This window comes from Leptinotarsa decemlineata, unplaced genomic scaffold (assembly GCF_025532065.1).
Source record: "Leptinotarsa decemlineata unplaced genomic scaffold, Ldec_3_MD MMD2_tig00000157_RagTag_RagTag, whole genome shotgun sequence".
Classification (NCBI taxonomy): Eukaryota; Metazoa; Arthropoda; class Insecta; order Coleoptera; family Chrysomelidae; genus Leptinotarsa; species Leptinotarsa decemlineata.
Window position 1 is genome coordinate 23,186 of NW_027412543.1, and position 203,556 is coordinate 226,741.

Here is a 203,556-nt window from a genome sequence, read left to right on the forward strand (position 1 = left end):
GAATTCACCCAAATAATTTTGGCAACAATAACATTGGCGACATCTTTTCTGTAAAGACAATCCCGCAGATCTAGTATCACGCGGAAAATTACCTTCTGGATTTATTACTTGTTCTATATGTCCTAACGGCACCTCTTGGTTATCACAGGACAAAGACGAATGGCCAAAAGGCGCATTATCTGAAATTACTACCCCTGAATTTAAAGCCGTAGCAAATAATCCCGTTACTTGTTACGTTTCATTGAAAGGGTTTCCATTAGTAGAATGTTTCAGTTCTTTTCGTGAACTTAAATGTGTGGTTGCTTATCTATTGCGTTTTGTACACAATACAAAACATAAAACCCTCAAATACTCAATAGCTTTGAGTCCAACAGAGATTTCTGCAGCTCACAACGTCATTATGCGACTCACACAATCGTCACTCTTTCTGAAAGAAATCAATTGCCTGAAGAAAAATGAATCTCTACCGGACTTTAGCAAATTAATCCCTTCAAGTCCATATTTGGATGATCAAGGAATATTGAGTGTAAGCGGTAGACTTCATCGGTCCTTCTCACCTTTAGATCAGTTTCACTTCATAGTTTTGCCTGCTAATCACCATATCACTCGGCTTATCATCCGCGAGGGACATATGCGACTCATGCATTCTGGGGTTCAGACAACCTTCAGTTCGCCAAAATTATTGGCCGCTTGACGGGCGAAATGGCGTAAGAAAGGTTATTCACGGTTGCCTTCCCTGTTTTCGTGCTAAACCTCGTCTAGCTGATCATGAGCCAGGTCCTCTACCTGATTACCGCGTTGTGCCTTCGCGACTTCTTTTGAAAACGGGTATCGACTACTGTGGCCCACTATACATCAAAGAAAAGCGATTCCGTAATCTGAATAAATTCAAGGTCTACGTTGCAGTTTATACTTGCATGGTCACTAAAGTTATCCATTTAGATCTTGTTTCCGATCTAACTACGGAAGCTTTCTCAACTAGTATTGAGCGCTTTTTTTCTATGAGAGGAAAGTCACTTGAATTATTTTCTGACAACGGGACTAACTTTGTCGGCGCTGACCATGAGCTGCAAGCCTTATTCAATTCAGCTGATTATCAAACCGCTATAAAACAACATTTTGATAATGAAAGAATCACTTGCTATTTCATATCACCCCGAGCTCCACATTTTGAAGGACTTTGGTAAGCTGCAGTCATATTATTTGAAAAACATTCACATACATACGTTGCTTACATATAAACAATCAGAAACATATATAATTGAGATCGCAACACTATTGAACTCTCGTCCTTTATCTCCTTCATCCTCGGATCCAAATGACCTTTTGCCTTTGACTGCCTACCATTTTCCCACTGGTGCTCCATTGACAAGCTGTCCAGAGGTTGACTTCACTATCACTCCATGTAACCGATTGTCTGCCTGGCAACATGCGCAGAAATTAAAGCAGCACTTTTGGGATCGCTAGCATAAGAAATATCTAAATAACCTTATTAGCTCGCATCAACGTTGTTGATCAACTAGCAGGATTCAAGTTGAAGATATAGTTCTGATCCATGAAGACAATATACACCCACTTGTTTGGTCCATGAAAAGAATCACCGCAATCCATCCAGGAGAAGACGGCATTGTGCGTGTAGTGACTCTAAAAACCAAAAGTGGTGAGTACAAACGCTGTACTAAGAAACTCTGCCCTCTACCCTTCAATCAACTGCTCTATTTCATTTTATTCAACTTGGACAGTTCAAGGGTGGCGGCTTGTTCGGTCTCAAAATTTTACTATCGAAATTATTATGTTTTTCAAGTGAATCCTAATTTTTTAGTATTTAGCCTAGATTTGCCAGCTCTAAAATTTGTACAACAAAACAGAATGTATTATGGCATTAATTTTATTTGATGTATTGTTAACTAATCTTGTATAAGTTATTTAAGTTTTCATTATTCATAATCTGGGTTTCCCAGTTGATCTTAAATTAACGGGTCTTTCTAATCCACTTATGCTCATAAAATTCAATATTCCCAAATATCTTTTCTCAAGCAACCCGTACATTTATAATTACTTAATTATTCCTTGTATCCCTTATCTTGGGAATAACCCGCCATTATGATCTCTCCTACCTATGGTAATCCAAACCTTTGTTTATCCCTCCAAAGACCAATCTGACCCCTTCTCTTAAATACCTACCGATATGAAACATTGCATTTGTGTAAAATTCATTTCATTACGTTTCAAACTTCGTGACAGTACGGTTAAAATTATATCTTGTCTTGTCTTTCTTTGACGGATCAGTAGGTACAATACTCTCAAATAATAAATACTGAAACAGTAAATGTGTACACATATTTGAATTTTGTTCAATAAGTCTATGTCATTGAGATAACCAATCAGATTTCTTGAGGTGCATTCTGTTCCGAGGAGAACTCTAATGTCATTCGGAAACTGATGAAGAGATAGTTGAATATTTTATTCAGGGCATTCAATTAAAATGTTATTTACACTCTGAACTGCATCACAATCGTCGCATCTAGGTGGATCACTATTCGTCAGAAGGTAGCTATGTGTAAATCTTGTGTGACCAAGACGGAGGCGCGTGAGAGTCACTTGTGCTATTCTGCTCTTACAAGTTGGTTGCCAACCCAAGATATTGTTTTTAATGTTACGCAATTTTTATCGCGAATTTAACCACTCTTGATACCACAAACATGACAATTTATTTTTGAAAAAGACTTTCAAATCACTCTGTACACTGCGAGATACTACTTCTGATTCAGCATTTACTATTGCGTTTCGCGCACATTGGTCTGCTTTTTCATTTCCGTCTATCCCGTTGTAAAAAGGGATCTACATAATGCTGATCTTCCGAGAGTTCTTTTTTGCTTCCAACAGTTCTGATTTCATCATTTTGGCAATAGGATTGATAGGATATATTTGTTGTGATATTTCTACTGAACTGAAGGAGTCTGTGAGGATTAGGCCTAACGAAGAATTGGAGTGATTAATGTACTGGATTGCCTTGTATAATGTATACAATTCTGCAGAAAAGACGGTAGTGTCAAAGGGCAGTTTATATTTGAAATCGTCGTTAGGAGTTACCGCCGCTGCACCAACACCATTGTCGGTTTTTGAGGCATCGGTATATACTTTCGTGAAACTATGGTAACGCTGATTCAAAATAGAGGCCAAGGCAGTTCTGATAATAGAAGGGTTTGTATCGTGTTTATTATAGAAATGTAAATTGGTGTTAATTTCAGGAATTGCTATAGTCCAAGAAGGTGGATGGTCGAGATCTAATGGATAGACATCCGGGAATTCAATGTTTAGGTGCTGAAGATACGTTCGAATTCTTTCATAGTATGGCTTAGGTGTGCGTGTCTTCCCATTGAAATAGTGCCGGTATTTATTGGTAAACGTATTATTGTACAAAGGCTTATTTTCATTTGCTGCTATGGATGTGGCATGTGACAAGGTTAAATACATTCGTCGCCGTTGCAAGGCGGGTTCACCAGTTTCAAAATAAATACTATCTATCGGAGTAGTGCGAAAAGCACCCAAAGCGATTCTGAGAGCAGTATTATGAATAGTGTCAAGCGGTCTCAAGACTGATTTTGAGGCAGATGCATACGCAATGGAGCCATAATTAATTTCTCATCCTATCTTTTCACAAGAGTTATTGTAATTCTTATGTGCATTGAGCATTCATACTCACGATTAATCAATCATGGGTCAAAACACGCTAAGTATAATAGGGACAGCGCATGTTTCGATCTCTTTTACTGTTCCCGCTATTCATTTATGCATGTTGTGTGAAAGAGGCAGAACTAGTATTACGTCAGACGTGCTTTCGAGTGGACGTGTAAAATATCGGCGGATATCGAAGTGTGTCTGTTTATTGCAAATACTGTGAAGGTAAGTAACAACTATTTTTTTGTAATAAAGTGACCATTTGTGAAATAGGTCTGTATAGAACAAAATATGTAATAGTGTTCAGTGACCATTTACAGATTAGGTCTATGAGGTAAAAAATTATAATTAAAAATGAACGGCACTTATGCGAATAGGTCTATTTTTGACTAAAATTATACCGACTGATTATTTTTGTTATTCTGAATATTGAGCCATCAGTAGTAAAAATAAGGAGGATCAGTTGGCTATTTCTTGGAATACGTCCCCTGAATATAAAAGGTTTGTACGTTATGTACCGAATATTACTGGAATTTTTTTCCCAACATCAAATCGTTTTCAATAACTGTTTTTTTAATCTTCCTCTTTGAAGATGATCACTTGGTGATCGAAACACGTGTCGAGGTGTTGAAAATAATGATTCGATGTTGAGAAAAAACTCAGTAATATTCATTACTACACCAAAGGTTTACTTCACAAGCCTAGTTCAAGAAATGTTCAGTTTGATGGGAATAACACCTTCAAAATTGCAGAATGATGAAGAAAAAACAAGCATTTGGTTGAATATCTCAATAGCCATGTTGTTCAATGGGTAGAAAAACGTTACTGAGACTGGTGTAAAGACTTCAAATAAATAGATACATTTGATTTTTAAAACTTTGCATTTCAATTTATTACCTTGTATACACGAAACTTCCAGTACAACAATGACTATCGAATGACTTTGTTTTAGTTTATACATCATTATAAACCCACTGGATGCTTAGTTGTGTTTCGAAAAAATATTTCATATAGAAATGAGTTGTTAGGGTTGGATGGGAGTTCAGTTTCAGCAGCTGAACCATACAAGGTGATTCACGGCATTTACTTTATTTGGGAGTATCTAGGTTTCTGATAATTTTGTGATTTGAGCGTATGCGTTCGCGTTCAAATTCAATTGTATAGGTTCGCTATCCGCTTTATATAATTAATTCGTAACAGTGTTCGTATCCATAAGTATTCGTTAGTGTAAGTGGCTTTGATGTTGGGATGTTGACTAATTGACGTATGATTAAGTTTTGGGGTGGGTTCGAATACTCTATTTGTAACAAATATTTTTTTATAATTTTCTGTTTAGTAAAAGAAAGGATAATGGTTGGTTTGGATTAGTTTGGTTTTGTTTCAGTTATTTCAGAAAATCCGTCTATTAAAAAATATACGGTCGGAAACCTTAACAGTGGGTCTAGAACGGTTGAGTGTTGGGAGAAATCTCCAGTAATATGAGGTAACACTCTTGCAAAATACTTCCATATTTTTAATACATTGTAGCTTACGGCCAAAAAATATTGAAAACTCATTTTTATAAATTATAATTAATTGATATCTTGTCAATAACTAATAATCAGTTTCTATTGTTACTGTATTCAGTTCTAATTCATTCTTAATTTCAAACACTATGATATGCATATATTAGTGTATTAATTTATACTTTCAATTTGATAATAATTCCATTGTGTGCATACGCCATGTTTGTTACAACATTGAGAGATCGCACTTTGGAACGATACAGCCTCATCAATCTGTAATGTTTTTTCTCAAATCGGATTCATCATTACTAATATATAACTTTCACGCTTCCAATTTTCATCGAGTCATTCACGAATAATACCCAACATTCGCAGTTAACTTCAATATCTTACGTTGGTGTAGAGGCTAAGGACAATGTTTACGGCACGGAGGATCCAGGTTCGAATCTCATAACTATAAACTTTTTTTAATTAAAATCACGTGACAAGGGGGCCTGAGCGCTGATGCGGAATCCCAAGGGGGCCGAGGGCGGAGTACTAGGGGAGCTGATAGGTTTTAGGTGGAGTACCAAGGGGGCCGAGGGGCAGAGTTCCACGCTTGAATCGCTCGTTCCATCCTGCGTCGATGTCGTCTCACGTTTTCCTGTTCGAACCAAAAATTGCAAAAAGTTCAGCTCCATAAAAAAATACATGCGATTTTGCGCTCGTTCCCGCCATGTTCGTCTACTCCTAGTTCAAGAGATGTTTAGTTTGATGGAAATAACACCTCCAAAATTGCAGACTGACGAAAAAAAAAACAAGACAGGGAGCCTTTGGTTGAATACCTCAATAGCGATGTTACTCAATGGATAGAAAATCAGTATCGTGTGACAATCACCAATTCACCTATTCCAAATGGCTGGAGTTGCGATAAAGAAAACCAATCTAATTCTGATGCTATATATTATAATGAATGCTCATTACTACATCCAACACTTCGGTTTCAAATTTCACAGAAAGCCATCATTAATTCTGTTGAAAATAACATGTCACCAGGGCCGTAGCGAAAAGAAATACCAGGGGGAAGGGAATCCATATTTTCCCAACCTCATCAGCAAAATTTCCCAACTTTCGAAAAAATGAATGCCAGGGGTTAAGTTACTACTATAATATAATAATTTTCTTACTTAGCTATCCAAAGATTGGCTGAATGCTTATGCATTATGCACAAACAAAAATAAATTTTGGTAAATATCAAAGTCGAAAAAATAGCGTAATATTGAGAATTTTGTAAAATGGTCGAGGCTGAGGAATTAGTTACTACTATAATATATTGATTTTTCTACTCAGATATCCAAAGATTGTTTGCTGAATTGAATAAACATCAGACTTTTCAGTTTGTAAGCGTAATGTGAATTACGGGTAACCTAAGACTACGTTTCTGAAATAATTTATTATTTGCTAGTCAAAAGTGGCAATTAGTTACTACATCCTCATCAATGATAACACTTGGATGAAACTCTATTGAGACTGTTGCAAAGACTCAAAATAAATAGATACATTTTTAAAACTTTGCATTTTAATTTACTACCTCGCATTCACAGAACTTCCAGTACAAAAATGACTTATTATTTATTATGTCAACAGAATGCTCTCCAATATGCGTCATGAATAGACTTATAACATAATTTTGCAATGATGACTTAATTTGAAACTAGTATTGAGCGCTTTTTTGCTAGGAAAGGAAAGTCTCTTGAATTATTTTCTGACAACGGCACTAACTTTGTCGGCGCTGACCGTGAGCTGCAAACCTTATTCAATTCAGCTGTTACTTGGTCACGGTGTACTCAAAAGGCTAACCTATAAATCTGCTAAGAATCGATATAATGCGTCGGAACACAGAAGAGTTATATTGAGATGTATTCAATACTATAATTTTTTGAAGACTTTCTTGCTCATTTACCACAAACTGTATTTTTTGAAATCAATCACTTTCATTCTTAGGGTGCGATTTCTTGAAATTATTTTCCATGCGTCAAAGTATGTCTTCTCACATGGTCCCTTCTACTGTAACCTTTACCGCAAATGGGGCAATAGTGCGGTTTGGTATCTGTATGATGATACATGTGCCGGGTGACATCGCATTTGTAATTGAACGTTTCATAACAATGCACACATTTGAAGGGTTTGTCTCCCGAGTGCCTTTCGAAATGTTTCTGCAAGACCCCCTCACTGCTGAATCTTTTGCGTCATAAACAGACGTAACTCATGGAAAATTTGGAAAAGTTCAAAAATAATTTTGCAATAGTGACTTAATTTGAAACTACTCAACATTTAATATCAACATATATTGAAAATATTATAAATACAAAGTTACTTGGTCACGGTGCACTCAAAAGGCTAATCTATAAATCTGCTAAGAATTGATCTAATGCGTCGGAACACAGAAGAGTTATATTGAGATGTATTCAATACTACAGTTTTTTGAAGACTTCCTTGCCCGGTTACCACAAACTGAATCTTTCGAAATCAATCACGTTCATTCTCAGGGTGCGATATCTTGAAATAATTTTCCATGCGTCAAAGTATGTCTTCTCATATGGTCCCCTCTACTGTAACCTTTACCGCAAATGGGGCAATAGTGCGGTTTGGTATCTGTATGATGATACATGTGCCGGGTAAGATCCCATTTGTAGTTGAACGTTTTAAAACAATGCACACATTTGAAGGGTTTGTCTCTCTAGTGCCTTTCGACATGTTTCTGCAAGACCTCCTCACTGCTGAATCTTTTGCCGCACTTAACACACCTGAAGGGTTTGTCACCATCATGTATCGATTTTCTATGCTGTAATGAGGTAACATTGCTTAGAGAAATACATGTTACATTGATCGCATTCATATTTACACGTTCCAGAAGCGCTGTCCCCTTCGAGTCTATTTCCAGTTGTTTCAAGGCCGAAGCCTCGCTGGTGAGTCAGCTGCATATCCCTTTGCGATCCACTCGAATCTCCAATGGAAGATGACATTCCCCGCATATCTCCATTAAGATGTGAGTGCTTTGCTGCTCCGTTGCTATTTGTCGGCTGATGTGAGTTGACACTATTCTTCAAAACTATATTTTTATGAATTGCAGAATTATAATGCCGTTTCAAAAAACCTAGAGAGGCAAAATGTCTTTCACAATCAAGACAATTATAGGATATCTGTCCCTCCGTAGTAATGGATATGCTGGTAAATTCTCGCAATGTCATAGGAGATGAAGCATTGAAATCATTTGAAGGCTCCAGATGTAGCAATTGTGATGGTGTTTGGCTTATACGGAAATCGATCCCCGGTTGATGACTCCCTTGGGTTTTTTCAAACACAATCTCCGACGTTGACATCGCTTCATCAGTATATTTCGCTCCCTGTTCCATGTACTGTTCGAGTTCCTTCGCTGAAATATCGTTTTTTACTGCTGCTGATTGCCTGTCTTGGTTTGACAGGTGCGAGACGTTAGAAAGGAAAGGATAAGGAGAAGTATGGCAATTATAGGAATTCTGCCCCTCCATAGTACTGGATTCGCCGGTATTTTCTCGCGGTATCATAGGAGAGAAAGCACTGAAATCACTCGAAGGTGCTAGACGTAGCATTTGTGATGGTGGTTGCATGATACGGGAATTGATCCTCGGTTGATAACTCACTTGAATTTCTTCAAATACCGTCTCCAACGTTGATATCGCTCCTTCAGTATATTTCGCTCCCTGTTCCACATACTGTTCTGGTTCCTTCGCCGAAATACTGTTTTCTACTGCTGCTGATTGCCTGTCTTGGTTTGACAGGTTCAAGTCTTCAGGAAGTGAAGAACCAGTAGAAGGATCACTGTTCAGAAATGCAACTGCATCCGAACTTGTTGCGAATCCATTCTCAAAGAAAACGTAATTTTCCAAATTAACTAGAATGTTTTCATTGTTATTCTCCATTGAAAGATTGTGCGATTTTCAGAATGAAAACTATATCAAATACTAGAAACTAGTCCACAAGCAGTTCAAAAATGAATGGTGTTTCTCGTAGTCATTCGTTATTAGATATACTGAACAGAAACGTTTTTATGCTATTCAAAGCAAAACTGTCGCTAAGCACCAACTATGTGATATGCTCAGATGGATATCATAGAATTTAAATACCCATTTTCTGAAATAGTCGTCCGTCCGCATATCGAATTCATTGTATGTCGTTAATAAGATAGGTAACATTTTAATTGAACCATGTAAATATAATGATATCTTGGTAATTGAGATCAGAAAGCAGGTACATGAAATTCAAAATTTACTTACAGAATGTAAAGATTTCTCATTTGGCCAGTTCTAGAAATGACAATGTTTATTTGATATTATCAGAATAATTATAAAACCCATATACAACGACATTATATAATGTTTTATTTTATCTAGTTTCAATAGGTAAGTTATGTATCTATATGGCTTATCAGATATAGGCTACAAATACGACGATATCTATACAATATAAATTATTTTGAGGTTGTCAAAAATACATTATAATCTAAAATATATCTGAAGTTAGTTATATTTCAAAGCTATTATTGGAGTTCTGGCTTCAATATTTCTAATTCTGAATGTGTCACAATAATAGTTTATTGAGAGAGCTTTCTGCAATAGGTATTCAATTTCCTGAGACATACAGAGTGAAAATGTTCACATTGCTCAATATAATGGTGAACGAAGATAACTTTCATTCAACTAATCCCTGAGAGAACTTTCAAATAATCCCTTCAATTTGCTACCTCTCAGAGAGGTACTGAATTGTGTCATCGTTTCACACATGTAAATATCAATGATGGTTAGAATTCCGAGATGAAATGGAAATTAAAATTTATGAGAAAGCAACTGCCAGTAAATTAAACATTCAGAATTTGACTATTGCTAAAGCCATCATTCTGTCGCAAAGTAATGTTGCCGAAAGGACATATAAGAAAGTAATAACATAATTGATTAGAATATCTATTGAATAGAATTGATATTGATGAAAAATTTCGTATATTTCTCTAATAATTGTTGAAATAGTTGAATGATGTCTATTTAAGAAAAAATTGAAATTTCGAAATTTGTTATGAAATCCGTTCGAATCGTCTTCAAATTCTCCACACGAAACATTTTTTTGAATTTTGGGATAGTCAACAAAAATTCTTTAATTGATTCAAATATTGTTACCCTATTTTTCATGTAATACAAAAATTATAATAGATTCAGTAGGAAGATAGGAGCAATGCGTACGGCAGCTCTTCGTAGGTATGCACTATGGATTTCGTTCAAAAACACTTTTTTGTATTCTCAAATCTCAGCAATTGAATAATTTGTTTTATAGATATCTAAGTTGAGCGTCACACAGTCAATAAAATGAATGATCATTGATATGGTCGACTGTGAAACCAAATCTAATCAAATTCAGTTCTTTAAGGCACGGGAATGAAATGAAACTATAAAAAATCAGATATTCTGAAGATACTTGACATTCACAAAATACTGGCCGATGAATTGAATAAAGATAGAAATCAAAATCTGAATGTGCCTCAAATCTGCCATTTGATCATGTGTAAAACAAATTGTAATAACTCAATAATGATCGTAGGTAAAAGTACGCTTTCATTTACCTAAGGATAGTCCAGGTGAAAATATCAGGAAAAGTATTACTTATAAGATTCATGTCAACGTGCAACCTTTTGTGGAACTCTCAAAATCTATATATGAAACTATATCCAAAACGATATCGTTCAATCTTGAAAATTGACCACACGGCTCACCACTGAACGAATCCCTTCTTGAGATTCTCGTTCATCACTCCCTTTTCCAAAAAATGCCACAACTCTTTGCCGTTCTCATGATCAAGGATCACCTACAGCGCAAATCTATTATGAAGAATTCACCCAAATAATTTTGGCAACACCTCATTCCTGACTTTCGGTTTAACGGAAATAGAAAAACTACTTCGAAGGGATCCGAGTGAGTCGGTTCTATTGGAAAGAAAAACTTATCAATCTGTACCAGAAACTAATTTATCATATGTGTATTGAGAAGTGAGAATCTTTGCGAGGCAAAAAGAGGTGAATTGGATTGCTTACACCTCAGGATTTTTTTTTAAATCAATTATAATTACCTCTCCCAAAAAAATAAAGTATTCCACCAAAGGGATATTTAATACAACACGAAGTGCTATTCATTGAAGTTTCGGCTACGGTAGCTCTGCGTACCACACATACTGTAAGAATAAGTAATATCGGGAAGTCTAAATCAGGATTTGTCATAAGTCGGGAAAAAAAGAGTATGAACTAGAACTGATTTTTCGGTTCCAATCAATTTTCGTCTGAAAATACAGACTATCAGCCAATAAAATTCATCTCAAAATCACTGTGCAAATTTAGTATTCAAAATATCGAAATAATTTCCTTCAAAGCATTATTTAGGATGTTTCGCTAATCAAAATTTTATGCACATCAACTGCTTCCAAAAAACGCATTTTTCATTGTTACATATTTTCAAAAAATAGGAATATCGTCTAACAGGAAGGCAGTAAACTGTTTGTAATAGGGAACAAAACCTGAATTTCTGTGGACGTGTTATTGAGAGAAAAGGTCCTTATGATATAGGGCAAAAAATTTATGTCAAGTTCATTATGTGAGGAAGGAATATGACAACTGTTGAAGTTGACTGAGTGTAAGAAATTCTGTACATTCCTCCAAGATGACAATTTGCAAAGTCCGTTTCCACATCACCCAGGAGGTAGGACTGCGCATGTGTTATCCTTTTTTTATTGTGGAAGTTTCCCCAGTAGGCATATCATAACCACAAAAAAAGTGTCTTTGAAGTTACTGCTTGTGCACTGATACTTACGTTTTGTCATCGTAGGGGAAGTGTTTAGAAATACCTAATATCGAATTTACAACATATATCTATGGTCAATGAGATTGAAAAAAGTTTTACATGCAGGCGTTTCCAGCATTCGAGAAGTAATAGTTTTTCAAAAGATTTATCATTGTGGAAGTGAACAGGAATAGTCAATTCCAAATCATACATTTTATTTTAATGAATTAACAAAGTTATGATATATCAATTTCTTCGGCTATGCAATAATACCACCATGGTAAAGTTTCATCAGAATCGGGTATTAGATATCTTTTATCATCTTCAGGGGAAAGGGCGATCTTTTCCTGGACGATCTTTTCCTGGACGATCTTTTCCTGGACGATGGAGTGCACTTGATATTTGTCAGAGCGAATTAGTGTTTGAGTGACACTCATACATTTCCAATTGTTGAGACATTCTTCATAACCGTCAAACGTGATTGACGTTATCATAACCGATATTTTAACTCCCTTTGCTTTCTTGGTGCTCCCCAAATTCTTCAATTCCATCGCAATTTCATCTTCATCATATCCCTCATTCAGAAATTTATTTTTTCTCCTCATAATCACCCTCAGTTATCAGTACCTTCGTTGCATATAATTCAGAACGAAGTCCAACATAGTCCGACATCGGTACGCCATTGTTCTCGTCCTTCATCATCCCGAGAACCTTTTTATTCACCAAAGGAACGTTGAACTGATTATTGGATGGATAATCCGAAGTATCGAAGCGTTGATGACAGTCTCGCTTCATTATCTCGTAAGGGTCTTGTCGCAGCTCGTATATGAGAGAATCGGTATCGGTATACATAACGGTACATCCGTCTCCGAAGCTCTCCACCATATATTCATAGTGGAAATCGTAGATGATTGTCTTTGCCAAATCCAAAATAGCCTGTCCTTCATATATAGGCTTGTTTAGGAAAATTTGCAGCTTATTAAGCTTATTAAGCTCAACAGTTTTCATTGAATATGGTGCAAGACTTGAACTTAGGCTCAGCAATGTAGGCTTCTGCTCCATATCTACCACTCCATTCGGTGAGAAGTGTGATGATAATTTTTTTCCGAACGTTCTCTATAGTTTTACCGAAGACTGCATTGTTCATTAACTTATATAATTTTTTTTCAAACTCATTTGATGCCTTTGCGCGTAACATTTCATTCAAATCGATATAGGACTTCAGCCATGGACTTTGTTCAAATTTCAACACTCGATGGATTTCCTTCAATATCAATCCATGTGCTGGAGCCTGCTTCAATACCCTGTAATGTTTAATATATTTCTTCTTCGGTTGCAAAGTACCCATCAACTTTGAAAGCTGTTTAGCTTTTTCTGGAGGTTTTTTCTTCTTAGGACATATATGTTCCGAGCAAAATGGTAGATCTTTATGTTTGTCATGCAAATGCTGGAGATATTCCAAGTCCATTTCCAGAATGTATCGTTCATCGGCATCATCAGGAATTTGAGTGATATCTATGTTAAAATCTGTCCACTCAAAGCCTCCATATGAAAGATATTGGCTCATTGCCCACTCATACTGATTGTTGACGTCATAGTACATCATGAATGTTGTAGGTTTGACGATGACGAGAGTAGACTGATCGGGCGATAATTCTGCGGGAACAGCTGGTTCTGACCCTGTTTTGGGAGCATGCCGACGATCGCATGCTTCCACCTTCTAGGGAAGTGTCTGAGGGCCAACGAACTGTTGATTGAGTTTAAGAGAAATTCAACGCAGTTCTCCGGGAGTCTCTTCAACAATTTGTTGGTTATTGAGTCGACCCCCGGAGCCTTCTTGGCCTTTGCAGCCTTGATATGACCCTTCAACGCAGTTCTCCGGGAGTCTCTTCAAACAATTTGTTGGTTATTGAGTCGACCCCCGGAGCCTTCTTGGTCTTTGCAGCCTTGATATGACCAAAGCCGGACGGATGTCGTCGTCGTCATCTTCCCTAAGGAGTCGGTGAACCCGGTCTTCCAGCAGCATATCGCGATCGATGTCGTCATCGTCGTCAACGTTAAGTTGAAACTGACGTTCCATCGTGTCTGCAAAGGCTAACGCCTTGTCGGCGGGGGAGTAGCACACTCCGCGCTCTCCGTGAATGGGTGAGAGAGCGGTCTTCTTCCCCCTGAGCCTACAAGTGACTCGCCAAAGCTCGTCACTCCCAGGTTCGAAGGATTCCAAGAGCTCTTCCCACCTTTCGTTTCGATGCTCAATGATGGCCTGTTTGACTTGATTGGCCATCCTGTTCGCCGCTGTTTTGTCCCCTGGGAAAAGGGTTCGCTGATAGAGCCTTCTCAGGCGATTTCTCTCTCGTATCAAGGCTTTGATACGAGGGGGAAACTCGTTGTAGCTCTTCAGCGGACACTCCTCCCTGGAGGTGGCCGCTCGAAACGCATCATTCACAGAAAGCTCGAAACGCTCAACTGTCGCGTCGAAATCGTCGGGAGAATCGAGTACCTCAGGAGGGGCGCGCATCTCTTCGAGCTGGGCTGTGAAGGCATCCCAGTCCGTCTTGGATCTCATGCGATAATCAGGGGGAGGAAGGTCATCGCCCAATAACAGGATTACTGGATTATGATCAGAATCCAGTTCCGACAGAACGTAAATTTCGCTAGTCAGAGAGACGTTTCTGAGAAGCGCGATGTCTAGTACGTCAGGCCTAGTCTGCCCGCGATAGTACGTAGGCTCATCTGGTCCCAGTACAAGATATTCATGCCTGTCAACATGCGCATGGAGCGCTTGGCCGTTTCGATTTGTGGCTCTGCTCCAAGGTCTGTGCTTGGCATTGAAGTCGCCAGTAGCAATTGTCGGAATGTTGCTTCCCATCAGCAGTTCATCCAGAGATTCTGGGAGTAGACGAATGTTCGGAGGGTTGTAAACCGAGATTATTCTGTGACAACCCCTGCTCAGTTGAATTTCGACCCCCACGGCCTCAGTACCGTGTAATCGAGCACTGTCAATGTCGTATTGGACACACTGTAGGGATCGTTTGGCAAAATGCCAACTCCCCCTCCAGCACGTCCAACACGTTCTCTGTGAAAGAATCTGTAGTTTGGAATGACATGATTCAATATGAAAATAATCAATTCTTATAAAGTCGATAGCGAACCACTTCCCACCACAATCTGTCCAATTGTGCGCACATCGCTAGTAGGGTACGAATAATCCCCATCATTCCAAATTGATGAGCATCAGAGTTAACCTTCCCACCAACAATCCCAACTCGATGCGCCTACAGAAGGCTAAATGAGTATGTCAGTGGTCGTTGGAACTTCTCGAAGTGTAGACGTGCGTACTCTGTTTCAAGAGTCCCACTAGAGCCGCGGTCACAGGCGACCAATTTCAATGCGTTGACAGAAGGCGAAATCATTCATTCGTGACTGAAACTTTGTGGAGTGCAGATGTGAGGTGCTCGTGTTGTTGAATAGTGGATGGCTGGTACTCTGTGCAAACTGTTTGTAAAGAGTACACATGAAGGGTTATGCCCACTCCCCCCCTGCTTTTTCGACTTGGGAAATACTTGGGAAAATTTGGACCGTGAAGATAGAAAAAAATAATAGTAAAAAAATAATAAAAATTAAAAAAAAATGAAAATGAGAGAAAAGAAAGGGAGAGGTAATAAGAAAAGGGAAAGAACCAGGAGAATGTTGTGATTTCTCAACATGCATAACTTGGAGATCCCATACTTTCAAATTCTGAGTTGTTTGAAAACTTCAAAAATTCTCCCAAGTAAGAGAACAGTTGTGGAATTGGCCGCGGTGGTAGTGCACCCGACTCACAATCGGAAGACCGAGGAATCGATTCCCACTTCGACCAGATATTTTTCTCGAGATAATTTATCTGGCTGAAACTGGAATGATTCTGCAACCGTGTTAGGTATCACACGTTAAAAGGCAAAATCTCGTTAGCCCTTAGCTCTCACAAGTTTCTCAACTTCTGAGAGTTGTCGTTCGTATGAGGGCGACAGCTTATTAACGAAAAAAACAGAAACAGTCCTGAACAGTTCACAAATTTTGAAGTGACAATTTTACAAAATCCCCAACTTTTCGCTGTTTTTTCGACTTGGAAAAGTTAAGAAATTTCGGGCCGTGAAGATAGAAAAAACAATAGTGGAGAATAATAAGCATAATATTATTTGAGTGTTGTTTCCAATCATTTGTATTGAATATTCCTATACATGGTGGATACAGTGGAAGATCGAGGACCTTGGTCCAAAGTAGAATAATTCCCATTATTATTTTTATAATCACCAAAATTTATTTCTGTTTGTGCATACCCTAGCCGGAATAGTCATTATGCCAATCTTTGGATAGCTAAGTAGGAAAATCAATATATTACTGTAGTAACTAATCCCTCGGCTTTAATTTTTTCAAAAGTTGAGAAATTTTGCTGGTAGGGTTCGGAAAATTGAGATTATTTCCCCCCTGGTTTTTTTGCAAGGCCCTGCTATTGGAAAGTATACCTCCTAATATTCGTCAACTGATGTGGATGCAGGTAGATGGTGATCCAGCACAATTTGATAGACGTGTTAGAAACGAGTTGGATAGACAATATCCAAATAGATGGATAGGACGAAGAGGTCAACAGAACTGGCCAGCCAGTTCTCCGGTCTTTACAAGTTTCGACTATTTTTTATGGGGATATATCAAAATAATTGTTCACGATACACCGCCAACGACACCTCAGGATATGAAAGTATGAATAAGAAAAGTGTTTCGTTCCATATCGCAAAATATATTATCCAGGGTTCAGCACTCATTTCAAGAAAGACTTCGCCTGTGCATCGAGAATAATGGACACCATTTTGAGCATTTATTAATATAATACACTATTTATGATTCTTAATTTTTCGATAAAATGCTTTTTTGCTTTTCATTGCAATACAGGGTGTTCCATTGTTGAGATGAAAAAATTACTCATCAGTGAAATATATAAACGCCTTTTGTGTGAAAAGCAGAAGAGATAGGTATATGGAAACCTAATATAGTTTTGAAGGAAATCTACTTCTGCGTCAGATTACAACACTGTATATGGGGTGTTTCATTCAGCTTTTTCCCCAAAAATAAGGCTCCGGAACTGCCCGAAATGTCTAAATTATTCAAAGTTTAGAGACTGTAGACTTTATATAGGCTCATTTCATTGAAAAAATTGAACGAAATATCTGGAAAATTTTCATATTGTTGTAAATCATGCCCTAAAGAAAATAACGCCGGCCGCCACTGGAAGCCATAAACCAACTATGACGTAGCTAAGAGTGCGCGAATGTTCGACGTTCGCCACCGTTCCAGGCGTGGCGTTACTTTGAGAATAATGCTACCGACTTCGATGGAATTTCGAGGAATATTCTGGCGCCTTCGATTGCCGAATATAAGCGCCATCCACTCGCCCATCGCCACAGTCAAGCGGAAGTGACAGTGCGGTACGTGGAGCGATCTAGTAAGGCGATAGATATTCGAATAATAGTCGAAGTTTTAGTTGAAGTGTTTGTTGTATTTATAAAGTGGAATGGAGTTAAGTTTGATTATTGTTCAGTGTAGTTGACTACTGGGGAACCCACGGGGAATAACGTAACAATATGTTCTCATGTGCATATGAAGAGAGCCATCAACATTTGAAATACGATATATAGCAGTGACAAGTGCAAGTGCCACCCTCACATCGACAGAAGAGTTAAATTTTGTGAGATCCTCACGAAATTCGTCAATTGTATGACTTTGTTGTACATCATACGTTATTTTGGATGAATTTACCTTTTATCTTGGGAGGAAAATGAATTGTCAAAATTTTCGATCCTGAAGTGATTCAAATATATTTCACGTCAAATTCACATCCAATATTTCCAAAATTAAATTTTGTGGCAGGAATTTGGGGTGATCCTTTTGTTGGACCATTCTTTCTTAATCAAACCTAAATGCTGAGGAATATACATCATATTCAACTGAGGCTAATATATTAGAAGTTCTGGACAAAATAAAATTTAAATTTTTTATTTTCAACACTTGTATTTCGAAAACGCTATATTTTTAAAAAAAGGTTCATCAAGAAAATATTGATGAATTGATTCTCAAAATCTCAACTTTGCATTTCGAAATCGCTTGAAACAACAACTGTTTTGAATTTTTGGAAAAATATTTATTGAAATCATCAATATTTTCACAGATAATGAAATTCATTCCAAATTGAATACACAAATGAAAACATAATATTTGACAGTTGTTGTTTTCAAAAAAATTTTTGAGCTACGGATCATTAATAACAATTTTCAATTGACTGGTTGTGTTAAGTTAGTCATTGTTCTTGTTGATCCACTAACGTTTGCAAAATTGGAATATGTCAGAAACCTAGTTCTGCAGATATTGTATGGAAGCTTCAGCAGATATGCCTTGTATAAACACTTGATGTGCAGATACACAACAGTTGAATCATTGGATAAGAACAAAATTTCAATTTGTTTGAATAACGGAATAAGTGCTCCTTCTCGAATGAATCTTTTCCTTCTTCCCAATCAGGAATATATACGTATCTACGCGAAAGTAAATATAGTACGCGCCAACTGAGAGAGCGCAGAAACGTAAAATCTTTCTCTGTTGAACGACTCCGCCCACTTGCGTCATATTTTGCCAATGTACTATCGAAATCAGTTTGTATGACCAATAGCTATCTTCTGGGGCGAGTACAATTTGGTTTCATATGCGCGTCAAAATTTCATCTCAGTTGGCGCGTAAACTCTTTGGAAAGTTGAATATCTGAATCTGAAACATAGGATTCAATCATGCTAACATGCTAACATGCTAATTCCTGATGATGTTATTGAAAAAATATGTATAAAATATGTTTTTTCCGTTAACCAGGTATCGCACCCCTACGAACGACAACCCTCGAAGTCGAAACCTATGCCAGCTACGGACTATCGAAGTCTTACTTTCCAACGTGTGATTCCTAAGACGGGTTAGATGATAGCAAGTGAAAATCGAGCGTGCAGCCTGCGGCTTGAACCATCGAATCACACATCGGCCAATTGACTGAGTGAACAAAGCACCCACGTCGAACCTTCCGGCCACCGACCGATGTGAACTTGATGAGATTCAATCTCCCATTGAATCACGTCGATAGAAGAATACGATGTAACTATTGTTAACTATCATATTGCAATGATTTTGGCTGTGAGACAACTGGGAGACAGGGTGGTCCAAAAAGTATCCGGCCCAATAAAGAAAACACAAACATTTTGGAAAGAAATATATTTTCACATCCTGAACCTTGGATTATAATATAGTTGAGTATTCGAATATTTTCACCCCTTGTCCCATACCTGTGATGTCAATTAATTTATCTATTTTTCAGGTATTTTCAAATAGGTGGCAATGAAGTTTTCATAAAATATACCTCATCATAGTGTTTCGTAGTTATATAAGAGATAGCTTCATGATCAGAATTCAGTTTGTGCAAACATTCGAAACAAGAAAAACTCGATTTTGAAGTAGTGGAAACAGCTGATGGCAACTTCATTATTTTCATCATCGTACCCCTGTCTCATCATGTCGTTGCAGTCAATGGCAAGTTTTTTCAGAGACACTATGATCGTGTCAACCAATGGTTGTGGAGTTGTATTATTGACTTTCACAAATCCGAGATTATTTTCTTTCACTGCATAACAAGTTTCGACCTTTTTTGTGTATCTAACACATAGTGGAAGTTGTTCATGTCCCGAAATATCGCAGTTTCCTCTACAAAACCGAAGGTTTTCGCTTCATTCAAATATTTTACAATTTTCTTCTAAATCATTTTCCCACAAATCGATATCGGATCATTTTGGACCTTGGCGGTCATATATGTCGCGTTCAGAGCAATGTTTTCGCTGTGTTTGAGCAATTTTGTATTCCATCCTCATTCTTAAGATGGCTCTGAAATTGCTGTCATTTATGACTGACTCCTCATAAGTCATAGAAACAGGGCTAGAATCGTTTGTTCCTCTCGAAGCCAGTTCTTGACGCCCACAAATCTTTATAGTTTCCACAATTGCTGTTTGCAGATTAGGTGGTGACAACTTTCAGCTGGGACACAGTGTATAATGTAACACACCGATTCTGTACCTCCTCATAATTTTTGCAAAACATTTCTACGCAGTTTCACGACACGCTCGTAATTGCTATTGATTCCTAAATGATTCTCAGTTCTTCGAATGTCAAATTTTGCCTGCATTAAAATTGTTGCTTCACATTTGAAACGAATAAATGAATATTTTGTTATATTACTACGCACTAGAAAACATATAATTACGTTTCAGAAACAAATAATAATTTGTGAAAATACACAAATAACCTCAATAAATCTAGTTATCCTTCAGACAGACCCGGCCTAGCCTAATTTGTTTCCAATGTTTCATAAACACATAATTTTATGAAAGCTCGGAACAGTGGTGTTTCCATTTTCATAGCTAGAATTGCGTTTTCAACTTTTTTTCCTGAATTTTCAAAGGATTGTCAGGGTAGCCCTGTAAAGTAAACTCTAAAGTTTGCCAAACTTTAATGATATGTTTCAACTCTCTTGGTGACGAACAGGAAAATAAATTTTGAACAAAATCGTAACGATAGTTGAAAAGTATTGAAAATAGTTTATAGTTAATTCAGACTGAATTTTATCTCTCCAAAATTGAAGTGAATTATATCTTACCGTTAGTACCATCCTGTTACCAATGTCAACATTCACTATATTTCGAACTTGGAGAGCAGTGTAAAGTCAAAAATGCTAAATAATCACCTTCCCAGAAGCTCTTTGAATGAAATGAAGCAAATCTATTGAACAATGACTTGTAGATAACTCATTATTACATTACATATAACAAAACGGAAGAAACTCTGGTTCACTTGCTAGTCAATGAACTAAATTGTGAATCCTGTTCCTCCCAAATGTCCCCTCCGCTACTTCAATGTTTCTTTGGTAACCATGAATGCAGGAGATGTATTGCGATATCTGAAAAGTGTTTCATATGCACTTTACCCAGAAAATCAAGAAGAAATTGTTTTTTGGAGAGACTGTGTTTCAAACAACACTAAGATGTTCTTTTTCCAACGAAGTTTGCCATTTCTCAAATAGGTTGAAGCTCATGAAAAAATTTGCATCTTTGGCGCAAATACAAAGGATGATTATGAAAAAACTGTTTGAAAAAGTTAGACCAAACAAAGAGCTGATGTCGGAAAAGGTGAGTTATTTATATTTGTCATTTGCCATATGGGTATTTTCAATATTACTTCTTCTCTTTACGATGATTTTCTGTATAAAAATGTGTTTTTGTTCAACTGTCACAGAATTTGACATTTCTACATCTCTGTTGATGCGTGTATGTCCACTTTTTCACCGTGGAAAATAAACATTTTTTCACTGTCAAAGTAAACATGAAATATTACATTTTGAAGGTTTTATTTTTGAGAAAGTCAATTATTAATCGATCATTCATCATAAAACAATTTTATTATTTGGAATAATAATCAATTGTGATGTGAGTTGATTCCACATATTCGTCAGATATTTCAGTTTGTTTGGAAGAAGATAGACAATTCGATATTTTGTTAAAAATCTCAAATTTGTTATTCAAACAATCTTCGGTGTATGCTTCTGCTACGGAGGCAGCTTTTCAGCCACCGTGATGTTTCATGAATGTATAGTTGCCCCCTGCATTGTATAAAAGAGTTACAGAGATTCTCCTGAAACAGTGACCTGTGTAGCTCTTATATATGTCTTTTCCCAGCTATTTCATAATCAAGCTGGTTGATACATTTTCCTGTCGAATATTCCGAATATGATCTATTACTTTTTGTATGAGGCGGCCGTAGTGCTCTATACTTGCGGTATATCTCAATGGTATCAGAATTTGAAACAGTGAAGGTTCTTCAAGGTTCAAGGTTCAATAGAAATAGATCTATAGTTATAAGTAATAATTCTTCAACTGTTTCTTGACGTACCATTCACGAAATTGGTCATATTATGTTGTCACATAAACTAACTTGGATTTGGCCGGTAACATATTAGATACTATTGCATTTGCTTTCTCAGATATATCTATTCGAGTAATACTACCACCATTAAAATCAACATCCATCTTCTTGAATATAACTTGAAATTGAAGCAACTACGATCAAACAGGTCAAAAAGTCTAACACGCGGCTTGTCAACAAACCGTCAATAGTAACAACACAGAAAGACCACTGGATGTTGTGAAATTGTATTGTGGGTATTGACATTATCAAGGATAGAATAGTAGGGTGCTAATGCCGACTGAACGCCTCCCCCCACCCCTTTTGACCTTGAGACGTCACACGACCTTGAATGACGTCACCTAACCTTGAACGTCGTACATGTAGTATGAGCTTGAATGCGGTGTTTGACCTTGAGTGTGGGGTTTGACCTTGACGTTCGACACTTCAACTACCTTGAGCTTGCTCCATGGCATTGAATGTTGACCTTGAATGAAATCGTGACGTGTACAGAATATAACCTTGAACAGTGGGCGTTCGGCGTTGTCCCCTCCCTTGTTGGTAATTCCTTTATAAGTTCAGAATATCGTATGACGTCACCTAACCTTGAACGTCGTACACATAGTATGAGATTGAATGCGGTGTTTGACCTTGAGTGTGGGGTTTGACCTTGACGTTCGACACTTCGACTACCTTGAGCTTGCTCTGTGGCATTGCATGTTGACCTTGAATGAAATCGTGACGTGCACAGAATATAACCTTGAACAGTGGGGTTCGGCGTTGCCCCCTCCCTTGTTGGTAATTCCTATATAAGTTCAGAATATCATGCTTCCACATTCAGTTTAGACACTCTAAAATACCCAAATAGGTAAACAGAAGTATTTGTCGAATTCCAAAGTGAAGACAACGAGTATCAACCCATCCGAGAAAGCGTTTTCGTCAGTGAGGTGAATATATATTTTATTTTAATTAACCGTAATTTCACTATATTTATGAATATGGATAATTTGAAATTTGACATTGAAAAAATTAATTTTTCTATAATTCAACAAAGTGAAGCTTTAGAGCAGAAATCTATAAACGCTCTGGTTATTGATAAAGAATATAAAATTGAAAAAATGTCAATGTATTCCACACGATATGGTAAATCAATTCAAGTAGTTTCATTGGATGAGGAAAGTGATACTCCTTTTAAAGCATGGCTTCCAAAACGTGTCACAGAGCAATTACCAGAAGACTTCATTCGTGAAGTGAATTCATCCAAAGCCAAATTCACACTTACTTATATGGGTCAAAGTTCGCAGGATTATCCTGGTGCTAAAACCCGATCATTGATGAAATTCAATGTTTTAGATTGAACATTTTGAAATTATGAATTTTTTTTGTAAATAGTGAAAATATGGTAGATTAATATAAAATATGTATCAACTTGGTCACTTCATAGACATAGTCAGATTTCAAGTGAGTATTTTTTTTTATATTATTTGCAAACTAATGAATGCCATTTATGAATTTTCAGAACTCACCATTCTATAAATATGTGGATGCAATATTCAGCCCAAGAGTGGCCGGAAGCAGTGGATTTGGATTCCGCCATAAGAAAAATGGCTTGGGAGATGGCTGATCTGAGTTTTGATGCTCTACATTCATCAAATTATGATTTGAGTGTATGTTACGATGCTGAAGAGGTGCGAAAACTTTTGGAGCTTAGTGAGAAGTATGAACTCGGTGTGGCATTGTGTCATAAATATTCATATGGGAGTAGAAATTTGGATGAGTTCTGTGAGTTAATAATTGAAGCAGACTTGAAACATTTTCTTCAAGACATATGCACCTACCTAACGCAAAATATCATAGAGAAATATCAATTGGAACCACAGAGTCCCAACCCGCAACTGGAAGAAGCGATAAATGATGGTGTTGTAAATATTTGAAATATGTTGTATATGTTTGTGAATAAAATAATGTTTCAATCCATATTTGTTTGTATCTAATTGTTTGGTGAATAAAAGATATAACATAATTATTGAGTGTTTTATTATTCATCAATATCGAATATTTCATAGCATATTACATGTCAATATTATTACAATCCAGTTTGAACAGAGCCATTAAGAGCATTATATGATAGAACAGCATCGTGGAGGATGAGTGCATATACTTTGGTGTTTGCTGGAAACTTCACCTTGCGTGTTTCGAATTCTATTTTGATGTCGACAGTGGATGACTTCATAGCTTCGGGTTGATGGGAGCAGTCGATAATGAATAGTGGGTTGTTGCGAAAGCTACCAATATCCATCATCGGTTCACTCATAGTTTTATAATAGTAGCTACGTTGGAAGTTTTCATATGTATAGTAAGCTGATGAGTCTAACTTCTTGTCGAAATCCAGATTCCAACGCTCATATGGGTATACTTCAGAGTTCAGAGATAGTCGAATATTATTAATATTCACATGTGTGAATTTCGTCACATCTTTTGACATATTTTCGGATTGGTCGGTGTTTTGAAAGCCGATGATGATATATCGTGGTCTTTCGAGGCTGCTGGTTGTCTTCACCGCCCATATATCCGAGGATGTATCACGAAGTGTGGGTAATTCATAAAGGTCCCACATACGATAAGCCACCTTCACTTTAGCATTATTACCATTTTTATTTATGCGATTCAATAGTTTCAGTTTCTGTCGATCTTCCGGCACAATGTGCCTGATTCTCCATTCTATTTTATTGATTTCCAAATCTGCATCGACTTCTCCAATGAATGAATTTTTGAATGAGCGAGCTATAATCAAAATGAGCTCCTGCTTCACATTCATTATCCCCTTATTGTAATCTTCAGCAAAACCCATGAGATACTTCAAGGGTAATTTAAGACTAAATACATTGCTAACGGAATCGAATATATCTTGTTTATTCACATCGAGTCCCCATCCTATCGGTAGTAGCGAATTTGCATGCGTTTTTCCGAATGATATCATCGTTTTCATTGTGGTAGTTATGCCGGGTTTTCGAACAACAACCACTTGCTCACCACCCATTTCATAGCGAATTTCGTCGAAGAGAAAGGCGAGAGCATTATTGGATAGGTAGCACCGCTTTGTGGCATCAGATGGTGTGAACTTCCCCTCGATATAAATGTAACTATCTGCAATATCGAGTATGAGATCTTGATAATTGATTGGAATTCGTATTTCATCTGAATTTTTGTAATATGGTGAACCATACGGCTTATATGTATGCTCATGAAGGCTGATGAGGGAATGGTCGAACATGGGCTCCTCGAACACTTCCAATTTATCACTTGTGGTGATTGTCGCCATGTTATTACTATTTTTTATATCGCACCTTCAAGCCAATAGATTTGAGAAAGTTCAGGCTACTAGCACTTATTCTATATCTTGACCGTTTGGCAGATATACGTGGAATGAATCGACTGCTGGATTTTCGCTTCTTTAAATGCACATGATCATAGCCTCCACCAAATACATTATGCTGACTCAACTGCTGCCGCTGCGGCAATCGCTGACTATTGAAGCACAACCCCATTATTAGAAACGATAATCGCAGAATTTATAGTTTCATCAATGAATATCACCTGCTCAGCGTTAGGAAGTAACAAATACTGAGTAACAATTTGATCAACTTCAGCTTTATATTGGCTTTTTTCACAGATGATCATCGCTCACCATCGTTTTTGCTCGATCGTTTGAATGTTTATCGAGGGTTGTTTTTTCAAATCAGATTGCAGCGATTTGATATCCTTATCCATATGCTCATACTTTTTTACAAATTCTACTAATTTCAGTCCAAGCGTAATGAGATCTTCCCTCACTGATACGGAATATTTTTCTACTCCATCTAATTTCAAATTAATTTTGTCATTATCAGTATCTAATTCTCCTCTCATCTTTGAGATGTAAAAACCGACATATCCTCGATTAACACAATCCGTACTCTCTTCAGGCTCTGCTATATTTTTCAAACGTTTATTTTCCATATCAAAGTTTCCATCGGTTGTTAATTTGAAACCAACTCCAAGCTGCCCACGCAAAACAGTATTTGAAACTGCCTTACTTCTGCGACCAAACTTATCGATGCTTCCTTTACTCATTTTCTTTATGATACACTAATGACAGTCATCGATGTTCTGAATCAACGTATGAGAAACGATGATTGTTACTAATGACTGTCGTCGATGTTGTGAATAAATATATGAGAAATGATGATTATTATAGCTTTATCAATTCCAATTTGACTATTATTTTTTCACCATTGAAATTGATCAGATTACCATTATCATCCAATATGCGAAGAGTGATATTGTCGAGGTACTGACGACCACCAGGTCGGATTGGCATATAAATAATATTTTGTGGCTCCTTGGTGAGTTTGTAACCGGGCTCTACATCAATATCAAATTCAAAGATGCTATGGATTTCATCGCCATTCGAATATGCTCCAGCTGTGACATTACAATCCACACGAATAATCCTCACCTTATTGATATTCACGGGCAATGTTGATTCATGTATTTCACCACAATTGAAAACATTGTCATCGAACCCTAGAAGTTCAGCAATGCTGTTTTCATGTTTGAGATGAATGTAATATTTCGATCGCATTTCACATTTCAGAGTGTTGTTGTTTGCACGTAGGAGAAATACTTCGTCGATATTTTCTTCAATTCCATTTTCTTGTTGCACTTCTTTGGATTTCATGAATCTTTGAATCACCTTATTAATTTCATCAATTTCATATGCCCCAGGTGGAATTTTTATAATAGTGGGGGGTGAGATAATTGTCTTCGAATAGCCGATAACATTATTCTTAGCATCTACATTGAATATGGAATTGTAGGAGTAGAAACCATGTAATCCCAGACCATAATTACTATTGGTATCCAATTCGATGGGTGGGTAGAAGTTGGCACTCAACTCGCTAGAGTATCCCGACAATGAAAACGTGCGTGACATGACTGACGAATTTTCGATGATTCATGTCTTTTTATTGCTGACAGCAGAAATTGTGGACCAATCGTCGCTTTTTCGGTGGTCTATCCATATCATTATGTGTGACTACATTCACATCATTCACTTTACAATAACAACAAAAAATTTTTCTTGTAGGTGGACCATCATTCATATCGGAATTACTACTGCTACCGCTGGAATCATTGTAATGCTCTTGACAGTACTGATACTTCAAGACATCAATATCATTTTGTAGGTTTTGTGGTAACTTATCCCATACAGATGCAATTTCATGTGATGCACACCCAATCAACACCTCTTTCGGCATATCAGCGAGTTGTTCTTTACTCATTTTTTGTAAAGTGCGTACTCTGGAATATGCGATCAATGAATGACCCATCCTCTTGATACTCTCCCTATCCTGTACTGGTGTTAACTCCATGTCTTGTTCTGAAGAAACTTCAAACACAAATGGCCACACCATACTGTGTTGAATCGTTGTTCACGCTTATAGTTATATGTGATAGTATTGATAGGATTCGAACCCATATAAAAATAGTGAATCAGTTCTTTGGGAGGGGGTAAATCGCCAAAACTATCAAAATATTTTATCGAAGTTCCCCTTTTTCTATATGCTACCCAATGTGTCCCTTGACCATGTCGACTATCCAAATTTACTATGGCAGATTCATATCGGAGTGGTCCTGATTTTGGTAAATCGTCACGCATATATACCCCCCGAAAATATGGAATCGTCATTTTCTTAGCGTAATAGTTGAGGTCGATATTGGAGAGAGCTCTTTCAGGTAGCAAATTTATGAGTTTTTTGAATTTTGAGGTTTCAAATAGACTCCTAATCCTTTGCGGTAAGGCTTCAAGTAGATACCACTTCCTTGTTTACCTATAGCAATTGCCTCCATGTGTTTATTATGGCGATTTGTCTCACTCAACTGCTCCCTACTCGCTTTTGCTGCTTGAACTGCTTTCGTTATACCAGCAGTAGCACCGGCTAAACTACCTAGTGCTGATACACCAGCAAAAATTGGAATGAGTGGTAGTATTCCACCAATTTTAGGAATTGGTATGATTCGCGGTGTGCGAATTTTCTTTTTCCCACCTGCAGCCCTCATATATTTGCGTGCTGCTTTGAGTGCAATTTCAGCTGCTCTTTTAGAATTTTTGACAACAAATTCACTTCCACCCGCTTTGTGTAGAACATCACGCACTTTCTGAACGATCCCAGAACCAAAAGCTATCACCTTAGAAGCTTTCAATATTTTTTTAACTTTTTTTTTTCTTAATAGAACGCTTTTTCTTCGGAATGTGTGACTGCTTGGGAGATGAGTCACAACCCATACCAAATCGGCGTTTCCCTTTCATTATATTCGTAACTAGCCAAGCAGCTCCTTTTTCTCCAATAGTAGCGTCTTTTGCTTTGACACGATTCCAAGCACTTTCTGCAAGCTCCTTATCCGCTATGTGTCTAGCTGCAAGATTATCGGGGTTCTGTGAATATGCAATATCGTGTTTTTTGCATGCAAAATCCAGCTGATTGACACCCGAATCACCTCTCAACAATCTTTTCTGCAATTTGGTGCCCGGACCGCAATACTGATAGCCAGGTAAGTGTAATTCAAATGGTAGATTATTGATGAGGGAATTGATCAATCCTCTACCAGTTTTATTTGAATGCAATTCAGTAGATCTGCATCGACTCATAACCCCTATTTAAATAAAGGAATCGATGTGGAACCCTGCTTATATAGTCTCCAACTGTCATACAATGCGCATATTGAAGCAGAAGCAGCAATTTTCCATCGATAATTTCGATGAAAAAGTGGGTGGTGGATCGGGAAGCGATGTCAAACAACGTCACGGATCTTTACTTCCACTTTCTATTCGCGGCCTGATTATTGGACCTTCTAACTGTGGCAAGACAAATGTTATGATTTCTTTGCTAACGCATCCTCTAGGATTACGATTCGCAAATGTTTATCTTTATTCAAAGTTTCTTTATCAACCTAAATACGAGTATTTACGTGAAGTATTGTCTCCAATCGAAGGGTTGGGTTTTTACACTTTTGCCAATAATGCAGGTGAAATAGTAGAGCCTTCAGACGCCAAACCTGATTCGATATTCATTTTTGATGATGTTATGTGCGAGAAACAGGATGTTATACGATCATATTTCAGTATGGGTCGTCATAAAAATGTGGATTGTTTCTATTTAGCCCAAACATATTCACGAGTTCCGAAACAATTGATACGAGATAATGCAAATTTTATCGTAATGTTCAAACAAGATGATATGAATCTCAATCATATTTTTTCCGACCATGTATCACCAGATGTAACATATAAGCAATTTCAAGATATGTGTGCGAGATGTTGGGAAGATAAATATGGATTTTTAGTAATTGATAAGGATCGAGAAGTGGTAAATGGACGTTATCGAAAAGGATTCGACGCTTTCATATATCCTTGACGTTCTTGAAGAATTGAATCACTTGAGTGCTAGATAGTGGAGATAACACTTCATTATACAAATTCTTGGAGTGAATTATGGAGGGAAAAAATGATGATGAAATATGTTTAAAAAGAAAGTTAATTGAAGCAACGGATGCCGTTCGGAAGAAATTCAATTATATCAAAAGTAGTCGTCTAGGTGATCAATCAGCACTCGAGAGGATCTATGAGCCAATAATAACACCTTTGAAAGTAATATCTACCAATACTGAAGGAGCATCTCAAATGAATCAAGTGATGCAGAAAACAAAGCCTGCTACACCATTAACAGCCAAAACTATAATTGAAAGTGAGTGGAAACCGAAATTTGAAGGGGCTTCCTCGAAGGATCTTCAAACCTCTCAATTGACAACTTCAGATTCACAATCACCTAATGTATTCGATGATGGTGATGAAGTACAAAAGCATATAAAAAAGTTACTATCAGGAAATCCCTCTTACGATACAGTCTTTGGAGTACACATGAACACTGAAACGGGAAATTTACAAATGGGAGTAGCTGATGTGGAATTTATCGATGAGAAAATTGTGTTTATGAAAAATGGTAAAACTATTGGCTCTTATCAGGGCACTCCAAAACTATATAACTTGATATTCATGAAAGTACCATCGAGAAATATCCCCTCTTCCGATATGACCACATATGGTGATATACTCAAATTAACAAAGGCTGCATATAAATACAATGAGAGAAAACAAGGTCTTCTATCGAATAATTGGAAGAAATATAGAGAAATAATCCTACCATTATTATCCAATGGAAACCCTAGTAGAGAAGGTGCTGGCATGATCAAAATACCCACCCAGAAAAAATATATCAGAAATAAGCATACAGATTATGTTTATTGGAATGAACTCGAAGAATTGGTTGATCGCCTTCGACTACTTTGGAGTTCACGACTGGCTGGACATACCGGACATGATAATGAAATATTAGCCATAATTGAGGAATTACGTGAAGAAGGATTAGTCTATTGACCGCAATATCAAGAACATGATGTGTGAAACTGGCTCAGTCGATCACAAACGATCTAACTATGCATACCACAATTGATAAATTTGGTCGTAGAAGAGGTGGTGTTAGTAAACCAATAGTTGGAAGATCTGGTGTTGGATTCATTCTCACACCAAATGGTGATTATGATATTCAGAATAAGCGGTTTCAAAATGTTGGTGAACCTGTAGACAGTAAAGATTCTGTTACTAAAGGATATGTTGACGATCACATTAGAAAAGTTAATGAGACAACTCTGAAGTATTTCCAAGAATTCATTGCATCAACGCTACGTAACATCGGAAAACATATTGATTCAAAACATAATGAGGTGCAAATAATCATTGACAAAAATGCACTCATCACTTCTGCATTAGCTGATCAATTGAGTAATGTGGAAAAGCGAACTGACGTAATAGCTAAGTTGGTTGATACTTTTACTGAGCGAGTCATTGAAGTTTAATAGTCAATCGTTACACTTGCACCTGAACAGTAGAAAAGTGATTCCTCAATTTTATCATCTTGAAGAAGTCTTAGAGCAGTAATATGAGTAATGCAAAATGGCAGGTTGTGAAAGAAATACACAAGCCGGCGCGTCGAAATTTCCCCCGTCGGAAGACAATAATAAAGGGTTTTTCTGACTTGTGGCAGATGGATTTGATGGAAATGCAACCATATTCTAAAGAAAATGAGGGATGTAGGTACATCCTTATAGTTATCAACTGTTATTCAAAGTTTGTATGGTCAAGGCCGTTGAAGAATAAAACTGGTGATTCATTACTGCAGCTATGGCAAGCGTGTTGAGAGATGCTAAATATACTCCAAAAAATTTACAATCTGATCATGGTACTGAGTTCTATAATTCGAAATTCCCATCGTTAATGAAGAAACACAACATCAATCATTACTCAACATTCAGCACAAAAAAAGCTGCAATTGCAGAACGAGTAATCAGAACATTGAAGAGTTGGCTTTATAAGGAGTTTTCACTTCAAGGTCATTACAAGTGGTTGAACATTCTTCCTAGAATTACTCGTCAGTATAACAACAAAGTTCATCGTACGATTGGTATGAAACCTGCAGATGTGAAACAGTCTACTAAATTGTCAATGTATGCCGAATCTAAGAGTCCACATGTGAAACGTAAAAAAAGTACGTTTAAAATTGGGGATAGTGTTCGAATCAGCAAATATAAAAATGCATTCGATAAAGGTTATACAGCAAATTTTACAGCTGAAATATTCAAAGTTGTGAAAGTTAATAATACAGAACCTATAACTTATGCATTAGAAGATGTGAATGGGCAACCAATCAAAGGCTGTTTTTATGGGCTGGAGTTGAATAAAACGAAAGATCCCAATACGTATTTGGTGGAGCGAGTTTTAAAAAGAAAAGGACATCGCCTCTATGTAAAGTGGCTGGGGTTCTCTGAAGATCACAACTCATGGATCGATGAAAATTCTTTAGTGTAATGACATTATCATGATTGTACTCAATATTAGATAAAAAATAAAAAAATAGTGTATTAAAATTGTTTTATTTATTAAAAACTAAATAGAATAATAACCTTAGAAATAATGCAAGTAATATGTAAACTATTAGTTTTATTTTTCATAAATTCAACATATTGAAATCACTTCAAGATGTGTATGTTAGCATAAGATTTCCATGAATCCTCCGTCTCTCTATCCGCTCTTCATGGGTTAGACACCAGCACTCTCGAAAGTGGACATCTCTGTTGGGGTGAAATTGGTCGACATTCTCACACAATTGCCAATCATTTCGACAAGCACTACATAAATTGTTCCAACAATCCACACTATATTCACCACATTGTAGACATCGCTGGACTAATGTATCGCAAGTCGCTACACAATTTATGCATATATTCCTTGAAATGCCCATATTATTACACATAATCTCTTTCGAACATTCTCTGCACTGCTGGCGGTAGTCACTTACTTCTAGAGTAGAACCATTTATCCTCTTCCGAAGTGGGTCTGGATTCCTTGCCACAACACATCTACGACACAGGCCGGTACATGGGTTGATATATGTTTCAGGCCAATACCCATGGCAGTTGTAACACACTATATGTTTGCCAATTTTGATTGGAAAGCCGCGTATTGTCGGTTTTGTATCCTACTCTTTAGGGAAAGACATATTCACTGATAGATGTACAAATATTCAATCGATGAATTTAACTACACTCTCACGCTCCCATGTTTCCCTCTTATAAACAGGTACCGTGAAGAGTGGGGTAGAGTGGAGGGAGCTACCACCACCACTGTCAAAAATCATATAAAAATCGGTGAGTGATTGTAAACTTCAGTCAGTATTCAAGTATCACCACAAGAATACATTAATATGTCTGCCCAGAGAGCTGATGTGTTAGCATTATTATCTCAGAGAGATATTAATAACCATGAGCTGGTGGAAGAGTTTGAAGACGTTGGACAGATAGTGGGTGTTGACGAAGAAAATGATGGTGGAGATATGCAGTATGAGGTGAATGAGCAAGGTGCAGAAGGTGGCTTAAATATCGAAGACGATGAGGCAATTGAGCAAGGTGTTGGGGATTTAGATATTGATGATGATGAAGAAGGTCTTGTTGAAGAAGAAGATGAAGGTATCGCAACAGATTCGACTCACGAGACTGACGACAGCGGAGTAGTTATTGGCAATGTTGAGTGGTTGAATATCACTGAGACATTGGATGATCCGTTAGATTTGTATTGTGTAACGGATAGCCATGTCAGGATCAAAACGATTGACGGTGAAATAGAGAAGTTGTGTTGGTGTTGCTTCCGCTTTTATTCTGTGCGGAATAACAATGGAGGGTATTATGAGCACGTCGACATTCATTACACCGCCCGCTTCATGGAGATGGGGCAAACATGGTGTAAAGCATGTGATAGGCCTTTGACCAACTTTAGGAGAATAGCCGTCTGTATCATATGTAACAACACCCCACCTCTGGAGATGTAACCGTGGACCTTCGGGTCAACAAAAAAAAAACAGCCCTTTTCAGGGCTACATTATTCAAACAAAGAGTAGATATCTCATAATGAGATTGCAACAACACCCCATCTGCGGAGCAGTTACCGTGGACTTTCGGGTCAACAAAAATACAGCTCTTTTCAGAGCTACAAACAAAGTGTAGATATCTAATAATAAGATTGATCACTCAGTCAAAGAAATAGAATATTTTGAGTGTCACATAATCATACGAAGAGTAGTTTGTAATATATGGATATACCTCTAAAATGTACATCCATATACATATGAGGTATGCACAAATGTGTTATAGAATATGTAAGTTCTCTGAATATCTTATCTTTGTAAAATAAATCACATTGAAAAATGATTGTTTAAGCGTCCGAGTGGATTTGAATCTGTTTGATAACATACTAGCTCTCTCTAATCTGAACAATTGCAGAATTCATGTCAAGATTTGGAAATATAATTTTCATAAGACAATATTTCAAATTCGAGGGGTGTTTTTTCAGAGTAGTCAATAAGAGTAATTGGTATTGTAATTCAGAATATTTATTTCAAAGGTGGAAAGGAGAGAGGGAGGTAGACACTGCCCCAACCACGCAGTGTCTCGTGTACACCAACCAAACAAAATGTGTACTCCGAGGAAGGATAAAGGATGGGTGAAATAGGGAAAAAAATAGGGAAAAAAAAGGAAAGGATTACAAGTCGTCGTCGTCGCTGTCATCGGGTCGGGGGAAGTACTGCCACATCACCGAACCCTCAGAAAACGCCATTTCCTCCGCAAATGCGTCGTCGTCCCAGAGATCGTCATCATCATCCGAGCTGCTCGAGTCTTCGGAGTGGTCTTCGGTACTGGTCACATGCAGTACCTGGACCGAAGATGTGGAAGGGTGATGAGGCGTGGTGGTTGAATCGGCCTCCATATCTGGATTCTCCATATCGGAATCCTCCAACTGAAGATCCGGGAGTGGCGCTGTAGGTTCTTCCGCCTGGGGTCCGGTCGTGGAATCGGCTTCCTGGTATGTTGACATGCTGACGATAGCTACTCAACTGAAGATTACATTGAGGAACTCCTACATTTATACTCTTGCACGGGAGGGGGTATAGTGGGAGGCGGAGTGGGGGGGAGGTCGCAAAAAACGCGCCCCGGATGCAAGTGGTGGATGTTGAGGGCCCCAGGCCGCGAAGCGGCCTGCTGAGCGATCGCTTCACGATCGCGAAGCGATCGTTAAGCGATCGCGAAGCGATCGCTTCGCGATCGCCTATACAACCTTTCCCTTCGTTACTTATCCGAATATACATTGCTTGAAATTTCTTTATGATACGAATTTTTATCAACATTATTAAAATAATGTTCCAAAGATATTCAAAGATAATGATTAACTGTTTCCATTTTCTAATTAGTTCGTTTTATAGCGAAACAACTAACGTTTCACCGCAAGGGTGTACCGATATAGGCCTATTTTTTCACTACTACCAAATAGAGTGGTTAGGTTGAATGCTGCCCCATCCACGCAGCATTCCGTGTGCACCAACCAGGTACTATGTGCACTCCGAGGAAAACCTAACCTAACCTACCTGATCATCATCATCATCATCTATAATGATGATGTCAGGTTCGGGAGAATCAACCACCACGATGATATTTGGTGGAGCGATTTGATGATCTTCAAGCCACAGTTGATCCACAAGTTCTGGGCTGGCGAATTCATCATGTTCAAACTCATCTTCGTCTGAGGTTACATCTTGTTCTTCATTCAGCTCTATTGTTGTATCTGAATACCCATCGAATTCATCATCGGGAGATGTTGAATCAACTACAGCAACTTGAATGTCACCATAGGACCAATTCTCTGGTGGGGCAAAATGAGGTTCACTGGTGGAATCAGCTTCCCGAATAATTGGTGTTGCTTGATTCATGATGAACGAACAAGTTGAAGAATATTGAGAATACAATCTTATTTATATGATTTGAAGAAAGTGGGGTAGAGTAAGGGAAGGGGAATATGTGAAAAATAAAGACCCACTAGGTTATTTATTCAAGTATTGATGTGAGAATTGGGGAATAAATCCAATATAATATTAATTAGATTCATGATTTTATTTTTACACATTCACATAAATGAAATTTGTTTGAATAATGTTGAGAGAAGTAATGATGAGAGAAGTGTCAAAAGGTTTTGGAATTATACTCAGAGCATTACTAGAATCACCTTTATTTATTCTCTAGAAAAAATAACTATTTTACAATTCACACACTTTCAAATGATGGAAATTCTATACAATTATTCTATTTAACTAATTTTATTCTATATACTACATGTGACTAGAAAATGACTAGAATGAAGGAATAGATACTGCCCCAACCACGCAGTATTTTGTGTGCAACAACCAAAATAGATATGCACTCCAATATTCCTCATTTTATTTTTTCATTCATAACATTCATAACCTTAAAATTAACATGCAAGTTTTTATTATATTCCTAAAATTACAATTTTTTTATTCTAAACATACATCTAACTTGAACTAAACAAAAATATATTTACAAAAGGGGTTAGGTATTAAGGAACCCCTGGCACATGGCATCCCATTCCTGAACAAGAGGTCCATATTTTTGGATGTAAGCCAAACTCTTTCCTTGTTGCGAATCTCCTTCTTGAAGTTTCGCCCTGAGCAAAGAGAGTCGCTTTTCTAATTCCAGTTTCTGGGCCTCGATGGTGGAAATATCCGCCATCAAGGCCCTTTTTCTGGAATCAGAACCATCCACAACCTTCTTTTCCCTCAAATATCTCTTTTTCACAGACTGTGCATAGGTAATAGACTCTTTGAGTTTATTACCCTCTACCACAGTCTGTGAAAGGACATTTTCCGGGCCAACCTCTTGTTCGGAATGCTCAACACGTACCTGGGGGGTGATTGGAGGGGGCGACGCATCCCGATGGACCTGGGGGGTGACTGGAGGGGGTGACGCATCCCGATGGACCTGGGCGACGACTTCCACCAAGTTCTGCACCTCCATCACTGGAAGGGGTGCTGTAGGCCAACCAACGTAAGGTGAGTTCTTTTCACACTTTTTGCGAAAAGCACTCAACTTACCACCCCTCCCACCTTTGGCTTTGGATGCCTTCACAGGTGCGGACTTCTTCACAGGTGCGGACTTCTTCACAGGTGCGGACTTCTTCATCTTCTTGGCCCTCTTCACCGGTTTCTCGAACTCATCCCCTGAATCGATGGGCGATAATAGTTCGATGGGCGATAAGAGACTTTGAAGATGCGATAAATCCGCCAGAGACTCGTCCAGGTCCGGGTTGTACACATTCAGTAAATCTTCGATTTGGGGTGCTGACGAAGAAGTTGGTCTGAATGTCGACAAAGTTGGTGGGGGGTCAATCTCCTCCTCGGGGGTTGGTTTGAAGTCCTCGAAAAAGAACTTCAAGTCAGGAGCCGCCACTTCCTGGGTGGAAGTCATCCCCGGTGGTGGAATGGGAGCTGCAGCTGGTGGTGCAGCTGGTGGTTGTACCATGATGTCCTGTAGGACAACCACCCTCCTCCGCTCTACATCCTCCAACTGTCTCTCACTGAGAGTGGTAATCGGGGTCATCAGAGCATTCCTTAGAAAAGACATGATTCTAGAAAGAGAAAATGAAAATATTAGACAATATAATATAAATAGTATGGAAGTGTGTACTTACATCAAGCTGCTTGGAATTTTCAACTTCAACTAAGTTGGCTGGCAGGTATCTCAGGTTGGCTGCTTCTTTCGAAGAAAGACTGCAATCGAATGATGAACTGTGGCCTCCTCCTCATGTTTTATAGCCGTATGCTCCCTACCACTTCGGGTGGGAATGGGAGTGGGGGTGGAAGTGGGGTAGGATAATTCGTTTGAAATATTCCACAAGTATGAATTTTACAATTTGTTGAACAAACCAGATAATGAGTGAAAAAATTCAATTACTCGATTGCTCTTCCAATAAGGCAATGAGTAAATTTAATTTCTTGTCACTTATACTGTTTTCATCTTTCAGTACATTCAAAAGAATTCTTAAATTTTGTTCGGAACTTGTCTGATAGAATTCAATATCGTTGTGGCCCCAAGGTAATGTCTTGGTGGTATTAGGAATGATGAATCGCTTATCATCATTATGTGATAGCGCGACTTCATTGCACATCAACGTGTAAATATCATGTAAATCACTCCTGAATACATTCATCTTTCTAAATATTATACCGCCTGTTTCAACAATCCTAATGTAATCTTCAATTGAAATTTGATTTTTTATAACTGATTTTTTAATACCTTTTGCTTTCTTTATTTCATCAGACACACTTTGTACATGATATGCTTTCGCACCGGTGCCATGGAAACTGATGATGGGATCACTCGGAAGTTCATCCTTCATATTTCCAATCACCGATTTGCTAACTGGCACATTGAATTTATTACCCAACCTATAGTTAGAAGTGTCAAATTTGTCAACATTTGCAATCATAAAATTATAAAAATTATCCGTCATTATTTTCAGTATCAAAGAATCCGTATCGGTATAGAGAAGAGAAGCTTGTGGTCCGTAATGTTTTTTGATGACATCATAGAAAAAATCATAAATGACTGTTTTCGACATATCCAATATACTGAACCCCAAATACAATGGTTTATTATAACAAACCTTAACTTTATCCATATGTATGACGACAAAGTCTTCCGAAAATATGGATAATGTTTTGAAATTGGGACGAGCTATCAAAGCATTGGCACCCATACCTCTTCTTATGGATTCCCAATGTGTGACAATTCGAATGTCTCTTCTATTGTTTACATTTTCCATCGTTTTGCCAAATATGGAATTTATATTCAATTTGAAGTAACCCTTCTCAAACTTATTGGTAGCCTTATTTCTCAAATTTGTATTTAAATCGATATATTTTTTCAGCCACGGTGACTGATTGAATCTGAGAATTCTATGAGTTTTCATCACCATCAAACCATTACGGACCGCTTGTTTCAAATTCCTATAATGAACGATATATTTCTTTTTATCATTCAAATTAGGAATAAGTTTGGGTATTTTGGACTTTGAACCAGGTGGTATAATACTTTCAACCAAAAATGGTAAATCCGAATGTAGATCGTGTAACTCGACAGGGTAATGCACATCTACTTCAAGTATGTATCCTTGGGGGCTATCATCTGGAATACTATTGATATCCAACTGACATATTTCACTGGCGGTCAACCAAGTGAACCCACCAAAAGGTAATGATTGAGACATGCTATGACCATACAGATTTGTTGCATCCAAATACATTATGAAAGATGAAGGTTCTTCGGGATTATAATTTGGAAGAAACTGATTGTTTGCAATATGCTTCCTCTCCGAACACTGGCTTACACCACCACGTATACCGTTTTGGAGAAAATGCACCATATCGATATCAGTTAATAATTCCAAGTTGACACCCGTATACTTCAACATAGCATCCCAAGAAAGACCTGGAGAAGTGAAATAGTGAGCAGGATCCAATTTATATGTATCTAAACTCATATTTCTAAAATTTTCAAAAATATCGCACAACAGTAGAACATCAGATTTTAGGTATATGTCAGAATATTCACCCAAATCTTGACAATTGAATGTGTTCCATACCTGCTTTACTCTATCATAATCCTCATCAGAAACATGTTTTTCATTTAATTTATCATAAAAGTCCACCTTTGATGGTATACTAGAATAATTTAATTTATCTAAAGAATCGATAAAACTGTACGGAAAAACACCTTTCTGCCTCATAAGTTTGAATTTATCCTGTTCCGGAAAATATTTTCTTGTTTCCACAAAATGTTTTTCATCTAAATTGTCACCTAACTCTTGAAGGGAAGCAGCCTTAAATTTAAAACTATCGATGAACCTTAATTTCAAAAACTTATTTTTCATCACTCCATTGTGATCTACTATTCTCTCCATAATTATATGTTTCGTGAAGGAAACATACTTTTCTTTAGTTTGAGCAATGACATCAACTTTTGTTTTGTTTGTGCATAACTCTTTTATGAACAAATGACAGTCATACCCACTGAGATTATGAAAAATTATGGGTATAAAGTTGGGCAATTTGAAATTGAGGTTACAAATACTATGTGCAGCTCCATTTCTTTTTTTCCCCGTTAGATGGCAGTGGTCACGCACCTTAATATCACCATCACCAAATGGTTCTCCACATATACCACATGTGGCGGCAATATTGAAATCATGCTCTTCCTCATCAGTCAATGGACTCATTGGAATGACTTTCTTCAAATATTTGTGATAAATATTGGTGACATCAGCCTCCAAGTTTGACACAAACACTTTAGCTGCATCAGCACCTCTATATAGTACAAATTTAGATATAGAATCATCAAAAGAGCACTTTATGAGGTAAGAAAAAGCATATGGTTCATGAAGATATGTTCGATTTGTATAAGAGTTAGCAGGATCTGGCTCATTAGTATGCACTGGTTTCAGAATAGATTCGAAATCAGCATATACAACGAATGGAACCCTCAACTGTTTCTCGATATTTTCAAATTTCAAAATATTCTCAGGTACCCTTTTACCAAATTTATCAACCCTGAAATTTGTGGATGGTGTCGTTGTCGATATGTGATTACAATCATTCAACTGATGTCGCAATAAAGTTCGTTCATTATCAAAGTACAATAAACAACCATCACAAAAATACTTTTTATGACCACGGGCAGATATTTGTGATGATACTAGTCTCGATAAATCCTTAATCCAACAATAATGACTATTACCAGAATCATCTGTAATAATCAACAGATTAACATGACTATTTAATCTACGTTTAGAATAGTGTAACGGACCCACAACTTCATATTCAATTCTACCATTTTTAAAAACATTTTCCAACCCATAAACATTGATAGAGCAATCTTTCATAACCTCAAACTTAGGAATATCTTTCAACTTAACTGGAAATTCCATACCTGCTACATTCAAGACGGTTGAGAAGTGGGGATATGATGAAATTTCATTAAGTTTCTGACTGGCAGGGTATAAAGCTGAAGTCACAGCCCACGCAAAGCAGCACTGATCTTGATTAAGAACATTCACCACACTTTTTTTCAATTCGATGAACCTTGGCAATTTGATGTAAGAAGACCCTCCGAAGGGGCTATACTTGTTGATATTCACCTCCAAGTACAAAATTTTCTCAATGGTCCAACCTGAAAATATGGGTTTTCTCTATAAGTCCATCATCATCAACATTTTGACTAGATCACATACCTGAATCCCGATCTTGAAATTCCGCTGCTTTAACAGTTAAACTATCTGCAAAACTGCTATAAACCACATCCAAATCATTCGATTGATCAATTACTTCATTGGGACTATTAAATGATTTGATGTCTGAAAGATCCTTAGTTTGCAGACTGTACCGCCCAAACACTTCCATGTTCACTTTCATGCATTTATGGATATCCAACACTTCTTCGAGTAGTTTCACTACTTTCTGCTTAATTTCATTGAAGAATGTTGGTAAATCCATGTGGTGGTTTTCACTGTCCACTCGGTAGCTCACAATTCGACACTTGAAAGCTGTATTGACAATTTTCACACCTTTCCCATATTGAACACATGCATTTGTTCTATGCTGCAACGTCCTCCGATGTACATTCATCTGATCGCTTGCAATAGTCAAATTGCAGCAAACGCATGTTTGCAGTGTTGGAAGTGCTGGGGGTGTCAACCGTTGCCTCTTCGATGTTGGAGGTCCATCACCATTTGCGGGTGTGCAGGAATCCCGCTGATGACGACGTAGGTTGTCACTACGAGTGAAACTTTTTTTACAATCAACGCACGAATACATCTTGTATATAGAAATATCTACCGTACGATAAAGAGAATTTGAAATGAGTGAAACGTTCACACCACACTCCTTATAAAAGCCCAACTTCTCCCCCCCCCCACCATAACCCAAATGGGAGCTACAAGGTCAACATTCAATGCCACAGAGCAAGCTCAAGGTAGTCGAAGTGACGAACGTCAATGTCAAACCCCACACTCAAGGTCAAACACCGCAACGTCTAATCCCACTGTATATTCTGTACACGTCACGATTTCATTCAAGGTCAACATTCAATGCCATGGAGCAAGCTCAAGGTAGTCGAAGTGTCGAACGTCAAGGTCAAACCCCACACTCAAGGTCAAACACCGCATTCAAGCTCATACTACGTATACGACGTTCAAGGTTAGGTGACGTCATTGAAGGTCGTGTGACGTCTCAAGGTCAAAAGGGGTGGGGGGAGGCGTTCAGTCGGCATTAGCACCCTACTTAGAATGTATGAAAAATATAAATAATACTAAGTTATTTTGAGCTGAGTTTTTTCAGACAGGACAAATTTCTATATTCGATTTCACTGAGAACATTGAATGCTATTTTCAAGACAACAGAACGTTGCTAGCAACGGCTATCAAATTCGCAAAAAAGATCGATCCATTGTATCTCACGAAAAATTGTGAGCAGATGAACAACATCGATACGAGCTCAAAACCTCATGTATTTTCTTATGGAGCTAAACTTTTTGCAATTTTTGGTTCAAACAGGAGTGAGGGAAACGTGTGACGTCATCGACGCAGGATGGAATGAGTATCGTAGCGATTCAAGCGTGGAACTCCGCCCCTCGGCCCCCTTGGTACTCCGCCGCACCTATCAGCCCCCTCAGTACTCCGCCTTCGTCCCCCTTGGGACTCCGCATCACTGCTCAGGCCCCCTTGTCACGTGATTTTGATTAAAACAAATTTATAGTTATGAGATTCGAACCTGAATCGTCCGGGTGCTAGATATTGTCCTTAGCCTCTATACCAACGTAAGATATTGAAAGTAACTGCGAATGTTGGGTATTTATAGCGTTAGTTTTGTCGGTACCGAAATTGACTCATTCCGTAGAATGTTAGGAAAGTTGTAATCGTCATTATCATGTTGAAGATAGGAAAATATACTTAGATTAGGGAACTAATTAATATTTCATATAAATATGTGTATATGTGTCTAAGAGCTAGAGACGCGTGTGACGTAATCGAGGCAAAGAGAGATGGAGATGGAATCGAGGTTATACGCTGCCAATGCCAGCATTGCAGGGTAATAATACTGTGTACGGGATGTCTCAAAATACATCATTGAAAGAAAAAAACATGACGTCGAAGTGTACAGGGTGCGCCAAAATATATCATTTAAGAAGAAACATGTCAATTTAAGAGAAGTCTAGCATTCCAACATGCCAAATGGGCATTGAGTCTCGTATCTTTGTTAACCAAGTTAGCATCATCAGGAGAAAGAGGAAACCCGAAAGTGTCGAGGGGTTACGCGTTGTGGACTCAACGTGAGGGCAATGGAGGAGCGAAGTATTCAGCAATGAGATTTTGCATGAGTTTTGACCGTTTTTGCGTGCGTTTCCGACCGTTTTTCGTGCATTTTCGACCATTCTTCGTGCGTTTTCGACCGTTTTTCGTGCGTTTTCGATCGTTTTGCATACGTTTTATATTTTTGTTGAGGGTATCATGAGGCGGTGAGGTTAGATGAAAGAGAAGAAATGATTCAGAAATGTATTATACATTTTTATTTTGGTGATATATCACAAAGCCATTTGTATAAAATATCTACGTTTCGGAGACTGCAATTGTAGCTGGTTCGGTTGCGAATGTGATGCATACAGGGTGAGGCACCTTCGTTATTGTCGAATGTGGGAATCATTCAAATTCACAACGCGTGTAGGTATATTCTTCTCGTGAAATTTTTCAGTCAGAAAGTCATGTTTTTGATATCCACGCACATAAATGGCATCGACACTTTGTAGATTTTTCATGAGGATGGCATCCAATTGATTATATTTTACAAAGCCAGAGAAATACCTCAATCCGTGAATGTTTCGCTCCAAATAACAGGCAGTACGGCGATCTTCTTTACTCAAACAGGAAAATGATGTATTTGCCAGCAGTAAAAAGTTAGTACACTGAATTCCAACCCTAATGGCTATTTCTTAAGGATGGAATTTCTGCTCGTCGGTGAAGCCTTGAATATGTACAGCAAGGAAAGAAGCGAAAGCACATGTTCAGTTCCATTTTTTAATAATTTCGCTGAGTGGGGGGTGTTCTATGACAGTGTCGAGCACAATGATGCAATAGGCTCTAGTATTTTGAGGAAATTTTTCGGATGCTCCGATTTCAAGTTTTACATCAACACTGGAACTTTTGATGCTCTCATCCCTTCTGGAACAAACGATGACAAAGAGAGCTTTGTCCGTGAAAACGGTGGAAGTGAGAAGAGGATTATGTTGATTAGTCATTTTGTAGCTGATACCAAATTGTGAGTAGTTGAAATAAGCTTGCGAAAAATTCCCCTTTGCAAAATCCACATGCATATTTTTCTTGGAGTAATTCTCACCGTTTAGAGTGAGCATTATATTGGTGATATTCAAATGATTGAATATTGTTGGATCATTGTTGACTTTAGTGTAGTCACTATTTTTTTGGAAACATACAATCACACCTTGTGTGAGAGCAGGCAGCATATGAAGTTCCATTTTCTGAACGGTATGAGAATAGGAGTAACTGCTTGGATAGCTTTCAAAAGTTGCTATTTGATTTGATCATGCATAAATATTCGTTCAACTTTCAGTTCAATATTTTCAATTTCCAATTTAACTTCCGTTTTCGGCAGGAGTCTCATCTATTTTGAAACAGTTGCTATCATCTCCAGCTCTTACTAATCGAATGGTATGTTTACCGTAAACAACGCACTGATAATCATTGAAGATATTCAAAAAATGTTTGATGGGGATGAGCATGTTGAATGTTAGATGAGTTGTGTTGATGACGCCTGTATTGTTGGGAAAAGTCCAGCCGGAGGTGGCCAAGTGTTTGATTTATTCGTCGGTGTAGATGAGAAAGCCTCTTACAGTACTAACAATTCCAAGTTCACGAACTGCTTCCAATTCATTACCACTCTGCTCATAACTAGCAGATTGAAATATGAAAGCGCCAGCATTGTTTACGAAAGGTCTTCTCGACTTTTCCACTAATGAACAGCATCGTAGGCATCAGATTGATTGATGTTGATTTCAATAACATCGTTGTTGCGACAAGACTTGACATAAAGATAGTAGGTACGCCACTTTACCTTTTGTATGGACTCATCGATTTGCGGTTTTCGGACACACTTGATTGGACAACATGGTAACCAAGAGATTCCAGAAACAATTTATTTTTCGTTCTCAATAGTTGTCGACTAGTGAAGGTCTTGGTGAAGAGTGACTTGGGGTATGGAGGTGTATTATTTTTATAGATAGTCAGCACCATACTTTCGCTTCAATTCCAAACGAATTATTATTTCTTCGTTTCGGAAATCAATAAGCCAGGAATGTTGGTCGAGCACTCGCAGCGTAATATTGTTCATTTCGTCTCTATGTGCAATAGGTAGGTGAATGGGGTGATTTGGTTTTTCGTCAATTACGTACCGAGGATCAACACCAACAGCAAATTCGTATATCGTATGAGCCGGTCTGTCGTTGTAGGAGGCTCCAAACGTAATATTCCTATCTATGTGTATGGTGCGTACTTGAATGATATCCACAGGTAGATCGGATTCGTAATACATTTTTGGTTTGAGAAGAGTAGATGAAAATCCCAGTATATGAGCCAAGCTATTTGCAGGTCAGAAATCAATCGAGTGTTTCAGAAAGAATATTTCACTTTTCAGCGTATTATTATTCGGTTTTAGATAGAAAAAATCCTCAGGGATTTCCTTGAACGTTTTAGGTGAGATGTATTTGTTTATTAATTCTTCAATGTCACCAATTTCGTAAGATCCAATAGTTATATCGATGCTTTTTTGTTTAGTTTTGTCAGCGTTTTAATAGTAGTAGAATTTCGTACCTTCCTCAATGTTGGGTATACTGTTGTATGAATGGAAACTGAGCAAAGCCAAGTATATTCAGAATCAGAATCTAATCGAATGGGTGGATTGAAATCGATGGAGAGCGTCGAAAAACGACTCGTTAGCGTTAATATCATAGACATGACTGATATAATGCCAGTATGACATAACCTTAAATGATGATTGAAACAACAACAAGATTTTGAATAAAAATCATTCATTTTTACAATGATAACATCCCATTCGTGAACTCACAATAATAATAATAATAATAATAATAATGATAATGATTATCTCTTTATTTACTCAGATTGATTTGTATAACCACAGGAGCAGAAGTACAAATGAAAAAGAGAAATGACAAGTAAATCGACAAAGTATGCGGTCCCATATATGATGGAGTATCTTCAAAATGGTTCCTAGGCCGAAAGGAAATCGATTTTGACAAGCGTAGCGGATACATAAAATTGGCTGGGTATATACCCGGTATATATGAACTGTTATTTCTCGACATGCCTGGAAATTATAACTCTGATGATTTGAATATATACAAAAAAATTTGGATTTATCGATCGCTCACAAGAATTCCGCTGGAGATGTAAAAGGCACTCAGAGGTACAAGTACACCAACATAATCAAACCGTTGTTTTCTACAACAGGAAATCGTCGTGAAACTGGTACTGGGTTTTTTCAACCTAAAACACCTCTCACTACTACTACTTCTCATGACATGACATCATGTTCACACACAAAACGTTACCTCTTGCAATGACATTCAATACGAAACCCATTGAATACATTTATTGGGACGATCCCAACGAGCTATGCGAACATCTCAAATTATCACTAGCGTCTCGAGATGCAGGAAATACTTCACACAACAATGAAATAATTGCCATTTTGAATGAACTCAAAGAAGCAGAAATAATTATATGAGAAACACTACGTCCTCCAATACATTATCATTTTCAAAATGGTTATCGATAAGTTTGGACGTAGCGACAGTAACAGAAAGTGAAAATTGCCAACGCCCTCTGGAGGAAGTTTATTGCATTATAACGCAGATGGTAATATTCATTGTGGTGATGTGAAATTGTGTCATGTGAAAAGCCACATCACTGATTACGATGTTGCTAATAAAAAGTATGTGGATGGAACCAACAAAGAACTTTCTCCATATATTTATCAGCTAGCTAAGCAACACGGAAAAGAAATGACCCAAGTAAATGAATAACTTATCAAATTTCAAGGTGACATCTCCAAACAAATCACCGAAATAAATTCGAATATAGCCAAGGTACAATTTACTATCAAGGAAATTAACAAGATTCAAAATGAAGTTCAAGCATAACCATAATAAAAGAGCGGGGTTCACACATCTTCAGCATCAGTCGTCATGACTTCCAAAGACAAGATTCAACTTGTCAACGAATTACATAAACCAATTAGAAGGAATTAGAAGGAATTATCGAAGGAATAGATGACTTATGGCAGATGGACTTCGCTCACCAAAATCGAAATTTCAAACTGATTCTAGTCGTCATAGATTGTTTTTCGTTTTTGATTTCGTGGACTAGACCACTGAAATCAAAAACGGGAGAGGAAACTACCAAAACGTTTGCAGATATCTTGACACATACGAAACGTTGTCCAAAAAATTCACAAACCGATCAAGGCAAAGAATTTCACAACAATACGTTTAAAACTTTGATGAAAAAACATGAAATAAATCACAACAATACGTACAGCATCACTAAGGCTTCTATGACTGAACGTACCATTAGAACGTTGAAAGAAAGACTTTTCAAATATTTTTGTCTGAATGGCAACTACAAATGGTTGAATGTTCCACCCCGACAGTTGTTCTTCAAATTCGCCTAATTTATTCAATATAACATCCACAACGTTTTCATTGTACCAAGCAGCCAAGTCCATACTTGAATCGATAACTTTATTTGCCGTACTGAAATATTTGCGATCAACAATATCACCATCATTCGATTTCTTATTAAAATCCCCTGAAAATGTAGAATTAACTTTGAGGCATGACATTTGTTTTGAAATTTTGTGAATCTCACGTTTGAATAATGGAAAAGCATCGTCTAGAAACTTTTTAGGTTCTTTATGAGTCAAATTGATGATTACCCCCGTTGTTACTCTACTATTGAAAACATTGTTAACATTTTGTCACTTTACCCTGGTGCTTTGTCGTTTCAAACCCGAGCCTATATGTTCATCATTCATCATTTTGATAATAACTTTAAAGCGTTTCAATTTCCCAATTCGTGTAATCATTGTTTTTCCCCAACCGGAAATTGAATTTTTTTCATAGTTAAAACGCATTTCCTTATATGTTTATTAATTTATTGTATAGCTTGTTTGGCAATATGATTCGAATAATTATCTTTGATGTGTAAGATGTATTTATCAATTACCGACTTGATTTTTGGAAAATAAACCATTTGGATTTCATTTATTGACATGACTCATCGATATTTTGTTCACAAATGAAGTTCTTAGTGTGATGGGTCGATTTTGGAAGCTGCAGAAAATTGAATCTCGTTCTGTGGACACTGTTGAGATGGTTCTTGAAGCTGTTGAGATTAAAGTTCGTTCTGGAAAGGTTGCTAAGAGTGGGGGTAATGTCTTTCGTGGAGCGATTGTGATAAATGGGCGAGCTACAATTATGATTGAAAAAATCAATTGTCATTCAATACAAGTACTAAACACAAGTCATTCTGTAAGTACTAAACACATAAAAAGTATTGAAAACACTACTTTATGCAGATCATATCTATGAATGAGAAACTTTTTGAGTCGAACAAAAAGTATTGTATTCAATCACAAACTCTAGACATATTTCGAACAGAGAAAAAATGGGAAAGCAGTACTAACCTTAATTTCGTACAAATTCAAATAAAACAACAGACAGCGTATTTTTCTTATGATAAATTTTTCCTAATGGGGTGTGATACTTCTCCGTCACTCGATGTGGTAGAAAGTTGTTGTTGTTAATTAGTTTCCTCTGCACGACCGAACTTGAATTTTTGAAAATCCACCTGCGAGAAACCAAAATTTAAATAACAATTAATGTTTCAAATTATACGAACACTCTCTCAACTATTTTATTGTTGTATTTATTTTATTTTTAATGTCAAAAATACCTTATTAGTTTATTACGACAACATAAATAAAAGTTATTCCTTTGTTACTATACGTTTTATTCAACTCGAAAGCTGGTCACAAAATGAGCTTCTGCTTATAATATTATAAATGTGTATATAGACAATCTATGGCATTGTCAAAGGTAAATAGATAAAATACGGGAAAAACTCTTATTCAGCTTGGATGATTCTCGAGTGAAATTTATAATCTCATTTCACGGTTATGAGGCTATCATCTAATGGAACATCAAAACAAATTGTACGATACAATAAATATTGTAAGTGATAGTATTCGATAAAAATGGATGTCAACAATTACCGGTTCTTATCTTTTATTCATTAGGTATTAATGATTGAGAAATATCAGCAATTGTCACTTCCTATCTTCTGATATATGTAGGATGAAAATAGTAGTCTGGGGTTGGCTTGAGGAATACGTAATTACCTCTAAACTGTTTTGTATTACAAAATAATTGGAAAATAAAACAATAACCCTCAAAAAGTATATATAAAAAAACACTACAGTAAATTTGAATTAAATTAAATTTGAATAAATTCATTTGAGAAAAAGTAAAGAACGTATAAAAAATTTTGCAATGAAAATTCTTAAGTGAGCATGGAAAACACGTTCAGATGGAAATCGTTGCACTTGTCACTAGTATCACCTTCAACTGATACAAATAACTCATCATTTCGCCTCGCAGGAGGTATTTATAGGAAAATAAGTGATGACAAATTATGAAATCAAACAGAGAGCCTTTGTTCCGTCGCTTTGAGAACTGCATATCTCTGGTTGCTGATTCAGCATTGACAGTAATCAATGTCACCTTGGGTAAGAAAAGGAATATAGGTGATGACATATTATGCAATCAAACAAAGAGCTTTTGTTTCGTCGTACTGAATTGTTATGAAGCCACGTGTCTGGCTTTATCAATAAGTGATAGCTATAATTCTGCATACCTATATTATATATTCTTACCAACTTGAAATGAGTTGGTTGTACAACTCTAATCAAAATACATGCTGACATCGTAGATTCTATGATAACTTTATGAACGTCAAATTTCATGCATGACTTCTTTTTCTCTTGCCTCGTTGCGTGTTCTGGAACAAATTCAACAGTATTTTGTTTTCAAATGACGATGTTGAAATATAAATTTCAATTCACAATTGAATGGTGTACTCTTTGGAATTGCGCCTGCGCAAATACTGCTAACTGGCCCTCATCGACTGATGTTGGACAAATTAATTTTCATTGTTTACATAAGCCTTCACGATCATTTCCTTGGAATTTCACCCACATTCGGTACGTTTACATATTGAACAAAAATTATTGTAGTCGAAAGTACAAAATTTGTTTTTCAGCATCGTTGAAGACATATTCTACATTTTGAGGCTGGAACACTTTGTCTTGAATGTGTAAATTAGTATTTTCAAGACAACAGTCGTTTGAAAGCGATAACGCGATAACTCATCGGGACAAAAACTACGTCAAGATGTATGTTTTCAATATATATCAGACGATGTAAATTTACTTTACCAGTTGTACAAAAAATGTTGTTTGTATTTCGTCTATATAATTCGTGTTTTCATGCCACATTCGAGAGAATTTTTGGCTCTGACCTGCGGTCTGGGCCTAATATAGACACTCTTTCTTGGCACCCAATACAGAAATAACCATAAAGACTTTTCACATATTCGCCTGGAGAACGTTTGGGAGACGTCATAGCCTCTACATTAGAATGTCCAGTTTGCTTGACAAAACGCTCATCAGATTTGTTTTGGATGATTCTCTCGAACGAGAGATCGTGCTGTATGTAAAGGTCCAAATTTGAAACAAATATTCGAGATAATAGAAGTACCTTGCAGAAATGCTTGCAACGGCTATTAAATCCGCCAAAATGGTCGATCCATAGTATCTCACGAAATATTGTGCAAATTTGCATATTTCTCAGATATATCTATTCGGGTTATACTACCACCATTGAAATCAACATCCATCTTCTTAGATATAACTTGAAATTGAAGCATCTACGATCAAACAAGTCAAAAAGGCTAACACGCGGCTTGCCAACAAACCGTCTATTGTAACAACACAGAAAGACCACTGGATGTTGTGAAATTGTATTGTAAGTATTGATATCATCAAATATAAAATGAATGGAGAAGGGAAGTATTACTTATTTTTTTTGGGCTAAGTTTTTTCATGCAGAAAAAAATTCTGTATTCGATTTCACTGAAAACATTCAATACTATTTTCAAGAGAAAAGTCGTTTGAAAGCGATAACGCGATAACTTATCTTTACAAAAATAACGTCAAAATGTCTGTATTCCATATATTTCAGACGATGTTAATTCACTTTAACAGTTGTACAAAAAATGTTTTTCGTGTATAAAATTCGTGTTTTCATGCCACATTCGAGAGTATTTTTGGCTTCGACCTGTGATATGGGCCAAATATTGACACACTCCTTTTCCGCACTCAATACAAAAATAACTATTGAGAATTTTCACATATGCGCCTGGAGAACGTATGGAAGACGTCAGGGCCTCTGCATGAGAATATCCAGTTTGCTTGACACGACGATCATCAGATTTGTTTTGGATGTTTCTCCCGAACGAGAGATTGTTCTGTATGTAGAGGCCCAACTTTTGGGACAAATATTCTAGACACTAAAAGTACCTTGCAAAAATGCAAGTAACTGCTATCAAATCCGTCAAAAAGGTCGATCCATAGTATCTCACGGAATATTGTGCAAATTTACATAGTTCTCAGATATATCTACTCGGGTTATACTACCACCATTGAAATCAACATCCATCTTCTTGAATACAACTTGAAATTGGAGCAACTACGATCAAACAAGTCGAAAAGTCTAACACGCGACTTGCCAACAGACCGTCTATAGTAAAAACATAGAAAGACCACTAGATGTGAAATTGTATTTCAAGTATTGATATCGGAAATGAAAGAGAGAAGTATCACTCAGTTATTTTGGGCTAAGTTTTTTCAGACAGGAAAAATTTCTGTATTCGATTTTACTGAAAACATTAAATACTATTTTCGAAACAACAGTCATTCGAAAGCGATAACGCGATAACTCATCGGGACAAAAACTACGTCAAGATGTATGTATTCAATATATTTCAGACGATGTAAATTCACTTCAACAGTTGTACAAAAAATGTTGTTTGTATTTCGTCTATATAATTCGTGTTTTCATGCCACATTCGAGAGAATTTTTGGCTCTGACCTGCGGTCTGGGCCAAATATAGACACTCTTTCTTGGCACTCAATACAGAAATAACCATAAAGACTTTTCACATATTCGGCTGGAGAACGTTTGGAAGACGTCATAGCCTCCACATTAGAATATCTAGTTTGCTTGACAAAACGGTTATCAGATTTGTTTTGGATGTTTCTCCCGAACGAGAGATTGTCCTGTATGTAGAGGCCCAACTTTTGGGACAAATATTCGAGATACTAGAAGTACCTTGCGAAGATGCTAGCAACGGCTATCAAATCCGCCAAAAAGGTCGATACATAGTATCTCACGGAATATTGTGCAGAAATGCATATTTCTCAGATATATCTATTCGGGTTATACTACCACCATTGAAATCAACATCCATCTTCTCAAATATAAATTGAAAGTGAAGCAACTACGATCAAACAAGTCAAAAAGTCTAACACGCGGCTTGCCAACAAACCGCCTACAGTAACAACACAAAAAGACCACTGGATGTTGTGGAATTGTATTGTTAGCATTGATATCATCAAATATAGGATGAATGAAAAAGAGAAGTATAACTTAGTCATTTTGGGCTAAGTTCTTTCAGACAGGAAAAATTTCTGTAATCGATTTTACTGAAAACATTGAATAATATTTTCAAAACAACAGTCGTTCAGAATCGATAACGTGATAACTCATTGGGACAAAAACTACGTCAAGATGTATGTATTCAATATATTTCAGACGATGTGAATTCACTATAACAGTCGTACAAAATATGTTGTTTGTATTTCGTGTATAAAATTCGTGTTTTCATGGCACATTCGGGAGTATTTTTGACTTCGACCTGCGGTATGGGCCAAATATTGACACTCTTTTTCCGCACTCAATACAGAAATAACTATAAAGACTTTTTACATATTCGCCTGGAGAACGTTTGGAAGACGTCATAGCCTCTACATTAGAATGTCTAGTTTGCTTGACAAAACGGTTATCAGATTTGTTTTGGATGTTTCTCCCGAACGAGAGATTGTCCTGTATGTAGAGGCCCAACTTTTGGGACAAATATTCGAGATACTGGAAGTACCTTGCGAAAATGCTAGCAACGGCTAGGTCGATACATAGTATCTCACGGAATATTGTGCAGAAATGCATATTTCTCAGATATATCTATTCGGGTTATACTACCACCATTGAAATCAACATCCATCTTCTCAAATATAAATTGAAATTGAAGCAACTACGATCAAACAAGTCAAAAAGTCTAACACGCGGCTTGCCAACAAATCGCCTACAGTAACAACACAGAAAGACCACTGGATGTTGTGGAATTGTATTGTAAGCATTGATATCATCAAATATAGGATGAATGAAAAAGAGAAATATTACTTAGTCATTTTGGGCTGAGTTCTTTCAGACAGGAAAAATTTCTGTAATCGATTTTACTGAAAACATTGAATACTATTTTCAAGATAACAGTCGTTCAGAAGCGATAACGTGATAAATTATTGGGACAAAAACTACGTCAAGATGTATGTATTCTATAAATTTCAGACGATGTAAATTCACCATAACAGTCGTACAAAAAATGTTGTTTGTATTTCGTGTATAGAATTCGTGTTTTCATGCCACATTCGGGAGTATTTTTGACTTCGACCTGCGGTATGGGCCAAATATTGACATTTTTTTTCCGCATTCAATACAGAAATAACTATGAGGACTTTTTACATATTCGCCTAAAGAACGTTTGGAAGACGTCATAGCCTCTACATTAGACTGTCTAGTTTGCTTGACAAAACGGTTATCAGATTTCTTTTGGATGTTTCTCCCGAACAAGAGATTGTCCTGTATGTAGAGGCTCAACTTTTGGGACAAATATTCTAGACACTAAAAGTACCTTGCAAAAATGCAAGCAACGGCTATCAAATCCGTCAAAAAGGTCGATCCATAGTATCTCACGGAATATTGTGCAAATTTACATAGTTCTCAGATATATCTATTCGGGTTATACTACCACCATTGAAATCAACATCCATCTTCTTGAATACAACTTGAAATTGGAGCAACTACGATCAAACAAGTCGAAAAGTCTAACACGCGACTTGCCAACAGACCGTCTATAGTAAAAACATAGAAAGACCACTAGATGTGAAATTGTACTTCAAGTATTGATATCGGAAATGAAAGAGAGAAGTATCACTCAGTTATTTTGGGCTGAGTTTTTTCAGACAGGAAAAATTTCTGTATTCGATTTTACTGAAAACATTAAATACTATTTTCGAAACAACAGTCGTTCGAAAGCGATAACGCGATAACTCATTGGGACAAAAACTACGTCAAGATGTATGTATTCAATATATTTCAGACGATGTGAATTCACTATAACAGTCGTACAAAATATGTTGTTTGTATTTCGTGTATAAAATTCGTGTTTTCATGGCACATTCGGGAGTATTTTTGACTTCGACCTGCGGTATGGGCCAAATATTGACACTCTTTTTCCGCACTCAATACAGAAATAACTATAAAGACTTTTTACATATTCGCCTGGAGAACGTTTGGAAGACGTCATAGCCTCTACATTAGAATGTCTAGTTTGCTTGACAAAACGGTTATCAGATTTGTTTTGGATGTTTCTCCCGAACGAGAGATTGTCCTGTATGTAGAGGCCCAACTTTTGGGACTAATATTCGAGACACTAGATGTACCTTGCAAAAATGCTAGCAACGGCTATCAAATCCGTCAAAAAGGTCGATCCATAGTATCTCATGAAATATTGTGCAAATTTACATAGTTCTCAGATATATCTTTTCGGGTAATACTACCACCAATGAAATCAACATCCATCTTGAAATTGGAGCAACTACGATCAAACAAGTCGAAAAGTCTGACACGCGACTTGCCAACAAACCGTCTATAGTAAAAACACAGAAAGACCACTGGATGTTGTGAAATTGTATTTCAAGTATTGATATCATCGAAAATGAAAAAGAGAAGTATTACTTAGTTATTTTGTGCTAACTTTTTTCAGACAGGAAAAATTTCTGTATTCGATTTTACTGAAAACATCAAATAATATTTTCGAAACAACAGTCGTTTGAAAGCGATAACGCGGTAACTCATCGAGACAAAAACTACGTCAAGATATATGTTTTCAATATATTTCAGACGATGTAAATTTACTTCAACAGTTGTACAAAAAATGTTGCTTGTATTTCGTGTATTAAATTCGTGGTTTCATGCCACATTCGAGAAAATTTTTGGCTTCGACCTGCGGTCTGGGCCAAATATTGACACTCTTTCTTGGCACTCAATACAGAAATATAAAGACTTTTTACATATTCATATTCGCCAGGAGAACGTTTGGAAGACGATAAAGCCTCTACATTAGAATGTCCAGTTTGCTCGACAAAACGGTTATCAGATTTGTTTTGGATGTTTCTTCCGAACGGAAGATTGTGCTGTATGTAGAGGTCCAACTTTGGAACAAATATTCGAGATACTAGAAGTACCTTGCAAAAATGCTAGCAACGGCTATCAAATCCGTCAAAAAGGTCGATCCATAGTATCTCACGGACTATTGTGCAGAAATGCATATAACTCATATATATTTATTCGGGTTATACTACCACCATTGAAATCAACATCCATCTTCTCAAATATAAATTGAAATTGAAGCAACTACGATCAATCAAGTCAAAAAGTCTAACACGCGGCTTGCCAAAAAACCGCCTATAGTAACAACACAGAAATACCACTGGATTTTGTGGAATTGTATTGTGAGTATTGATATCATCAAAAATAGGATGAATGAAAAAGAGAAGTATTACCTAGTCATTTTGGGCTAAGTTCTTTCAGACAGGAAAAATTTCTGTAATCGATTTTACTGAAAACATTGAATACTATTTTCAAGACAACAGTCGTTCAGAAGAGATAAGGTGATAACTTATTGGGACAAAAACTACGTCAAGATGTATATATTCAATATATTTCAGACGATGGAAATTCACTATAACAGTCGTACAGAAAATGTTGTTTGTATTTCGTGTATAAAATTCGTGTTTTCATGCCACATTCGGGAGTATTTTTGACTTCGACCTGCGGTATGGGCCAAATATTGTCATTTTTTTTTCGCATCCAATACAGAAATAACTATGAAAACTTTTTACATATTCGCCTAAAGAACGTTTGGAAGACGTCATAGCCTCTACATTAGAAGGTCTAGTTTGCTTGACAAAACGGTTATCAGATTTGTTTTGGATGTTTCTCCCGAACAAGAGATTGTCCTGTATGTAGAGGCCCAACTTTTGGGACAAATATTCGAGACACTAGAAGTACCTTGCAAAAATGCTAGCAACGGCTATCAAATCCCTCAAAAAGGTCGATCCATAGTATCTCACGAATTATTGCGCATATTTCCATATTTCTCAGATATATCTATTCGGGTTATACTACCACCATTGAAATCAACACCCATCTTCTTAGATGTAACTTGAAATTGAAGCATCTACGATCAAACAAGTCAAAAAGGCTAACACGCGGCTTGCCAACAAACCGTCTATTGTAACAACACAGAAAGACCACTGGATGTTGTGAAATTGTATTGCAAGTATTGATATCATCAAATGTGAAATGAATGGAGAAGGGAAGTATTACTTATTTATTTTGGGCTAAGTTTTTTCATACAGAAAAAAATTCTGTATTCGATTTCACTGAAAACATTCAATAATATTTTCAAGAGAAAAGTCGTTTGAAAGCGATATCGCGATAACTTATCTTTACAAAAATAACGTCAAAATGTCTGTATTCCATATATTTCAGACGATGTTAATTCACTTCAACAGTTGTACAAAAAATGTTGTTTTTATTTCGTGTATAAAATTCGTGTTTTCATGCCACATTCGAGAGTATTTTTGGCTTCGACCTGTGATATGGGCCAAATATTGACAAACTCCTTTTCCGCACTCAATACAAAAATAACTATTGAGAATTTTCACATATGCGCCTGGAGAACGTATGGAAGGCGTCAGGGCCTCTGCATGAGAATATCCAGTTTGCTTGACACGACGATCATCAGATTTGTTTTGGATGTTTCTCCCGAACGAGAGATTGTCCTGTATGTAGAGGCCCAACTTTTGGGACAAATATTCGAGACACTAGAAGTACTTTGCAAAAATGCTAGCAACGGCTATCAAATCCGTCAAAAAGGTCGATCCATAGTATCTCACGAAATATTGTGCAAATTTACATAGTTCTCAGATATATCTTTTCGGGTAATACTACCACCAATGAAATCAACATCCATCTTCTTGAATACAACTTGAAATTGGAACAACTACGATCAAACAAGTCGAAAAGTCTAACACGCGACTTGCCAACAAACCGTCTATTGTAAAAACACAGAAAGACCACTGGATGTTGTGAAATTGTATTTCAAGTATTGATATCATCGAAAATGAAAAAGAAAAGTATTACTTAGTTATTTTGGGCTAACTTTTTTCAGACAGGAAAAATTTCTGTGTTCGATTTCACTGAAAACATTAAATACTATTTTCAGCTATAATATCCCAAGGACATTGATAACTAACGAAATAATTTTATCACAGTTTTCGAAAGCACGTTATTTGGTAACATCCCGACGCCGAAGGCGGAAGGATGTTACCTAAAATAACGTGCTTGAGGAAGTTGTGATTAAATTATGAGTTATTTATCAATGTTCGAGGGATAATCGGTGAGAAAATTTTTTGCAATTCGAACAAAATTATTTATTGAACACACAGTTATTAAAAAAACAATTCGTATAATGATATTCCGTTGATCTTGCTGTATTTGCCTCGGTTACTGCATAGGTGTTTCCACGCATACTATTGATTATTTGGTTATGATGTTCCTGATCAATATTCAAATAAGGTTTTATGGAATTTCCATTATTGTGCCCAGTAATTTTCAACAATTGCTGTTCTTGAACTCCACTCTTAGCTAGTTGACTGACTGCAGTTGCTCTATTAGAGTGATTGGTTATTTTCCTCTGTTTCGTATCCAAGCCAATTGCTTCAGCAGATTTCGTCCATCCGTTGATTATATTTCTACCCAGAGGCATATTGTCATACCAGTTATCGCTTCCTGTCTTCCAGTGACGATTTGGCCTTAAAAATAGTCTATTTGTCTTGATATTTGTGCCTCGTTTTGATAATAATTTAATGAATAATCTGACAGGACAAGCATTGTTATCACTATTTTGAACTAACCATTTGCTAGAGGCGCAGTTCTTTGAATCCCCTTGGCAGGTTTTACTGAAAATTGGATTATATTCTATCCTATTAGTTGGAGATCCATTGTTTTCCTTTTCGATATGAAAATAATCAACTAAGCAAGCAGCACCTTCACCACCTCTCCAAGCCAATTCCACCGCTGCTATGTGATAAAATTTGCGTAGGAGTCCTATAGGGGTATTTTCATCCCAAAAGTTTATAATTTTACTCATTTCATTTGAAGTTAATGGTACTGAGCTTGTTTTGCGTTTAGTGGGATCTGTTTGTAAATTTCTTCGTGCTGCGTCGCGTGCATTCCGCGCTTGTTTGAATGCAACACTTTTAAAGGGGTCTAGCATGATATTATACTCCTTGAAATACTTTTCTTGTAATAATTTGCTTGTTATATTCCATACGGTTTTAACAGTAGCCTCCTTAAACTCTGTGCTATCCTTTTTTCTCATATTAATCGCCCAATCCTTGAGTAATAATGCAAGCTCTTCGAGAGTACGATTTTCATCCAATTCATATTTTCTAGCGTCACAAAACTCCATAAATATTTTCCAAGTGTATTTTTTACTATTGACAGTATTTTTTGGTGTATTTTCTTCAATGATTTTGTCAATTGCCGCATCATTTTGAACAGCAAAGCGAGGAAGTGACATTTTCGAAATAAATTGAATTACTGAAATGTCAGCAACAACTTTATTGTGTTGGTTGCTTAGCAATATCATGACATAAGTGATAACTACCCGTGAAAACTATCCATGGGTAGTTATCAGTGTAATGATGGTTTCATTGGTTATTTCGACACACATGACTAGAAATAGACAAATTTGATAGGATAATTTTTATGGCAAAAAATTTTCGAAACAACAGTCGTTTGAAAGCGATAACGCGGTAACTCATCGGGACAAAAACTACGTCAAGATGTATATTTTCAATATATTTCAGACGATGTAAATTTACTTCAACAGTTGTACAAAAAATGTTGCTTGTATTTCGTGTATTAAATTCGTGGTTTCATGCCACATTCGAGAGAATTTTTGGCTTCGACCTGCGGTCTGGGCCAAATATTGACACTCTTCTTTGGCACTCAATACAGAAATGACTATAAAGACTATTTACATATTCATATTCGCCAGGAGAACGTTTGGAAGACGATATAGCCTCTACATTAGAATGTCCAGTTTGCTCGACAAAACGGTTATCAGATTTGTTTTGGATGTTTCTCCCGAACGGGAGATTGTTCTGTATGTAGAGGTCCAACTTTGGAACAAATATTCGAGATACTAGAAGTACCTTGCAAAAATGCTAGCAACGGCTATCAAATCCGCCAAAAAGGTCGATACATAGTATCTCACGGAATATTGTGCAGATTTACATAGTTCTCAGATATATCTTTTCGGGTAGTACTACCACCAATGAATACTATTTTTAAGACAACAGTCGTTCAAAAGCGATGAAGCGATAACTCATCGGGACAAAAACTACGTCAAGATGTATGTATTCAATGTATTTCAGGCGATGTAAATTCACTATAACAGTCGTACAAAAAATGTTGTTTGTATTTCGTGTATAAAAATCGTGTTTTCATGCCACATTCGTGAGTATTTTTGACTTCGACCTGCGGTATGGGCCACATATTGACACACTCCTTTTCTGCACTCAATACAAAAATAAATATTGAGACTTTTTACATATTCGCCAGGAGAACGTTCTGAAGACGGCATAGCCTCTACATTAGAATGTCCAGTTTGCTTGACAAAACGGTTATCAGATTTGTTTTGGATGTTTCTCCCGAACGAGAGATTGTCCTGTATGTAGAGGTCCAACTTTGGAACAAATATTCGAGATACTAGAAGTACCTTGCAAAAATGATAGCAACGGCTATCAAATCCGTCAAAAAGTCGATCCATAGTATCTCACGGAATATTGTGCAGAAATGCATATAACTCATGAATATTTATTCGGGTTATACTACCACCATTGAAATCAACATCCATCTTCTCAAATATAAATTGAAATTGAAGCAACTACGATCAATCAAGTCAAAAAGTCTAACACGCGGCTTGCCAAAAAACCGCCTATAGTAACAACACAGAAATACCACTGGATGTTGTGGAATTGTATTGTAAGTATTGATATCATCAAATATAGGATAAATGAAAAAGAGAAGTATTACTCAGTCCTTTTTGGGATAAGTTCTTTCAGACAGGAAAAATTTCTGTAATCGATTTTACTGAAAACATTGAATACTATTTTCAAGACAACAGTCGTTCAGAAGCGATAACGTGATAACTTACTGGGACAAAAACTACGTCAAGATGTATGTATTCAATATATTTCAGACGATGTAATTTCACTTTAACAGTTGTTCAAAAAATGTTGTTTGTATTTCGTCTATAAAATTCGTGTTATCATGCCACATTCGAGTGTATTTTTGGAGTCGACCTGCGGTCTGGGCCAAATATTGACTCTCTTTTTCCGCACTCAATACAGAAATAACTATAAAGACTTTTTACATATTCGCCTGGAGAACGTTTGGAAGACGTCATAGCCTCTGCATTGGAATGTCCAGTTTGCTTGACAAAACGGTCATCAGATTTGATTTGGATGTTTCTCCCGAACGAGAGATTGTGCTGTATGTAGAGGTCCAACTTTGGAACAAATATTCAAGATACTAGAAGTACCTTGCAAAAATGCTAGCAACGGCTATCAAATCCGCCAAAAAGGTCGATCCATAGTATCTCACGAAATATTGTGCAAATTATCATATTTCACAGATATATCTATTCGGGTAATACTAACACCGATGGAATCAACATCCATCTTCTTGAATATAACTTAAAATTGGAAAAACTACGATCAAACAAGTCAAAATTCCAACACGCGGCTTGCCAACAAACCGTCTATTGTAACAACACAGAAAGAACACGGGATGTTGTGAAATTGTATTTCAAGTATTGATATCATCAAATATAAAATGAATGAAAAAGGAAAGTATTACTTATTTATTTTGGGCTAAGTTTTTTCATGCAGAAAAAAATTGTGTATTCGATTTCACTGAAAACCACCAATACTATTTTCAAGACGAAAGTCGTTTAAAAGCGATAACGCGATAACTTATCTGGACAAAACTAACGTCAAGATGTATGTATTCCATATATTTCAGACGATGTTAATTCACTTCAACAGTTGTACAAAAAATGTTGTTTGTATTTCGTGTATGAAATTCTTGTTTTCATGCCACATTCGAGAGTATTTTTGGCTTCGACCTGCGGATTGGCCAAATATTGACACACTTATTTTCCGCACTCAGTACAGATATAAATATTGAGACTTTTCACATATGCGCCTGGAGAACGTATGGAAGACGTCATAGCCTCTGCATCAGAATGTCCAGTTTGCTTGACACGACGGTCATCAGATTTGTTTTGGATGTTTCTCCCGAACGAGAGATTGTCCTGTTTGTAGAGACCCAACTTTTGGGACAAATATTCGAGATATTAGAAGTACCTTGCAAAAATGCTAGCAACGGATATCAAATTCGCAAAAATGGTCGATCCATAGTATCTCACGAAATATTGTGCAAATTTAGATAGTTCTCAGATATAACTTTTCGTGTATTACTACCACCAATGGAATCAACATCCATCTTCCTGAATATAACTTGAAATTGGAGCAACTACGATCAAACAAGTCGAAAAGTCCAACACCCGTCTTGCCAACAAACCGTCTATTGTAACAACACAGAAAGACCACTGGATGTTGTGAAATTGTATTTTGAGTATTGATATCATCAAGGATAGAATGAATGAAAAAGAGAAGTATCACTTAGTTATTTTGGGCTAAGTTTTTTCAGACAGAAAAAATTTCTGTATTCGATTTTACTAAAAACATTGAATACTATTTCTAAACAGTCGTTTGAAAGCGGTTACGCGATAACCCATCGGGACAAAAACTACGTCAAGATGTATGTATTCAATTCATTTCAGACGATGTAAATTCACTTAAACAGTCGAACAAAAAAAGTTGTTTGTATTTCGTGTATAAAAACACTCGTTTTCTGCACTCAATACAGAAATAAATATTAAGATTTTCTACATATTCGCCAGGGAAACGTTTGGAAGACGTCATAGCCTCTACATTAGAATATCCAGTTTGCTTGACAAAACGGTTATCAGATCAGTTTTGGATATTTCTCCCGAACGAGAGATTGTGCTGTATGTAGGGGTCCAACTCTGAAACAAATATTCGAGATACTAGAAGTACCTTGCAAAAATGCTAGCAACGGCTATCAAATCCGCCAAAAAGGTCGATCCATAGTATCTCACGGAATATTGTGCATAAATGTATATTTCTCAGATATATCTATACGGGTTATACTACCACCATTGAAATCAACATCCATCTTCTCAAATATAAATTGAAATTGAAGCAACTACAATCAAACAAGTCAAAAAGTCTAACACGCGGCTTGCCAACAAACCGCCTACAGTAACAACACAGAAAGACCACTGGATGTTGTGGAATTGTATTGTAAGCATTGATATCATCAAATATAGGATGAATGAAAAAGAGAAATATTACTTAGTCATTTTGGGCTGAGTTCTCTCAGACAGGGAAAACTTCTGTAGTCGATTTTACTGAAAACATTGAATACTATTTTCAAGACAACAGTCGTTCTGAAGCGATAACGTGATAACTTAACTGGACAAAAACTACGTCAAGATGTATGTATTCAATATATTTCAGACGATGTAAATTCACTAGAACAGTCGTACAAAAAATGTTGTTTGTATTTCGTGTATAAAATTCGTGTTTTCATGCCACATTCGAGAGTATTTTTTACTTCGACCTGCGGTATGGGCCGAATATTGACACTATTTTTCCGCACTCAATACAGAAGTGACTATAAAGACTTTTTACATATTCGCCTGGAGAAAGTTTGGAAGACGTCATAGCCTCTGCACTAGAATGTCCATATCCATTGGATGTTGTGAAATTGTATTGTAATTATTGATGTTATCAAGGATAGAATGAATGAAAAAGAGAAGTTTTACTAAGTTATTTTGGGCTAAGTTTTTTCAGACAGGAAACATTTCTATATTCGATATTACTGAAAGCATTGAAAACTATTTTCAAGACAACAGTCGTTCAAAAGCGATAACGCGATAACTTATCGGGACAAGATGTATGTCTACGTCAAGATGTATGTATTCAATATATTTCAGACGATGTTAATTCACTTCGACAGTTGTACAAAAAATGTTGTTTGTATTTCGTGTATAAAATTCGTGTTTTCATGCCACATTCGAGAGAATTTTTGGCTTCGACCTGCGTTGTGGACCGAATATTGACACAATTCTTTTATGAACGCAATACAGTAATAACTATTGAGACTTTTCACATATTCGCCTGGAGAACGTTTTAAAGACGTCATAGACTCTGCACTAGAATGCCCAGTTTGCTTGACTCAACGGTCATCAGATTTGTTTTGAATGTTTCTCCCGAACGAGAGATTATCTTGTATGTAGAAGCCCAACTTTTGGGACAAATATTCGAGATACTAGAAGTACCTTGCAAAAATGCCAGCAACGGCTATCAAATACGCAAAAAAGGTCGATCCGTAGTATCTCACGAAATATAGGGCAAATTTGCCTTCATATCGTGTTCACTGGGAAGGACTGTCGAATGCAGATGGGAAGGTTTTAAATCTGACTCTGTAGATCATTGAGTAGGAGATTTGAGCCGGTTCTAAGCCTCCCCCACCACTATGACGTATTAATTGCTTTTTTTGTTGTTGTTCAGTGAAGTCAAGGCGATGTGACCTTGAAGCGTCTGGTGTATGGATCGTTCAGAATTTTTTTCCGGTTCTGGGCCTCCCCCCACCACTATGACGTATTAATTGCTTTTTTTTCATTGTTAAATAACATCAAGGGGATGTGACCTTGAAGTGTCTGGTGCAGGGATCGTTCAGATTTTTTTTTCATATGAAATTTTGTGTGTGTGTGTGTGTGTGACATAGTGACGTAATTACAATTACTTGGTGTGTGGGAATGCACGGTACAGGGTTTACATCCTTCAGTTATGTTCATGAAACATGACCTTGAATATGGAATTCAACTTTGAGATTAGGGAACTAGATTGCATACATGGTAAAGTCAGGGTTTGATATTGTCCTTCATGTGTATTCTGTACCTGTTTGTACAGAATAACCACACGTCTGCATACGACGAAGATCCATCGACTGATGAGCGGTCCTTCTTCACCAGTTTGGACGGTACCCATCGTGACAGAGAGCGTATACGTCTGCACTCCGTGAAGTTTCAACGACCACTGTTTGCTTGTATCGCCTTCTGTCAACACATCGAGTTGGAATTGGTGGTGGTGGTGGTGGGGGAGCGCCTGTGTTCGACGCATCGAGTTGGCTTCGACCTTGATCTACGTCATACCCTTAATGTACGTCATAAGGTAATAAGGATAAGGCGACTTTGAGGTAGTGTTTTGGGTTTGACTTTGAATGACTTTCATTCACACTTTATATTTTCACAGCTATTTTGAACAATGTTCAAAGTCGCATAACCTTGGGGGTTGACCTTGAGATTTTTAGTCTGTCTCGGTCACATCAACATTGAAATGACCTCTACATACGTCACATGATGTCGACAAGGTGACTTTGAAGAAGTCTTTTGAGTTCGACGTTGAACGAGCTTTATCTACTTCACACCCTTGAACTATGTCAGAAGGTGATACAGTCAATGTGACTTTGAGATAATGTTTTGGATTTAACCTTGAATGACCTTCATTCACTTCCCATATTTTCACGACATTCATTGATTCATGTGATTATTTTGACTTTGAAATGACCTCTACATACGTCACATAATGTCGACAAGGTGACTTTGAAGAAGTCTTTTGAGTTCGACGTTGAACGAGCTTTATCTACGTCACACCCTTGAACTATGTCAGAAGGTGATACGGTCAATGTGACTTTGAGATAATGTTTTGGATTTAACCTTGAATGACCTTCATTCACTTCCCATATTTTCACGACATTCATTGATTCATGTGATTATTTCGACTTTGAAATGACCTCTACATACGTCACATGATGTCGACAAGGTGACTTTGAAGAAGTCTTTTGAGTTCGACTTTGAACGATCTTCATCTACGTCACACCCTTGAACTATGTCAGGAGGAGATACGGTCAATGTGACTTTGAGATAATGTTTTGGATTTAACCTTGAATGACCTTCATTCACTTCTCATATTTTCACAACCTTCATTGATTCATGTGGTTATTTTGACTTTGAAATGACCTCTACATACGTCACATGATGTCGACAAGGTGACTTTGAAGAAATGTTTTGAATTCGAACTTGAATGACCTTCACCTACGTCACACCCTTGAACTACGTCACACTGAGAGTAGTGTGACGTACCACGACCACAATCGTATCATATAAAAGACGAGTTGTGATCGTGAACGTTGTCATTCAGTACATGAGAGCGCATCGAGATGAATTCCGAAAAAATCGCAGCTGTAGTTTGAATTTCGCTTTTCTTCTGACAGTGTCGTCTTTCATTAGCATATGAAATTGGATTACGGCTAAAAATATACATTTTCCATCATATAACTTATCTATATTGAATTTTATGAGAAAAATAGTTATGACAAAAGTTGTATGAAATTAAATTCTCAACAATTTTGATTCCTATAATTTTTTTTTCATAAAATCGATATTTTCAGAGAAAGGGTGGAGGTGAAATTTCGTCATTGTATTATCACGTTTATTTTTGACTTTACGAGAAACTTCGTGATGAACAAAGTTGTATAAAATTGAATTTCCTACAATTTCGATCCCATCAATTTTTTTTTTCATAGGTTCGATATTTGTATCGATTTAAATCTGAAATAAGTAGGGGGTGAAATCTTATAATGGAATTATCTCATTTATTTTCAATTTCACAAGAAAAATCACAATGATCAAAGTAGTATGAAATGAAATGAAAGACGAGGAATTTTTTTCCACATTGTTTATTCCAAGATTACAAACTGCTTCTTCTAACCTTCCAATATCTACCAAACTAATTTGAATGTTTATCTGTCGTCATCGTCTTCGAATTGAAATTTAGGGAAATAAATGTTGATTATGTCACCATGTCGTCAACTCCTTTCTTGATCCGCTTCTGAAGATCCTTCACACAATTGCTAATGTGGGCGACTTCCAGCCGGTACTGTTTCGTTGAATCACCCTCAACACGGTACTCCTCATTGACTCCGACGATGTCCTACTTCCCCTTTCAATGTTGGTTTCCACCTCTGACAGTTCAGCCAGCAAACAACTTTTCCGTTCGACTAGTTGTTCCTGTCGAACCACAAATCGTCGCTTGCGTGTGGCAATCTCTGCCAATCTCTCATCGCTGTCCCGGATCACTAGTAGCTTCGTCTTCCTCTCTCGGCATATTCTGCCGAGTTCGAGCACGTCGTTGACTAAGTTGCAGCTCCTCTGCGGTGTCGGTAAGTCCATCTTGCTACCAGAGGGTGGGACGGAAGTTGTCCCCTGAACAGTTGGCACAGGCATCGGTGGCGGAGATAGTATGGATCCGGCTCTTGGTAGATTATGCGGTCCGGTTGTGGTCTCTAAAGATATCATGGTGGTGGGCATCGGTGGCTGAGGTACTATGGATCCGGCTTTTGGTAAGTTATGCGGCCCGGTTGTGGTCTCTAAAGATGTCATGCTGGTGGGCATCTGTGGCTGAGGTACCATGGATCCAGCTTTTGGTAGGTTATGCGTCCCAGTTGTGGTCTCTGAAGATGTCATGGTGGTGGGCATTGGTGGCTGAGGTACTATGGATCCAGCTTTTGGTAGGTTATGCGGCCCGGTTGTGGTCTCTGAAGATGTCGTGGTGGTGGTTGGCTCAATGTTTAATGCAGTGGATGGCATCTGCGATGCCGTCGGTGGCTGATTTTTCGTATTGACCGTCTCGGACTTTGAAACGGTGGTATCCAACGTAGAAGGGGCTCGCCACAGGGTCGAGGTCATCGGCGGCTGCCGATAAGGATTCGTCTCATCCCATATTTTCATATATTTCCGCAGCTCCGACTGCTTTGGTTTCACCTTCGGCTTCACCTGCTTCGACTTAGCGGCGGACACTCTTTTCTTATTCGATTGGGGGGCAGCAAACTCATTATCGCTACCGTTCGCTGCCTCTCTCTTGTTGGCCCTCTTCGAACCCTTCTCCGCGTCTTTGCTGGTGCTGCTCGTTTCAGAAGAGGGGGTGGTTGAACGAACATCCTCCATTCTGCTACATCCAGGTCTTGGAGTTGTCACCATCACAGGTTCTCCAGGAAGGGGGCTGAGTGGGAGTTCTACATGGAATTCCGTTAGGAAGTCCACGATATTCTCTGGTAGCTCTGATCCCTGCACCAACACCACGTCTTGCAGGATATTCACCTTACCCTTCTCAGATTTGCCGGTATCAGTGAAAAGAGGCATACTCCAAGCTAGAAATTCACAAAATAATTAGAATGGAATATAATAATAGACAATAATAATATATCTGAAGAATGGTTGGTTGGATAACAGGATCAATTTTTTCTCAAAGAAACAATTGTTTTCTTGCCAACGTTTCGAATTCAATTAAATTCTTCTTCAGGGCTTTGTAATAATGTAGTTTCATAAACATACCTCCCACAAAAACTTATACGACAAGTATCGTTTCTATTACTTACCGAAAAGTAGTTTCTCCGTGTTGATATAACTATTTTGAAAAAACATTAGACATATTAGATACATTTAAAAAATAAAATAAAAAAAATTGCAATACCTTCGATAGAACACCAACGCAAAAGGACATGAATGTATAGACTCCAATTACTTTTGTTACAATGGAACTATTTACAAACAAATTTTTCGAGTTGGTAATGGGTAATTGTATATCAACCATTTGTGCAGATTTGGTCATGGCAGAACTACAAAATATATGCATAAAAAGTTAACAAGCAAAAAAAACACCCCAAGACATGCAATCTAATGTAGTGTACAAATTGAACTGTGGAAGGTGTCACAAATGCTATGTTGGTCAAACTGGACGGTATCATAAAACACAAGTTTCAGAACGCATGACAGACTCTGAGAAACTGAATATAAGCAAAAACTCCACAGCCCTGATTGAACATGAAAAAGAATATGCACACAATTTTGATTTTGAACATCCAGCTGTTCTAGATGTTCAACCATATTTATAAAAAAGACTCTTGAGCAAAACACACACACACACACACAACCCATCCATATATGAACCATCATGCATCAGATACTTCAAAGGAGGGGGGGGGGTTAGAACCGGCTCAAATCTCCTACGAGAGATTTTTGAAATAATTTTCCAAACATAACTTCCACAGTAAAATCAATATTATAGGGAATTTGAAATCTAGAACAATTACCATTTCCAATTCTGATTTCCATAACAAAAATCTCAAATTGATTGAGAATTACCTACTACAAATAATTTTTCTGAAGCCCTCATTAGAAAAATAATGACAGAAAGAAGTTCCTCTTCCCAAAATACTGAGGTGAAACCCAAATATCACAAAATGTCATTTATAGAAAATTCATCTGATAAACTTGGAATGATAGTCATAAGCAATCAAATTAAAGTAGCCTTCTTAAATGAAAGTACAGTTGGAAAGCATTTTTTCTTAAATAAAACAAATAAAAAAACACCCCAAGACCTGCAATCTAACGTAGTGTACAAATTGAACTGTGAAAGATGTCACAAATGCTACGTTGGTCAAACTGGAAGATATAATAAAACACGAATTTCAGAACACATGAGAGACTATAAAAAACTGAATATAAACACAAGCGTTTATTGAGTAGGTCACCTTTACACCTTATTCTCCCTTAATTGACACTTTTCAATTCAACAATCAATATTTTTCTTATAAAAACTTAATTGGAAATTGAATACTTGCATCAGTCGTACCAACTATGTCATTAACCTTAAAAACGTAAAATATAGAGATATGTAACCAAAAAAGCAGCTCCGTACATTTTTTAACATTTTTATTGGAAAAATGTTGATTGTTGAAGTGAAAAGTGTCAAGGAAGGAGGAATAAGGTGTAAAGGTGGCCTAGTGAATAAATGCTTGTGTTTTTAAATAGTTTATATGGTTAATGAATATTACTGGAGTTTTTTCCCAACACCAAATCGTTATTTCTACACCTCAACACGTGTTTCGATCACCGAGTGATCATCTTCAAGAGGAAGATAAAACTATAAACTACTCAAAACTAAAGCTATTTATGCTATTACATCATACAGGTAGGTAATCAGTATTACCACCCAAACAAGTGTACCACCCTAAATTAATTTTACAAGAAACCGTTAGTAGCAGCCACTAACGGTTTCTCGAGGGGTATTGTAGATGACATAATTAGGAAAAAGAAGTTTAGGTTGAGAATGAACGAAATCTCGACTTTCAGAAAGGACAAAAACCAAGATAAATACATCTCAGTTCCATACCACCAATATACGAAGAACTTTGGAAATATTTTCAAGGAACTAGGTATGAAGGTGGTTTTTAAATCATACACTGCAGAGCCTTTTGGGAAGTCCAAAAGACAAAGTCGAGAATTCGGAAAAGTCTGGAATTTACGAAATTGAATATAAGGAATGCGATGCAAAATATTATGGACAGACAAAAAGATCTATTCAAGTCAGATATTAGAAACATATAGCACACTTAAAATATGGAAGACCTGAAAAATCAGCAGTCACCCATCATATTTTGCAACAAAACCATTTCATAAACTTCAGTTCTTTAAGATTAGTTAGACAAGTTAACAACAACAGGCAACTAGATGCCTATGAGAGTGTAGAAATGAGTGAACATAATAATATTATGAATAACGATAACGGACCAATACCAAATATCATACTGTATAGCTTGTTGAAATAATATTGTTGGGTTTACTGATTACTACAAAAAGACACATTGTAAATATATTTAGATATGCAATATTGTGAAACTAATTTCATATAGCTGATATTTGTTCTATATATAGCTGTAACATTTAAACATACATAAGGACATATTGTAAAATAATAGAAAGGCCAATTGTAAAATTAATTTAGGGTGGTACACTTGTATGGGTGGTATTACTGATTACCTACCTGTATGATGTACCTGAATAGCATAAATAGCTTTAGTTTTGAGTAGTTTCTAGTTTTATCTTCCTCTTGAAGATGATAACTTGGTGATCGAAACACGTGTCGAGGTGTAAAAATAACGATTTGGTGTTGGGAAAAACTCCAGTAATATTCATTACTACACCAAAGGTTCCAAACAGTACATCATAAGTTTATATGGTGAAAAAGAAGGCTGAAAAGTTGCCCTTATCTGAACTTTGAAGGGCCGTTACTTTGTAAATAAGGGAGAGCGCCGCTTTTTTCTTTCGGATTCGTAATCTACGCATCAAAATACAGAAGTACACTTAAATCGCCGGGTACCCTCAAAACGAATATTTACCCAATTACTTTAAGAATAGTATTTATTGGAAAACTTGAGTTCTGGGTTAAAATAATCACCAATAACGCCTTATCTTAAGGTTTGTACTAGATAAATATATTTTTGGTCGTAGAAAATAGCGCAACTCAAAATATTAATCGATAAATTTTCCAATAAAGTGACTTGTTTTTTTTAAATTGATTCTAGTTATTAGAGAGTCGCACTGTAGATATTTTAATTTATAGAAACACTGTACTATTTCTCCATGGCATAAAACGTATTATCTAGCGAATTTCTGAAAATTTTGAGATCTTTGAATTTTTCATTGATTGTACATTCATTTGCTTTCGTAAATTATAGATATTGTAATGCAATGCAGAATTTCGACATCGACATTGGCCAATGTTTGGTATGGTCTATTACATTCTACACCAGAAGTAGGTATGCTTTTTTTTGTACAGGATACAAGTGTCTTCCTTGGAAATAATATCAATGTATTCTTCACCTTGGATATTATTTCCTGGAAAGTAGGCATATTTCAATTCGATAAGTAGAACACCTAGATAATTTACCCCTTCTGTTGCAATGTTTTTTATTTCATTTTTAAATGTATCTAATATGTCTAATGTTTTTTAAATAGTTATATCAACACGGAGAAACTACTTTTTAGTAAGTAATTCAATTAACCTTATTATTTCTTATAAAATTGAAACGATACTTATCATATAAACTTATGAAACTACGTTGTTATAGAGCCCTGAAAAGAATTCGAAACGTTGGCAAGAAAACAATTGTTTTTAGAGAAAAAATTGATCTTGTTACCCAACCAACCAATCTTCAGAAAAATTATTGGTTCACTGAATTAGTTAACTGATTAATAATATACTTACAGTTTCGATTCGTAGATTATGACCACAACAGAACACTCAAAAATTAATTTGGAAGATATAAGGTTAGAAGAAACAGTTTGAATGATGCTAGCTTTCGACTAGACACACTTTTATATCTAAACCACACCTAACCTCCCTCCACATATCACCCCTACTTCATCTAATACTGGAGCTGAATACTTCACGAAAAAAATTGTGATCGATAATGTTGTATAAAATTGAATTTCCTACAATTTCAACTCTATAATTTTTGTTTTTCGTATGATCGATTTTTATTATTTGAACCTGATAAAAACTTTGTAACATTACAATCATAATAAATCTCATCTTTATCACATATCTCACTTCCCCCACAAAAGTTATTATAATTCTTGTGTGAATTGAATGGGTTATATTTGTAGGAGTGATTAATTTTTGGAAAGAAAGTTTTTGGCTTTCTACTACTCCATCTCGATACATGAAATTAGGGAATCTTCCAAAGAAAGGATTACTTCTTTCCTTTCTTTGGAAGATTCCCTAATTTTATGTATCGAGATGGAGTAGTAGAAAGCCAAAAACTTTCTTTCCCAAAAATCCTTGTGTGTATTAAACATTCATACTCACTCACTATAAAATAATCGTGAGTCAAACCATAATGATCAAAGTTGAATGAAATTGAATTTTCAAAATTTTGAACGAATTTTCATATCCTTTTATGCGAATAAATTCGATAGAACTATTATTATTATTATTATTAATTTTAAACCACAATAATATTATAGAAAATACAAATGGGTACAAAAAATTACTTAGTGATCTAAATGAGGTTGTCAAACAATTATAGCCTACATTTTGGTATGTCGTCCTCCACGTTCAATACAAATTATGGTTCCTCTACTGACATCTGTAACTGCATTTTTAATAAATCGAGGATTTATATTGGCACAGCACTCGCGAATGGTATTTTCCAGATGTTGTATGTCAGTAAATGGTCTACTTCGGTACACTTTTTGTTTCAGGTAACACCACAAGAAAAAGTCTAAAGGCGTCAAGTCGGGTGATCTAGGTGGTCAATAGTGTTCCCAGTTACGTCCAATAACTTTGTCTCTGAACATTTGTTGGAGGGATTATTTTACAGTATTGTATTGGTGCGCCATCAAGCTGATACCATAGGTCGTATTTAATACTCAAAGGTATATTATCTAAAACTTCACTAACCTCATTATTTGAAAGGTTGAGATAATCGACGGATGATAAATTTTCCCTAAAGAAAAATGACCCAATTATTTGGTCGTTAAGTATCCCACACCATACATTAGTATTCGACACTACCATGGCATGCATTTTATTTGTCAAGATCTACTTAAAACTTTTATTCGACGTGATTAGGCATTCTTACCGCCCTAGTTAGTATTTATAAATAATCTGTAAATACTGAATATTGAAATTTTAATGTAATTTCAACTCTAGTAATTTTATTAATACTTATTGCAGTTTTTGAGTTGTGTCTGCTATTTCAAAAAATTTTCAACAATTTTGAAGGAATTTTCATATTCTATCTTATTTTTACTATCACAAATTTCATGAATCAAATTCATGAAAAATTTTATTTAAATGAATAGGTAGATACCCACCGAGTTCACGAAAATTCATTAACAGAAACAGCTGATACCATAGGTCGTATTTAATACTTAAAGGCATATTATCTAAAACCTCACTAAACTCATTATTTGAAAGGTTGAGATAATCGACGGATGATAAATTTTCCCTAAAGAAAAATGGACCAATTATTTGGTCGTTAAGTATCCCACACCATACATTAGTTTTAAAGGAATACTGATCACCATGCACATTCAACTGTGAAATTGGGATTTTCTTGGGCCCACCATGAGAGTAAATGTGTGTACAGGATACAAGTGTCTTCTTTGAAAATAATATTGATGTATTCTTCAGCTTGGATATTATTTCCTGGAAAGGACATATCGCTGTAATGCAGTTATATCAATTACATCACGGACGCTGATTTTCGAAAATCAATACATTTCTTTAAACTTGACATCAATAATATCCATTGAAGGTGTCTACCATTGTGAGTCGTAAGAATATCCTGTTTTTTCTTCGTTAATGAAACATAAAAAAGATTCATTGCATTTCAGCAGGTGGAACCCCTTTTCATAATTACCCTTATTTATCAGTAGCCATAATCGTAAATTATATTTTTTGGATAGCATGTGCGGGGAAATTTTCTGGAGACACAACCTCATTGACGTGGCGTCTAATAAAATCTGTACATCGTGAATTAACTTTACTTTTTTATATAATATATATATATATATATATATATATATATATATATATATATATATATATATATATATATATATATATATATATATATATATATATATATATATATATATATATATATATATATATATATATATATATATATATAGTTGAAGGACAGTCTTTGCTGACTAGTTAAGAACAAAACTTGGGAATTTCTTTGGGTGAACAGCAGAACGGAAGTGTACTCTTATAACACAAGTTATTCCAATATTTCGATAAAATTTATTATCATCTTCAGGGAAAAGCTACAAATGTTTTATGGTGATAATACAGTATGAAAAAGTTTTTTTTTTTATTTTAATAATGATATAAAAAAAATTTTTTTAACAACTTACTGTTAGTGAGGTTGGCCGTGTCGAAAAGAATGTTATATCTAAACAATTGAAACATGTCAATACAATAAAATAGTCATCAAGTTAAAAGAGGTAGACACCTCACTGGATACAAAGAAGAATAATGAATTAAAACTTTTAATAAAAATCGTTATTTGTTTTAAAATTATGGGAATACCGGTAAACGCCATGTGCATTCAGAAACAAGAGAGAGAGGCACAAGACAGTTGACATTTTGACAATGACAGTTGTCATGTCATTATATTATAAAGGTGTGTTAGTTTGTAAATGATAACAATCTGGAACACAAAGGGAACTGATTATGGAACAAGTGTGATCAGAGACATCTGCTGTTCTGTAAGTAAATAAATGAGAGAAAATCCATAAAATCAAATATATTAATTAATTAACAAAATCCTCAGTGGTCTTGAGGAATGGAATGAAGAAAATATTTAATCAAAATAAAACCCTGCCTTAGGGAGGTTGGAAGTTTTGTTGAAACAATATCAAATATTATGAATTTATATTGGAGAAGAGAACCCAGAATTATTGTTCATTTGGAAATTATGTAAATTTTTATCAATGTCTAATAAGAAGGCATAGATTCCACTGAGATGATCAATGTCAGACCTTTTATTAAGGCAGTTATCTGATTGTTATATGAAAGACATTTCCAAAAACAATCTTTTAGATGTATTTCTTTCAGTTGATAAAATTTTTGCTGAATTAAAGTTCATGTTATGACCTTCTTTGTAAACATGATTGCTGAGAGCACATCTCTCAGGATGTAATCTACTGTCACTCTTATGTGACGAGATTCTGTCTTTTAGTAATCTTGACGTTTGACCAATATATTCACTACTACAATTTAGACAAGGAATGGAATAAATTAGATTAGACTGAAGGTTGATAGGAGTTTTATCTTTAAGTTTAGAAAATAGTTTATTAATGGTGAAAATGGTTCTAAAGGCTATTTTTACATTTAAATCTTTGAAAATTCTGCATAGCTTTGGTGTCATATCGCTTATGTATGGTAAAGAGGAGAATAATATAGGAACTGGAGGTGGATCAGTCCCAATTGTGACATTGTCAGACACTAAAGGATTTTCATCCAACTGGGACAATGTAACAATTGGGACTGATCCACCTCCAGTTCCTATATTATTCTCCTCTTTACCATACATAAGCGATATGACACCAAAGCTATGCAGAATTTTCAAAGATTTAAATGTAAAAATAGCCTTTAGAACCATTTTCACCATTAATAAACTATTTTCTAAACTTAAAGATAAAACTCCTATCAACCTTCAGTCTAATCTAATTTATTCCATTCCTTGTCTAAATTGTAGTAGTGAATATATTGGTCAAACTTCAAGATTACTAAAAGACAGAATCTCGTCACATAAGAGTGACAGTAGATTACATCCTGAGAGATGTGCTCTCAGCAATCATGTTTACAAAGAAGGTCATAACATGAACTTTAATTCAGCAAAAATTTTATCAACTGAAAGAAATACATCTAAAAGATTGTTTTTGGAAATGTCTTTCATATTACAATCAGATAACTGCCTTAATAAAAGGTCTGACATTGATCATCTCAGTGGAATCTATGCCTTCTTATTAGACATTGATAAAAATTTACATAATTTCCAAATGAACAATAATTCTGGGTTCTCTTCTCCAATATAAATTCATAATATTTGATATTGTTTCAACAAAACTTCCAACCTCCCTAAGGCAGGGTTTTATTTTGATTAAATATTTTCTTCATTCCATTCCTCAAGACCACTGAGGATTTTGTTAATTAATTAATATATTTGATTTTATGGATTTTCTCTCATTTATTTACTTACAGAACAGCAGATGTCTCTGATCACACTTGTTCCATAATCAGTTCCCTTTGTGTTCCAGATTGTTATCATTTACAAACTAACACACCTTTATAATATAATGACATGACAACTGTCATTGTCAAAATGTCAACTGTCTTGTGCCTCTCTCTCTTGTTTCTGAATGCACATGGCGTTTACCGGTATTCCCATAATTTTAAAACAAATAACGATTTTTATTAAAAGTTTTAATTCATTATTCTTCTTTGTATCCAGTGAGGTGTCTACCTCTTTTAACTTGATGACTATTTTATTGTATTGACATGTTTCAATTGTTTAGATATAACATTCTTTTCGACACGGTCAACCTCACTAACAGTAAGTTGTTAAAAAAAAAAATTTTTATATCATTATTAAAATAAAAAAAAAAAACTTTTCCATACTGTATTATCACCATAAAACATTTGTAGCTTTTCCCTGAAGATGATAATAAATTTTATCGAAATATTGGAATAACTTGTGTTATAAGAGTACACTTCCGTTCTGCTGTTCACCCAAAGAAATTCCCAAGTTTTGTATATATATATATATATATATATATATATATATATATATATATATATATATATATATATATATATATATATATATATATATATACTGGATGTTGGATGCATTGAAAAAAATATTCGTTTACATGCTATAGAATGTGTGGGAATATTTGTGGAGACGCAATCTCACTGGTGTGGCGTCTAATGAATCTTTTTTATGTTTCATTAACGAAGAAAAAACAGGATATTCTCACGACTCATAATGGTAGACACCTTCAATGGATATTATTGATGTCAAGTTTAAAGAAATGTATTGATTTTCGAAAATCAGCGTCCGCGATGTAACTGATATAACTGCATTACAGCGATATGTCCTTTCCAGGAAATAATATCCAAGCTGAAGAATACATCAATATTATTTTCAAAGAAGACACTTGTATCCTGTACACACATTTACTCTCATGGTGGGCCCAAGAAAATCCCAATTTCACAGTTGAATGTGCATGGTGATCAGTATTCCTTTAAAACTAATGTATGGTGTGGGATACTTAACGACCAAATAATTGGTCCATTTTTCTTTAGGGAAAATTTATCATCCGTCGATTATCTCAACCTCTCAAATGATGAGGTTAGTGAGGTTTTAGATAATATGCCTTTAAGTATTAAATACGACCTATGGTATCAGCTGTTTCTGTTAATGAATTTTCGTGAACTCAGTGGGTATCTACCTATTCATTTAAAGAAAATTTTTCATGAATTTGATTCATGAAATTTGTGATAGTAAAAATAAGATAGAATATGAAAATTCCTTCAAAATTGTTGAAAATTTTTTGAAAAAGCAGACACAACTCAAAAACTGCAATAAGTATTAATAAAATTACTAGAGTTGAAATTACATTAAAATTTCAATATTCAGTATTTACAGATTATTTATAAATACTAACTAGGGCAGTAAGAATGCCTAATCACGTCGAATAAAAGTTTTAAATAGATCTTGACAAATAAAATGCATGCCATGGTAGTGTCGAATACTAATGTATGGTGTGGGATACTTAACGACCAAATAATTGGGTCATTTTTCTTTAGGAAAATTTATCATCCGTCGATTATCTCAACCTTTCAAATAATGAGGTTAGTGAAGTTTTAGATAATATACCTTTAAGTATTAAATACGACCTATGGTATCAGCTTGATGGCGCACCAATACAATACTGTAAAATAATCCCTCCAACAAATGTTCAGAGACAAATTTATTGGACGTAACTGGGAACACTATTGACCACCTAGATCACCCGACTTGACGCCTTTAGACTTTTTCTTGTGGTGTTACCTGAAACAAAAAGTGTACCGAAGTAGACCATTTACTGACATACAACATCTGGAAAATACCATTCGCGAGTGCTGTGCAAATATAAATCCTCGATTTATTAAAAATGCAGTTACAGATGTCAGTAGAGGAACCATAATTTGTATTGAACGTGGAGGACGACATACCAAAATGTAGGCTATAATTGTTTGACAACCTCATTTAGATCACTAAGTAATTTTTTGTACCCATTTGTATTTTCTATAATATTATTGTGGTTTAAAATTTATAATAATAATAATAATAGTTCTATCGAATTTATTCGCATAAAAGGATATGAAAATTCCTTCAAAATTGTTGAAAATTCAATTTCATTCAACTTTGATCATTATGGTTTGACTCACGATTATTTTATAGTGAGTGAGTATGAATGTTTAATACACACAAGGATTTTTGGGAAAGAAAGTTTTTGGCTTTCTACTACTCCATCTCGATACATAAAATTAGGGAATCTTCCAAAGAAAGGAAAGAAGTAATCCTTTCTTTGGAAGATTCCCTAATTTCATGTATCGAGATGGAGTAGTAGAAAGCCAAAAACTTTCTTTCCAAAAATTAATCACTCCTACAAATATAACCCATTCAATTCACACAAGAATTATAATAACTTTTGTGGGGGAAGTGAGATATGTGGTAAAGATGAGATTTATTATGATTGTAATGTTACAAAGTTTTTATCAGGTTCAAATAATAAAAATCGATCATACGAAAAACAAAAATTATAGAGTTGAAATTGTAGGAAATTCAATTTTATACAACATTATCGATCACAATTTTTTTCGTGAAGTATTCAGCTCCAGTATTAGATGAAGTAGGGGTGATATGTGGAGGGAGGTTAGGTGTGGTTTAGATATAAAAGTGTGTCTAGTCGAAAGCTAGCATCATTCAAACTGTTTCTTCTAACCTTATATCTTCCAAATTAATTTTTGAGTGTTCTGTTGTGGTCATAATCTACGAATCGAAACTGTAAGTATATTATTAATCAGTTAACTAATTCAGTGAACCAATAATTTTTCTGAAGATTGGTTGGTTGGGTAACAAGATCAATTTTTTCTCTAAAAACAATTGTTTTCTTGCCAACGTTTCGAATTCTTTTCAGGGCTCTATAACAACGTAGTTTCATAAGTTTATATGATAAGTATCGTTTCAATTTTATAAGAAATAATAAGGTTAATTGAATTACTCACTAAAAAGTAGTTTCTCCGTGTTGATATAACTATTTTAAAAAACATTAGACATATTAGATACATTTAAAAATGAAATAAAAAACATTGCAACAGAAGGGGTAAATTATCTAGGTGTTCTACTTATCGAATTGAAATATGCCTACTTTCCAGGAAATAATATCCAAGGTGAAGAATACATTGATATTATTTCCAAGGAAGACACTTGTATCCTGTACAAAAAAAAGCATACCTACTTCTGGTGTAGAATGTAATAGACCATACCAAACATTGGCCAATGTCGATGTCGAAATTCTGCATTGCATTACAATATCTATAATTTACGAAAGCAAATGAATGTACAATCAATGAAAAATTCAAAGATCTCAAAATTTTCAGAAATTCGCTAGATAATACGTTTTATGCCATGGAGAAATAGTACAGTGTTTCTATAAATTAAAATATCTACAGTGCGACTCTCTAATAACTAGAATCAATTTAAAAAAAACAAGTCACTTTTTTGGAAAATTTATCGATTAATATTTTGAGTTGCGCTATTTTCTACGACCAAAAATACATTTATCTAGTACAAACCTTAAGATAAGGCGTTATTGGTGATTATTTCAACCCAGAACTCAAGTTTTCCAATAAATACTATTCTTAAAGTAATTGGGTAAATATTCGTTTTGAGGGTACCCGGCGATTTAAGTGTACTTCTGTATTTTGATGCATAGATTACGAATCCGAAAGAAAAAAGCGGCGCTCTCCCTTATTTACAAAGTAACGGCCCTTCAAAGTTCAGATAAGGGCAACTTTTCAGCCTTCTTTTTCACCATATAAACTTATGATGTACTGTTTGGAACCTTTGGTGTAGTAATGAATATTACTGGAGTTTTTCCCAACACCAAATCGTTATTTTTACACCTCGACACGTGTTTCGATCACCAAGTTATCATCTTCAAGAGGAAGATAAAACTAGAAACTACTCAAAACTAAAGCTATTTATGCTATTCAGGTACATCATACAGGTAGGTAATCAGTAATACCACCTATACAAGTGTACCACCCTAAATTAATTTCACAATTGGCCTTTCTATTATTTTACAATATGTCCTTATGTATGTTTAAATGTTACAGCTATATATAGAACAAATATCAGCTATATGAAATTAGTTTCACAATATTGCATATCTAAATATATTTACAATGTGTCTTTTTGTAGTAATCAGTAAACCCAACAATATTATTTCAACAAGCTATACAGTATGATATTTGGTATTGGTCCGTTATCGTTATTCATAATATTATTATGTTCACTTATTTCTACACTCTCATAGGCATCTAGTTGCCTGTTGTTGTTAACTTGTCTAACTAATCTTAAAGAACTGAAGTTTATGAAATGGTTTTGTTGCAAAATATGATGGGTGACTGCTGATTTTTCAGGTCTTCCATATTTTAAGTGTACTATATGTTTCTAATATCTGACTTGAATAGATCTTTTTGTCTGTCCATAATATTTTGCATCGCATTCCTTATATTCAATTTCGTAAATTCCAGACTTTTCCGAATTCTCGACTTTGTCTTTTGGACTTCCCAAAAGGCTCTGCAGTGTATGATTTAAAAACCACCTTCATACCTAGTTCCTTGAAAATATTTCCAAAGTTCTTCGTATATTAGTGGTATGGAACTGAGATGTATTTATCTTGGTTTTTGTCCTTTCTGAAAGTCGAGATTTCGTTCATTCTCAACCTAAACTTCTTTTTCCTAATTATGTCATCTACAATACCCCTCGAGAAACCGTTAGTGGCTGCTACTAACGGTTTCTTGTAAAATTAATTTAGGGTGGTACACTTGTTTGGGTGGTAATACTGATTACCTACCTGTATGATGTACCTGAATAGCATAAATAGCTTTAGTTTTGAGTAGTTTATAGTTTTATCTTCCTCTTGAAGATGATCACTCGGTGATCGAAACACGTGTTGAGGTGTAGAAATAACGATTTGGTTTGGGAAAAAACTCCAGTAATATTCATTAACCATATAAACTATTTAAAAACACAAGCATTTATTCACTAGGCCACCTTTACACCTTATTCCTCCTTCCTTGACACTTTTCACTTCAACAATCAACATTTTTCCAATAAAAATGTTAAAAAATGTACGGAGCTGCTTTTTTGGTTACATATCTCTATATTTTACGTTTTTAAGGTTAATGACATAGTTGGTACGACTGATGCAAGTATTCAATTTCCAATTAAGTTTTTATAAGAAAAATATTGATTGTTGAATTGAAAAGTGTCAATTAAGGGAGAATAAGGTGTAAAGGTGACCTACTCAATAAACGCTTGTGCTTTTAAGTAGTTTATCTTATGAAAAAGGAAGATGAAAAGTTGCCCTTTTCTGAACTTTGAAAGGAAGTAACTTTGTAAATGAATGAGAGCGCAGCTTTTTTCTTTCGGATTCGTAATCTACGCATCGAAATACGTAAGTAAACTCAAAACATTTTTCAAAATCGGAGGGTGCACTCAAAACGAATATTCAGTTTTTTATAGTCTCTCATGTGTTCTGAAATTCGTGTTTTATTATATCTTCCAGTTTGACCAACGTAGCATTTGTGACATCTTTCACAGTTCAATTTGTACACTACGTTAGATTGCAGGTCTTGGGGTGTTTTTTTATTTGTTTTATTTAAGAAAAAATGCTTTCCAACTGTACTTTCATTTAAGAAGGCTACTTCAATTTGATTGCTTATGACTATCATTCCAAGTTTATCAGATGAATTTTCTATAAATGACATTTTGTGATATTTGGGTTTCACCTCAGTATTTTGGGAAGAGGAACTTCTTTCTGTCATTATTTTTCTAATGAGGGCTTTAGAAAAATTATTTGTAGTAGGTAATTCTCAATCAATTTGAGATTTTTGTTATGGAAATCAGAATTGGAAATGGTAATTGTTCTAGATTTCAAATTCCCTATAATATTGATTTTACTGTGGAAGTTATGTTTGGAAAATTATTTCAAAAATCTCTCGTAGGAGATTTGAGCCGGTTCTAACCCCCCCCCCCCCTCCTTTGAAGTATCTGATGCATGATGGTTCATATATGGATGGGTTGTGTGTGTGTGTGTGTGTGTGTTTTGCTCAAGAGTCTTTTTTATAAATATGGTTGAACATCTAGAACAGCTGGATGTTCAAAATCAAAATTGTGTGCATATTCTTTTTCATGTTCAATCAGGGCTGTGGAGTTTTTGCTTATATTCAGTTTCTCAGAGTCTGTCATGCGTTCTGAAACTTGTGTTTTATGATACCGTCCAGTTTGACCAACATAGCATTTGTGACACCTTCCACAGTTCAATTTGTACACTACATTAGATTGCATGTCTTGGGGTGTTTTTTTTTTTGCTTGTTAACTTTTTATGCATATATTTTGTAGTTCTGCCATGACCAAATCTGCACAAATGGTTGATATACAATTACCCATTACCAACTCGAAAAATTTGTTTGTAAATAGTTCCATTGTAACAAAAGTAATTGGAGTCTATACATTCATGTCCTTTTGCGTTGGTGTTCTATCGAAGGTATTGCAATTTTTTTTATTTTATTTTTTAAATGTATCTAATATGTCTAATGTTTTTTCAAAATAGTTATATCAACACGGAGAAACTACTTTCCGGTAAGTAATAGAAACGATACTTGTCGTATAAGTTTTTGTGGGAGGTATGTTTATGAAACTACATTATTACAAAGCCCTGAAGAAGAATTTAATTGAATTCGAAACGTTGGCAAGAAAACAATTGTTTCTTTGAGAAAAAATTGATCCTGTTATCCAACCAACCATTCTTCAGATATATTATTATTGTCTATTATTATATTCCATTCTAATTATTTTGTGAATTTCTAGCTTGGAGTATGCCTCTTTTCACTGATACCGGCAAATCTGAGAAGGGTAAGGTGAATATCCTGCAAGACGTGGTGTTGGTGCAGGGATCAGAGCTACCAGAGAATATCGTGGACTTCCTAACGGAATTCCATGTAGAACTCCCACTCAGCCCCCTTCCTGGAGAACCTGTGATGGTGACAACTCCAAGACCTGGATGTAGCAGAATGGAGGATGTTCGTTCAACCACCCCCTCTTCTGAAACGAGCAGCACCAGCAAAGACGCGGAGAAGGGTTCGAAGAGGGCCAACAAGAGAGAGGCAGCGAACGGTAGCGATAATGAGTTTGCTGCCCCCCAATCGAATAAGAAAAGAGTGTCCGCCGCTAAGTCGAAGCAGGTGAAGCCGAAGGTGAAACCAAAGCAGTCGGAGCTGCGGAAATATATGAAAATATGGGATGAGACGAATCCTTATCGGCAGCCGCCGATGACCTCGACCCTGTGGCGAGCCCCTTCTACGTTGGATACCACCGTTTCAAAGTCCGAGACGGTCAATACGAAAAATCAGCCACCGACGGCATCGCAGATGCCATCCACTGCATTAAACATTGAGCCAACCACCACCACGACATCTTCAGAGACCACAACCGGGCCGCATAACCTACCAAAAGCTGGATCCATAGTACCTCAGCCACCAATGCCCACCACCATGACATCTTCAGAGACCACAACTGGGACGCATAACCTACCAAAAGCTGGATCCATGGTACCTCAGCCACAGATGCCCACCAGCATGATATCTTTAGAGACCACAACCGGACCGCATAATATACCAAGAGCCGGATCCATACTATCTCCGCCACCGATGCCTGTGCCAACTGTTCAGGGGACAACTTCCGTCCCACCCTCTGGTAGCAAGATGGACTTACCGACACCGCAGAGGAGCTGCAACTTAGTCAACGACGTGCTCGAACTCGGCAGAATATGCCGAGAGAGGAAGACGAAGCTACTAGTGATCCGGGACAGCGATGAGAGATTGGCAAAGATTGCCACACGCAAGCGACGATTTGTGGTTCGACAGGAACAACTAGTCGAACGGAAAAGTTGTTTGCTGGCTGAACTGTCAGAGGTGGAAACCAACATTGAAAGGGGAAGTCAGGACATCGTCGGAGTCAATGAGGAGTACCGTGTTGAGGGTGATTCAACGAAACAGTACCGGCTGGAAGTCGCCCACATTAGCAATTGTGTGAAGGATCTTCAGAAGCGGATCAAGAAAGGAGTTGACGACATGGTGACATAATCAACATTTATTTCCCTAAATTTCAATTCGAAGACGATAACGACAGATAAACATTCAAATTAGTTTGGTAGATATTGGAAGGTTAGAAGAAGCAGTTTGTAATCTTGGAATAAACAATGTGGAAAAAAATTCCTCGTCTTTCATTTCATTTCATACTACTTTGATCATTGTGATTTTTCTTGTGAAATTGAAAATAAATGAGATAATTCCATTATAAGATTTCACCCCCTACTTATTTCAGATTTAAATCGATACAAATATCGAACCTATGAAAAAAAAAATTGATGGGATCGAAATTGTAGGAAATTCAATTTTATACAACTTTGTTCATCACGAAGTTTCTCGTAAAGTCAAAAATTAACGTGATAATACAATGACGAAATTTCACCTCCACCCTTTCTCTGAAAATATCGATTTTATGAAAAAAAATTATAGGAATCAAAATTGTTGAGAATTTAATTTCATACAACTTTTGTCATAACTATTTTTCTCATAAAATTCAATATAGATAAGTTATATGATGGAAAATGTATATTTTTAGCCGTAATCCAATTTCATATGCTAATGAAAGACGACACTGTCAGAAGAAAAGCGAAATTCAAACTACAGCTGCGATTTTTTCGGAATTCATCTCGATGCGCTCTCATGTACTGAATGACGACGTTCACGATCACAACTCGTCTTTTATATGATACGATTGTGGTCGTGGTACGTCACACTACTCTCAGTGTGACGTAGTTCAAGGGTGTGACGTAGGTGAAGGTCATTCAAGTTCGAATTCAAAACATTTCTTCAAAGTCACCTTGTCGACATCATGTGACGTATGTAGAGGTCATTTCAAAGTCAAAATAACCACATGAATCAATGAAGGTTGTGAAAATATGAGAAGTGAATGAAGGTCATTCAAGGTTAAATCCAAAACATTATCTCAAAGTCTCATTGACCGTATCTCCTTCTGACATAGTTCAAGGGTGTGACGTAGATGAAGATCGTTCAAATTCGAACTCAAAAGACTTCTTCAAAGTCACCTTGTCGACATCATGTGACGTATGTAGAGGTCATTTCAAAGTCGAAATAATCACATGAATCAATGAATGTCGTGAAAATATGGGAAGTGAATGAAGGTCATTCAAGGTTAAATCCAAAACATTATCTCAAAGTCACATTGACCGTATCACCTTCTGGCATAGTTCAAGGGTGTGACGTAGATAAAGCTCGTTCAACGTCGAACTCAAAAGACTTCTTCAAAGTCACCTTGTCGACATTATGTGACGTATGTAGAGGTCATTTCAAAGTCAAAATAATCACATGAATCAATGAATGTCGTGAAAATATGGGAAGTGAATGAAGGTCATTCAAGGTTAAATCCAAAACATTATCTCAAAGTCACATTGACCGTATCACCTTCTGACATAGTTCAAGGGTGTGAAATAGATAAAGCTCGTTCAACGTCGAACTCAAAAGACTTCTTCAAAGTCACCTTGTCGACATCATGTGACGTATGTAAAGGTCATTTCAATGTTGATGTGACCGAGACAGACTGAAAATCTCAAGGTCAACCCCCAAGGTTATGCGACTTTAAACATTGTTCAAAATAGCTGTGAAAATATAAAGTGTGAATGAAAGTCATTCAAAGTCAAACCCAAAACACTACCTGAAAGTCGCCTTATCCTTATTACCTTGTGACGTACATTAAGGGTGTGACGTAGATCATGGTCGATCAAGGTCGAAGCCAACTCGATGCGTCGAACACAGGCGCTCCCCCACCACCACCACCACCAATTCCAACTCGATGTGTTGACAGAAGGCGATACAAGCAAACAGTGGTCGTTGAAACTTCACGGAGTGCAGACGTATACGCTCTCTGTCACGATGGGTACCGTCCAAACTGGTGAAGAAGGACCGCTCATCAGTCGATGGATCTTCGTCGTATGCAGACGTGTGGTTATTCTGTACAAACAGGTACAGAATACACATGAAGGACAATATCAAACCCTGACTTTACCATGTATGCAATCTAGTTCCCTAATCTCAAAGTTGAATTCCATATTCAAGGTCATGTTTCATGAACATAACTGAAGGATGTAAACCCTGTACCGTGCATTCCCACACACCAAGTAATTGTAATTACGTCACTATGTCACACACACACACACACACAAAATTTCATATGAAAAAAAATCTGAACGATCCCTGCACCAGACACTTCAAGGTCACATCGCCTTGATGTTATTTAACAATAAAAAAAGCAATTAATACGTCATAGTGGTGGGGGGAGGCCCAGAACCGGAAAAAAATTCTGAACGATCCACACACCAGACGCTTCAAGGTCACATCGCCTTGACTTCACTAAACAACAACAAAAAAAAGCGATTAATACGTCATAGTGGTGGGGGGAGGCTTAGAACCGGCTCAAATCTACTACTATCAAATAATCGAATTTGTCCACATTCGATAAGGTATCATTATTGTGAATAACTGAGTTGAAATGATCGATAAAGGATGGAAATTTCTCATATTCACCGTAAAATGTTTTAAGTTCTATTTTTGGAAGCTTAACTTTAGAATAATTCGTACTCGTTTGAAGAAATGAAACAGGTGCCTGTGTGGTATTAACCACGTCATCAATGAATTCCATATAAACAGCCTTTACAGCGTACAACTCTGCAAGAAACGCTTCTTTTACCGCGTCCTCTGGAGCGGCATCTTCATCTGGAAGTGTAAGCAATGTACTGATAATACAATTATGCTGTTTTGTGAACTCATCTTTTATCGAGTCCAACTCTTCGCATCTAACTTTAAATAAAGTTCGAATAGACTTATCAGTTTTAACCCTATCTGAAAGGGCTCTCAATACTGTAATTTCATTTATAGCAGAATTACGATAAATTTTGTATTTTTTAACCTTATCCATTTTGATATGGGAGCAAATAAACGAAGTTCGAAAGGAATTCGAAAGGAATACCCAGAAAGTAACAGGTGATAAAAAACGCGAGCAAAAAACGACAGCGGGAATTGAGGAATTCCAAAAAATATAAAAGAAGTTCAGCGATCGACGGAGCAATGGTATGTTGAGCGCAAGATAATTAGTTGGTCATGCGCTGTAGATACACTTCCACTTTTCAACGAAAGTACTGTTTGGCAAGAATATGAAAATAGAGACGAAAATTCAAATTTATGTTTATTGGAAATTATAATTTCGCTACGGAATTCACAAAATTATGCAGATTTGAGAGAGTCACTTTGAAATTAGCAATTTTCAGAATGAAATTCAAAAATGAGCGGTTCAAAAAAATTTTTTTTTCTTTTGAATGATATAAAGAAAAATTCTTATAGAAAACTCTGACTTAACAGGAATGATTCTAATCGCGGCTCGAAGGACCATGTAACGGAACGGTAATAGGAACAGTAGGGACTGTATACCGTTATGATATTTAACAAAATGTTAAAGTAAATCCCTCGAAGACGACTTACCTTGAGTGGATTGCGGCTGTCTCATCAGAGTCCTGAGATTGGTACCAGTTCTTGGAATCGAAGCTAATCCGTGTATCAAAGCACGATATTATGCAGTGTGATAAACATAAATGTTATCAACTAAAGACGAATAATTCACGGTTGAACTGGGCAGTCGAGAATGGCGAACAATCAACCACATAGAAAAACCAATACAACAACACTGTTCGTCTCTTTTCATCGCTCCAACACACCACAGAGGGCGCAATCATAATGAAGTCGTTTTGAGGGTACAGGGTGAGGCAAAATTAAGAAAATAAAAATGAGTATGTTAGCCGTTCCGCAACACTTAGGTATATATATGGTATCAGAAAATATGACAAAATTTCATATAAACTTAAAGAAACCAATTGGTTGACTATGGAAAATACACGTGTTTTACACTCGGCTACTGTTGAGAACGGTCACTATGAATTTGCCCGTTTGGATTAAAGAACGCACCATCCACATTCCAAAGAGTTATGGATAACATCCTCCTTGGCATCCAAAACAGGCGCTGTCTTGTATATATGGAGGATATCATTATATACTCACCAACGATCCACGAACATATTTCAAGACTGACAGAAGTGTTCAAAAGACCAAGGAAAGCCAACTTGAAAATTCAGCCTGACAAATGCGAATTTTTAAGGAAAGAAGTCGCCTATCTTGGACACGTCATCACGAAAAACGGCGTTAAACCAAACCCCTCTAAAGTTGAATGCATCCAAGAATTCCCCCAACCAAAAAACCCGAAAAAAATCATATCCTTTTTAGGTTTAGCTGGTTATTATCGACGCTTCATACCAAATTTTGCCAAAATTTCCATACCACTCACAAAATTACTACAAAAAGATACCCCATTTAAATTCGACTCAGAATGTTTGAAATCATTCAACGAATTAAAATTAGCCCTTACTTCTAGTCCAATTTTGATTTATCCCAACTTCGAAGAACCTTTCCTCTTAGCGACAGATGCTAGCGCATTTGCAATAGGAGCTGTTCTTTCACAAGGACCGATAGGAAAAGACCTTCCAATAGCATATGCCTCCAGAACACTATGCAACGCTGAATCAAAGTACTCTACGATTGACAGAGAACTTTATGCGATTGTATGGGCTGTGAAACACTTTCGACCATACCTGTTCGGTAGAAAGTTCAAACTCATCACTGACCATAGACCCCTCACTTGGCTTTTTTCAATAAAAGACACAGGTAGTAGGCTAGCACGTTGGAGACTTAAATTAAAAGAGTACGACTACGAAATAGAGTATAAACCTGGTAAAATAAACAAAAATGCCGATGCCCTATCACGGATCAAAATTAATCACTTCAGAGAATGTGTAAATTTTCATGGAAAACTTACGATACTCGCTTCAAACGAAATTGATGAAACGAACAAACCAACAGACACAAAAACACAAGACACAGAAACACGAGACACAGAAACACAAAACAAAGAAACACCAGAACACGAAGAAACCCCCTTCGAACAAATTTTACAAGAATACGAAAATTTCAGTCACTTATATGAAACTCGATCCCTGATCGACTACTCAAAAATCAAATTTGACAATTCGCAACTTTTAGACAAATCACATAAATACATCCTCACTTTTTTCTGCCAAAACAAATTAGAAGATCTTCATCATAAAATCGTAGATGACATATTCGAGGAAAATGCCGAATTTTACAACGATAGAATCAATATTCTTTCAAGTAAAACCGTCAAAGACAGAAAATATTTCATAATTGCTCTACCTTTCGATCATACCTCAGCAGTAGAAATTCAATTCTTTATCCTTTATAAATGGACAGATGAAATAGACGTTTCCAAAACGTACTTTGTCGAAAATAATTTGGATTTACCAATTTTGGAAATTCTTTCTTTCATTTTCGCTGAAAAAGAAATTAAGATGATAGTATGCCAAAATCTAACAAGAACTCCCGACGAAGACCAAATTCCCATCGTAATGGACCAATGCCATTCAGGAAAAAATAATTTACATCGAGGAATTAACGAAACGGTTAGACGCGTAAAAGAAAAATATAATTGGCCAAATTTAATCAAGGACGTAGAAAATTTTGTAAAGAACTGCGAAACATGCAAAAAAGCAAAAATTTGCAGACAAAACCTTAAAAGCCCTTTAGTCATTACAGAAACTCCGAAAACACCATTCGAGAGAATAAACATTGACATTCTTGAAATTTCCACAAAAAACTATATACTTACAATTCGAGACGAACTCACCAAATTCACCCAAGCTTACCCAATTGAAAATAAATCAGCAAAATCAGTAGTAAACACTTTACTGGTATACTTTCAGCACTACGGAACTCCACTCAGAATTCATTGTGACTTCGGTCGAGAATTCAACAACGCCCTACTGAAAGACCTTTGTACACTTTATGACATTAAACAATCATTTTCTAGTGTGGACCATCCGCAATCAAACGGTTCCTTAGAACGTTTTCACGCGACCCTTCTAGAAATGATAAGAACAAATAAAATCGACAACCCTGATGAACACCCCTTATGTATTTACCATACGCAATAATTTGTTACAATAACACCAAAAACAAAACACACGGATTCACCCCTTACGAACTACTATTCGGACACACCTCTAGTAGACCACCCGAAACTCTTTACAACCAAAAAGAACTCATAACCAAGTACATACGGATTTAAATAATAAAATCTCTTATTATTATAAAATTGCTCGTCAAAGGACACAAGACCAAAAAAAAAAATCTAAAATTCGATTCGATAAAAACGTTGCACAAAATATACCTGAGTATAAGGTAGGAGACAATGTTTACGTTAAAGAATCTCAAATTAAAAATAAACTTGAAAACAAATTTAATGGCCCATTTGAAATTATAGAAATCTACCAAAACTCAGCAATGCTAGTTAATTGGAAGACAAGACAAAAAACAAAAGTAAATTTTGACAGACTACGACCTTGTACTGAAAATTGATTTCATTTTCAGGATTCTCCTGCTGATTTCAGCAACACACACGACACATTCCCAATACTCCGTTCAACCCATTAATAACACAATAGGAATTTTTCTTCACGAAGAAAGCACTTTGAAAATTTCCAATGATAAATGAACTCTTCTTGTCTACAAAGACTTGGACTCCATAGAATTTGCCTTAAATAACAACAACAAAATTTTGGAAAACTTGCTATATACTTTTGACCAATCAAACCCTAGAATGTTATCCTTCAAAACCGAAGTGAAAACACACATTAGTTTATTGACCCAAATATCTGACTCACTCGACTTGAAATATCGAGAAATATTTGCAGATACCCAAAATTATTATAAAAGATCCAAACGAGGATTAATTAATGGAATAGACCTTCTGGAAAGCCATTACTGGTAATCTAGACTCGTCAGATAGCGAATATTACACCAACTGTATTAATAAACTCACTCAAGACGAACACCAATTAGAAAACCTTTTGAAAAATCAAATATCGGTGACCACATCAGTAATTAGAAATTTCAACACAACTATTCAAAAACTTCAAATCGATGAAGAAACCTTCAATCGAGATATCAAGCAAATAGAACAATCAATCTATAATATTTCAGACGATCTTGCGTATTATGAAGCACAATTGAAAACATTGGAAATATGTGAAACATTAATGGAAAGTTATCTTTTCTTGGAATCAACTCTTGATGACATATTGAATTCAATAACATTCGCTAGATTGAAAATACTTCACAGTTCAATTATCACTCCTAATGACCTAATGAACTCACTTCAGTAAATTTCCCAATCACTCCATAAAAACAATCTACCTTTACCTACAATGCTCTCACATGTTGCTCAATATATCGAAAACATCGAACTTGAAGCATATCAAGTGGACAAAAGAATTGTTTTCATATTAAAAATTCCACTGGTCGAACCAGAAACATACACTCTCTTTTACCAATACCAATCCCAGATAACCGAACGGGACTTCATCACATATTATTAACTGTTCAAAAATATATTGCGAGAGATGACGAATTCTTGTTGTACATTTCACTTCAAAATTTAGAAAACTGTAAAACTCTGAATCATGGCGTAAGAATCTGTTCCGATCTACTACCCTACCCGATTGATAGCGAAGCTATATGCGAAGCCCAACTATTGAGAAGATTGACCGTCCTCCCGAAAACTTGCCAGTCTTCACTGGTCTACGCTACGGAATACAATGTCCAGGAACTGAGTCTAAATTTGTGGCTCATAACAATATCTGAAGTCCTACCAATCACCATTAACTGCGAAAATATGGAACCAGTTACACGAGTGATCAAAACCAATTCCCTACTAAAACTCCAACCCGGATGCAGCTCATTCGTTGGAAGCACTAGAATTCACTCCAAATACTTCGTCGATAGATATAAGAACGTCACATACAAAAACCATGCCGTTCGAATACCATACAGCTGTTGCGATCATCTTCCTGAAAAACGACATCTCCCAGAACTGAAACCGCTGAAACTCAACAAAATCAACGTTGACGAGTTGAACATCGCTCAACATAAATTAAACCAATATTCCGAAGAATTGGATAAACTCATCAATGAGCCGTTTGTGAACAAGCACATATCATGGTTCACATATTACACTATAACATTGATCATTGTATTAATCATACTTCACATCTTTTGCAAATGTAGACGAAAAGGACCAATACGAATCGGTATTACATCCACTTCGAATCAACCACCCCCGGATCATCCAAGATCAGACAGACAACCATCCCGTATCTTAACGAGATTCATCCCCAGGAGAAGACCAAGTATCAACCTCCAGGAACCTATAGAAGAGGAAATCCAACTCAACACCAGTTTCCACAAGGAAAATGTTTTGTGAAAAGTTGCAGCAAAAAGCAACAACTTTTTGTATAAAAGGGGAGTTGTTATATGCGAATTATCGTCTCACACGTATTAAATTACAAAACGATAACAGCTTCCTGCTAAAAGTGCTTATTGTGCAGTATCAGCAAGATGAACACTTGTGCTCCAGACAAAGCAATTGCTGACACTGTTCAAATATTGTTTTTCATACCAAACGTATAAATAGACCCTGCGAGGTCAGAAAGTTGTTCATTAACGAGTTGTTCATTAACCACGAAACCATTCTCTAGTACAGTTCATATACGATTCATATCAATTACTTATTCAGTTAATGTTCCAAGTTTTTCACGTTATATTCAAATTGTAATAAAGTGTTTATAAATAAATAAACCAATTTTTAAAAAGTGAATTGTGAAAAACAAGATATAACATGAATACAACAAAAGTTATAGAACACACAGAGTCATCTATGAGTCACTAGCTGAACTATCTATTGGTTGAAGAAGGACACTGTAAACACTAGACTTATAAGACTGCATCTGTCAAATGTCAATACATGTCAGCATGGCAGGTTCGGCGTCACCGGTTGTACAATAAATCGTTGTTTATGGGGCATTGTAGCGTTAGCGGTTTTGAAATTATTCGTGAATGACTCGATGAAAATTGGAAGCGTGAAAGTTATATATTAGTAATGATGAATCCGATTTGAGAAAAAACATTACGTCAAATGAAAGGATAAGAAGTGCAGAAGTCAACGACGAAGAGAAATCGAAGATGACGCAACATGTCATAAGGGTACTAAACCAAATATTTGTTAATGATAGTTGAATCTCAACGTGCAGTACATCAAATGGAAGGGAAACGAATACAGAGTGTACCGACAGAGAAAAAACAAAGATGGTGTAACGAATATAATATCCAACGCCCAATGTGAAATAGCATAGGAAAAATTGCAAATTCAACAAAAATCACTGAAAAAACTTGGAATTGAAAAATGTTGGGTTATGAACAACTATAAGTCTATTCCAATTGCAGAAGCTTGATGCAAAACGCAGAATTTATTGACAAAGGAAATGAAAAAACCATTGTATACTGAAACATATGATATATTTGGATTCCTTAGGGTGAGAAGGATTCGAATCCATCAAAAAACGACCACTTTCGGTTTCCACTTCCGGTCGTCCGATTCCGATGATTTTGAAAGCATCCAAGGTGCATTTCAATTATTGCATATCATTAAAGAAAAAAAACTCTTTGTAATTCTGCGTGGATATTTTTATAATTTTTTTGACAAAACATTTATCATACAATGTTGATAACGTGTTCACCAGGAAGTTTGTAGATTCTTCAGGATTGTTTATTTCGTGAAATATTTTCCAATTTACAGTATTCACGCATTCTATAAACTGTTGTTTACCATGTTCAATCATATGTCTGCATGATATATACTTATCTTTAAATGTGGAACGTGTTGCAATGGAGAATACAATTCCTTTATATATATATATATATATATATATATATATATATATATATATATATATATATATATATATATATATATATATATATATATGTATATATTCTTATTGATATTCCACAAAAAAGATTTAAAGCTTTATATCTTCTATTGATCATCTGCGAGCGCTTTCAAAAGTTGGTAGTACTGTCATCTTCTAGGCACTCCTCAAACTGAACTTATCATCCTGTCGTCTGCCTCTTCATACGGTCAGAGCGTCTCAACTCAGGTATTTCAGGTACTTTAGGTAAATTCGTCTGTATTTGTACTGCATCAGGTACTCTTCTTTGTGTTAGATCTTCTCTAGGAATGTGTATGGTTTTGTTTAATATATTGAATGCTAGGTCTTGTTGTGTTTTGATTTGTACTTGTTCCTTGATGAGTGATTTATGACTGTTAAATTTATGGATGTTCAAGTTTTCCCAAATGTCCATGCGGTTTCCCTAGTTGACTTGTTTTATGAGTTTTATGTTCTCTGGTGGGGGGAAATTATGTTTGTTTTGTATGGCGTGTGTTGCGAGGTTTGATTTGTATACTATTGGATTTATGTATGCCTTTTTGTGCTCATTGTATCTTTGGATTAGTTTTTTCTTGGTTTGGCCGATATAGAATTTGTTGCAGTCCGAGCATTGCATGCTGTATATCCCGTTTTGGTCTTTGTCATCTTCTTTTTCATAGTTGTTTATTTTTTGTGTTATCTTCGTGTTCGGTTTGTATGTGATGTTGATGTTCAGTAATTTGAAGATGTTTGTTAGTTTTTTGGTTTGGTGTCCTACGTACGTAAATGCTGTCCATCGTTGTGTTGTTCTGTCTGTTGGGGTGGCTTGATCCTTTTCCTGTATTTTTTGTTTGATTCTGTTTTCTAGTTTATAATAATAATAATAATGATATTTATTCGTAGTTCCATATAAATACAATAAATATACAATCTATAAAAATGATTGAAAAAAATACAAATGAGGCTAGAAACAACATGTACCGGAAGGGTACTGTTGATCTTAGTTCTAGCCTTTAAGGAAAGAAAACTAAACGAGAGAAAAAACAATGAAACAGAGAAAGAAAAAAAAAGAGGAAGGAGAGAGAGGGAAGAGAGAGAGAGAGAAAACATGTCAAATTTATTACTGAAAATTTTTCAGAATTATAAATTCTATGAAATCAATGGTTTTATAATTGAGCAGCGATGAGATATTTTTTGTAACAGCACTTAAATGGAAAAAACTCTACTAACTATATATTTTTGTGAAATATTTTTGTACAAACTATATATATTATAACTGAAGGATCGTCGATATAGAGTGGTTCGATGGGGCGGCGGAGAAAGTAACCCTTTAAACCTCAAATTTAGAGTGTGTACATCGCTAAGAAATCTTATTTTGTTATACAAATATGATGGACATTTGTTAATCAATGTTTTTGGAACGTCTTTTGGGTCGATTTCGATCTGGTGAAATCCTGACGCAAGATCGAGGGTGGTAAAATACTGACATTTTCCAAGCTGATCTAGCAGGTCGGAAGTGTTGGGTAACGGATATTTATCGGCTACTGACAGTTCGTTCAGTTTTCGATAGTCAATCACAACACGCCATTTGGGTTTTCCTGAAGCATCTAGCTTTTTCAGTACTACCCAAACAGGGGATGACCATGGGGGTGTCGAATGTTGAATGATACCTTGATTAAGCATTTTGGAGATTTGGGTTTTGACTTCTTTTTTGTGAATATGAGGGTATCTGTAAGATTTTGTAAACACGGGTCTCGCATTGTTAGTTTCGATTGTGTGTTTAATTTCATTGGTGAAGGTGAGATTGTCGCCTTCAAGATAAAATATGTCAGAAAATTCTAGGCATAATTCGGTTATCATTTGTTCTTCTTCATGGTTTAAATGGTCAAGTCTGAGGTGGTTTTTCATCTCTTGAGTTCTGTCAATTTGTTCTGAATCATCGTGAGAGGTGTTAAAGTTCAAAATTGATTCAAAGTCTGTTATTGGTTCGAGAATAAGGTCTGAAAAATCTATTGTTTTGGGGATTGCGTTGGCGTTTATGATGGATGTCATAAATTCACCATTTTTGTCAATTTTTACTGGGGCGTTTGGTATTCTGACTTTCTCTTTTTCTTGCGCTAACAGTATAGCGTCGGTATTTTCAAAGTTACTTTTGAGTTTGAATATTGTTTCTATTCTGGGTTCAATTGAAATTTAATTTGGTTTCGAATTCTCAGTTACTTCATTATCTATAACTTTGAACAAAGGAACTGTTTTGAAATTTGTAATTAATTGTTTGTTTTTAAGATCAATAATACAATTATAATGTTCCAGAAAATCGGATCCTAATGAACCATCGAATTCAATATCAAGGTTGTGAACATAGACTTTGTGGGGATCATTATCTTTGAAATTGATCAGGGTCGATTCAGTGATTAAAACTTTTTGGTCCGTGATTCCCTGGACTATTACATTTTCTGGGAATCGGTGAAGGTATTTTTCACAAGTTTTTGGTTTGAATATCGAAATTCCTGCACCAGTATCTATTAAGATTTTGAAGGTATTTGAAAGGTCTTTGATATAGTATAAGTTTTTTGAATTCATGGAGTGAAGTGAACTTACATGAAGCGTTGTTCCGGGAAGTTCAGATCGGGGTGATAATCTTCTAGGTTCATCGATTGGATTTGGGTTTGAATGTCCGATGTTATGTCTTGGGATTGACTGAAATCTGGAGGTTGATGTTGTGTTGGAAGTGAAAGAAAATCCTGGTATTCTGAGATATTTGGATTGTTTATATATTGGTCGTGTTGGTCATATTGATCGTATTGGTTGTATTGATCATATTGGTTGTATTGATCGTATCGTTCAAGTTGTTCTTGCGGGCATTGACCATTATCAGTATAATAGTCATTTTCTTGGCTACTAGCTGTATAGTAGTTCTCATACTCTGTGTTATAATCTTGGAGAGGTTGTGATTCTTCATATTTAACGCAATGTGTTCTTTGTTGATTTGAGTTGGGGTTGCGTTGAATTACTGAGGGACGATTCTGGTTTTGGTTTAGGAAATTTGGCCTAGGTAGGGTATTTTGGAATTGCGGTCTTTGTTGATTGTTTTGAAATTTTGGTCTTTGTTGATTGGTTTGAAAATTCGTTTGAGGACGGTTTTGTTGGGGAATATTTGGTTTCGGAAAGTTCGTATTTTAAAAGGAATTTGTGTTATTTGGTGGTGGTCGTTGTCTTTGGCGGCATTCGTTCGACAAATGACCAAAGCGTCCACAGAAGTTACACGTTCTTGAAGACTGAGGTTGTTGGGGTCTTTTGGAAATGTTGTTTTTCGGTTGGTTGTGTTTGTCATGCTTTTGATTTTCGAAATACGAAAGTTGGAGTTCTCCCCTGATTCGCATATGTGCTTCGAGCATGTCTCTGGGGTTTCCAGCGCGTATGATTTGTCCTAGTCTGGGTTCAAGTCCGGTAAGTAGTGTATTCAGTGTCATGGTTTCGATGAGTCTCGATTGAGCTGTTTTTTGATCGGCAGTGAGTGTAGATTTTTGAATACAAGCGTGCATTTTGGCGTTATGTACTAGTGGTTGTTTACAGCTGATTCTCGGCCTCCCCCCACCACTATGACGTATTAATTGTTTTTTTATTGGTTGTTGTTTGGTGAAGTTTTTTTGTTGTGCAGTGAAGTCAAGGCGTTGTGACCTTGAAGTGTCTGGTGCATGGATCGTTCAGATTTTTTTTTCATATGAGATTTTGTGTGTTTATGTGTGTGTGTGTGTGTGTGTAGGAGAATGCACGGTACAGGGTTTCATCATGTGCTTGTTTGTCTATGTACAAACATACGTCTGCATACTTCGAAGATCCTCCAAGTAATAAATGCTCCATCGGTGTTAGGGCACCAAGTTAGTAGTGGAGTGACGTCACAGCAATAACCGTTCAACGGCTAGAGAGCGACATGTTCACTCCACGACGTGTGGCAGAGTAATGCGTATTCATCGGTCTGCCCTCACCTCTCCCGAAGCGATGAAGGTTCGCTCTAGCCCCGCTATCGATGGTGACACAACGGCAGCCGAGGACCGTTTGCCTAGCGTCTAGCCTCTCCGAGACCGCAACGACCACTGCTTGCTCGTATATCGACATCTGTTATCGCATTCAGTTGGGAGGTAATCTTGGCGCATGTAGTTGAGAAGTGGGGTTGGCTATGACGTCTTGACGGGTCCTATCAGAGTGTATTTAAGAAGCGTACGAGTGTTGGCTATGTCAGTTTACATCAAGTGAGTTAGTGAGAACTATTATATAAAATGTATTCCTGTGACTGTGGTAAATCTTTCACTCGTAGTGATAATCTTCGTCGGCATCAGCTCCAGAGTTGCCAAGGAGGGCCTGCAGTGAAACGGGTGAGAGTGGATAATGCAACACCTATGTATACGTGCAATTGTTGTAATGTGACAATTCCTATGACCCAAGTGAATTCTCACCGAAGAACCATGAGTCATAAAAATAATGCATGTGTTCAATTGTCTGACGGTGTTCAAATTATAACGAATGCATTCAATTGCCGCATTGCTACATACAGGGTGGAGAGTTCGATTGTAACCAGTGACTACATGTCATTTTTCAATAAGATTAGGCAGAAGGTCATTGAATTACTGGAATCAGCCATCAGGATCCATAAAAGCATCAAGGTGAATATGGAAGTTTTTGGGAATTATATTCTTCAGACTGATGATTCGAGGGACACGAAGTCATTTAATTCCCAAAATAAAATAGTGGACCAATCTTCAGATTTGAATGCTGTTTTTGATGGATTCCGTGATGTAATTGTGGCTCAAACGACTGAGTTCCAGGATCGTGACTCAGGTATTTATTTTTTAAAAATTTCAATAAGATTGAATAGTAATATTTTTTTTTTATATAATTCAGGTTGGACTTGTGAAAAAATATTGTTTCTCGAGGTCAACATTAATAAATACAGTCCACTGGAAGGACGTTCATATGTGAAGCTGCCTCAATGTATTCAATGGAAGAAAGCTGTTGTGAATGTTCGTAATGAAGATCAATATTGTTTTGCATGGGCTATAACATCAGCATTATATCCTGCAGATAGTCGAGTGTCCGAACTTACGTCATATCCACATTTTTCCACTGTTTTAGATGTCACAGGTATGGATTTTCCGGTTAAAGTTAATAATAAGAGTATCGAAATATTCGAAGATAGGAATGATATTTCTATTAATGTTTACGGTTTAGAGAGTACATTTGAGAAGGGTAAAATGAAGTATGAAGTGATTGGTCCATTGCGATACTCACAGAGAAGACTCCGGAGACATGTCAATTTGTTGTTTATAACTGATGACTCCGGTAATGGTCACTATTGTTGGATCAAAGATCTTTCAAGATTAGTTTCTAATCAACTATCAGCTCATAGACAGAAAAAATATTTTTGTGACGGATGTTTGATATATTTTTCTGATGAGAGATTGCTTTTACGTCATAATATGTATGATTGTAATCACATTAGTACCACAACACCAACTACTAATTTAAAGATCAATAAATATGGTAGAATGGTTGCGGAAAATAAACTGATATTTGAAAACTTTGAGAGGCAAATGAGGGTGCCATTTGTAGTGTATGCTGATTTTGAATCAGTGCTTAAACCGATTCATGTGAATGAGCCAAATCCTGGAAGTTCATACACGATTAAAACATTCAAACATGCCCCATATTCATTTGCTTATTTGATAAAGTGTTCATATAATGATGATTTGACAAAATTTGTTACATATAGGGGTGTAGATGCAGCTCAGAAATTTGTGAGTAGCATTGAAGATGATTTGAAAGAGATACATGAAAATCATCTCAGAAACCCTAAACCAATGGATACACAAACTGTCGAAGAAGAAGAACAGTTTGTTGCAGCCAGAACTTGTGGTATATGTAATAAAGCATTTACTGATGGTGACGTCAAAGTAAGAGATCATTGTCATGTCACAGGAAAGAAAAGATCACATGCCGCTCACTCGAAATGTAATTTAAATTTCAAAATACCAAACTTCATACCTATCATTTTTCATAATTTAAGTGGTTGTGATTGTCATTTATTCATAAAAGAATTGTATAGGAATAAAGAGAAAGTTGATGTTATCCCGCAAACTAAAGAGAAATATATATCTTTCACGAAGCATCTCTTTACACACAGCTATACCGATAAAGATGGTGTGGTTAGGAAGAATTATCTCAAAATGAGATTTATCGATAGTTATAAATTTATGACTAATTCGTTGGAGAAGTTGGGTGCAAACTTGACCTCCGATCAATGTTTGGAGATGCACAAACATTTCCCACAAATTGAGAAATTCAATTTGATGAGACAGAAAGGTGTATTTCCATATAGTTTTGTTGATGACATTGACAAATTGAATTATCCATTACTTCCGACAAAAAATCAGTTTTATGACACACTCAATTGTGAACATATATCGGAAACTGATTATGATAGGGCTAGAAATGTTTGGAATTTATTCGAGTGTCAGAATTTGGGGGAATACTCTGATTTGTATTTGAAGTCGGATGTATTGCTACTATGTGATATTTTTGAAAACTTCCGCACCACAAGTTTAGAGATATATAACTTAGATCCGGCACAATATTACACTGCACCTGGATTATCATGGGATGCCATGTTGAAGTTCACTAATGTTGAATTGGAATTACTAACTGACATTGATATGATTCACTTTTTTCAAAAAGGTATACGAGGTGGAATTAGTCAATGTAGCGAGAGGAAACATATAGCAAATAATAGATTTTTACCCAATTATAATCCCAACGAACCTTCCACATTCATTACATATTTAGATGCAACAAATCTATACGGTCACAGTATGTCACAACCTCTACCAACAAGTGAATTTACATGGTTGACACCAAATGAAATTCTTAATCTCGATGTGATGGATGTGAGTACTGATAGTCCGTATGGGTATGTATTTGAAGTGGACATTCATTATCCACAAGAGTTGCATGATAAACATTCTGACCTTCCATTTTTAGTCGAAAAAATAATACCACCTCGTACACAATCGAAAATTCCCAAATTAATTCCAAATTTGAATGATAAAAGAAAATATATTGTTCATTATAGGAATCTACAGCAAGCTGTCAAAAATGGATTGATTGTAATGAATACACATAGAGTATTGAAATTCAAACAATCATGCTGGATGAAACCCTATATAGAACTCAATACTGAAATGCGTAATAGGTCTAACAACAAATCTGTTGAAGATTTCTATAAACTAATGAATAATGCGGTGTATGGAAAGACAATGGAGAATGTAGATAATCGAATTGATGTTAGACTCGTTACACATTGGGAAAATATAAAGAAAAATATAGGTGCCAGCACTCTCATAGCCAAACCAAATTTCAAAAATTGTTCAATTTTCACTGATAATTTCGTTGCCATTCAATTGGGTAGAGTGAAGGTTCATTACGATAAACCATTATATTTGGGATTTTCCATATTAGAATTATCTAAAACAGTCATGTATGACTTTTTCTATGGATGCATCAAACAACACTTTGATGAAAATGTCTCTTTACTTTACACAGATACCGACTCGCTCATTCTTAAAGTAAACACAGAAAATTTTTATGAATTCATAAAAACTAACATAAGTAGATTTGATACATCCAATTACAGTATAGTTAACCAATTCAATATTCCAGTAACAAGTTCAGTCTTGGGTAACTTCAAAGATGAATTTCCAAATGATCCAATCATGAGTTTTTATGGTACAGGTGCTAAAGCATATTATGTGAAATCTGTTGATGGTGAATTTAAGAAAGCCAAAGGGGTTAAACGATCTGTAATAAAGAATGAATTGACATGCGAAGAGTATCAAAAAATCGTCGAACAAGGTGGTATGATATTCAGAAAGATGAATTCATTTAGAAGCGTGTTACATGATATGTATACTGAATTAAAAAATAAAGTTGCATTATCATATCACGACGATAAACGATTTATCATTCCGAATACTACCCACACTCTTCCTTGGGGTCATAATGATATTGAATTTTATGAAAACGATCCAAATGAGAACATTCGTTGGATAAGTAATATTATTCAACAATCACAATCTCAGGAGACTCCATTGGATCAATTGATTAATTTATTATCTGCCGAGATCAATGATTGAAATATCATTCAATATCTTCAAAACCGGAAAATTCAATATTGATATTTATGTAGCCATTTATAATTAATAATATATGATAGAAGTAATGTGATATTAATGTATTATGTATGTATGTATATGTACTACTGTAATGAATATAAAATGATTAAAATTTTATTTGTATTATTTCTATTTCCCTAATCAATTACTGCAATATATAGTATAATGTAAATGACAGAAATATCAGTTTGAAGAGAATCATCGTAGAGTGCACAATGTCTAAAACAATCGATAAGTTTGGTAGAAAAAGAAAATGGGGTGGTAATGTCATTCGAGGTCCTCCTGGGAATGGTTTTAAATTAACAAAAGATGGTCATTATGACATGCAAAGGAAAATATTGAAAAATACAAGTGAACCAATTGACAAGAGTGATTGTGTAACTGTATCATATCTTGAGGGGGAAATTAATGGAGCAAAGGAAGTTATACTTCTAGCCCTACAAGCTGCAATACAATCCACAATAGGCAATATTGCTCGGGACGCCCGGCAAGCATTTGACGATAAAATTGCAGAGGCTCGGATAACTTTCACTCGTAAATTTGACAAACTTACAAGTGATGTAGACATAAAAATGTCTGACATAACAGCGTCTACAAATAAAAAATTTGATGCTATGTCAAACATAACAGGGACTACAATGAAAAAGTATGATGTACTGGAACAGAGAGTTGAAGTATTGGAGAAAAACCATAAAGAAGTTTTGGAGAGAAACTATAAAGTTAGGCCATCATCATCAGGTGGACTGGGATATCCAGGACTGAACATTAATCCAAATCATAGAATAATACAACCGAAACCAAAACCAACTGATGATGTATTAATGGAACCAACATGGTGAATGTATTCCCTCGTTAGGTTAGGTTAATAGTTACGTTAGGTTAGCTGCATACTTACGTTAGGTTAGGTGTTAGGTTAGTATTCCCTCGTTAGGTTAGGTTAGGTTAATAGTTACTGTAGGTTAGGTTAGGTTAGGTTAGGTTAGGTTAGGTTAGGTTAGGTTAGGTTAGGTTAGGTTAGGTTAGGCTATGCAAGAAAGCAGAACGAGCTGCCCGATCTAGCGAGGCCGCGTTGGTTACCATGAAGCGACAAATGGCTGAAATGGATAACCGACGGAGGGAACTCCAAAAGGAAATGGCTGAAATAGATCGGAAGTATGCATCTCTGCAGGAAAGGTATAAAGCAGAGACCTCTTCGATAAAGCTGTACAAAAAATAGTGACAGTTATGGACACTCTTTTTGTAGATGAAGTGTAAATATAAGATTAGTTTTAGGTTAGTTAGGAGTATTTAATTATGGTAGTTTTAAGTTTATATTTGTTGAGTTTATATTGAATAAAGGAAAAGGAAGTGAAATAAAGGGTGTACACTGTTTTTTGGTTTGGTACACATTGAACAATGCGATGGTTGGAGCATTTTTCTTCACTTCCTCTTATTATTATTATTATTTTTTTTATTTCAATTCCAAGTTCTTCTAGACAAATACCTCACATCAATTTTTGTGTTCTCTAATCACTTGTAAATAATTTCATGTGAAGAAAATTTAAAAAATAAAAAATAGACATGTTTCATAGTGAAATCGACAAGTATATTTCATTTGTATTTTATCCATTCAAGTATCTCTTTCATTGAATATGTCTTATGTCACTTTGCAATTTACCCCTACTCATTGAATATGTCTTATGTCACACTACAATTTACCCCTACTCAATGTTCCACTTCTCTCCCACTCCCTCTCGAAAGTATAAAAGTAGAAATCATCTGATGAAACATTCAGTTGATCAGCTAGCATCGAGATGGAACCCGATTCAACCTCCGAACCCTATAGCTGCCCGGATCAGGGGTACAACTTCAATTACTGGGATAACAGCCAGGTACAGGTAGTCTCTTCCAACACGGAACCCCACAGTCCGCCATACGAATACCGGGATCACGACATCAGGATGCAAGTTCAACATGTCACTGGCAGTGACGAAGGACACTTGGATGACTCGGAATATCCAGATCCTGACGGATGGTGGGACCCTGCTTATGATGACATTGTCCCAATGAGTAGCGACGACGACGATGATGACGACGACGACTCTGGTGATGATGCTGATGACGAGCTTGACGTTAGACGTCCTCCACCATCCCCTATCCTCATCGAGGATAGTCCTCCGCCATCCCCAATCCTAATCGATGAGGATGTCCTCAATTCCGATGATGACATATAATCATCTACTCGTCCATCATTTCCTTTCCTTTCCTTCCACGGAGTACACACTTTTTGGTTGGTGTACACGAGGCACTGCGAGGCTAGGGCAGTGTCTTCCTCCCTTCCTCTCCCTCTTATTAGTTTTTTTTTCCATAATAATCACTAGAATTTCTCCTAATAATCGCTCAGAGTTTCATTCTTGATGTTTTCGAATCTCAAACACTGTTCTACATTTCACCCCCTCCATTTCATTTCTTCCAATATAAATATAGCAACAATCCCAGTTCTATATCATTCTTCCACAATGTCGAGTACAGGACCCATCCAAGTACATGAAATAGATTCAACGTCTGATCATTTGAGTACAACCTTCGCTCAATTTCTGCAGCGAATCTATGATCTTCCTGATGATTTCGCAGAACGAGTGGAACAAGGTATTCAGGACGACATAGATGCTGTTGACGATAATAATGCGGATGATGTGATTAGTATATCATCTGATTCAGCTGATTATGACGACGACGACATCATGAGTATATCATCTGATTCAGATGACTACTATGAGGATGATATCATTAGTATATCATCTGATTCAGATGACGATACCATAATTATTGTTTCTGATGATGAGGAGCGTTAGTCCATATCATTGCATGGATTAATAAAAAAATAACAGCCCTTTTCAGGGCTACAATTAAAGACTGAAACAATAAAAAAAATAGCTCTTTTCAGAGCTACCATTATACTTTCAAACAGAAACAGATTCATACCATTGTTAACATTATGTTAACATTATAATCTCAAACGAAATATATGTATGTGAAAGTATTCATCATTATATGCATATGAATGATTGACAAATGCCAACTTCAACTTTCATTTAAAGTAGTACTCATCATATGCATAGATATTCAATGACTATCAAATTCCAAATTTCGACTTTTCAGTCAAAGTAGTAATTTATTTGTCATATAATGTATAGATATTCAAAGACTAACAAATAGTAATTTATTTGTCATATAATGTATAGATATTCAAAGACTAACAAATTTCCAACTTAGACTTTTATTAGTCAAAGTATTCATTTGTCACATAATCTATGAATACTAATACAACTAACTACTGTTTGTGTGAATAATGTAGCCCTGAAAAGGGCTGTTGTTTTTTTTTTTGACCAGTAGGTCCACGGTTATTGTGCCACAGGTTGGACATTATTACATATAATACATGTAGATACTCGGGTGAAGTTTGTTAGTGGCCTCTCGCAAGCTTCACACCAATTCTGTCCCATTTCCATAATTGAGACAGTGTTGTGGGTGTTGACATGGGCATACCACCCTCCATTATTGTTTCTATGCGAATAAAACCGAAAGCAGCACCAACATAGTTTTTTGTTCTCTCCATCTATTGTGCTGATCAATACGTATGCATCCAATGCACAATACAAATCCAAGGGATCTTCCAGTGTCTCACTGACATTGAGTGTTCGCATACCGATCCTCATAGCACCATCACCTTCAGTTGTGTCAGCTTCTATCCCTTCATCATCTCCTTCTTCATCCATGACCCTCTCAAACTCCATCACGTCATCATCTTCGTCGCTTTGGTTGGCCTCGTTTTCAACTTCGTCTATCTCATCTTCATCGACTCCAACATCTTCTGCTTCAACTATTACTTCCTCTAGCGGAACATTGACATCCTCATCATCTGATTCGTCTATCCAATTGTTTTCATCAACAGTAGCTATTCTATTTAATGCAGCATTTATTTTTGCAGAATTCATCTTGTTGTTGTTTGCTCACAGTTGTAGAGAGTGAATGAATGAACTCTAGGTTTGCAAGTCAACTTATATAGGAGGTGATGCGACTCCCACTTGACTCGTTTAGAGTGGAATAGTAGGAGAAGTTATCCCACTATACTTCCACATGATGTTGATTTGTATAAATAGAGATCGTAGGTATAGGAGAGAGCATTCAGAGTTTCTGTAAGTCATCTCTTAATATTTCTAATCGAATTAGTAAAATGCCGTTTCCAAAAGAGTGGAATGAAAAACCAAAAGTGTGTGTCTACCCAATGATGATTGCAGGGGCTATTGTGTGCTACTTTTGTCAAATAAGTAGACCTAAGGATTCAATCAATCCATGTACTGGTATGTGTAGTGATTGCGTGTTGCGGATTCAACTATCGCCTCCTTCTCATCCACCGAAGCGAACAAAATCGGATTATCGTCAACAACAGTTACAGTGTCTGAAGTGTTCCGAACCTATAATATTTAACAATATAGGTATCTGTAGAAATATTTGTGGTACCTGTGCTGCCGTTCCAACTCCACTGCAACGTTATTTGCGTTGTGATACATATTCCATGAATTGTTGGAATCATGTATGCAATGCATGTAGAAGTACTTGGGATCTGTGTGAGAAGGTTGGTCAACACTACCCCAATAGGAGAATCCATTTTTTTCAATGTTGGTGTTTGACGCACGAGCAACAACTATTGAGGAATAGAGTCAAAGAACGTTCCACATCCACAGAGACATATTAACATTTTTCATTTTTTATTATCGTTATTGTCCTCTATTATTAATAAATATATATATATTTTGAATTTATTTGTATTATTTTCTAAAATTTAAAAATACATGCATGCAACACAAAGTTTTCCTCTTAAATGACAAAGATTGTTACATGCGTGAATAGTTTAGTGAGAGAGCGCATGTGCCAGTTGATGAAAGAGCGCATGCGCTAGTTTATTTTCTTCTATAAATGGTGAGGTCTCAGTAACATCATCACCTTTCCTATCCACATTCTATTGCTATCACATATCATTCCTCAGACCTTAATAATCATGAGCTCTATGCCGCTATTGATTGCTGAAGATGGTTCACCACTTGTTGATATCGATCAGACTGATTTTGAAAATATTCCAGTATTACATTTATCGAGTCAAGATTCGATAAATGATTTTGATATTAACGACTTCGTTAACTTTGCAGATGTGCCAGAACCAAATGAGCAAATTATTATTGAAAATCCGATCGTTTCGCAATTATCATCACTCAAACACTCTTCATCTACCCTTCCTCTTGGTGTTGATAAGAAATCTAGAACAATCAAGAGGAAGGTTACTAAGGCATCTTCATCGATTGTCACTGACTTTAAAGAAAAGAAAGAATCCAAAAGTGTTGTGCGACAGAAAAAACCCGCAACGAAAAGTGACAGATCGAAGAGGAAGCCAAAAGGTACTCCTAAAGAAATGAAGAGTGATTTGAAAGCTGAACCGCTATCTTCTTTCAGTCCCCTCCATCGGTTTGGGGAAATGAAAAGGAAAGCAAAATGCCGTCTTGTAAAGGCACAGATGACTATTGCTGAACTTGAAAAGAGTGAGCGAGCTATTAATGCTAATAATGAAACTCTTGAAGCATTAGATGCCAAGATTGCATTAGCGAAGGTTGAATTGGCTAGAATGTCTAAAGATGCTGATGAACTCCGTTCAAAAATTGGTAAAGATAAGCAATTCCATCAACGTTCGAGAATGCAAGCTCAGGCTGAGCTTGAGGAGTCGACTAAGCTTTATGAGACAGCATTATCAGTGAGAGATAATTGGCAAAAAGAGTTGGATACTGCATTTCAAAGTGACGGCGATTAGTTTTGGGAATGATAATGTGTTTTCAATATCGTGAGTTGAAAAATATAAGCGGGAATGGAGTATACAATTAATTTGGTTTGGTATACACAGAACATTGCGAATGGCTGGGGCAATGTTTACCGCTGAAATATTTTTCAGTTCACATACTTATAATTGAAATGAAAACAATAATGAACTTTAATATTACTTTATTCATAAAAGTCACTATTATATACATTTAAACCATATTTGATTCATCAATCCGAAAATTTTGTTCGCTAGGAAGGCCTAACCACTTTACATATACTTTATTTTTTCTTCTCTTCAACACCTTCTCAATCAGATATACGTCAGGATTCTCGGTTCGTAATAACTCTTCTTCGTAAAAACATCCTCTAATCGGCTGTTCATTCATATCTTCAAGATTATAAGTCGTTGGGATGGTTTTATTAATTTTAACAATCTTGAATAGCTCCGTGGTAAAATTCGCAGTGTAAGACTTTTCAAAAATATGTTTGTATTTACTTATACGTACAATATCATTTAATTGGAATTTGGGTTTACTTTGTCTTCCTCCAATTCCATTGATACCCTTGAATTTTAATTTTGTTGTTGAATCAACATTGATGGGTGCCATACCTATTGTACGATGAACTTTATTATTATATCTACTAGTTATAATTGGAAGAATATCAAGCCATTTGTGGTGACCCCTCATCGAAAATTCCTTGTAGAGCCATGCCTTTATTGTACGAATCACTCTTTCTGCTATAGCTGCCTTCTTTGTGCTAAATGTTGAATAATGATTGATATTATATTCTCGCATGAGAGATGAGAAGCTTTTATTGAAAAATTCTTTCCCTTGATCGCTTTGTATGTGTTTGGGGGAGTATTTGGCTTCTTTCAGTACATGTTTCATTGCATTAGTTACTGTACTACCTGTTTTATCTTCAACTGCTACAGTCCACAGATATTTGGAGTAACAATCTATCACTACAAGTATATATCGGTATCCTTCATTACTTTTTGCATAAGGTTGCAGTTCAGCTAAATCTATTTGCCATAGATCTGCAAAACCTTTGATGGTGGTTATTCTTCTACGAAAATTACGTCTTGCAGGTTTATGTAATTCATTAACAACTTGTCGTTTGACATCACTTATTTCATTAATCATTCTATTTCAATATGATTAAAGAGAAAAGGTGATAATGTTACTGCATTGAATGATGATGTGACAGTGATCATTACATGTGAATATGTTAATATAGTATACCTTCTTCACGTAATTCTTCAATTATTGAAATTATTTCATTATCATGTCCGGTATGTCCGGCTGACTTTGAAGCTACCAATAGTCGTAGGCGAGCAACTAACTCTTTCGATGAATTCCAGTACACATAATTCACAGGTTTAGAATTATATATTTTCTCCATTTTCACTCGTTTGAGTGCTCCACCAATTTTACTTCTACTTCTTATTGGATATTGTCGTGAGTCTAATAGAGGTTTGATAACTTCACGAAATTTTTTAGAATTTGTATTTTTAAAACCATTCTTCAGATGATATTGTTTATATGGAGCATTCGTTATTTTCAATATTTTGGAATATACTTGACGAGTTTCTTCATTATCAACATCTTGTGGATTCTTCAAAAAAATCATATCATACAATTCTGGACTACCTGCGCATTCATATTTTTTCACTTTATTAGCATCCCAAAATGAAATGTTTCCATCTTTGAAATTTACCACTAGACTTCCCATTTTCAGCTTTTGTGTAATTGGATCCATACGTACGCCAAATGTTCCATCATATGCTGGATTTCTAGATTTTATATTATTCAAATGTTTCATCAAAACATCTTCACCACTTTCATTCATAACAGGTGAGATGTCAGGATCCGAGGAATCGATGTGGGACGATGATGGTGTTTCGAATAGAGTTGTTCTCATATCGTCTTGAAGTGTGCTCGTGTCACTATTCACAGATGATACACTACCAAAAGATTGTTTTCTTCCTATTGGAGTACTCATGGGATAATTTGAAGTAGATTGAACAGTTCCATGATTTGGTGATAACACTGGTGATTTAGAAGTAGCGTTTGATGATAAAACATTCAATGGTTTCATTATGGGCTCATACAATCTTTCAAGTGTCGTACGATTTTCAATATTATCATTCTTGATAGAGTTGAATTTCTGCCTGACAGCTTCTGTTGTCTCTACTAGTTGACGTTTCAAATTTATTTCATTGTTTTTATTTTCAGGATCTTTTTTTGTATTCATAATGCCCTTTTTTTGAATTAAAGCTTAATTCGTTGGTGAAGTGACCACTACAATATTCAGTGATCGAATAAGTTCCAAAAACAAGATCATGGGTATATAAAACTATCGAATCCTTTGCGATATCTACCTTCATCTATTTTTCTATCCTTATCAATGACTAGAAATCCATATTGGTCCTCCCAGCATTTAACACACATCAATTGGAATTGTTTGAATGTTACATCGGGTGAAACATGATCTGAATAAATGTGATGTAAATTCGTCTCATCTTGTTTGAACATTATAATGAAATTGGTATTGTCACGCACTAACTGTTTGGGTACCCGTGAATATGTCTGTGCTAGATAAAAACAATCAACATCCTTATGACGTCCCATACAGAAATATGATCTAATAATATCTTGCTTTTCACATATCACATCATCGAAAATGAAAACAGAATTAGGCTTAGCGTCGGAGGGTTCCACTATTTCTGCATTATTGCTGAATGTATAAAAACCTAATCCTTTTATAGGTTCCAAAACACTTCGCAAGTACTGATATTTAGGTTGATTGAGTGATTTCGAATAGAGATACATATTTCTAAATCTCAGTCCTTGTGGATGTGTTAATAGTGATATCATTGCATTCGTCTTTCCACAATTTGAAGGTCCTATAATGAGTCCTCGAACTGATGATGGAAGTAGTGGACCATGTCTGAATACCCTTTGTCCATTCAATCCACAACCAAATTTCTCATCTAGATTATCTACAGCAAACTTTTCTTTCTGTTTTACAATGCGCATCGTGCCGTGGTTGGAGACTATATAAATGTTATTAGCTTATTCATTTCAATGTGTACCATCAAACGATACGGACGTATTGAAAGTGATCGTAAAATTAAAAGAGGTTGTGGTTTTGTTAATGATTTAATAAACAAACTTCCTTTCGAATTACATCTACCCGGAGGTTATCAATACTGTGGACCGGGTACAAAATTGAAACAACCTTTAGCTCGTAACGACCCTGGAATCAATAAATTAGATATTGAATGCAAAAAACACGATATTCAATATTCTAAGCATCCATCCGATCTTGCAGCAAGACATTTAGCCGACAAAGAACTTGAATACAGCGCTTGGGATAGGGTTAAATCGAAGGACGCGAGTATTGGGGAAAGAGCAGCTGCATTACTTGTCACCAACATTATGAAAGCGAAAAGACATATGGGCATGGGTTGTAGTACCAATAAGAAAAAATGTAAGAGGAAACAAACGAAGAAAAATAAAATTAAAAAAGTTGCATTTGGTGCTGGGATAGTCCATAAAGTGCGAAATGTATTGAAGAAAGCTGGTGGGAATCAATTTGTGACGAATAATAGCAAAAAAGCTATCACTGTGGCATTGCAGGCGGCACGTAAATACCTTAAAGCTGCCGGTGGAAAGAAGAAAATCCGCACATCACGCATAATTCCTGTTCCCAAGATCGGTGGACTTTTACCATTGATACCAATTTTTGCTGGACTATCCGCACTAGGAAGTTTGGCGGGAGCCGCTGCTGGTATTACCAAGGCCGTGAATTCGGCAAAAGCCAGCAGAGCGGCTTTAATGGAAGCCAATCGTCACAATAAAACCATGGAGGCTGTAGCATTAGGCAAACGCGGAAGTGGAATATATCTCAAACCATACCGTAAAGGTTTAGGACTATATTTAAAACCATACAAAGCCACAAACAAAACAAAAAACTAATTGAACCCCTACCTCAGAGGCCTCTTACTGATCTCGATCTCAGTTATTATGCACAAAAAATGAAAATTCCACATTTTCGTGGTGTTTTTATGCGTGATAGATTACCATCTTCAGGTCCAAAACAAAACGAGACAGCTATTGTTAATTTAGATGGAATAAGTGGACCAGGAACACATTGGGTGGCATATAAAAAATGTGGGAAAGAAGTCACATATTTCGATAGTTTTGGAGATCTACCCCCACCATTGGAATTGACTCGATTCTTTCGAAAATGTTCGAATGTAAAAATCAAATATAACTATGATCGACAACAGAAATTTAATACAGTTCTCTGTGGTCACTTGTGCTTGCAGTTTCTCTCTAAATAATTTTCCAAATAAAAATGGATTCAACACCAAAACTGGATCGGGAGGCTATCAAGGGAATGGGGTTTTCACTTAGAATGTTTTCAAAATATGGTACCTTGAAAAAAATGGATAAAGTGATGCTTGCAAATATGCCTAAGGAAGTGATACTTGCATGTGTTGCACATGAGATTGCATATGTTTGGGAAAAGTTGCCTAAGCATCTGCAAGATGACATCGATATAATGAAACATAGATATTGTTATGAGCACCACCACCACGATCAAAATTCAGAATCGGATGTTAATGACGGTCCTATACCTCGTAAATCTATGTGTTGTATTTGTAATATAGAGGATGTGAATATTGGTATCAATAAAAATGATACTTATTACAATACAACACCTTCCAAAAAGTGTAAATTGTCTCAAATGTGCTGTTGCTGTGTACAATAATAAATTGAAATGTGTTTCAAAATATTCATCAGTCATGTCACGAAAGTTCGAGCTACAAGCTGTCGGGACAAGTGTCTTGAGTGCGGATTTTTTTCCACCAATTGAATTGGATAGGAACAGTCGTTATGGATTAGGACTTTTGGGATTCTATGGGTGCAATACAATCAATAATATAACTGAAGCTAATAACTTAGTTAGTTTTAGAATCAGTAATGACAACTCATCGATACCCCAAAAGTTGACAATTGAAATTCCATGTGGTGCTTATGAAATAGAAGAGATCAATGCCGTCATACAGAAACATATCATGTTCAGATTGTTTCATGATAAAAAACCAAATGATGTCGTTGCAGATGATATTTTCTATCTACACGCCAATAATAATACATTCAAATGTGAAATGCGATCCAAATATGAAATTGATCTGACACATCCAAATTCAATAGCAGAAATGATGGGGTTCGCTCATGAAATATTTCCACCAAATCAGATACATGAATCATCATTACCAATAAACATTACAACTGTGAGACTTATCCGCTTAGATTGCAATATAATATCTGGTTCATATATAAATGGTGAAGAATCGCACATTCTTTTCTCATTCGATATTGATGTTGAACCTGGCTACAATCTCACTAAAGAACCACACAGTATTATATATATGCCTGTCAGTCCAGAAGGTCGTCAATTGATTCACAACATTACAGTGCGTATTTTGGATGAAAAAAATAACCTTATCGATTTTGGAAGTGAAGAAGAGATTTTCATTATTTTGGAATTGAAGAAAATCGAATAACTGTTGTTATGGGTTTCATTTATAATAGACAAAATCGCATTGAACAATCCCAAACGAGTTGCACTATCAAAAAGAAAGGTGTGCATAAAAAGAAGCTCATTCCACAAGTGTATGCTAAACAGTTAGCACATAACGCTCTGTCTGTGAGTGATCTTAAATTTTTGAAATCGATTGGATTGAAAGTGAGAAAATAACAATGGTGCTCGAAACAAACAATGAAAAGTTGAATATATTCAATGAACCAGTGCTCGATCATTCTCTCATAAGTTTACATGAGCACACATATAAGCCCTATGGATCACCGCTATTCAGGAATTCGGATGAAATCAGAATTGCAATCAATAATCAAGATGTTATACTAGATATTGCCGAGAGCTTCATTTACATAGAAGGTAAATTCACCCCCAAAGATGTAGCGAAAACATGCTATCTCTCGAATAATGCAATTGCATTTCTCTTTGACGAAATTCGTTATGAAATGGGTGGTGAACAAGTGGCTGTTGTTAGAAAACCTGGGATAACATCTACAATGAAAACCATGATATCATTTGGACAATCTCATGCTAACACATTATTGACATCTGGTTGGGGACTTTCACAATTGAAGCAAGATATCTTGGATACAAACAGTCATGTTTTTAGTGGAAAACTACCACTGAAATATTTGATGGGTTTTGCTGAAGATTACAACAGAAGTATCTTGAATGCCAAACAGGAATTGATTTTGATTATCGCTCGATCATTCAAAAACTCATATATAGGTGAGGTTGATGCTGATTTGGAAATAAATAAAATCGAATGGAAAATAAGGCATATTGTACCAGATGATAAACACAAGCTCAAACTTTCGAGTAGAATAAACAAAAGCGGTCTGAATGCCAAAATCAAGTTGGCGTATCGTATGTGGGACCTCTATGAACTACCATCATTACGTGGGACTTCTTCAGACATATGGGCCATCAAAACAACTAACGCATTGGAAACTCCTCGTTTTGTCATCATCGCATTCCAAAGTACTACCACATCTGAAGATAGAACACAAGATATTACAAAATTCACAACTGCTGATATCAATAGTATTCGAGTATACTTGAATTCTGAAGTTTATCCATATGAGCGTTGGAATTTGAATTTCGATAAAAAACTTGATGCTCCTGCTTATTATGCTTTTGAGAGTTTCCAGCGAAGTTATTATGATAAAGATATGAGTGAACCTCTGATGGACATTGGACAATTTAGAGAGAATCCACTATTCGTCATCGATTGTTCCCATCAACCGAATGCAACAAAATCATCAACTATTGATATAAAGATTGAGTTTGAGACGAGGAAGACCAAGTTTCCAGACAACACTAAAGTATATGCATTAATACAGTTTTAACATACAATGCATTGGATGGTTCAGTTCATAGCAGATATTGACACTTTTTTTTTCACTCTATCATGTACTGTTTTATGATCTTTTTTTTTTTATTTGTAACTGACTTATATCATGTATTGTATTTTATATCATATTTATTGTTTTGTAATCATTTTCTATTGTATTTCATCAGATTTAAATAAATAAAACATGAAAATAATACAAAGATTTTTATTTGACATTATTTATGATTTACAGGAACATACAGACTATCTAAAATAACTTCTTCCTCATAATCACCATTTTCGCGACCATCTTCAATTTCCTCTCGATTTTCATCATTCAATTCAAAGTGATGAATAATCCATTCTGGCAAGTATGGTTGGAGGCTATACAGGAATCTTCTTAGGTTCAGTTCAATCATAACCTCACAAAGTTGCCACAATTCCAATTCATTATCCAAAAATTTGTTGCAAACTTCTGCACCACTCCAATAGTTCTCAGCATCACGAAGGCATAATTCGATTTGTTTTTCATCATAGCATACACTCATATCATAAACGCTTGCATGTTCGGCTCCATCACCCAACACCTTCAATTTAGACGACAAATGTTGAACCGATGATTTGAGATCTACAACATCGACCCAATCTTGACTTGCGTACTGCATCCACATCTTTAAATGGTGGAACTGAAATCGAATAAAAAAAACAATAAGCAACCTCCAATTTTTCAGTGATATAATACTCACATTCCCATTTTACTTGTAGTTACAAAGTGAGTGTATTCAACTAAGTTAGTAATGTTTATATTTCCATATAATTATCATCTAATATATGAATATTAATAAAACAATAAGAAATTCATTATAATTACTATTATTATTCAATCATATTGAATTTGACTAGAGTTATCGTTTTCACACCAAAAAAACTTTGTAAGCTATGACCTAAAGAAATTAACTATAAATTATTACTATTATTCAATCATATTGAATTTGACTAGAGATCGCGTTTTCATGCCAGCAAAACTTTGTTGGCTCTGTCCTAAATACATCATCGTATATTTACCACCTGATGAGTTGATACAAGATATATCGTCATCACTGAATTGCAACGAAATACGTTTTGGTAGCCATGTTTTAAATAATTTATCATTGCTCACATCTTGCAAAGTTAATAAAATTGATTTACCAAATCGTGTAGAATAAGTTGACATATTTCTAATTATGTACACTTCATCAATTGGCAATGATGATAAGGCCTTTTGCTCTAGTATTTCAACCTCCTGTACAATCAAATTATTAATTTTATTCAAGTCTACTTTTGAAACGGACATGATGAAAATATATATGGAAATATAAACAATTTCCAACAGACAAATACACTCACCGTCTTCCTTCTATTACGAACTGAATAACACTCTACCAATTGCTAACTGCTGCAGATATATTCGTCTACTGATTTCATAGTGTGCCAGGCATTTCTTTTATATTAAACAGTGTGAGTCACCCCCACCATGAAACCGTGAAAGATTCACATTGCTAGTTGCTATCCACTAGAGATGCCTGACGTCACAGCCAAGCCCATCTCCCAACTTGATGCGATAACAGTTGCCGGTACGAGCAAGCAGTGGTCGTTGCGGTCTCGGAGAGGGTAGACGCTAGGCAGACAGTCCTCGGCTGCCGTTGTGTCACCATCGATAGCGGGGCTAGAACGAACCTTCATCGCTTCGGGAGAGGTGAGGGCAGACCGATGAATACGCATTACTCTGCCACACGTCGTGGAGTGAACATGTCGCTCTCTAGCCGTTGAACGGTTATTGCTGTGACGTCACTCCACTACTAACTTGGTGCCCTAACACCGATGGAGCATTTATTACTTGGAGGATCTTCGAAGTATGCAGACGTATGTTTGTACATAGACAAACAAGCACATGATGAAACCCTGTACCGTGCATTCTCCTACACACACACATAAACACACAAAATCTCATATGAAAAAAAAATCTGAACGATCCATGCACCAGACACTTCAAGGTCACAACGCCTTGACTTCACTGCACAACAAAAAAACTTCACCAAACAACAACCAATAAAAAAAGCAATTAATACGTCATAGTGGTGGGGGGAGGCCGAGAATCAGCTGTAAACAACTACTTGTACTTGTAATCTGTTGAAAAATATCAACGCGGTTTCATTTGGTAGCTGTTTCAGTCTTTGCAGGTCTTGGATTTAGGAGGTGAGATCTCGGGTATCACCAAAGTTTAAATTCAGTAGGTGTCTGATCTCTTGATATGTTTCGGGGTTTCGAGAGCTTATCAGTTGGGCAGCTCTAACGCGAAGTTTGTTTTTAATGTGTATCGTCAAAAGATTTCTTTGGTCGCGAGTTGACATTTGGTATGCACAATCGCAAGCATTTGTAAAGGTTGTTAGAAATATTTGGTCTCCTTCAAACTCAGGGACGATCGAAAATATTTCCGACAATTTATATGGTTCAATTTCGGGAATAGGTTCAGGGATTGGTTCAGGGGCATTTTCGTTGTCAGGCATATCGCTCAAATAATCGATTCACTGGACTATAATAAATCAATGATAGCAATACTCAATACCTCTGAGATAATCGAACAGTACGATTATTCTGATGATAATTGATCTGTGCAATTATCAACAATTGGTTTTACAATAAGCCAATAATCAGTCTGTATGATTATTGCAATGAAATAAAATTCAATACAATAAACGAGATTAATCTTTGTTGACTTACAGTATTTGTTTCATGGGTGATTCGTCTTGTTCTCGAAGTTTTCCACCAGGAGCTTCACTAGGTGTTCCTTCCGTGGTTTTCTTCAAATGATGACTCCTCGGGTTCTCTTGGTTCTCGCTTTCCCGAAGGGCTCGGTCCTTTGTTTCCTTGAAGGGCTTGGTTCTTTGATTCCTTGAAGGATTGGAATCCACCGCTGCCAGTTAGAATTTTCTTGTTCTAACAACGTTCAGGAATCCGCACGACTGCGCCAATTTATTATATCTTGTTTTTCACAATTCACTTTTTAAAAATTGGTTTATTTCTTTATAAACACTCTATTACAATTTGAATATAACGTGAAAAACTTTGAACATTAACTGAATAAGTAATTGATATGAATCGTATATGAACTGTACTGGAGAATGGTTTCTTGGTTAATGAACAACTCGTTAATGAACAACTTTCTGACCTCGCAGGGTCTATTTATACGTTTGGTATGAAAAACAATATTTGAACAGTGTCAGCAATTGCTTTATCTAGAGCACAAGTGTTCATCTTGCTGATACTGCACAATAAGCGCTTTTAGCAGGAAGCTGTTATCGCTTTGTAATTTAATACGTGTGAGACGATAATTCGCATATAACATTCATATACTTTTGTATCGATGAATCGAGCGCTTATCTTTGTGTGGTTACTGATAACAGGACATGAAACAATTCTGTACGATAAATTATTCAAATGAATCTCTCAATATCCTATACGCAAAGCCACGTAAATTTTTGAATCGATTACGTCACACGCGTCTCTCTCTTACACACACATACAGATCTTTATATGAAATTTTAATTATTTCCCAAATCTAAGTAAATTTTCCTATCTTCAATATGATAATGACGATTACATTCTATGGAAATAAAAAAAAAATGCTGTCAAGTATAACGAATGAGTCAATTTCGGTCCCGACAAAATTAACGCTATAAATACCCAACATTGGCAGTTAACTTCAATATCTTACGTTGGTGTAGAGGCTAAGGACAATGTTTACGGCACGGAGGATCCAGGTTTGAATCTCATAACTATAAACTTTTATTAATTAAAATCACGTGACAAGGGGGCCTGAGCGCTGATGCGGAATCCCAAGGGGGCCGAGGGCGGAGTACTGAGGGAGCTGATAGGTTTTAGGTGGAGTACCAAGGGGGCCAAGGGGCAGAGTTCCACGCGTGAATCGCTCTTCCATCCTGCGTCGATGACGTCACACGTTTCCCCCACTCCTGTTCGAACCAAAAATTGCAAAAAGTTCAGCTCCATAAAAAAATACATGGGATTTTGCGCTCGTTCCCGCCTTGTTCATCTACTCCTAGTTCAAGAGATGTTTAGTTTGATGGAAATAACACCTCCAAAATTGCAGACTGACGAAAAAAAAAACAAAACAGGGAGCCTTTGGTTGAATATCTCAATAGCGATGTTACTCAATGGGTAGAAAATCAGTATCGTGTGATATTCACCAATCCACCTATTCCAAATGACTGGAGTTGCGATAAAGAAAACCAATCTAATTCTGATGCTATATATTATAATGAATGATCATTACTACATCCAACACTTCGGTTTCAAATTTCACAGAAAGTCATCATTATTCCTGGTAAAAATAACATGTCACCAGGGCCGTAGCGAAAAGAAATACCAGGGGGGGAGGGAATCCACATTTTCCGAACCTCATCAGCAAAATTTCCCAACTTTCCAAAAAATGAATGCCAAGGGTTAGGTTATTACTATAATATAATAATTTTCTTACTTAGCTATCCAAAGATTGGCTGAATGCTTATGCATTATGCACAAACAAAAATAAATTTTGGTAAATATGAAAATAATAATGGGAATTATTCTATTTTGGACCAAGGTCGTTGGTATTCCACCATATCCACCATGTATAGGAATATTCAATACAAATGAAAGGAAACAACACCCAAATTATATTATGTTTATTGTTTTCTACTATTATTTTTTCTATCTTTACGACCCGAAATTTCCCAACTTTTCAAAGTCGAAAAAATAGCGTAATAATGAGAATTTTGTAAAATGGTCGAGGCCGAGGAATTAGTTACTACCATAATATATTGTTTTTTTTACTCAGATATCCAAAGATTGTTTGCTGAATTGAATAAACATCAGACTTTTCAGTTTGTAAGCGTAATGTGAATTACGGTAACCTAAGACTACGTTTCTGAAATAATTTATTATTTGCTAGTCAAAAGTGGCAATTAGTTACTACAACCTCATTAATGATAACACTTAAATGAAACGTTATTGAGACTGTTGCGAAGACTCCAAATAAATAGATACATTTTTAAAACTTTGCATTTTAATTTACTACCTCGCATTCACAGAAATTCCAGTACAAAAATGACTTATTATTTATTATGTCAATAGAATGCTCTCCAATATGCGTCATAAATAGACTTATAATATAATTTTGCAATAGTGACTTAATTTGAAACTGGTATTGAGCGCTTTTTTGCTAGGAGAGGAAAGTCTCTTGAATTATTTTATTCAATTCAGCTGTTACTTGGTCACGGTGTACTCAAAAGGCTAACCTATAAATCTGCTAAGAATCGATATAATGCGTCGGAATACAGAAGAGTTATATTGAGATGTATTCAATACTATCATATTTTGAAGACTTTCTCGCTCATTTACCACAAACTGTATTTTTTGAAATCAATCACTTTCATTCTTAGGGTGCGATTTCTTGAAATTGTTTTTCATGCGTCAAAGTATGTCTTCTCACATGGTCGCTTCTACTGTAACCTTTACCGCAAATGGGGCAATAGTGCGGTTTGGTATCTGTATGATGATACATGTGCCGGGTGACATCGCATTTGTAATTGAACGTTTCATAACAATGCACACATTTGAAGGGTTTGTCTCCCCAGTGCCTTTCGAAATGTTTCTGCAAGACCTCCTCACTGCTGAATCTTTTGCGTCATAAACAGACGTAACTCATGAAAAATTTGGAAAAGTTCAAAAATAATTTATGCAATAGTGACTTAATTTGAAACTACATCACATTTAATATCAATATATATTGAAAATATTACAAATACAAAGTTACTTGGTCACTGTGCACTCAAAAGGCTAATCTATAAATCTGCTCAGAATTGATCTAATGCGTCGGAACACAGAAGAGTTATATTGAGATGTATTCAATACTATCATATTTTGAAGACTTTCTCGCTCATTTACCACAAACTGAACCTTTCGAAATCAATCACTTTCATTCTCAGGGTGCGATATCTTGAAATTATTTTCCATGCGTCAAAGTATGTCTTCTCATATGGTCCCCTCTACTGTAACCTTTACCGCAAATGGGGCAATAGTGCGGTTTGGTATCTGTATGATGATACATGTGTCGTGTAAGATCCCATTTGTAATTGAACGTTTTAAAACAATGCACACATTTGAAGGGTTTGTCTCTCCAGTGCCTTTCGACATGTTTCTTCAAGACCTCCTCACTGCTGAATCTTTTGCCGCACTTAACACACCTGAAGGGTTTGTCACCATCATGTATCGATTTTCTATGCTGTCTGAGGTAACTTTGCTTAGAGAAATACATGTTACATTGATCGCATTCATATTTACACGTTCCAGAAGCGCTGTCCCCTTCGAGTCTATTTCCAGTTGTTTCAAGGCCGAAGCCTCGCTGGTGAGTTAGCTGCATATCCGTCTGCGATCCACCTGAATCTCCAATGGAAGATGACATTCCCCGCATATCTCCATTAAGATGTAAGTGCTTTGCTGCTCCGTTGCTATTTGTCGTCTGATGTGATTTGGCACTATTCTTCAAAACCATATTTTTATGAATTGCAGAATTATAATGCCGTTTCAAAAAACCTAGAGAGGCAAAATGTCTTTCACAATCAAGACAATTATAGAATATCTGTCCCTCCTTAGTAATGGATATGCTGGTAAATTCTCGCAATATCATAGGAGATGAAGCATTGAAATCATTTGAAGGCTCCAGATGTAGCAATTGTGATGGTGTTTGGTTTATACGGAAATCGATCCCCGGTTGATGACTCCCTTGGGTTTTTTCAAACACAATCTCCGACGTTGACATCGCTTCATCAGTATATTTCGCTCCCTGTTCCATATACTGTTCGAGTTCCTTCGCTGAAATATCGTTTTTTACTGCTGCCGATTGCCTGTCTTGGTTTGACAGGTTCGAGACGTTAGAAAGGAAAGGATAAGGAGAAGTATGGCAATTATAGGAATTCTTACTTTCCATAGTACTGGATTCGCCGGTATTTTCTCGCGGTATCATAGGAGAGAAAGCACTGAAATCACTCGAAGGTGCTAGACGTAGCATTTGTGATGGTGGTTGCATGATACGGGAATTGATCCTCGGTTGATAACTCACTTGAGTTTCTTCAAATACCGTCTCCAACGTTGATATCGCTCTTTCAGTATATTTCGCTCCCTGTTCCACATACTGTTCTGGTTCCTTCGCCGAAATACTGTTTTCTACTGCTACTGATTGCCTGTCTTGGTTTGACAGGTTCAAGTCTTCAGAAAGTAAAGAACCAGTAGAAGGATCACTGTTCAGAAATGCAACTGCATCCGAACTTGTTGCGAACCCATTCTCAAAGAAAACGTAATTTTCCAAATTAACTAGAATGTTTTCATTGTTATTCTCCATTGAAAGATTGTGCGATTTTCAGAATGAAAACTATATCAAATACTAGAAACTAGTCCACAAGCAGTTCAAAAATGAATGGTGTTTCTCGTAGTCATTCGTTATTAGATATACTGAACAGAAACGTTTTTATGCTATTCAAAGCCTAACTGTCGCTTATCACCAACTATGTGATATGCTCAGATGGATGTCATAGAATTTAAATACCCATTTTCTGAAATAGTCGTCCGTCCGCATATCGAATTCATTGTATGTCGTTAATAAGATAGGTAACATTTTAATTGAACCATGTAAATATAATGATATCTTGGTAATTGAGATCAGAAAGCAGGTACATGAAATTTAAAATTTACTTACAGAATGTAAAGATTTCTCATTTGGCCAGTTCTAGAAATGACAATGTCTATTTGATATTATCAGAATAATTATAAAACTCATATACAACGACATTATATAATGTTTTATTTTATCTAGTTTCAATAGGTAAGTTATGTATCTATATGGCTTATCGGATATAGGCTACAAATACGACGATATCTATACAATATAAATTATTTTGAGGTTGTCAAAAATACATTATTATCTAAAATATATCTGAAGTTAGTTATATTTTCTTTTGTGATGGAGAGTTAAAAATAATTTTATAATCGAAAAGTCACCTATCGTTGAAAATGTCAAAGCTAATATTGGGGTTCTGGCTTCAATATTTCTGATTCTGAATGTGTCACAATAATAGTTTATTGAGAGAGCTTTCTGCAATAGTAATTCAATTTCCTGAGACATACAGAGTGAAAATGTTCACATCGCTCAATATAATGGTGAACAAAGATAACTTTCATTTAACTAAGCTCTGAGAGAACTTTCAAATAATCCCTTTTATTTTCTACCTGTCAGAGAGGTACTGAATTGTGTCATCGTTTCACACATGTAAATATCAATGATGGTTAGAATTCCGAGATGAAATGGAAATTGAAATTTATGAGAAAGCAACTGTCAGTAAATTAAACATTCAGAATTTGACTATTGCTAAAGCCATCATTCTGTCGCAAAGTAATGTTGCCGAAAGGACATATAAGAAAGTAATAACATAATTGATTAGAATATCTATTGAATGGAATTGATATTGATGAGAAATTCCGTATATTTCTCTAATAATTGTTGAAATAGTTGAATGATGTCTATTTAAGAAAAAATTAAAATTTCGAAATTTGTTATGAAATCCGTTCGAATCGTCTTCAAATTCTCCACACGAAACATTTTTTTGAATTTTGGGATAGTCAACAAAAATTCTTTGATTGATTCAAATATTGTTACCCTATTTTTCATGTAATACAAAAATTATAATAGATTCAGTAGGAAGATAGGGGCAATGCGTACGGCAGCTCTTCGTAGGTATGCACTATGGATTTCGTTCAAAAACACTTTTTTGTATTCTCAAGTCTCAGCAATTGAATATTTTGTTTTATAGATATCTAAGTTGAGCGCCACACAGTCAATAAAATGAATGATCATTGATATGGTCGACTGTGAAACCAAATCTAATCAAATTCAGTTCTTCAAGGCACGGGAATGAAATGAAACTATAAAAAATCAGATATTCTGAAGATACTTGACATTCACAAAATACTGGCCGGTGAATTGAATAAAGATAGAAATCAAAATCTGAATGTGCCTCAAATCTGCTATTTGATCATGTGTAAAACAAATTGTAATAACTCAATAATGATCGTAGGTAAAAGTACGCTTTCATTTACCTAAGGATAGTCCAGGTAGAAATATCAGGAAAAGTATTACTTATAAGATTCATGTCATAAAAAAATAATCAATCAAAATTCAATAATTGTATCATGTTAATAAAACAGTATTTCTAATGCAAAAAGTAGTTATTATCGTCGAGCTGTAGCTGAATTTTTCTTCGACCAGAAACGGGACAGACTTGGAGCACGTACTTTTCTAATTTCAAAATGGACTTTGACTATCGTGGGGACATAGATAATCACATTTATCGAACTTGATGAATGAAAATTCCATCATTCGGTGATGGAAATATATTTCGTGAGGCAATCAGAGATAGAAGTCCTTGTTCTTCCCTCTTTAATGATTCCAAACAAGTTCTGTAGAAGCTCTTCTGCAGAAACACTATTCTAAAAAGTCTCCAATACTAAAACCCTGAAAAAACAATTTCCATAATGAAAATTCATTGAAAAGTTCGAATCACTAAAAGGTGAATCTCATATGCAAATGAAAGGATCGAAATGAATTTTCATACCTACTTAATCGAAGGGCCCGTTAACCAAAAAAATCACGAATAACGTTTTCAAGGAAATGGCGTCGCTCGTTCTGGAAAAGTGGTTGTGACCCAGTAGATTCCTCAGGAAGTGCAACCTTTTGTGGAACTCTCAAAATCTATATATGAAACTATATCCGAAACGATATCGTTCAATTCTTGAAAATTGACCACACGGCTCACCACTGAACAAATCCCTTCTTGAGATTCTCGTTCATCACTCCCTTTTCCAAAAAATGCCACAACTCTTTGCCGTCCTCATGATCAAGGATCACCTACAGCGCAAATCTATTATGAGGAATTCACCCAAATAATTTTAGCAACACCTCATTCCTGACTTTCGGTTTAACGGAAATAGAAAATCTACTTCGAAGGGATCCGAGTGAATCGGTCCTATTGGAAAGAAAAACTTATCAATCTGTACCAGAAACTAATTATCATATGTGTATTGAGAAGTGAGAATCTTTGCGAGGCAAAAGGTGTGAATTGGATTGCTTACACCTCAGGAAATTTTTTTTTTGAATCAATCATAATTACCTTCGGCGGAATAAAAATTGAATGAAGAGTACAGTAGGTTTTTATAAACGCTACACAACCCCTCTCCCAAAAAAATAAAATATACCACCAAAGGGATATTTTATACAACACGAAGTGCTATTCATTGAAGTTTCGGCTACGGTAGCTCTGCGCACCACACATACTGTAAGAATAAGTAATATCGGGAAGTCTAAATCAGGATTTGTCATAAGTCGGTAAAAAGTTACAATCAAATATGTCTGCCTCAACTTGAAATGACTACACAAAAACTAGATACAATTTTCTTCAAGAAAACCATTATATCAAAAACACATACAAACCAATCAGAAACAAAAACTGATAGTACTCTCAGAATAAGGAACATCGTGCACTAAGTTCCTTCATCAAGAATGAAAAATACTAGTAATATATCTATAGGAAACCTAACAAATCCAACATAGGTTGAAATAGGAGATCAGTAACAAAATATTACCCTACTGATACTTCAGAGTTAGAACCAAAATAGGGTTTTATATCCCTAATATGCCAATCTCCAGCATTTGAACCATCTACATTAACTAAATTATAAACCAAGGCCTATGGAGCTTGCCTATACTTACGCTCAACAGATTCAAACGGAGTTGTGCACACACAACTAATATGCTCCAAATCAAGAGTGGCTCCTGTGAGCCCAGTTAGCTTGCCCCGCTTAGAGCTATGCAGTGCAGTATTACTTTCCAATTCACTTATCATGGTCAAGAAATATCTTCTATTAGACGTCACTGACATTTATTTGTGGTCCGACTCCACGATCGCAATACATTAGGTGCGAACTGCTCCGTATCGCCTGAAACCTTTATAGCCATTATCTGAAATTACTATCCCTGAACTTAAAGCCGTAGCAAATAATCCCGTTACTTGTTACGTTTCATTGAAAGGGTTTCCAGTAGTTGAATGTTTCAGTTCTTATCGTGAACTTAAATGTGTGGTTGCTTATCTATTGCGTTTTGTACACAATACAAAACATAAAATCCTCAAATACTCAGGAGCTTTGAGTCCAACAGAGACTCCTGCAGCTCACAACGTCATTATGCGACTCACACAATCGTCATTCTTTCTAAAAGAAATCAATTGCCTGAAGAAAAATTAATCTCTACCGGACTTTAGCAAATTAATCCCTTCAAGTCCATATTTGGATGATCAAGGAATATTGAGTGTAAGCGGTAGACTTCATCGGTCCTCCTCACCTTTAGATCAGTTTCACCTTATAGTTTTGCCTGCTAATCACCATATCACTCGGCTTATCATCCGCGAGAAACATATGCGACTCATGCATGCTGGGGTTCAGACAACCTTGTATTCAGTTCGCCAAAATTATTGGCCGCTTGACGGGCGACATGGCGTAAGAAAGGTTATTCACGGTTGCCTTCCCTGTTTTCGTGCAAAACCTCGTCTAGCTGATCATGAGCCAGGTCCCCTACCTGATTACCGCGTTGTGCCTTCGCGACTTCTTTTGAAAACGGGTATCGACTACTGTGGCCCACTATACATCAAAGAAAAGCGATTCCGTAATCTGAATAAACTCAAGGTCTACGTTGCAGTTTATACTTGCATGGTCACTAAAGCTATCCATTTAGATCTTGTTTCCGATCTTACTACGGAAGCTTTCTCAACTAGTATTGAGCGCTTTTTTTCCATGAGAGGAAAGTCTCTTGAATTATTTTCTGACAACGGCACTAACTTTGTCGGCTCTGACCATGAGCTGCAAGCCTTATTCAATTCAGCTGATTATCAAACCGCTATAAAACAACATTTTGATAATGGAAGAATCACTTGCTATTTCATATCACCCCGAACTCCACATTTTGAAGGACTTTGGTAAGCTGCAGTCAAATTATTTAAAAAACATTCACATACATACGTTGCTCACATATAAACATTTAGAAACATATATAATTGAGATCGCAACGATATTGAACTCTCGTCCTTTATCTCCTTCATCCTCGGATCCAAACGACCTTTTGCCTTGGACTGCCTACCATTTTCCCACTGGTGCTCCATTGACAAGCTGTCCAGAGGTTGACTTCACTAACATTCCATCTAACCGATTGTCTGCCTGGCAACATGCGCAGATATTAAAGAAGCACTTTTGGGATCGCTAGCATAAGAAATATCTAAATAACCTTATTAGCTCGTATCAACGTTGTTGATCAACTAGCAGGATTCAAGTTGAAGATATAGTTCTGATCCATGAAGACAATATACCCCCACTTGTTTGGTCCATGAAAAGAATCACCGCAATCCATCCAGGAGAAGACGGCATTGTGCGTGTAGTGACTCTAAAAACCAAAAAGGTGAGTACAAACGCTGTACTAAGAAACTCTGCCCTCTACCCTTCAATTAACTGCTCTTTTTCGTTTTATTCAACTTGGATAGTTCAAGGGTGGCGGCTTGTTCGGTCTCAAAATTTCACTATCGAAATTATTATGTTTTTCAAGTGAATCCTAATTTTTTAGTATTTAGCCTAGATTTGCCAGCTCTAAAATTTGTACAACAAAAAAGAATGTATTATGGCATTATTTTCATTTGATGTATTGTTAACTAATCTTGTTTAAGTTATTTAAGTTTTCATTATTCATAATCTGGGTTTCCCAGTTGATCTTAAATTTACGGATCTTTCTAATCCACTTATGCTCATAAAATTCAATATTCCCAAAAATCTTTTCTCAAGCAAACCGTACGTTTATAAATACTTAATTATTCCTTGTATCCCTTATCTTGGGAATAACCCGCCATTATGATCTCTCCTACCTATGGTAATCCAAACCTTTGTTTATCCCTCCAAAGACCAATCTGACCCCTTCTCTTAAATACCTACCGATATGAAACATTGCATTTGTGTAAAATTCATTTCATTACATTTCAAACTTCGTGACAGTACGGTTAAAATTAAATCTTGTCTTGTCTACAGTACATCTAGCTAGTTATTATTTCTTTTTGACGGATCAGTAGGTACAATACTCTTAAATAATAAATACTGAAACAATAAATGTGTACACATATTTGAATTTTGTTCAATAAGTCTATGTCATTGAGATAACCAATCAGATTTCTTGAGGTGAATTCTGTTCCGAGGAGAACTCTAATGTCATTCGGAAACTGATGAAGAGATAGTTGAACATTTTATTCAGGGCATTCAATTGAAATGTTATTGACACTCTGAACTGCATCACAATCGTCGCATCTAGGTGGATCACTATTCGTCAGAAGGTAGCCATGTTTAAATCTTGTGTGACCAAGACGGAGGCGCGTGAGAGTCACTTGTGCTATTCTGCTCTTACAAGTTGGTTGCCAACCCAAGATATTGTTTTTAATGTTACGCAATTTTTATCGCGAATTTAACCACTCTTGAGACTTTCAAATCACTTTGTACACTGCGAGGTACTACTTCTGATTCAGCACTTACTATTGCGTTTCGCGCACATTGGTCTGCTTTTTCATTTCCGTCTATCCCGTTGTAAAAAAGGATCTACATAATGCTGATCTTCCGAGAGTTCTTTTTTGCTTCCAACAGTTTTGATTTCATCATTTTGGCAATAGGATTGATAGGATAAATTTGTTGTGATATTTCTACTGAACTGAAGGAGTCTGTGAGGATTAGGCCTAATTGGAATTGGAGTGACTAAATTACTGGATTGCCTTGTATAATGTATACAATACTGCGGAAAAGACGGTAGTGTCAAAGGGCAGTTTATATTTGAAATCGTCGTTAGGAGTTACCGCCGCTGCACCAACACCATTGTCGGTTTTTGAGGCATCGGTATATACTTTCGTGAAATTATGGTAACGCTGATTCAAAATAGATTTACAGATTAGGTCTATGTGGTGAAAAATATAATTAAAAATGAACGGCACTCATGCGAATAGGTCTATTTTCGACTAAAATTATACCGACTGATTATTTTTGTTATTCTGAATATTGAGCCTTCAGTAGTAAAAATAAGGAGGATCAGTTGGCTATTTCTTGGAATACGTCCCCTTAATATAAAAGTTTTGTACGTTATGTACCGAATATTACTGGAATTTTTTTCCCAACATCAAATCGTTTTCAATAACTGTTTTTTTTAATCTTCCTCTTTGAAGATGATCACTTGGTGATCGAAACACGTGTAGAGGTGTTGAAAATAATGATTTGATGTTGAGAAAAAACTCAGTGATATTCATTACTACACCAAAGGTTTACTTCACAAGCCTAGTTCAAGAAATGTTCAGTTTGATGGGAATAACACCTTCAAAATTGCAGAATGATGAAGAAAAAACAAGCATTTGGTTGAAAATCTCAATAGCGATGTTGTTCAATGGGTAGAAAAACGTTACTGAGACTGGTGTAAAGACTTAAAATAAATAGATACATTTGATTTTTAAAACTTTGCATTTCAATTTACTACCTTGTATACACGAAACTTCCAGTACAACAATGACTATCGAATGACTTTGTTTTAGTTTATACATCATTATAAACCCACTGGATGCTTAGTTGTGTTTCGAAAAAATATTTCATATAGAAATGAGTTGTTAGGGTTGGATGGGAGTTCAGTTTTAGCAGCTGAACCGTACAAGGTGATTCACGGCATTTAATTAATTTGGGAGTATCTAGGTTTCCGATAATTTTGTGATTTGAGCGTATGCGTTCGCGTTCAAATTCAATTGTATAGGTTTGCTATCCGCTTTCTATAATTAATTCGTAACAGTGTTCGTATCCATAAGTATTCGTTAGTGTAAATGGCTTTGATGTTGGGATGTTGACTAATTGACGTATGATTAAGTTTTAGGGTGGGTTCGAATACTCTATTTGTAACAAATATTTTTTTATAATTTTCTGTTTAGTGAAAGAAGGGATAAAGGTTGGTTTGGATTAGTTTGGTTCTGTTTCAGTTATTTCAGAAAATCCGTCTATTAAAAAATATACGGTCGGAAATCTTAATAGTGGGTCTAGAACGGTTTAGTGTTGGAAGAAAACTCCAGTAATGAGGTAACACTCTTGCAAAATACTTCCATATTTTTAATACATTGTAGCTTACGGCCAAAAAATATTGAAAACTGAGGATAGTCCAGGGAAAAATATCAGGAAAAGTATTACTCATAAGATTCATGTCATAGAAAAATAATTATTAGGAATGGTGTTAAAAATTACCTCACCAATGTATACTTAGTTCAGGTTTACATTATGAATGGAGATACTCAAAATTTAATAATTGTATCATGTTAATAAAACAGTATTTCTAATGCAGAAAGAAGTTATTTTCGGAAAAATGAGTAAAGTGTAAGTATAATATTTGCCTGTTAGTTTCTCGTCGAGCTGTAGCTGCAGTTTTCTTCGACCAGGAGCGGGACAGACTTGAAGCACGTACTTTTCTAATTTTAAAATGGACTTAGACTATCTTGTGGACGTGGACAATAACATTCATTGAACTGGATGAATGAAAAACCCACCTTTCGGTAAATTAACTGAAAATCTATTCCGTGAGGCAATCAGAGATAAAAGTCTTTGTTCTTCCCTTTTTAATGATTTCAAACAAGTTCTGTAGAAGCTCTTCTTCAAAAACACTATTTTAAAAAGTCTCCAATACTGAAACCCTGAAAAAACAATTTCCATAATGATAATTCATTCAAAAGTTCGATTCACTAGAAAGTGAATCTCATATGCAATTGAAAGGATCGAAATGAATTCTACTTTTTATTCGAAGGGTTCCATTAACCAAAAAAATCACGAATAACGTTTTCAAGGAAATGGCGTCGCTCGTTTTAGAAAAGTAGTTGTGACCCAGTAGAATCCTCAGGAAATGCAACCTTTTGTGAGAAAATGATAAGGAAAAAGAATTCGATACATTTCAGTTCTTCGTTCGAAATAGATTTTGAATTATAGAACATAGCCAGTATTGAGTATCAGATTCATTGTAGCACACCCTCATATAGATGGAAATGTGAAAGTTCACTAGTATCCATCATTGAATGACATTCAGACGTCAATCAAAACTACATGATTGAGTGGAATTTCTTCTTTTCCCCATATTCATTTCTACCAATTAAATACTTGATGAGTCAATGAAGCGTGACTTTATGAGTATATGAAATGGAAGTGCCCCTTTAAATTAAATCAGTACGAGTAATTTCGTTGTGAGACCACATTTTAAATCTGTGGATTTGTTATAAGTCATTCTGTTCAGTGTCAAGTATTCGAAAGCAATATGGAAGAATCCGTTGCTGCTAGTAACAGGCGGTTAATCGACCGAACGAATTCGATATCGGAAGCGATTACGAAATTGAAAATTACAACGGAGGGAATAGACATCAACAATACATTTCTCGACTGTTCAGTGGAACATGAACTACTGAATGGAGAACCCAATATTGCCTAGGGACTTCTGCAGTCTCACAACAAAACCTATCAAAATTAGGAGTCGAAAAAGGAAACTACCCACATCCGACGATGATTCTGAAAGAGAATCGAACGACCATGAAGATGAGAAAAAACAGGACAAATCTCATAGCCTGAAAGACGTGAGACATCTAAGGAATAAGTATTTTTGTTTGTTTCAGTGAATGAAATTTTATGTAAACTCAATGAAAATAAACGTGATTTTATAATAACTGTCAAATTTTACTCGAATTTGAAAATGCTTTCCTATGTTTCAGTTTTCTTCTGGAATCACTGAGTTTCGAGGAAAATAATGAGGAAAAGAAATTCGATACATTTCAGTTCTTTGTTCGAAATAGATTTTGAGTTATTGAAACTAGCCAGTATTGAGTATCAGATTCATTGTACGTTTGAATGACATTCAGACGTCAATCAAAACTAGTAAAGGTGCTGTACCGGTTCTGACTCATTCCTTATGAAGAATAACATGGGAAAACCGCTAAGGTTCATTATGCAATTTTTGGTTCCTTTCAAGGTCACGCGTACGGCAGAGAATCGAGCAGCGTTATCGCGGTTTGGAAGATAACGATTCGAGCGCGTTTGGAATGAGAACAAATACAGGGTATCAAAGGAAAAAACATGGCTGCCAGCGGAGAAAAAAACATGGCGGCAATGTAACGGGCATTGAATGGAGTATACAGGAGTGCGTCAAAATATATAATTTGAGGAACATGACAGTTTAACGGGACTGTCATATTTCAATTCGCGATCCCTCGATGTGTGTACAGGGTGTCTCAAAATCATTTTCACGTGCGATTTTGCAATATGGATAGGATGTCTCATTCGAGAAAAAGCATGACAGTTTAACGGGGCTCTATCGTTTCAGCATACGATTCTTCAATGTGTACAGGATGTCTCATTCAAGGAACAGGACAGTTCATTGGGGTTCTATCATTCTAGCATGCGATTCTTCAATGTGTACAGGATGCCCCAAAATGTGTCATTTGAGGAACAGGACAATTTAAAGAGGCTCTGTCGTTTTGACGTGTGATTCTTTGATGGGTACAGGATTTCTCATCCAAGAAAAAACATGGCAGTTCAGCGGGGCTTTATTGTTTTACCGTGTGATTCTTCAGTGTGTACAGGATGTCTCAAATACGTCATTTAAGAAAACATGGCAGTTCAACGGGGTGTACAGGGTGTCTCAAATACATCATTTGAGACAACATTACATTCTGGATCAAAATCCAATACCACCCCTCATAGAGCATCAGTTTAGTTACTTCAAGACCTCGTAGCGGAACCTTGTGGAATACCCAAATCGAGGTAGATGTGAGTTATATGATGCAATATATATTCAGATCATCACGCACAGTACGCCAAATGAAAGAAGAAGAAATGTAGAATTCATTGACAGAGAGAAAACAAAGATTGCGGTCAGAAGGGCACTAAGCCACATTTTCGTTAACCAAGTTAGCATCATCAGGAAGAGTTATCCAGATGAAGGTAAACATATTAGAAAAATTCATATAGGGTGTCGTTTGGGAATGAAATGTGTTAACGAGGATATAGGAGGATATAATGCGATAAAATGTTCAGTTTTGTCTCGAAAAACGCATTGATAATTTTGCAAAATCTGGATGCATTAAAATAGCCAGTTTTGTCGTTTGAATCGCATCGAAAAATGCATTTCTTAAACCCTCATTCCTCCTAAAAGCCCATATTATTTGCATTGTATCGCGCCACGGAAAATGAGGCAAAAATAACATGAGAATCGCTTTTGAAAAAAGTCAAAAATTCAGTGCGATAAAACGTTCATTTATGCCGCGATTATCGCCTAAAATATTTCGCAAAATTTCAATGCGTTGGAACGGTCAATTCAAGAACTCCAATAGTTTCGAAAAAACGTTATTTTTGCCACACATTTTCCAAAAAAATAACGCATGACAGAAAGATTGAAAATCGTTTATGGTATGAACTAGAACTGATTTTTTGGTTCCAATCAATTTTCGTCTGAAAATACAGACTATCAGCCAATAAAATTCATCTCAAAATTACTATGCAAATTTAGTATTCAAAATATCGAAATAATTTCCTTCGAAGCATTATTTAGGATGTTTCGCTAATCAAAATTTTATGCACATCAACTGCTTTTTCATTGTTACATATTTTCAAAAAATAGGAATATCGTCTAACAGGAAGGCAGTAAACTGTTTGTAATAGGGAACAAAACCTGAATTTCTGTGGACGTGTTATTAAGAGAAAAGGTCCTTATGATATAGGGCAAAAAATTTATGTCAAGTTCATTGTATGAGGAAGGAATATGACAACTGTTGAAGTTGACTGAGTGTAGGAAATTCTGTACATTCCTCCAAGATGACAATTTGCAAAGTCCGTTCCCACATCACCCAGGAGGTAGGACTGCGCATGCGTTATCCTTTTTTCATTGTGGAAGTTTCCCCAGTAGGCATATAATAACCACAAAAAAAGTGTCTTTGAAGTTACTGCTTGTGCACTGATACTTACGTTTTGTCATCGTAGGGGAGGTGTTTAGAAATACCTAATATCGAATTTACAACATATATCTATGGTCAATGAGATTGAAAAAAGTTTTACATGCAGGCGTTTCCAGCATTCGAGAAGTAATAGTTTTTCAAAAGATTTATCATTGTGGAAGTGAACAGGAATAGTCAATTTCAAATCAAACATTTTATTTTGATGAATTTACAAAGTTATGATATATCAATTTCTTCGGCTATGCAATAATACCACCATGATAAAGTTTCATCAGAATCGGGTATTAGATATCTTTCATCATCTTCAGGGGAAAATGCGATCTTTTCCTGGACGATGGAGTGCACTTGATATTTATCAGAGCGAATTAGTGTTTGAGTGGCACTCATACATTTCCAATTGTTGAGATATTCTTCATAACCGTCAAACGTGATTGACGTTTTCATAACCGATATTTCAACTCCCTTTGCTTTCTTGGTGCTCCCCAAATTCTTCAATTCCATCGCAATTTCATCTTCATCATATCCCTCATTCAGAAATTTATTTTTTCTCCTCATAATCACCCTCAGCACCTTCGTTGCATATAATTCAGAACGAAGTCCAACATAGTCCGTCATCGGTACGCCATTGTTCTCGTCCTTCATCATCCCGAGAACCTTTTTATTCACCAAAGGAACGTTGAACTGATTATTGGATGGATAATCCCAAGTATCGAAGCGTTGATGACAGTCTCGCTTCATTATCTCGTAAGGGTCTTGTCGCAGCTCGTATATGAGAGAATCGGTATCGGTATACCTAACGGTACATCCGTCTCCGAAGCTCTCCACTATATATTCATAGTGGAAATCGTAGATGACTGTCTTTGCCAAATCCAAAATAGCCTGTCCTTCATATATAGGCTTGTTTAGGAAAATTTGCAGCTTATTAAGCTCATTAAGCTCAACAGTTTTCATTGAATATGGTGCAAGACTTGAACTTAGGCTCAGAAATGTAGGCTTCTGCTCCATATCTACCATTCCATTCGGTGAGAAGTGTGATGTTAATTTTTTTCCGAATGTTCTCTATAGTTTTACCGAAGACTGCATTGTTCATTAACTTATATAATTTTTTTTCAAACTCATTTGATGCCTTTGCGCGTAACTTTTCATTCAAATCGATATAGGACTTCAGCCATGGACTTTGTTCAAATTTCAACACTCGATGGATTTCCTTCAATATCAATCCATGTGCTGGAGCCTGCTTCAATGCCCTGTAATGTTTAATATATTTCTCCTTCGGTTGCAAAGTACCCATCAACTTTGAAAGCTGTTTAGCTTTTTCTGGAGGTTTTTTCTTCTTAGGACATATATGTTCCGGGCAAAATGGTAGATCTTTATGTTTGTCATGCAAATGCTGGAGATATTCCAAGTCCATTTCCAGAATGTATCGTTTATCGGCATCATCAGGAATTTGAGTGATATCTATGTTAAAATCTGTCAACTCAAAGCCTCCATATGAAAGATGTTGGCTCATTGCCCACTCATTCTGATTGTTGACGTCATAGTACATCATGAATGTTGTAGCTCGTCACTCCCAGGTTCGAAGGATTCCAAGAGCTCTTCCCACCTTTCGTTTCGATGCTCAATGATGGCCTGTTTGACTTGATTGGCCATCCTGTTCGCCGCTGTTTTGTCCCCTGGGAAAAGGGTTCGCTGATAGAGCCTTCTCAGGCGATTTCTCTCTCGTATCAAGGCTTTGATACGAGGGGGAAACTCGTTGTAGCTCTTCAGCGAACACTCCTCCCTGGAGGTGGCCGCTCGAAACGCATCATTCACAGAAAGCTCGAAACGCTCAACTGTCGCGTCGAAATCGTCGGGAGAATCGAGTACCTCAGGAGGAGCGCGCATCTCTTCGAGCTGGGCTGTGAAGGCATCCCAGTCCGTCTTGGATCTCATGCGATAATCAGGGGGAGGAAGGTCATCGCCCAATACCAGGATTACTGGATTATGATCAGAATCCAGTTCCGACAGAACGTAAATTTCGCTAGTCAGAGATACGTTTCTGAGAAGCGCGATGTCTAGTACGTCAGGCCTAGTCTGCCCGCGATAGTACGTAGGCTCATCTGGTCCCAGTACAAGATATTCATGCCTGTCAACATGCGCATGGAGCGCTTGGCCGTTTCGATTTGTGGCTCTGCTCCAAGGTCTGTGCTTGGCATTGAAGTCGCCAACAGCAATTGTCGGAATGTTGCTTCCCATCAGCAGTTCATCCAAAGATTCTGGGAGTAGACGAATGTTCGGAGGGTTGTAAACCGAGATTATTCTGTGACAACCCCTGCTCAGTTGAATTTCGACCCCCACGGCCTCAGTACCGTGTAATCGAGCACTGTCAATGTCGTATTGGACACACTGTAGAGATCGTTTGGCAAAATGCCAACTCCCCCTCCAGCACGTCCAACACGTTCTCTGTGAAAAAATCTGTAGTTTGGAATGACATGATTCAATATGAAAATAATCAATTCTTATAAAGTCGATAGCGAACCACTTCCCACCACAATCTGTCCAATTGTGCGCACATCGCTAATAGGGTACGAACAATCCCCATCATTCCAAATTGATAAGCATCAGAGTTAACCTTCCCACCAACAATCCCAACTCGATGCGCCTACAGAAGGCTAAATGAGTATGTCAGTGGTCGTTGGAACTTCTCGAAGTGTAGACGTGCGTACTCTGTTTCAAGAGTCCCACTAGAGCCGACGTCACAAGCGACCAATTTCAATGCGTTGACAGAAGGCGAAATCATTTATTCGTGACTGAAACTTTGTGGAGTGCAGATGTGAGGTGCTCGTGTTATAGTGGTGGGGAAGGGACCGATGAGCTCACAGAAAGCAGTGTGGGTATTCATTCGTGGCTGGATCTTCGTGGAGTGCAGATGTGTGGTGCTCGTGTTGTTGAATAGTGGATGGCTGGTACTCTGTGCAAACTGTTTGTAAAGAGTACACATGAAGGGTTATGCCCACTCCCCCCCTGTTTTTCGACTTGGGAAATACTTGGGAAAATTTGGACCGTGAAGACAGAAAAAAATAATAGTAAAAAAATAATAAAAATAAAAAAAAAAAATGAAAATGAGAGAAAAGAAAGGGAGAGGTAATGAGAAAAGGGAAAGAACCAGGAGAATATTGGGATTTCCCAACATGCATAACTTGGAGATCCCATACTTTCAAATTCTGAGTTGTTTGAAAACTTCAAAAATTCTCCCAAGTAAGAGAACATTTGTGGAATTGGCCGCGATGGTAGTGCACCCGACTCACGATCGGAAGACCGAGGGATCGATTCCCACTTCGACCAGATATTTTTCTCGAGAGAATTTATCTGGCTGAAACTGGAATGATTCTGCAACCGTGTTAGGTATCACACGTTAAAAGGCAAAATCTCGTTAGTCCTTAGCTCTCACAAGTTTCTCAACTTCTGAGAGTTGTCGTTCGTATGAGGGCGACAGTTGATTAACGAAAAAAACAGAAACAGTCCTGAACAGTTCACAAATTTTGAAGTGACAATTTTACAAAATCCCCAACTTTTCGCTGTTTTTTCGACTTGGAAAAGTTAAGAAATTTCGGGCCGTGAAGATAGAAAAAACAATAGTGGAGAATAATAAGCATAATATTATTTGAGTGTTGTTTCCAATCATTTGCATTGAATATTCCTATACATGGTGGATACGGTGGAAGATCGAGGACCTTGGACCAAAGTAGAATAATTCCCATTATTATTTTTATAATCACCAAAATTCATTTCTGTTTGTGCATACCCTAGCCGGAATAATCATTATGCCAATCTTTGGACAGCTAAGTAGGAAAATCAATATATTATTGTAGTAACTAATCCCTCGGCTTTAATTCTTTCAAAAGTTGAGAAATTTTGCTGGTAGGGTTCGGAAAATTGAGATTATTTCCCCCCATGGTTTTTTTTTGCAAGGCCCTGCTATTGGAAAGTATACCTCCTGATATTCGTCAACTGATGTGGATGCAGGTAGATGGTGATCCAGCACAATTTGATAGACGTGTTAGAAACGAGTTGGATAGACAATATCCAAATAGATGGATAGGACGAGGAGGTCAACAGAACTGGCCAGCCAGTTCTCCGGTCTTTACAAGTTTCGACAATTTTTTATGGGGATATACCAAAATAATTGTTCACGATACACCGCCAACGACACCTCAGGATATGAAAGTATGAATAAGGAAAGTGTTTCGTCCCATATCGCAAAATATATTATCCAGGGTTCAGCACTCATTTCAAGAAAGACTTCGCCTGTGCATCGAGAATAATGGACACCATTTTGAGCATTTATTAATATGATACACTATTTATGATTCTTAATTTTTCGATAAAATCCTTTTTTGCTTTTCATTGCAATACAGGATGTTCCATTGTTGAGATGAAAAAATTACTCATAAGTGAAATATATAAACGCCTTTTGTGTGAAAAGCAGAAGAGATAGGTATATGGAAACCCAATATAGTTTTGAAGGAAATCTACTTTTGCGTCAGATTACAACACTGTATATGGGGTGTTTCATTCAGCTTTTTCCCCAAAAATAAGGCTCCGGAACTGCCCGAAATGTCTAAATTATTCAAAGTTTAGAGACTGTAGACTTTATATAGGCTCATTTCATTGAGAAAATTGAAATAAATATCTGGAATATTTTCATATTGTTGTAAATCATGCCCTAAAGAAAATAACGCCGGCCGCCACTGGAAGCCATAAACCAACTATGACGTAGCTAAGAGCGCGCGAATGTTCGACGTTCGCCACCGTTCCAGGCGTGGCGTTACTTTGAGAATAATGCTACCGACTTCGATGGAATTTCAAGGAATATTCTGGCGCCTTCGATTGCCGAATATAAGCGCCATCCACTCGCCCATCGCCACAGTCAAGCGGAAGTGACAGTGCGGTACGTGGAGCGATCTAGTAAGGCGATAGATATTCGAATAATAGTCGAAGTTTTAGTTGAAGTGTTTGTTGTATTTATAAAGTGGAATGGAGTTAAGTTTGATTATTGTTCAGTTTAGTTGACTACTGGGGAACCCACGGGGAATAACGTAACAATATGTTCTCATGTGCATATGGAGAGAGCCATCAACATCTGAATTACGATATATAGCAGTGACAAGTGCAAGTGCCACCCTCACATCGACAGAAGAGTTAAATTTTGTGAGATCCTCACGAAATTCGTATGTATGACTTTGTTGTACATCATACGTTATTTTGGATGAATTTACCTTTTATCTTGAGAGGAAAATGAATTGTCAAAATTTTCGATCCTGAAGTGATTCAAATATATTTCACGTCAAATTCACATCCAATATTTCCAAAATTAAATTTTGTGGCAGGAATTTGGGGTGATCCTTTTGTTGGACCATTCTTTCGTAATCAAACCTAAATGCTGAGGAATATACATCATATTCAACTAAGGCTAATATATTAGAAGTTCTGGACAAAATAAAATTTAAATTTTTTAATTTCAACACTTGTATTTCGAAAACGCTATATTTTTAGACAATGGTTCATCAAGAAAATATTGATGAATTGATTCTCAAAATCTCAACTTTGCATTTCGAAATCGCTTGAAACAACAACTGTTTTGAATTTTTGGAAAAATATTTATTGAAATCATCAATATTTTCACAGATAATGAAATTCATTCCAAATTGAATACACAAATGAAAACATAATATTTGACAGTTGTTGTTTTCAAAAAAATTTTTGAGCTACGGATCATTAATAACAATTTTCAATTGACTGGTTGTGTCAAGTTAGTCATTGTTCTTGTTGACCCACTAACGTTTGCAAAATTGAAATATGTTAGAAACCTAGTTCTGCAGATATTGAATGGAAGCTTCAGCAGATATGCCTTGTATAAACACTTGATGTGCAGATACACAACAGTTGAATCATTGGATAGGAACAAAATTTCAATTTGTTTGAATAACGGAATAAGTTCTCCTTCTCGAATGAATCTTTTCCTTCTTCCCAATCAGGAATATATACGTATCTACGCGAAAGTAAATATAGTACGGGCCAACTGAGAGAGCGCAGAAACGTAAAATCTTTCTCTGTTGAACGACTCCGCCCACTTGCGTCATATTTTGCCAATGTACTATCGAAATCAGTTTGTGTGACCAATAACTATCTTCTGGGGCGAGTACAATTTGGTTTCAAATGCGCGTCAAAATTTCATCTCAGTTGGCGCGTAAACTCTTTGGAAAGTTGAATATCTGAATCTGAAACATAGGATTCAATCAGTAGATGACTAACATGCTAACCCCTGATGATGTTATTGAAAAAATATGTATAAAATATGTTTTTTCCGTTAACCAGGTATCGCACCCCTACGAACGACAACCCTCGAAGTCGAAACCTGTGCCAGCTACGGACTAACGAAGTCTTACTTTCCAACGTGTGATTCCTAAGACGGGTTAGATGATAGCTAGTGAAAATCGAGCGTGCAGCCTGCGGCTTGAACCATCGAATCACACATCGGCCAATTGACTGAGTGAACAAAGCACCCACGTCGAACCTTCCGGCCACCGACCGATGTAAACTTGATGAGATTCAATCTTCCATTGAATCACGTCGATAGAAGAATACGATGTAACTATTGTTAACTATCATTTTGCAATGATTTTGGCTGTGAGACAACTGGGTGAGAGGGTGGTTCAAAATGTATCCGGCCCAATAAAGAAAACACAATCATTTTGGAATGAAATATATTTTCACATCCTGAACCTTGGATCATAATATAGTTGAGTATTCGAATATTTTCACCCCTTGTCCCATACCTGTGATGTCAATTAATTTACCTATTTTTCAGGTATTTTCAAATAGGTGGCAATGAAGTTTTCATAAAATATACCTCATCATAGTGTTTCGTAGTTATAAAAGAGATAGCTTCATGACCAGAATTCAGTTTGTGCAAACATTCGAAACAAGAAAAACTCGATTTTGAAGTAGTGGAAACAGCTGATGGCAACTTCATTATTTTCATCATCGTACCCCTGTCTCATCATGTCGTTGCAGTCAATGGCAAGTTTTTTCAGAGACACTATGATCGTGTCAACCAATGGTTGTGGAGTTGTATTATTGACTTTCACAAATCCGAGATTATTTTCTTTCACTGCATAACAAGTTTCGACCTTTTTTGTGTATCTAACACATAGTGGAAGTTGTTCATGTCCCGAAATATCGCAGTTTCCTCTACAAAACCGAAGGTTTTCGCTTCATTCAAATATTTTACAATTTTCTTCTGAATCATTTTCCCACAAATCGATATCGGATCATTTTGGACCTTGGCGGTCATATATGTCGCGTTCAGAGCAATGTTTTCACTGTGTTTGAGCAATTTTGTATTCCATCCTCATTCTTAAGATGGCTCTGAAATTGCTGTCATTTGTGACTGACTCCTCATAAGTCATAGAAACAGGGCCAGAATCGTTTGTTCCTCTCGAAGCCAGTTCTTGACGCCCACAAAACTTTATAGTTTCCACAATTGCTGTTTGCAGATTAAGTGGTGACAACTTTTAGCTGGGACACAGTGTATAATGTAACACACCGATTCTGTACCTTCTCATAATTTTTGCAAAACATTTCTACGCAGTTTCACGACACGCTCGTAATTGCTATTGATTCCTAAATGATTCTCAGTTCTTCGAATATCAAATTTTGCCTGCATTAAAATTGTTGCTTCACATTTGAAACAAATAAATGAATATTTCGTTTTATTACTACGCACTAGAAAACATATAATTACGTTTCAGAAACAAATAATAATTTGTGAAAATACACAAATAACCTCAATAAATCTAGTTATCCTTCAGACAGACCCGGCCTAGCATAATTTGTTTCCAATGACATCATAAACACATAATTTTATGAAAGCTCGGAACAGTGGTGTTTCCATTTTCATAGCTCTAAAGTTTGCCAAACTTTAATGATATGTTTCAACTCTCTTGGTGACGAACAGGAAAATAAATTTTGAACAAAATCGTAACGATAGTTGAAAAGTATTGAAAATAGTTTATAGTTAATTCAGACTGAATTTTATCTCTCCAAAATTGAAGTGAATTATATCTTACCGTCAGTACCATTCTGTTACCAATGTGAACATTCACTATATTTCGAACTTGGAGAGCAGTGTAAAGTCAAAAATGCTAAATAATCACCTTCCCAGAAGCTTGTTGATTGAAATGATGCAAATCTATTGAACAATGACTTGAAGATAACTCATTATTACATTACATATAACAAAACGGAAGAAACTCTGGTTCACTTGCTAGTCAATGAACTAAATTGTGAATCCTGTCCCTCCCAAATGTCCCCTCCGCTACTTCAATGTTTCTTTGGTAACCATGAATGCAGGAGATGTATTGCGATATCTAAAAAGTGTTTCATATGCACTTTACCCAGAAAATCAGGAAGAAATTGTTTTTTGGAGAGACTGTGTTTCAAACAACACTAAAATGTTCTTTTGCCAACGAAGTTTGCCTTTTCTCAAATAGGTTGAAGCTCATGAAAAAATTTGCATCTTTGGCGCAAATACAAAGGATGATTATGAAAAAACTGTTTGAAAAAGTTAGACCAAACAAAGAGCTGATGTCGGGAAAGGTGAGTTATTTAAATTTGTCATTTGCCATATGGGTATTTTCAAAATTACTTCTTCTCTTTACGATTATTTTCTGTATAAAAATGTGTTTTTGTTCAACTGTCACAGAATTTGACATTTCTACATCTCTGTTGATGCGTGAATGTCCACTTTTTTCACCGTGGAAAATAGACATTTTTTCACTGTCAAAGTAAACATGAAATATTACGTTTTGAAAGTTTTATTTTTGAGAAAGTCAATTATTAATCGATCATTCATCATAAAACAATTTTATTATTTGGAATAATAATCAATTGTAATGTGAGTTAATTCCACATATTCGTCAGATATTTTAGTTTGTTTGGAAGAAGATAGACAATTCGATATTTTGTTAAAAATCTCAAATTTGTTATTCAAACAATCTTCGGTGTATGCTTCTGCTACGGAGGCAGCTTTTCAGCCACCGTGATGTTTCATGAATGTATAGTTGCCCCCTGCATTGTATAGAAGAGTGACAGAGATTCTCCTGAAACAGTGACCTGTGTAGCTCTCATATATGTCTTTTCCCAGCTATTTCATAATCAAGCTGGTTGATACATTTTCCTGTCGAATATTCCGAATATGATCTATTATTTTTTGTATGAGGCGGCCGTATTGCTCTATACTTGCGGTATATCTCAATGTTATCAGAATTTGAAACAGTGAAGGTTCTTGTGTAGTAGGTCTTTGAATTGGGTATTTTATCAATAGAAATAGATCTATAGATATATGTAATAATTCTTCAACTGTTTCTTGACGTACCATTCACGAAATTGGTCATATTATGTTGTCACATAAACTTACTTGGATTTGGCCGATAACATATTAGATACTATTGCATTTGCTTTCTCAGATATATCTATTCGAGTAATACTACTACCATTAAAATCAACATCCATCTTCTTGAATATAACTTGAAATTGAAGCAACTACGATCGAACAGGTCAAAAAGTCTAACACGCGGCTTGTCAACAAATCGTCAATAGTAACAACACAGAAAGACCACTGGATGTTGTGAAATTGTATTGTAAGTATTGATATTATCAAGGATAGAATGTATGAAAAATATAAATATTACTAAGTTATTTTGAGCTGAGTTTTTTCAGACAGGACAAATTTCTATATTCCATTTCACTGAGAACATTGAATACCATTTTCAAGACAACAAAACGTTGCTAGCAACGGCTATCAAATTCGCAAAAATGATCGATCCATTGTATCTCACGAAAAATTGTGAGTAGATGAACAACACCGAGACGAGCTCAAAACCTCATGTATTTTCTTATGGAGCTAAACTTTTTGCAATTTTTGGTTCAAACATGTGACGTCATCGACGCAGGATGGAATGAATATCGTAGCGATTCAAGCGTGGAACTCCGCCCCTCGGCCCCCTTGGTACTCCGCCTCACCTATCAGCCCCCTTAGTACTCCGCCCTCGTCCCCCTTGGCACTCCGCATCACTGCTCAGGCCCCCTTGTCACGTGATTTTGATTAAAACAAGTTTATAGTTATTAGATTCGAACCTGAATTGTCCGGGTGCTAGATATTGTCCTTAGCCTCTACATCAATGTAAGATATTGAAAGTAACTGCGAATGTTGGGTATTTATAGCGTTAGTTTTGTCGGGACCGAAATTGACTCATTCATTATACTTGACAGCATTTTTTTGATTTCCGTAGAATGTTAGGAAAGTTGTAATCGTCATTATCATGTTGAAGATAGGAAAATATACTTAGATTAGGGAAATAATTAATATTTCATATAAATATGTGTATATGTGTCTAAGAGCGAGAGACGCGTGTGACGTAATCGAGGCAAAGAGAGATGGAGATGGAATCGAGGTTATACGCTGCCAATGCCAGCATTGCAGGGTCGACGTTGCCGGTTGTACAATAAATCATTGTTTATGGGGCAATGTAGTGTTGCCGGTTTGAAAATGAAGAGTAAGTAATACTACTGTGTGCGGGATATCTCAAAATACATCATTGAAAGAAAAAAACATGACGTCGAAGTGTACAGGGTGCGTCAAAATATATCATTTGAGAAAAAACATGTCAGTTTAAGAGAAACCCGAAAGTGTCGAGGGGTTACGTGTTGTGGACTCAACGTGAGGGCAATGGGGGAGCGACGTATTCAGCAATGAGATTTTGCATGACTTTCGACCGTTTTTGCGTGCGTTTCCGACCGTTTTTCGTGCGTTTTCGACCGTTCTTCGTGCGTTTTCGACCGTTTTTCGTGCATTTACGATCGTTTTGCGTGTGTTTTCGACCGTTTTGCGTCCGAACGTTTTACATGCGATCGTTTTTCGTGCATTTTCGACCGTTTTGCATACGTTTTATATTTTTGTTGAGGGTATCATGAGGCGGTGAGGTTAGATGAAAGAGAAGAAATGATTCAGAAATTTATTATACATTTTTATTTTGGTGATATATCACAAAGCCATTTGTATAAAATATCTACGTTTCGGAGACTGCAATTGTAGTTGGTTTGGTTGGGAATGTGATGCATACAAGGTGAGGCACCTTCGTTATTGTCGAATGTGGGAATCATTCATGTTGTATTTTCATAGCCCTCCAAATTCACAACGCGTGTAGGTATATTCTTCTTGTGAAATTTTTCAGTCAGAAAGTCATGTTTTTGATATCCACGCACATAAATGACATCGGTATAACCCACATATTTCATTTCAGAAGATCGAGTGTTACATTTCATAACGGAAATGAAATGACAGCAATACATTTTGAAACTGTTTTTCTGAAAGTGAATCATGTATTTAGCGATTTTTAGACATTAAAAAAATTGTATTTCAGTTTGACCAATATATTTCATTTCATAGGATCGAGTGTCCGTGCTATATATCATAACAGATATAAAATGACAGGAATACATTCCACACCTGTTATTCTGAAAGAGAATCATGTTTTTTGCGATTAGTAGACTCATTCAAATAATTGTATTCAAGTATGACCAACATTCAGCATTTCGAAGATTGAGTGTGTAATTTCATCACAAATATGAAATAACTGGAATGAATTTTACATCTGCTATTCTGAAAGAGAATAAGACACATTCAAAAAATTGTATTTCAGTAAGACATACATATTTCATTTCATAAGATCGAGTGTTATATTTCATAACAAATATAATATGACAGCAATACATTTCACATTTGTTATTTTGAGAAAGAATCATGTATCTTGCGATTCATAGACTCATTCATGAAATTGCATTAAAGCATGACCAACATATTCCATATCATAATATCGAGTGTTGAATTTCATATAAAATTATGAAATTACAGAAATACATTTCATATCTGTTAGTCTGAAAGAGAATCATGCATCTTGCGATTCATAAACTCATTCAAGAAATTGTATTCAGGTATCACCAGAATATTCCATTCCATAATATCAAGTGTTGAATTTGATAACCATAATAGAATGACAGCAATACATTTCGCATCTGTTTTCCCGAATGAGAATCATGTATCTTGCGATTTTTAGACTTTTAAGAAATTGTATTCAAGTATGAAACAGATTTTCCATTTTATAAGATTATTTACAGATATAAAATGACAGCAATACATTATACATCAGTTTTTTTCAAAAGAATCATGTATCTTGCGATTTATAGACTCTTTCAAGAAATTGTATTCAAGTAAGGCCAACATATTTCGTATTAAAAGATCGAGTGTTATATTTCATAGCAAATATAAAATAAGAGCAATACATTTCACATCTGTTATTCTGAAAGATAATCAGACACATTCAAGAAGTTATATTTCAGTATGACCCACACATTTCATTTCATAAGATCTAGTGTTATATTTCATAACAAATATAAAATGACAGCAATACATTCCACATCTGTTATTCTGAAAAAGAATCATGTATCTTGCAATTTATAGACTCCTTTAAAGAATTGCATTTAAGTATGACCAACATATTCGATTCCATAATATCGAGTGTTGAATTTCGTGATATAAATAAAATGACTGCAATACATTTCGCATCTGTTTTTCCGAAAAGGAATCATGTATCTTGCGATTTTTAGAAATTCAAGAAATTGTATTTCAGAATAACACACATTTTCCATTTTATAGGAATAATAACAAATAGGAAATGACAGAAATACATCCTACATCAGTTTTTATGGAAGAGAATCATGTATCTTGACATTTATAGACTCATTCAAAAAAATTGTATTCAAATATGACCAACATATTTCGTATTATAAGATCGAGTATTATATTTCATAACAAATATGAAATAACAGCAATACTCTTCACGACTGTTTTCCTGAAAAAAAATGAGACACATTCAAGAAGATATATTTCAGTATGACCCACATATTTCATTTCATAAGATCGAGTGTTACATTTCATATCAATATGAAATGACAGCAATACATTCTGCATTTGTTTTTCTGGAAGAGAATCATGTATCTTGCGATTTTTAGACATTCAAGAAATTGTATTTCAGTCTGACCAACATATACCATTTCATAAGATTGACTGTTATATTTCATACCAAATATAAAATGACAGAGGAACATATAACACCTGTTATTCTAAAAGAGAATCATGTATCTTGCGAATAATAGACTCATTCAAAAAATTGTATACGAATACGACCATCATTTTCCATTTTGAAGATTGAGTGTGAAATTTCATTACGAATATAAAATAACAGGAATACATTTTACATCTATTATTCTGAAAGGGAATAAGACACATTCAAAAAGTTGTATTTCAGTATGACACACATATTTCATTTCATAAGATCGAGTGTTATATTTCATAACAAATATAATATGACAGCAATACATTTCACATTTGTTATTCTGAGGAAGAATCATGTATCTTGCGATTCATAGACTCATTCAAGAAATTCTAATAAAGCATGACCAACATTTTCCATTTCATAATATCGAGTGTTAAATTTCATATAAAATTATGAAATTACAGAAATACATTTCACTCTGTTGGTCTGAAAGAGAATTTCGCATCTTGCGATTCATAACCTCATTCAAGAAATTGTATTCAGGTATCACCAAAATATTCCATTTCATAATATCAAGTGTTGAATTTGATATCCATAATAGAATGACAGCAATACATTTCGCATTTGTTTTTCCGAATGAGAATCATGTATCTTGCGATTTATAGACTCATTCATGAAATTGTATTCAAGTATGACCAACATATTTCGTATTATAAGATCGAGTATTATAATCCATAACGAATATGAAATAACAGCAATACACTCCACGTCTGTTTTCCTGAAAGAGAATCAGACACATTCAAGAATTTGTATTTCAGTATGACCAACGTATTCCATTTTGAAGATTGAATGTTAAATTTCATAACAAATATAAAATAACAGTAATGCATTCCACATCTGTTATTCTGAAAGAGAATAAGACGAATTCTGAAAATTGTATTTCAGAATGACCAACATATTCCATTTCATAAGATCGAGTGTTATATTCCATAAAAATTATAAAATGACAGCAATACATTTCGCTACTGTTTTTCCGAAATAGAATCATGTATATTGCTATTTTTAGAAATTCAAGAAATTGTATTTCAGTATGACACACATATTTCATTTCATATGATTGAGTGATATTCCTCATAACGAATATAAAAGGACAGCAATACTTTTCACATCTGTTTTCCTGAAAGAGAATCATGTACCTTGCGTTTTTTGACACATTCAAGATATTGTATTTCAGTGTGACACACATTTTCCATTTCAAAAATCGAGTGTTGAATTTCATATAAAATTATTACATACCAGAAATTCATTTCACATCTGTTATTCCGACAGAGAATCAGGCACATTCAAGAAGTTATATTTCAGTATAACCCACATATTTCATTTCAGAAGATCGAGTGTTACATTTCATAACGGAAATGAAATGACAGCAATACATTTTGAAACTGTTTTTCTGAGAAAGAATTATGTATTAGGCGACTTTTAGACATTCAAGAAATTGTATTTCAGTTTGACCAATATATTTCATTTCATAGGATCGAGTGTAAGTGCTATATATCATAACAAATATAAAATGACAGGAATACATTCCACACCTGTTATTCTAAATGAGAATCATGTTTTTTGCGATTAGTAGACTCATTCAAGTAATTGTATTCAAGTATGACCAACATTCTGCATTTCGAAGATTGAGTATGTAATTTCATTACAAATATGAAATAACTGGAATACATTTCACATCTTTTATTCTGAAAGAGAATAAGACACATTAAATATAACTTTCGGATGTCAAAGTCCTTTTTTAAAAATTAATTTTATTAACAAAAATTGATGTTAACAGTATGAGAGCAAAATTATAACTGAATTACAAAAGTATTCTTCCCATGAAGATAAGAATGCTTGCACATCAGTTTCCCAGAATCGCGAGATTCTGCTTCAGCATGGTCAGCGGTTCACATGGGAACGGGCGATATAATTCCTCCCCCCGAAGATTCAACGTAGGAGGGTCAGCGAGGAAGTTGAACCCTAGACATCTCGATATCTTGACTTGGTTTGGATGGTCCATTGGTTTTGCACCCTCTGAAGCCAATCTTCTTGTGCAGTAGGTACAAACAGATTGATACTAGGACCAAGTAGATAAACATCGTCCAAAAACTTGGGATATGTGCTACGTCTTTGAAAGATATAATGGGTTCGTTTTCCATTATTGCGGTTTTTATTGAATGAAGTTCGTCCATGTTCAGGTCATCAAGTTGGATCCCTATTGATTTGGGTGGCTCTGGCTTCCCTTCTTCCAAGTCTGGTAAGATGATTGGTTCACTATTGGTAACTTGGTGATCGTTGGTTATGATTTGGTTGCCACAGGATAACTGGCATCCAATTGGAATGTCGAATAGATAACTTCCAGGTAGTAGGTTCTCGATTTCGTTCTGGTTCTGGCACTTGAGTTTGGTAGTTTGTTGAGCCGGTAGGAGGACAACCCATTTGTTTGAGTTGTCTAGTTGTCTAATGGCTGGTTTCGACAAATGTATGACAGTCTGCTTACAAGTGGAGGTGTTCTGGACATTGAGTAGCTGGATTTCGCATGGATTGTCTTCTGTCAGCTCTCTGATGTTGGTGGATGGGCAGATATAGGTTCGATGGGAGATCTCCAAACAAGGATCGCTCAAGAATGCATACAATTTTTCGTTTTTTGACAAATATTTGTTTTGAGGTATAACAGCCTTAAACTGACCCTTAGTTAATATCGGAATAGAAAATAGGTGATAGTAATCGAAATTTGATGGATGGGTAATTGGAATATGCAAGATATAGGTTATTCTGAAATTAGATATATAGCTTTTGAGGCTAATAATTTTTTCATAAAGCAAAGTATTCTCGAAACTTATTTCAATTGGTAGTTGGTCTTTCTCAACAATTTTATTCAATTTTTGCAGTTCTTTGAACAAATCTTTTGTTTTTATAATACTAGGATGAAGAATGTTCAGTCTAGAAAATTGTATTGAGTTTTCAACATCTTGCAAAATTGAATTTATGATTTCAAATGTATTGATTATCTGATTCAAGATGTCTTTAATAAACATAGAGTTTTCTTTATACGTTTGATTTTCAACAATTTTTGCTATTTGATTAATTTTTGATTCCAAAAGCCTTTCGTTATGTTTCACTTGCTGAACTGTACTATTGAACTGATCAATTAATGAGATTGAGAGTGAGTTTTGCTTCTTGATATTCGTTACTAGATTATTTTGATTATCTTGTAATTCTTTGATCAGGCGGTCATATTTTTCACCATCGTTGGAATCTAAATTTCCTGTGATCGACTTGAAAATGGATCCAATTCCGTTTATAAGACCGCGCTTTGTTCTAAGTGGATGTGGTAAAATATTGTTGAGTCTATCAGTCACCTCCTTTTCCGAAAATTCTAATATTTTTAAATAGTTAGATGTGTCCCATGAGTAGTCTTTGTGACTGCCTACAAGTGTCCTTACGTTTTTTGAATGGAATTTCAGTTTATTTACCTCCACAATTATTGGATTCAAATCATAATAATGAATAAGTGAGCATGCGTGCGTTTCGACTTTGGCTGTTCCAAGTTTGAGAGGAATAAGTCCTGGATTGTTCTTTAGGTTTTGTTTAGATATATTTTCCTGGAGTCCGAGAGTTCCAGATAATCTGAAAAATTAATCAATTTTTAATGGGAGATGGGTATTTTTTGAGGGGACGTTTTAAATTGTCCATGTGAATTTTTTGTTGGTTTTCTGTAGAAACTGTTTTCATTGTATGATCGACCGTTTTGATTTGAGTTGGTTTTTGAAATTTATTTGCATCCTTCTGCCTAATATGTTTTTTCACGTAAACTTTTTGTTTGGTTTTGAATACAATGGGATCATCGCGTTTTTTATTTTCTCGTTCTACTATCTTTTCCTTTTGCTTTATTAGATCCGAGTTTATTTTGGAATAGAGGAGTTTCGATCGTTCCTTGTGATCATTGGTGTAATCATTTAGTAATTTCCGATCAATATCAATATTGAAAGGATCATTGGTTGAAATGTGACCACTTATGATGTCAATTGGCTTGAGTTTTGTGACCGAATGTATAGAGTGGTTGTATGCCAAAATTGCGTACAACATTTTCATTTTTGGAGGGGTTTTCAAAAATCCTCTAGTGTTGAGTAGACGAATGTGTTCTAGAATGGTAGAATGGAACCGTTCTATCATTCCATTGGATTGAGGATGGTGTGGTGATGTGAAATGAACTTCGACTTTGTGTAAAGCCAGGAGTTCCGAAATGAGAAAGTTATTGAATTCGGTACCGTTGTCTACGATAATTCGTTTGGGGATACCATGATGAGAAAAAAATTGAATGAGGTTGTCGGCTATTTCCGTACCTGTCAAGGAGTTGAGTAGGTATGCCTGTGCGTACTTTGAAAAACTGTCTATGATTGTGAGGAATTTTCTACTTTCGATAGTGAATGTATCCATATGTACGATTTCGAAAGGTTTGGTTGATGTAGGGGTGATGTTGAGCTTCATTTTGATGGGGTTTCGCTCATATTTGCTTTGTTGGCAAATAAGGCATTGATTAATATATGTTTGAATGGTTTCTTTTATGTTCGGCCAGTAATGTTTTTCCTTAATTCTTGCGAAAGTTTCGTCAACACCGCGGTGGTTTGACTTACCTTCATGGTGGTTTTTGATAATTTCTTGAACGTCTTCTTTTTTCGTAACGTCCAGAAGCTTTTTGGTACACCTTTTGAATTTTATAGAGGGCCACTTGAAATATTTTTGAATTGTTGCCGAAAATGGTTCATAAAGTTCGGGGTTTTCAAAATAGACATGGTACTGCACTCCTGGGGCGACATATTCTTTGATAAAATTCAAAATATCGTTTTCTGTATTATTTTGCGATATTTGTACATAAATTCTCATCTTTTTCTCGAACAGAATGGTAGTTTTAGGTTTGGCCGGAGAATGGAGAACTGAGCTTATAATCAACTGATTGAGCCCTAGGTTCACGGCACACTGCGCTATTGGAATTGTTACAACAGGGTTCTGTTCAGCATTTGAGTGAATGGTGTCATCTTCAAGGTTTTCGCGTTCTGGTAGGGGTTCATCTTCTATTTGTTCGATATTAGGTTGCAATGGTGAAGAAATGTCATTTCTTCCATTACCTGTGGAAGGTAATTCATTGTCTTCGTGTATTCTGGGTTCTGGTAGGGGTTCATCTCCTGTACGTTCGGTATCAGGTTGAACTTGTAAAGAAAGATTGTCATTTTCTGTGTGACTTTTTGGAGGTGTAAGATACCCTTAACGGTTCTTTGTAAAAAGTCCCAGATGTTTTTATATATATATATATATATATCAGTAGTATGTATTTGGCCGTCAATATAGTAAGTTCGAATTGAAGCTGTGTATTATTATTTCCTATTTAAATGTATGTTTGTTTGATGTTCAAATTAATATCGAACATACATAACATTATTGGCGACGAGGATATTTGGAATTCACGTACTCATTGAACAAATAGTGTGATTTTTTTTTTATTTAGTGGAATTCACGAAATAAAAATGCCAGGTGATAGTGGAAGTCAAAAGTGTTTCGGGTTTCTCGGGACCTTGGAAACCTTCGATCCGAGCAGTTCAGATTTTTCGGTTTTTCAAGAGAGACTCCAACAATTTTTCATTGCCAACGACATAGTGGACGCTAAGCGTAAAAAGGCTATACTTCTGAACACACTATCGGAAGACTGCTATAAATTAGTGCGTAATTTATGTGTACCGAATCTTCTGGAAGCAAAATCTTTCGAAGATCTGGTTACACTGCTGAATGAACATTTGACACCTGTAAAATCCTATTTCGCAGAAAGATTAAAATTATTTTCTGTCCGTAAAAGTGAAAAGGAAAGTGTCGGTGATTGGGAAGCACGTGTTAAAAGTTTAGCTTCCAAATGTAACTTCGGCACGGAACTTCAGATTATATTGCGTGATATATTTGTCATTGGAATCGCTGATAAAGATATTATGGATCGGCTATTTGAAGAGGATGCTTCAGACGTAAAGGTCACTTTGAAGTCAGTGTTGAAAATTGCTCTGTCCAAGGAATCGGCGCTGAAGGAGCATTTATTCAGAGAAAAGGTATGCATTAAACAAGAGCCCGCAGATCCCCTAAACTTTCATAGACCCCAGTCAAAAGGAAGGTCGACAGGTAACGTCAACCAACAACGTAGTGATACGGTCCAAGGAAGCAGTGGTGCGACTGGTAAGAATAATTTGAAGAATCCAAGGGTGAGTCAAAATAAACGTTTTTCAACGAAGGTATGTTGTTTTGTTTGTGGTCGCAGTAATCATAAGGCAAGTGATTGTGCTTTCAAAAATTGTAATTGCCATAAATGTGGTAAAAAAGGTCATTTGGCGCCACAATGCAAATCGACGTCAAATAAATATTTAAGCGTAACTGAATGTCAAACAGATATAGATTCAGATCAGTCAATTTTTAATTTATCAGATTTCAAATCCAATTCTGTGAATAACTGTAATTTCGATCAATCAATATTAAATTTAAGTAATTTTGATACTGATATTGACAGTAATGGAAATGTACAACCATTTTTTATTAATTTAAGAGTTGATAATATCCCAATTAGTTTTGAAGTTGACTCAGGATTTGCCCATTCTGCCATTTCCGAAAAATTATATTTAAAGCATTTTAGTAGTAAAACGCTGTTCAAAAGCGATTTATCGCTAAGAGATTATGTAGGTGTCACATTTCAACCTATGGGATTTTTGAACTTAGAAATATTTTATGAAGGTGAAAAACATATATTAAAAACTTATGTGGTAAAAAATGGTGGTCCTCCACTCATAGGTAGAAATGGGTTGAAAATGCTGAATTTAGGTTTATGTAAGGTTAAGGAAAATCATGTTGATACAAATTCATCATTAGATTATAATATACTGAATTTTTCTGACCTTAGTTCTTCAACAGAAGTCAATTCTCTGATCAATAAATACAATGAAATTTTTGACAATAATTTGGGAACATTCAATAAATTTAAAATTTCTTTGAAACTGAAAGAGGGAGCCATCCCAAAATTTTGTAAACCACGACCAGTTCCTTTTGCATTAAAACCGAAAGTAGAAACGGAGATTGAGAGATTAGTTAAAAATAAAGTTTTAATACCAACCGAATTCTCAGAATGGGCCACGCCCGTTGTACCAGTTTTAAAGCAAAACGGATCGGTTCGTTTGTGTGGAGATTTTAAAATTACACTGAATCCTAATTTAGTTGTTCAACATTTTCCTCTTCCAAGAGTAGAATATCTTTTTTCTCAGTTGCAAGGAGGTGACAAATTCTCAAAAATTGATCTTTCTGATGCTTATCAGCAAGTTTTATTGTCAGAAAATTCTAGAGAATTAGTCACTATTACAACTCACAAAGGTCTTTTTTCGTATACAAGACTACCCTACGGAATTTCAAGCGCCCCATTCATTTTCCAAAATATCATGGAGCAGATGTTTATTTTTCCAGGAGTTGTCTGTTTCCTCGACGATATAGTAGTAACGGGAAGGACTGATAGAGAGCATCTCGATAGATTGGAAAAAGTTTTTAAACGACTTCGAGAATGCGGCTTGAAGGTAAAAAAAGAAAAATGCTTTTTCTTCAAAAATTCTGTCAAATATCTTGGTCATGTAATAGATAAAAACGGACTACATACTTTAGATGAACGTGTAGTAGCAATTAAAAAGGCAAAAATTCCTGAAACTGTAACTGAACTAAAATCATTTTTAGGTATGTTGAATTTTTATTGTAAATTCATGAAAAATGCTTCTCAAATTTTGAAGCCACTTTATAGGTTATTGAAAAAAGGTGCAAGTTGGGAATGGAATGAAGAGTGTAATAAAAGCTTTGAAGAAGCAAAAAAGTTATTGGTCTCTTCCTCGGTTCTGGCACATTTCAATCCAGAGGAAAAAATTAAACTAAGCGTAGACGCTTCTCAATTTGCTCTAGGCGCAACAATCTCCCATATTTATAAAGATAACTCTGAAAGGCCAATTGCTTTTGCTTCAAGGTTACTGACTACTAGTGAAATAAAATATTCACAAATTGAAAAAGAGGCTTTAGCTATTATTTTTGGAGTAAAGAAATTTTTTCAATATATTTACGGCCAACGGTTTGTTTTGTACACGGATCACAAACCTCTGTTAGCAATTTTTGGTGACAAAAAAGGGTTGCCGGTTTTTGCTGCGAGTAGATTGCAAAGATGGGCATATATTTTATCAGCTTTTTCCTACGACATAGTGTACGTGAAAAGTAGTGATAATGTTGCAGATTTTTTATCTAGGCTGCCCATAAATTCCTCAAAAGACGAAGAAAGTAATTGGTTATCGATTTTTCGGTTCAACAGTAACATATCGTATTTAAATTTTATTGAAGAATCGGATTTTCCTTTAGATGTAAAGTTAATAAAACAAGCAACAGCAATTGATCAGATTCTCAGTAAAATTTTGTTCTTTGTTAGAGAGGGTTGGCCTGCAAGCTGTCCATCTAATGAATTTCAACCATTTTTTCGCAGAAAAAATGAAATTTCTGTCGAACAAAATTGTTTAATGTGGGGTTCCAGGTTGATAATTCCAAAAAAATTTCAAACTTCAATTTTACAAGAATTACATAGCTCGCATATGGGTGTTGTAAAAATGAAGTCCCTTGCAAGATCTTATGTTTGGTGGCCGTCAATTGATAAACAAATTGAAGATCGGGCAAAACATTGTGATTCTTGTGCTATTTATTCAAATAATCCGCCTAAATCATATTTGTCAACCTGGAGGTGCCCAGAACAACCGTGGACTAGGTTGCATGCCGATTTTTTCGGACCAGTATTTAATAAACAATTTTTAGTGATAGAAGATGCAACATCGAAGTGGTTAGAGTGTTTTCAAATGCGAGACATAACAGCATCTAGTACCATTAAAATATTTCGCGAAATATTCAGTAGATTTGGTTTACCTTTTCACCTTTGCACAGATAATGCAACCACCTTTATGTCTGATGAATTTCAAAATTTTTTAAGGTTGAGCGGTGTGAAACATTTAACTGGTGCTCCCTATCATCCGTCAACAAACGGGTTAGCTGAAAGTGCGGTTAAAATTTTAAAAAGAGCCATCCTGAAAGCTAAGAATGAAAATAAAAATGCAGATATAAATTTAATAATACAACGTTTTCTGTTTCATTATAGAAACACACCACATACTACTACCGGCGAAACTCCGTCAAAAATATTATTGGGGAGGAATATGCGAAATAAATTTGACTTGTTGATGCCTTCAACAAATTTAGTTATACAAAATAAACAACTGAAACAACAACAGTATTATCGAGGAAACAGAAAAACGTATTTCAATAAAGGTGACCAGGTTTGGGTACGCGATTTCAGACCAGATAAGCAGGAATGGTGTACCGGGGTTATTGAAATTATTCGTGGTGGTAGAACTTATATAGTTAAATCAGAAGATGGAATGATCTGGAAGCGTCACATAGATCAACTTAAACAAAGAAATTCGACAAGTGAACAAAATGAAGATTATGTTGATAAAGAAACAGTATCTATCATTCCACGCTCTGATTTAGATGTAAATAATGTATATAAAGATATTAGTGTAGTAACTCGGGATGAATCGCATCAAGGTGAATTAGAAACTAATAGTGAAACTGTTATATCAGAGACTAGTGATAATACGCGAGTGTTACGACGCCGTAGTAAAATAAGTCAACCTGACAGACTTGGTTATTAAGCCAATAGTATCGGGTGGTTACGACTTTTAAAGGGGGGAAATGTAAGATACCCTTAACGGTTCTTTGTAAAAAGTCCCAGATGTTTTTATATATATATATATATATATATATATCAGTAGTATGTATTTGGCCGTCAATATAGTAAGTTCGAATTGAAGCTGTGTATTATTATTTCCTATTTAAATGTATGTTTGTTTGATGTTCAAATTAATATCGAACATACATAACAGGAGGTAACTCGTTGTCCGTATTATTTATATGCATTTCGTTAGGGGGAATCATGATGGGAGAATATTCAGTGTCCAGGTTGGGTTCTCCAATAATCAAAATATCGGAAGAGGGTTGATAATCCGGGGTTTCAAGGCAACGACTTACTGGGTTTCCTTGACCACTGAAAGTGACACTTTGATTTGTTAAACGTTGTGATTCGTCTAGTATGTCATCCAATTCCTCCCAAAAGGTTTTGGTGTCCTTAGTGTGGATTTCGACACGGGATAAAGCATCGGCGTTGGTGTTCAACTTGCCTTTTTTGTAGATTATGGTATAATCGTATTCTTCTAGTTTGATCCGCCATCTCAGCAATTTTGAGTTGGGGTCCTTCAGGGAGAATAACCACTGAAGGGGTTTGTGGTCAGTGACTATATTGAACTTTCGTCCAAAGAGATATGGGCGGAAGTATTTGGTAGCCCATACGATCGCGAGAAGCTCTTTCTCAATGACTGAGTAATTTTGCTCAGAGTCATTCAGGGTCCGAGATGCGTATGCAACTGGAAGGTCTTGGCCTATAGGGCCTTGAGAAAGGACAGCTCCTAGGGCGAATTTACTTGCGTCCGTGGTGAGATTAAAAGGTTTAGAAAAGTCGGGGTACTGCAAAATCGGATCATTGATTAACAGGTTTTTGCAGGTATTGAAACATTCAAAAAACTCTGCATCATGTTCAATTTTTGCGCCTTTCTTCAGGCATTTGGTTAATGGTTTCGTTAGTCTAGCGAAATTATTGATAAAGCGTCGATAGTAACCTAACAAACCCAAGAATCCTTTGATCTGTTTGGTGGTTTTTGGGACGGGGAAATTTTTGATGGCTGTGATTTTATCTGGATTCGGCTTGACACCTTCGTGAGTCACGACGTGTCCCAGATAGGCTACTTCCTTTCGTAGGAATTCCGATTTATCCAGCTGAATTTTGAAGTTTGAGCTTCTCAGCCTGTTGAAGACAGATTTAAGGCTCTCAAGGTGTTCTTGGAGGGAAGTCGAGAAGATAATAATATCGTCGAGGTATACCAAGCACTTTTCGTTCTGGATACCACGAAGGATATTATCCATTACGCGCTGAAAGGTAGCTGGCGCGTTTTTCAAACCAAATGGCATTCTCAGGTACTCATAATGGCCATGTTCCGTATTGAAAGCTGTTTTTTCAATATCGTCCTCTTCCATTTCAATTTGATGGAAGCCACTGGCCAGGTCGAGTGTTGTGAAATACTGGCATTTTTCCAGTTTGTCCAGAAGATCTGTGATGTTAGGTAAAGGGTATTTGTCATCTATCGTTTTCTCATTGAGCTTGCGATAGTCAACAACAACCCTCCATTTTGCTTCCCAGAAGCATCGACCTTTTTGGGTACCACCCAAATAGGCGATGACCAAGGAGAATTGCTTGGCCGAATAATTTTCTGGTCGAGCATTTTTTTGACCTGATTTTCGACTTCTTGCTTGTGTATGAATGGGTACCGGTATGATTTTGTATACACCGGTATTTCATCAGATGTTCTAATTTGGTGCTTTACACGGCTCGTAAAAGTCAGCGGGGTATTTTCATAATAAAATATGTCAGAGAATTCTTTGCACAGCGAAAGTATCTTAGATCTTTCCTCGTCATTCAAATGGTCACATCGAATTTTTGAAAAATCTAAATTTTGCTTAGGGGAATCATCAAAATTATGAAAATCGATTTTTTGAATTTCGTTCTTATCAAATTTTTCAACAGCGATTGGTTCTGAAAAATTCAGGGTTACTGGTTTGGTGGTGTTGTTCAAGATAGTAGTGAGAGCTCTACCTTCATTTGCAACAGTAAGACACTCTGGCAATTCACAATTATGAAAGCGTTGGTGAGGTATTATTATTTCACCATTCTGAATTGATGTTTTGACCTGTATCACTTGCTCAGATCTTGGAGCAATCGTAATTAAATTGAGATCGCTTTTTGTTTTTTGAAACTTCAGTTTTATTTTCGCATAAGGAGTGATAAGATAGCCATTACCAAAATCTAGGTTAGCTTGTAAAAGTTTTAAATTGTCAAGACCAATTAATCCTTTGAAAATGTCATGAAATTTGAAAAGGAAAAATTTTAAATGTTTTTGTTGTGGCAAATTGAATAATTTTGAAGCGGGCATAGATGCGCTATATTTATGAGCTGATTTTTGGAAAACTGTGGAAACAATAAACGGGTCGTATTTAATTAGATTTGGAAACAGTTTTTGAGCAATTTCTGGATCTATAAAAGATTTCGTGGAGCCTGAATCAATGAGAAATTTTGCGTCATATTCCGGAAATGTTATATATGATAATTCGCTAGAACTAGAATTATTGAAAGAAATGATTTGCGGAACTAGGTTTGATTGTTCGTGGTTGGCATTTCCTGAAAATTTACCTCGGAATTGTCAAAGTTACTTTCCTGATTTTCATTTTCGCAGTATAGAAATTCGTCATAATGTTCGTTATAATCTTCTTCAGCGTAATATTCGTGTTCGCTATAATTTGGTTCATTTTGAGTGTCACTAACTACCGTATTAAATAATTCTTCTGATATAAAATTTCTTTGGGGTTGGTTTTGAAATGAGTTTGAGGGACCTGATCGATAATTAGGGGCGTTTCTTGTCGAAACACTCATTGGTACTGGTTTATTTGTTTGATATGTATTTCTGGTGGATACACTCATGGGTGTAGGTTTTGTGAAATTCTGATTCTGATTGGGCCTGAAAACATTTCTGTTTTGAAATGGTTGTCTAAAAACTTGCGCGTTGGTAAATAATTTTTGGGGTTGGCTTGGTGCTCGTGGCTGAATTGGTATTGGTTGTGAAGGAAATTGATTTTGCTGTCTGAAAAAGTTATTTGGTGTACTATAATTATTGACAGGAGAAGAATTTGGCTATCTGATCTGAATTGGTGTTCTAGAAGGTTGAAAGTTTGGTCTAAATGTATTCTTATTTGAGAAATTTTGGAAGTAATGTACATTGTCTTCCTGTAAAACAAACTGCAATGCTTCACTGAGAGATTTGGGTTGCATACAACGTATTGTAGTACCCAAGGGTTCCTTGAGCCCAGAAAGAAAGGTTTTCAATGCCAAATTGCTATATAAATCTCTTTTACACCTTTTAGATTCTTGTGTGATTTCGTGAACGTCGATATAATTGCACAATAGGTTCAATATATTTAAACACCTATCATAGAACTGTTGAGGCTTTTCATTAGGGGATTGCCTAAGCATAACCATGTCTCTGTTTAGGCAAGTTTCATCCCTTTGATCGGCAAAGTTTCTGGTTAATGTATCTTTGAGTTCTCTCCAATTTGAAACATTCTGTATATTGGCTACTACTTTAGCATTGCCTGATAATTTTGAAATGAGACAGTTCAGCAAATAAACATTTTGAAAGCTTGTCGGCTCAGCCACATTATGAAAAGTATTAATTATTGAATCACAAACTGCTAGATATCTATTTAAATCATTAGGGTTGCCGTCGAATTCGGGCACACACCTAAGGTATTCTGAGTTGAATTGATTAGCCATTATTATATTTGAACTACTAGAAGACTCAGGCAAAGAAACTGAAGAGTCAGCTGAAGGGTTTTCGTTATTCAAATTTAACTTTCCAAGAATTTGAGATAAGTTATCAATAGACATTTAAAAATTACGACTTACATTAAAATTGTAAGAACTTTGAGCATCCTTTATAAGGTAGACGACTGGTTCCTCGATTTTTGATTTCCAGAAAGACTTCCTTGCGAGACTGGACGATTCTGTTCCACTCCCCGATGATCTGCCTGTTGAGGGTAGCTAAAGGTCCACGATGGATTGGGTTTCTTGAGGTTTGAAGAGCCACTCCTACACAAACACCTCCACAAGACAAAACAACAAGTTCGATACCCGATAAATCGTTGAAACGAAAACTGCACGTTCAATACGTTCAATTTCGAGTATCCTACCGACTGCGCCAAATATAACTTTCGGATGTCAAAGTCCTTTTTTAAAAATTAATTTTATTAACAAAAATTGATGTTAACAGTATGAGAGCAAAATTATAACTGAATTACAAAAGTATTCTTCCCATGAAGATAAGAATGCTTGCACATCAGTTTCCCAGAATCGCGAGATTCTGCTTCAGCATGGTCAGCGGTTCACATGGGAACGGGCGATATAATTCATTCAAAAAATTGTATTTCAGTAAGACACACATATTTCATTTCATAAGATCGAGTGTTATATTTCATAACGAATATTAAATTACAGCAATACATTTCACATCTATTATTCCGAAAGAGAATCATGTATCTTGCGATTAATTCACTTATTCAAGATATTGTATTCAAGTATGATCAACATTTTTCATTTCAAAGATTGAGTGTGTAATTTCATCACAAATATAAAATAACAGAAGTACATTCCACATCTGTTATTCTGAAAGAGAATAAGACACATTCAAAAAATTGTATTTCAGTATGACACACATATTTCATTTCATAAGATCGAGTGTTATATTTCATAACAAATATAATATGACAGCAATACATTTCACATTTGTTATTCTGAGGAAGAATCATGTATCTTGCGATCACCAAAATATTCCATTTCATAATATCAAGTGTTGAATTTGATATCCATAATAGAATGACAGCAATACATTTCGCATTTGTTTTTCCGAATGAGAATCAGGTATCTTGCGATTTTTAGACTTTTAAGAAATTGTATTCGAATATGACACACATTTTCCATTTTATAGGATTATTTACAAATATTAAATGACAGCAATTCATTATACATCAGTTTTTCTGAAAGAGAATCATGTATCTTGCGATTTATAGACTCATTCAAGAAATTGTATTCAAGTATGGCCAACATATTTCGTATTATAAGATCGAGTGTTATATTTCATAACAAATATAAAATGACAGCAATACATTTCCCATCTGTTATTCTGAAAAAGAATCACGTATCTTGCGATTAATAGACTCACTCAAGAAATTAATTCAAGTATGACCAACATTCTCCATTTTAAAGATTGAGTGAGAAATTTCATTACAAATATAAAATAACAGAAACACATTTCACATCTGTTATTCTGGAAGAGAATAATACACATTCAAAAAATTGTATATCGGTATGACACACATATTTCATATCAAGTGTTGAATTTCATAACTATAATAGAAAGACAGCGATAGTTTTCGCATCTGTTTTTCCGAATGAGAATCATGTCTCCTGCGATTTATGACACATTCAAGAGATTGTATTTCAGTGTGACACACATTTTCCATTTCAAAGATCGAGTGTTGAATTTCATATAGAACTATTAAATAACAGGAATACATTTCACATCTATTATTCCGAAAGAGAATCATGTATCTTGCGATTAATTCACTTATTCAAGATATTGTATTCAAGTATGATCAACATTTTTCATTTCAAAGATTGAGTGTGTAATTTCATCACAAATATAAAATAACAGGAGTACATTCCACATCTGTTATTCTGAAAGAGAATAAGACACATTCAAAAAATTGTATTTCAGTATGACACACATATTTCATTTCATAAGATCGAGTGTTATATTTCATAACAAATATAATATGACAGCAATACATTTCACATTTGTTATTCTGAGGAAGAATCATGTATCTTGCGATTCATAGACTCATTCAAGAAATTCTAATAAAGCATGACCAACATTTCCCATTTCATAATATCGAGTGTTGAATTTCATATAAAATTATGAAATTACAGAAATACATTTCACTCTGTTGGTCTGAAAGAGAATTTCGCATCTTGCGATTCATAACCTCATTCAAGAAATTGTATTCAGGTATCACCAAAATATTCTATTTCATAATATCAAGTGTTGAATTTGATATCCATAATAGAATGACAGCAATACATTTCGCATTTGTTTTTCCGAATGAGAATCATGTATCTTGCGATTTTTAGACTTTCAAGAAATTGTATTCGAATATGACACACATTTTCCATTTTATAAGATTATTTACAAATAATAAATGACAGCAATTCATTATACATCAGTTTTTCTGGAAGAGAATCATGTATCTTGCGATTTATAGACTCATTCAAGAAATTGTATTCAAGAATGGCCAACATATTTCGTATTATAAGATCGAGTGTTATATTTCATAACAAATATAAAATGACAGCAATACATTTCCCATCTGTTATTCTGAAAAAGAATCACGTATCTTGCGATTAATAGACTCACTCAAGAAATTAATTCAAGTATGACCAACATTTTCCATTTTAAAGATTGAGTGAGAAATTTCATTACAAATATAAAATAACAGAAATACATTTCACATCTGTTATTCTGAAAGAGAATAATACACATTCAAAAAATTGTATATCGGTATGACACACATATTTCATATCATAAGATCGAGTGTTATATTTCATGACAAATATAAAATGACAGCAATACATTTCCGTCTGTAATTCTGAAAGAAAATCATATATTTTGCGATTTATAGACTCATTCAAAAAACTGAATTCAAGTAAGACCAACATAATCCATTTCATAAGATCGACTGTTTATTTCATAAAAATTATAAAATGACAGCAATACATTGCGCATCTGTTATTCTGAAAGAACGTCATGTATCTTGCGATTTATAGACTCTTTCAAAAAACTGTATTCAAATATGACCAACATATTCCATTTCATAATATCAAGTGTTGAATTTCATAAGTATAATAGAATGACAGCAATACATTTCGCATCTGTTTTTCCGAATAAGAATCATGTATCCTGCGATTTTTAGACATTCAAAAAATTGTATTTCACTGTGACACACATTTTTCATTTCAAAGATTGAGTGTTGAATTCCATATAGAATTATAAAATAACAGGAATACATTTCACATCCGTTATTCTGGAAGAGTATCATGTATCTTGCGATTTATAGACTCATTCAAGCAATTGTATTCAAGTATGACCAACATATTCCATTTTATATTATCAAGTGTTGAATTTCATAACTATAATAGAAAGACAGCGATAGTTTTCGCATCTGTTTTTCCGAATGAGAATCATGTCTCCTGCGATTTATGACACATTCAAGAGATTGTATTTCAGTGTGACACACATTTTCCATTTCAAAGATCGAGTGTTGAATTTCATATAGAACTATTAAATAACAGGAATACATTTCACATCTATAATTCTGAAAGAGAATCATGTATCTTGCGATTTTTAGACTTTCAAGAAATTGTATTTCAGTATGACTCACATTTTCCAGTTTATAAGATTATTTACAAATATGAAATGACAGCAATACATTTTACATCTGTTTTTTGAAAGAGAATCGTGTATCTTGCGATTTTTAGACATTCAAGAAATTGTATTTCAGTCTGACCAACATATTCCATTTCATAAAATCGAGTGTTATTGCTATATTTCATAACAAATATGATATGTCAGCAATACATTTCTCATCTATTTTACCGAAAGAGAATCATGTATTTTGTGATTTTGAAACATTCAAGTAATTCTATTTCAGTGTGACCCACATATTTCATTTCATAATATCGAGTGTTATATCTCATAACACATATAGAATGACAGGAATACAATTCACACCTATTATTCTGAAAGAGAATCATGTATGATTTGGAAGGGTTATATTTATAGTAGTGATTAATTTTTTTGGGAAAGAAAGTTTTTGGCTTTCTACTACTCCATCTGATACAAAAAAATGGATTAGAGAATCTTCCAAAGAAAAGAAGAAAGTAATCAATTTGAAAATAAGTTACTCTATACATGGATGTGTAGATCATGCAAAGAAGTAACTTTCAGACACAAACTGAAAGAAAGTCCTCCTGAAACAGCTACTTTCATATAAACATTGAATTACACGAAAGAAAAAAATTCTTTCGAAACAAATACTTCTATATGAACACTGAATTATACAGAAGATACTTTTCTCTATTCAGTTTGAATATCGAACATTTGTTGAGGAATAAGAATCAGATATCATTCATATGAGTTCTACTTTGAATGAATGGTAATAAATTGTACTCACATGGAACACTGTCACCCTAACTGGTATACACCGTGTTTCGCCTTAAGACACTTGCCCTAAGGCTCTTCAGTACCAAATTGGATAACAATAAAGAAAATACACACACTTCATTTATGAATTACGATTTTGAATGTCACGGAATAAGCTTGATCTGCTTATGTCATTACGATGTCATCGATGACATAAGCAGATCAAGCTTATTCCGTGACATTCAAAATCGAAATTCATGAATGAAGTGTGTGTATTTTCTTTAATGTTATCCAATTTGGTACTGAAGAGCCTTAGGGCAAGTGTCTTAAGGCGAAACACGGTGTATACCAGTTAGGGTGACAGTGTTCCATGTGAGTACAATTTATTACCATTCATTCAAAGTAGAATTCATGTGAATGATATCTGATTCTCATTCCTCAACAAATGTTCGATATACAAACTGAATAGAGAAAAGTATCTTCTGTATAATTCAGTGTTCATATAGAAGTATTTGTTTCGAAAGAATTTTTTTCTTTCGTGTAATTCAATGTTTATATGAAAGTAGCTGTTTCAGGAGGACTTTCTTTCAGTTTGTGTCTGAAAGTTACTTCTTTGCATGATCTACACATCCATGTATAGAGTTACTCATTTTCAAATTGATTACTTCCTCCCTTTCTTTGGAAGATTCTGTCATCCATTTTTTTTTGTATCAGATGGAGTAGTAGAAAGCCAAAAACGTTCTTTCCCCCAAAAAAAAATCATGTATCTTGCGATTGAAAGAACCATTCAAGAAAGTGTATTCAAGTATGACCAACATTTTCCATTTTGAAGTTTGAGTGTGAAATTACATTACAAATATAAAATAACAGGAATACATTCCACATCTGTTATTCTGGAAGAGAACAAGACAAATTCAAATAAATTTATTTCAGTATGACCAACATATTCCATTTCATAAAATCGGGTGTTATATTTCATAAAAATTATAGAATGACAGCAATATATTGAGCATCTGTTATTCTGAAAGAGAGTCATGTATCTTGCGATTTATAGATTCATTCAAGAAAGTGTTTTCAAGTATGACCAACATATTCCATTTCATAATAGCAAGTGTTGAATTTCATAAGTATAAGAGAATGACAGCAATACATTTCGCATCTGTTTTTCCGAATCAGAATCATGTATCTTGCGATTTTTAGACATTCAAGAAATTGTATTTCAGTGTGACACACATTTTCCATTTCAAAGATCGAGTGTTGAATTCCATATAGAACTATCAAATAACAGGAATACATTTCACATCTGTTATTCTGAAAGAGAATAATGCAATTTTGCGAATGCGATTTTTAGACATTCAAAAATTTGTATTTCAGTATGACACACATTTTCCAGTTTATAAGATTATTTACAAATATAAAATGACAGCAATACATTTTACATCTGTTATGACATGTTATGACAGGAATACATTCCATATCTGTTTTCTAAAAGAGAATCAGGTATTTTGCGATTAATAGATTCATTCAAGAAATTGTATTCAAATATGACCAACATTCTTCATTTTGAAGATTGAGTGTGTTCTTTCATCACAAATATAAAATAACAGGAATACATTTAACATCTGTTATTCTGAAAGAGAATAAGACACATTCAAAAAATTGTATTTAGGTATGACACACATAGTTCATTTCATAATATCGAGTGTTATATTTCATAACAACTATAAAATGACAGCCATACATTCCACATCTGTAATTCTGAAAGAGAATCATGTATCTTGCGATTAATAGACTCATTGAAGATATTGTATTCAACTATGACCAATATTCCTCATTTCAAAGATTGAGTCTGTAATCTCATCACAAATATAAAATAACAGGAATACATCTCACATCTGTTATTCTGAAAGAGAATAATACACATTCAGAAAATTGTATTTCAGTATAACACACATATTTCATTTCATAAGGTCGAGTTTTATATTTCATAACGAATATAAAATGACAGCAATACATTTTCGTCTGTTATTCTGAAAGAGAATCATGTATCTTGCGATTTATAGACTCATTCAAGAAATTGTATTCTAGTATCTTCAAAATATTCCATTTCACAATATCAAGTGTTGAATTTAATAACCATGATAGAATGACGGCAACACATTTCTCATCTGTTTTTCCGAATGAGAATCATGTATCTTGCGATTTTTAGACTTTCAAGAAATTGTATTTCTGTATGACACACATTTTCCATTTCATGAGATCATTTACAAATATAAAAAGACAGCAATACATTTCACATAAGTTTTTCTGAAAGAGAATCATGTATCTTACGTTTTATAGACTCATTCAAGATATTGTATTCAAGAATGACCAACATTTTTCATTTCAAAGATTGAGTGTTTAATTTCATCACAAATATAAAATAACATGGATACATTTCACATCTGTTATTCTGAAAGAGAAATACACATTTCAAAAAATTGTATTTCAGTATGACACACATATTTCATTTCATAAGATCGAGTGTTATATTTATTGTTTTCCAACCTGGGTACAGCTTCGAAGGAGGATATTGTCTTGTAGAGAGTGACCGTGTAGCAGGGTAGGCCTAGGCGTTCGAACGAAGCATCCAAAATACTCGTTACGTGATCACTTCGACTGAATGTCCAAGTTGGGAAGTGATTGCGCTCCTACTTATTTTCCAACCAATGATCCAGGCCTAGGTGATGAATACTACCCCGGGCTTTCTTCAACTAGATATTCGCCCATTATCTTCTAATACGATAAGTAAAACCAAGCTGAACTGAACCGTTACATAAAGACAAATTGATGTAAAGTAGGGTATTTGATGAGCCCACGTATCGTAAAATAACAAGTAGCAAAAGTAAAAAAGGCCCTAAAAAGAACATATTCATGAAAAGTTTGACCGGGTTCACATAAAAACATGCAAAGGCTGATGAAACCTACCTCGATGATGGGTGGCCTAGGGTAGAAATTATTCAATGTGAATTTAGCAAACTTGTGTAATTCGGGAACAAATCTCCTAGAAATAGTCAGAGGACCTTCCTTTGACTAACTTTTCCGCAATATCACAAGGGTATCAAAGAAAAATCCGCAACCAAGCGACCCACGTCTTTTGAATCTTCCTAGAACACCAGAAAAACGATCATTTTCCTCAACTCTCTTTTTTTTCATATTTAACAAAAAAACCCGCTTATTTCAAATTTTTTTCATTAGTGTCCTTCTTTATATTTCAGGTTGGGAACCCAGATATTTATAATGAAGTGACCTGGTAGTTCTAATGAACCTTCTGATGACAAGCAGAAGTGAGGTTATGTTATTTTGTTATGAATTCCCAAAATGATGCAAACAATTAGTAAACGGTCCATATTTCGGTTATCTACTCAAAAGCAGATCAACATACCTGACGATGAACCGTACCCGTACTATCGACCCCACTGGACTCGTATTTGGTTAGTATTGGACAATAAATTGTTATAACATTCGTAGTTAATAGATCTTTCTGTTTTAGGCATGAAAATATCAGCATATCCCTGTTCTGAATGTACATATTTTATAAAAAGTAGAAGTTGAATAATGAAGTTCAGAGAGTAGAAATAAAAAAAACTGTATCCTTTTTCTTATTTTCACTGCTATCACCTCTGGAACCAACATAACCCGTAACAGAGAATCAGACACATTCAAAAAAATGTATTTCAGTATGATCAACATACTCCATTTTATAAGATCGAGTGTTATATTTAATAACAACTATAAAATTACAGTAATTCATTTCACGTCTGTTTTCCAGAAAGGGAATCATGTATCTTAGGATTATTAGACTCATTCAAGAAATTGTATTCAAGTATGAACAACATATTCCATTTCATAAGATCGAGTGTTATGTTCCATAACAAATATAAAATGACAGCAATACATTTCGCATCTGTTTTTCTTAAAGAGAATCGTGTATCACGCGATATTTAGACATTCAAGAAATTGTATTTCAGTATGACCCATGTAACCGCTTCACCGCGCGTCACAATTGGTGGCCTGTCACGATGACAGTCGGACATACCGGTTTACTACAGAGAAGAAGGTGTGAGTTCTTTTTTTTTTTGGGCGCTAGGTAAATTGAGATGCCAAAGTCCCCACAATTACACTCTGATCATTTTTTCAACTTACCAAAAGAAATGAAATGGAACTGACAAGCCGCAATCCAATAAATCTAGTATTGATCATCGAAACCAATAATTATTCAAACAATGTAACCTGAATTTCTGACTAACAAGAGGAAAAAAATACAATACAGTTGATAAAAGTTTTTTGGCTGACAATGTCAAGTGGGAAATATATGTATATATATATATATATATATATATATATGTATTTTCCTTCATTTTCAGTATTTCAATATTGAATGTTACAAAAAGGATTTGAAGCTTTATATCTTCCATTAATTATCTGCGAGCGCTTTCGACAGTTGGTAGTACTGTCATCTTCTAGGCACTCCTCAAACTGAACTCCATTAATGTTCAACTTTTTTCGTCAATTTATATGTTCAATTAATTGTTTTTTACTCATTTTTACTATCCTGAAGAAGCTTCCCACTAGAAGCGAAAGCTTGGCAAACTAAAGCAGAGTTTTTGATTTTTTGACTGAGAGACCCCGTTATTCCATTCTATATATATATATATATATATATTTACTCTTTTTAGCTGCCCGAGCTTTCGCTAATGTTTATTAGCTTTATATATATATATATATATATATATATATATATATATATATATATAAAACATAATAACGGATAAAACAGAATACCTGTGCTATGTGAGAATATTCAATTTGGAAATTTCAATTTTGAAAGAAGTCTTCAACATCAAAATGACAACTTTTTGACATTGAATAATGTGAAATACTTTTTCAGATTTTTTATTATCGTTTATTATGGGGATTTATACTGTGTTAATATTACAGGATGTATTCAGATTTATATTTTTTGTTAGTAAAAATGAATAAATTTTGCTGAGGTTGTCGATGTCTGTCTTTTTGTTGATATTGTTTTCTTTAATTTTGATCTCAGCTATTTCCAGAAATCGCCTTTTATTTGAATCTGGTTCGAAATGGAGAATTTTGGTGTTAGTATAATTGGCTGAATGATCATTATCTAGAACATGTTGTGTGAGTGCACAAGGATTTCGTTTTACATTTTTACAATTACTTTTATGAAGAGCTATCCCTGAAACAAGTAAAAAAGAATAATTTAAAAAGAATAGTTGTCATCGACATATTTTTTTTATGTCGATGACATAATACTCAGTGTCCCGAATGATGAAATCGAAGAGGTCCTCCGAATTTTCAACACAAAATTTAAAGAAACTTGCAGAATTGTTTCTTCAAAATGGCTATCCAAAATCTCTCATTTATAAACTACTCTTCAACAGATCTTCCGTTAACACAATTCTAGACAATAACAATCTGTATCAAAACAATAATTTGCATAATAATATTAATATTACTAACAATAACAATTCCCCACAAATGATATTTTATTTCTCGTTACCTCATCTAGGTAGCCTTTCATACAATCTTAAAAAAATTTTTAATCAATTTGAACATGTGAAATTAGCTTTCAAAAATCTGAAGACTATTAAGAAACTTCTTTCCAACTTAAAAGACAAAGAAGATATAATCAATCTATCCAATGTGGTTTATTCCATCCCATGTTCCAGTTGTGAAAAGATTTACATTGGACAAACTAGTAGAAAATTAAAAGACAGAATCACTTCACACAAGAGTGACATAAGATGTAATAAACCGTCATGTTCCCTTTCTAATCACACCATAAATTTGGATCATGCTTTTTCCTTCGAGAATGTTGAAATTTTAGACTCAGAAAATAATACTCAAAAAAGAACTTTCTTAGAAATGTGTCACATAGTTGAAAATTCAAATACTATTAATTCAGGTCAGACATTGAAAGTCTCAGCCTGATTTATACCTATCTCCTTTGCTTAAACAAAGAAAACAAATTTGATAATACTTAATAATTTCAGAACAGAAACCCCGTACCTTCACTCTCTGTGATTTATCATTTTACAGTTCTGTGAAATCTCATTGGCAGCAATGCATTCGTCAGAACAAGAAATTCTGCCAAACTTAATGTTTCGTGTCAATCATGTCTGACTACCTGTTGAGTTCAATTTTCAAATTCATTATTTCATATTATTCGTGTAATCATCTCACATTATTGCAAAATTCTGAATGAATATTACATGTTTTTAACCAATTTTAATCTTGACATACATATATGAGGATCCTCTTTGTTACTTATGTGTTAACTTCATTTTAACCTCACTTTCGTAAGTATGAACACGTTGTCCATAACCGTTTGTTCATTCAATAATTATTGTAGAGTTCCCGATGAAGAGACAATAAACGCCTCGAAAGCTTGAACAGAAAAAAGAGTTTTACAATCTTTCTGCCTCTGACTGCTATACCCGATTCATTCCCTTCGTTATTCCTTAACTTAGCCAGTCGAGCTAACCTTTCCTTCTACTTATAGATATGGGTTTTTATCAAGATATCAATGTTACCTATGGTTATTCTACGATGAGAAACCTCAAAGACGTGGCAAATATTAACATCAAGTTAGCAAATTTACGTAACCGAAGAAATTTCCTCCTAAGATGTCGCAAGAACAACTTAGTTCCCCCTCATATCACATCAGGAGTTCACAATGTGGAAAATTTAACCAACACGGCAACAGGATCATTACTCCGAAGAACCTTGAACTTCAATCGCAGGTTAAGGAATAGCATTTTAAATTTAGAAATCAAAATCACTCATGAGACTGTTCTTTCCTTTGAAAAAACTTTGACGTCCTTGAAATCAAAGCTTGTTACGATATTGCCTACCTACATCATTACAGAGTTTTATAGAAAACTCAGCATTAATTACAGTCGAAGATTCTTCAAAGTAAAGAAACAGAATCAAAAAAAATTTCAAAATTTAATTTTAACTCAGTCTAAAAAAATTATCTCACAACCAAATTGGATTAAAAATTTGACTGACATTGAGATTCCACAGGATATTAAGAATTTTTTGGCTTTAGGCCCCAAGTTTAGTATACAACCCTGTCTTAAAGACATAAACGTCCCACACCTTTTAGCAGATATTGATTATATAGTTGATAAATCAAAAATTCAAAACAAAAACCTAATTCTTTCCAAATCTTGCAACCTAGTTACGAATTTTCTTCACAATGATAACAATTTTAACAATCACCTTAATGTAACGTTTAACAGAACGAAGAAGTTTCTCAAGGAAAATCCCAATATCAGAGTCATCAACTCTGATAAAATGAATGTCACTACCATTATGACAACTTCTCAATATGAGTCTCTAGCAAATGATATTCTCAAAGATAGTAATTATTACAAAGTACTCCGTAGGGACTCCTCCAATACAATTCAGCAAAAAGCCAACAAATTCATTTCCAATTTAGTCCAAAATAACATATTAACAGAAAATGAAGGCAAGACTTATAGAAATTACAATGGAGTGATTAATAAATTTTATGGACTGCCAAAAATACATAAACCCATTTTATCACTCCGTCCAATCATTTCAGGAGTTAATAGCCCCAACAGGGAAGTCGCACAATTAATTACAGATATCTTATCCATTGCTTATAAAAATGATAATAACTTCTTTGTCAAAGACTCTTTTCAATTTTGCAATTTCATCAATGAATTTCAATTACCTCCCAACCACATTATTATTAGTCTAGATGCGAAAGCTCTTTTCAACAACATTTCTTGCACCACAGCCATAAATAGCATTACCAAACATTGGATTGACATCTCTAAGTGTTGCAAATTAACTCTTTCTCAATTCATTCAAGCAATAGAGTTCTTATATGATTCTACTGTATTTTCCTTTTCCAATAACATTTATAAACAAATCCAAGGCATGCCTATGGGCAGCCCAGTTTCACCCATTTTAGCACAATATGTAATGGATGATCTGGTAGAAGCGTGTATGAATAAATTATCCTTTCAAATCCCTTTTTTAAAAAAATATGTTGATGATTTTATTCTCAGTATTCCACATAATGGAATCAATGAAATTCTGCAGGTTTTTAACCATTATGATGAACTGGTACAGTTCACTATTGAAGAAGAGGACTCCAACAGAAGTGTTCCCTTCTTAGATTCCCGACTAATAAGGCGAGAGAACAATTCCTTGATAACTTCGTGGTATAGAAAACCAGGATCATCTGGCAGATTCTTACACTATAACTCTTTCCATCAGGAAAAACAAAAAATAAATTTAATATTGGGGATGAAAAATCGAGTAGTGTGCACTACTCATAGCAGCCTTCGTTCACAAAATTTAAAAAAAAACTTGCAGAATTGTTTCTTCAAAATGGCTATCCAAAATCTCTCATTTATAAACTACTCTTCAACAGATCTTCCGTTAACACAATTCTAGACAATAACAATCTGTATCAAAACAATAATTTGCATAATAATATTAATATTACTAACAATAACAATTCCCCACAAATGATATTTTATTTCTCGTTATCTCATCTAGGTAGCCTTTCATACAATATTAAAAAAAATTTTAATCAATTTGAACATGTGAAATTAGCTTTCAAAAGTCTGAAGACTATTAAGAAACTTTTTTCCAACTTAAAAGACAAAGAAGATATAATCAATCTATCCAATGTGGTTTATTCCATCCCATGTTCCAGTTGTGAAAAGATTTACAATATATATATATATATACATATATATATATATATATATATATATATATATATATATAGATATATATATATATATATATATATATATATATATATATATATATATATATATATATATATATATATATATATATATATATATATATATATATATATATATATATATATGAATACGAAGGTAATCGAGTGTCTTGATATAGATAAAGGAGTTTTTTATTCGGACATAGCACTCAAGGAAGTGGCAAACCATAGACACGTGTTTCGGGCTTTTGGCCCATCATCAGTATGGTGCAGCCAAGTGTAAGGATGGGCAACACTTGATTACCAGAAGAAATAAATACAAATGCACGGAGCCATTGTAAACACAAGATCTATTTAGTGAAACCACAAATGTGCGGCTGGCTCCTGCTGGTGGCTCCGTGCATTTGTATTTATTTCTTCTGGTAACCAAGTGTTGCCCATCCTTACACTTGGCTGCACCATACTGATGATGGGCCAAAAGCCCGAAACACGTTTCTATGGTTTGCCACTTCCTTGAGTGCTATGTCCGAATAAAAAACTCCTTTATCTATATATATATATATATATATATATATATATATATATATATATATATATATATATATATATATATATATATATATATATATATATATATATATATATATATGCCATATATATATATATATATATATATATATGTATATGCCATATATATATATATATATATATATATATATATATATATATATATATATATATATATATATATATATATATATATATATATATATATATATATATATATATATATATATATATATGTATATATATATATATATATATATATATATATATATATATATATATATATATATATATATATATATATAAGCCAAGGGTTATGTTATGTACAGGACAGCTGGACGTTATTGTGAGAATTATTATTTTCAGAGTTCAACCGTGAGATGACAAAAAAATAATTTGAACCTTACTGAAGTCACCTTCAGCTACGTTTATAACAGACAATATATTTTTTTGCACTGAAGTCGACTTCAGCTACGTTTATAACTGACAATATGTTTTTTTAGAAAAAAAATAAGCAAAAAGCAGGAAGTGAAGCCGCAGGTACGTAACCTCCAAAATTCCATAAGATATCTGAAGTCATATGCTGTGGGCAGACGCAATATTAAAGAAACCAAAACATATTGATAGTAAGTTGCACTTGAGGAAGATAATAAAAAAAATCGTTAATCCTTTTCTCATGTTTCAGGTACTTGCGTATATTTCAAGCGTCAGAGTCCAAGCAGTATCCCAGTAAAAAGTAAAATGTATCTTCCAGGTCTCAGAGTCCAGGTAGTATCCCAGTAAAAAAATAAAAGTGTCTTCCAAGTCAGAGTCCAGGCAGTATTCCAGTAAAAAAATAAAATGTATCTTCCAGGTCTCAGAGTCCAGGCAGAATCCCAGTAAAAGATGAAACCCTTGAGAAAAGAAAAATCTCATTTGAACTATTTTGACCTTATATTTACTTTTGTGAGATATAATAACTCTTCCCCAAAATGTGACAGAAAAAAGTATGGTTCAAGTCAATGATCTCAATTCATGAAAATGAATTATATGTTTCATCACATTTTCTGTATATCTACATGACAACGTGCAAACTGCATTTTTATTTAATTGAATTCAATAAATAGAATTTTGGAAAATCATTGATTTTTTTCAAACTTGGCAACAATGTCAGAAAACGAGTAAGAAACACCACTGGTATTTTTAATTATTTCAATAATTGTCAGCAAAAGGAAATAATGTTTTCCTACATCCATTAAAATAAATAAAAGTTTCAATGATCGATTGTAAATGTTGATTTCCATTTCAATATGCTTCATGAAAAGATTCTAGAGGCCTCAATAACTTTCGTTACGTTAACGGTGTTCGATTATCATCAGGATTCATCACGTTCAATCGAACATTACTTCAAATAAAAGGACAGTAACGTTGACAACAGCCCCTTTAGGGTAGCTGTTGTGATATGATACGAGAAAAATGAAATATAGACAATACAATGTACACAGTTGAAATTATACAAGGAGGCATACCTTCGAGCTCAGTAGGGTTTTCCACTAACACGATCAAAAAAATCTCTCCGGAGAGACGAGTCACTTCCAGGTTCCACACAAAAAAATTCTAATCTACGAATGGTCTGATCGGGTCAAGACTTCCAATGGATCCAGGAATAACAGGAATTATACAGACTATAAATTATTCTGGAATGGGAAAAAAATAAGTAGACCATTTTCTAGAGGCGTAAATGGATCAGATAGATTGACACAAAATGGCGTGTTTCTACTCACGTAAAGTTCACTAATCCTAAAAAGAGTGAAAGGGCCACAAACAACCACAAAACTATCGAATAGTCAAATATCAACGACTACCTTTTTCACTTTTAATGAACCTTTGGAAATTACTCCTCTACGAGATATTTTTTTAAAAACACCAAGTTTTCGAAAGGTTCTTGCTGAACTTACACATGAGAAATCCTGATCACGGCAGGTCGATCGCCCTACCTTGCTGCCTTGAGGAAGCCGGAAACATCGGGTGGGGAATCGTTCCTTTGAAGCCTACTTTGAAAAAGTTCAAATATTGGAACGCAGGTCTATTCGCCATGAGCAGACTCGAGTGAACCAATCAGATTTCACATTGAAAATGCTTGATTTCCGATTATTTCCAACATCAGTGAAATAAATTGAGAATCAATCATAACGGAGTACCCAAAAATTGGTAAAACAATAATTTAATACCTAGCATTACCACATACAATTGATAAATATCTCCACAAATTGGAAAATATTAGTTTCTCATTTGAAGTAAGTGGGTGGAGTTTCTCCACTGGTCACTTAGAGTTGAAGTTTAGCAGTTTACTAAAATAAATCTGCTGAATAGATGTATTATCATAGACCTAGGAAGCTGGTCAACAGATGGCCCTAATAGGGGAAAACTGGTCCAATTTATACCGTTTAACAATTACTCCACTACATTTCTAATTCTGACAAATTATTCCAATAACGTTTCGAAAATTCGCTTCCTAACATGACTTTCCGGAAAAATTCCAACAATAAATGAAACTGAGACTTCTTACGCCCTCTATCAACAACGGGATTTACCCTCTCGTGATCCGGACGTGACAACTAATTGAAGATCACGACTGAGGTCCAATCTGGAACGGAATTTCATTCACAGTCAACAGTCAACAAAGATGGAGACGAAAGTAAACAATCGAAAAAGCGATGGAATCGGACTAAAACTGGACAATCATCAGCTAATAGGTGGGTAACGTATTATAATGGTCTTCAACTAGAATGGGAAAATATTTTCCTGAATATTTGTATTTCAGCTCAAACGAACCTACATTATAACTTTTCATTTTTTCCAGACGCTCCACTTTTAAAATTGAGGGAGAGCGAGCCCGAGTGATATTTTTCGGCTGATGGCTAAGCAGATTCGGAGACTAGCTGACTGAAAGACCATACCTTTATCAACAATTTTATTCATTCAACCTCAAATAACCATGCTTGTGACCTTCATCCAGTGTAGTGGAATATTGCCGTTACAGTACAATGGGTGATAACGTGCTGATAACAATTTGAATTACAGCACCTGCAATGTATATTTATTGTGAATAAAAATATTTTGATAGAGTCGATAATATTGTCCATATATTATGTGATGAATGATTCAAGTGACGATTTATCTCATTACAGCACTGTTTGGAACTTTTGGTGTAGTAATGAATATACCTGGAGTTTTTTTCGAACACTAAACCGTTATTTTAACAACTCACAACGTGTTTTGATCACCAAGTGCCAGAGGAAGATTAATCTTTCTCTAGAAGATGATCACTTGATGATAGAAACACGTGTCAAGGTGTTGAAATAACGGTTTGGTGTTCGGAAAAAAACTCCAAGTAAATTCATACAGTCTAAACTATGAAAAAATTAATGAACTTCAGATTGATCTATCGAATTTTAACAATAATAATGTTCTGTGTTTTGTAGAGTCATGGTGTACAAATGACACCGTAAATAGTTATGCGTTTGATGGTTTTGGTCTGGCTAATTTATACTGTAGATCTGAGTTCAAGAAAGGTGAAATAAGTATTCATACAAAAAGCTGTACCTCCTACAGCAAATTAAACTTAGAACAATTTTGTAACGGAAAACATATTAAAGTCTGTGGGATAAGTTACAAATTAAAAAAAAATTACAATTATAATGATTTTTTTGTAATATCGTGTTATCGCTCACCTGGTGGCAGTTCTGTTTTTGTTTGACAAAATAGTGGAAATCATGTACAACATATATGAACCAAATAGGAATATTATTATATGCGGTGATTTCAATTTGAATTATAATAGGGAAGATGCATATTTCAATATCTTTTTTGAGCTGCTTTCATATTTTTAATTCAGTTTCTGAGGTGGAATCGCCAACTGGGATCAGTACCAATACTATCTCAACTTTGGATATCTATTTGTCAACTTCAATGATAATGGAATTGTTTTTGTTCTTGACAATAATGTTCAGATCATCGAACTATCTTTCATTAAATTGATATAACAAATGAATGTAACTTGATATCATCTGCATTTGAAAGGATTTTTTCTAAAGAAAATATAAATATTACTGGAGGTTTCTCCCAACACCAAATCGTTATTTTTACACTTCGACACGTGTTTCGATCACCAAGTGATCATCTTCAAGAGGAAGATAAAACTGTGTTTTATCTACACCAAAGTTTCCAAACAGTATATCACAAGTAAAGAAAATATAAACAATTTAAAAACCAGTCTAAGCAATGAGAACTGGAATGAACTTTATATTTAAAGTGATCTGAATATAATTTTTGATTTATTTTACCATTTTTTTATCTATCACTTCAATTCTAGTTTTCCTCTAATGAAACATCATATTGGTAAACGTACAAAAAATGGGTTAATCAAGAAGTAAAAAACTCTAGCTCATGGCTCGAAAACATGCATTATCTGAGTTATATTAAACCCGAACAGAAATTGCTATATCTTGAAGTTGAGAAAAGATACAAAGTATTGATTGAATAAACAAAGAAAAACTATTATCAAAATAAAATGAATGATGGTGAAAATGTATGTGAAATTACTTGGAACGAGGTTTCTGAAATTACAAATGAAAATAGTTTGACAAAATTTAGAAATCAACCTTAAAAGCGATTGCGTAACGGATCCATAAGTTTTCGTCGTGGCTTGGCGAAAACGATTTTTAAAAAAGGTGGAAAAACTTAGAAATTGAAAATGACAAATTACTTTATTCAATGTTGTACGAAGGATGAGTAAAGAGTGACGAGAGGCGTCATCACAAACAGATTTAGGGCCGGTTCCATAATCGATGTCTCTTTTAAGAGCTAAAGTTGTCTTCATGCTTAAAGTCGGTTCCATAATGGATTTTCAAAGGCTCCTTTACGTGAAGGTGTCCTTTATGCTAAAGCGTCGATTTCGCGACTTTTGCTTACAAAAGGAGGCTTTTTGTCTACATAACCTCCAATAAATTTCAGTTTCTTCTGAGCATTAAAATGAATTATCGTTGATTTGAGTTGATTTCTTCAGATGAAGATGAGGATGAAAATTATGTGGATTTGAGGAAAGTGAAGGTCTACATACACTACATATAGTGAGAAAGAATTTTATGATAGGTTTCGCCTAAGAAAAAATACAGTTGTTTCATTAGAAAACGTTCTTGAAGGTCGTACCAATAGGTATGTCACCATTTACATCCATGATATATAATATATTATTCAAGGATGATTTGATATAAGATATCATCTATACCATTTTCGTATTTGAAATTTTCAGGGGAGGAGCTATTAAACCGATGCAACAGCTGCTATTAACGCTCCGAATTTTTGCAATGGGAAACTTCCTAGTAACTGCGGGAGATTTCATGGATTTCCGCATGTAGAATAGTAAAAAAGGTGCAGGTCTAAAGAAAAGGTACATAAACATGAGATCTACCAGGGAAGAGATGGAAAATAATGCTCAAGAATTTTATAAAATAGCAAGATTCCCCAAAGTTATAGGTGCCATCGATTGCACACTGGATAGAATAGATTCTGTCGGAGGTGCCGACGCTGAAATATTCAAGTCAAGGCTCTCCATAACTCCTCCATCCTTAGAGTGAATTTCCAGGGTTAATTTCGGAATTTTGGAAAGTTCCTTCGGGTTCTCCTTATTTTGGGGCATCCGGTATGGCTAGACATCTAATTGGGTAGAATCGGTAGGCTACATACAGGATGGCTATAAAAATATAACAAATAAAATTATAGTCCAAATATCAATTGATTTATGATTGATTGGTACATCTTGAATCTTCTTTCTTGATTTCTAGTGTTTCTTGAATGTGCTTTATTTCGTCCAGGTTATTGGCTTCCAGTTCAATTTCGGTAATATTTTGAAATTGAGGATTGAAATATGAATGAATATTTTCAAAATTCAATTTCGGAAATTTGAATGGTTTAAATTCAATTGTAGGATTTTGAAAACTTCTCATGACTGTATTGTATATTTTCAATTCACATGGAAAAGTGAGTTCTAAAATAAAAGTTCCTTGGTCAGGAATTTATTTTCTACTATTTTTGCAAGTTTGATTAGCGCCTTTTTGGCTTGGTGTGATAATAATCCATTTATTTTCTTCAATTTTCTGTATCTTCGTTCTATTAATCATTACAGGCATTGGATTACCTAAATTTGTTGATTTCTTAGAATATTTAAGCATCTGGATTTCACATGGGGCTTCTTCTGTGATTACTTCTGGATTGTTTGATTCGCATAAGAATTCTTCATTTATGATTTCATTACAGCTTGTGTCAAAAAGTACATAGTTCTCTTCATTTAGGATAAGATATTTGGATTAAGGAAAACTTGTTTTAAAGAAATTATTCTTTGGAATTGGTAAGGAGTATAAATGATAATAAATATAATTCTCCATTTCGACTATCGGCATTTCAATAATAAATATTATTTTATTATATTTTGAATATGCGTTGATATCGATTATCTTCTCAAATAGTGAAACGTTTTCTTTTTTAGGTTCAAACGGTAATTTACTATTTAAATATTTGGGAATATTTTCGACTTCTTTTGATATCTCATTTGATTCAGCCATGAAATTATGGAAAATATGATTCAGACAAAATTGTCTGGTTTTTTGAGTTTGAAAGCCGTGGATTTTTGGAATTTCTTCCTGATGTTTTGCTGGCGCGAGTGGCTAGCTTCTTCAGAGGTTTAACCATCATGGCTTGCTGTCCGATGACTAACTTTTAGGCTTCGTAAAGCGTATTTATGCCTTGTCAGGTAATCAGTTGTATTGGTACCTGTATTTGTACCTACACTTGTACCTGTACTTGAACCTGGAACATTAACAATCTTGCTGCCTGTCATTCTGTTCGTTATTCTCGAATTCCTTGAAATGGGGTTCCATATTCGGGTGAGGTTCACCGCTTCTTTTTTTCTGTTGAAATTATCCATGTGTTTCTGTACGAGAGGCAATAGAGATCCACAAACACACGGAGAATTTCAACAGACAAGAAGAAGCGGTGATTCTCAACCGAATATGGAACAACATTTCAAGGAATTCGAGAATAACGAACAGAATGACAACAGGCAGCAAGATAGTTATTATTCCAGGTACAAGTACAGGCACAAGTGCAGGTACAAATACAGGTACCAATACAACTGATTACCTGACAAGGCATAAATACACTTTACGAAGCCTAAAAGTTAGTCATCGGACAGCAAGCCATCCACGGCTTTCAAATTCGAAAAACAGTGACACTGAAAATATTCAGCTCCGAAAAAGTTATAGCAATTTCTATTTTCTCTTGGATATCGCAAATTGCTTGAAATGCAATGGTTATTTGTGAAATCGTTAATTCTATTATTAAAAACTGATTTATTTCAAGATTTTTTACTTCTTGAGTTTGTATGAGTTTTTCAATGATTTCTTATCGAGAGTTCTTGATTATGCATAAGAAATTGTGCATTGTTTTTAAAATAATGAATTAATCTTTGTAAAATTGTTATTTGGTCTGGTATGAGAGTTTTCATTTTATTTTGATTTGATGAAAGTATTTCAATTACTGTGTCATATTTTTCTGCGTCATTTTGGTCTAAGTTACCAGTTATTGATTTGATAATTGATCCTAATTCATCAATAACTCCACGTTTTTGTTTTCTTCTAATTGAAGGATTATTTTGATGAATTTGCGTTATAATTTTATTTTCTAATAATTCTGTTGAATAATATGAATTGTAAAATTCTACTTGATAGTTACTTCCTTGTGTTTTGTTGTCAATTGCACTTTTTATTTGGTGTAATTTTTCTCCTAAAATATTAAATTCGTTCACTAAATCTGTAATATCGAATAATCGAATAAATGACCATTGGTCTATTCAATTCTGAGCGTTTTCTAGCTTCAGTGGTAGTAATCCGGGGTTGTCATTAAGTTCATGAAATGTTGGTGACTTCATTTCTGTGTTACTTTGGATGAAGAGTCTGAAATAAATAGTTTTTTCTAAGCTCTTTAATATGAACAATTTCCTTTCTATCTGGGTTTTGTTTACTTGTAATTTGTACTCTATTTCTATCTAATACTTTCGATATAGTATAAGGTTTTATGAATTTATATTTTCTTATATTCCTTTCTTGTGGATTTTGTTTGAATACGGTTAATACTACTTGACAATCAATATTTGTGTCGCCGTGTATATTTGTTTTTTCAATAATTTTCGTTTTCTTAGTTTCAAGTAGTTTTTAGTATTATCATAAACGTGTTCTAATTTTCTTTTATGATTTTCAGCATAGTCTGTGAAAAATGAATGTGGTGTAAATAATTCATATAGATCACGTGAATTTGTGTGTCCAAAAATTAGTTCAAAAGGTTTGAAATTCGTTGCACTATGTATGGATTCATTATATTCTATAATTGCATAGTCCATAAGGTCTTTTTCTTCGGGGTATAGTTCTTGTAGTATTCTTAAATGTTCAATTATTGTTGAGTGGAATCTTTCAGCTATTCCATTAGATTAATGGTGTTTAGGGGTGGTGAAGGGAATTTTCATTTTATGTAAATTTAATTTTTTTTTTTAAGTTTCATTAATAAATTCCGTTCCGTTGTCTATTATTAGGTTTTCTGGTATTCCAAAAGATGAAAAATATTCAATTAGGGCGCTGCTAATGTGTATAGCGGTTTTTCCTGGTATTGTTATTGCTTGGGCAAATTTCGTAAATGCGTCTACTAAAGTTGAATACATTTGTTAATCATATTGGAAAATATCAATGTGAACAATTTGAAAAGGTTTTGAAGGTGTTTCTGTTAATATAAGTCGTACATGAGGGTTTTTTATAGCTTATTTTGCTCTTTGACATATGTCACATGCGTTTATATAGTCTGTTTATGTTTTTTTCATATTGATCCAATAATAATTCCTCTTTTAGTTTTTCTAGGGTTTCGTCTATTCCTCTATGGTTTGATTTAGGTACTATGATGGAGTTTTGTAAATGAAAGTTGATAATTTTTATCAGTTACGGTATTTACGTTTTTTGTGCCTCTCATTATTTCAGGTCCTTTTTCTGAAAAGTATTCTAAATATACTTCATTAAAATTCCTATAAAGTTTTTCTGAATGAAAATATATGCAATAAGTTTTGTTCTGGATAGTATAATCTCTAAGAAATTTAAGTATAAGATTTTCGTGGTTTTTCTGTTTTCATAGTTTTCATGTTTTACTTTCGGTATTGGGTAAATATGTGGGTATACTGAAATTTGATCAGTTTTATTATTGATTATTTCATCATGGATTCTTATTCCTTCATTTGTCATTTACGTTACTATGTTGGGTATTGTCTGAATCTTCTTCAATTGGAGGTGTTTGTGGTTAAATTTGAATGTCTGATAAAATTTCTACTTTTGGATGAGTTTGTGGTTTACTATATTCTAAATAGGGTGTTTTGATGAATTTCTTAATAATGACATGGTTTCTTCGACAATGTCGCCTGAGTAATTGATTATAGATTCATTTTCTACTGCGTTAATTCGAATTCGGGATAATGCGTTTGTGTTTAATTTACCTTTTTGATATATTACTTCATAATCGAATTCTTCTAGTTTCAGTCTCCAGCGTACTAATTTTGAATTGGGTTATTTCAGTTTAAAAAGCCAAACAAGTGGGCGATGATCTGTATAGATTGTGTTTTTTTTTTTCAAAAAAGATAAGGTCTGAAGTATTTACAGGACCATACAATTGCTAATAATTCTCTTTCAATTGTACTATATTTTTTATGTTTCATTTAAAGTTCGTGAGGCAAAGGCTAGTGGTTTATCTGAGCCGATTGTTCCTTGAAATAAAACGGCTCCTAATGCTACGTTTGATGCATCTGTTGTTAAAATAATTTTTTTTGAAAGTCAGGGTATTGTTATATAGGTGCATTAATTAAAATATTCTTACACATATTAAATGCTGTTATGAATTTTGTATCATGTATTACTTTTGAATCTTTTTTAAAACATGAAGTTAACGGTTTTGCTATTTTTGCAAAGTCTTCAATAAATTTTCTGTAGTATCCTACAAGTCCTAAGAAACTTTTAAATTCTCTGTGTGTTTTTGGGGTTGGACATTTTTCAATAGCTTCAATTTTATCAGGGTTTGGTTTTACCCCGTCAGGTGTTATTACGCGTCCTAAATAAGTGATTTATTTTCTTAAAAATTCTTAGTAGATAGTATACAGGACTTCTGGGACACAGCGTACTTCGGTAGTGAGTGGGAAAGAGATGTGTGCGACGTGATCGACGCATAGAAGGATGGAATGAGCATCGAGTAAAGCCATTTGATAGATAAGATAAGAACGCGGTGGAATTACAAAAATAATATATTTGTCATACAGGGTGTCTCATCGTTTAAGAATAAAACATGTACGGGGTGTTTCAAATACGTCAGCGCGTGAAGAAATAATATAATAATAATGAACGAAAAATCGGATTAAAGAAAAAACATGGCCACAGACATTAAAGAAAATAACATGTTTGTCATACAGGGTGTCTCGTTTAAGAAAAAACATGTACAGGCTGTACGTCGACGCGAAAAATGATGGTATAATAATAATAATGAACGAAAAATCGAATTGAAGAAAAACCATGACGTCACTATGTACACGGGGTCTCAAAATACGTCATTCAAAAAAAAAAAAGTTCAACGAGGCTCTATGGTTTTGACATGTGATTCTTCAATGTGTACAGGGTGTCTCATTTAGGAAAAAACATGTCAGGTGCGGAAGGGGCCTAACGTTTTAGTGTGTGATCCCAATGGGGTGAAACGTTGGAAAATGAGGCTATGGGGGTATTCAGCAATGACATTTCAAAATACGTCAGATGCGTTTTTTCGTGTTAGTTGGGAAATGGGGGAGTGGGGGTAAAGAAAACGCGTGGGAGGGTAATATTATTGTTTTCGAAAGAATGTTAATGTCGTTAAAGAGTTGAAATATTTAGTGATGAAATGATATCTGAAGAATACAGACGGAAAGTTGAAGAGTTTTGTAAACGTGTTCAAGAATTGAAGAAAACCATTCAATTTTTCGAAGAAAAAAAGCTTGTTTTGAATCGGTTGGATAATTTGAATATTCAAGACAGAGTGTTCGATCGAAAAGTGCCTCAAACGAGGTATCCGCTGCGAAGAATTCAACCTCACCGCGTAGAATATGTCGCCGCCAATGCTGAGAATAAATGTTGTACTTTTGAGTGCAATAATTAATAATGTTTTGTATGTAAACGTACCAAAGGGCGTTAAATTCATGGCAATTTGTGTGAAGCCCAATAATTTCGATCATGGATGCAATAGAACACAATGGAAATTGATGAGTTCAACATTTGTCGATGACGACCAATTGGCAGTTTTTGCAAGCATAGTCCCGAAAAATACCTCCTTCAAATAGAAACTGAGGCTGATATTCCACGATCTTCGAGAAATTGATACAAAAACTGTTGAATTCATTCCAGAACACGCAAGGCTAGCCAAAAAGAAGTCACAAATGGAATTTGACCTTTACAGAATTCTCATTATAGTATCTACGATATTAGCATGTATTTTGATTAGAGTTTTCCAAGAAATAATTATGAAATTGAATGAAATGTATATAATTTGGTTCAAATAATAAATATTTGAATATTCACAAATATCGTTTCATTTCGAGTCAAGGATGAAATATAATATGCGGAGTATGAAGCGTATGTTTACAAAGGTAAGTGGGGCATCTGCTTGTTTACAACGGTTAGTGGGCCATCTGCTTGAAAGCGGTCGCTTCATCAGTTGTAACTGTGACTCTGTTCCGTTTGTTTGTGAGTGCATTATCTTCAATAAACAGATGTAAGTACGAAATTTGTCTTGAAAACAATGTATAATCATGTATTTTATTTGCGAAACTCAGTGAAATGATTTGAATTGAAGAGTCTTCAAAACTTTTGGTCAAAATTACGTGTGTGTAATCGAAAATTTTCATTTTTCATTTCAAAACCGAAAGATTTGGTTTTCCAAGCTATTTGTACGTAATTCTAATTATTTCAGAAAGTCTTCAAAACTTTCGGTTAAAATTGCGTGTGTTTTTGCAAACGAAAAACAAATTCTCAATTCGAAATATGCCGTTTTCCGTAAAATGTTTTGAAAATTTTTGCTCAAAATTCTGTGTGTGTGTGTGTGTGTAATCAAAAAATTCCATTTTTCATTGCAAAACCAAAATATTTCATTTTCCGTGAAATATCTTTAAAATTTTTGTTCAAAATTGTGTGTACTACAGTGTTGGTGTAATCGAAAAATTCCATTTTTCATTGCAACACCAAAATATTTCATTTTCCGTAAAATATCTTTAAAATTTTTGTTCAAAATTGTGTGTACTACAGTGTTGGTGTAATCGAAAAATTTCATTTTTTTTCAATTCTAAATGCGAAATATCTCGTTTTTCGTAAAAAGCTATCAACATTTTTGTTCGAAATTGTGTACTATACAGTGTTGATTCAATCGAAAAATTTCATTTTTCATTACAGAACCGAAATATTTTGTTTTCCAAGGTGTTTGTACGTACTTGTGATTATTTCAAAAAGTATTGAAAACTTTGGGTGAAAATTGTGTATGATTTTGCAAAACGAAAAATTTCATATTTTCTCAATTCGAAATATGCCGTTTTCCGTAAAATGTTTTGAAAATTTTTGCTCAAAATTGTGTGTATAATCAAAAAATTCCATTTTCCATTGCAAAACCCCAAAATATTTCGTTTTCCATATGTATAAGTAAACATGGATACTTTGTTGCACTTAATTAGGATATTTTCGTTGCATTTTGTTGAAATATTTGCTATTTTACTGATAGAAAACCAGATTAGCTGACCTTAAGGTCACATGTATAATTAAACATGAATACTTTGTTGCATTTCGTTGGAATATTTGGTGTTTCACTGATAATAAACCAGATTAGCTGACCTTAAGTGTCATATGTATGATCGAACATGAATATTGTGAAAAAGGAAATACGTAATTTATTAACGTTTATTAATTAGTAAGTATTCACAATGTATTTCAAAACGGAAAGATTTCGTTTTCCAAGGTGTTTGTACTTGTGATTATTTCAAAAAGTATTCAAAAATTTTGTTTTCAGATTGTGTGTTTTGAAATTTGAAATACAAAATACCTCGTTTTCCGAAAAATGTTTCAAAATTTTCACTCAAAATTGCATGTGTTTGTGAAAATAAAAAAATAAATTCATTTTCTTTCAATTGTAAAAATAGAAAATATCTCGTTTTCCGTAAAAAGCTTTCAAAATTTTTGCTCAAAATTGCGTGTATCTGTGTGTAAACAGAACATTTCGTTTTTCATTTCAAAACCGAAATATTTCTTTTTCCGTAAAAAAGTTTTTAAAATTTTTGCTCAAAATTCTGTGCGTGTAATCAAAAAATTTCAATTTGTTCAATTTTTTGTTGTAGATGGATCTAGACAAAATTAATGGATTTTTTTTTGTAGACACAGAGAATAAGAAACCTGTGGAGAAATTACAAAATCTTCCGCTAGGAGAGCCGCAGAAAATTTTCTCAGCCCGAATCGTGCAGACGAAATTTGGAAGGACAGCACTGCTCGAGTTGGAGAAACATATAACGTTTCTACCGCAGAGAGTTACAAAGACCTACGAGGGATTCATAAATCATTTCGAACAAGAAAAGTACACCGTCGTGTTCAGAGGGCTGATCAATACGGGGAAAGCCAATCCTGCAACATCTTTCGAAATTGTAGAAAATTGAGGTTAGTTTTGTTGTTTTTCATTTGTTTTTCTTTGAAAGTGGTAAGATGTGTGATTTGAAATTAATTTTTCTTCTTCGTTTTCCAGATAGTTATATACCCTCCGCCCCCCTCAGTACAACAGAAACATTTTTCGTCAAGCTCTCCTTTGAGAATCATCTCCGTTCATCGCTTCACCACATTTGACCACGGTTCAAGTTTCCTACAGTCCTTCTACAGAGTAGTACTTCAAGCTTCCTTCTGCAGCGTTCAGCAAGCATTCATTTGTGTATTTGTCGCAGGAAAACATTTTTTTTCTTTGTAAGTTGAAAATGGTGTTTTCAAAAACTTTATCGCAAATTGATAAATTGCTTGAAGCAATTAAACAAAATTATTCAAGTTCCCTTGCACGAACGTCGTTGAATTTGATTGGTAGGCATATTAGAAAATGTGAGTTGGCAATGAAAAAAATTAAATTTTCAGTAGGAGAAAAAAAGAAAATTATTAGTAAAATTGGGGAATTGAAACGCATTAGATGTATAATAAATGTTATGAAAAACGAAAAGTATATCCGATCAGGTTTGAAACGAAGCAGTAGAGTTAAATGGGAAAATGTAAATGCAATTTTCCGAGGTAGAGTGAGGACAGGTGTAATAATAAATTTAGCGCACAAAGAAGTGCGAAAATTTTTGAGTGACGCATATTTCCTTTTCAAATGTAGAATTTCCAAAATTTTGAAGGAGATGCAATGCCTCAAAGTGAACATGACATTCTTGGGGGATTTCATCAAAACATCGTATCACGGGGAAATTATCGATAGAAAATATTTCAATACTCGTAATGAAATCATTGATTTGGGGACGGATTTGTCTGCTTGGTACAACGAACATGTTGTGGATGTTATTTTGAATAAACTCGACGAATTTCAGGAAAGAGACTCTGGTTGGGCATTGAGTAAAATTCTTTTGCTTGAGGTAGCAATCAATAAATATGAAATGGGCAACGGCACATCATTCATACGATTGCCCAAAGAAATTGCAAACAAGCATGCATGTGTGAATCTTGATAATCAAGATGATGCGTATTTTTTCAAAGCAATCGTGAGTGGTTTGTATCCTTCCAAAGGAAATATTTCACGTGCATCTTCATATTCAAATTATGATTCAGTTTTAAATATGAAGGGTTTGCTGCATCACAAAATTTGAAAAACAAAACGATATTTCTGTGAATGTATATAGTTTAGAAATGAATGTTGTCAAAGAAAAGACATTTTATGAAGTAGTACCTGCACGATTAACCAAAAATAAATTGAATAAACATGTAAATTTACTATTAATTCAAAATGTATATTTTCCTAAATTTAATGAGTATGACGCTTTACCTCAAGATACAGATGACTGTGAAATCAAATACCACTATTGCTATATTAAAAATATGTCTAGATTATTTTCAAAACAAATGAGTAAATATAAAGTACGAAAGTTTTTTTGTGACCGATGTATCAATTATTTTTCAAGTCAGCAGAAATTGGATGAACATATTGTTTTGTGTGAAAATGTAAACGAGTGTAAAATTTCATTTCCAAAATTTGATCATGTGGAATTCCGAAATTATGTATATAAAAAAAATGTCCTTGATTTTGAATCAGTCCTCGAAAATTGCGAGGAAAAGATTTCGGACAAATGTAGAAAATTTCAAAAACATAAAGCGTTCAGTGTAGGCTACTACTTGAAATGTTCTTATGATGACAATTTGTCCAAATTTAATAGCCATTGAGGTGACGATTGCATACAATGGTTTACCGATGAAATGGCTAGCATTGCAAAATTCGTTGAGTCAAAAATTAGGAATATTGAACCGATGATATGCCCTCCTAATATTGTCACTGCCAAGGAATGTCATATATGTGAGAAACCTTTTGCCGAAAAAGACATCATTGTCAGAGATCACTGTCACTTTTCAGGTCTGTTTAGGGGATTTAGTCATCAAGCTTGCAATTTATCGTTCAAGAAGCTCTTTATCGTACCCATTACATTCCACAATTTGAGTGGATATGATAGTCATTTCATTCTAAGAGATGTAGCAAAAAAAGGAAGTGTGAGCATACTTCCCATCAACAAAGAAAAATATATTTCTTTCACCCAATACAATAATGAAACTAACATTAAATTCAGATTTATAGATTCTTATCGTTTTATGGGAGCCAGTCTCGATGAATTAGTTTCCATACTGGATGTTAAGAATTTGAAAATATTGAAGAAGGAATTTGCAGAATTGGACGATGAGAAGTTTGAGCTTCTCACTAAGAAGGGCGTATTCCCATACGATTATGTGGACGGTGTGGAAAAACTTCTCAACACTGAGTTACCATCGAAAAAACATTTTTATAATAAATTAAACGATTGTGACATTGATGATGCAAAGTATGCTCATGCTCAACGCGTTTGGCATCTATTCGATATCAAAACTTTGGGGGAATACAGCGATTTATAAATGCGAACTGATATATTGCTGTTGGCAGACGTTTTTGAAAACTTTCGCGAAATTGACTTGAAAACATATGGTCTGGACCCTGCATGGTATTATACTATGCCAGGGTACATGTGGGATTGTATGTTGAAATATACAGGTTGTAAATTGCAAATTTTAAAAGATGTCGATATGGTTATGTTTGTGGAAAAGGGTATAAGGGGTGGAATTTCGGTTTGCTGTAATAGATATTCGGAAGCCAATAACAAGTATATGCCAACATATGATCCAACGAAACCATCCAAATACATAATGTATTTCGATGTAAATAACTTGTATGGGTGGGCAATGTCACAATTTTTGCCATATGGAGGCTTCGAATGGGTCGATACGAATATTGATGTATCTCAAATTCCCGATGACAATCCAGAAGGATATATTTTACAAGTCGATTTGGAGTACCCTGAGGGACTTCACGATTCACACAAAGATTTTCCATTTTGCCCCGAGCACCGCACTTCACCAAATTCCAAATTGACAAAATTGATGCCAACTCTGTATAATGAAACAGAGTATACGTTACACTATAGAAATTTGAAACAGGCCCTCGAGCATGGATTGAAATTAACTAAAATTCATAAAGTTTTGAAATTTAAACAATCTGCATGGCTGCGTCCCTATATTGAGTTGAATACTCGATTGAGGACTGCAGCCAATACGTCTTTCGAAAAAAATCAATTCAAATTAGCTAACAACGCGATCTTTGGGAAAACGATGGAAAACATTCGGTTGCACCGAATAGTGAAATTAGTGTCCTCTTACGAGGGCAGATTTGGCGCCAAAAATCTCATTTCCAGCCCTCGATTTCATAATCGTACAATTTTCGATTCAAACTCGATGGCTATCGAATTGAAAAAGGCCGAACTTATATTTAATAAACCGATGTATGTGGGCATGGCAATTTTGGATTTGTCAAAAACATGTATATTTCAATTTCAATACGAATTCATGTTACCTATTATGAGCATGGAAAAATGCAAGTTACTGTATACAGATACAGAGAGTTTCATTTATGAGCTATCGTGTGACGATGGGTATAAAGATATTATCAAAAAACACATTTCAAAATTTGACACTTCTGATTATTCGAGAGATAACGAGTATAACATCCCCCTTGCAAATAAAAAAGTACCCGGACTCATGAAAGATGAAGCAAACGGCAAAATCATCTCGCATTTCGCAGGACTGCGTTCAAAAATGTACACCTACAAAGTGCAGGATGGTAAAGTTGTTAAAAAGGCAAAGGGAGTGAAATATGGCGTTGTTAAAAATAAATTGAGCTTTGAAGATTACGTAGATTGCTTGAAGAATTTCAAGCAGAAGAATATCACACAATGCACAATAAGATCATTTGCTCATAACGTTTTCAGCATAGAGCAGACAAAAATAGCCCTTAGTCCGTATGACGACAAACGTCATCTAATCCCCAAATCATTCGATACATTACCTTGGGGGCATTATAGTTTGAAATAAGTTTTTTACTTGCAGATCACAAACATCTTGCGCACGTCAACATGAATTTGGAACAACTCTGCATTTTCACCATTACCTCTACAATTGACAGAAAAGTCATTCAAAATTATGTCAAATATTAGGAGAAAATTTCTCAAGCTTTATCAATATGCGATAATCTACAATCAGAAAACACCATTTTTTACTGTATTTCAACAATCCATTATATGTAGTTTTTCATTGAATCATTTTTATAATTCAAATATACAGGGTGTCCCTGGACTTCCTCTTTTCCTCTCGGGAATGTATAGATGGGGTCAAAATATCACCAGTACTTCATATAACTTTTTTTCCTAAAAGTCTTCGTAACCAAGTTACGGGCCCTCGAAGTTACAAAATGAAAAATGTTTTTCTTTGATAACTTTTCAAGTGAATATTCAAAATCATCCAAATTTTGGTAATTGACTAAACAAATGAATTCCGTCGATGAGCTTCAATGCAGGAGTCAGTTGTTTTGCTACAAAGTCAGGAACGGACTACCCCCGATGGTCCACACCCCAAAACTTTGAAATGACAGATATTTTTCAACATTTTTCAACAAAATAAGGTTACTTGGACAATTTTATGAATAAAAGTACTCGTGTGGAAAGTCGATCGGAGCAACGAGTCTTGATAAAAATGTAGTTCTACTCGACGACATCAAACCTGCTCGTCCACCATTATTTGAAATGAATAATTATCAAAGCAGAAATAATAATGATAACGTTAATTCAACAACATTTATAACAGGAATAATACAAAGTATGCTAAAATGAAGTCGTAAACAAAAAGTACAGTACCTATATAGAAGTTTAAGTCACAATTGTGATAGCAGATATTTTTTCAGAAGAAATATCAAGTTCTGTAGATTCGTGGTGTTTTTAAACTAACAAGCTAGTCTACTATGAAATATCGAATTCATTCCATATTTTGTATGTACATAATACGTGTGGAATAATCACGTTTCGTGTTGATCAGTTATCTGAATCTCATGAAACTCAACATTCGAATGTTTCAAATTCTTCTTCACAGCTAAACTGTTGAGGAGTTTCACTGATAATTATAATTTTATGGGAGAAATTCTTTAACACGAATCTAAATTTAGCTGAAAAAACGCACATCGGAAAAAATATTTACTATACTAATAAAAAGCAAACGAATAAACTACAAAAACGGCTGCACATGATCAGGTGAAAAATATCCAGGGAATAATTATGTTCCATTTCTTTCACAGATGTTGACAAAAAAACCTGTTAGAAAGTTTTGATAAAAAATGAGAAACTGGAATGCGATTTTGTTTTGTTGAGTGGTGCGTTGTCATATGACTATCATTGTATTGTCAATATTCTATAGGATATTTTGAATTTTTTTGATATGGCCGAACAGTTTACATTCAATGAATATGCAGATATGCATGTATTTTATGGAAGAGCATTTTGTAATGCTGCAGAAGCTCGTCGTCTGTATTCCGAGCATTTTCTCAATCGAACGGTACCGTCAAGAGAAACATTCGAGCGTGTCGATCGCAGCTTGAGGGAGACAGGTATGTAATAAATTGATAATTAATTTGAGCACATTGTTTTATTTCGATATTATTGTAGGTACAGTTTTGCCAAAACGAGGTGGTGAGGGCGCTCCTAGGACTGTACGTACCGTTGTATTGGGGGAAAATATTTTGGAAGCCGTCGCTGATGATCCTTCAATGAGCATCAGAAATCTATCAGAACAATTCCATACATCCAAGTCCACTATTCATATTCATATGCCAATTGGTTCATGGATAGGCAAAGAGAGGATATGACTTTTATTAATCGAGTTTTATTCACTGATGAAGCAGGTTTCAGTAGAGATGGAGTTATCAACTCTCATAATCTCCATATATGGGCCGAAGAAAATCCCCATGGGATTGCAAACCAAACACCAACGGAAATTCAACGTGAATGTTTGAGCTGGTATCATAGGAAACCATCTTATAGGACCATTCGTTCTACAGGACCGATTGAATGGAGAACGTTATTTGGAGTTCATTCAGAACGATTTGAATGGACTTTTGGAACATGTTCCATTGCAAACCCGAAGAGATATGTGGTTTATGCATGATGGCGCTCCTCCTCATTTTAGTTTGATTGTGCGTGACCATCTGAACCATATTTTCCACAATAGATGGATTGGTAGAGGTGGGCCATATTCATGGCCATCGCGGTCTCCGGATTTAAATCCATTGGATTTCTTTCTGTGGGGGAATCTGAAAAGCCTTGTTTACGCTACACCTATTCACACAAGAGATGCATTGTTGAATAGAATAACATTACATTGTGATGCCATACGAAACGACCCTGGAATGCTATTTCAAGTACAGAGAGGGTGTCTTCGCAGACTAAGAAAATGTATAGAGAGAGAAGGTGGTCATATCAAGCAGTTTCTGTAGCGGATTTTTCATTTCTGTTTGCTCTTGAGGCTCTTGAGTTTCGTTAGTTAAACGTGTTTGCATTATAAAAATTCGTTATGAACATTTTACCTATCATTTCCATTTTCCTTAAAAACTAATATTTTCGAATAATGGTAGACATCTCAGGATAAATGTTGTTGAATTAACGTTATCATTATTATTTCTGCTTTGATAATTATTCATTTCAAATCGACTTTTCACACGAGTACTTTTATTCATAAAATTGTCCAAGTAACCTCAATTTGTTGAAAAATATTGAAAAATATCTGTCATTTCAAAGTTTTGGGGTGTGGACCATCGGGGGTAGTCCGTTCCTGACTTTGTAGCAAAACAACTGACTCCTGCATGAAAGTTCATCTAAGGAATTCATTTGTTTAGTCAATTACCAAAATTTGGATGATTTTGAATATTCACTTGAAAAGTTATCAAAGAAAAACATTTTTCATTTTGTAACTTCGAGGGCCCGTTACTTGGTAACGAAGGATTTTAGGAAAAAAGTTATATGAAGTACTGGTGATATTTTGACCCCATCTATACATTCCCGAGAGGAAAAGAGGAAGTCCAGGGACACCCTGTATATAGTTTTTATTGTATCATTTTCATAATTCAAATATGTATAGTTTTTCAATGTTGTATTTTAAGGAGGGTATTTTGAATGAAGAATAAAAAAAAAACCAAAATCATTTTTTGTGTTTTATTAAAATATTTTCGTACAATATAAAGAATTTTTTTTTTGGAAAATGTGATTATGTTTACAATTGAGGTGAGCCACCAGGGCAGGTGGGTCTTGAGCGAAAATAAGGTAAATATCATTTTCATCTATTACATGAATCATACACTAGTTTTTGTTTATAATAAAATGAATATTCACGTAAAGCATTAGCCAACATACTATCTACAGATGAGGCTTGACAAAAACCTTCGATAATTCCTTTCAAAGTCAAATTAGTTTTATTTTCACTTAACCATGATTGAATAATTTTGAAAACACCTCGATAATAGTCACAAAATTTTATGGCATCCAGCATAGCGATACGATCAGACAGCACCCCCATATGGATGTTTAGGACATCGTTTACATCTTGTTGAAATAGCTCCATGTTCGTCGTATCCTTGGAAATGGAAACTTGTTTGGTATTACTTTCGATGTACTGTGTGACGTGAATGTAATCCCCGCAACGTGTTATGATTGGATCAAATTCGTATATGTAGGCATCGATTTGTGAATCAAAGAAATTTTCCTTCACTTGTTGCAGGATATCAATTAGGGTCGCCCATTCATAAGTTGTTAAATTGATGGAACGAACGGAAAATTGTTGCTTCAATATGATGCATGGACTAAAGTCTCTGGATGGACTTAGACCGCATCGAATTTCATAAGATGACATGGGGAATGTCATCAATAGCAATTGGTGTTCGTTTCGAGCAGCTATTTCGTACTGCCCCAACGCTCTATCGATTTCACTTAGAGTTTCATTGTAATCTTCACAATCACTGTCACACATTACTTCAACTTCACTACCATAACCACTGTCGAGAGACATTTCGTTCAAACTGAATATCCATCGGTGTTTGCATGCACTCTTATAGCTTCAGATCACATGATCAATTTCGAATATTTTGTGTTTGCTTTGAACATTCAAATATTTCTTAACAAAAGGCCCCCCTTCCAAAACAATGTGAGTGTGCTTGTTTTCCATAAGATTCTATACAAAATCAACGTTTTCGATCCAACTGTTATGTTTGTTATCCAAACCCAACCATTTGACGTAAAGTTTTTTACCTTTCCTCTTTAGAACTTTTTCAACGAGATATATATCAGGATTTGCAGTTTTTTGTAATTCTTCCCCATAGAAAGCACCCCTAATAGGTACACCCTGCATATCTTCTAGCATAAAGGTGGCGGGATTTGTAATATTGACTTTGATGATTCTGAATAATTCCGTAGTCCAATTGGGTGTGTAACCCTTGTCGAAAACGTGTTTTGCCTTACTGCGCACTACTGTTTTGCGCACAACATCGCCGACTTTGAATTTTCTCGGTCCAGCTATTTTCAGATGGGTGTATATCGATTTGAGAATTTGTTTTTCGTTGGTTTTGTTGATTTTCGAGGGTTGTATGCCCGTCTTTGAGTGTCGCGTATCATTGTGAGATTTTGTGATTTCAGGCAAGACATTCAACCACTTGTAGGTGCCATTCAAACTGAAATATTTGAAAAGTCTTTCTTTCAACGTCCTAATGGTACGTTCAGCCATAGAAGCCTTAGTGATGCTGTACGTATTGTAGTGATTTATTCCGTGTTTTTTCATCAAAGTTTGAAACTTATTATTGTAAAATTCTGTCCCCTGATCGGTTTGTAGATTTTTTGGACAACGTTTCGTATGTTCCAAAATATCCGAAAACATTTTGGTAATTTCTTCGCCCGTTTTCGCTTTTAGCGGTCGAGTCCACACGAATTTCGAAAAACAATCGATGACGACTAGAATGAGTTTGAAATTTCGATTTTGGTGAGCGAACGATCTCATCTCGGCCAAGTCCATCTGCCATAAATCATCCAGTCCCTTGATAATGGTACGACGTCGAGGAAAATTTTTTCTAATTGGTTTATGCAGTTCACGGACAAGTTGAATCTTGTCTTTGGAGGTCATAACTGTGCATAATGTTGGGAAACAATTCAATTTATTACATTGGAGTTAAGTTTCGTCGATTTTTTGTTTCTTTTTTTCTTTTTGTTGATGGCCAGCTCCAAAGTTTTGACATTCAGACCTAATGTAGATATTTGCAATTCGACGTTTGATCTGAATTCTTTCAATTCTCTATCCATTTTCTCGGTCAAAATGTCATTTTTCTGCATAGACTGCAAAATTTTGGCATTCTTTTCGTGAACCAAACTGGTGAGTTCTTTCAATCCCTTTGATAAATCATTGGCGATACGTTCGATATCTGTTTCATATTGACGATTGAATTTTTCATGCAACCATTGGAATTATTCCGTAGCATGTTGAGTCGTTTGCAAAATGTCGGCGTTAACTGTTTGAATTTTTTTATCGAATTCAATATTCGATTTGAAAGGGTTATATTTTTTATATTCGACTTATTAACTTCATTCTTGATGAGTGTGTTGATGTCATTTTCCAAATATTGCATATCACTGCGCATTATTTTCGTGAGCTCAATCATTTTCCAAACACAGTTGGTCATATTTCTTTTTATGGAAGTAGTGAGGTTTTTTTCAACTTCATCCACGTACTCTTTGTTGACTGCATCTGATGCATTCGTAGGTCTTTTCACATTACACAATTTCAAATTATCGAAAACAATGTCACCGTCAGGTGTATGTAGCAAGCCACTGACTACTGTTGGTGTTGTAGGATGCTTTCGTTTCCTATTCGAGCTACGCCCGAACTTGTCGATAGTCATAATGAAAATGCGACACACACTCATATGACTGTAGTAATATTTGTTTTTCGCAACTCAAATGACCGCATTGAAATTTTGTGAAATATTTCATTCGATAATCGCGGCGTAAATGTACATTTTATCGCGCTAAATTTTTGACATTTTTTCGAAGCGATTTTCATGTCATTTGTGCATCATTTTCCGTGACGCATTACAATGCAAATCATATGGGTTTTTAGAAGAAATAAGGGTTTTAAAAATGCATTTTTTTCGATGCGATTCAAATGACAAAACTGTCTCATTTAACGCATCGAAATTTTGCAAAATTTTCAATGCGTTTTTCGAGACAAAAATTAATGTTATATCGCATTATGTTTTTATTTAAAAAAATACATCTCATATTGAATTGTTTATTATTGAATAATTTTGGCTTCTCTGAGTTCATTGAATATAGCTGTAATTTCGTTGTCGTGAGAAGAAGAATTTCCAGCTTCTTTCGAAGCTATAAGCAGCTTCAATCTATCGCATAACTCGTTCGGATCATCCCAATACACATACTCGAAAGGCTTCTCATTATATATCCAACGATGCATGTCGAGTGCAATATTCGAACCAACTTCTTCATTGCTCGCTAGATTATCGTAACCCTTACCAAGTGTTTGAGTACAGAACATGGGTCTAATTACATCGGACCATTTCCATTTTTGAGTTCCCTTCATGGATCCTCTGACATTTAGGTGGGCTTGCGTTATCTCTAAAAGACGTTTATAAGAGGCTCGATCCTCTTTATTATAGTCTTCAGGTTCATCGAGAAAAATTAAATTATATAATCCTGGAGTTCCTTTGAAAGAGAGTCCTTCAGTGGTGATATTTCCTCGTTTATCAAAGTCAATGTACTTTCTACCGAGGATCCATTTTGAAGAGGACTCGTCATAAACGGGTCCATATATTTTATCAATCGAATCGTCTTTAGCCCAATGTTGCATAACATATTTGTGCGATATGGGCTGATATTGCTCCAGGTACTCCAACATACTCTCTTCTGAAATATTTTCCATTGATGGTGGTGGTGAAGGTGACTCGTGGAATACCTCATTATAATCCTTTCCCGTTTCAGCAACATCTTCAAGTGGTAAGAATTGTGTTTCTTCAAATGCTCGAAATTGATCGAACGGCTCCTTCTTCATTTCCTCTTTCTCTTCCTTCTCACTGGTACCACTACGTTGTCTCAAATGGTTTACTACCGATTTTTTAGAGATTTCAGCTATATCTTTCAGTGGTTTCGATATAGGTTGAAAAAACTTTTGCAACGACTCATCCTCTTCAGACTTTCCCAATTTCAGAGCTAGATACTTTTTTCTTATACTTTTTGAAGTTTCGTTAATTTTGTTCTTGCGTACAACATCGACTTCTTTACTGAGCGGTTTCATATTGACAAATAACGTTTCTATCTCTATTCACATACACTTATGTATTTGTCGAAGCCTTTTCGATATCGCCCCTTATTCAAATCACATTCCTTGACAATGATAAAAGTTCCATACTTGTCGCGCCAACATTCGGCACACATTCTCTTGAATTCATCGAAAGACATGTCTGAAGATACGTGTTCATCGAATACATGTTTCAAATTCATTTCGTCTTGCTTAAACGATACAAGCATGTTGCAATTGTCGCGTATCAATTGTTCGGGTATCTTGGAATACGTCTGACACAGATAGATGGCATCAATGTCCTTATGTCGGCACATGGAATAATATTCGCGAATTTTCTGCTGACCATCGCAGGCTACATCATCGAATATGAATATGGAATTTCGTTTAGCCGCCTCTGGACTGAGAATTTCTTCGTTGTCTCGAAATGGGAAATAACCGACTCCTTTGGTTTTTCCCAATATCTCTCGAAGCAACTGATACTTGGGTTGATACAATGACTTTGAGTACACGTAGACATTTTCAAATTTGGCTCCATTCGGATGAAATAATATCGATAATGCTGTGTTGGTTTTTCCACACCCTGACGGACCACATATGATGGCGCGAAACGAATTTGGCAACAACTTGCCATGTTTATTTCGATACTTGTCGCCATCATCCAAATAGTCCAAATTGTCAATGGGTAATGTATTGTCTTGCGGAACGACTTCCATGTTCTGATCGATGATCGGTAGATTCACTTCAATATGTAGCGTGCACATTGACGTCATCCATCATTCCAAATGTTGACTTATCATGGAGAAGGTATCGTCAATACGCTAATCAATAAGTTACCATTTGAATTACACTTACCTGGCTATCAGTATTGCGGTCCTGGTACGAAACTACAAGAACGTCTTGCACGAGGTGATCCAGGTATTAATCCACTAGACTCGGCTTGTAAACAACACGCTTCAAGAGACGTATCTTGCATATTCGCAAGATACGTCTCTTGAAGCTAGACATCGAGCTGATAAAGCTCTCGAAGAAAAGGCGTGGCAACGAGTGAAATCTAAAGACGCAACACTTGGCGAGAAGGCGAGCGCTCTATTCGTCACCGGAGTAATGAAGTCCAAACGGAAATTAGGAATGGGTGTGAAATCATTTCGACGCAGCATTTTGCAAAATATAATCAAAAACTGGAAGCCTACGACGAACGACGTGAAAAAATCTGCGGCATCGGCTCTAAAGGCGGCAAAAATGGCCGTCCATAAAGCTGGAGGACGTAAGAAGATACGTATACCGCGAGTTATTCCATTCGAAGCAAAATCTAGAGGGATCCTACTACTAATACCCATATTTGCAGGCCTTTCAGCTTTGGGTTCGTTGGTAGGCGGAGCGAGCGCCATCGCAAAAACAGTGATAGATGCAAAAAATGCCAAAAAGAAACTCGAAGAAGATCAACGCCACAATAAAGCTATGGAACATTTGGGTTCCGGTTTGTACTTGCGCAAAACACCTCGGGGATTTGGTCTGTTTCTAAAAAAACCACATCAACGCAAAGGACGAGGCCTCTACTTGCGAAAGCAACAAAAAAACTCCTGTTGAAGCTACCCCATAGAGCATTATATGATTCGGAAATTCAAAAGTGTGCCCATCAATTGAAAATACCACATTTTCGTGGAGTCTTTATGCGTGATGCGTTGCCAACTTGTGGTCCTTGGCCGCGAGAATGTGCTGTATTGAACTTGGATTCTCGATTGAATAAAGGCACTCATTGGGTAGCTTACATTAAAAACGGCAATGCTGTACAATATTTTGATAGTTTCGGTAATCTCAAACCTCCGATGGAATTGGTGCGATATTTTGGAAGGGGTATAACGATTACATATAACAATGATCGGTATCAAAATTTTGACCAGAGTAATTGCGGACATCTGTGCCTTCACTTTTTACTTCATAATGTCTGCAAAAATGGTTAAAGGAATACGGGATTTAACCGATGCTGAATTGAAAACTCTATCGATTGACTATTTGATTGAGAATGCTGAACCTTGGGAATTATTGGATGTTTGGCATGGATTACCAAAGGACTACCAACATCGATTCGCTTTGCAGATTCGTTTACCATGTTTCATCCATTATCGACATGAGGTGGTGTCATCGCTACAAAATGCAATGTATTATGGTCCTGTTAGCTCACAAAGAGAATGTTATTATTGTAGGAATAAATGATTTAAAATATTGGTGTTGTTGTTGTTGTTTTCATTTCATTATTTAAGGTATGTACATGTGGGAAATGTATCAGTCATGTCTATGATATTAACTCTAACGAGTCGTTCTTCGATACTTTCCATCGATTTCAATCCACCCATTCGATTGGATTCCGATTCAGAATACAGTTTGGCTTTGCTCAGTTTCCATTCGTACAACAGTATACCGAACATTGAAGAAGGCACGAAATTCTATTATTACGAAAACGGCGACAAAACTATACAGAAAAATATCGATATCCCTTCTGGATCTTACGAAATTGGTGACATTGAAGCTTTAATAAGCAAATATATTGTGCATAAAACGTACAAGGAAAATCCCCAGGAATTTTTCTATCTGAAACCGAACAATAATACGCTGAAAAGCGAAATATTTTGTTTGAAACACTCGATTGATTTCCGACCTGCAAATAGCTTGGCTCACATACTGGGCTTTTCATCTACTCTTCTCAAACCCAACTTGCATTACGCATCCGATCTACCTGTGGATATCGTTAAAGTACGCACCATACACATAGATAGCAACATTACGTTTGGAGCCTTCTACAACGACACACCATCTCATACGATATACGAATTTGCCGTCGACGTTGATCCTGGTTACGCAATTGACGAAACACCCAATCATCTTATTTATCTACCCATTTCTCATACGAACGAAATAAACAACATTACATTGCGAGTTCTCGACCAAAATTCTAGGCTCGTTGATTTCAGAAACGAAGAAATAATAGTTCGTTTGGAATTGAAGCGAAAATATGGTGTTAACTATCTATAAGAATAACTCATCACCCAATCCCACGTCAGTCTTCACCAAGACCTTCAAACAGCGTCAACAACTGTCAACGGTGAATAAATTATTTTTGGAATCTCTTGGCTATCATGTTGTCCAATCAAGTGTTCAACATTTTCCGAAAACCGCAAAACGATGAATCCATACAAAAAGTAGAATGGCGGACCTACTACCCGAATGTCAAATCTTTTCGCAACAATGATGTTATTGAAATCAACATTAACCAATCCGATGCCTATGATGCTTTGTACAATATCCTGCTATTCATCAGCGGAAAAGTTGAGAGAATTAAAGGAGATGGTCGGGTGACCTTCGTAAACAATGCTGGTGGTTTCATGTTTCAATCTGCTACCTATGAGCAAAATGGTAAAGAATTGGAAGCAGTTCGTGAAGTTGGAATTGTTAGTACTGTCAGAGGCTATCTCACCTACACCGATGAAGATATCAAACACTTGGCTATCTCAGGATGGAAATACCCCAACAGCTTCGGCATCATTCAAACTACATCTTTAACGTTCAACAAACTTATACCTATCAAACATTTCTT

General features: G+C 35.4%; 5 protein-coding genes and 2 long non-coding RNA genes across 7 annotated transcripts; 3 read left to right on the forward strand and 4 right to left on the reverse strand.

Moving 5' to 3' along the window:
- The first annotated feature begins 3,792 nt into the window (after positions 1-3,792).
- Positions 3,793-169,458, forward strand: LOC141481363 (uncharacterized). The gene is made up of 3 exons (XR_012464916.1): positions 3,793-3,906; positions 168,803-169,018; positions 169,078-169,458. It is a non-coding gene; the product is annotated as an uncharacterized lncRNA (long non-coding RNA).
- On the reverse strand, positions 12,611-37,300 carry LOC141481367 (uncharacterized). The gene is made up of 3 exons (XM_074172758.1): positions 37,227-37,300; positions 36,166-37,163; positions 12,611-12,963 (listed from the first exon to the last, which is right to left on the reverse strand). Exons 2-3 carry the CDS (start codon positions 37,157-37,159, stop codon positions 12,611-12,613), a joined length of 1,347 nt encoding a protein of 448 aa, XP_074028859.1. The 5' UTR covers positions 37,160-37,163; positions 37,227-37,300.
- LOC141481354 (uncharacterized) lies at positions 66,327-71,838 on the reverse strand. Its single transcript, XM_074172746.1, has 2 exons — positions 71,533-71,838; positions 66,327-67,633 (listed from the first exon to the last, which is right to left on the reverse strand). Exon 2 carries the CDS (start codon positions 67,623-67,625, stop codon positions 66,327-66,329), a length of 1,299 nt encoding a protein of 432 aa, XP_074028847.1. The 5' UTR covers positions 67,626-67,633; positions 71,533-71,838.
- Positions 78,554-84,472, forward strand: LOC111513116 (uncharacterized). The gene is made up of 2 exons (XM_074172700.1): positions 78,554-78,901; positions 82,997-84,472. Exon 2 carries the CDS (start codon positions 83,005-83,007, stop codon positions 84,268-84,270), a length of 1,266 nt encoding a protein of 421 aa, XP_074028801.1. The 5' UTR covers positions 78,554-78,901; positions 82,997-83,004; the 3' UTR covers positions 84,271-84,472.
- LOC141481303 (uncharacterized) lies at positions 149,287-161,694 on the reverse strand. The gene is made up of 2 exons (XM_074172701.1): positions 161,198-161,694; positions 149,287-151,167 (listed from the first exon to the last, which is right to left on the reverse strand). The coding sequence occupies exons 1-2, from the start codon at positions 161,221-161,223 to the stop codon at positions 149,499-149,501; spliced, it is 1,695 nt and encodes a 564-aa protein (XP_074028802.1). The 5' UTR covers positions 161,224-161,694; the 3' UTR covers positions 149,287-149,498.
- A 2,066-nt stretch (positions 169,459-171,524) lies between the features above and the next one.
- Positions 171,525-173,880, forward strand: LOC141481355 (uncharacterized). Its single transcript, XM_074172747.1, has 3 exons — positions 171,525-171,910; positions 171,964-173,809; positions 173,865-173,880. Exons 2-3 carry the CDS (start codon positions 172,116-172,118, stop codon positions 173,878-173,880), a joined length of 1,710 nt encoding a protein of 569 aa, XP_074028848.1. The 5' UTR covers positions 171,525-171,910; positions 171,964-172,115.
- A 1,344-nt stretch (positions 173,881-175,224) lies between these two features.
- LOC141481304 (uncharacterized) lies at positions 175,225-177,130 on the reverse strand. The gene is made up of 3 exons (XR_012464877.1): positions 176,676-177,130; positions 176,421-176,588; positions 175,225-175,805 (listed from the first exon to the last, which is right to left on the reverse strand). It is a non-coding gene; the product is annotated as an uncharacterized lncRNA (long non-coding RNA).
- Between the last annotated feature and the right edge of the window lie 26,426 nt (positions 177,131-203,556).

What these genes read in the sequence shown, in the direction of transcription:
- LOC141481367 (XM_074172758.1), bottom strand. Translation starts at nt 37,159, where the DNA reads ATGTCTTTTCTAAGGAATGCTCTGATGACCCCGATTACCACTCTCAGT. An exon ending in AGATTCGCAACAAGGAAAGA is followed by an intron (nt 12,964 to 36,165) that starts GTTTGGCTTACA and finishes CTATATATGAAG; the next exon opens with GACAGGCTATTTTGGATTTG.
- LOC111513116 (XM_074172700.1), top strand. Translation starts at nt 83,005, where the DNA reads ATGCCTCTTTTCACTGATACCGGCAAATCTGAGAAGGGTAAGGTGAAT.
- LOC141481354 (XM_074172746.1), bottom strand. Translation starts at nt 67,625, where the DNA reads ATGCCTCTTTTCACTGATACCGGCAAATCTGAGAAGGGTAAGGTGAAT.
- LOC141481355 (XM_074172747.1), top strand. Translation starts at nt 172,116, where the DNA reads ATGGGTTTTTATCAAGATATCAATGTTACCTATGGTTATTCTACGATG.
- LOC141481303 (XM_074172701.1), bottom strand. Translation starts at nt 161,223, where the DNA reads ATGCTCAAAGTTCTTACAATTTTAAT. An exon ending in AAAGTTCTTACAATTTTAAT is followed by an intron (nt 151,168 to 161,197) that starts GTAAGTCGTAAT and finishes TTAATTTTTCAG; the next exon opens with ATTATCTGGAACTCTCGGAC.